General features: G+C 40.0%; 2 protein-coding genes, 1 non-coding gene and 2 pseudogenes across 3 annotated transcripts; 4 read left to right on the forward strand and 1 right to left on the reverse strand.

Moving 5' to 3' along the window:
• Positions 1-45,517: 45,517 nt before the first annotated feature.
• Positions 45,518-240,095, forward strand: EFHC2 (EF-hand domain containing 2). Its single transcript, XM_060002095.1, is given in 20 exon segments — positions 45,518-45,557; positions 46,447-46,584; positions 86,090-86,251; positions 86,253-86,284; positions 118,609-118,781; positions 129,285-129,508; positions 132,393-132,644; positions 134,803-134,916; positions 135,302-135,440; positions 141,472-141,628; positions 149,865-149,892; positions 149,894-150,008; positions 152,870-153,066; positions 155,693-155,823; positions 192,117-192,122; positions 208,293-208,484; positions 210,208-210,300; positions 221,880-221,985; positions 227,165-227,166; positions 239,996-240,095. Coding segments are annotated over 19 exon segments (2,265 nt in total). The 5' UTR covers positions 45,518-45,557; positions 46,447-46,542.
• On the reverse strand, positions 106,906-108,934 carry LOC132418462 (putative deoxyribonuclease TATDN2 pseudogene; annotated as a pseudogene).
• LOC132418682 (WD repeat-containing protein 13-like) lies at positions 184,435-186,215 on the forward strand. The gene is made up of 3 exons (XM_060002681.1): positions 184,435-184,441; positions 185,364-185,555; positions 185,970-186,215. The coding sequence occupies exons 1-3, from the start codon at positions 184,435-184,437 to the stop codon at positions 186,152-186,154; spliced, it is 384 nt and encodes a 127-aa protein (XP_059858664.1). The 3' UTR covers positions 186,155-186,215.
• On the forward strand, positions 235,026-235,705 carry LOC132418322 (protein FAM3C-like; annotated as a pseudogene).
• A 34,201-nt stretch (positions 240,096-274,296) lies between the features above and the next one.
• On the forward strand, positions 274,297-274,369 carry TRNAG-UCC (transfer RNA glycine (anticodon UCC)). The gene has a single exon. It is a non-coding gene; the product is annotated as a tRNA-Gly (tRNA).
• Positions 274,370-288,358: the final 13,989 nt, after the last annotated feature.

Here is a 288,358-nt window from a genome sequence, read left to right on the forward strand (position 1 = left end):
ATGATTTGCAGATGTTGCCTCCCATTCTGTTTCGTTAATTTTTCACTTTGTTGAGAGTGTCCTTTGATGCACAAGTTTTAGATTTTGATGAAGTTTCACTTGTCTATTTTTCCTTTTGGTGCTTTTGTTTTTGATGTCATGTCTAAAACTCTTTTGCCAAATCCAAGGTCATGAGAGACATATGTTTTCATCTAAGAGTTTTATAGGTTTTAGCTATTAACTTTAGGCCTAAGATCCATTTTGAGTTAATTTTTACATATAGTTAGAGGTAGGGATGCAACATAATTCTTTTGCATGAGTATATTCAGTTGTTTCAGCACCATTTATTGAAAAGACTATTATTTCCCATGTCAAAAATCAATTGACTATAAATGTGACTGTTTATTTCTGGACTCTTATTCCATTGATCTATCCTTATACCAGTACCACACTGTCTTGATTACTGTAGCTTTGTGGTAAGTATTGAATTTGGGAAGTTTCATTCCTCCAACTTTGGTCTTTTGAAGGCTTGTTATGGCTATTTTGCATCTGTTGAGTTCCCATATGAATTTTAGGATCAGTTTGTCAGTTTCTGCAAAGAAGTCAGTTGGAATTTTGATGTGGGTTGCACTGAATCTGTAGATCAATTTGCAGGACTATTTTGATCTTAACAATATTAAGTCTTCTGATCCATGAACACAGGATGTCTTTTAATTTATTTAAATAATCTTTAATTTCTTTCAATGATGTTTTGTAGTTTTCAGTGTACAAGCTATGCCCTTCCTTTGTTAGATATATTCCTAAGTATTTTGTTCTTTTTGATGCTATTGTGTAAGATGTGCTCTTGAACCAGAAGGGTGAGGGCCGTAGCCTAAGAATGGCAGACCAAGAGCTGGAAGGAGTCAAGGTACGCTACACAGTTGAGTACCCAAAGAGCTTTGTTTCATCTACCCAGACAATTATGTAAGAGAAAAATAAACTTTTATCTTGTGCAAATATATGTTATTTTTGGGTGATCTATCACTCACAGATGAACTCATTTTAATAAATCTAACCCATGATGTTAATCATTTATTTATTCACTCATTCAACAGTTACCTGTTGAACATATAAAATGTTATAACATTGTACTAGGTCCTGAATGAGATGAAAAAGACATGTAAATCCCAGCTATTTAAGAACCTCTCAATGATACATACACTCCAATAAAATGTTTTGGGTAATGACAAAGTGCCGTTTGTCCACTGAAGTGAATAACACAGACCATGCTTGCCTCAAGTCAGAAAAGACAGGGACGAGAGGGTGGGAAGAGAAGAGATCCCCTAGGACTGGAGTCTTAGAGGAAGATTTGAGGGAGGAGTCTTGAGCTGGAAGAGGCAGTGGAATTTCAACAAACAGAAGAGGCAGATAACTGAGCATTTCAGATGGAATGTTGGGTGAGAGGGAGCAATGTTACCAAAGCCCGGAAATGGGAGTGAGGACGGCAGAAAAACTGAAGGGACAGTGGGGAAAGGGGGCAAGGATCCAATGAGAGAACCATGAACACCCAACTGAGCAGTCTGTGGGCAAGGTGAGGATCCTCCAGTGGTTTGAACTAGACAGGTTTGACTGAGTGGCATATCAAGGGTAGAGTAGAGGGGGCATCCGGCCCTGAGTGCAAGCAATAGGAGGGTGCGTTGTCTATAGGAAACTTAAAAACAGTATTAAAGTGGCCTAGAATTTGGTCTGCTTTCTATTTTTCGCCTTGTACTGACAATTCTAAATAATGTCAGTGTTAAAATACTCCTCCTTTCCATAATCTTTTGTCAGTCTAGGGCAGTACTGTCCAAAAGAAATATAATGCAAGCCACATATGTTATTTAAAATTTCCCCGTATTTACATTAAAAAGTAAAAATAAGTAGGTGAAGTTAATGTTAATAATATACTTTATTTAACACAATATGTCCAAAGTATTAAATATTATATATCCAAAATATTCAACATGTAATCAATATAAAAATTATTAAATATTTTGTATAACTTTTTTCACGCTAAGTGTGTATTTTCCACTTACAGCGCATCTCAGTTTGGACTAACTACACTGCAAATGTTCAGTAGTCCCATGTGGCTAATGGCTAGTATTGGACAAGTTCAGGGTCTAAACTAAAGCTTTGCATTGTAATAATAAGTTAAAAGCTCCAAATTAGCACAATGTCATTATTTATCATTTCATAAACATTGTATTCTACATGTAAGTCAGCTTGGAGGACTCCCAGTTATATAGTCAGTCCCTAAAACATGTGGATTCAGGTATATGTGTTTGTTTGGAAAGTAAGTTTTTGTTTTAGGGTTTTTTCCCCTACTTAATAACATTTTTTAGAAAAAATAAAGTTACATGAGGAGAAATACAAACTTTAACAGTAATTATTGGTTAACAGAACAATTAAGTATATGAGACTAAGCTTATCCAGGTGTATCTAGCATGTATAATTGTCATCTTTATATTCATATAAAGAACTAGTGTTTTAATTTGTTGTTCCTTTTGATCTGGCTTGGTATTCTATTTTATTGATTTCTGTTCTTCCTTTTTAAAATTCTTTCCTTCTACTTGTTTCATTTCTAACTTCTTATGTTACTTTTTAGCCTTTCACCTTGTCTTTTTTCCCCCCAGCTTTATTGAGATATAATTGACATATTGCATAAGTTTAAGGTATATAATGTGTTGATTTGATACACTCATATATTGTAAAATGATTAGCAGCAGAGCATTAGCTAACACCTCCATCCTGTCACATAATTACCATTTCTTTTTTGTGGTGAGAACATTTAAGATCTAGTCTCTTAGCCACATTCAAGTATATGATACAGTATCATTAGCTATAATCACCATGCTGTTCCTTAGATCCTCAGAATTTGTTAATCTAATAACTGGAAGTTTGTACTCTTTGACCAATAGCTCTTCATTCCTCTCACCCCCCCAACCCCTGACAACAACCATTCTACTCTCTGGTTATATAAGTTTGACCTTTTTGAATTCCACATATAAGTGATATCATACAGTATTTGTTTTTCTTCTGTCTGACGGGAGAATAAGTTTGTAATGGTTCATAATTATTAGAGCTCTTTATAAAATTCACCATCACAAGTGTAGGTTACTGGTTTTACCAGAGAACATTTCTTTATACATTCCTCCTCTCCACCCCGCACATATCCCACATAAACAATACTGTGACCTCCACCCACATACTTTAAAGTCACTCAAATCACGGGCGGTGTCCAAGTTAGCACAGAAAAGTTTTTGTCATTGCCCTCTAAAACAAAATGTCCACAGTCTCTGAGAACATTACTCTTGGTGAACCCACCCTATCCACTGCAACTGTGACAACACTCACTCGTACCTAAGCAGAAGACTTAATCAGAGCAAAGGAATGCACTACAGAAAAAGTAGAGTGTCAACTCAAATGTCTTCAAGTAAATAATTCTAGCCTAGAGAATGCTTGTACTGAAGCTAAGAAAATGAGAAATAAATTAGGTCATTTGTCAATTCTGTGACTTGGAAGACAAATACCATTTTGTGAATCAGAAGTTTGATATAAGGCATTCTAATTATGTGAGCTTGGATATTTTAAAGGACAAATCTTTTGGCTTAAAACCAAAGTGTATATAATAAAAACCTGCTATAACATGGTTAGTTTATGGGATGGATGTCACTCTTATCCAGTTTCTATATTAATATGGAGAAGGTCTTGCTGTATGACTGAATAAGCATACATACCCTCTGGAGCATACAGAGTGAAGCCCATATGCTTCCCTGGGGAATTTCCTTTCCATCCATGAACTGTTTCTTGGCTCTCAATAGAGTCTTTATTTTGTTCATGTATGTATATGACTTTATTAGTTTCACTTTTTTCCATTTAGTTATCTTGCACCATCATTTATTGTAGTATTGTATGTCTATATCGCGTGGCATTTATTACAGTCTCTAACTTACTGATCTTTATATATATCCTTCTTCCTCAAAATTGCTGAAACCATAAAAAGCATCAAAATGTAGGTACTCAACATCACACCATAAATCTTTATTTTTTAATTCCTAGGCAGATAGAATTCCAAATTATTTTAGATGACAGTTTGGTATCTGAAATGATTAATCTACCCATTCTTTACACGTAGCTTTTTGTATGAAACATTGTCTGTGAATAGACAAGTTATCAGTAGGTGCAAACCTTAACGCATGAAGAACTCATTGCAACAGGACTCCCTTCTTTGGATCTATGATCTTATGATCTTTCAGATACCACTCTCCTCATCCAGAAAAAAATTGTTCACTTGCAATAGGCCCTTGGGCATAACACAGCATTTACAATGTATAGAGTGTGCATTTCATGTTTTTTTTCATGTATTTCCTTTGGTTAAAAACTAATATGCAATCTACAACATCCAAATAAATGATTTAACATATTTTATACAACACATGTTCAAGTAATTGATTTTCTCATGGAAATGTCATACCATTTAACTTATAGTTATGAGCCAAATATTTGTGCAGTAGTTTGTAATGAATATATGCATCATCACAGATTGCCTGATTTTCTTTGTACTCAAATATAATTTAAAGGGACAGAAGGACTTGACATTTTTTAATGCTTGATGCATATTAGGCTCTCAGTAACTCCTTGTTGGATGAATAAACACATGACTGACCAGTTTGGCAGATCTGATCAAATCCTGTGAGTTTAGGGTTTTGGTTAGTCTTATTGGAGCCTTATTATTATATTACTAACACAATTGACTGTGTATGATATGTTTTGAAAATACTTGGTTGCCCGAGTGCAGCAAAAATAATTATGGTTATATGTGAACAAAAGCTGATGTAAAAACCAATTTATATGCACCAAGTAGGGAACACCTATATCAGTCAGATTATTTCAGTGGCAGGTAACAAAAATAAGGCTCAAACTGGCTTAAAAATACAGAAATCTATTACCATGCCCAAAGGTAATGCAAGCTTCAGGCACTGTTCTTTCAATTCTCTTGGCTCTGCTTTCCTTCATGTGTTTCTTTTGTCTTCAATCTAACTTCCCTCATGGTTGCAAAGTGGCTGCCAGTGCCAGCAGCACCTGGGACAATGTGCTTTCTTGCTCACATTCAGTGGGAGAGTGCAAGAAAGCATCTTCCTCAACCATGTCCTAAAAGTCCTTTCCTATAGTGTGATTGGGTGGGCTAAAGTCATGTGACCACAGTTGCTTGGGGAATGCCATGCACTGATTACCCTTAAGGCTGAGTTTCTGAACCAATCACTGGTAAGAATGGTGGGATTACCTTGAATAGGTGAGACTAATCAAGACCTATTCCTGGAGCTGAGGAAAGAGTCAGTTTATCCTGGGTCAACTGGGCTTTGGGGAAGTGAGGAGGATGCTTGAACAGAATTGGGTTCTGTTAGGAAGGAAGAAGGGGGAAATGGATACTGTGTATGCAAATAACTGTTTATTCCAGCACCACTCTTCTTTAAAAATTTTGTCATTATTATTTTTTCTTTCTTTAAAGTTTCTTTATTAAACACTTGATTTTTCTACAGCAGTTTTAGGATCAGAGCAAAACTGAGAGGAAGGTACAGAGATTTCCCTTATACCAAATGCCCCCACTTGTGTATAGTCTCCTGCATTATCAACATCCCCCACCAGAGTGGTGCATTTGTTACAACTGATGAGCCTACATTGACACATCATTATCACCCAAAGTCCATAGTTTACATTAGAGTTCATTCTTGTTGTACATTCTATGCCTTTGGACAAGTGTATAATATAATGACATGTATCCATCATTATAGTATCATACAGAATAGTTTCACTGCCCTAATAGTACTCTGTGCTCCACCTATTCATCTCTCCTTCCATCTTAACCCCTGCAACACCACTCTTCCTCAAAAGAGGAATTGAACTAGTCAATCAAGGAGAAGTATTCCCATATTGCCACAAAAATGAGAATTGATTCTCTCCTAAAGATACATTCATCAGTGAATTAAGAAAATGAGGACAGAATGGGAAAATGTAGTCTGTCCTTCCCAAGTTTTTATTCTTTTTTTTTTAAAGGAGTTTTGCCTTTTTTAAAAATTTAATTTAATTAATTAATTAATTTATTTATGGCCGTGTTGGGTCTTCGTTTCTGTGCGAGGGCTTTCTCTAGTTGCGGCAAGCGGGGCCACTCCTCATTGCGGTGCGTGGGCCTCTCACTATCGCCGTCTCCCTTGTTGTGGAGCACAAGCTCCAGACGCGCAGGCTCAGTAGTTGTGGCGCACGGGCCCAGTTGCTCCGCGGCATGTGGGATCCTCCCAGACCAGGGCTCGAACCCGTGTCCCCTGCACTGGCGGGCAGACTCTCAACCACTGCGCCACCAGGGAAGCCCTATTCTTTTTTTTTTAATTCACTTTCCCCTCGATTGGTACCTAACAAGACCCCATCATGCTTTAGTTCTTTTTACCTGCTGCTTATTCTCTTACTTTCTCTTTTCAAGAGTGATCAGCTTCTTTGTACCATCTCTGAAAAAAATAAGTCTAAGAATCACCAAGATAATCTCATTATCACTTCTTAAAGGTTTTTCACTTTCTTCATTTAAACTGATCTGCAAAAAAAAGACCTACCATCCCCATCAGTGCTTATTGAAAATCATGTGGCTTATCACTTGCATTCTGTAAGGATCTCAGCTTTCTCACAGTCATTTAACTTTTTCTGAAATTACTTGGATAGAAAACCCTGTGGCGACAGCTTGGATATCATGATTGCCCATATCTGGTTTAAGAGGCAAAGAAGTGGGTCATCAGCCCACAGAAGAGCAAGCTTACAGGGCTCTGGCCACTTGGAAAAATGGACAAAAACCAAATGAGAGGTTTGCTGAACCAAACACAGGGACCTTGCGAAGAAAACAAAGCAGACTTCCTGGATCCATCCACTTTCTGTGCAACCCAGTGTAAACTCTGAGGTGACCATACTAAAGAAACAGGTACAGCCTGTAGTTTTCTGGAAGAATTATTGCCTTTTCTTTAAAGCCCCAGTTTACATAAACATCAGAATCAAACATTAGGGAAAGCAAAATCTCTTATATGGAAAGTAGGGGAGTGCTAGTGACTTAAAAAAATTTTTTTAAACTGCTCCATCATATTCCATGCATATGCTGTATAAAACATTTCCTATGAGAAATGGGGCCATTCTTATGTATGATTTCACTTCTTGTCTTTTTTTTTTTTTTTGGAGTGGGCAGGGTGGGGGCTGGCATGCCATTCAGCCTGCAGGATTTCAGTTCCCTGACCAGGGACTGAACCCAGGCCACAGCAGTGAAAGCCCGGAATCCTAACTACTACGCCACCAGGGAACTCCCTTAGGATTTATTTTTTTAACTTTTGTATGTAACATACAACAGTGTTCATTATATTTATCATGTGGTACATTAAATCCCAAGTACTTACTTATCTTATAACTGGAAGTTTGTACTTTTTGACTACCTTCATCCAGTTGCCCCTCCCCGCAGCCTCCACCTGGTAACCACAAATCTGAACTCTTTTTCTGCGAGTTTTTTTGTTTGTTTGAAGTATAATTGACCTTCAACACTGTGATAGTTCCTGGCACACAACCTAGTGATTCAATATTTTTATACATTTCAAGATGATCACCAGGATAAGTCTAGTTACCATCCATCACCACACAAAGATATTACGTTATAATTGACTATACTCCCTATGCTATACATTTCATCCCCATGACTCATTTATTTTGTATTGGAAGTTTGTACTTCTTTTTTTTTTTTAACATCTTTATTGGGGTATAATTGCTTTACAATGGTGTGTTAGTTTCTGCTTTATAACAAAGTGAATCAGTTATACATATACATATGTTCCCATATCTCTTCCCTCTTGCATCTCCCTCCCTCACATCCTCCCTATCCCACCCCTCCAGGCAGTCACAAAGCACTGAGCTGATCTCCCTGTGCTATGCGGCTGCTTCCCACTAGCTATCTACCTTACGTTTGGTAGTGTATATATGTCCATGCCTCTCTCTCACTTCATGCCAGCTTACCCTTCCCCCTCCCCATATCCTCAAGTCTGTTCTCTAGTAGGTCTGTGTCTTCATTCCTGTCTTACCCCTAGGTTCTTCATGACATTTTTTTTTCTTAAATTCCATATATATGTGTTAGTATTCGGTATTTCTCTCTCTCTTTCTGACTTACTTCACTCTGTATGACAGACTCTAGGTCTATCCACCTCATTACAAATAGCTCAATTTCGTTTCTTTTTATGGCTGAGTAATATTCCATTGTATATATGTGCCACATCTTCTTTATCCATTCATCCAATGATGGACACTTAGCTTGTTTCCATCTCTGGGCTATTGTAAATAGAGCTGCAATGAACATTTTGGTACATGACTCTTTTTGAATTATGGTTTTCTCAGGGTATATGCCCAGTAGTGGGATTGCTGGGTCATATGGTAGTTCTATTTGTAGTTTTTTAAGGAACCTCCATACTGTTCTCCAGAGTGGCTGTATCAGTTCACATTCCCACCAGCGGTTCAAGTGTTCCCTTTTCTCCACACCCTCTCCAGCATTTATTGTTTCTAGATTTTTTGATGATAGCCATTCTGACTGGTGTGAGATGATATCTCATTGTAGTTTTGATTTGTATTTCTCTAATGATTAGTGATGTTGAGCATTCTTTCATGTGTTTGTTGGCAGTCTGTATATCTTCTTTGGAGGAATGTCTATTTAGGTCTTCTGCCCATTTTTGGATTGGGTTGTTTGTTTTTTTGTTATTGAGCTGCATGAGCTGCTTGTAAATTTTGGAAATGGAAGTTTGTACTTCTTAATAGCTCTCATTTATTTCACTCAGCCCCAACTTTCTCCCTTTTGGCAACCACCCGTTCTCTGTATCTATTACTCTGTTTCTGTTTTGTTATGTTTGTTCCCTTGTTTTGTTCTTTAGATTCCATGTATAAGTGAGATCATATAGTATTTGTATTTCTCTGTCTGACTTATTTCACTTAGCATAATACCCTCTAGGTCCATCCAAGTTGTTGCAAATGGCAAGATTTCATTCTTTTTTCATGGCTGAATAACATTCCATTGTACATATACACACCATATCTTCTTTCCTATTCATCTATTGATGATCTCTTAAGTTTGAATGCATTCTAACAACCCTGCATTTTTACTTCCTCCCCCCAACAATGAACGTTTTTGGTGTCCTATTTCACATTGCTTTGTTTTGAGTATCCCTTAACTACTTATTGTGGATATAGGTGATTTTAGTACTTTTGTCTTTTAACCTTCCTACTAGCTTTATATGTGGTTAATCTACCAACTTTACTGTATATTGCCTCTACCAATGAGACTTTTCCTTTCATAATCTTCATATTTCTATTTGTGACCTTTTCTGCTTAGAGAAGTTCCTTTAACATTTTTTGTAAAGCTGGTTTAGTGCTCCTGAGCTTTTTAGCTTTTTCTTGTCTGTAAAACTCTTTATCTGTCCTTCAAATCTGAATAAAAGCCTTGCCAGGTAGAGTATTCTTGGTGGTAGCTTTTTTCCTTTCATTACTTTAAATATATTGTGCAACTCCCTTCTGGAATGCAGAGTTTCAGCTGACAATCTTATGGGGGTTCCCTTTTACATAACTAGTTGCTTTTCCCTTGCTGCTTTTAAGATTCTCTAATTTTTGCCATTTTAATTATAATGTGTCTTGGTGTGGACCTCTTTGGGTTGATCTTGTTTGGGACTCTCTGTGCTTCCTGGATCTAGATTTTTTTCTTTCTTTCTTTCTTTCTTCTTTTTTTTCTTTTTTTTGGCTGCACTGTACTGCTTGTGGAATCTCAGTTCCCCAACCAGGGACTGAACTCAGGCCATGGCAGTGAAAGCCTGGAATCCTAACCACGAGGCCACCAGGGAACTCCCTGGATCTGGATTTTTATTCTTTTCCCAGGTTAGGGAAATTTTCAGCTATTATCTCTTCAAACAAACTCTCTGCCCCATTATCTCTCTCTTCTCCTTCTGGGACCCCTGTAATATGAATGTTAGTATGCTTCATGTTGTACTAGAGGTCTCTTAAACTGTTCTCATTTTTAAAAATTCTTTTTTCTTTTTTCTGCTCAGCTTAGGTGATTTCCACTACTCTGTCTTCCACTTCACCAATCTGTTCCTTTGTATCATCTAATCTACTGTTGATTCCTTCTAGAGTATTTTTTATTTCAGATTTTGCACTCTTCAGCTCCATTTGGTTCTTCTTTATATTTTCTAACTGTTAAACTTCTCACTGTGTTCACCCATTTTTTTTTCCTGAGTTCACTAAGCACTTTCATAATTATTACCTTGAACTCTTTATAAGGTAGATTGATTATCTCCATTGTGCTTTGTTTTTCTTTTGGGGTTTTATCTTGTTCCTTTGGAACATATTCCCTTGTCCCTTCATTTTGCCTAATTCTTTGTTTCTTTGTATGTATTAGGTTGGTCAGTTACATTTCCTGATCTTGGAGAAGAGGCCTTATGCAGGACACATCCTATGGGGCCCAGCAGCACACCAGAGCTATATGATCTAGTAATGCCTCCTATGTGGGCTAAGGGGCCCTTCCTGTTGATGTGGGACTGAATACTGTGTATGTGCTGGTATGTGGGGCTGGGTGGCTGCCAGGCTCTGCCTTGTGCAGAGGCTGCCATCTGCTGGTGGGTGGGGCTGGGGCCTGGGCAGCTGGTTGCAGGCCTGGGAGGGGTCCCAGACTGGTGTTAACTGGTTAGCCCTGGCGGAACTAAGCTAGAGGGAGGATTCCAAAATGGCACTTGTAAGCACCAGTGTCTTCATGGTAGAATGAGCTCCCAAAATGGCTGCCACCAGTGTCTGCATCTCCAGGGGGAGTCCCAGTTGCCTTCTGCCTCTCTGAGAGGCTCTCCAAGATCAGGAAGTGGGTCTGACCCAGGCTTCTTTAAAATTACTGCCTCTGCACTGGGTCTCAGAGTGTGTGAGATTTTGCAGGTGCCCTTTAAGAGCAGAGTCGCTGATTCCTACAACCCTCCAGCTCTCCCACAGGCAAATCCCACCGGCTTTCAAAGTCAGACGTCCTGGAGGACTTGTCTTCCTTGTGCGGGACCCCCAGGCTGGGGAGCCTGAAGTGGGACTCGGACCCCACTCCTTGGGGAGAACCTCTGCAATTGTGATTATCCTCCTGTTTGTGGGTCACTTGGAGGTATGTATCTTGACTACACTGCATCTCTGCTCCTCTTACCCATCTCGTTGTTGTTCTTTCTTTATATCTTTAGTTGTGGAAAATACTCTCTGCTAGTCTTCATGTTATTCTCATAGATAGTTGTTCTGCAAATAGTTGTAATTTCATTGTGCCCGTGGAAGCATGTGAGCTCAGGGTCTTCATACACTCACATTTTGGCCACTCTTTGGATATGGGATCATAAAAAATCATTTTTAAATAGTCACGTTATAAGTCATACTATGTAAGTACCACAATTAATCATCTCCTTTTTTAATTCTTTAAAACATTTCTTTTAAAATTGAGATATAATTTGCAGACTGTAAAATGCACAGATCTAAAGCATACAGTTTGATGAGTTTTGACAAATGCGAACACACTCTAATCAAGATAAAGAATAATTCTCTCAGCCGCAAAAGTGCCCTCTTGTCTCCTCCTATTCAATTCCCTATCTCTCCACAACCACTGCTCTGATTTCTATCACCATAGCTTCATTTTGCCTATTCTTGAACTTCATATAAGTGGAATTATACAGTATATACCTCATTATGCCTGACTTCTTTATTGCTCAACAGTTACCTTTTTAAAATTTATTTTTAATAGAAGTATACTTGATTTACAATGTTGTGCTAGTTTCTGGTATGTAGCAAAGTGATTCAGTTATATATATATATTTTCATATTCTTTTGCATTATTGTTTATTACAGGATATTGACTATAGTTCCCTGTGCTACACAAGGAACTCGTTGTTTATCCATTATATATGTAATAGTTTTCATCTGCTAGTCCCAAATTCCCAATCCATCCCTCTCCCACCCCTTCCCCCTTGGCAACCACAAGTCTGTTCTCTGTGTCTGTGAGTCTGCTTCTGTTTCATAAGTAAGATCATTTGTGTCATAATTTAGATTCCACATGTAAGTGATATCATATGGTATTTGTCTTTCACTTTCTCACTTACTTTACTTAGTATGATAATCTCCAGGTCTATCCATGTTGCTGCAAATGGCATTATTTCATTCTTTTTCATGGCTGAGTAGTATTCCACTGTATATATGTACCACATCTTCTTTATCCATTCATCTGCTGATGGACATTTAGGTTGTTTCTATGTCTTGGCTACTGTAAATAGTGTGGCTGTGAACATAGGTGTGCATGTATCTTTTTGAATTACAGTTTTGTGTGGATATATCACCAGGAGTGAGATTGCTAGGTCATAGGGCAACTTTATTTTTAGTTTTTTGAGGAACCGTCATACTGTTTTCCTTAATGGCTGCACCAATTTACATTTCCACCAACAGTGTAGGAGGCTTCCCTTTTCTCCACATTTGTTATTTGTAGACGTTTTAATCATGGCCATTGTGACCAACATGAGGTGGTGCCTCATTATAGCTTTGATTTGCATTTCTCTAAAGTTAACGATGTTGAGAATCTTTTCATGTACTTATTGGCCATCTGTATGTCTTATTGAAGAAATGTCTATTTAGGTCTTCTGGCCATTTTTTGATTGGGCTGGTTTTTTTTTGTTTGTTTTTGTTTTTTGGCTCAACAATTATTTTGAAATTCACCCAAGATATCGTGTCTATCAGTAGTTCATTCTTTATTATTTTTAGTAATATTTCTTTGTATGGATATGTAACAATTTGTTTATTTGCCAGTTGATAGATATTTGGGCTGTTTCCCGTTTGGGTCTATTATGAATCATACTGCTTCGAACATTTTTTTTCAAGTCAATTTTAGAGGGGGTGAAAAGTGATAAGAAATGATAGCTGGGTCAATGATTCTTTTTTTTTTTCTTTTTGTAGAGAAGGTACAGAGAAGCAGGGGATGCAGTTGAAAGACTGGGGATGGAAGGGTGGTAAAAATGAAGCAAATAGGGCTTTTGAGAAGGAAAATCCAAGGGGGAAATTAATTTAAAAAGAAAAAAGAGAAGAATGAAAATGGGCAAGGATAAGAAGAAGCAATCAATCAAATACTAAATGAGAAACCAAAAAAGCCTATAAAAATTCAAATAAGTAAAAAGAATTAGAACCACAAAACATATTTTTAATCATGTTCTTTGAGAACTCCTGGAATGAAGAGAAACAAACTTTTGAGTTTTCTCCGCATGGACTTCCACCCCTCACATATTCCTGATGCTCTAATGCTTTCTTTACATGAACATTTTCTACAAGCAACACTCTTTCCCTTGCTTGCCAGAGCAGAAGAGTGTGTTCAAAGTGGCTTTGATCAGGGCAGGGAGGAAGCCAGGAGGCTTTTAATTTAAAAATAAGTGCTGCCTTGTCTCCCATGTTTCCTTAATTGAGGCAGAAGCTGAATCTAGGACACAGCCTGGTGGGAGATTGGCTATGGCCCAGTCACGTGGGGATTGGATTCTGAGCGAGAATGGGATGGTGAGCAGTGGAAAGGCAGAATGGCGCAGATGTGTGTGAATGTGTGTGTGTGTGTGTGTGTGTGTGTGTGTGTGTGTGTGTGTGAGAACAGTTACAGGGAAGTGTTCTCAACCGTTAGGCCTGTCAGATTAAGATGTCTGAATGGGCTATAAGGGAAAGAAGTAACTGAATCTGCATTAGCTGTATTATTTCATTTTGTAGACGTGGTGCAGAAGGATTTAAATGCCTTCACCTAGAGATGGAGGAAAACAAAGAAAGGCAAGAAGATCCAAGATGGCTGGAATTGTTTTTGTCTGAAAGAGACTCTGCAGGCCTGAGAGTTGAAAATTTCTTTTCTACTGTGATGTTGCTGACATTTTGACCTAGGATATTTCTTTTCTCCTGAAACCAGAAAATAGGCACAAAAATAATTATAAGAAATGACAGGCAAGAAGGATGAGGAAATATATAAGGTATATTGAAGACATTGCTGGTGGAGTTTTATGGTGCTTTATGGCACTCTTACCCCTGGCCCCAACTTTCAAATGGGTTTGGAGTGAATTTGATGGATAAAAGCATGAAAGGAGGGAGAGAAATGGGCTATGGCTGTGATCTACAGCTATTGAAAGTTGTTAATGCAGAGGAGGATTTATTTGGTCTATAAATCCCAAAGGGACGTAACCATGAGAAATATGGTGTGGTTTACAAAAACTCTGATTGAAAAAGAGGAACAATTTCTTGATTGTGAGAACTACTGGAATACAAAATAAAACAAAATATTATATATTAACACACTTAAAGGAGTAAAAGTGCTATGCAAATTCAAAGCACGATTATTATTTAGCCCTTAAGGGAGCCAGTGGTAACTCCACCATTAAAATACACCAGAGCAATCCCAAAATACAGTCTCCAAAAACCCTGGGGACCAGATGAGACCACAGCATATGCTGGGGCCCCTTGGGAAAGTGAAATATTCTGTGTGCTTCCCCAAATTCCCGGAAGGTTACCCCTTCCATATGATGGGCTTTGTTGCTCCCCTGATATAAATGGCTGCTTCTGTTGAAAAATCTCAAGTGATGTATGTGGCTGAGGACCATCTGCTTGGTTTCAGGCAATGAGTTAGGGCAGACATTAACCTTTAAAGAAACTCGGTGAATTTTCATCTCTTAGGTGTTAAAGCATATTTCTTGCCCAAATCAGGCTGGAAGAGGGGGCATTTCCACATTCGGTGTTTGAGAGTAATTGGAACTGGGCATATGAGTGTGAAAAAGAGTTCTCTTTGGGAAGCCACTTTAAAACAGAAAGTACAGTTTTCTGTTCCATAGCATAGCCTGGGGATGGGAGTTGGGAGGCTCTCAGTGATAATAATCTCATCCACTTTCAAGTTCATCCTACATTCTGGGCTCTTTACACCTATTATCTTGTTCAGTACAACAACCCTACGAGGAAGGATATTACAAGTGAGTAAACTGAGACTCCAAGATGGTATATAACTTGGCCAGAGTTACAGAATTAGGATATAGACAGCTCAGGATTAGAATCCAGTCCTATCTGACCCTGAAGCCTGTTCTTGCTTCACCTCATCATAAGGCTGTGTGGGATAGTTGTTCCTTTCCTCCCTGCACTCGGTTTCAATGTCTGTGTTTTCATTTGGTTCCTCCCAGAAGCAATTCTGAAACAAGGATTTGGAGCAGGTAGTTTATTCTGAGGGTGATCCCAGGAGACACTGGGAGGGAAGTGGAGAAGGGAGACCGGGAAGAGAAGGCAGCCAATAAATAGTCCATTATTGAGCAAGTTGCCACTGCAGGTGACTGGGGCTCAGTCCTGCAGGAGAACTTTGGAAAATGAGTTATCCTGCCTAGAAGGCAAGGAAGCTGGTGCATTTACATATCCTCCACCCCTGAGCATGAATTCCTGGCAGGCAAAGCTGGCTCTGGTGGCCAGAGAATGCCTTCAGCCCAAGAAATGAAGTGAAAAATGTGAGGGCAAGTGAGGTATAGACACCTGGGACCTCTCCGGTGCCCAGGGTGCTGGCTAACTTGGTGTTAGGCACTGAGCCTTAAATGGTGCTGATCTCCTGGCTCTGCAAGGGCTCAAGTATCCCCCTCTGCACCCCTATATGAGAGCGGCAGGGAATCCAGACACCATCTTGCCCAGGGGGAAGGCCAGTGTGTTGGACAAAGAGGGAACAATGGGGTTATTTTTCTTACCAGAGGAGTCTCTCTTAGACTCATGACTGCCCAGAAACCCAGCGATGTGCTCACCATCTGTAGACAGATACCAAAGTAAAATATATAACAGTTACTGGAGAGGATGGGGATATAACAGAGGATCTGCTGATTCTTCTCGATGCTGTGTTCCAGCTGTTTTTTTCTGGATGTTTCCCAACACTCTGCAAGGCTCTCCCAGGTCTCTTAGCAATTAGCATGTGTCATTAAAATCTTCTCTACAATTGTACTCTCCAATCTAAATTCTAGCTTCGAGTTTTGCCTGCTCTTTTCTTCCCTGAGCACATGAGTAGTTCAGAGGCCTGTGAAATAGACAAACCCCACAGAGAATTTGGTATTCCAAATCACACTGAATATTTTACCAAGAGGGTAAAACTTGAAAATGAATTCCTGAAAGGTTGTGCTCCTTTACATTGAAGTTCAAGCTTAGAGGTTGATAAACTGTTACTGTTAAATAGTTTGGTCAACATTTCTATTTTAGTAACAGAAAATTTGCCCTGAAAGGAGCCAAAGACGTGATGGGGCTCAATGGCAGGTGAGAACATCTGCCTGAAGCCATCAGAGCCACCTTTGAGACATAGACATAAGGGTACTTTCAGAGTAAACAAATTGCCTACATTTCTTGGACTGTTTAAAAAAAAAAAATCTGAGGATTCTGCTATCTGAATATGCAAATTAAAATTAGCATTCTTTATGAATAACATTGCATGACTTCTCAAAAATGAGAAGTTAAGGTGTGCCACTCAGAGATCGGATTTTCTTCCTAATAAAAATCCAAATTCTTGAGCATGTAGGGCATACTTGTTGAGTCAAACACTATATGGGACTAAGTTATACAACTGTAAATGAGGTGTCTTGGTGATTTCTTAAATTCTTCCAGAAGTTTTCAGTCATTTCCTCAGAGAACAAAGTCAATCCTTGGTCTGAAAATGCAAAAAGTTCACATAAACAGGAAGTAGTTGAGGCCCTAGGAGATCTCTGATCCGTGAAAATGATGGTTTTTTTACACTATATTCACTCCGCTGTGTATAATTTTATATAACAGAGATCATATTTTATGTATTGTCCTATAACTTGTATTCACTGAACAATACATGGTAGATCTTACAACGTCAATCATGATCAACTGACATCTTGATGGCTACATAGTATTCCAGTTGGATCAGTGGAATGCTATAGACCGAATGTGTCTGTTGAAATCTAATCCCCAATGTGATAGTATTTGGAGGTGGGTTTTGGGGGAGATGATTAGGTCATGAGGGTGAAGTCCTCATGAATGAGATTAGTGCCCTTATAAAGAAACCCCAGAGAGCTCCCTGGTCCCTTCTGCAATGTAAGGACAAAGGGAGAACATGGCCATCTATAAACCAGAAAGGGGGTTCTCACCAGACACAATCTGCCAGCACCTTGATCTTGGACTTCCCAGCCTCCAGAACTGTGAGAAATAAATTTCTCTTATTTATAAGCCACCCATTCTATGGTATTCTCTTATATCAGCTCAACACAGACATTTATTTACATAACTGATCCTGTTGTGATAAACATTTTGGTTATGTTTGATTTTCCTGTATGATAAATAATATCTACCATAATTAAGGACTTACTGTGTTCCAGGCATTGTTCTAAACATGCATATATAATAACTGATTTAATCCTCACAGCAAAACTTAGAAAGTAAATTTTATTATTATACCCATTATTGATGAGAAAACTGAGGTGAGAGAGGGAAGTATTGGGTTGGCCAAAAAGTTCATTCGGGGTTTTCCATAAGATGTTATGTTACTTTGCCCAAGATTGTCCAGGTAGTCAACAGCTATAGCGTCTACACTGGTTAGCAAACTGGACACCCATTCCCAACACTTTCTCCTTTGTCCACCTCCATCATTAGATAAGAAAAGCCCAATTCTGCTTTCCAAGCCTTCTTTGCAGCTAGGAGAGGCCAATGAGACATAAGCATAGGTTTGCTGGTTACTTCTAGCAAAGACCTTGTATGTCTTACCATCTCAAATACAGAAGAAATGATTTAAGGTTATGCAGCCATCTCACCATCCTTCAAGTGTAAGTGAAAGGTCAAGAGAATTGCAGAGATGCCAGATCTGACACTGTGAAGCCTGCAAACCAATGCCAGGAACTGCCTGTTTTTAGATTGTATATAATGTGAGAAAAATGAACTATTTCTTTAAACCCCTGCTGGTCTGCTTCTGTAACTTGCAGCCTAAAGCACTGCTAGCTGATACACTACTGGGGCAGGGATTTGGGCCATGCAGGCTGGGTCCAGAGCCCATATTCTTAATCTCTACACTATTGTGCACATTTGTGTATCTCAATCAGCTGGGACAAACATCTTTGCATGTACATATTACTTCTGCTGTTGTATTAAGGAAGAAAAGTTGACAGAGTTACTTGTCTGATTTTCTGTTTGTGTCTAAAATCCAACAGATAAAGGTTGGGGGAGGTGAGGCTCAACAGCAGCGTGCATGAGAATGATTGAAGTAATTTAATATAAAGTACATCATTCCCTTGGGTCAGCTATGGGAAATGCTGAAAATGCTGACCCGACCTGAGATGTATTTAGAGAATTGTGATGTCTCCATGGAAGTGCAGTGTTTAGTTCTGACAACTCCAATTAAGAAATATCGTGATGACGATATGCTGAGTGAAAGAAACCTGACACAAAACAATGCCGTCTTGGAGCAGATCCTCTGAGAAGCAGATACCCAGGCAAGAGTAAGTGTGCGAGGACTTTATTAGGGGAAATGACTATGAGAGAAACGGAGAGACATCGGCAAGGCTGGGAGATCTGCCAATGGGCTGTAATGTTGGTTTGACCCACGGGAAGGCGAGAGGGCAGGGAAGTGGGCGTGAGCATCCTAGACTGTCATGCAGTCTCTGGAAGGTTCAGCGAGGCTGGCAGGCTGTCCTCAAGCCAAAGTCAGCTGTCAGAAGTCTTGTTTCTTTCAGGAACCGGCCTGCCTTAGTGCCACGCCTGGATCAGTCATTGGCTGGGGCAGCCAGTGGGAGGCATGGCATCAGTGCAAATACCACGATGGATTTTGGAGCCCAGTAGCTGTGGCCCTTGGTCTGTGATGCTCCCTGGAGTTGGATGTCTGCAAGGCACATTCTTCCTCTTGCCTGCCATAAGTACATAATGTATGATCACATTTATGCCAAGTTCTACAACAAGCAGAACTAATCTATGGTAGAAGAAAATCAGAGTGGTTGTTTATTCTGCGGGCAAGGACTAAATGGGGAAGGGTATAAAGAAATTTTGTTTTATATCTTGATAGGGATTGGGGTTACACTGGAGTATGCATTTGTCAAAACTCAGTAAATGTATGCTAAAGTTTTGAGCATTTCATTGTATACAAACTTTATATCAAAAGAGAAAAACCTGTAAATAAATTTTAAACTCCAGCTAATGATATGCTCTCTGAAGTATTTTTTGAGGGGGGGAGGTCTGCAATTTACTTTGGAATGCATCAAAAAGTAAAATGGAACTTCATACCCATTAGGATGGCTACTACAAGAAAATAAAAAATAACAAGGGTTGACAAGGATGTGGAGAAATTGGAGCCATTGTACACTGTTGGTGGGAATGTAAAATGGTGCAGCCGCTATGGAAAACATTACATATGGCAGTTCCTCAAAAAAATTAAAAATAGAATTACCATATGATCCAGCAATCCCACTTCTGGGTCTATACCCCAAAGAACTGAAAGCAGTATCTTGAAGAGATATTTGTACATCCAGGTTCATAGCACCATTATTCAGAATAGCCAAGAGGTGGAAGCAACCCAAATGTCCATGGATGGATGAACAGATAAACAAAATGTGGTATATACATACAATCGAATACTATTCAGCCTTAAAAGGGAAGGAATTAATGGGTGTTGAACTCCATGGTTGGTTGAACTCACAGATGTTGAACTATAGATCTGGAGGGTCAACTATAAGTTATACTCAGATTTTCAATGGCATGGAGGGTCGGTTCCCTAACCCCTGTGTTATTCAAGGGTCAACTGTACTTATTAAGTATAAGAAATAGTTCGATAGTAATTCTGCTTAAATATGGAATCAGGTAGTTCCTAGTCTTTGGCAGAGTTCAAGTATGTGTTGGTGAGGAGAGACAAATAGGACAATTATCTGCTAGAAATCCGCAAAGCTAACTGGGACAGTGGCTCCCCCATCTCCCAAAGGAAGGTGATGTCACAATGGTATGCAAGTTCCCTAGTCAGCTGGCAGCCAGTTGCGGGGGGCTGTCTCTGTTAGGAAGGCCTTTCTTATGATCATAAGGGTGTCATAGTCACATGCTTGGTTAGATGCTCCCTGGGAGAGCAGCCGGAGCATGGGTCCCTCCCTAGAGCACAACCTGTGATGTATTTAGCAGTTTCTAGCCCAAATACACCACTTCATGGGATGGCAGGAGACAGAGGCACTGTGTGCTTTCTGTGGCTGAAGTTCTGCTTGCAAGTTCTAGCCTGAATCACATAATGCTTGTGCTGTTTGCCCAAGTCCTTTACTCAACACTTAGACAATCACCTTGTAAAAAAATATCAGAGGGAATTTAGGCTCTGCTGGTCAGATAGTTGCATTAACGCACTTTTATTTCACTATGGTTCCCATGGCTTTAAATACCACCACAAACTGGTGTCTACCAAAATTATATCTTCAGTCCAGACCACTCTCCTTATCTCCAGGTTTATATCCCAAATTGTATGTCTAATAGGCACCTTTTTAAAAATTGAAGTATAGTTGATTTACAATGTTGTGTTAGTTTCAGGTGTACAGCCAAGTGATTCAGTTATACATATATGCATATATATCTCTATCTATCTACCTACCTCTATCATGGATTATTTTTCATATTCTTTTCCATTATAGGTTCTAATAGGCATCTTAAATGTTAAAGTGTCCATAACCGAGGTCCTGCTTCCATCTCCAACACCCCTCTTTCTGCTTCTCTTGTAGTTTTCCCCATCTCGGTTATTGGCTACTTTATCCTTTTGCATATCCATAATCTGAACATCTCACAAACCCACTGCCACCGTCATCTGTTGTCTGATTGATTTAATATTTCTAACCTCTTCCCTTTTCTCCTCAGCCCTAGCAAGGGTAGCTACTTCCTTCAGTTGCTACTCCGTGATAATTTAGAGTCCCTTTTTAACTTATCAGTTACTGACTTATAATATTATATTAGTCTTCAATGTTCAACATAGTGGTTTGATTTTTTTACATTATGAAATGATCTCCACAATAAGTCTAATTACCATCTGTTACAATACAAAGTTATTACAATATTATTGACTATATTCCCTATGCTGTACATTACATCCCTGTGACTTTTTATTTTATAACTGGAAGTTTGTACCTCTTAATTCCCTTTACCTCTTTTGCCCATTCCCCTACCCCGACCCCCTCTGGCCACCACAAGTTTGTTCTTTGTATTTATGAATTTGTTTCTGTTTTGTTTGTTCATTTGTTTTGTTTTTTAGATTCCACATAAAGTGATATCATACAGTATATGTCTTTTTTTGTCTGACATTTCACTTAGCATATACCCTCTAGGTCCATCCATATTGTCACAAATGGGAAATTTTCATCCTTTTTAAAGGCTGAGTAATATTCCACTGTGTCTGTGTGTGTGTGTGTGTGTGTGTGTGTGTGTGTGTATCTCAGTGTTCTTTATCCATTCGTCTTTTGATGGACACTTAGGTTGCTTCAATACTGTATATGGGTTATTGTAAATAATGTCACAATGAACGCTGGGGTGTGTATATGTTTTGAATTAGTGTTTTCATTTTGTTTGGACAAATACCCAGAAATGTAGTTGCTGGATCATATGGTAGTTCTATTATTAATTTTCTGAGGACTCTCCATATTATTCTCCACAGTGGCTGCACCAGTTTACATTCCCACCAACAGTGCACAAGGGTTCCCTTTCCTCTGCATCCTTACCAACACTTGATATTTGTTGTGTTTTTGAAAACAGCCATTCTGACAGGTGTGAGGTGGTAGCTTGTTGTGGTTTTGATTTGTGTTTCCCTGATGATTAGTGATGTTGAGCATCTTATCATTGTCTGTTGGCCATCTGTATGTCTTCCTTGGAAAAATTTCTATTCAGATCCTCTGCCCATTTTTTAATGTGATTGACTATAACGTGCAGGTTTATTTCTGGGGTCTCTATTCCTTTCCATTGATCTATGTGTCTGCTTTTGTGCCAGTACACTATATATATGTCTATTTCAAACTGATAGTCGCTTAATTTCTAATGCATTCTAAAAGCACTACGTTTTAGCTTCTTCCCACCCATGTTTTGTGGTTTTCATGTCATATTTTACGTATTTCAATTTTGTGTATCCCTTATATTATTATTGTAGCTATAGTTTAATACTTTTGTCCTTTAACCTTCATACCAGCTTTCTAAGTGGCTGATCTACTGCCTTTACTATATTTTTGCCTTTACCAGTGAGATTTTTTTTCTTTCATATATTTTCTTATTTCTATTTTTGGCCTTTTTTTCCCCTTTTTTGCGGGGGTGGGAGGGACCTTAGTTCCTCGACCACGGATCATACCTGGGCCCCAGCAGTGAAAGAGTGGAGTCCTAACCACTGGACTTCAGGGAATTCCCCTTCAACTCTGAATAATAATCTTGCCAGATACAGTATTCTTGGTTGTAAGATTTTTCTTCTCAGCACTTTAAATATATCATGCCACTTCCTTCTGGCCTGCAAAGTTTCTGCTGAAAAATTAGCTGATAGTCTTATGGGGGTTCTCTTGTATGTGACATTGTTTTTCTCTTGCTGCCTTAAAATTCTCTTTTTAACTTTTCCATTTTAATTATGATATCTCTTGCTGTGTATCTCTTTGGGTTCATCTTGTTTGGGACTCTCTCTGCTTCCTGGACCTGGATGTCTGTTTTCTTCCCCAGGTTATCAGCTCAGGTTGATCCTTTCTTATATTTTTAAACTCTTTGTTGAAGTTCTCATTGTGTTCCTCCATACTTCTCCCGAGTTTAGTGAGCATCTTTAAGACCAGTATTTTGAACTCTTTATCAGGTAAATTACTTATAAGTTTCATTAGGGTTGTTTCCTTGGGTGTAATTCTTTCATTTGAAACATATTTCTCTGCCTCCTCATTTTGTTTGGCTTTATGTATTTGTTTCCATGAATTAGGTGAAACAGCTACTTCTCCCAGTCTTGAAGGCATGGTCTTGTGTAGAAGCATCCCCTGTGTAGACTGCATGTGGGTGGCTTTGGCTGTCTGGTTGGACATGGAACAGGCATAGGCTGAGGGATCCTGGGGAGTACTGTGCTGGGGCCACCTTGGTGGGACAGCTGGAGCTGGAGTGGGCATGGGCAGAGGGGCCCAGGGTGTGCCACACCAGGGTTTCACTGGGGTGACAGATGTAACTGGTAAGGGCCAGGGTCCTGGGGCATGCTGTGGCGGCCTTGGCAGGCTGGCTAGTGCCTGGACTGTGTTCCCACCTGTGCTATCCAGGTGGAGGGGGGAATGCAAAAATTGGTACTCTCTGGTACCTCCAAGCCGGGAGAGAATTCCAGCAGTCTTTCTGTCCATTTGGAGATGCTCTAAGGTTAGTAAATGGATTTCCTTCTTGTATAGTCTAAGTGTCCTTTAAATCACTATTTTTTTGCTGTGCCCCAGGGTGGGCAGGTCTGCATGTGGGGCTCTCAGTGATATCCCTCTCTACTGCAGGTTGCTATGTTGGAGGTATCCCATAGATACTGTGTCTCCATCTCTCTCCTGTTTGTCTTTATGTGGTCCCTCTATTTCTTGTTGTGCTGAAGCTGTTCAATCAGCCCTCATTTCTTCCTCAGGAGGAATTGCTCTTCCTCTATATAGGTTTAGATTCATTGTGTCTGTGGGAGGAGGTCAGTCTTCCTATGCCATCATCTTGGACTGGAAGCTAGTGCTCCATTTTCTGATTTGATGATGCCTCCATCCCCCAGTGAAGGATGAGACTAGGACAGAAAAATAATCCAGAAGAGGGATAAGCATCTAGAGGAAACTCACCTCAGAAGAGGGCTGGAGGGAGGAGAAAAATCGACTTATTCTTTAGATTAAATTCTATCTGTTCACTTAACTAGTGGGGTTTCCGTTTCCTGTCTAGACCCTAAATAATATAGCCAACATATTTAAAATTGCAGTACACTTATAGTACTCCATATTCCCCCGGTTAATTGTCCTCCTCTGGAGGCAGGAGATAGATGGGCCTCAGGTCGAGCAGCTGGAGTTTGTCCCCTGGAGTTCATGGACAGATACTCCAAAGTAGCAGGAGTGAGAGAGGCGCTGGGCCCTGCCCAGATAAAAGATAGAGACCATGTATTTCTCATTCTCAAGGTCAAGGAGACTTTCCCGACTACACGTGTGCAGAGAGGCTCCTTGGAGGTCAAAAAAGGAGTGATGTCAACCTACCCATAGGCTCTTAGCTAGAATCCATCTTGGCTAAGAGATGCACACGCACACATGGGAGGACCCTGAGATAAACCAAATACGGACTCAGAACCAGGCAAAGCAAGATGATTGGCCAAAGGAAAGCTGGAAGAAATGCACCGTATAAGTGATTCAAACTACCATGAGGATGTGAATCTCTCTCTGAGTCCACCCATATGTCTATCCACACTTACTCTTTTTCCTCCTAATAAACACTTTCCTTGTTTCACTACTTTCTGTCTTTGAGGGAATTCATTTCTACATAGCCGACGGGCCAGGGCCTTGTCACTGGCCACTGGTCCCTGGTGGTCTAGTGGCTAGGATTCACTGCCGTGGCCTGACTTCAGTCTCTGGTTGGGAATGGAAATCCTGCTTCAAGCAGCTGCAGGCTGAGGCCACCCGAGATCACGTCCACCAGAAGTAAGCTCCATGAGGGCAGGTATTTTCCATTTTCTTCATTGCTGTAGATCCAGTACCTAGATTAGTCTCTGATATATGGTCAAAATTCAATATGTATTTGTTGAATGATTTCTATTATGTGTAGGAAAAGTAAGATTTGCATGATTTACAACTGTAACTGGAAGAGTGAGATCATACTTTTTCTTCCTACTGGACTGAGAATGGGGTCAAAGGCAACCATTGGTTAAGAAGGTAAATAAATCTTTCCAACTGATTGTTTCAAAAGTTTTGATCAGGCCCTTGTGTAAGTAAACTGGGAAGCAGCCACCAAGATGAGCCACGAAGGACTCATCAACAGGGTAGGCAGACACTTTTGTTTGCTCCTCTTCTCTTCAGAGAGCAGCAGATGAATGGAGAAGTTGAGGGTCAAGGAAAATGACTAAGTATTAGTATTACTACTGAAGGGGAACAGAATTTGCTACCCCAAACCATGCCTCTTTGGCATGAGGATTATCTTGAGCTGATTATTTTTAAGAAAGAGAAGACATAGGAGAAAATCTGAAAACCAAGTAGAAACCAACCTCTGAAAGAGACATTTACATTTATAAGGGAAATCACCATTTGTCAGGGTGTCTCCATCTTTGTACCAGGAAGAGAGGGATGACTAAATCTCTAGAACGCTCATCAATGGAGAAGGCAAGGACCTAAATCTGCATAACAACCTTATCCTTGTTAACTGTGCTTTTCCTGATAACCTCCCACAGGCTTGTTAAAGATAGTAAGGAAGACTCTTCAACAGGGACCACTGCAATGCCGGTTTTCAGTAGGGGTGAGAGATTGGGCTCCAATCTGAATACAATTGGTCAAGTGGAGATTTATAGCCAAGGAGCAGGGTGGGGGTCTGTAGATAGAAAATTACTAGGAGGAAGCATCGGGGTGAAGGAGGATTCTGGCTAAATTGACTTGAAAGGATTCCTGCCTTCAGAAAGGCCAGAGGGATAAGATATTGAAGGTGGGGGATGAGGCATTTGGTCAGATATCAAGAGTGAGGATTTTTGCTAAGCTGACCCAGCAGGATTCTTGCTAACACTGAACTAAGTGGGCCAAGGACAGAACCGAAGGTTGGGGCCTAGTTGAGAAGAGGACTCAGGGGAGCCTGACTCAAGTTTGGTTAAGGAGAGGGTCTTTGTCAGAAGTAGGCAAGGTTGACATGTTGGGGGTTACATACAACTTGGTACAATTTTCATATAGCTTCTCATGCCAAAAAGAAGGATAATCTATTATCTCTAATTTAAGTGCAACTAAATGCTTTAACTAGAATGAAGGTTTGCTTTAAGAAATGTGCTAAGTCTGTCTTTATGTGTAATTCAAATCTATGTCTAAGTGACTCATTCCTGGTGAAAACGGAGAGCAGCTATTGATGATGATGATGATGATGATTGTGTTTCCTGTGCTTGGAAGCTATTTTTAAAAATATCCCCAACTTCCATTTTTCTCTCTTCTTAGATAATTAGTCCCCGTTTCTAAAGTTTAGTCCTTTCTTTAAAATCTTGGGCCTTTGAATTCTAGTAAAATGTGTTGACCCTTTAGGTTAAAGTTTCTTTTTCAAGGAAGTTACACAAAGATTCAATTGCTTGTCTGAAAATTGTTAAAGGTGTTAAACAGTCTTTTTGCCTTTTATGTCCAATTTCAGGTTCCTATCTTATTGAGAGCAACCTTATTGTTTTGTCTATTTATTTATCTTTTCCCCCCAAATATTAACATTCTATTTGAGGAGCTTTTAGGACAGTCTCCTGGAAGATGGGGTCGGGATAAGGATGAAGCAATTGAGGCACTTAGGCCCTAAGTGGTTAAATATGGTTTTGACTAGCGGCCTGGAGATGAAATAGAAAAACTCTTGGGTTCCCTCCTGCTTTGTAGACCATCACTGACCTATTCTTTTGAACCGGGAAGTGTTCACATTAAACGATGTTGACTCAGGGGAAAAAAAGAGTTGCTTCTTGAAGAATACAGGGCCTGCAAATATTAAAGGAACATTTTCTCTCGCAGGGATTGTGGCCAACACAGATCTCTCCAGTGGAAAATGAATTAACTCAGAGCATCAGTCCCCTAATTAGAAGAGCTAAAGCAATGGTCCTCAAGAGACGGAGGTATGGAAAAAATCACCCAGGGAACTACACATACCACTTCTCCCCCTTTCTCTACCCCCTGGAATCTGATGGGGGTGTGCATGTCAGGATGGCCCAGGTGGTTTTGACAAGTTTTCCAGGCAACACAGAGGGGCAACTCTCTCTCACCCAGCTGGGAATCACTGGGCAAAAGAGACCCAATGTTATTTATGAAAGTTTGAAATACATATTATTGACTCTACTTCTAGGAACCTATTATTCAGAAATACTTGTATGCTCGTTCAAAGATAAATACACAAGGATGGAAATTACAGCACTTTGTAATAGCAATGATAGTGATAATAAAAATAATAATAGCAACAACAACTTGAAAGTCCATCAGTAGGGGGACTGGTTAAATGTATGATTTAGCCATACTATGAAATTATATGCCTTGGTGAGAAAGAACAAGGTAGTTCCTCATGTGCTAACATGGAGTGATCACCAAGGAATACATCTGGGTGGAGAAAGCAAGCTGTACAACAATAGGTATAATGTGATATTTTTAAAAACAAAACAAACAAAGAACAACCAACTCATACGCATACCTGTTAAAGTGTATTAAAAAAATTCCGAAAAGAGACATGCAAATTCTTAACACTGGTTACTTATGAAGATGGGAGTAGAATAGCGTAGGATTTCCAGGGTTTTTTTTTTTTTTTTTTTTTTTTTTTTGCGGTACGCGGGCCTCTCACTGTTGTGGCCTCTCCCGTTGCGGAGCATAGGCTCCGGACGCGCAGGCTCAGCAGCCATGGCTCACGGGCCCAGCCACCCTGCGGCATGTGGGATCTTCCCGGACCGGGGCACGAACCCGTGTCCCCTGCATCAGCAGGCGGACTCTCAACCACTGCACCACCAGGGAAGCCCGATATTCTGTTTTGATGACAAGACACCTAAGTCACTTTTCTAAAAAGTGAGATTTCCTTTTCTCTCTTTTCCACTTGGCAAGTCCTTGCTCAGCCTTCAAGATTTAGTTCAAATGTCACCTCCTTAGTGTAGCTTCTAAACTCCTCCAGGCTAAGTGGGTCATTCCTTTGTCAGTTTGCACATTGTATTTTGTGCTCACTGCTTCCGTAGACTGATTGACTTACATTAAGATTGTTTACCTCTCTCTCCTGAACTTTGAGGTTCAGGACTAGGTCAAACCATCCACCAATTCCCAGACCACACCTTAGCATATTACAAAAAGCAGGTACCCAGAAACCGTTTGTCCCATAATATTAAATGAATCAGTAGGCATCTATTTGATTCATAGATGAAGTTAAATATATTTATGTTTGCAGGACCTTTCATTCACTGAGGTACTCTGAGATATAACTGAGATCTCGGTTTTGAAAATTTCTGAAAAGTATATTTTATAGCACTTACATTACTCATTATTGTGAATCATCATCATCATTGAGAGTTCATATTATTATAAAATATACAAGTCCTGGCATTTTGAAAATGTGACGTTAAGAATCACTGTTCTAGCTCTTGCTGGAGCCAGTATGGAGCCAGACACTATCTCATTACACAGTATTTCATCTTTTAAGAAACTGACCAAATATAATCACAGAGGAAGTGACAAGTGGCTAACAGTTGTACTAATTCAAAGTAAACCAGATAACAAGAAAGCAATATTGGCCAGTGGTGCTGGTCTCTTAAAGATGAGCGAGGACCTCCTACTTCCCCAATACAATGACCTTTGCTCCTCAAACTGCAGGGTCTGAGCTGATGCCTTCCTGTTTCTGGAGACTCTCTCTTTCCTTGCTTTCTAGGGCACCACAATTTGTTACCTACCTTCCAGTTCTTCTGTCCTTTCTCTACTTTCCTCTCTGGCTTTCCATCCTCCTCCTATCCCTTAAGTGTGCTCACTCACTCATTCTATCCATGGGCCTCTTTTCTTTCTGTTCCCTCACTTGAAAAATAAGATAGTTAACAATTACCAAGCATCTGCTATTCAATTTAAGCCTCAAACTATTATATAGGTAGTATGATTATCCCCATTTTAAAGATGAGGAAGCTGAGGCACAAAGAGATTTAGTAAGTAGTCCACGATCACATAGCTCACCAGGGGAAGAGGCTGGGATTGAAATCAGACAGCCTGGTTCCAGAGTCCAGACTCTTGGCCACTCCATCACTCTTTTTTTATTTTTTAAAAACTTTTTATTGGAGTATAGCTGTTTATATTGTTGTGTTAGTTTCAGGTGTACAGCAAAGTGATTCAGTTATACATATACCTATATCCACTCTTCTTTAGATTCTTTTCCCATATAGGTAATTACAGAGTATTGAGTAGACTTCCCTGTGCTATACAATAGGTCCTTATTAGTTATCTATTTTATATACAGTAGTGTCCATCACTCTTTTTAGAAAGCATCTACAAAGCAAGACCCTTAGGTTCAGGGACTGGAAACCAATTGCAGTAGAGTGCTGAGTCTGGAAGAACTGAGGGTTGACTGTTTTCTTGTGAGTTCCTCAAAGGGATCTCAAAGTCAGTTTACTTAAAACAGATACCATTTGCTCTGAAGTTGTGAGACCAGGCAACTGAAAAAATCTTGGTAACACTGACCCCAAACTCATTACCTTTATGACTTTCCTATCTCTGGAACTGATACTATCATAATGGTGGAGACTGCACCAATGAGATACTTTTCTGTGACTGTATCAGTCCAAAGTGATCTCTTCACTCGTCATTTACCCCTGGTGTGACGTAAACATCACAACCACTGTGTATTGCACAGTGCTGGGCACGTTGTCATCTTTTGTGAAAAGTATTTGCAGAATGAATGAACACATTTCTACCAGATTGTAAGTTCCAGAAAAGTAGGAGCAGTGACTCTCCTACATTGTATTCTGTAGGGAAGTACAGAATCTCACTAAGTAATCCTTCAATTAGGTGTATCTGTTAAATTCCATTGATTGGAATCAACCTTTTCAGATGGGCACATTTGAATGCAGTGGAAAGCTTATTTCAGGATTTAAGAAATAGTTGCATCACTTTTAAGGAGCTTATTAAATTCTAAAAAGAGCCAATTTAAAAGCCTTTTTATTGAACCAAGAGCGAAAGTAATGAAAACCAATTTTGCAAAGTTAAAAAAAAAGTGAAGCTCTTAATAATAATTGTTTTTGAACTCCCCATTGCTTAACTCAATACATTTGTTTCTGAGTAAAACTTTTCTTTCCTCTTGGGAACTCCTTAACCAGTCCCAAAGTTACACAGTAATTGAAGTTGTTAACTACTCTGCCAAATGCAGATCATCTGCCTGGGAGTCTGAATCACTTTTAAAAGCTCACTAATACAGCTTGTGGTGCAGAAACATTCATGGATGGTTCAGAAAATTCCTGCAGATTCACTTCAGGTTTTTTTCTCAAGTTAAATTAAAGTATTATTAAATTTCATATGTTTTATTAGATCTAACATGTCTAGTCCAACTGTATTCTTATTAAATTATTTCAGAGTATCTGGACTGTTATATTCTCTGTCTCCATCATTGGATCTGTAGATGCTGGATCTTGCCAGGGACTCTGGGGGATTGGCAGCTTTCTTCTTTGTACTTTGATATATTCCTTGACCATTTTTTTTTTATAAAGAGCATTTCTCATTTTTATAAAATCAATATGTCATTACTTGATTTAAAAATTTTACTTTCTGTGTTTCAGGTTCAGTTCAGACAATAAAGGTCTATCGAGCTTCTACTGTGTGCTAAGATGCATGTGGGTCAGATGGGGTTTCTTCCTTTACGGAGCTTTCAGCTCAGTTGGAGAAAGAAAAACATATATGGACAAAAGCATGTATGCTGCTGGTCTGTGCAGGAGACTATGGGAATGGAGGAGTTCTCTTGGAAGAGAGAGCCTGGGTATGACAAGGACAAGTAGTAACTGACCAGGAGGCTGGGGGCAGGAAGGGCAGAGGCCTAGAGATAAGAGAACCCTCTTACACTGCTGGTGCATGGAAAACAGTGTGGAGGTTCCTCCAAAAATTAAAACTGGAGTTGCCATATGATCCAGCAATCCCACTCCTGGGCATATATCCAGACAAAACTGCAATTCAAAAAGATGCATGCACCCCTACGTTCATAGCAGCACTATTCACAATAGCCAAGACACGGAAACAACCTAAATGTCCATCAACAGAGGAATGGATAAAGAAGATGTGGTACATATATACAATGGAATACTGCTCAGCCATAAAAAAGAATGAAATAATGCCATTTGCAGTAACATGGATGGACTTAGAGATTATCATACTAAGTGAAGTATGTCAGAAAGAGAAAGACAAATACCATACCATATCACTTCTATGTGGAATCTAAAATATGACGCAAATGAACATATCTACAAGACAAAAACAAACTCACAGATATAGAGAACAGACTTGTGGTTGACAAGGGTGAGATGGGGTGGGGGAGGGAAGGATTGGGAAAAAAAAAAAGGAACATTGGGGTTTTTGTGTCTTGCTGCAAGCCTCACTGGGATTGCTGCTGAGCAATGTGCTGGGCACAGTCAGTGTGGAAAGATACTAGAGAGATATCCAGAGACCAGCTCAAGAAAAGCTTCCTTCCTATTCTACGACCTTACACACATCCAGGCTTTATATATGTCCCCCAGTGGTGAATTTTAAAGAATATCTACTGTCTAATATTGTCAGAAATGGAAACACAGGTCTTTTTCTGTACATTTAGATACACTGCATGTACAAGCATCTTCCCTTAGCCTCACAACTGTCTTACTTTGTGGCTTTACCAACTTACCTTAAGCTTTTGTTTTATTGAGTTCCTCTAAAGCCTAAAATATTCTTTGGGAATTTTCTCCTCTTCCTTGTCATGATGTATCATTTGTTCAATATGTTGCTAGGTTCAATTTTCTAAGATTTTATTTAGGATTTTAGCAACTATGTTCATAAGTGAGATTCACCCATAGTTTTTTTTTCTTGCTCTCTCCTCCTTTCCCTTCCTCCTTTCCTCTTTCCCTTCTTTCTTTCCTAGCACTCTTTTTGTCTGATATCAGTATTAGGGTTTTGCTAGTTAGCATAACAGAAGGAGAGTTGGAAACAATATTTTTAGAAGTTCTTGATCAGTGTAACGAGGAGAACATCTGTTCTTTGAAGGGTTAAGAGACATCGTCCATTAAACCCCCTGGGCCTGGTGGCTTTTTAGCAGTAATCTTGGATTGTCTTATTTATTTCTTCCAAGGTTATTGATTTATTCATGTTTTCCACTTTTAATTTTTAAAATTGTCGTACTGTAACATTGACGTTTTCATTTGATGTGTGGTTCTGTGAATTTTAAAACATGTAGATTTGTGTTACCCTTACCACAGTCAGCATATAGAACAGTTGCAACGTCCCAAAACTTTCTCGTGCTCCCCTTTACAGTCATACTCTGCCCCACCTCTAACCCCTGGCAACCACAGATCTGTTTTCCATCACTACAGTTTTGTCTTTTCAAGAAAGTCATATGAATGCAATCATACAGTATGGATCCTTATGTCAGATTTCCTTTACTTAGCAGAATGCGTTTGAGATTTATCGACGGTGTTGCTTGTATTGGTAGTTCATTTTTATAGCTTAGTAGTATTCTATTCTATGGAAGTATCACAGTTTGTTTATCCATTCTCTCATTGAAGGACATTTGTGTTGTTTCCAGTTCTGGGCTATTACAGCTAAAACAGTTATAAATATTTGCACACAAATTTTTTAATGCACACTGTTTTTGAGCATATAAGTTTATTTCTTTAGGGTAAATACCCAGGAGAGGGATTTTTGGGTTACATGATAAGTGTATGTTTAATTTTATAAGAAACTGCTAAACCACTTTCCAGAGCAGCTATACCATTTTGCATTCCCAACAATGTATGAGAGTTCCAGCATCACTCATTTTTGTTCACTTGACTTGTTTTTAACTGTATTTCTCTATAATGTTGATGGTGGCTTGTTTTTTGTTTTTTGGGTTTTTATTTTTTGATGGTGGCGTGTTAACTGCATATATTTGCAGTTTTCATGGTGAGCTTTTGTGGCTGAAATTTATTTATATTTATTTGGATTGCGATCTGTTGTTTTTCCTGTAACTAAGCATTCATGTCTTTCAAGCACTGTGGAGAATCCTTAGTCATTATCCCTTTGAAGGTTGTTTTTTTCCACATTTTCTTTAATTTCTCTTTCTGGAACTCTATTATGTATATGTTGGACTCTCTATTAAGTATATGTTGAACTCTATTAAGTATATGTTGGATGCTTTTCTACATGCCTCTTTCTTTGTCTCTCATTCATATATTCCAGCTCTTAATCTCTTTGTGTTGCATTCTGGGAAATATCCCAAGAAATGTCTTTCAAGTCACCAGTCCTCTCTTCAAATATATCTAATTCCTTAAAATGCCCACTGAGGTTTTAATTTTAGTGATAACATTTATCATTTCTAGAATTCATATTGCAATTATTCCTTATCCTTTTTGGTAGTATACTGTCCTTTTCTCAAATTTGTATCTTTTTATTTAAAAAATAACTTTAACACATGTATTTTACAGTGTTTATTTGTGATATGCTTCTCAGATATGCTGTTTCCTTGTTTTCTTGTGCCTATGATTCTCTCACTTAGAGGAGAAAAGAAAGAAAAAAAGAAAGAAAGGGTACCTCTACTTAGAAGGGAAATAGATCAAAGTAATGAGTAAAGTGATATGAAGTTTGGTAACTGGGAGGCAAGGAAGAGATTAGCTTGCCCTAAGAAATGGAGGACTTTTATAAAAACATCAGGAAGAAGAACATTTCTTTAGAGTTTCAACAAATATGTTTACGTGCCTAAATACTACTTTCTCAGTCTCTGCTCTTCCTGTTTCTAATACAAAATTAAAAATAAGGGCTTCCCTGGTGGCGCAGTGGTTGGGAGTCCGCCTGCCGATGCAGGGGATGCGGGTTCGTTCCCCGGTCCGGGAGGATCCCACATGCCGCGGAGCGGCTGGGCCCGTGAGCCGTGGCCGCTGGGCCTGCGCGTCCAGAGCCTGTGCTCCGCGGCGGGAGAGGCCACAACAGTGAGAGGCCCGCATAGTGCAAAAAATAAAAAAAATTAAAAAAAAAATAAAGTGGCACTTATTGAGCACCCATTATATGGCTGCTACAATACTAAGTACTTTACATACAATTTCATGTAATTCTCATGACCACCTATTTTACAGATGAGATACTGCCACACAGACAGGTTAAGCGGTTTTCCCTGAGGTCACCCAGCTAGTAAGTAGCAGAGGTGGGATTTGAACACGTCTTTCTCTAATTCTTGTCACTTCTATCAAGTCACTTAACTTTGTTAAGATAATAGCAGTAGTAAAGGGGTCTGTTTTCCAAGATTTATTCTTCAGTTCTCTTCTTTGCATCATTTGTAATCTATCAGAGAACTCATTTTCAGTTTTCACAGCTATCTCTATGTAGTGTACTCCCAAATATTCTGTCCTTGGTACTAACATCTCCTTTAAACTCCCTAACCACTAATATCAAAGAAGTGGAACTGGACATTGCCTAATGGATAGCAAGAGGCGCACCTGTATAGCAGTTAAGCGCAAAGGCCTTGGCTGTGGAGAGCTGGGATTTGAATTCCACTTCTATCACTCGTCAGCTGAGAAACTTGGACAAGTTGCTCAAACTCTCTGTGCCTATATTCTCATTTATAAAAAGAGAACGAGATAAGTTTGCTATTATGTCTCAGACATATAATTTCTACCTCCCCCTGAAAGCATAACTTCCCTTTCTCCCCACCCCTTAGATGTAGGCAATTTCTTGTCTCATTGCCCCTAGAGCCCTTCCATGAAGTGTTTTGAATCTAGCCCTTTCTTTACAGTTCCTTGGTCATCACACTTTACCCCATCTTTGCATTACTTTAAGACCCCCTCCCCTGTTTTTGCTTTGCTCTCAGGTTTTTCTCTTTTAATTCATCCAGTCTTTTCTCCATATAATATACCTTGAAAATTTCCTGCAAGTCTATGATTCTTTGTTATTAAAATTTTTTCTGTTTTCTTTTTTTTTTTTTCTGATAGTGAATTGCAAAAAATCCAACTCCTATACAACAGAGAAAATTAAAGACAGCCAAACTTTCCCTAGGACATAACCACTGTTAATTTGGCGCACATTTTACTTAATATTATATGTAACCATTATTAAAATTAGGGGCATATTTTATTTAATATTATACATAACCACTATTAACATTTTGGTGCTTATTTCCACTATTAAAAATTTGTGCATATTCTATGTAATATTTTACACAGCCACTATTAATATTTTGGTACATATTTTAATTAATATTGTGTATGAGGGTTTTCAACATTATCACTTGACCGTATATGTTTTTGACATATTGTCATGGTAGTGTTATAGATGTATATCATTATTTTTTAAAAATGTCTTTATTAAATATTGATTGAACACAAAACACTATTTATAAAGCATGTGTAAGGTATAAAGAATTTTCATATGATGAACACTCATGTTCACATCACTCTGTTTAAGAAATAAAACATTATCGTCACCTTTGAATTCCTGTTCCCTTCCTGCTCAATTGTAGCTCTTATCATGTATTTCCACTTATCATATTCTTACTTTTCATTCTAGTTTGCATATATGTTTGTATAGCTAAACAATATATTGTTTGCTTTTGTGTGTTTTTGAAATTGATATAAATAGATCCTTCTGTATGTTGTCTTCTGCAACTTGATTTTTTTCCCCCTCCACTTTATGTCTCTTTTGGGATTGTGACTGGAATGACATTAAGGAGAATTGATATCTTCATGATATTGAATCTTCCAGCCCATGAATGTAATATATTTCTCCATTTATTTAGGTCTTCTTTAATGTCTTTCAATGTAGTTTATCATTTTCTCCCTAAATGTCTTGCTTATCTTCTGTTAGCTTTATTCCTAGATAGATATTACTTTTTGATTTATTCTAAATGGTCTTTTTAAAAGTTAGTTTTCTAGCTGTTTGTTGTTGGTAGACAGAAGTGCAATTGATTTTTTAAAAAATGAAACTGCTTATTTAACATCTGGAAACAGGAAAAAACATTTATTGTTTATGAATACATACAGCTGTAGTGAAATTCTATAAATTTGGTTGGAAAGATGGATGGAAACTTCAGGATAGTGTCATTTGGAGAGGCAGAGGGAATGGGATTAAGGAGAGGCAGAAAGAGGACATTAATGGTATCCATAACATTTTATTTCTTTGTGAAGCAAATATGGCTAAATATTAAGATTTGTTAAGGCTGCATAGCAGGTATATGAGTGATTATTTTATTATTCTTTGTACCTTTTTGAAATAGGTCATAATTTTTAAAAATGAGATACACAATATTAATTATATGCTCAAAATAAATCACTTTCATGATGGATGACCTCAGAATCCATTAATTCTATTGATTATTCTAAACTGGATCTTGTAGAGTGGGGGCGGTTTACTGAACCCAGGCTCCAGATGTGATTGTTTTTTTGTGCTCTATAATTAAACAAATGAACCAGCAATGAAATGCCAGAGATTTTACATAAGAATCTGGATTTCTGAATTCTCTTAAAACGTTAGAAAATCTGACAACACTATATTTTCATGAGGTAATTGTCAATTAGATACGAATAAGTAGTGGCTGCCTGTTTGTTTATTGACTGTTTATTATGAAAAATTTCCAACATTTTCAAAGATAGAGAGAAGGGCACAATGAGCTCCCAGACACCCATTGTTGAAATTCAACAGTTATTGACTCATGGACAATTTTGTTATATCTATTTGTGCTGATCTCCCGATCCCAGGGTTATTTTGAAGCAAATCCCAGACATTGTATCATTTCATCCATAAGTACTTTAGTATTTATCTCTAAAAGATAAGTACCTTCAGAAGGCGTAACCATGATTTTATTGTCATACCTAAAACATTTAACAGTAATTCCTAATATAACCAAATATCCAATCAATGTTCAAAATTTCCCTATCTTCTCAACTTTATTTTACTGTTTGTCCAAGTAAGAATTCAAATAAGGCCCTTACACTGCGTGGGTTTGATATATTTCTTAAATCTCTGGGGTCTTGTAGTGAGACTTAGATCAACACTGTTCAATAAAATTTTCTGTGATAACCCAAAATGTTCTATATCTGCGTACTCAATGTGATAGCACTTGAAGTGTGACTAGTGCAACTGAGCAAATGAATTTTTAATTTTATTTAATTTTAATGAATTAAAAATATTTCCTTATAGCTTTATTGAAAGAAAATTCACATACCACAAAGTTCACCTTTTAAAGTGTACAATTCAGTGGCTTTTAATATATTTACAAGTAGTACATTGATCATCATTTATTCTAGAACACTTATGTCATCCCTAAAAGAAACCCATTAGCAATCACTTCCCATTTCTCCTGCCCCCAGCCCCCAGCAACCACTGACCTACAGCCTTTCTCTATGGATTTGCCTATTGGGATATTTCATATGAGGAACTTATACAATATATAGCCTTTGGTATATTGCATTTTTCACTTCACATAATGTTTTCAAGGTTGATCACCTGATACATTAGTATGAATCAGTTAATTTATATAATTTTATGGCCAAATAATACTCCATTGTATGCATATACCATAGTTTGCCTATCCATTCATCAATTGATGGACACTTGGGTTACTTCCACTTTTTAACTCTTATGAATAACGTTACTATAAACATTCATGTACAAGTTTTTGTGTGGACATATGTTTTCAATTCTACTGAGCATATACCTAAAGATGGAATTTCTGGGTCATATGGTAACTCTGTGTTTAACTTTTATAGAAACTGCCAAATGGTTTTCCGAAGCAGATGCAATATTTTACATCCCATTAGGAATGTATGCAGGTTCCAAATTCTCCACATCTGCACCAATACTTATTATTGTCCATCTTTTTGAGTATAACCAATCTAGTGGGTGTGAAGCAGTGTCTCATTGTGGTTTTGATGTCCATTTCCCAAACAACTAATGATATTGAACATCTTCTCATATGTTTACTGGCCATTTGTATATCTTCTTTGGAGAAATGTCTATTCAAATCCTTTGTCCATTTTTAAATTGGGTCACTTGTCTTTTCTGTTGACTTGTACGAGTTCTTTATAAATTCTAGATACAAGTCCCTTAGAAGATATGTGATTTCAGATATTTTCTCCCTTGCTGTGAGTTGTCTTTTCATTTCTTGATGGTGTCCTCTGAAGCATGAAAGTTTTTAAATTTGATGAAATCAATTTGTCTATTTTTCTTTTGTTGCTTGTGCTTTAGGTGTCATACCAAGAAAATCATTGCCTAAACTAAGTTCAAGATTTACTTCTATATTTTCTTCCAAGAGTTTTACAGTTTTAGCTCTTACATGTAGGTCTCTGGTCCGTTTCAACTTAATTTTTGTTTATGGTATGATGACCATGTATTGGTGTGTAGCAGGGGTACAAATTCATTCTTAGGATATGGATATGCAGTTGTTGCAGCACTATTTGTTGAAAAGATTATTCTTTCCCCCACTGAATTATCTTGGCACCCTTGTCAAAAATCAATTGACTGTAAATGTAAGAGTTTACTTCTGGACTGTCAATTTTATTCCATTGATCTGTATGTGACCTTTATACCAGTAACACACTGCCTTGATTATGGTAGCTTTGTAGTAAGTTTTGAAATTGGGAAGCACAAATCCTCCAACTTTGTTCTTTTTCAAGACAGTTTTAACTATTTTGGGTCCCTCACGTTTCCATGTGAATTTTCAGATCAGGTTTTCTGCAAAAAAGCATTTTAAATCATGATAGTGATTGCATTAAATTTTTAGATCAATATGAAAAGCATTGCGATCTTACCAATATTAAGTCTCCCAATCCATGAAATGGATATCTTTCCATTTTTTTAGGTTTTTTTTTTTAGTTTCTTTCACTGATGTTTTGTAGTTTTCATGTACGAGTGTTTTAGTTTTGGCTAAATTGATTCCTTAGTATTTTATTCTTTTCGATGCTATTGTAAATATTAATTTAGTTTTCAAATTGTTCATTGTTAATGTACAGAAATACAATTTATTTCTGTGTATTGGTCATGTATCCCTGAGAGCATTGTTGAACAGAGTGGCAAGAGTGAACATTCTTGTCTTGTTTCTGATCTTAGGGAGAGAGTATCCTATATTTCACTATCAGATGTGATGTTACCTGTGTGTGTGTTTTAATTTTATTTTTGTTGTTGTTGTTTTTTTTTTGGTGTGTGTGTGTAAGGCTTTTATTAGGTTGAGGAAGTTCCCTCCTATTCTCAGTTTGTTGAGTGTTTTTATCAAAACACAGTGTTGGATTTTGTCAAATGCTTTTTCTGTGTCTATTGAGATGATCATGTGGTTTTTGTCGTTCATTCTATTAATATGATATATTACATCAATTAATTTTCGGATGCTAAACCAACTCTGCATTCTTGGAATAAATCCCACTTGGTCATGGTGTATACTCTTTTTTATATGTAACTGGATCTCACTTGCTAGTATTTTGTTGAGGATTCCTGTATCTCTGTTCTTAAGGGGTATTCATAACTTTTCTTTTCTTGTGAAAAGAAGAAAAGAAAATAGAATAGAGTAGAATGAGTTAGGGAGTGCTCCCTTCTCTTCTATGTTTTGGAAGAGTTTGTGAAGGTTGGTACTAATTCTTTTAAATGCTCAGGATGAGGACTTGAAATGTGGATGTAACCCAAGTGAGCACAAAATAATGAAGAGAATCAATTTTCAGGAGCTCAGAGGAATGGGGCAGTGATATTTATGAGGACATCAGGACAAGGGAGGCTTGAGAGGCAAGGCTTCAATGGAGGAGAAAAGGAAGTTCCAGCAGAAATACTGTCAAAGGCACTCCCTCCTGCTGCCAAGGGCTCTTGCATCCTGTCGAAAGGCTCTAGATTGCAGGATGACCTCATTCCTCAAAAGAAATTCTCCAACCAGGCAAATATTTCCTTGCTCATAGGCTAGTTTGGGCTTGCTCAGAAGTGTTAGCTGTGCTGGCCTCCCCTGCGCTTTCTTCATCCACGGGTGTGTGTAACATAGATTCTTTGAACATCAATAACAGCGCTTCCCAGCACTGGTCCTGACATGCCCCAAAGTGTTTTCAGTTATTTCCAGGGGTGTCTTGCAATTCTCAGAACTAGTTTACTTTCAATTTACTTTAAAGAGAGATACACACCATTTCAGATGTTCCTTTGTGGTAGATGTGTCAGAGCAGAAGGAATGGGAAGATAGGTGTCATGGAAGGAAAACAAAGCAAGAAGAAAAGTTGCAAGTTGCAGAAGACTGAGAATCTCCGATCTGGGGTATTTAGAAGTGTTCACTCTGTCCTAATCACTGATTAATCCCAATGTTTGGAAGCGGTCCTGGCACATCAGAGTAGATGCTCAATAAATATTTGCTAAATGGAAAACGATTGAATCAATGAATGTAACACTGTGTGTGAAGTATCTACAGCAGTACAAAAGTGGAGGTATCAGTGTGCTCAAAGGAGATAGCATGTGTGAACAGCCAGGGCAGTAGATGTGTGTGGCGGACTCAGGCCCTAGATTTTTCGGACAGCTCTAATTTAAGATATTTTGTTCTGTTACTCCCTTAAGAAAGTTATTCATATTAGAACTGCTTTTCTGTTTGGAAAATATCCTCCTTGTAGAAGGCAGAGGCCTTCTGTGTGTGGAGTGTGTGAGTTGTGACATATTGAAGAGGACACTGGACTTGGAATCAGAAGGTGGGAGTCCCAGCTCTACTACTTGCCCCATAGATGGGATGACCAGAAACATTTATAAACACACAAGGGAGCAATCTGCCACAAAGAAGAGTCAGCCAACACAGGAAAGAGGGAAGGTGAACATCAGAGGGTAGAATTGTTGGTTAAGGACCCTAAACTAAGTATTTTAAAAATGATTAAAGAGAAAATAAGCAAGAGAAATTATAAGAGCAGGATCCCACTTAAAAGAAAGAACGTATAGACTTAAAAAGAACAAGGGAAACTTCTAGAAATAAAAGTATATTTATTGAAATGAAAATTTCAATGTATTGGCTATAATCACTTTTAAAACATTTAATATTATTTGGTAAAACTGAAGACATTCAATTGTCTTAAAGAAGTTATAAGTACAGAAATAAACACTAGAACAAAAACACAAGCCTCCTTGAACACCAAGAGAATTTATAAATTACAATAGCAAAGAAAACACATCATGAGGAAAAAGAAGCAGTAAACGTACATAGTTTATATGGTGATTACAATATAAAATAATATATCAGAGTTGAGATAAAAAAAATATGTCCTATCAAGAAGTGTGAATGGGCTTAACTCACCTACTAAAAGAAAAATATTTTCAGTATGGCTCACCAAGCAAGACCCAAATATGTGGTGTATGCAGATACATTCAAATCAAAATGAGTCAGACAGGCTAAAAATAAAGGCATGGGCAAATGAAAATAACAAATAAGTGGGGACTGTGAGATCAAGGATATCAAACAAAGTAGAATTCAGGCCAAAAATAATTAAATGTGACAAAAAAGGGTATCTTATTCCAATTTCACAATGTAGGTATAACAGTTATGAAAACCTATGCACCAAATCTCTAAAAATCTTTAAAAAGCAGAAACTATAGATGCAAGATGATACAGATAGAAACAGATTGCTAATAGGAGACTTTAATAGGTCATTCCTAGTGCAGAGCAGATCAAGTGGCAGAAATATAAGTAAGGATACTGAAGAAGTAAACAACATAATCAATAAAATAGATCTCATTTACATATAACGAACTTTAGAACTGAATAATAGGGAGTACGCCTTCCTTCTCAGCTGCGCATAGCATAGTTACAAAAATCCATGAAATATTAGGTCACAAAGAAATCGACAATAAGTTTTATACAATGGAAATATTACAAACAATACTTTATTATCACAGTGAAATAGAACCAAATTAAAAATTTTTTTCCAGCTAGAAATTTAAAAGTCTTTTATTAAACAACTGGAGTGAAATGGAAAATACAAGCCAACATTACAGAATATCTTTAAAAACAAAGAAACGAGTATGAAAACACTACATATCAGACACTATTGGATACATTTAAAGTAGAACTCAGAGGAAAAATTCATACACTTAAACACTTACATCAATAAAAATGAATGAATTATATCAACTTAAAAAGTGAGAGAAAGAACAACAAATGAGCCAAAGAAAGGACAAAGAAGAAAAAAATAAAGGTAAAAGCAGAAAAATAATGAAGATTAGGAATAGAAAACAGTAGGTCAGAGTAATAAATCAAAATTCTGGTTCTTTGAAAAAAGTAACAAAATATATAAACCACTAGCTAAATTAATCAAATGGAAAAGGGAGAAACACAACTACAAAATAAGCAAGACAAAGGAGAAACAGATAAGGATGGAGCAAAAATCTGAGCGAGAGCTACAAATGGGAAAAGAATGAACCAGACTTTTTTTCAAATGAGTAACATAATCACTCTAAACAGGGAGGAGAGGACAAGAGTGGGGAAACACACCCAACTCATTTTGGAACACAGTATTTTGACTAAATACATTAAGACTAAAGAAAAAAACCCTGAAAACATATACTGAACTTTAGTTAGTAGGTTTGTTTTCACAATGACATGAGTTAGCTATTCTGAAACTGCTTTGGGGGTCTTTTAGTATTGAGCAAATAAGTAAATATTTTGAGGGTAATTGGAATCAGATTTCTTACAGTTTGAGAAGGGCATTATAGATGTGGAAAGGGGAACTCGACCACATACTGTATTGTGTTGACTGAAATTGGACATATCAGTATAAACTCGAGGGTTTTGCTATGTCTTTATATCTATCTATCTATCTATCTATCCGAAGACAGAAATGGAAAGAGACATAGCTATCTGTGCCTATCTATGTCTACCTATACTATAGATATCTCGAATATCTTGTAGTGAGTACAAGTACAAGGAAGTACTTGAAAAATGGTAGGGAAAATCAAAAGAACAGAGGAGTCAGCTTAGAGGGACTCCCACTGACCAAATGTAGGACCATTTTAACATCAAAATAAATAATAATAGTAACAGATTATAATGCACGGAATAAAACAAGAGTCTGTAGACCATTCTGATGTAAATGAATGAATAAATAAATAAATGGAGAGAAAGAAAAGTTCTTCCTTGTAGAAGAATGCCAACTAATATATATAGAAAGAATGGTAGAGTTAAGAAATCATCCTTTGGCAATCACAGTGGTAATAAATGATTTGGGCAAAATCATCATTGATGCTAGTAGTTTAATGAGGAACTTGGTAGTTACATAGTTCCAAATGATCACCTCGCAGAATTCTTATTAATAAGAAAGGCAAAAAAAAGTCACTACAGTGGAGAAACTTGGCATGTACCACTTAACCAGTGATCAAAGTTAACTTCAGTATTGATGGTTAAAATACACATTATGTACCTGCTCCTTTGATGAATGAGAAGGACACAGCGTTCCTCTTGTGGTGTTCCTGCTAAAATGCCATGAACAAAAAGACAGTAATTTACTCAGGAGAAAACACTGGTCAAACCGAAACTGAAGAACATTCTACCAAATAATGTTCTTATTTTTGTTGAAGAAGCCTATTCTCTTCAACAATATAAAGGTCAGGAAAGACAAAGAAAGATGGAAGAACTGTTCCAGATCAAAGGAGAATAAAGAGATGTGACAACTAATTTGTGATGTTAGATGAGATTCTGGACCAGATTTTTTAAACTAATTTTTTTGCTAAAAAGAACGTTTTGGGGACAATTGACAGAATTTGAATTAAATATTTTAGATTAGGAAATAGTACTCAATTAATACCAATTTTCTGATTTTGATTATTGTACTCCAGTTATGTAAGAGAATGTCCTTGTTATTAGGAAATATACACTGTAGTATTTAGGGGTAAAGGGACATGATGTCTGGTATTTACTCTAAAAGGGAAAATTTGTATATACAGAAGGAATGATAAAACACAAATGGTAAAATATAAAACAATTGGGGGAATCTGGGTGAAGGGCAAACAGGAGTTCTTTGTATTATTCTTGCTACTTTTCTATTAGTTTGAAATTATTTCAATTTAAAAAGTAAGAAAAAAGAAACATTTAAAAATATTTGTAAGAACATGTAGAAGAATAATTTTCTTCTATAGGATTTTTTTGAATTTACATACAAAGCACAAGCCATAATGGGAAAGAATGATCCAAGTAAAATGACATTCATGTACAATAAAGAAATCTATAAATGGAGAAGACAAACCACAAATGATGAGAAGATATTTGCTATGCCTAAGATTAGTATCCAGAATATATATTAAAAATTACAAATGATCAAATAGAGAAATCAGCAAAGGATATGAATGGATGAGTCACAGAAGAAGGTAACAAGCCTGTGAAAGGATGACCAACTGCACTAGGAATTAGGGAGAAACAAATTAAAATAACAATGGCATACCATTTCACATTTATTCAGATGATTGTTCAAAATTATACAATTTGATAATACCTATTGTTGAAAGGATGAAGGTGAAAGGGGAACTTTCTTAATTGGTTCAAAGATTCTGGAGATCTAGTACAGATGAAGGTGTGAACAATTCCACCTTTAGGTATATAGCCTAGATAATCTCCAAAGAAACAGGAGAGGGTTGTTCTTTGCAGCATTGTTGATAACTACTGAAAAATTGGAAACAACCTCATCGTCATCAACAGATGACATCAACAGATGACAACAGAGGCATCAGTGATTTGTGGTATAATCATACAATTCGTTTAAAATGAATGAAATAGATCTACATGTGTTAACATGTAGAAATCTCAAAACCAAAATCTTAGGTGAAAAAAGCAGGTAGCAGAAATTTATAGTGTAGGGCTTCCCTACAGTGGTTAAGTGCAGTGGTTAAGAATCCACCTGCCAATGCAGGGGACACGGGTTCGAGCCCTGGTCCGGGAAGATCCCACATGCCGCAGAGCAACTAAGCCCGTGCACCACAACTACTGAGCCTGCACTCTAGAGCCAGGGAGCCACAACTACTGAGCCCATGTGCCACAACTACTGAAGCTCGCACGCCTAGAGCCTGTGCTCTGCAACAAGAGAAGCCACTGCAATGAGAAGCCCACGCACCGCAACGAAGAGTAGCCCCCACTAGCTGCAACTAGAGAAAGCCCACGCGTAGCAACGAAGACCCAACACAGCCAAAGATAAATAAATAAAATAAATAAATTTTAAAAAAGAAATTTATAGTGTAAAATTCATAAACATAGAAAACCAATAATGTATGCTTTTAATGAATAAAAAAGGAGCTAGAGTCCCTGCCCTGGAAGAACTTGGGGGCATTTGAAGAGAGTCAAGTAAAACCATGATTACAATGCAGTACCACAAAAGCCACCATTAGAATGGGCACCTAATACAGATGGGGAAGTTGGAGAAGGTGGAGGAAGTTTTCCCAGAAATGACAAAGTCTTCCACACCTCTCTCCCACACTTAACCAAGTCCTGAAAGACAAGAAGGGGTTACCCAGGTTAAAGATAGGAAGGAAGGGTGTTTTCTAGCAGATGGTGACATTTGCAAAATCTCAGAGGGGAGAAACTGCAGAGCCCGGTTTGGAAACTGCCAGTGGTTTCTCGGAGCTGGAGTAGAGGAGCGGGGCAAAGAAAGGGATGGAGGGAGTTCGTGGGCGCCTCCTGACATAGGCTCTGACTGGGCTAAGGAGCTGGCCTGCCTCGTGAAGGATAGAAGAATATTGAAGCAGAAGAGTTAACAGGTGCATCATGAATTATATAAGAGGATGGCTCTGGAGGCAAGATTATTTAGTTGTTTTCTTTGTTGTTGTTTGCTTGTTTTAAAAGAAAACCAGACAAGAAATAATGGGGTCTCGATTGAGACAGAAGGGGTGGTGGCTGAGAGATAACCCAGCATGTCCAAACAGTAGAGTAGGACTCAGGGAGGGATTAGCTGTAGGCGTGGGGAGAGGAGCTTCTGGCTTGGGCATCTTGGGTGCATGATGGACTGACAGAGGTTGCATTTTGTGCCAACTCACGCGGCCCCTGGCCACCATGATTGCACCAGGAACGAGCATCTTACAAATGTTTAGTTCAAATATAAAAAGATACAGAGGAAGGACGGAGGATGGTGGTTACCGCTGAATGGGTTTTCTCCGGTGCTGGTGATCGCGCGGGTGGGGGTGGGGAGACAGATGGGGGTATGTGTGGCTTTGGATTCATCTGGAACGTTTTGATTACAAAATTAAAGCTGATGTAAATGTAACATTCACTGGTGTTACATTTCTGTGAGCACCCGGGTGTCATCTTATTTTCTGCACTTTTCTGTGTGTTTGAACTAAATTTAATAACCAAATGGCAAGAAATGTGCAAGCAACAGAGGAGCTTCAGTACATGAAAGGCTTTGAGCCCTATCCAAGGGTTAAACCAGCGAGCCCCGGGGGCGGGGAATGGTGCGGTCGTCAGCCTTTGTGTTTGCACAATGTGTGTAGAGAGAAAAGCCTCGGGAGACCCGTACCCGGCTGAGTGGGTGGGGTGGGCGGGGGGAGGTGCGGGCGGGGAGCTTTTCCCCTAGCCCCGCCCCGGCCCCGCCCCGAGCTCCCGGCCCGTCGAAGCCCCTTCTCCTTTCGTGACACCTATTTCGGTCTCTAGGTAACGTGGGGTCGGGGGTCAAACAGCGCGGCTGCAGGGTGGCAGCTGCCTGCCGGCCCCTCTTCTCGGCCCCTTGACCCTCGGACGCTCAGAGCCATGGCGCTGCCGCTGCTGCCGGGCCACAGCTTCAACCGCAACGTGAGTAGTGAGGGCGCCCGAGGTCAGAGGTCCCGGCCGCAGTCTGGGGTCCAGGTGTGGACACTCCCCCGGCCCCTACTGGAGGCCTCGTGACGCTGCTTCGCCTTCTGTGGACGGGGCGCAGCTTGGACCAAAATTTGTAGGCTGGTGGAACCCTTACTCTCTACCTCCCCTTCCCCCTCTCCCCAACTGCATCTGGATACTTTTCCTACGTTAGATACAGAAGTAGAGTCCTTATAGGTGTTAGGACCCTCGAAGGTAGCCGATGGTAGGTTGATGATGATAATCATCGTTGAGCGTTGAAGGTGTGCCAGGAGCTGTGCTTTAATCACCTTACACAGCATTAGATGTTCCCAACAGCCCTTTGTATTAGCTACTATTTTTAATTCCCATTTTTCAGTGGAGGAAACTGAGGCACAGAGTGATGAGTCAGTCACTCACTGGCCAGAGCTACTCAATCTCAGTGGTGAAGCTGGGTTCCCTCCAGGCAACCAGTCTCCACAGCCCAGGAGCCTAATCACGATCCTTAATACCCTTTGTGAAAGAGTTTGCTATTAGAGTGAAGAAACCTGGCACTCTCAAGGCTGGTAGGGGGCAGATAAGGGTTCCACCTGCCTATAAAGTTTATCCTAAACTTTATAGTGAAGGATCCAAAGTTGGAGTTCTTTCTTCATTTAGAATTGGGAATGGCTCATTTCGAGACAAGATGAAAGTACCAAACGACACAACACAACAACATTAAAAACCCTGAGCATGCAAGAACTTTTGCCAGTAAATAGCATCTTATTTAAACCACAGCAGGAAAATGATTCAGGTTTTTGTTTGCACTGGTCACTACTCTTTACTTGGGTTTTCCAGTTGTGTCTGTAGGAAGTAGGTAAGTAATACACTGATGGGAGGGAACTTGCTGGAGCCACTCAAGGTATTTGTGTAAACCTCTGTGAAGTTTAGAAAGCAGGCAGCAGATTGAAGCATTCGACTTTCTGGATCCTGAACAGTGTCTGCATCCAAGTTGTTGGCCCTAAAGTACCACTTATCTTTATAGCTTCAGGCCACTGCACTCTGACCCCCACAGGTTAGCTGGCCAGTTCAACTTGTTTCTTGACCACTGGTTTGTGCATTTCTTGGCTGACGTGTAGAGGCTGGCCTTCCAACCTAACGTTGCCCTTTGGTAAGATTAAGCCAGTCACACAAATTAAGTAAGACCCCTGAAAGGCAGGGCATGAAAAAAGATTCCAGAAGTAAAGAAGCATGCTGTGTAAAAGTAATTGTAATCAAAATTGAACGTAGATCCCACAGCTTTGGGCCTAGCAACACTTCAGATCCACAGCTCTCACATGCAGTGACTAAGGGTGGGAAGGAAGAACAGTGGTTGAATGAGATATTTTAAAATCTGCAAGGCTGCACTGAGTGTACTTTTGCTTTTTTAAAAATTTGTGAAGTATAACACATATACAGAAAAGTGCACAATGGATGATCACAGAATGAACATCAAAATAGAAAATATTACCAGGACTCCCAAAGCATCAACGTTGACTAGGGTTGCCGGATTTACCAAGTAAAAATACATGTCCCAAATATTGCATGGGATCTACATATGTTAAAAGATTCTTTGTTGTTTATCTGAAATTCAAATTTAACTGAGCAGCTTGTATTTTACATGGCAACCCTACCTATGACCCTTTCTGGTCTTTACCCCTTCTCTATTCTCCAAAGGCAACCCCTCTCCTGGCTGCTACCACTATAGTTCGGTTTGGCTTGCTTTTGAAATTTCTGTCAGTGCAAATGTCCGGTTTTTATTCTTTTGTGACTGGCTCTTTTTTTTTTTTTTAAGCTCAACATTGTTTGTGGGATTTGTTCATGTGGCTGTCTTTAGAGATAGTTTGTATGTTTTCATTGCTCTAGAGTATTCCACTGTATGAGTATGACATCATTTATATACACATTTTACTCTTGATAGAGATTTGGTTTGTTTGGGGTTATTAAGAATACTTTGCTGGGACTATTCCTGTTCATGTTTCTCAGTACAATTGCCAGATCAAATGGTATTCTTTTTTTTTGTTTTTAGTAAAGTTCTTTTTTTAATATATTTTTTTAATTTTTAATTTTTCAAATGGCATTCTTATGTTCAGCTTTGGTGGATGCTGTCACAGCGCTTATCCCAATTTAAATTCCCACCAGCATTTTATGTTCCTGTTGCTCCATAGCCTTTCTAACACTTGATATCGTTAGTCTCTTAAATTTTAGTTGTTTTGGTCAGTGGGCGTAGTGTGACTCTGTCGTTTTAATCCACGATTCTCTGATTCCTAACGAAATTGAGCACATTTCACACATTTATTGGTCATTTGGATATTGTCTTTTGTGTGGTGTCTATTTGTCGTTTGTCTAATCTCTGGTGGGTTGCCTGCCCTTTTCTTAGTGATTTGTAGGAGTTCTACATAGATTTTGGATATGACTCCTTTGTCAGATATTTGTGTTATAGGTGTCTTTTAGTCTGTGGTTGGCCTTTTTACTCTCTTAATGATGTTTTTGATGAAGAATTTTTCCTTTAAATTAGTGCTTTTGGTTTCCTATTTAAGAAATAGTTCCTTACACCAAGTCATGATGATATTTTCCTGTGTCATCTGGAAATTTCGTTGTTTTTACCTTTCATGTTTAGACCTATAATCTAACTAGAATACATTTTCGTGTGTGTGTATGAAAAGAGGTAGAGGGGTCAGGTTGTATTTTTCCCCATGTGGATATTCAGTTAACCCAGAGCCATTTGTTAAAGAACACAATTCTGAGTAAATTTTGAAGAGCTTTACTGGCTTTATTCAGTGATTAATGAATCAGGCAGATGGAAAGGAGCTCTGAAGAGCTATACAAGGCAAGAGATTTTGTAGGGAAGTTGTACTAGGCAAAAAATCGGATTGGTTATTGTAAGGTTACTTTCCTTATAGGGAATGGCAGGGGTTTCTCAGGCAGATTACCTAACTAATGCTGATTAGGAGACTCATGGTTGATTGGTTTAAGATTCTATTTCTGGGAGAGCTGAAACTGTAACTAAGTTGAATTTCAGATTGGTAACATGGGGCTTAGCATAAGCAACTCCATTTGGGTTCTGTTGTCCTTAATACGTTTTTTAGAAATGGCCACCTTTTCTCCACTTCTCCGCAGAGCTACTTTTGTCACAAGTCAAGTATCCAAAATATGTGTGGGTCTGCTTCTAGACTTGTGAGTGTATTTAAAAAAATATTTATTTACTTCATGCCTCAGACCAATAGGAGGGTGTGTGTGTGTGAGAACTAGAGAATGACAGTATACTTATTAGATACCTTGGGCTGTCATTCAACAAATCAGTATTTATATACTGAGTGTCCTAGTATGTGCCCAAAGCAGGTGGCTGCATTAAAAAAATTGTTACACTAGCCTTGGGGTTAAAGGTGCTATGTGTTGCCAAAAAATTGATATTTTTAAAACCTTGCACTTAGTTAAAAGATTGGATGTTCTCTGGCACAGAATGGTCAGAGAGTCAGTAAAGCCAAATCTGGCCTTTCTATCCCCGCCTCCCTCCTGCCTATTACAGAGCTTTGTCTGCTTAATTAAATTATTGAGAGAAAAACCTTGGCCTCCTGGAGATAGCATAATTACTGGCTGTTTGGGTTTAAAATTATAACACAAGCTAACTAACTTTTACGCTTTTTCTTAGAAATTAAAAAAAGAACTTGCTCCCCCCCTTAATTAGCTGCTGGTAGTCAGTCAGGAGCGATAGATTGGTTTCTGTCCACAGCTAGGTGATGTGCAACCTCTCCTTCTATATCTGAAATACAAGAAGTATTGTGCTTTCTAAAATATAAGCATTTGTATCACTGATGACGTTAAAATTATTCTGATGTGAATTAATTGCAAACCTTAGGGAAAGATCACAATTCCAGACCCGAAGTATCTTTTTTCCAAGAATTTACATGCTGGATTTGTATTGAGCTAAGAGAATCTCAGGCATATTGTCAAGAATGATAGGATATTAAAGTTAAAAGGGACACTTCCAGCCAAAGCTGAAAATCCTTTCTACAGCATTTTAGACAGATGGTTGTGTAGCTGATCCTGAATGTCTCTAATGAATAATGAGGAGCACACTTTCTGTTTTTTATGAAGCTACCTCGCCACCATCTTAGGAGGGTTTGTCGTAAATAGTCCATCCTCTAACTTATAGTGAAGCAACTGTTTCCTTAAGAAGAAAAAGAAATTTTTTGAATTCACAACAGTAAAATAAAACATATTTAGAAACTGTCTCTCTTACAGAAATACCTTGAAATTTATTTTTATCTAGATTACTATAAGCCTATATATTAATGTAGGAAAAATCACTCTTTGGGAAATTTACCAGCAATTTAAATGATAAACAACTGAGAGAGAAAAACTATGAGTACTACATAGTACACATATTGATTTCATTGTGTGGTGTTAGCTAAGCCAATCTAAGTTTAGCTCAGTGACAAATATAATCGTAAAACAATCACTTTATTCACAAGGTAGAGGGTTTTCCAGCCTAAAATTCTGCCGGCAGATTCCTGACTATGTTCTTAGTGGTCAATTCCATGGCCTTAAAATAATCTGCATCAGGTCCAAAGCCCTTAACCTGAGACCCCAGGCCATTAGAGTTTGTCACTCATTTTGTGAGATCAATTTAATGAATCATGACCAGGATTTAGGAAAAAGAAAAAGGAAAAAAAAATAAACAGAATACGGTAGAATAGAATAAAAGAATCAGTGTATTATGCTTGGGAAGAGTAAGTATTGTTTCATGAACTTTTGTTTCTGTCATGTGTGTACGTGAACTGGGTTGTGCTAAAATCTGTTTGTTATTGTGGCAGTCAGCGTTTGAAAAACACTCTCGTTAGAGCCATCTCCACCAGTTCTTGCCTCTGATTTAAATTCTGATCTTCAACATCCTTCAAGGCCAAATCTAGTCTCTTACCCTTCAGGAAGTCTCAACTGATCCTAGTCAGCCTTTCTCAGTGTTTTTTTGTTTTTTATTAAGGTACAATTCACATAACATAAAGTAAACCATTAACCATTTCAAAGTGTACAATTCAGTGGCATTTAGTACATTCACAGTGTTTTGCAACTGTCACCTCTATCTAACTAGTTCCAACATATTTTCATCATCCCACAATCTTTTTACCCCAGAGGAACCTTTGAAATGATTTTCAGGTCTTGGAGAACTCCTGCATAAAGATGATTTCTATAGCCCATGGTACCTTAGCATGATCCATGAGTTGTAGATGTAGTGATCCAATAATAATTGTCTTTTTGAGTAAAGAGTAATAGTTTTCTGTGGATTTGTTGATTTCAGCAAATTAATTAACCTAGTCTGTGTGGTTTCCTTTTCTCACAAGGGATCTCAACTCTAACACCAGTGGGAGTGTACTAGGGGAAATGTCAAGGGTTTCTTTCTTGTTGTATTGTAAAATTTCCTACTTGATTTCTCCTCTTTTCTCCTTATTCAAGTAGGCCTAAAAATCCTCTCAGAGTTTCTACTGTAGAGGGTGCCGTAAGGTATGAAATGTGGTATAATGGTATGAGCAAGAGTAGTTTTCTCCCTTATTTAAAACAAAAAATGACTTTTAGCCAGGTTTTCTTGAGAAACAAACAGGTAGTTAAGCTTAGCTTTCCTTTGTTTCCTTTTCATACATTAAAAAAATTCATAAGGCAGCATCATACATTTCTGTTAAATAACTGTTTTAATCCAAGGTGGGATTTACTTTTTCAAAAAGTAGGTTCAGTTGATTTAATTTAAATTAAGGTTATAAATTCATTTTAATTAATGCTGTTTACAACATGAAAATATAGACAGTGTTAAATAAGCAAAGCTACTAAAATCATATTGACAAAGCAATATGAATAAAAATAGAGCCTAAGACACAATTTTATGTGAGACCTAAAAATTAAGGTTTTTTACTGACTGGCATGATCAGGCTCAAATATAGGCAGTTATACAATCATTATAATCTTAATCTCCTTGTAGACCTATATACACAAGAATATGATTTTTTAAACTAAAAATAAAGAATAAAAATTAGCTCTTCAGTGTGAAACCGATGCTTGTATTTTGCCACATAGACACGTAATTCTGAGTCAAATTTGAGATAAGCACTCACAGATTTCATTTTCAACTGAAATGAGAAGATTTCTCACCTTTCTCTTGATACTTGTTAAACAAGGAAAGCTTTGCTTATATATGTGAGAAGTTGAAAACTGCAGCAAAATGCTCACTGCTTTCCTATGAATGGCAGGATCCTTGATTTTCATGTAAATTTGGAACTGGCCATAGGTGTATGTTTAATTTTATAAGAAATTGCTGAACAGTCTTCCAAAGTGGCTGTACCATTTTGCGTTGTCACCAGCAACAATTGAGAGTTCCTGTTCTTCCGGATTCTCGAGAGCATTTGGCATGGGCAGTATTTGGATTCTAGCCAATCTCATAGGTGTATAGTGGTAACTCATCCTGATTTAAACTTTTATTTCCCTAATGGCTTAGGAATGATGTTGAATATCTTTTCATGTGCTTATTTGCCATCCGTATATCCTCTTTGGTGAAATGTGTGTTTGTGTCTTTTGCCCATCTTTAATTGAGTTGTTTCCTTACTGTTGAGTTTTGAGAGTTCTTTATATATTCCAGATACAAGTCCGTTGTTGAATATGTGGTTTACAAATATTTTCTCCCAGTCTATGGCTTGAATTTTCATTCTCTTGAAACAAGGCTAGAAAATATGTATACATTTTTAAAGATAAAATACCACATGAATCCACACTGATATTTGAAATGCTAAGTAAGGATTATAGGAATTTTATTTAACTTCTTTGATTCTTTATTTATCTTTTACTTACATTGAAAATCTTGATTCATAAGGACATTACTTGCTTTATCCTACCATAAATAAAAATATATATCCATATAATAGTTTTTGAGAAATAATAACGTTATTATTAACAATTTGAGTTTTGAAAATAGGTTAAGATTTCTTTGTATTTCTTATTGTTTTTAGGATTTATCCCCCTAGGAATGTATGGTCAAATTATTGGGTTTTAATTTCATTTAAGTATGGTTAAGTCACCAACTCAATACCCAGTTAGGTTGATTGTTGCATTTCAGTTTTAACTTAAATTTTTTTGTTTTATTATAATGTAAAAGTAAAACATTTCTGTGGTTTCAAAGTCAAATTTACAAAGTGAGGCGCATTCAGACAAGTCCTAGCTTTTCTCCCTGTCCCTTCAGTCTTGTTCCCTCCCTCACTCACTCTAGAAGTAACATTAAAAAAAAAACTATTTAGCTTGGGTTATCCTTCCTTTTTTGTTTTTGTTTTTTAAAATAGCAAATTCTTAACTATATTTACATGGCCTATCATTTACATTATCATTACATGGCCTATTAAATAAATGATAGCATACTCTACGTATTCTCTTGCACCTTCCATTTTTCGTTTTAACAGGTATATCTTGGAGATTTCTTAATAGTCGTATGCAGAGCTATACTCATTCCATTGGAATGTGTATTCCATTTGTAGCTACATAGTACTCCATTGTGTGGACATACCATAGTTTGTTTAACTCATCCCCTCTTGATGTATAGTTGTATTATTTCCAGGCTTTTGCTATTATAAATAATGCTGAAATAAATAGCCAAAGTTGTGCTTCAGAAGAAACCATCAGAAAACTGAAAAGGCAACTACAGTTATTTTACAGGGAGAAAATAGTTGCAAAGCATATATATGATGAGGGATTTATATCCAGTATATATAAAGAACTCTAAAAACTCAACAATAAAGAGATAAATAATCCAGTTAAAAATGGGCAAAAGATCTGAGTAGACATTACTCCAAAGATGCTCAAATATCCAATAAACACATGAAAAGATGCTCAATATCATTAGGCATTAGAGAGATGGAAATTAAAACCACAATGAGATATTACTTCACACTCACTAGAATGGCTATAACAAAACAGACAATACCAAGTGTTGCCAAGGATGTGTAGTAATTGAAACACTCTTATGTTGCTGGTAGGAATGTATAATAGTGCTGCTGCTATGGAAAAGTCTGCAGTTCCACGAAAGTTTAAACATAGAGTTACTATATGATACAGCACTCCTAGGTATAGACCCAAGAGAAAAGAAAACATATGTCCACAAAAAATGTGTACATGAATGTTCATAACAGCATTATTCATAATAGCCAAAAAGTAGAAACAACCCAAATGTCCATCAGCTGGCGAATGGATAAACAAAATGTGGTATATCAATACAATGGAATATTATTTAGCCAGAACAAGGAATGAAATATTGATACATACCACAACATAGATGAACCTCAAAAACATTATACCACAAGCGATATGCAAAAGACTATATATTGTATGATCCCATTTATGTGAAATGTACAGAATAGGCAAATCTATAGTGACAGAAAGATTAATCGTTGCCTAGACCTGTGTGGGGGAAGGGAGGAAGTGGGGAGCGACTGCTAATGGGTATGGGGTTTCTTTTTGGGATGATGAAAGTGTTCTGAAATTAGATTATGGCGAAGATTGTGCAACTTTGTAATCATAGTAAACTCCTTTGTATTGTATATTTTAAATGATTGAAATTTATGATAGACACAGTTTGCTTCTACATCTTGACTATTGTAAATAATGCTGCTATGAACATTAGGGTGCATGTATCTTTTTGAATTAGTGTTTTCATTTTCTTTGGCTCTATACTCAGTTAAGGGACTAATATCCAAAATAGATAAACAGCTCGTGTAACTCAATATCAAAAAAACAAATAACCCAAATTAAAAATGGGCAGAATAGACATAAATAGACATTTTTCCAAAGAAGACATACAGATGGCCAACAGGCACATGAAAAATATGCTCAACATTGCTGATCATCAGAGAAATGCAAATCAAAACTACAATGAGATATCACCTCACACCTCTTAGAATGCTATCATCAAATAGAACACAAGTAACAAATGTTGGCAAGGATATGGAGAAAAGGGAACCCTTTGTACACTCTTGGTGGGAATGTAAGCCACTATGGAAAACAGTATGGAGGTTCCTCAAAAAAACTAAAATTAGAACTACCATATGACACATAAATTATACCTCAGTGAAACTGTTAAAACAATAAATAGCCAAAGAAAGGAGTTGGTGGTGGGGAATTGCTGGACAAACAATAGGTGTTTACTGTGCCAGGTCACAGGATGGTTTTGATTTAGTTTTCTGTTACTTGTTCCTGGTAACTATTGAAATGTCCTTGAAATCACATGATTTAAGACTGGGTCACTTTTTTTTTTTTTTTTTGGCAGTACACGGGCCTCTCACTGTTGTGGCCTCTCCCGTTGAGGAGCACAGGCTCTGGACGTGCAGGCTCAGCGGCCATGGCTCACGGGCCCAGCCACTCTGCAGCATGTGGGATCTTCCCGAACCGGGGCACGAACCCGTGTCCCCTGCATCAGCAGGCGGACTCTCAACCACTGCGCCATCAGAGAATCCCTGGGCCACTTCTTGAAGCTGCTATTCATAACTTTGGAAATGACATAAAACTCCATTGCTATTCCTACATGTTAATTTGCATTTCAGAAATTAGAGTCACTTTGCCTATTCAGGGATCAAACACCTAACTTCGGTCATTTTTGTATTCTGTCCTGAACTTTATAGCTATGTCACTTAGGACACTCAGATTCTTTTTCTCTCTCCATTTTGCCATCTTCAGAATGTTGGCTTTACTTTCTTAGGCTTGTGACCTCATGGTTGCAAAATGGTTGCCTCAGTTCTGGACATCACAACTTCTTACAACAGTGTTCAGGACAAGCAGGAAGGAGGGGTGGGGGAAGGCTCTTATATCAGAAAACAAAATGTTTCTCAGTCCCCCATCAGGTTTCTACCCTTATTACCCTTATTTCTACATCTTATTGGCTAAACTTGAGTCACATGGCTATCCTTTGCTACAAGGGACATTGGGAACTTGATTTTTCACCATCTATTTTTTGAGCTGGGAAAGAGAAAAGGGAGCAATTAATGGCTGCTGGGAACCAGGAAACTTTGTTTGCCACACCAGCCACAGACTCAAACCTGTGAGTCTAGATGTTCTCCTCAGCCTTAGCATCCCTTTCTTTAAAACTTTTTAGTGTTTTTTTTTTTTGTCCCACATTTGCTGGATGGTGGAGATTTTTTTTTTAATTTACTTTATTTATTTATTTTTTACATCTTTATTGGAGTATAATTGCTTTACAATGGTGTGTTAGTTTCTGCTTTACAACAAAATGAATCAGTTATATATATACATATGTTCCCGTATCTCTTCCCTCTTGCGTCTCCCTCCCTCCCACCATCCCTATCCCACCCCTCCAGGTGATCACAAAGCACGAGCTGATATCCCTGTGCTATGCGGCTGCTTCCCACTAGCTATCTACCTTACGTTTGGTAGTGTATATATGTCCGTGCCTCTCTCTCGCTTTGTCACCGCTTACCCTTACCCCTCCCCATATCCTCAAGTCCATTCTCTAGTAGGTCTGTGTCTTTATTCCTGTCTTACCCCAGGTTCTTCATGACATTTTTTTTCTTAAATTCCATATATGTGTGTTAGCATTCGATATTTGTCTCTCTCTTTCTGACTTACTTCACTCTGTATGACAGACTCTAGGTCTATCCACCTCATTACAAATAGCTCAATTTCGTTTCTTTTTATGGCTGAGTAATATTGCATTGTATATATGTGCCACATCTTCTTTATCCATTCATCCAATGATGGACACTTAGCTTGTTTCCATCTCCGGGCTATTGTAAATAGAGCTGCAATGAATATTTTGGTACATGACTCTTTTTGAATTTTGGTTTTCTCAGGGTATATGCCCAGTAGTGGGATTGCTGGGTCATATGGTAGTTCTATTTGTAGTTCTTTAAGGAACCTCCATACTGTTCTCCACAGTGGCTGTATCAATTTACATTCCCACCAACAGTGCAAGAGGGTTCCTTTTTCTCCATACTCTCTCCAGCATTTATTGTTTCTAGACTTTTTGATGATGGCCATTCTGACTGGTGTGAGATGATATCTCATTGTAGTTTTGATTTGCATTTCTCTAATGATTAGTGATGTTGAGCATTCTTTCATGTGTTTGTTGGCAGTCTGTATATCTTCTTTGGAGGAATGTCTATTTAGGTCTTCTGCCCATTTTTCGATTGGGTTGTTTGTTTTTTTGTTATTAAGCTGCATGAGCTGCTTATAAATTTTGGAGATTAATCCTTTGTCAGTTGCTTCATTGGCAAATATTTTCTCCCATTCTGAGGGTTGTCTTTTGGTCTTGTTTATGGTTTCCTTTGCTGTGCAAAAGCTTTGAAGTTTCATTAGGTCCCATTTGTTTATTTTTGTTTTTATTTCCATTTCTCTAGGAGGTGGGTCAAAAAGGATCTTGCTGTGATTTATGTCATAGTGTTCTGCCTATGTTTTCCTCTTGCAGTTTGATAGTTTCTGGCCTTACATTTAGGTCTTTAATCCATTTTGAGCTTATTTTTCTGTATGCTGTTAGGGAGTGATCTAATCTCATACTTTTACATGTACCTGTCCAGTTTTCCCAGAACCACTTATTGAAGAGGCTGTCCTTTCTCCACTGTACATTCCTGCCTCCTTTATCAAAGATAAGGTGACCATAGGTGCGTGGGTTTATCTCTGGGCTTTCTATCCTGTTCCATTGATCTATCTTTCTGTTTTTGTGCCAGTACCTTACTGTCTTGATTACTGTAGCTTTGTAGTATAGTCTGAAGTCAGGGAGCCTGATTCCTCCAGCTCCATTTTTCGTTCTCAAGATTGCTTTGGCTATTCGGGGTCCTTTGTGTTTCCCTACAAATTGTGAAATCTTTTGCTCTAGTTCTGTGAAAAATGCCAGTGGTAGTTTGATAGGGATTGCATTGAATCTGTAGATTGCTTTGGATAGTATAATCATTTTCACAATGTTGATTCTTCCAATCCAAGAACATGGTATATCTCTCCATCTATTTGTATCATCTTTAATTTCGTTCATCAGTGTCTTATAATTTTCTGCATACAGGTCTTTTGTCTCCTTAGGTAGGTTTATTCCTAAATATTTTATTCGTTTTCTTGCAATGGTAAATGAGAGTGTTTTCTTGATTTCACTTTCAGATTTTTCATCATTAGTGTACAGGAATGCCAGAGATTTCTGTGCATTAATTTTGTATCCTGCTACTTTACCAAATTCATTGATTAGCTCTAGTAGTTTTCTGCTCTATGTATAGTATCATGTCATCTGCAAACAGTGACAGCTTTACTTCTTCTTTTCCGATTTGGATTCCTTTTATTTCCTTTCCTTCTCTGATTGCTGTGGCTAAAACTTCCAAAACTATGTTGAATAAGAGTGGTGAGAGTGGGCAGCCTCGTCTTGTTCCTGATCTTAGTGGAAATGCTTTCAGTTTTTCACCATTCAGGATGATGTTGGCTGTGGGTTTGTCATATATGGCCTTTATTATGTTGTGGAAAGTTTCCTCTTTGCCTACTTTCTGCAGGGTTTTTTTCATAAATAGGTGTTGAATTTTGTCAAAAGCTTTCTCTGCATCTATTGAGACGATCATATGGTTTTTCTCCTTCAACTTGTTAATATGGTGTATCACGTTGATTGATTTGCATATATTGAAGAATCCTTGCATTCCTGGAATAAACCCCGCTTGATCATGGGATATGATCCTTTTAATGTGCTGTTGGATTCTGTTTGCTAGTATTTTGTTGAGGATTTTGCATCTATGTTCATCAGTGATATTGGCCTGTAGTTTTCTTTCTTTGTGACATCCTTGTCTGGTTTTGGTATCAGGGTGATGGTGGCCTCGTAGAATGAGTTTGGGAGTGCTCCTCCCTCTGCTATATTTTGGAAGAGTTTGAGAAGGATAGGTGTTAGCTCTTCTCTAAATGTTTGATAGAATGTGCCTGTGAAGCGATCTGGTCCTGGGCTTTTGTTTGTTGGAAGATTTTTAATCACAGTTTCAATTTCAGTTCTTGTGATTGGTCTGTTCATATTTTTATTTCTTCCTGATTCAGTCTTGGCAGGTTGTGCATTTCTAAGAATTTGTCCATTTCTCCCAGGTTGTCCATTTTAGTGGCATAGAGTTGCTTGTAGTAATCTCTCATGATCTTTTGTATTTGTGCAGTGTCAGTTGTTACTTCTCCTTTTTCATTTCTAATTCTATTGATTTGAGTCTTTTCCCTTTTTTTCTTGATGACTCTGGCTAATGGTTTATCAATTTTGTTTATCTTCTCAAAGAACCAGCTTTTAGTTTTATTGATCGTTGCTATCGTTTCCTTCATTTCTTTTTCATTTATTTCTGATCTGATTTTTATGATTTCTTTCCTCTGCTAACTTTGGGGTTTTTGTTCTTCTTTCTCTAATTGCTTTAGGTGCAAGGTTAGGTTGTTTATTCAAGATGTTTCCTGTTTCTAAAGGTGGGCTTGTATTGCTATAAACTTCCCTCTTAGAACTGCTTTTGCTGCATCCCATAGGTTTTGGGTCATCGTGTCTCCATTGTCATTTGTTTCTAGGTATTTTTTTATTTCCTCTTTGATTTCTTCAGTGATCACTTCGTTTTTAAGTAGTGTATTGTTTAGCCTCCATGTGTTTGTATTTTTTACAGGTCTTTTCCTGTAATTGATATCTAGTCTCATAGCGTTGTGGTCGGAAAAGGTACTTGATAGAATTTCAATTTTCTTAAATTTACCAAGGCTTGATTTGTGACCCAAGATATGATCTATCCTGGAGAATGTTCCATGAGCACTGCAGAAAAATGTGTATTCTGTTGTTTTTGGATGGAATGTCCTATAAATATCAATTAAGTCCATCTTGTTTAATGTATCATTTAAAGCTTGTGTTTTCTTATTTATTTTCATTTTGGATGATCTGTCCATTGATGAAAGTGGGGTGTTAAAGTTCCCTACTATGAATGTGTTACTGTCGATTTCCCCTTTTATGGCTGTTAGTATTTGCCTTATGTATTGAGGTGCTCCTATGTTGGGTGCATAAATATTTACAATTGTTATATCTTCTTCTTGGATCGATCCCTTGATCATTATGTAGTGTCCTTCTTTGTCTCTTGTAATAGTCTTTAAAGTCTATTTTGTGTGATATGAGAATTGCTACTCCAGCTTTCTTTTGGTTTCCATTTGCATAAAATATCTTTTTCCATCCCCTTACTTTCAGTCTGTATGTGTCTCCAGGTCTGAAGTGGGTCTCTTGTAGACAGCAAATATATGGGTCTTGTTTTTGTATCCATTCAACCAATCTGTGTCTTTTGGTGTGAGCATGTAGTCCATTTACATTTAAGGTAATTATTGATATGTATGTTCCTATTCCCATTTTCTAAATTGTTTTTGGGTCGTTATTGTAGGTCTTTTCCTTCTCTTGTGTTTCTTGCCTAGAGAAGTTCCTTTAGCAGTTGTTGTAGAGCTGGTTTGGTGGTGCTGAACTCTCTCAGGTTTTGCTTGTCTGTAAAGGTTTTAATTTCTCCATCAAATCTGAATGAGATCCTTGCTGGGTAGAGTAATCTTGGTTGCAGGTTTTTCTCCTTCATCACTTTAAATATGTCCTGCCAGTCCCTTCTGGCTTGCAGAGTTTCTGCTGAAAGATCAGCTGTTAACCTTATGGGGATTCCCTTGTGTGTTATTTGTTGTTTTTCCCTTGCTGCTTTTAATATGTTTTCTTTGTATTTACTTTTTGACAGTTTGATTAATATGTGTCTTGGCGTATTTCTCCTTGGATTTATCCTGTATGGGCCTCTCTGTGCTTCCTGGACTTGATTAACTATTTCCTTTCCCATATTAGGGAAGTTTTCAACTATAATCCCTTCAAATATTTTCTCAGTCCCTTTCTTTTTCTCTTCTTCTTCTGGAACCCCTATAATTCGAATGTTGGTGCATTTAATGTTGTCCCAGAGGTCTCTGAGACTGTCCTCAGTTCTTTTCATTCTTTTTTCTTTATTCTGCTCTGCAGTAGTTATTTCCACTATTTTATTTTCCAGGTCACTTATCCGTTCTTCTGCCTCAGTTATTCTGCTATTGATCCCATCTAGAGTATTTTTAATTTCATTTATGTTGTTCATCATTGCTTGTTTCATCTTTAGTTCTTCTAGGTCCTTGTTGAATGTTTCTTGCATTTTGTCTGTTCTATTTCCTAGATTTTGGATCGTCTTTACTATCATTATTCTGAATTCTTTTTCAGGTGGACTGCCTATTTCCTCTTCATTTGTTAGGTCTGGTGGGTTTTTATCTTGCTCCTTCATCTGCTGTGTGTTTTTCTGTCTTCTCATTTTGCTTATCTTACTGTGTTTGGGGTCTCCTTTTTGCAGGCTGCGGGTTCGTAGTTCCCGTTGTTTTTGGTGTCTGTCCCCAGTGGCTAAGGTTTGTTCAGTGGGTTGTGTAGGCTTCCTGGTGGAGGGGACTAGTGCCTGTGTTCTGGTGGATGAGGCTGGATTTTGTCTGTCTGGTGGGCAGGTCCACGTCTGTTGGTGTGTTTTGGGGTGTCTGTGGAGTTATTATGATTTTTGGCAGCCTCTCTGCTAACAGGTGGGGTAGTGTTCCTGTCTTGCTAGTTGTTTGGAATAGGATGTTCAGCACTTAGCTTGCTGGTCGTTGAGTGAAGCTGGGTGCTGGTGTTGAGATGGAGATCTCTGGGAGATTTTTGCCATTTGATATTATGTGTAGCTGGGAGGTCTCTTGTGGACCAGTGTCCTGAAGTTCGCTCTCCCACCTCAGAGGTACAGCACTGACTCCGGGCTGCAGCACCAAGAGCCTTTCATCCACATGTCTCAGAATAAAAGGGAGAAAAAGTAGAAAGAAGGAGTCAGTAGAAGTAGAAGGAAAGAAAGAAAGAAAGAACGAAAGAGAGAAAGAAAGAAAGGAGGGAGGGAGGGAGGAAGGAAGGAAGGAGGGAAGGAAGGCAAAAAGAAAGAAAGAAGATAAAGTAAAATAAAATAAAGTAAGACAAAATATAATAAAGTTATTAAAATAAAATAATTATTGAGAAAAAAATTTTAAAAAACGGACGGATAGAGCCCTATGACAAATGGTGGAAGCAAAGCTATACAGACAAATTCTCACATAGAAGCATACACATGCACACTCACAAAAAGAGGAAAAGGGGAAAAAAATCATAAATCTTGCTCTCAAAGTCCACCTCCTCAATTTGTGATGGTTCGTTGTCTGAAGGAGGGAAAGAAGGAAAGAAAGGACGATGATAAAGTAAAATAAAATAAAGTTATTAAAATAAAAAGTAATTATTAAGAAAAAAAAACGGACGGATAGAATCCTTGGACAAATGGTGGAAGCAAAGCTATACAGACAAAATCTCACGCAGAAGCATACACATACACACTCAGAAAAAGAGGAAAAGGGGAAAAAATCATAAACCTTGCTCTCAAAGTCCACCTCCTCAATTTGGGATGATTCGTTGTCTATTCATGTATTCCACAGATGCAGGGTACATCAAGTTGATTGTGGAGCTTTAATCCGCTGCTTCGGAGGCTGCTGGGAGAGATTTCCCCTTCTCTTCTTTGTTCTCACAGCTCCCAGGGGCTCAGCTTTGGATTTGGCCCCGCCTCTGCGTGTAGGTCGCTGGAGGGCGTCTGTTCTTCACTCAGACAGGACAGGGTTAAAGGAGCCGCTGATTCGGGGGCTCTGGCTCACTCAGGCCGGTGGGAGGGAGGGGCACGGAGTGCGAGGTGGGCCTGCGGCGGCAGAGGTCGGCATGACATCGCACCAGCCTGAGGCGCGCCACGTTCTCCTGGGGAAGTTGTCCCTGGATCCCGGGACCTTGGCAGTGGCGGGCTGCACAGGCTCCCTGGAAGGGGGGTGTGGAGAGTGAGCTGTGCTGGCTGACAGGCTTCTTGGTGGCGGCAGCAGCAGCCTTAGCGCCTCATTCCTGTCTCTGGGGTCCGCGCTTTTAGCCGCGGCTCGCGCCCGTCTCTGGAGCTCCTTTAACCAGTGCTCTGAATCCCCTCCAGGTACGTGGGGGGTTTCTTGCCTTTTCGGAGGTCTGAGTTCTTATGCCAGCGTTCAGTAGGTGTTCTGTAGGAGTTGTTCCACGTGTAGATGTATTTCTGGTGTATCTGTGGGGAGGAAGGTGATCTCCGCCTCTTACTCTTCCGCCATTTTCTCGGAAGCCTCCACTTATGCTGTCCGATATTACCCCAGGCTAATGAGCTGGTTCTCTGCACTCTCGTTGCTCTTCAGAGATTTTAGGGGAAACAGCTATCCTCTGATCTCTGGCGTGAGTCCCTGGGAAAGAAATGGGAATTAGAATGTCATCAGACTTTTCAACACCAGGGAAAGCTTGAAGATAATAGAAGAATGTCCATAAAATTCTGGGTGAAAATAATTTTCAACTTCCCAAACTGTTTTTGAGAGCAAATGTACCATTTTACAGTCGCAGCAACAGTGTATGAGTGATCTAGTTTCTCTGCATCCTAGTCAGCATTTAGTGTTGTCACTATTTTTCACTTTAGCTGTCTGATAGGTGTGTAATGATATCTTATTGTGGGTTTAGTTGTTACCTCTGTGATGGCTAATGAGTTGAGTATCTTTTCATGTGCTTATTTGTCATCTGTATATCCACCTTAGTGAAATGTCTTTTTATGGCTTTTGCCTGTTTCTAATTGGGTTGTTTTTTTAACTGTTGAGTTTTGAGAATTCTTTATACATTCTAGATACTAGCCCTTTGTCTAAGATGTGGTTTGCACATATTTTCTTCCAATCTGTAGCTTTTCATTTTGTCCTGTTAACTGTCTTTTGCAGAACAAAAAAATTTCAAATTTTGATGAGTTCCAACTTATCAATCTTTTTCCTTTTATGGATCATGCTTTGATACTAAGTCTCTGCTCAGCCCTAGATCCTGAAGCATTTTTCCTGTCTTTTTTCCTAAAGTTTTGTAGTTTTACACTTTCTGTTCAAGTCTGTGATCTGTTTTGAGTTAATTTTTGTATAAAGTGTGAGCTTTAGGTCAGGGTTCACTTGATTTTGCCTATGGATATTCAATTACTCCAGCACCATTTGTTGAAAAGAGTATCTTTCCTCCACTGAATTGCTTTTACACCTTCGGAAAAAAATCATTTGAGCATATTTCTGTGGGTTTCTTTCCGTGTTCTCTATTCTGTTCCATTGGTCTATGTCTAGCCCTCTGCCAATGCCACACTGTTTTTATTACTGTAGTAATAAAGTAAACCTTAATATCAGGTATAGTGATTTTTCCCACTTTATTTTTCTTTGTCAAGATTCTTCTTTGTCCAGGGCCTGCACCTTTCCATATGAATTTTAGAATAAGTTCATCTAAGTCTACAAATAACTTCGCCGGAATTTTGATAGGAATTGTATTAAACCTTAGATCGATTAGTGGAGCATTGGCATCTTTACTATGTCGAGTCTTCCAATTCATGAACATGATATGTCTCTCCATTTCTTTAGGTCATCTTTGATTTTTTTCATCAGCATTTTGTAATTTTCAGCTTACAGATCCTGTACATGCTTTGTGTTTTGTTTTCTTTGGAGTGATTGTAAATGACATTATGTTTTAAATTTCAGTTTCCTGTGTTCATTGTTAGTATATAGAAGTGTGATTGATTTTTTATGTTGATCTTGTATCCTGTGGCCCTGATGAACTCAATATTAGTTTTAAGAATTTTGGGGGTAAATGCTGTGGGATTTTGAAAATATAGACAATCTTGTCACCTACAAATAGAGACAGTTATATTTCTTCCATTCCAATCTGTATCCCTTTTACTTGTTTTTCTTGCCTTATTGCAGTGGGTAGAACTTCTCGTAATATGTTGAATAAGAGTATTGAAAGCAGATATTTTTGCCTTGTTCCTGATCTTAGGGGAAGTACATTTAGTCTTTTCTATTAAGTATGATGTGAGCTGTAGGTTTCTTGTAGATGCTCATTATCAAGTAATTCCCCTCTGTTCCTAACTTGCTGAGAGTTTTTTAAAAAATCTTGAATGGGTGTTGGATTTTGTCAAATGTGTTTACCTGTATCAATTGATATGGTCATTTGAATTTTCTTCTTTACTTGTTGATATGGTGGATTACATTGATTGCTTTTTGAATGTTGATCCAGCCTTGCATAATAAATCCCCCTTGGTCATAGTATATAATTCTTTGTACACATAGCTGGACTTAATTTGCTAGTTTTTTGGTGGAGGATTTTTACATCTATGTTCATGAGAGATACTGGTCTGTAGTTTTCTTTGATTGAACTGTGTTATCTAGTTTTGGTACCAAGATAATACTGACTTAATGAAATGAAGTGGGAAGAGTTCTTTCCTCTTTTATTTTCTGGAAGAGATTGCATAAAATTGGTGTTAATTCTTGTTTAAATATTTGGTGAAATTCTCCAGTAAAGCCAGCTGGGCATAGGAGTTTCTTTTTGGATTTTAGTTAAAAATCCAGGCTCTTTAGAAGTTATAGGACTATTTAGATTATTTAATCTTGATTGAGTTTTGTTAGTTTGTGGTTTTGAGAAATTTATCAATTTTTTTCTAAGTGTTTGAATTTACATATGTAACATTGGTCAAAATGTTCCCTCATTATCTTTTTAATGGCTCTAGGATCTGTGAGGATAACCCCTGTTTCATTTCTGGTATTGGTGATTTGTATCTTATCTCTTTAAAAATTTTTTTCAGTCTTGCTAGAGATTTGTCAATTTTATTGATATATTTTTTGAAGAACAAGCTTTGCATTTGATTGATTTTCTCTGTTGTTTTCATCAATTTCATTGATTTCTGCTCTAATTTTTGTTATTTCCTTATTTATGCTTGCTTTTAGAGTATTTTACTCATCTTTTTCTAATTTCTTGAAGTAGGAACTTAGGCTGTTGATTTGAGATCTTTCCTCATTTCTAATATAATTATTTAGTGTTATAAATTTCCCTCTCAACACTGCTTTAGCTGCATTCCACATATTTTGGTATGTTGTATTTTCATTCTTTCAGTTATATCTGTTTTTAAAAGTTCCTTTTGCAATTTCCTCTTTGACCCGTAGACTATTTAGTAGTGTGTTGTTTAATTTCCAAGCATTTGGAGATTTTCCTGCTATCTTTCTGTTATTGATTTCTAGTTTCATTCCATTATCAAAAGAATATAATCTATATGATTTTCATTCTTTTAAATTTGTTGACATTTCTTTTATGGCCCTGAATATGGTCTGTCTTGGTGAATGTTTCATGCACACTAGAAAAGAGTTTGTATTCTGCCGTTGTTGGGTGGAGTGTTCTATATATATTAATTAGGTTCTGTTGGTTGCTGAGAGGATTGTAGAAGTCCCCAACTATAATTGTGGGTTTGTCTATTTCTCCTTTTAGCTCTGTTGGTTTTGCTTCATATATTTTGAGGTTCTGTTGTTTTGGTTTTGCTTCATATATTTTGAGGTTCTGTTGTTTTGTGCATACACATTTTTTAAAAATGAATTTAATTATTTATTTATTTTTGGCTGCATTGGGTCTTCATTGCTGCGTGTGGGCTTTCTCTAGTTGCGGTGAGCGGGGACTACTCTTCATTGTGGTGTGCAGGCTTCTTACTGCAGTGGCTTCTCTTGTTGCAGAGCACGGGCTCTAGGCACACGGGCTTCAGTAGTTGTGGCGCGTGGGCTCAGTAGTTGTGGCGCATGGGCTTAGTTGCTCCACAGCATGTGGGATCTTCCCGGACCAGGGCTTGAACCAGTGTCTTCTGCATTGGCAGGTGGGTTCTTAACCAGTGGGCCACCAGGGAAGTCCTGTGCATACACATTTAAGTTTGTTGTGTCTTCCTGGTGGATTGATTCTTTTATCATTATGTAATGTCCCTCTTTTCTCTAGTAATTTTCTTTGCTCTGAAGTCTAGGTTATCAGATACTGATATAACCATTCTTGCTTTTTTAAAATTAGTGTTTCCCTGGTGTATTTTTTCCCATCCTTTTACTTCCAACTGACCTATATATTGAATTTGAAATGAGTTTCCTGTGTACAGCATGTAGTTTGTCATGCTTTTAAACTCTACTCTGCAAATCTCTATCTTTTGATTAATGTATTTATATCATTTACATTTAAGGTGATTGATTTGTTAATGCTTATGTCAGATATATTATTATCTGTTTTCTGTTTCTTTGTTTCTCTTTTCTTACCTTCCTGTGGGTTACTGGGACTTTTTTTAGGATTCTATTTTGATTTATTTATAGTGTTTTTGAGTATATCTCTTAGTATAATTTTCATAGTGGTTGTTCTGGATATTGCAGTATATATGTGCAACTTATATAGACTTTGGTCTATTGCTATCAGTGTTTTACCACTTCAAATGAAGTTTGGAAACCTCACTTTCATTTAGGTACCTTTAATGTTTCCCACTTTTAAGTATCATTGTCATGAGTATCAGATTATATTATAATTTTTGTTTTAATCCTTGATCTTGTGGCATCACGGACTGTTGATGCAGATGTTCAGATTCCAGTCCTAAGACACACCCAGCACAATTACACAGTCACCACCCCCTCCTACCATTGGACTTCCATCATCCACTTACCTCACAGCTATGGGAAAAGGCTGCCTCTGTCCCTGAAAGTCTTTAGCAATTCATGAAGTATAGTTGGAAGCTGTGCTGCCCTTCTATCTCACCCCTCCACTCTGACCCAAGATTTTTTAATCCATAGGTCTTACCCTGAGTGGCCCATGGTTCCTAGAGCCCACAGATTCTTTGCTGGGGGAGAGGGAGGTCAGATATGACTGTTGTACTGTGTTGCAGGTGCTTTGTTTCTTGGTGCCACTTCCTTTGACCATCAACTTGCATCAGATGCAAGTATAGCCAGTATGTTATTACAGGAGTGCTGAACTTGGGCGTTACAAGGAGCTTACTTCAGCCTACATACTCCCAATGCGCGTGTGTGCGTGCACACACACACACACACACACACACACACACACACTCATGAACCTCCATCCCATGAACAACTCTCTGGTTTTACCTTGACGTAGACTTTCCTCCATAATATTCATAAGGCAGGTATTGGGGCAGATCATGAACTTGTGGTTTCGTACTGCTCATGTGTATACGACTCACAGCTGCCTTTAGCTTTTCTATTCTTCTAGTTTTATCAGTAGAATCAGTTGTCCCTCTCCATAAATTCTAGAATTAATCTCAAGCATATCCCTTAAGTCAGTGAAGGTAATAAACTTTACTAATATTTATTGTGCTCAAAGTTTGAGAAGATATTTATTTTTCTCAATGTATAAAGAAAATTACACTTTAGGTAGGTCACTTAATAATCTTATTCTGTTTTTTAAAAAAGGCATTAAAGGGCTTCCCTGGTGGCACAGTGGTTGAGAGTCCGCCTGCCGATTCAGGGGACGCGGGTTCGTGCCCTGGTCCGGGAAGATCCCACATGCCGCAGAGCGGCTGGGCTCGTGAGCCATGGCCGCTGAGCCTGCGCGTCCGGAGCCTGTGCTCCGCAACGGGAGAGGCCACAACAGTGAGAGGCCCGCGTACCGCAAAAAAAAAAAGGCATTAAAGCACAGCTTTTAAAGACTAAATGCATTAATTTGTAATGCTTTATACTGCAAGTAATGGAATACCTGACCAATAGAGGCTTAAACAAGCAGGGATTTATTTTTTTTAACCAAGCAGGAAGTCTGGAGGTAGGTGGCTGCTGGCATACATTTAAAGGCTCAACTTTGAGCCAGCATCTCTGCAATCCTCCTCACCTTCCTGCCATGATCCCAGGGTGGCCGCTGCAGCTCCAGGCATTATGTATACATCTCAAGGCAAGAAAAGGTGAGCTAGGGGCAGCATCACCTGCATTTGTCCCGTGGCTCAGGAGGACAAAAGCCTTTTCTAGAATCCCAGAACAGAATTCTGAAAAGGAGGCTGAGGAAACAAGTGGAGTATTTAGCCTTTTCTAGCTTCTAAATGTAGACCAGCAAGGGAGAAGGAATTTGGAAATGGATGTACTAATCAGCTACAATGAGCCAGTGATGTTAACTGACTTTGGGGGAAGTCTTTAGAATTCTTTTGATTGGTACTTTGGGTTGAGTTATTTAGAGGAAAAAAACGGGACAGTGTTTTCTGAGGAAGGGGTTGCACATCTTTCTAGATCTTATCGATTTAATTTTATTTTTTACTCTACTGATTTTTTTTTTTTTTTTTTTTTTTGTGGTACACGGGCCTCTCACTGTTGTGGCCTCTCCCGTTGCGGAGCACAGGCTGTGGACACGCAGGCTCAGCGGCCATGGCTCACGGGCCAAGTCACTCCGCGGGATGTGGCATCTTCCCGGACCGGGGCACGAACCCGTGTCCCCTGCATCGGCAGGCGGACTCTCAACCACTGCACCACCAGGGAAGCCCCCTACTCTACTGATTTAAATACATTATTAAGTATATAAAACCAATCTTGTTATATTGACTTGAATGGCTAAGATTCATGAGCACATTTTTTCCAAGTTAGGTTTGGAAAGAGAGGAAAATTAGCTTAAAAATGTTTGAAGTTTTCTTTGACATGACTTTTTATTTTTACATTTAGGGTTTCTTTTTGAGTGATTTAGCTTTATTAATAAGTAATGATAGCTTTCATGCTCTTATGGTCCTAAGCTCTACCCAAGGCAATTTTGTTGTTATTTTCTCTGGGAGGTTCATGGTATTTGCTGAATGACTTCTTTTTCTCTATAAAAGTACAGAAAAGAAGAAAAGAGAAAATGAATTTCTGAAATAAATATGCTATGAAGGGAGAGAAAAAAACCTATTCATGGAGCAGAAGCAAACTAGTCTCAAACCTGATCAGGCAGGAATATCTAAGAGTGATAGTTTTAGATAATTCGTAATTTCCATAAGCCGCAAAAAGTAGTTAGAAAAGTAAGTGTTGTTAATATATATTAAAATATTAAATATTAACTGGCTTTCTTCAGGCCCCAAATTTTTAGTAACTTCTGGTGACTATAAAAGGGTATCTACAGTACTCTCTAATACCTGTTCTGCTCTTAAGGGATTAAGCCCAGGTCCAATTATCTGATCTGTTTCCTCTCTTCCATGTCACGGTGGTCATTCTCATTATTATGTTTGTCAAAAGCAAAAGTAGTAATTCTACCCTGATGACTTAAACCAGAGGAGATCTATTCCTTTTCTCTAAGAGAGCTCAGACAATGCAAGGCCTAATGCCTAAGGGCTCAGGCACTGAGTTTTCATCCTGGATTCACTATAGTAGTTGACTGATCTTGGACAAATTACGTAAACTCTGTTCCTGAGTAGCCCCATCTATAAAATGGGGATAATGATAAAGCATACTCAGAGATTTGCTCTGAAAATTAAAAGAATTTAGTGCTTCTAAAGTACTTAGCGCACTGCTACACATGTCAGCTTTTATGGCTATGATAATGATATTCACATCTGCAAAGATAGGCTTCTAGCTAATGGTGGCCCTAATGAGCTATCAGGTTCTTACCAAGCACCTTATTCTTCTTGCCTTTGTCATGTGGTTGTCAAGCATCTGGGCTTTGGACGCAGTCTAGATAGAAACAGAGAGACTCTGATGTGCTGAAGCTCTAAAAGAGAGATTATAAATGGATAAACAACTCCTGATACTGATGACTATAACCCGCTTCTCAGTTTGGGTTAGCTTTACGGTTTCTGTAGTCGCCCTGGCAACTTACTGATTATTTATTAATCAATCCAGTCATGTGATAAAATTGCTCTTCCAATCTTTAGCAACAAGGAAGGGATGGTGGTACCAGCTATTAATTTGATGTGAAACATCAAGGAGAGTCCGGATCTGGCTGCTGCCTTTCCAGTAGTGGTGCTGTAAGTGGGATGGGACCCGAGGAGTTGAGATATCAAGGAACACTGGAACTGTGGATAGTATGTTCCTGATTTTATCATTTGCTAAGACATTTGCCTAATTTCTTTGGACTGAGACTGAGCACCATTTCACAGTTACTAGGGCAAAGGGCAGGGTGACATGTGATCCTAAGAGATTATAATGGCAAATCTCAAGTGTGTGTGTGTGTGTGTGTGTGTGTGTGTGTGTGTGTGTGTGTGTTTATTGGGAGGGGCAAACATTTGAAACAGGTGCCCTATGGGCTTTTACATCATACCAAACAAATCCTCAAGCAATTGGTTTCTGAGGTATAGAATTTTGAGTTGAAATTTCAAGTTAGAAATGGAATTTTGTATGCTATGCTGGTGAGAATAACCATAGAAATTGACATTACTGAACTTTAAAGAAGCATATGTGTATTGTTGATTTTGGGGGTTTGAATGTGTTACACAAACCAAGAGTTTTGGGAAGGATTTAGTAATAGTTCTTTTCATGTTAAAAAATACTTAAGAATTTGGTCTGGCTGATTTGATTTTATTTAGCAAAAGAATTGGAAATATTTAACAAGTATCCAGCTAATACTCTGCATAGAGAAATTGCTCATCAATTTAGCAGGAACTTGATTGAACAACCTTCTGAATTTTACACATTGTGGTTTCTCTTCAATTTTCATAGCATTGATAGATCTTACATTTAAAGAAAAAGGCCCCATTGTACGGTATACTTAGTCATTGTCACTAGCTGGACAAAAATGTACTGACAAGAGTTCATAGCAGTTGTGTATGTGTATGGTTGGTGGGGGAGAATCCCTTTACTTCTTCCAGTCCCTTCTCTTTCCCTTGCTGCTGTGAGGGTGACCAGGAAAGGGAAGGCCAGCCTTGCTGAGGGCTCTTCAGGTTCAGTCCACTGCTTTAGTTTCTTTCAGAAATTTCAGAAGTGAGAAACTCAGCCAGTGCTGTTATGGCCATGCTTGGGAGCTGTAGCAATATATAGGCTAAGGAGCCAGGTGCAAGAAGTACTTCGTCCCCCTTATTGCTTTTTCTGCTCTCACCCCTACCCCTTCCAAAGTGGAAGTGAGGCTGGCATGAAACTTGCAAGTCACCTCCCATCATTCTTCCTTCCTTTTTTTTTTTTTTTTTTTTTTTGCGGTACACGGGCCTCTCACTGTTGTGGCCTCTCCCATTGCGGAGCACAGGCTCCGGACGCACAGGCTCCGTGGCCATGGCTCACGGGCCCAGCCGCTCCGTGACATGTGGGATCTTTCCGGACCGGGGCACGAACCCATGTCCCCTGCATCTGCAGGCAGACTCTCAACCACTGCACCACCAGGGAAGCCCATTCTTCCTTTCTTAACACATCCAATCACAGACGTTGGTTTCTTTACCTGCTGTCTACTGTAGCAGTGCTACTCCAAGTATGGTGTGTGTTTGTGACATTGGGAGTCTTTAGAAACTTATATAGCCATATGACCTTGCCATGATATCCAAGGGTGTGATTTAGTGGGCTTGTAAGTTTTTATGTCTTTGTTTCAGTTTTTTATAATGAATTTTATTGTGTTTTATAAAAGTGTGGGTCTGAAATGATTTGGGAAAAGAAACAATCAAACTTGCCCTTCCTCAATAATAGTTTGCATGTCCTTGTCCTATAGGATGTCCCTTCCTTCCCATTCCCATTGTCTTCACACTTGTGCAGGCCTTTCTCACCTTGTGCCTGCTCAGCTGCACTAGCAGCTTGCCTCGTCTGCCTACTTCTCACCTCTCATTCAAATCCATCATTTTTTTAATGCGAGGTACGAAGAGGTGAATTAATTATATTCCTCCATTTATGACCCAATATCATCATTGATCTGTGCAAGGTCTCTCTCTTGTTTTATGTATTTTTGTTCCTCATCATTCCCAACCCCTAGTCTCATTCCCTTTCCACTTTATACAGGCTTCCATACAGATGTCTTTGATGCGCATTCTTGAATCTGCATGTGTTCTTAAAAAATATGTAGCATTATTTTTTGTTTTTAAAAGATGTATAAATGATATTGTATGCTACAGATACCATTTTTCACCCAATGATATGTTTTAAGGATCTGTTTTGCTATATGTACATCTGGTGCTATATGTCCTCCCCAAATCCATATATAGAAGCCCTGACCCTGCAGCGTGATGGTATTTGGAGATGGGACCTTAGGAGGTCATTAGGTTTAGATGGGGTCATGACGGTGGGGCTCCCATGATGAAATTCATGCCCTTATGAAAAAGACACCAGAGAGCTTGCTCTCTCTCTCACTGCCCTGTGAGGACACGCTGAGAAATTGGCAGTCTGCAAACCAAGAATAGAACCCTCACTGGGCAACTGAATTGGCCTGGCCAGCACCTTTATCTTGAACTGTGAGAACTGTGAGAAATCAGTTTCTGTTGTTTCAGCCTCCTAGTCTATGATATTTTGAACGGCAGCCTAAGCTAATACATCTGGTTTATTGCTTCAAAGCAATGAAGTGAAGTGAAGTGAAAATCCACCATAGAGTGCTTATCCATTAAGCCATATTTTCTTTTTTTTTTTTTACATCTTTATTGGAGTATAATTGCTTTACAATGGTGTGTTAGTTTCTGCTTTATAACAAAGTGAATCAGTTATACATATACATATATTCCCGTATCTCTTCCCTCTTGCGTCTCACTCCCTCCCACCCTCCCTATCTCACCCCTCCAGGCGGTCACAAAGCACCAAGCTGATCTCCCTGTGCTATGCAGCTGCTTCCCACTAGCTATCCACCTTACGTTTGGTAGTGTATATATGTCCATGCCTCTCTCTCGCTTTGTCACAGCTTACCCTTACCCCTCCCCATATCCTCAAGTCCATTCTCTAGTAGGTCTGTGTCTTTATTCCTGTCTTACCCCTAGGTTCTTCATGACATTTTTTTTCCCTTAAATTCCATATATATGTGTTAGCATACGGTATTTGTCTGTCTCTTTCTGACTTACTTCACTCTGTATGACAGACTCTAGGTCTGTCCACCTCATTACAAATAGCTCAATTTCGTTTCTTTTTATGGCTGAGTAATATTCCATTGTATATATGTGCCACATCTTCTTTATCCATTCATCCGATGATGGACACTTACGTTGTTGCCATCTCCGGGCTATTGTAAATAGAGCTGCAATGAACATTTTGGTACATGATTCCTTTTGCATTATGGTTTTCTTAGGGTATATGCCCAGTAGTGGGATTGCTGGGTCATATGGTAGTTCTATTTGTAGTTTTTTAAGGAACCTCCATACTGTTCTCCACAGTGGCTGTATCAATTTACATTCCCACCAACAGTGCAAGAGGGTTCCCTTTTCTCCATACTCTCTCCAGCATTTATTGTTTCTAGATTTTTTGATGATGGCCATTCTGACTGGTGTGAGATGATATCTCATTGTAGTTTTGATTTGCATTTCTCTAATGATTAATGATGTTGAGCATTCTTTCATGTGCTTGTTGGCAATCTGTATATCTTCTTTGGAGGAATGTCTATTTAGGTCTTCTGCCCATTTTGGGATTGGGTTGTTTGTTGTTTTGTTATTAAGCTGCATGAGCTGCTTATAAATTTTGGAGATTAATCCTTTGTCAGTTGCTTCATTTGCAAATATTTTCTCCCATTCTGACGGTTGTCTTTTGGTCTTGTTTATGGTTTCCTTTGCTGTGCAAAAGCTTTGAAGTTTCATTAGGTCCCATTTGTTTATTTTTGTTTTTATTTCCATTTCTCTAGGAGGTGGGTCAAAAAGGATCTTGCTGTGATTTATGTCATAGAGTGTTCTGCCTATGTTTTCCTCTTAGACTTTGATAGTTTCTGGCCTTACATTTAGGTCTTTAATCCATTTTGAGCTTATTTTTCTGTATGCTGTTAGGGAGTGATCTAATCTCATACTTTTACATGTACCTGTCCAGTTTTCCCAGAACCACTTATTGAAGAGGCTGTCCTTTCTCCACTGTACATTCCTGCCTCCTTTATCAAAGATAAGGTGACCATATGTGCATGGGTTTATCTCTGGGCTTTCTATCCTGTTCCATTGATCTATCTTTCTGTTTTTGTGCCAGTACCGTACTGTCTTGATTACTGTAGCTTTGTAGTATAGTCTGAAGTCAGGGAGCCTGATTCCTTCAGCTCCGTTTTTCGTTCTCAAGATTGCTTTGGCTATTCGGGGTCTTTTGTGTTTCCCTACAAATTGTGAAATCTTTTGTTCTAGTTCTGTGAAAAATGCCAGTGGTAGTTCGATAGGGATTGCATTGAATCTGTAGATTGCTTTGGGTAGTAGAGTCATTTTCACAATGTTGATTCTTCCAATCCAAGAACATGGTATATCTCTCCCTCTATTTGTATCATCTTTAATTTCGTTCATCAGTATCTTATAATTTTCTGCATACAGGTCTTTTGTCTCCTTAGGTAGGTTTATTCCTAAATATTTTATTCTTTTTGTTGCAGTGGTAAATGGGAGTGTTTTCTTGATTTCACTTTCAGATTTTTCATCATTAGTGTACAGGAATGCCAAAGATTTCTGTGCATTAATTTTGTATCCTGCTACTTTACCAAATTCATTGATTAGCTCTTGTAGTTTTCTGGTAGCATCTTTAGGATTCTCTATGTATAGTATCATGTCATCTGCAAACATTGACAGCTTTACTTCTTCTTTTCCGATTTGGATTCCTTTTATTTCCTTTCCTTCTCTGATTGCTGTGGCTAAAACTTCCAAAACTATGTTGAATAAGAGCGGTGAGAGTGGGCAGCCTTGTCTTGTTCCTGATGTTAGTGGAAATGCTTTCAGTTTTTCACCATTGAGGATGATGTTGGCTGTGGGTTTGTCATATATGGCCTTTATTATGTTGAGGAAAGTTTCCTCTTTGCCTACTTTCTGCAGGGTTTTTATCATAAATGGGTGTTGAATTTTGTCGAAAGCTTTCTCTGCATCTATTGAGATGATCATATGGTTTTTCTCCTTCAACTTGTTAATATGGTGTATCACGTTGATTGATTTGCATATATTGAAGAATCCTTGCATTCCTGGAATAAACCCCACTTGATCATGGTGTATGATCCTTTTAATGTGCTGTTGGATTCTGTTTGCTAGTATTTTGTTGAGGATTTTTGCATCTATCTTCATCAGTGATATTGACCTGTAGTTTTCTTTCTTTGTGACATCCTTGTCTCGTTTTGGTATCAAGGTGATGGTGGTCTCGTAGAATGAATTTGGGAGTGTTCCTCCCTCTGCTATATTTTGGAAAAGTTTGAGAAGGATAGGTGTTAGCTCTCTCTAAATGTTTGATAGAATTCGCCTGTGAAGGCATCTGGCCCTGGGCTTTTGTTTGTTGGAAGATTTTTAATCACGGTTTCAATTTCAGTTCTTGTGATTGGCCTGTTCATATTTTCTGTTTCTTCCTGATTCAGTCTAGGCAGGTTGTGCATTTTTAAGAATTTGTCCATTTCTTCCAGGTTGTCCATTTTATTGGCATAGAGTTGCTTGTAGTAATCTCTCATGATCTTTTGTATTTCTGCAGTGTCAGTTGTCACTTCTCCTTTTTCATTTCTAATTCTATTGATTTGAGTCTTCTCCCTTTTTTTCTTGATGAGTCTGGCTAATGGTTTATCAATTTTGCTTATCTTCTCAAAGAACCAGCTTTTAGTTTTATTGATCTTTGGTATCATTTCCTTCATTTCTTTTTCATTTATTTCTGATCTGATTTTTATGATTTCTTTCCTTCTGCTAACTTTGGGTTTTTTTTGTTCTTCTTTCTCTAATTGCTTTAGGTGCAAGGTTAGGTTGTTTATTTGAGATGTTTCCTGTTTCTTAAGGTAGGCTTGTATTGGTATAAACTTCCCTCTTAGAACTGCCTTTTGCTGCATCCTATAGGTTTTGGGTCGTTGGGTCTCCATTGTCATTTGTTTCTAGGTATTTTTTAATTTCCTCTTTGATTTCTTCAGTGATCACTTCGTTTTTAAGTAGTGTATTGTTTAGCCTCCATGTGTTTGTATTTTTTACAGATCTTTTCCTGTAATTGATATCTAGACTCATTGCGTTGTGGTCGGAAAAGATACTTGATACAATTTCAATTTTCTTAAATTTACCAAGGCTTGATTTGTGACCCAAGATATGATCTGTCCTGGAGAATGTTCCATGAGCACTGGAGAAAAATGTGTATTCTGTTGTTTTTGGATGGAGTGTCCTATAAATATCAATTAAGTCCATCTTGTTTAATGTATCATGTAAAGCTTGTGTTTCCTTATTTATATTCATTTTGGATGATCTGTCCATTGGTGAAAGTGGGGTGTTAAAGTCCCCTACTATGAATGTGTTACTGTGGATTTCCCCTTTTATGGCTGTTAGTATTGGCCTTATGTATTGAGGTGCTCCTATGTTGGGTGCATAAATATTTACAATTGTTATATCTTCTTCTTTGATTGATCCCTTGATCATTATGTAGTCTCCTTCTTTGTCTCTTGTAATAGTCTTTATTTTAAAGTCTATTTTGTCTGATATGAGAATTGCTACTCCAGCTTTCTTTTGGTTTCCATTTGCATGGAATATCTTTTTCCATCCCCTTACTTTAAGTCTGTATGTGTCTCTAGGTCTGAAGTGGGTCTCTTGTAGACAGCAAATATATGGGTCTTGTTTTTGTATCTATTCAGGCAATCTGTGTCTTTTGGTGGGAGCATGTAGTCCATTTACATTTAAGGTAATTATCGATATGTATGTTCCTATTCCCATTTTCTAAATTGTTTTTGGGTCGTTACCGTAGGTCTTTTCCTTCTCTTGTGTTTCTTGCCTAGAGAAGTTCCTTTAGCAGTTGTTGTAGAGGTGGTTTGGTGGTGCTGAACTCTCTCAGGTTTTGCTTGTCTGTAAAGGTTTAATTTCTCCATCAAATCTGAATGAGATCCTTGCTGGGTAGAGTAATCTTGGTTGCAGGTTTTTCTCCTTCATCACTTTAAATATGTTCTGCCAGTCCCTTCTGGCTTGCAGAGTTTCTGCTGAAAGATCAGCTGTTAACCTTATGGGGATTCCCTTGTGTGTTATTTGTTGTTTTTCCCTTGCTGCTTTTAATATGTTTTCTTTGTATTTAATTTTTCACAGTTTGATTAATATGTGTCTTGGCGTATTTCTCCTTGGATTTATCCTGTATGGGACTCTCTGTGCTTCCTGGACTTGATTAACTATTTCCTTTCCCATATTAGGGAAGTTTTCAACTATAATCCCTTCAAATATTTTCTCAGTCCCTTTCTTTTTCTCTTCTTCTTCTGGAACCCCTATAATTCGAATGTTGGTGCATTTAATGTTGTCCCAGAGGTCTCTGAGACTGTCCTCAGTTCTTTTCATTCTTTTTTCTTTATTCTGCTCTGCAGTAGTTATTTCCACTATTTTATCTTCCAGGTCACTTATCCGTTCTTCTGCCTCAGTTATTCTGCTATTGATCCCATCTAGAGTATTTTTAATTTCATTTATTGTGTTGTTCATCATTGCTTGTTTCATCTTTAGTTCTTCTAGGTCCTTGTTGAATGTTTCTTGCATTTTGTCCCTTCTATTTCCAAGATTTTGGATCATCTTTACTATCATTATTCTGAATTCTTTTTCAGGTGGACTGCCTATTTCCTCTTCATTTGTCAGGTCTCGTGGGTTTTTATCTTGCTTCTTCAACTGCTGTGTGTTTTTCTGTCTTCTCATTTTGCTTATCTTACTGTGTTTGGGGTCTCCTTTTTGCAGGCTGCAGGTTCGTAGTTCCCGTTGTTTTTGGTGTCTGTCCCCAGTGGCTGAGGTTTGTTCAGTGGGTTGTGTAGGCTTCCTGGTGGAGGGGACTAGTGCCTGTGTTCTGGTGGATGAAGCTGGATCTTGTCTTTCTCGTGGGAGTGTGACGTCTGTTGGTGTGTTTTGGGGTGTCTGTGGAGTTATTATGATTTTTGGCAGCCTCTCTGCTAATGGGTGTGGTTGTGTTCCTGTCTTTCAAGTTTTTTGGCATAGGGTGTCCAGCAGTGTAGCTTGCTGGTTGTTGAGTGAAGCTGGGTGTTTGTGTTGAGATGGAGATCTCTGGGAGATTTTCACCGTTTAGTATTATGTGTAGCTGGGAGGTCTCTTGTGGACCAGTGTCCTGAAGTTGGCTCTCCCACCTCAGAGGCACAGCACTGACTCCTGGCTGCAACACCAAGAGCCTTTCATCCACATGGCTCAGAATAAAAGGGAGAAAAAGTAGAAAGAAAGAATTAGTAGAAGTAGAAAGAAAGAAAGAAAGAATGGAGGGAGGAAGGAAGGAAGGACAAAAAGAAAGAAAGAAAGAAGATAAAGTAAAATAAAATAAAGATAAAATAAAGTTATTAAAATAAAAAATAATTATTACGAAAAAAATTTTTAAAAAAATAAAAAAAGAAACGGACAGATAGAACCCTAGGACAAATGGTGGAAGCAAAGCTATACAGACAAAATCTCACACAGAAGCATACACATACACACTCCCAAAAAGAGGAAAACGGGAAAAAAATCATAAATCTTGCTCTCAGAGTACACCTCCTCAATTTGGGATGATTCGTTGTCTATTCATGTATTCCACAGATGCAGGGTACGTCAAGTTGATTGTGAAGCTTTAATCCGCTGCTTCTGAGGCCGCTGGGAGAGATTTCCCTTTCTCTTCTTTGTTTGCACTGCTCCTGGGGCTCAGCTTTGGATTTGGCCCCGCCTGTGCATGTAGGTCGCCGGAGAGCGTCTGTTCTTCGCTCAGACAGGACGGGGTTAAAGGAGCAGCTGATTCGGGGGCTCTGGCTCACTCAGGCTGGAGGGGAGGGAGGGGCACGGAGTGCGGAGCGGGCCTGCGGTGACAGAGGCCGGCGTGAAGTTGCACCAGCCTGAGGCGGGCCCTGCGTTCTCCCGGGGAAGTTGTCCCTGCATCCCGGGACCCTGGCAGTGGCGGGCTGCACAGGCTCCCCGGAAGGGGGGTGTGGATAGTGACCTGTGCTCGCACACATTCCTCTTGGTGGCGGCAGCAGCAGCCCTAGCGTCTCATGGCTGTCTCTGGGGCCCGCGCTTTTAGCCGCGGCTTGCGCCCATCTCTGGAGCTCCTCCAAGCAGCGCCCTCAATCCCCTCCCCCCCGCGCACCAGGAAACAAAGAGGGAAGAAAAAGTCTCTTGCTTCTTCGGCAGCTCCAGACCTTTCCCCGGACTCCCTCCCGACCAGCCGCGGTGCACTAACCCCCTGCAGGCTGTGTTCACGCCGCCAACCCCAGTCCTCTCCCTGCGCTCTGACCGAAGCCCGAGCCTCAGCTCCCAGACCCGCCCGCCCCGGCGGGTGAGCAGACAAGCCTCTCGGGCTGGTGAGTGTGGGTCGGCACTGATCCTCTGTGCGGGAATCTCTCCGCTTTCCTCTCCGCATCCCTGTTGCTGTGCTCTCCTCCACAGCTCCGAAGCTTCCCCCTTCCGCCACCCGCAGTCTCCGCCCGCGAAGGGGCTTCCTAGTGTGTGGAAATCTTTCCTCCTTCACAGCTCCCTCCCACTGGTGCAGGTCCCGTCCCTATTCTTTTGTCTCTGTTTATTCTTTTTTCTCTTTCCCTACCCCAGGTACTTGGGGGGTTTCTTGCCTTTTGGGAGGTCTGAGGTCTTCTGCCAGCTTTCAGTAGGTGTTCTGTAGGAGTTGTTCCACATGTAGATGTATTTCTGGTGTATCTGTGGGGAGGAAGGTGATCTCCGCGTCTTACTCTTCCACAATCTTCCTGGAAGCCCCTAAACCATATTTTCTTATCCATTTCCTCAACATAAATATCTAGCTTGCCTGCCTCCAACTTTCCCAAAATATTGGGTTGGCCAAAAAGTTCATTTGGGTTTTTCCACAATGTTACAGAAAAACCTGAACGAACTTTTTGGCCAACCCAATACCATTGCACATTCTCATATATGTCCATTTATTGGCTACTGTGAGAATTTCTCTGAGATACATATCCAGGAGTGGCATTCTTGAATCATAGAGAATACACATCCTTAGTTTTGCCAAGTAGTACCACATTGCTTTCCAGAATGGCAGTTAACTCTCCCATCAGCAAAACATTAGGGTTCCTATTTCCCTCCTCTCCTGTCTAATTCATCCCATTCCTCCAGGCCCAAGGCAGTATCCAACTACCTGCAGGACCTCAACGCTACTACTCCAGCCCATCAGTTTATGGCTCTAGGTAGATAAACTTACCAGAGGTTAGGGTCAATGAGCTTAAATTCAGATGCAGGCTCCACTAGTTACCATATAACCGTGGGTGTGCTAGCCTACTTGTCTCTGCCTTGGTTTCCTCATTGGTAAAATGGCAGTGATAATGCATATCAAATAGTTTTGTGATGGTAAAATTAGGTAATGTATATAAAGCCCTTAGTAAAGGGTCTAGGTCATAGTAACTGGTCGAAAATGGTAGCTGTACTGCTTCCTAGTTGTTTTATATATATCTAAATCTTGGCTCATCAGCAAGAGAGTGGGTTTCCTCTTCAAGGCAGGGGTGGAGTTTTATGCTTGTTTTAAGTAGCATATCTGGGGACTTCCCTGGTGGCGCAGTTGTTAAGAATCTGCCTGCCAATGCAGGGGACACGGGTTCGAGCCCTGGTCTGGGAAGATCCCACATGCCGTGGAGCAACTAAGCCTGTGCACCACAACTACTGAGCCCGTGCTCTAGAGCCCGTGAGCCACAATGACTGAGCCCGTGTGCCACAACTACTGAGCCCACGTGCCACAACTACTGAGCCTGCACTCTAGAGCCTGTGCTCCACAAGAGAAGCCATCGCCATGAGAAGCCTGTGTACCACACCGCACCACAACGAAGAGTAGCCCCCGCTCACTGCAACTAGAGAAAGCCCACATGCAGCAACGAAGACTCAATGCAGCCAAAAAAAAAAAAAAAACTGTATGGAGCTAAAACATAATTTTAAGTAGCATGACTGGCACAAAGCTAGGAATATAGTAAATATAGTAACAAACATTTGTTGGTTTGACCTGAGGTGAGTTTGTGATTACCTGAAATTACTTGCTTTAAAAGGGGGAACATTGTTGTAAAATTCTATGTTATTCCTCCATTCATTTTAACCAACCCAACTGTTGCTTTGCTGTGGTGATGTGGGACTGACTTGTGGTAAACTCTGTGTGTGTGTGTGTGTGTGTGTGTGTGTGTGTGTGTGTCAGGGGGGAGTGGGGTGGTGGTGGAGGTTGTGGCAATGGATTCTCTGTGGGACAGAGCCAGGCTGCAGGTCACCGTCCTAACCGCTGCCTCTAGCTTTCCTCCCACAGCCTTCGAGCTGGGCTGTTCCTCTGCCCAGGGCAGCTGTAGTGGCCCCGGCTCTCCTGGGCAAGGCTGCTCAGGCTCTTCCCCATTCTTCCAGGCTGTCTTCACTATAAGAGGAAAGGAGGTCTTGTCTTTTCCTCTTAATATTGAGTATTTAATTTTTAGTTTTATTGAGGTGTAATTGACATATAACATTATATGAGTTGCAGGTGTGCAATGTAATGATTCGATAGTTGTATATATTGCAAAATGATCACAGTAAGTCTAGTTAGGTCCACCACCACACATAGTTACAAGTTTTTTTTTTTTGGTGATGAGAACTTTTCAGATTTACTCTGTTAGCCACTTTCAAATATACAGTAATTATTACCTATAGTCACCATGCTGTGAATTACATCCCGAGGACTTACTTATTTTATTACTGGAAGTTTGTACCTTTTGATCCCCTTCACCCATTTTGCCCACTCCCCACCCTCCACCTCTGGCAACCACCAATCTGTTCTCTGTATCTATGAGCTTGCTTTCTGGAATTTTTTAATTTGATTTTTTTTTAAGATTCCACACATAAGTGAGATCATATGATATTTGTCTTTTTCTGTCTGACTTATTTCACTTAGCATAATGCCCTCAAGGTCTGTCCCTGTTGTGGCAGGATTTCATTTGTGTGTGTGTGTGTGTGTGTGTGTGTGTGTGTGTGTGTGTGTGTGTGTGGTACGTGGGCCTCTCACTGTTGTGGCCTCTTCCGTTGCGGAGCACAGGCTCAGTGGCCATGGCTCACGGGCCTAGCCGCTCCGCGGCATGTGGGATCCTCCCGGACCGGGGCATGAACCCATGTCCCCTGCATCAGCAGGCGGACTCTCAACCACTGCGCCACCAGGGAAGCCCAGGATTTCATTTTTTTATGGCTGAATAATATCCATTGTATATACATATACACACCACATTTTCTTTATTCATTCATCGTCAGTGGCCACTTAGGTTGTTTCTGTGTTTTGGCTATTGTAAAGAATGCTGCAGACGGACATGTGGTACACATATCATTTCAAATTAGTGTTTCCGTTTTCTTTGGATAAATACCCAGAAGTGGAATTGCTGAGTCATATGGTAGTTCTATTTTTAATTGTTTAAAGAACTTCCATACACACCAATTTATATTCCCACCAACAGTGCACAAGGATTCCCTTTTCTCCATGTCCTTGCCAACACTTGTTATTTCTTATCTTTTTGACAGTAACCATCCCAACAGGTGTGTGGTGATATCTCATTGTGGGTTTGCTTTGCATTTCCCTGATGATTAGTGATGTTGAGCATCTTTTCATGTACCTGTTGGCCATTTGTATGTCTTCTTTGGAAAAACGTGTATTCAGATCCTCTGTCCATTTTTTAATCACACTTTTTTTTTGCCATTGAGTTCTTTATATATTTTGGATATTAACTCGTTATCAGATATATTATTTGCAAATATTTTACCTCATTTCATAGGTTGCCTTGAAACAAAGTATTTTCAAACGTCCTTTCAGAATTCCTGCCAATGCGTCATGCTTTGCAGGAGGCTATCGCTCTGGCATATATAATCCCGGCAAAGTATAAAGTTCAAGAAGCAAATTCAGGATACTGGTTACCTCTGGAGAGGGAGGCAAGGGGCATGAACTCTGAGAGAGGGCTTTATTTGTTTCTTCTTTTAATATTTTAATTTCATTGGAGTGTAGTTGATTTACAATGTTGTGTTAGTTTCAGGTATACAGCAGAGTGATTCAGATTCTTTTCTCATATAGGTTATCACAGAATATTGAGTAGAGTTCCCTGTGCTATATACAGTAGGTCCTTGTTGGTTATCTATCTTATATATAGTAGTATTTGTATGTTCATCTACAAGTATCATATATCACTCATATGTGGAATCTAATTTAAAAAAGATACAAATGAACTTATTTACAAAACAGAAACAGACACAGATATCGAAATCAGGAGCTTGGGATAAGAGAGTGCTTTAATTGTATCTGAAATGTTTTATATTTTATACAGGGCTGTGGTGTACATGGATGTTCATGATATGATATGCATATGATACAACAAATATCATATATCATAATAAATGTATACGATCTTTATTGTATCATATATCATATATTACCTTGGATATTATATTAACTTGAATATGCTGCTTATTTCCATGCTAATATTATCCATAAATAATACTGTATTTTTGAATGTTTTCAGACTTTATGTAAGTGAAATGATCAAATTTTGTGTGCCTTTCTACTACCTTTTTTTTGCTTGACATTTTTTTGAGATTTGTCCATATTGATGCATATAATTTTAGACCTCTGTATTAATATTAATTGAGGTATCTTTTTTGCTATTGATGGACATTTAGATTGTTTCCTATTTTTCACTCTTACCAACACTGCTGTAACAAATAATCTGATCTATAGCTCCCCATGCATGGTGCAAAAGATATTTAGAGGCTTTCCTGGTGGCGCAGTGGTTGAGAGTCCGCCTGCCGATGCAGGGGACATGGGTTCGTGCCCCGGTCCGGGAAGATCCCACATGCCGCGGAGCGGCTGGGCCCGTGAGCCATGGCCTCTGAGCCTGCGCGTCCGGAGTCTGTGCTCAGCAACGGGAAAGGCCACAGCAGTGAGAGGCCCATGTACTGCAAAAAAAAAATAAAAAAATAAAAAATTTAGGAGTGGACTTGCTAGGCCTCAGGGCATATACACCTTTCACTTCGCTAGGTATTGCCATGTCTTTCCTCAGAGGGATTTTTCTGTTTTACTTTCCTACTAGCAGTGCCTGCATGTTGGTGTTGGCCCACATTTTGCCAATCCTTGGTAGCATTATCTAGGCTTTGCCCTCTCTGCCCAGATCCTCAGAAGAGATGGGAGGGGAGTGGAGAAGAGGGAGAGCAAGGTTCTACAATTAGGAGGAGAATGTCAGCTCTGATGAATTTCCTGTGACATTTACTTTAATGAGGAAAAGATTTTATTCTCTGTTTTGATGAAAATAATATTTAGACTTCTGTGGGAAAACTGTTACATTTTTACTCTGAAGTAGAGGAGTTTTTTTTTTTTCCTGTTTACATTCTTGGCAAATAAGTAGAATAGACCAATTAGCAAGCTAATGTCCTAAATGTTCACTTACAGTAATAATTTTTAAATGTTTTAAAGTAGCATGGAGCATTGGGTTTATTCTTATTGCTTTTCAAGGTTTTGAATTTGTTAAAATGAATTGAATTTAAAATGAGACACAACTTTATGATGAAGATTGATCATAATTATTTGCCACTCTCATTTGCATTTTGTAATGGGAAAATAAATGATGGGAAATGTGTTTACCTTTTCAAACAAATAAGAAAAGTCACAAAGAGTAACTTTGGCCATTTTATGTTGTCTCTTGTGTTCACAGATGGGAAAAGAGAAATTCCACAAATCTCAACATTGGGGCTTTTGCAACAATGTTAGGATGCTGGTGAGTGAAGATAAACCAGGAATAGGTGGAGAACTGCTTCTCGGACAAAAGATAAAGCCAAAACATAGTGTATTTCCTAAAGGAATGGGAACTGATTTCACCATCCTGGGTGGCTTTTGATAAACAGGGTAAGTCACATGACACTGGGAGAAATGCAGTCTTAAAATGTTACATGTACTAAATATTAAGTAGATGTGAGAAAATAAGAGTCCTCAATGTAAATGTAAATGTTCATCTGAAATGACACATTCTAGAACAAAGGTACCCTAAACAAAGAAAAGTTATCCCTGCTCCTGTTTCTGACTAGGTACATTGGCTGCAGGACGCTTAATGTTCATCACCTTTCTTGGCTAATGTTATCAACCTTTCTCTCATCTCCTGCCCTGGACAGGATAATGTCCTTCTACAGACTGTAAGAGTCTGGTCAGACTGCCACTTTTGCTTAGTGATTGCCATTAACTAAAGAATTTTGTTTGATTCTGAATGTGCCATTGAATACAACGGGAAAATGCCGTCCCTTCTTTTCTCCATACTAATTATGGTTCCTCATCCCTGAGGACCATAGGGTGACATGGCATGAATTGTAGAAGTGAAGGAAAGAGGTGCTATTATTAGACAAGAGTCTGAACTTTTTAGTGATATGTGTTTGTATACATAACACATGCACGTATACTGGCATATTGACAGTTGTAGAAGGCGATCCTTTTGAGTATCTTAAAAAGAGACTAAGATCAAAGGGGAAAAACCCAAGGTGACCAGTTATTTTCCACAAGGCAGCTATATGGATATGCTCTGTTCATCACACAACCTTGTATCACGGCCCCATGGTCTGTTCTCCAAAAAAGAACTTGTTATTGGATTATTTAGGTCCTGTAATTAAAAAATAACTCAGGACTAAAGAATTCAAACTGTAGTATGCTAAGTTTACCAGGAAGTTTTTAGCAGCCTTAGCATGGATTGGTTGGCAATACTTTGATTCCAATTAAAATGTCTTCAAATTCGGTAGAAGTGACATATCCCATGTCATCTGAGTTAGGGTCAATGAATTAGAGCACATATTTCTTTTGAAGCCCCATTCTGACACTTACGGAGATCTAACAGACCACGGGAAAGCTTCTTTCCTCGGAAACCATCTCTACTTTGAACGTGGACCAATATTTTTCTTTTTTTTGATTATTTTCAGTACCTGGCTTAGTGCTGGACCCAGAGTTCAGAAGCAGTCTCTGGGCTGACTGACTTGGGTAGATCATGCATGACTTCCTGTTAACGTCAATCTTGTAGGTGTTTGCACATCATCATTCTAGAATATTTAATTTTCAAGGGTCAAACAAAAGATTCTATTTTTACTTCCTGTGTCAAAAAGAGGGTATTGACAATAGTGTAATCCACCACTGAATAATGTAGGCCACCATATATTAAACTATTCTCTTGCATTTAAAGTTGAAAATTTATTTTATTTCATGTTTTTCTCAGTATTTAATATGTGCCTTTCGAGCCTATTTTATAGCCCTTTAATTACTTATAAAATTATGTAGACTATTTCATGAAGTTGGAATAATTTTAGCTTTAAACTACTTGAGAAAATGAAGAGCTTGCTCATTTCAGGCCTAACTAAATGCGACATAATTCTTTCAGTTATTTTGTTGGTCAACTTCAATTAAATATTCATTGAGCTTTAAATGAGACACTAAGACTATGAAATATTTACGTGCTCTGATGAGATTGTGAACTTCAGATTGGATCCTGGTTAATACCCAGAGCAAATTATAAAGCACTTTCTGCATTTGTGGTTCAACAAAATAAGTCAACACCTGTTAATCATTTTTCTTGAAAATGAGACACTTGCAACTCGTTGCCAGTTTTTCCAACAGCTTTTAATCATAACAATATACCTAGGGTTCCATTCTCAAACAATACAAAGTAGAAATAAAGGCAGTTCTTTGGAAAGTGCATCAAAATTAATATTTGCAGTAGATGCTCTTGGTGCCCACCCAGACCCATGATAGGGGTGGGGCACCCCTCCCCAACAGCTGTAGCAAGTGCTTTGGCAAACAACTCACACCTGTAACCCTCCATGGAGTTTGCTCTTGGCCAATGGGCATTGCATCACCCAGAGAGGTAACCTGGGAGGTTACACTGGCCCCCTCATCACAGGACCGGGTAGCAAATGGCTGACTGATTTGTCAAGGGTAAAAGGCTGAGCTTCTTTAAGGTGAGACAACTCTGTGTTGTGATTTAGGCCCATAGCCCCTTGTGGCATTAAGCCTCGGCAAAGCTTCATGTGAGAATGCATCCTCGCTTGGATCATTTCTCTTCCTTTGGCTGTTCCCCTCACTCCCTTACAGGTTTCTCCCAAGAGTACGCCCTTAATAAATCACACGCACCTAAATCCCTGTTTTAGGTTCGGCTTCTAGGTTCTGCCCAACCTAAGACAATGTTCCAGTTTCTATCCATAATTCTAAAAGTGACCATCAAAATGCTCTGCTCAGGCAGACCATCAAATTACAAGCAGAAAAGATGCTATTTGCAGTCACGCAGAAGAGCCAGCATTTATCATCCTGCCTGGCCCTCATGGCAGACATTTCTAGCTATTTATCTTTTCTTCACTCTCCCCTTCATTCTTGTGGAGAGAACACTAGTTTTATTCAGGCTGGAGACGTGCCCACTTACAGGTGTTCACCTCCCCCAGGCTCCCTGCAGCTAGGGCTGGCCACTTGGCTCACTTCTAGCCAATGATATGTGAGTTAAGGTTTATTGGGTGGGGCTCCTGGGAAAGGTATTTTTCTAATTAAAGGAGTCAGGCTCAGCTGGTATGTTTTTCCTGCCCTTCGCCCTGCCTTGTTTTCCTCTCTGGAACTAGGACATAATTCCTTGGGGGCACATCAGCCATCTTGTGACTGCAGCAGAGATACAGGGAATCTAGGGCCCCGATGGCATCATGCAGCCACTGTTTCAGGCCTGGGCTGTGTCTCTCCGGACTTCTTGATAAATGAGAAAAATCAGCCCCTATTTCAGAGGTTCTCAACCCAGGGAGGCGTCTAGAAATGTGTGGAGGTGTTTTAAGTTGTCGCAATGACGGGAAGCAGCACTGGACTAGGATAAAGCAAGTGAGGCACTTGTCTTGGGTACAGAATTTAAGGGGCACCCCAAAACTCAGTAACCCGCCAGATAATATTTTAATGAAATCTCTTAAAAATTAATGCAAAAAATTCAGGTTGAATAAAATGCCAGCATGTTATAATAAAGACAGGATCAGTAACTGCCATGCTGAGCCATACTGGAGCCTGAGGCAAAAAGAAAAGTCAGTAGCACTGATTCCATATTTGTTTAACATGGTGGTATTTTGTTCATTATGGATTTCTGGCATTAGTTTTGATGTTTTAAATTGCCTCGCCCTAGGGCCAGACCTGACCCAGAGGTGCTGCTGCTATTTGAGCAGCTGGGGGCCAGCCTTGTATTTTACGTCCTGCATCGTGGGGAGGGCAACCCCCCCACCGGGCAGAGTATTCTGCCTAAAATGCCAGTACTGCTCCCATTGAGAAACACAGTCCTAACTTGCTTAAAACCCTTGGCAGTGGGAGGATTTATGCATATAGCCAAACATAATTTTGCCTGATACTGCACCTACTGCCCAAAGACTAGTTATTTCGTTGAATTCATTTAAATACAAGCAAGCACATATTCATTCAACCAGTTAGTTCCAGTCATCATCCCAGCACCTCTATCAGGAAGAAGCAAACGTGGATGATTGTTCTTATTTTATAAATGAGGAATCATTGGCAAGAAGTGGGGCAGGGGCAGCGTTCTGATTGTGGCTTATTCACCTTATGCGTCTGAGCCTGAGTTTCCTTGACCCTGACGTGGGGCTTGGCTAGCTGGTTGCTAATACCCCTTTACCTCTAGCAGTCTCTGCCTAAGTCTTGAGTCTCAGTCTGTGGCATGTAGTCTATGACTACAGGGAAATTCATCCTAGAACTGAGCCCAGACCCTGAATCTCCTGGCCTGGGGCTCTTTCTAATTACATCAGGCACCTACTGCTTCATTGTTGATTGAAGTTGGGCACTTCGTAGTTTATAATGTGTCGCCGTTGCTATCGTTACCTGCTTTTATAAAAAAGTCAGACTAGTTAGAAATACTCAAATGACTGAATGTTTTTTAATGACTTTTATCTGGATGTTAAGCATCATTTACATACTCTACAATTATACACTCATTTCTCTTCATTTGTCAATGGCTCCTAGTTAGCCTAATTTGTTGGCTGATTTGCAAATGACTCTATTATAGTAGTAAGTGGCAGGATAAAGGTTGATCCTATGGGGTATTATGCATGCATTTAGAAATATTTCATTTTTTCCATCTACTGTATACATAATAATTATAATCAAAACTACTGACCACAGAATTAGAATTTTAATAACTGCATTCATTGACATTGAGTTTATGATGAGCTGATTATTTAGTACTGTTTGGATCTCTATGCTTTGAACAATATGAAAACAAAAATTTAAAGTATAATTTGATCTCTTGGGTCACCTTGATGTATTTTTTTAATTGAACAAGTTGGTTTATTATTCCTTGCAGTGAGGGAAAACATATACCCTGAGTAACTGTGGGATGTCTAAGTAAGCAGGTGTTAGAAAAGACTTACTATAAGATTTGGGCTTGTGTTAGGTAATTTTGGAGAGGATCGAAGGAAGTGAGGCCTTGCTCTGGATTGGGTGCTCTCAGGAAGCGGGGGTACTTCTATGACTGTGTATCTTTTTTAAAAAATTGAAGTATAGTTGCTGTACAATATTATGTAAGTTACAGGTGTACAATATAGTGAGTCACAATTTTTAAAGGTTGTATTCCATCCATTTACAGTTATTATAAAATATTGGCTATATTCCCTGTGTTGTACAATATATTCTGGCAGCTTATTTTATACCTAATAGTTTGTGCCTCTTAGTCCCCTACTCCCAGTGCCCCTCCCCCCTTCCCTCTCCCCACTGGTAACCACTAGTTTGTTCTCTATATCTGTGAGTCTGCTTCTTTTTTGTAATAGTCACTAGTTTATTGTGTTTTTTAGATTCCACCTATAAGTGATATCATACAGTGTTTGTCTTTCTCTGTCTGACTTACCTTACATAGCATAATGCCCTCCAAGTTCATCCATGTTGCTGCAAATGGCAAAAATTTTCATTCTTTTTTATGGCTGAGTAGTATTACATTGTGTGTGTGTGTGTGTGTGTGTGTGTGTGTGTGTACACACCACTTCTTCTTTATCCATTTATCTGCTGATGGACACTTAGGTTGCTTCCATAGCTTGGCAATTGTAAATAATGCCACTGTGAACATTGGGGTGCATGTAACTTTTCGAATTAGTGGTTTTGTTTTTTTTTCAGATACATATTCAGGAGTGGAATTGCTGGGTCCTATGGTAGTTCTGTTTTTAGTTTTTGAGAACCCTCCAAACTATTTCCACAGTGGCTGCACCAGTTTACATTCCCACCAAAAGTATACGAGGGTTCCCTTTTCTCCACACCCTCACCAACACTTGTTATTTGTTGTCTTTGTGATAGTAGCCATTCTGATAGATTTGAGTTGATGTCTTATTGTGGTTTTGCATTACCCTGATGATTAGTGACGTTGAGCATCTTTTCATGTGCCTGTTGGCCATCTGCACTCCTCTTTGGAAAAATGTCTGTTCAGTTCTTCTGCCCATTTTTTATGACTGTGTATCTTAATAAATCTCATTTATGGGGACAGCAGACTAGAGTGAGGCTACATCTGTAATTGGGAGATAAGCAGCCATCACTCCCATGAGCTAGGACAGGAGGATATTTGGCATTTTGTGGCTTGGACGATGTTTATGTTCTGTCTGTGTTTAGATGTAGCTATGGAGTGGTCTGTTTTTTTGGTCTTGATCCACTGTGGTCACAGAGCAGCCTTGTCTGAGGATGGTATTTTCCGGAAGTGTTCATGTTCAGTGGGAGAACACCAAGGCTTTGCTGTGGCTGCCAGACCAGCCTGTAGCAGCACCAAGGCCAGCTGATAGTGCCAGGCTGGCTCCTGCATGTCAGGGGCTGCTTTTCTCCTTACCCAATACCAGCCAAACTTTTTAGTTTTCCCACAGGGGATCAAGGAGCGATCAAGTAGGCTAGAATTTTGTATTGGCAAAGAACAATACATGACTACAGATCCTTGAAGTTTTGCCTAAAGCCAATTAGGAATGTTACAAAATATAATCAGCGTATATAAAAATAAAATACAATTAAAAATTTAAAAATAACTAGAAAATGTGTCAGATACTATACCTTTAAACCATACCCAAAAGGTCAAATGAAAAATTTCCATAGGTTTATGTGACTGTCAGGTTATCTGAAACCTGTTAGAATCATTTCATAAAAGACACCGATATGTATAATTATAACACAATGTGCTTGTAATACATTGCCATTTAAGTCCCATGTTTTAGGTCACAGTTACATAATCTTCACCTACTGAGCTTTAAAGATGAAATCAAAAGGCTTGCCTGGGGCTGCCCTGGTGGCGCAGTGGTTGAGACTCCGCCTGCCGATGCGGGGGACGCGGGTTCGTGCCCGGTCCGGGAGGATCCCACGTGCCGTGGAGCGGCTGGGCCTGTGAGCCATGGCCACTGAGCCTGCGCGTCCGGAGCCTGTGCTCCGCAGCGGGAGAGGCCACGACAGTGAGGGGCCCACATACCGCAAAAAACAAAACAAAACAAAAGGCTTGCCTGAAATCACACATGTCATACCCCAAATTCTCAACTGTATATTCTGCATCTATTTCTAAAACACAAAATTACCTTCTTTAAATTTATGTTAAACTGATAAAGTTTCTAATTTCATCATGCATTATGGCTTTCTTTAATCTTTTGGAATTCAGAAGGCGTTTAATAAAAACTCCCAAATCTGGAATAAATGTTTTTGGAATAAAAAGAATGAGGTTCATAAATGAGTCTTTGACTGAAGAAGAGAGAGTTCTTCCTCCCCTCTTTTCTAAAACCTAGAGTGTGGTTACCAGGCAAAATTTTAAGACCCTCCCCTCAGGGTTATACTTTTTATCAATAAGTAGGCCTGTGGCTTATTCGCATCAGCCCAAAGTTAAAATTGTCTTTTTGAGCTTAAACCTGAGTAGATACCACTACACACCCATTAGAATGGCTATAACTTAAAAAGACTGACAATACCAAGTGCTGACAAGGATGTTAAGAAACTGAAACTTCTAAGTATTCCTGGAGGGAATATAAAATGGTACTGCCATTTTGGAAGACAGTTTGGGAGTTTCTTAAATAGTTAAATATATGCTAACACATGACTCAGTTAATTCCACTCCTACATATATTTCTAAGAGAAATTAAAACATATGTTCACACAAAAACTTGTATGTGAATGATTATAGCGTCATTATTCATAATAGCCCAAAACAGGGAACAACCCAAATGTCCATCAACTGATGAATGGATGAACAAAATGTGGTATAGCCATACAATGGAAACTATTTGTCAATAAAAAGAAACTACTGGTGTATAGTACAATATGGATAAACCTCAGAAACATACTAAGTAAAAGAAAGCAGACACAGAAGGCTTCATATTGTATGATTCCATCTATCTGAAATTCTAAAAAAGGCAAATATATCAGAGAAAGCCGATCAGTAGTTGCCTGGGGTTGGCAGTGGGAGAGGGAATGTTTTGGGGGTGATAGAAGTGTTCTAAACTGGATTGTGGTGATGATCACACAGGTCTATAAATTTATGAAAAGTCATTGAACTGTATACTGACAAGAGGTGAGTTTATGGCATATAAATTACAGTTTAATATATTAGTCTAGGACTGCCATAACAAAATACCATAGACTGGGTGCCTTGAACCACAGAAATTTATTTTTCTCATAGTTCTGGGTGTTAGAAGTCCAAGATCACGGTGCTGGCAGGGTTGGTTTCTCTTAAGGCCTCTTTCCTGGGGTTGCAGATGGCCGCCCTCTTGCTGCCTCTTTACATGGCTATTCTCTGTACATACTGATTTTTTTTTTTTTTGAACACAAAAATCTTTGTCATGTATAACATTTTAGATCACAAATTAGGAACTGATAGTTACTGTTTGATTTGTTGACTTATATTTTAGGCTGATTTATATTTTGATCTGAAGTTTTAATCTATACAGCAATGTTTATTTATTAAAAACTACTTCCCTCTCTGAATTCAGACCAGCCGCAGGTTTATTGGAAACATTTAAAAGATTATTTACCTTCCTGAATTTTGTATTTTCAGGATTCTACCCTATAGTAAGCTCACCCTTTTTTAACACTGATGGTGGGTGATGGTACAAATACTGACTATATAATCTATGTCCTTTTTTAAAAAAATATTTTTGAAATAATTTTGTACTTACAGGAAATCACAAAAATGGCACAAGACAGTTCCTGTGTCTCTTTTCCCAGCTTTCCCCAACAACAGCATCTTATACAATTATAGTACATTATCAAAACCAGGAAATTGACATTAGTATAATACTAAACTTGCAGACCTTAATTGAATTTCACCAGTTTTTACATGCACTCATATTTCCCCTTTAGTTTATAGTTCTGTGAAATTTTATCACAGGTACGGATTCGTGTAACCACCACCACAATCAGGACACAGAAAACTGTATTCCTCTAGGATTTTGTTGTTTGAGTCTTTATTTTAATCAACTTTACTGAGGTATAACTTGTATATGATAAAATGTACCCATTTTAAGCATACAGTCCCATGAGTTCTAACAAATGTATACACAGGTAACCACACCGCAGACACCATATAGAACATCTCTACCACCCTAGACAGTTCCCTCATGCCCCCTTCCATTCAGCCCTCCTCCATGGCTCTGACTTGCATCACTATAGTTTTGCCTATTCTTGAGCTTCATATAAATGGAATCTTATAGTGTGTCTTCTCTGGAGTCTGGCTCACTGTTTGGGATTTAAGATTTGAGGCACAGCTTTATGCTGTGTATGTATACAAAGAAAGTGCAGCCAATTCACATGTAATAATTCACCATGGCAGATTTCTGGTTACTTTTATAATTGTTTTTCATTCTCTGGACTGATATTCCTTTATTTTTAAACATGCTGGTTTTTATTTTTTTCAAATAAATTGCTCTCCTAACTCCCTTCAGAGGTTTAAAAACATTTAGCATTGTTAATTTCTAAATTGAAACATGTTAGAATTGTTCATATCCTTCTACTTATTTTAATTATGCTCCTCTATTTAAATACCTATTCTGAGTATGAAATTCATTGTGGTGTTTAGTGTGGTAATAGTTCTTTTAATAAAGAGGATTCATCAGGGACACATGTCATTATCATAAACCTTTTATCAGAGGTACAAATAATTGAGGGCGCATGGCTGTTCATTCTAGGACATCAGAAATGGGGAGGTGGCAGGGAGGGCATGAATTCCACATTATTGAAAGGGGGACAGAAATACTTATCTCCATTCTTTTTTCAATGTTGTCCCACTTCCTCTTCTTATGTCCCATCTCTCAACCTCCTTAATCTTTCCCCTTCCATTCTTTTGACCTCTTTCTCTATTTCTTTTTCTCTCTTATTGGACTTCGTCTGTCTCTTCATCCTCATTCTCTTTCCTTTCATGCGTTTTTATTCATCTTCCATCAAGTGTGCCCTATTTAACTTTCTTCCCTTTGCCTACTTTGTCTTCCTCTGTCCCAGGCCTTGCAATTGCTGACTTCTCTTCTTAGGAAAGTAGAATTATCATCATCATCATCATCATCATCATTATTGCCAGGGTCTTTTCCTTTCCCTTTACCTGTAGGATTGAACCCAGGATATGTATGTCTCCCCAAATGGAGCATTGTTTGAATGAACTCTGTGTACATTGGTTGGGGTATCCCTTGGGAACATGGTCCTCCTGCAACACCCCTGTAATAGGAGGCTCTCTGGTGTAGGGGAGAGAGCAAGGGTTTCAGTCAGACAGATGGGTTCAAAACCTGGATTTACCATTTATTACCTATTTCATCTGGGCTATGTTTTTAACCTCTCTTGGTCTTAATTCCCTCATCTGTCAAGTAAGAGTAACAAACCTATCTTAGAATTGCCGTGAGCATCAGATGGACAATGCACATCAAGTGTCCAGCTCATCGCATGTAGTCCTGAAGAATTAACTCTCCTCCTTTGCTTAAGGCCTGGCTTATTTTCTTACGTGGGGTAGGGAGGACGGTGTTCCTAGGGGAAGTGAAGCATAAGCTCGGACTATCCCAGTCATCACCTGTGCTGCAGAATTCTTGCATTTTTCTTTGGCACAAATTCTGCCATATTCCAGAAGAATCCGTTTGGAGATGCCACCATTGAGACCAGTGAATTCTAAAAAGTAGCCATTAAGCTATCGATGCATTGCTCTTTCCAGTTGTTCCCCAGTGTTCCGTTTACTCTGTGGGTATTAAGGTAGTTTAAAAAGTCTTCTATTGTTTAATAAGAGAGTTTGTCATGTGTCTTCTATTTTAGCAAATTCACTTAATGGTCTTTTAGGGGAAAGGTGATAAATAACTACATTTATTATTGTTTTACTTTTTCACTATTCTGAACTAATAGCAGTCAGTAATAGACTACTACAATTGTATTTGCATTCCGATTATTCTAAACTCAAAGATTTTACACCATTGTCAACTAGGTTCTAGAAACTTCATGTAGGCCCTTTTATGTTTAATCAAAATTTTACTTCCTTCGTAGTCTACTCTGTTGTTTCCCTCCTTTTTAGCCTAAAATATAAAATCTGTTTTTGAGTGTATTTTATTCTATCTCTGGTTCTACTTGTTGATTTTTTTCATCTGGTGTTTCAGGGCATTTATTTATTTTTTTATTTTAAACTTTTTATTGAAATATAGTTGATTTATAATATTGTATTAGTTTCAGGTATATAACATAGGGATTCAATACTTTTATAGATTGAATTGCCATTTCAAGTTATTATAAAATAAATAATGGCTGTATTTCCCTGTGCTATATAATATATCCTAGTTGCTTATTTATTTTATGGATAGGTGTTTGTATCTCTTAAAACCTACCCTTATCTTGCCCCCCCCCAACTGGTAACCAGTAGTTTGTTCTCTATATCTGTGAGTCTGTTTGTGATATTAATTCATTTTATTTTTTAGATTCCACATATCAGTGATAACATACAGTATTTGTCTTTTTTTTGACTTACTTCACTAAGCCTAATACCCTCTAGGTCTATCCACATCGTTGCAAATGGCAGAATTCCATTCTTTTTTATGGCTGAGTAGTATTCCATTGTGTGTCTGTATATATCACATCTTCTTTATCCATTCATATGTTGATAAACACTTGGATTGCTTCCATATTTTGGCTATTGTAAATAATTCTACTGTTAACATTGGGGTGCATGTATTTTTTTGAATTAGTGTTTTTGTTTTTTTTCAGATACATACCCAGGAGTGGAATTTCTGGATCATGTGATAGTTCTATTTTTAGTTTTTTGAGGAAACTCTTTAATTTCTTCCATAGTGGCTGCTCCAATTTACACTCCCACCAGCAGTGTACAAGGGTTCCCCTTTCTCTGCATCCTCGCCAACATTTGTTATTTGTAGACTTTTTTGATGATAGCCATTCTGACAGGTATGAGGTGATGTCTCATTGTGGTTTTGGTTTGCATTTCTCTGATGATTATCAGAGCATTTATTTTGACATTTGTGTTTGAATTTCAAAAATAAAGCTGTTTTTCAATTCTGGTCTAGTTGGCTTTTACAGTCAGCTTTATTAATTGAAGCTTTGGTTCTTACTGATATGTAATGGGGATAATATTATTAATGTGTGTTCCCAGCTTTCTCCTTTTCCCCACACCCTGCCTGCTGAACAAAAATTTGTCTTTGCTCATTGCACTCCCCCGCCACCCCGCTCCATCCTCTAAGGATTCTTCTGAGTTTTTCAGTAAGATTCTCAGGCTTTGGGGGATGCAGAAAAGGGAGAAGGGCTGGAAAGAGCTGGGGGGAGGAGAGAGAGAGGGAGAGAGATGTCTTAGCGCTGATGGTGAGGAAATGTGAGACTGACAAGACTTGAAAAAGAGAGGAAAGGCATTTTTGTGAGAAGTGGAGATGTGGAGCATAAATTGGATCACCTTTAGAGTTTCTTCAGGGAGCTAAGGTGAGACAGAGTTTTCAATTGCTGTTGGTTGCTCAGCCTTTTCTTGGACTATATTACCATGCTGGGCCTGGTCCACATTGGCTCATTATTTGAGTTCCATCTAAATGTTAAGTCACTAAATTATATATTTTTGTTTATATTTAAACAAGTAAGAGAGCCACCATTACCCTCTGTCACTGATCAGTTGACCCCGGTCCTCTCTTGTTTCCCTCTGAAATCTCCCTTTCATCAGTCTCCTTTTGAAGGCCACTGCTGCTATCCTATTTCATATCTTTCATCCAGAGAGTAGCCTCTTCAGCGCCATCCCTGCCTTCAGTCTGATTCCCCTTTCAACTGCCCACTCTGCTACAGGGTTAACTTTCTAAAATATTTAGAATCCTTTGACTTAGCTTTGCATGGCCTGGGGACCACCTGCCTTTTGGCTCTTGTACCTTACTCATCTCATCTCCTCTGCCACCCCTTCCCCACTCAGCCCTCAGCCACACAAAATGACTCACAGGACCCCACATACCATATACTACCATGCTCTTGTAACTTTGTACATGCTGTTCCCTCCACAGAGAATGCCCTTACCCACCTGTCCACGCATGCAGTTCTTCTTTCATCTCTCAGCCTTGAAGGCTCATTTCACTTGTCACCTCCACTGTGATGCGTTCTTCTTGATGCTCTCTCAGGTGGTTCGCACTTCCCCCTCCTACTGGAGCATTTTCAGACCCCTGTTAGAATCGCCCTGTTACTCTTCTCTGTGTCCTTCACTGAGCTGGAGTGTGGTGGGGATTTTGTGGCAGTTCAGGACATAATGCTTAACCTCTGAAGGTGGCCTCTGAAGCTAGGCAGTGTGAGTTCTAACCCCAGCTGTCCTATTCTCTTATCTCGAGACCTTGGGTAAATTATTTAACTTCCTAAACCTTGACTTCTGTAAAACAAGGATCACGATATTACCTATTTTAGAGCTGTGTTGTGAGGAGTAAATGAGATAGAGTGTAAAAGAACTTAACACATTGCCTGACCCGTTATAACTACTTAATCAGAGTTGGCTATTTTCATTTATCTTTGAATTCTCAGAGCCTAGCACAGTGCCTGACACATCACAGGTGCTCAGCGATGAATGGCTTTGTAAGAATATTATTTTGTCTCTCCTAATGACTTTATCTCCAGCGCATTATAATTATTTGGTGGTACCATTCCCTGTTTTGCAATTATTTGCATACAGTCTAATCTCCCTTACTTGACTGTGTAATCCTTGTAGCTGGAGAGATTGTTTTATTGAATGCTGTACACTACGCATAGAGCTTTGAACTTAGCAGGTGCTCTGTAACTGGGTTGGTCTATGTTACTTTTGATACAGGAGCCTTTCCATATGAAGTATCCATTTTGTGATCTCAGCTGTTGATGCACTTGTGGGAAGTAAGTGACATACTTTGAAACCAGTAGGACAATCTAATGTACAGGGGAATCCAGTTTATTGAGTAATTATTAGAAGTATAGAATAGATTCTTTCGATTGGAGGAGAACATAAAAGGCATCTTATCTAAGCATCTTTCTTCTTACTCTTTTGGGAGGAATCCAGCCTTTTAGAGTACATAATATCTCCAAATGATGGCAAGAAAGAGTGTTTTTGCCTCAGGTCCCATTATTATTCCCTCTGAAAAAATATATATAAAATACTTGGTAAATTATATATATATATATATATATTTACCAAATATTTGTCTTTTATATTGTAGGTGCTGTTTTTCTTTTGTATCTTTAATATTGAATATTTGAATATTCATTTTTCTCTATTCAGTTTATGAAACCCCATGATTAGCAATGGGATTTGTGTTGGATAGGGTTACCCCCTTCTTCTCAACCTAATTATTTTTCCAGGAAGACTTATTTTTAAGCAGTGGGTCTGAACCTCTTCTCTTAGTAATATCAAGTGTTTTTAAATTGCTTTGCCCAATAGATTCCATAAGGATGTGAAAAGACAATTTTAGATGTGGTTTTGACAGTATTTTTAAGCTTCTAGCTTTGCATCCTACACTGATTTATATATTATTCAGTATTTTTATACATTCATTTTCTCTCCAAAGTGCTGTTATATATACATAATTTTCTTAATCCTTTAAATAGTGCTGCACTGTCCTGTGGTGAGCAAGTGTTGATTTTCTAATTTTTGCTAAAAGGTTAACCAGGGAACAAAGACTTTAAGTGGTTTGCACCAGTTATGTGGTTAATTAGTGATACAGCTACAAGAATAATATTCTAGCGTTCTAGTCACATCTTTTTCCCCTTTTATAAACCATAAAATCAGGTCTTAAGAAGAAGCAGACAAGTAAAAATAAATTTGATGAATGCTTATACTGTCCATATAGGTTAGGTGCATTTCATCTTAAACCCACCTAGATTTAGTCATGAAAATTGGAGCATAAATTATAAATGGATTCATGATGATAATATTTTTATAATACGAAAAACTTCTGGAAATCATCTTTCTATAGTTTGTATTTTTTGTCATTTTTAAATTGAATTTACCTTTATTGACCATCTCTTATGTTCAACAAGCTAAATGAGATTCAGATTTGTATAACTTGAATTTTCTAAAATGATATGCCTATTTAAACACAGTATCCATAGGAACATAAATTTATCAAAAAAAAGTGAGGAGAAAATGAGAATTTGGAGTGAGATTATAACTTAGGCACTGATGTTTAGATGAACCTCTCCACCTTCACAATCCCAGTTAAATGACTTCAAAATTTTTAAATACGGAGAAACCATAATAGTGTTGGAGGCCAGGGAGGAGGTCCATCTTCTTGTTGCAAACTGTGAAGAATTTCCACTAGATACAGTGCAGATGAAATCATATTGAAGAATTATACCAAAACCAACATGCAATTTCACTTCCTAAGAAAGTGACAAGAATTGAGTTGGGGGCTTAGGACAACCTGTAGGGGCTTCCACTTGGCTTACTTTCACAGCTATTGATGGATTAAGAGTGTCACTAGGAGGCCCAGGAATAGTCACACTGAGGGAAAAAGCAGGCCCTGCATTAGGGCGTTTCTCTGATGCGACAGGCAATGCACACGAAGGACTGGTTATATTCGCTCTGTTCCCGGAGTGGAGGTCAGGTCAATTTATAAAATTTTTGTGTGGAAAAATCTGAAGTTTTTCCTTAAGGGGACTCTCCATGGCCCCAATTCCGTCCCTGCTTCCCTTAACATTCATGTATATGAATTTCTATCAACCAGCTTCCCACTGAGAGGAAGAATCAGAACATTGGAATGGACGCTGAAGGAAGGAAAGAAGACCTGCCCACCCTATTTTTAGAAAAACATCAGCCTGGATAGACTGCTCTTTGTTCAAGAATGAACAAAGAAACCCAACAGAAGGTTTCTGGAAAGGCTCTGCGGTGTAAATGGAGGAGAACATAGTATTTAAGAGGCAGAGGAAAAACAATATTTATTTTAAAAGTATGCCTTCTATAGGAAAATGAATATTTGTGATAATGATTTGCTTTGTGCTTTCTATTGAGTGCAAAGAAGTATACAAAACAAAGTAAGCATTTAAAGCAAACTGAAGTGAAGTCTAGAAGGAGAAAAGAGAATACGTTTAAAATATTGTTGAATGAGACTGTAGGTGAAAAGGAAAGGGAACTTGCTGAAGGAGGAAGAAATGTGAGGAAACTAAAAAGCATTATATGTAGTAAAATTTTAAAAAAAAGAAACTGGAGAATATGAGATGAGTAATGGAAAAGGCAAACTTGAGAAATTCTCCCAGAATGCAGAGGAAAAGGTCAGATATGAGAGCTTGAGATAGGTAATGAAAGGTTGGACAGAGGATGGAGCTCTTATAATATATAGACAATTGTTCCGAAAGAATTAGAAGCTAGATTAAAAGCAACCAAATCAGTTAAGCATGCCATAAAAAAACAATAAAAACAAAACCAACTTTCTGGACTATAAAAACACACAGATCTACAGATCAAATGCTTACCGTGTACCAGAGAAAACAACAAAAAAAGAGACCAATAATTAGATATAGTCTGGCGTTTTTTATGTTAATGTCAAGGATAAAGCAAATTAATTACCTAGCATCCTGAGAGAAAAAGTAGTTTAACCCCCAAAGAAGGAGAAGTTGACATCAGAATTCTCTGCAGTCTTAAATGCCAGAAGACAGGGAAGCAATGTCTATAACTTTTAGGGGAAAATGTTTGTGACCCACAAATTCTAGACTCAGCCAAGGTGGTATTAGTGAAAGCCACAGAAGGATGTTCTCAGATATATGATTTCTCACAAATATGCCGTCCACATACTTTTCCTGAGAAAGTTGCTTGAACATGTACTCCAGCCAGTTGTAAAGCAAATTAAACAGTTCAACCATGAGGGAAGCCATGAAATAAAAGGGTTAGTGGTGAGCAATGGAAACAAACTTATAAGTAATTATAAAATATAAATAAAGTTGAAAACAGTGTAAACATTTTAAATGTTTATTGAAAGATAAAAGCACAATAAATAATAATAAAATGACAAATGCAAGATAGGGATATAAAAAGAAAAAATATAGTATTTTTCGCCATTCAAGGGAGTTGTTCCAATAGATGTTAATTTTTTGCTATTCACACTTGAACTGACAATTCTTTACAAATTAAAAGTAACAATGAATAGAGTTGAAATCTCTCTCAATCAATGGGGAAAAAGGCTTCTTATATCATCTTTCTCTAGGACCTGTAAATATTCCTTCTTTTAACTCTGCTTAATAAACATATATACTTTGTGTTTTTAACTACATTAAAAAAGAAAAAAGACTTTTAAAGTAAAAATACACCAGAACATGAAAACTGTATATAGATTGGTGGTGGGATTTTGTGGCACATAAATCTTCAGTGAGTATGGGCATGAAAATATAATCATTTTTTTAAAGTATATATAATTTGGCATAATGAAAATAAGAATTTCTTAAAAGTATACACAATTTGACATAGAATCACCATTATGTTAAGGAAAGACATTAACAAAACAGTGGGTTCTAGGTAGTAGAAATATCCTACACTTCTTTCTGTTCCTATTTTCATATTTTTGTAATGCATATGTATTAATTTTTATAGTGAGAAAATGAACTTCATTAAAATAAAAAGTCCTATAGATACAGCAGAGTTATAAGTAAGGCAGATTTATAATATTGAATGCTTTGTTCTTTCCCCCCCAAATTAAAAATAAACCAAGCATTTAATTAAGGCACTAGAAAAAGCATAACACAAAAAATTTCATCTGAGAACTGAAGGAAAAAATTAATAAATTTAAAAGCAGAATTTTGTAAATCAGTAAACAGAATAGATTTGAACAAGAAGTCAAGGAGTTGAGTCTTAAAAACAACAGAATTAACAAACTTCTAGACTTCTAGCTTATTTACTCAGGAAAGCAAACAAAAATACACAAAATAATGTATTTAAATCACAAATTCATAGGAAATAAAATGCACTGCTTATGCTAATTATAAAGTGAAGTGAATATTATAGTAAATATTAAGTAGCAAAGTTGACTCAAGGAGTACAACACTGGAATTGGCCAATAACTAGGGAAATATTAGAGAAAACCTCCAAAGAGCTACTCCAGCTGTTGAAGTGATTGTCTCTAAGTAGTAGGGTTGTGGACTTTTCCCGCCACTTTGTGCTCTTTGGTAGTCTCAAACCCGCATAGCACAGGGAGATCAGCTCCGTGCTCTGTGACTGCCTAGAGGGGTGGGATAGGGAGGGTGGGAGGGAGGGAGGGACATCTGGATCACGAGTTGTTTGTTCGTTTTTGTGGGTTTTTTGTGTTTTTTTGGTGGGTTTTTTTTGTTTGTGGTTTCTTTGGTTCTTGTTTTTTGTGTTTTTTTTCTTGTTTTTGTTTTTTACTAGTAACATGAATAGATGAAACAAGTGTTCTTTACTGTATTCAAGAAATAAGTAAAGGAAGATTGTGAGTTTTGACTTAGGCCACTCTGGATGTACTACACTCAGAAAAGACTATATTGCTCACTCCCGTTCCTAAAGAAATAAAGCTGAATTATGGCAAGGTTCTCTCCTGCATGTTAGAAACACTGCAGAGTATGGTCTGTGCATTTGCCATCAAAATTGTAGAGGGAGAGGAGCAGGTAAGGAAAGTATTTTCTCCATATAAGAAGATCATTTTTTTTTTGGAAAGGAAACTTACTTTAATTATAATATGTGTATATCCTGTTTATCTTGTTGATTGTGTGCTTACAAAAGCAACCGTTCATTCACACCCATTTTTAAAATGCTCACTTGGTAATGTCACTTTGCTAGAATCAGATGAATAACATTGTGTTCTCCACAGATCTTATGTTGTGAGAAAGGAATGTGATGAGTGGAGATATGCACAAAATGTGATAAGGGCATCACAACAGCAAGAGTGTGACTAAGGTCGTGTTTCCAAAGAACTTGAGCTCATTGAATTGTACCTCAAGTTAATCAAATTAATCTAGAAGTAACTTTGAGAAACACCTTCTTGGGTATTTGTGGCTCACATTAGCATATCACAGGAAATGTGAAATGAAAAAAAAATCTGAGGAACTTTGTACAACTCATTATTTACCAAAAGTGTGTGCCCATGGAACCCTCTTCCCTAAAATTGTTTATCACAAGCTCAGGGCTCCAGTGGGTTGAGGGACACACTGTGAACAATGTCTATTTAAAGTGTACATTAAATGGAAGAAAACCTTCCTAACTCAAAACATTGGCTTAATTTTTGAACGTCTTCTGTCTTGAAAAATATAATCAAGTTGCACCTTTAACACTGCATCAGCTTCCTTCGTTCTACTAAGGAAAGTGAAGCACTTCAGCTACAGCTTTCTTCTTCTCAAAAGACTGGATTCCCAACAAAGGGGAAATCTATGCTATACTCAGTGTTATTTATAGGAAATATGAACTGTCAAGTTCCTGGTAGAGCTTGATCTTTTTCATTTATTTCTTTTATTATGGATGACATCTACCGGCAGAATATAGGTGGCCTTTCAACCTTGCCTTGCCTTGTAAATTAAAGAGGAATGCTAGAACTAGGATGGCTTATTACTCTATTCTCTTACTAATATCTGCCACCTCGCCCAAATACTATCATTAACTGCCAGGTGTTAACGAAGTTATTCATTCATATGTTAATCCAAGAAATCTTTGCTGAGTGCCTGCTCCGTTCCAGGCACTCTTCTAACATCGGGTGTATGTACAGTGTGAAGGAGACTAACAAGCTTGGAAACTTACAATATAGTGGGGAAGATAACCAATGAACACACATATCTATTAACAACACAATCTCAGACAGGGCTAAGTGCTAGGATTAAATCAAAATAGTAAGTCCAGGATTTTTTTCCCTCCCAGGTGAGGTGAACACTTACAGATTGGTGGTCAGGGAGGGCTTCTCTGTGGAGGAGACTTCTGAGCTGAGAACCAGATGGTGAGGAGCCAGCTGATTTTTCTGGATCCTCATAAATAGGCACAAAGGAAACTAGAGAAGTCTGAAGTATGCTGGGCCTCTTTTCATTGATTTAGTTTTCAAGAGTAAAAGAGATTTTCCATTTTAAAAATGGAATTTCTCATCCAGTAATCAGACTCCTAGACTTAGGTGTGTGCCTTGGATGGCAAAGCTAAATTTCCTAACTCAAATGTTTTCCTTAAAATGTGGGTTCATTTTAATTTCTCAAGGAGGAAGGCTGTTTGCCAAATGGGCAGCTGAAGCTCTTCTCTGTTTCTGCCCTTGTGGAGAATGGTATTTCTAAATGATATACATTTGGGCCTTGTTAAGAACCAGAGCAATTTGAATGAAGAGTTGCTATTACTAGTATGCTAGTTATCTGAAGAGCTTTGGAATTATCCAAGTGTGGGGAGGGAGTTCAGTTCAGATTCAAAACTCATCTCCTCAGTGGTTGTAAAATTCAACCGATTTGGCTCCCATCAATTCTAAGGTCCCCCACAGCCCTCCCTGGCACATTATGACTATTAACTAATTTTTATCTAAATTGATTTCCTCTTAGATGAAATGCTACTGTTGGTTTATCTTTAGAAATAAGAAATTGCAAGTTGAACAGTCACTGAATTTACAAATTTAACAACAACCCATATGGACTATAGAATTCCTATAATAACAAATACATTTTGGGAATAAACGGAACAAATCACCTAGCTCACTTCTAAAATTCAACATTCCTTGCTTTGTTTTTTTTTTAAAGACAAGTAGGTGGGTGACTTTAGTCACCAACTGCTCAGAAACACAGGCTGCAGAGAACAGGGATTTGGATTAGCAAACCAGAACCTTATGGAACTCTTTCTTCTCTACTGACTACCCTGGCACAACTGGGCTGGAAGGAAACCCCTAATAACATCAAGGGCAGTTCCCCTTAGTCTTCCTCCCATCCCACTGCACCCCACCCTACCAGCCGGAAGCAGAAGTCTTATGAAGAAGTTTTGTGGAGAACATCCTGTCCTGGTTTCTTCTGTTCCAATGGGCTTGCCAAACACATCCTTGACCTGGGACACAGGCAGAGTTCAAACCAAGTCTATGTTGTCAGCCTGCTGGTCTCCCTTTTCTGGAAGACTCCTGACTGTGCCCTCTCTGCTTAAATATTGTAGAGGCGACTAGTGTTCTCTCGTAAGGTGGCCAAGGTGTGGGAGAGTGGCTGACCTTTGATTCTGGCAATCTCTTGAACCGTATGCAGGGCCAGGCCTGGGTGGGCAAGTGGGCAAAGGTTTTTGGGAACCCCACGAGGGATGAAGTAGGGAGCATCGGTTTCCACGACGATTCTCTCCAGCGGGATCTTTCTCACAGCATCGTGGACCTCCCAGGCAGAAGGGTAAGTCAGGACTCCAGTGAAGCCCACAGACATGTTGGGGAAGTAGTCCAGAAGGGGCTCGATGACTGCGTAACTGCCAATGAAGCAATGCCAATGGATCTTGTAGTCAGAGGGCATAATTTTTTTCAGGATGTCCCTCAGATCTTTCTCAGCTTCTCGGCAGTGGATCAGCACGGGCTTGTTTAAAGTGATGGCCAGCTGCAGCTGTCTCTCAAATATCTTTTGCTGCTGTGGGACAGGTGTGCTGCACTTATGGGAGTAATCCAAGCCAATTTCTCCATATGCTACAGCCTTGGGGTGCCGTAAGGCTTGCACAATATCTGTTTCGTGACTCATACGGTAGTAACGTGCAAAATGGGGGTGACAGCCAAAGGCCCCCCAGACCAGATCCTCTTTCAACAGCTCCACCCATATACCATCCTTCAGTGTGCGAGGATCACAGAAATCAGAGATGCAGCCATGAAATTCCTTAGGGAAGGAGCTGCTATATATTTTTCTGAACTTGTTAAACGTCCCTGTGAAAGACAACCTGGAATAGAGCATGTCCAGGTGACAATGGGTATCAATGAAACCCGCCTGTAGGCTTTTTTTCCAGTGGCTCCTTGGCAGGGAATGAGATGCATGTCCTCCCCGAGAACGTGATGGTGTCTCCTCTTGGAGATGGTGTCTCCTCTCCTTCATCCTGGCTTCTGAACTTCTGGAGAAATGAAATGAATGAGAATTTGGAGACTGATCTTCTTCTGATGACTTAAGTTCTCTGGACCAGGTTGGGGAGTACACTGGAAAATTGAAGGTATAACCACTCAAGAAACTCTGGCTGCTCTTCCCAGCCTGGGATGTGTTGCTGCTGCTGCTGCCGCCCATGGAGAGAAGGCAAGGAGGCTTGGGACTACTGGGCCAGTAGCTGGCAGAGTCATGCCAAGGACCACTATACAAATTAGGCCAGTAGGTGACAGGCTCAGCTGTGAAGGATGGAGGCCTTGAAATTCTTGCGGCACTGAGTGAGACTGGCTCCTCCTGAGGGGATCTGAAGGCAGAACTCTCATCCACGTCAGACCAGCCACCTCCTGAAGAAGGGTGCTCAATTACAATACTCTTATCTTGATGCTTCTGGATTTGTGAATGACAGTCACGTCTGTCTAGAAATTTTAGGGCTGGAGAGCTGCCTTCAAAAATGAGTGCCCTTGGGTCACCAAGTGGCTTCTCACGATGTACCATCATTCTCCTATCACAGAAGTCGCTTGTGTCTATCTTCTCTCTGACCTCTGAGGCAGACACTATTCTTTGAGGAGCAGAGAAGGGGACATCTGTGGCTGATCTTCCTCCAGAGCTGGGCTGCTGTCTTGGGCTCCAATTTGTATTAGTGGCAGCGTCTCCTTCTAACATCAATGTTCCCAGCATGCCCCGGATCGCCTTCACATATATCATTGAAGAGCTTTGGTCTTGCTGTCTACCCCAGCTTCTCTGGCCCTCGTCTGCTTCCTCAGTCGCATTATTCTGACCCTCAGCTATGGCTGCAAATTCAGGGTTTATGGAGCTATAGAAACTATGTTTGGAATTCCCCGTAAGGTTGTGGACATCTTTTGAAGAAGCCATTTCTTCTAGAACGGGGCTGGCAAAGCACAAAGGGGATGGCGCTGAGGCGATTCCACGCACGAGAGGAACCCGGAGTGCTCCGAATCAGGCAGTCTTTGGAGGCTGCTCCACCCACACGCGAACCTGAGGAATGGGAAGAGTATAAAGAGAAGTAAGATGAGGAGGTGGAATTTCCCTGACAGGATGAACCCCAGGAAACCTCGGCTTGAAGGCCACAGGGACCTCCTTCTGAGCTTTCAGGCACCCGGGCGGCTAGGCTCCCCTGGACGTAATGCACAGCCCTAAGCTGGCTGGCTGGAGGACGCCACGTCACTGGGCCCCCAGAGGCATCCGCGTTTGCTGGGGGCTCCTTGTGGTCCTTTACCTTGCGCCGCTCCCACCCCCGCGGCTTAGGGCACTTACTCCTTTCTTTCACTGGCCCATCACAGTTCTCCGTGTTCCAGAGATGTCAAAGTCCTTCTACTGAGTTTGTGATCTCAAAACTATTCGGAAAAGTCACAAAGATCCAGGATCGCCTGAAGGCTTGGCTCGGCGCCCAAGCCCTCAGCGAGCTCCCGAGAAAAATGGCAGCGACTTTTTTTTTTTTTTTTACACAGTTACTTCCGGGGCGTCAAGGCACTTACGGGACATCAAAGCACTTCTGGGATTAGAAAGCTTTTCTATTTGGTTTGGAATACAAGGCCCTTGTGAGATGTCAGAGCCCTCGAAAAGGCTGCAAGGTAATTTAGGGACCCCACACAGGGGCCCCTGAGCTGGGCTGGTGGCCTAGAGGTCCAGGCTGCTGAGGGAGTACAGGAGGGCGGGGCTGAACCCAGCGCTGGAGGAGGTGGGGGGAGGGCACAGCTCCTTCCACCCACCTGCCCTGGCCACCGGAAGTACTCCTGCCACACAGGGTGCCCCCCCCCCATTCTTCTACCTCAGGTCTGTTCCCTCCTCTCCACAGCTGTCCCTCGCACCCGTCCGCCCCTGCCTCATGTGCGTCGTAGCCAGCGCGCCACTGGAGTTGCCGCCATTGCTTGCTTTTTGTCACTGCCCCCCGCCCCTCGTGTGCGTCGCAGCCAGCCCGTCACTGGAGTTGCCGCCATTGCTTGCTTTTTGTTACTTTCCTCCCACCCCTCCCACCAGTGTTTTTGAAAAGCATAATTATGGTTTATAAAGCATAGTTTAAATATACATGGTTTTGAAAACATAGTTGTAGTATGTTACCATTTTCAGTCCTGTGGTTTTTTTTCACTCAACATTTGTGCATATCCTAAGCATTTCTCTTATTGCTGCATCGTTTTAAAAAACATCATACTACTGCCTTCATAATATGCCATAGAATACATACATGTGCCATAATTCACCAGATCCTTCCTTTCTTGTTAGATCTTTAATTTATCCCACTCTAATTTTTTTGTGTAATAAAAAAAATGCTGCAAAGAACATCTTTGCACATATGTTTCTCCATATTTTGGTTTGTTTCTTTGGGCTGCGTGCCCGGAAATGGAGTTCCTGAGAAGAAGTATAGGAATTTTAAAATGGCTCTTCAGAGCATCACACTACCTCAGAAGAACTGCAATAATTTAAAATACCATGGGTAATGAATAACCCTACCAGGCTCATTTAATAGGAGAAACAAACAAAACCGGCACCTCACTGTTATTTTAATTTGTACTTACCTGATACTTTTTTAGAGTGAATATTTTCCTTTTTTAAATTGAACCTCTCCTGCATTTTAAGTTCTGTTTTTATTTCTTTCTTAAGATCCTTTAAGAATTAATTAAAATTTTTTTTATAAATTAAGCTTTTGTCATATGTTTTAAATTTCTTATTTGTATGTTGCTTGTTTTTAATTTATATTTTAGCCTATTGAAGTTATAACTTGTTTTTGTAGTTAAATTTTAATATTTTCTTTCATAATTTTGTCTTTTTCTCTTAAATCTGGAATGGTCATCCTCCCTTTCAGGGCTTTGCCACATATATAATTTTTTTTGGAGGCTAAAAGGGATTGATTTGTTATATTTAAGCTGATAATCCATCTGGTATTTATTTTGGGTTATAATTTATTTTAGGTGGAGATATACATTGATGGTTTTCCAAGTTAGTACTTTTTTCACTTGCTGACATGATTCCTCTTTCATCATGTGTTAAATTCCTATATGTAATAGAGCGTATTTCCAGACTATCTATTCTTTTCCACACACTAGTGTGTCTCTCATTACTCTGGTTTTGCACTGTTTTAATAACTGAAGCATAATAGTAAGTAAGGTATAAAATCTAGGACAGTTAGGTCTTCTACATTACTCTTAATTTTCATAATTATCTTTAATAGGCTGACTGTTTATCAGATGAAATTAGAATTATTTTTTCAAGTCCTTCCAAAACATCAATGAAATATCCATTTGAAATATGTTATTTTAGTCTGCTTATCCAGAATATACTTTGCCTGTCCTATTATTTGTCAAGTTTTCATATATCTTCTAGTAAATACTTTTAGAGTTTTATCTGGGTCACAGAGTTTTCATTAAAACTATTTTTAAGTGTTTTGTAATTTTTTATTCTATTGTGAATATACCGTTTTCTTCCACTGTATTTTCAGGTGGTTATTGCTAGTACATAAGAATATTTTTGATTCAGTTGTGGTTATGCTGAAATCTTTTATTTATTCTTAGTTTTTCAGCGTTTCCCTATGCCATTATTTTGTCTATCTATAATGATAGCTTTTGTCTCTTTCTTGCTAATATTTTTACTTCTTACATTGTCCAGAACTCCTAAAAAATATTAAATCATGATGTTGGTAGGGGCATTTTTGTTCTGTTCCTGATTGTAGCAGACACATAGTTCAATTACATATAATACTGGATATGTAGGCTATTGTTTTAAAGCAGATGCTTTTTTATCCTGTTAAGGAATTACTCTTGAATTTTAAAACGTATGTGGTAGGAAACAGTTTGAGATCATTATATATTTGCTCTTACTTCCTAATTTAGAAACATCTTTGCATCTGTGAGGAAAATGCTGCTTTTTGTGTAGTTTGCTTATGACTGTTATGGACTCTTGAATTTTGTTTGCTTGTATTTTAGTTAGGATCTTTGCTCTATAAATCATAAATAGTGAAATTGCTCTGGAACAGTAGTTCTCAACCTAGGCTTGCACATTGTAATCACTTGGGGAGCTTTAAAATCACTGATACCTGGGCCTGACCTGAGGGATTCTGATTTCATAGTGTGTGGGTGTGTATAGGTGTGGATGTGGCCCAAACATCACGATTTTATAAAGCTCTACAGGTGATTCTAATGTGAAGCCAGGGTGAAAACTATTGCTCCATAGTTTTCTTTTTTTTTTTTTTAATACCTTGTGTATTAGGCATTGGAATTCACCTTTATAGCTTTCCATCTTTTTTGGTATCCTGGGGGAGTTATATAAAGTGGTGCTTTTCTTTTCCTTGAAAGCTTGCAAGAATCTATTAGTAAATCATCCTGGTTGGAGCCTTTGTTGGGGCAATACTTTGGTAATTTTTTTACTTCTTACTTGGTTATTAGTTTATTCATTGTGTTTTGATACTTCACGGTTCTTACAGAAAATCACTTATTTAATTGTGGTTTTAAAATTTATGTTCATAAAAGCTTGAATAATTTATTATAATAAGATAATTTACATCTTATAATTTATTACATCTCTATGTTGTGCACTATCTCGTTTCTGATTTTGTTTATTTACATTATTTGATTATCTTTGCTAGTGCAGGGGAGCAAAATTTGCCACCCCAAATAGTGTCTCTTAGGCATGTGGATTATCCTGAGCTGAAAACAGTCAAGGCCCAAAAGACTAAGAAAGAGCCTTTGACTTTCTCCCTAACTGCCTAAAAGAATTTAGATACAGGACCTGTTCCATGAAGGGAGACAGGGAGGAACCTAGCAAAGTGTCAGTTAAAATTCCTCTCTTTCTCCCATTGCTTCTGTATGGCCCAGCAAACGTTTGTTTACCAAACATTTGCTTTTTTTCATCTTCTTGTGAATTGCCTTCCTCCCCTTTGAAGTCGCAACCCCTACCCACTTCCCCTTCTCTCAGATGGCATATAAGCTTCAATTGCCTAACTTGTCTTTGGGCTTCATATTCTTATGGAGCCCCTATACTACATAATGAAATTTGGTTTTTCTCCTGTTAATCTGTCTCACGTCAGTTTAATTCAGTTAGACCAGTCAGAAGAACCTAGAAGGGTAGAGGAAAGTTTTTTCCCTCCCCAATGCTAGAATCTTACCTATTTTATTTATTAATAAAAACTCTTGAATTTATTTATTGCAGTTGTTTTTCTCCTTTCAAATTTATCTATTTGTGCTTTTATCCTTTTTGCTTTAGACTTGTTTTCCTTATGACAAATTTTTGCACTTTCAAAAATTTTTGTTCAATCCATTGCTGACTGTGACTGCATTTCAGAATTACTTGTGGAGCTTTAAAAAAAATACTAACGCCCCTCTTAACTGCCTCCAAGATTCCTGTTTAATTTATTTAGGCTTGGGTATGTTTTCTTTTGTTTTTTAAGTTCCTAATGTGAAGCCGAGAAGGCTGAGAATCACTGAGTTAGTATATTTACCTGTGTTGGCTGTCTTTAACTCTAAATTCTCATATGTTATCATCTAAATCCAGTAATTTACCCAAGAGTACAGATTTGCTTGTATCTTATAGGTTTGTACCTCTTTAAATTTTATTAAATTCTCTACTTATTTTTTGTATTTTAAAATTTGCTCTCCTCACAATAACTATTAGGGGTGACAATATTTGTTTATAGTTACATGATACATTTTTAGTTGTATTGTTTGTGATTGATGGCTATGATTTCTGTAGTTTAAATTTATTAAAAAATTTTTTGTGTGTGTGAATTAGCCTGTGTAGGGAAGGAAAATAATTTTCCTTTTACCCTTCTAGGTTTTTGGCTGAGATGCCCCCTGTAATGAAAGACAGCTTAACAGGAGAAAAACAAACAAGTTTACTAGCATGTTTACCTCCTGTATACATGGGAGATACCAGGAAAACTGAGTAACTTTCCCAAATATCCCAAGCCACCACCTTAAATACTAGTTCCAACTAAAGGCAAAAGATGTTCGGGGTATGGGGAGCCAGTTAAGGGAGGTTATCAGGCAAAGCACAATAAAGGTCGGTACAGTTATGCAGATTTAAGTTCATGCTTTCTCCATTGATGCATTTCTAGAGATACAGTTATCTTCCTTTTTCTGGCACAGAGAGGGAGAAACCCTTACCAATGGAGATTTCCATTAAACATGTAAAAGTCTCTTACAAAAGGATAACTTTTACTCACATTTCAGAGCTTCTCCTTTCTCAGCTGTTTCTTAAAAATGATCAGCTCAAGATAATTCTTACACCAAAGAAGCATATTTTGGGGTGTTATATTGTGCTGCCCTTCACATATGATAAATTTCTTAAAATATACCATTGTCATATATAAAGGAGCCATCCTCTCTATGCAATACAAAATTCATTATCGTTTATTTCCTTAATTCTGAGATTCCATAGTCATAAGAGAAACCATTGATTTAATAACACCTTGGGGACTTCCCTGGCAGTCCAGTGGTTAAGACTTCGCCTTCCAATGCAGGGGGTGCAGGTTCGTTCCCTGGTTGGGGAGCTAAGATCCCACATGCCTCATGGCCAGAAAACCAAAACATAAAACAGAAGCAGTATTGTAACAAATTCAATAAAGAGTTTAAAAATGTTCCACATCAAAAAATAATAATAATAACATCTTTTTCCAGAAGAATAAACAACACTGCATCAAATGTACACAAATTTTTATTGTCTACTAACTAACCTATGATAGCATGCATTTATCCTTACTATTATGTACCTTCTTCTTTAGTACCTCGCAATTTAAATCTGAGCCTTTTTCATTAAATAGAACATAAACATTTTAAACTTAGACTTATGATGTTGATCTCTTTATAAAATGTTGAGCTTTATTGAATATTACTGGTGCTTCTTTCTTTCCTAACAGCTTCTCTAGGAATTCAGCTGTAAGCTTTTGACACTCAGATGTTTGGTTCCTGAGTAATAGTCTTTATGACTCATGCATTGGTCATACCAGCTTCACGATCTTTTAAAATTCTGTGATTTATTCTGAGAGATTAGACTTTTGTTTTTGCCTTATGATTGCATTGCCTAGCACATGATGGACAATCTTCTAGCATTTTTATGTCAATGCTACATCAGACAGTAACATTTTGAAAACATTTTAAGTGAAAATTAGGATTCCAAATTAATGTTAAAATCCAGCTATTTGGGATATGCAGTGCAAAGCAGAGAACTCAGTTGACGTGCAAACAGAACTAACTCCTTCCCCACAAGGCTAAATTTACACCTTACATCAAGTTACATCTATGTTCCTCGTTAAAATGCATTCCTGACTGCTTTGAGTTTCTTTTGGCTTTACATGTAAGAAGAATCTGATTTCAGAAATATTAACATTAAATTTTTTTCCATTATATGAGGAAATATCACATATCTAGTATTTAAAGCTAATTGATTTCAGATTTTATATCCTCTTGGCTAGCATCAAAAATCTGAATGCCTTGGGGATCAGGCAGGTAACCTCATATAATACAGGGCTTGTAGAGGCCTGTGGGGAATGGAAGATCACACAACCTGCCAAATGACATTTACATTCCGTTTTCAAGAAAATTACAGCCAATTACATCCTTTAGGACCTTATTTATCTAGTCTCTGCTTGACATCATAAATTATGATGAAACCTTGTATCATAATTATGTTTCTATAAATTTTCATTTCTCTCAGTTTTTATTTTAGATTGTTCTCTCTGGATTCTCTGGTACATCAAGTTCCATTGCAATTAGGTCTTTCACCTTTGTGAGATCACTTTTAATCTACTTGGTATCTCTTCCCTCAAATGCCATTTTGCTACATTTTACAGTTTCCTCTCCCTCTTCTTTTTGTATCTTTCCATCTCTACTGCTCTGACTTGCTCTCTACCTTTCACGCTGGAGTTCATCAGCCCTGTATTCTCAGGGGACCAGAACATGAAGTATCAGTCTGTCCCTCTTCTAGAAATATTGAAGTCCAACCTAAAATCATGTCTTTCTTTTTGTTTCCACTGAGCATCGTTTATTCTCTTTCAGTGCATCATTTGCTTGATAAATATTTAATGATTATATGCTTGACAATATTGTCAGCTGATCTCTGGCCGTTTGGTCATGCACAAATTTACACCAGTAGCATTCACTACATAGAGGTAGGTGGGGTATGAACAGTCTCTCTACACTTTCCTACCCAATTACAAAGAAAAAAATTTCAGATTGAATATTACTGTAGGAGCAGAAAACTTTTCCCTTCTTCCCTTTTAGATTCTTTCTCTGGAGTAATAGTTAAATTGACATAATACAGATTAATGGACGAAAAGGAAATTTTGTACATGTCGGAGCCCCATAAAAATATGAGACTCTTTGGCAGTCGGGTACTTGAGGCTTATATACCATCCTGAGCTAAGTGGGGGGGGGGGGGGGGTAGAGGTCTGGGGCTTCAAAGATCATTCACAGGAAAATGAGAAGAGCAAGTGTTTGGTAAACAAATGTTTGCCGTGCCATGCTGGATAAGGCTTTCTGATATAAATAAGTTTTCTCTGGTAATAGCTCTCTTCCTGGTGCAGGTTTCGTGTCTAAGTTCTTTTAGGCAGTTAAGGGAGAGGTAAAAAGTTCTTCCTGGGTCTGCTGGGCTCTGTCTTCAGCTCAAAATAATCCACATTCTAAAGTGGCACCTTCTAGGGTGGCATATTTTGCTCTTCCTCACTACCTCTACTGAAAGCTTGATGGAACCCCAGCTGTCTTGTCCTTTTAGGTGTTCCAACAACATCTTTTTCCCCCCTACTTTAAAAAAATTGAGACAGTATTCATATAACATAACGTTTACTATTTTAGTGTTCAATATAATTCGCCATCCCACATCTTTTTTTAAAAATTGAGGTAAAATTTACATAGCAAAATTAACCCTTAGGCATTTTAAAGCGTGCAGTTCAGTGGCATCTAATACATTCACAGTGTTGTACAACCATCACCTCTGTTTAGTTCCAAGACATTTTCATCACCCCAGAAGGAAACCCTGTACCCATCCAACAGCATCTTACCGGAAATGTTCACTCAACACAAATATGACAACATTCTAGTAGTGAGTTTAGCTAACTTTCTAACTGGAATCAGGCCGGATAAATTCCCCAAGAAAGCAGCTGAGCATAGGACCGTTTTGGAATGAAGACAAAGGAGCCATTTTGAAGGTATAGGTCTCTGGGCTTACTAGATTCCTAGAACCTGTTCTGGTAAAGACAGTGGCTGGTCAATATTTGTAACTTATCCATTCATTTTGAATACAGTTATTTCACTAGCTAAAACTCATTTCTAATATTCTTTTTTTTTTTTTTTTTTTGCGGTAGGCGGGCCTCTCACTGTTGTGGCCTCTCCCGCTGCAGAGCACAGGCTCCGGACGCTCAGGCTCAGCGGCCATGGCTCACGGGCCCAGCCGCTCCGTGGCATGTGGGATCTTCCCGGACCGGGGCACGAACCCGTGTCCCCTGCATCAGCAGGCGGACTCTCAACCACTGCGCCACCAAGGAAGCCCTAATTACCATATTCTTTATGGTAATTAGCAAAACCTCTTCTGTTGATCAGAGATAAACTACTGAGGCATTTTGTCAGCCACTTCTGAAGCATGGGCTTCTGATAGAAATTTGCCAAACAATCCTGGAGCATATATTCCTAATTAGGGTAACTGACCACCCCTAGAGGTTAGATTGTGCCTAACAGCCTCACTCACATATATATTGTCTATGTTGAATTAACTTGGTGTTACAACAGATGTACACTTAACTTTTGCAACTTTAATTATAAAAATTGAACAAAAATGAGAGCAAAGGAAGTATTAAAATGGAGCTCTGAAGGAGCCTGTGCCCCAGGCCAAGCTTGAAATGGTAGCCTGAATCTACTGTTCCTTCAACTGTCCTCAATTACCATGTCTTTCTTAGTGTGTGTAAGCAGGTTGTTGTGTTGAGAGTGATTCTAATGGTGAAAGGTATGTATTATTCATACAACATGGCATCTAAACCTAAGGAAGCTATTTCAACTGGTCTTCAACTGAAGAGGCAGTCAGTCTTCGGCTTCAACGTGGGAGAAAAACAGGCTGTGTTGTACTTACTGAGAGGCACAGTTTTCCAAAGTAGTTAAGGAATTTTCAAGGGTATTTTTTACTCTCTCTGATTTTTACTGTAACTACTTTAGAATCCACCTCTCCTACCCATGTCTACCCCCCACCTGCACCCCGACACACACAGTAAGATGAGGCTGGGTCTAGCATTGAGCTAGGCTCTTTGAGGTTCCTGAAGAAGTGTAGGGTGGGGTCTCCAGTGCATTGGAAGAATTTCAGCTCCGCCTGTTTGAATTGCCTCAAGGCAAGCAATCAGCAGGACCAGAGATGAGAATAATTTTATCCTAGAACCAAGGTAGCTTTGTGGTATTTTTAATGAGAAAAAAATGACAAAACTTATATTCGTCTTGTGGGAAAGAATATTATTTTGTCTGTAACACATACACATGGAATCCCACTGTGAAATTCCAAAGACAGACGCTAGTTCCATTTATGGTGGAGCTGAATGATGGATTCATTGCTTGAATATCATTTCCTCATTCTAACCAGACAGTGATGAAAATATAAAATCATCTTTATATGCTGTAACCTACACTGTATATCCATTCTCATAGCTGATGTGTAGAATGTCTTCTTGCAAAAATTTCCTCAAATTTTTTCTTTACGTTACAAAAAGTATACAGGCAGTAGCTTTATTGATTTTAAGTTCGCTGAATTTTTTTCATTTCTTAGTTTCTAATTATGATTCCAACAGGTATTATCTTTTGATGCCTATTTAGAAGATGAAGTGCCTGATAAAATTCAAGAAAACCATAGAATAAGATGCTATAAAATCTACTTCTACCTTGAAGATGACACAATTCAAGTAAATGAACCAGCATTGAAAAATAACGGACTGCCTCAAAGTATCTATTTAAAGCAGAGTTATGGTTCTTTCACTTCTAACTACTGCCTTTATATACTATCTTTCTCTCGCTTTTTAAAAGACCCCATGCTACTGCGTAGGTATCTAACTTGTTGGCAATGGTGAATGTAAACATGCTGATAGCTTGTAGTTATTGATGCTGACTTATCAGCTTTCTACCCTCCTCACCTCAACACTGGCCATTTCACTCTCTTCTGTGTTATCCCTGTATCTTTCACATGCTGCTCTAGTATGAGCAAACTCTCCTGTGTCTTTGACTTTTTTCTTCAAACTCTTTTTTGTCTTTTTGCTATGACCACATTACTTCCTTCATAACACCCTCAGGGGTAGAGGGAAGACTGGTCTCCACTGCCACTTCCAGATTGGGCTTCTCTCTCCTTTCTTGAATTCACTGCTGTTTGCTTCAACCACTCTCTCTTCATCTTCATACCTATTAACTACAGACTTTCATAGTGCTTCAAGAGAAGGCCATTGCTCCTTCGCCCCACGTATGCCAGTCATCTTTACCCATACTCCACTTCAGCCAGACAAGAATTAGCTCTGCAATGTGGCCAGTGGAGAAGCGAATCCTAGGTTGCATTAGTAGAAGCATGGAGAGGTCAAGGGAGGTAATCGATTTCTTCTGTGTGTGCTGTAAGTCCTTTACTTTGGACAATGCCAAGCTCCGTCTGCCTTCAAGGGACAGCAACCATGTTGGTGAAAGGACTGAAAATTTATCATGTGTAAGGGAGAATAGTGAAAAGGGATGTTTGTCCGTAAAGGGAAGACTCAGGTGTGCCTGATAAATGTCTTAAGGAATCTAAAGGGCTGTCACGTGGGGGGAGGGGTGACCTAATTTTCTGTATCCTCAAGGACAGGACCTAGGGGGTCAGAACTCAGGTCAGTAAGAGGAATAATTTTTTGGCAGAGAGGTTCACATACTTAGGACAAGGTACAGGTGGGTGGAAGGACCACCCTGCCTGAATCCTGGGGTAGGCAATGGTCCTCTCTCTCTTCTTCCGTTGCATCAGGCTTTTCTGACAATAGTATGGTTTGGAGACCAGAGTTAAAGTTCAAGGAAGACCACAGACAGAAGGGACCTTAGGCTAATGGCACACACTTACTCTGTTGGAAAGATGTAGGGACAAGTGGGCCTGGCCACAGCTGTAGCTTGCCAGTCGGCCTGCTGAATAGTCATGGGTTTTATCTGTGTTTCTTGGGCCAAGGACACATGGGGCTAGAATGGGTGTCACCAATGAATGAGTGGCCAAATTAAGGTCTCATGAATATTGAGTACCCATGAATATTTAGTGCCTCTTGTATATTTAGTGTATCATGAATATTCAGAGCCCAGGTACCTCATGTATATTTAATACATACTGAAAAGTAGTTGTCTCTTGGTCCTTCCATTCCTTTCTTTCTGTGTTTAACATATACATGCTCTACTGACTATCAAATTATCATTATTTAACACATCTTATGATTTTCTGCCTATGTTGAATAAACTTTTTGCTTACTAAATACTTATCTGGGCCCAGTGCCTCCATATTGATACACCACAATGGGTTCCATGGGGGAGAAACAGAGAAGTTTTAGGACCATAGGCCTCTGAGCATAATGTTATGACGAGTCAGTATGCGAAGGACTTCCTTCTGTGCTCATGAGATTGAGATTGTTCTTAGAGCATGGCTTCGTTATGTCTGGATGATGAATTTGGAGCCAGTCAGCATTGTCATGAAGTGTTTGTTGAGTGTCTACTCCATGCTAGGCACTGTGCTGGGTTTTGGGAAAATGGACAAAAGGAATAAGACTCATTATATCCCTATCTCATGGAGCTTGTAGGCAAGCAGGTTGGAGAGGAAAGGGAGCAAGGTGACTAGTCCAGGAGTTTTGCAATTGTTCAGGGTAGAAGTGCTGAGTATCCAAACCAGGACAATGACGGTAGGAAGAGGACACAGGGGAAAGATTGTAGACACATTTGATTGGCAGTTAATAGGCCTTGGCCAGCGATTAAATATAGAGTGTGAGGAAGGGGAATATCTAATGATAAGGTATCTACTTTCTCATTATCTCATTTAATCACCCCAGTGACCATCTACAGTAGGTTATCATCAGCTTTTACAGAAAGGAAACAGGCTTAGAGAAGTCATTTGCTCCATCTGAATCTTAACTGCTTGTCTCAGAGCTCATGCTGTGGTTGAGAGGATGGTGATGCGTTAGTAGAGCCCAGGAACATGGAGCAAGGAGTGGCATTGGAGTTGGAGCTGGGGTGTGTTTGGGTCATGAGGCTTTTCAGGTTGTGTTGGAACATCTGTATGGTGTTGCCCACAAGGCAGGTAGAACCTTAGGATGTGTCCTCAGGAAAAAAGTCGACACTGGAGTTGTGGATTGGGAATCAGGGGTGCCCAGATCATGAGCAGAATCAGGCTATTGTACCACGTTGGGAGAGAGCCGCTGTTGAGGTGGTGGAAAGAGGAAGAAGATTTGATTTAGTGTTGTGCTTGGTTTTACTGGTGGGAGGAGCGGGTGAGGATTGGTATGGGGAGGCAATATGAACTGTCCTCATGGTTCTTTGTGTTCCAGCTGATACAATATCTATTCCCTGGCTTTTATTTGGAGAATTTGTGGCTTAATGATAAATCTTTTAGGAAATATGGAAATGCTTTGATATTTAAGAAAAGATTTTCACTTTTAAAGTTGGAACTTTAAAGTTAAAAACTTTTAAAGTTGGAAGTGTGATATTTTATTTTGTAAAGGGACAAGTGGTCTTTATACTTTTTAAAAAAGTTTTTATTAGAGTCTAGTTGATTTACAATGTTGTGTTAGTTTCAGGTGTACAGCAAAGTGAATCAGTTATACATATACATATATCCACTCTTTTGTAGATTCTTTTCCCATGTAGGTCATTATGGAGTATTGAGTAGAGTTCCCTGTGCTGTCCTTATTAGTTATCTCTTTTATATATAGTAGTGTGTATATGTCAATCCCAATCTCCCAATTTATCCCTTCCCCCCCTTTCCCCGCTGCTAACCATAAGATTGTTTTCTATATCTGTGACTCTATTTCTGTTTTGTAAATAAGTTAATTTGTACCATTTTTTAAGATTCCACATATATGCAGTGTCATATGATATTTGTAGGTCTTTATACTCTTTAGGGTCATTTTAAACATATATAATGCAGTTTTTAAATATTGACAGTAATGTATTAGAAAATGTTTAAAGAATTATTTCAAAACATTAAGAAAATTGACAACTTTTAATTTCTATGAACATCTGTTTTGCCTAAATGCATTTGTTTAGGTAAGTGACATTACTGCTTTAGCAAAAAAATATTTTTTTATACATTTTCACTTAAATGCTTTACTCTGATATTCCCTAACTAAGCTTTGCTTATTTTTTGTTTTGTTTTGTTTTGTTTTGTTGCGGTACGCGGGCCTCTCACTGTTGTGGCCTCTCCCTTTGCGGAGCACAGGCTCCGGATGCGCAGGCTCAGTGGCCATGGCTCACAGGCCCAGCCGCTCCGCGGCACGTGGGATCTTCCCAGACCGGGGCACGAACCCACGTCCCCTGCATCGGCAGGCGGACTCTCAACCACTGCGCCACCAGGGAAGCCCAGCTTTGCTTATTTTTTGATTACCTTCCCCACATGACATCAGATTTACACAAGCGATGGACTGGAGGTCATACGACATCCTGAACCTGCGTTAGTGACTTGCATTATGTTTTTATTTTTATTACTTTTAAGGCAAAAGTTCATATTCCTATAGCTCACTGGCCCCTGTCCAGTGAATCTTAGTTTTATTAAACTCCAAGAAGAAAAATGAAATACCTCCTCTATGAGGATCTTGGAAAGGCTTTTATTAAGACTTCTCGATTCTCTCAGCCTCTTGATTTCAAATCTCACATAGGCAGATTCCAAAGGCAGATTGAAGATAGTTATAATGATTTACTTGAAAATAATTTTTATGTAAGTAGGAGGGAATGTTATTCATAAAGACTCAGGGGGAAAAAAACCTTAGGAGAAGACAATTTTAAAGTCTCTTTTGAAATTTTCAGAATTTCTGATGGGCTCACTCTGATCAGGACATTTCCCTGAGTGAGACACAGCTCAGGGGGTATGTACAGAATACATTAGTAATCACGATATGTAATGAGACTGAATTTGTCAGCAGAGTGGAGATACTTGGCAGGCTCTAGCAGTTCCTGTGGAAAGCAAACACAAATAACCACTCTCCCATCAAGTTTTGTTTAGAGAGAAACCGGTCTCTCTTGAAATATTAATTAATTAATTAATATGATGATTCTTGTTAAGGAAGGTCTGTTAGGACAGAGGAAACTTTGGAAGTTCATTGAAATGCCTTCTTCAGGCTTTCCTAAATTAAACGATTGGGAAAAAAGAAATGAGCTTACTGAGCCAGGGGCTCAGACCTCATTGGGATGGGGACACTCAGTTGTGTCTTGAGTGGCCTGGGACTGCTTTTCATGTGCCTGTGGGCCCTCAGAAGGGGTTAGGGGTCACATTTAGGTGCTGGGCACTGATGGCGCTCCTGTTACTTCCATAGGGTTTTGATATTTTCCCAATGAACTGGAAGGTCAGATGCACCTGGTTTTTTTTTTTTTGTAGAGCTGACCATTCAGAAATTAGCGCACCTGGATGAATTATAGCCTCCCTTCTTAGTTGCCTCTCCTATCATGTAATTTTTTTAGGGAGGGGGAGTTTGGAATAAGCCAGAAATAAAAGAGGCATCCCTTAGCGTGGTGCCAAAATAGGCATTCAGTTCTGTGTAGCTTCTCATCAGAACAACATATTCACGAATCCTTGTTGGCAGAGAGATATATGTGTGTGAAAAGTCAAGTCACTGATGTATGTCGAGGCTTGCTTTCATTTCTTGCCAGGACATCATTCTCTTTTGGGTTAGATGTGTTATATTCATAGAATTTGTTGCTGTTCTACTGGAATATAGTTAAAACGATGTTATGCCAAGCCAGGAATGTCAGAGGTTAATCCTAGTAGTTTTACCTCTGATTGTCTAACAGAACAACTGTTTGTCAAATGCTGTCAAGTCCCAACTAAGCTATACTGAAGAAAAGATAACCGTTAGAAACGTGCCATGATTTTCTGGTAAGGTCTGTACCAGTTGTTCTCAGTGGAGAGCAATCATCAGAATCTCCTGGCCCACCCGCAGAATTTCTGATTCTGTAGGCCTGGGGTCAAGAAATGGCTTCTGGGACTTCCCTGGCAGTCCAGTGGTTAAGACTCCATGCTCCCAATGCAGGGGGCCTGGGTTTGATCCCTGGTCAGGGAACTAAGATCCCACATGCTGCGAGGTGCGACCAAACAAAAAAAAAAAAAAAAAAAGGAAGAAAGAAAAAGAAATGGCTTCTACTTGATTTTCAGTGCATCCTTGGTTAAGAATACTGATCTCCACTAGTGACTTGTTTTGGCCCCTCAACGGGGTAGTATTTCATATATATATAATCACAAAATAGAAGTCATTTATTTATATTGGGCATATGCTATATCTAATAAGTATGCATCCCATAAAGTGGAATGGTGGGATGGTAGTAGAGTTGCCAGATAAAATACAGGATACCTGGTTAAATTTGAAGTTCTTAGTATAGCTGTGCCCCAAATATGACACGGGACATACTTATACTAAAAATTATTCATTGTTTATCTGGAATTCAAATTTAACCAGGCATCTCGCTTTTCAGTTCGGTAAATCTGGCAACCCCAGAGGGTGGACTTTGCGGAGAGAACTGTCGCTGAATGGAGCAGAGTGGAGTATAGGAGTGGAGGTAAGTCACTGTGAAGATAGGTGCTTGGTGCATGCTGGCTGCTCAGTAAATTTGATGAAGAAAGGAAGAAAAAGGGAGGGAGGGAGGGAGGGAGGAAAAAAGGAAAGGAATATGACAGACAATGTCCATAACACAGTGTAGTCATCATGAATGCTATGAGGTACTTTGAGGGATCAGAGGAGGAAATGCCAGTATCCATTAGAGAATAAGGCATTTGAGTGGTACCTCAAAAGTTTCTCCAGATAAAGTTGGAAGAGGTAGGCACATTAGTCAAAAGGAACAGCATGAGGTAAAGAGGTAGGAAAGTGGTGAGGCGAGGAGTTGGGAGGTACTGGGAGCAGATCATAGAGTGTATAAGGAAAACTAGGCAAGAAGGTGGTAGTGCAAGAGCAAGAGGACAGAATACCCAACAGGCTGTCATTTGGGGCTCATTCAGTGGGTAGGGGGAGATGCATAGGATTATTGTTTCTTACTGTGATCAGAGATATGGAATTCAAAAATTTTTATTCTTTTGCTGCAAGGCAAGTGTCAAGTTAGCTATATTTAAAAAGTTATTCTCATTAAATCAAACTCCACAAAGATGACATTTTATAAAAATAGAAATGGAATAGTAATTTTAGTGAAGGAATTATAGTGAGCATAAGAGGAAAAGATACTCGATCATGGCTGATCACAGTGAATGGTCTTAGTATTTTTAGGATACACATGATGACAAGTGGCAATTCCACTCGTATATTCATTCGCCTAAGAAATACCTGCCTCTAGACTTGGATGTACCCTAGGTCTGCAGTGTTACTAAAATGAACTAAACATACTTAAGATAGAAGTAAGAGGTTGGAGTCTTAATTCTTGAAGGTGAATTCCTAAAAACTAAATTTAGTGGTATGAGCAAAGATCTAAAGCAATTCCGAACTGAATGAAATGAAAACGCATTAAACATAAATGGATATATCATCATTTTGATCTAAACCACAGGGGAGTGTTAGAAAGTTAAAGCTTGCAGAGTATAATCAGATAGCAGGGCCTTTAAAAAGAAAGAGAGATGAGAAATATGAAGATAAAGAAGAGCTTAAAAGCAGACACCTGATGCCTGGACATCTGCCCAAATTGTCTTTATGGACCAATTAAGAAGATAAATATCTGAACATTTCAAGGGCAGATATAGTGCTTTTGTTATTGTTTTTCCATTTTGTAATGTTATTTTTGTTTATATATCTTGATGGTCTTGGGTGCTCTTCAATGTGTGCCAGAGACATGGCATCCTGCATATTTCTTTGATATTCCAGAACAAACTTCTGCTGGTGGAGTTTCTGCCATTTATCATGGAAAACTATAAGCATACAAATACCAATAAATAGAAATCTTAATTCCCAAAGGGCACAGTTGAGAGGTCCCACAGATGTATTTTTGAAAACTCTCATGTGTAACTACATTTCAAATGCCCACGTTACTTTTCTGATTAACATGGGATTGTGACTTCGGATTTCTCGTTATTAAAATTTTCTTGTTTAGTGTTAGATCTGCTTTCTCTTTCCAATCCATGAATGGTCAGGACTCTCTTCTGTTACCACAAAGAACTTCCCTGGCCTCTTCTGAGAACCATCTAGTGAGAGGAGTGTGGGACCTAAGATAAGGAAGAGTGTGGACGTTGCAGATATGCAGGCTCCTGGGGGGGGGCGGGGACAGGTGACAGTGGTGTTGACCCTGGCGGGGGATTGCTGCCGCTGGCAAGTGGGCCCTCTCCAGAAATTTACTCTCAGAGAAGAGAGAGGCTGTTCTTTTGGAAGAGCAACTCCATCATCTCTGTTTCACGGTATCTGGCCGCTCTTCTCCCCATTTCTATCCTGTTTTGCCTAAGACACTCCCTCCCCTCCTTCACTTAAGTAATTTGTGGCTGTCATACAGTGAGATACAGTTCAGTGCAAACTGTGGAAAGTAATGATATTTACTTAGAGCTTGAAAAACCCAGGTTCGAGATCTTTTTCTGCTATTTGTGAGTGCATGACCTTGGGCACGTCACTTAACCATCCTGAGCTTTGGTTTTCTCATCCATAAACTGAATATTTGTATTTCGTGCATTATCTGCCTGGTGGGATTATTGAAGATTAAATGAGAAAAATATATGAAAGCATATCCTAGGGCTATGATGATGATTGTGATGATTACTATTTAAAAGCTCAGTGGGTGGGCCAGTTCTTCCCACCTAGAAAAATATAGGATTTCTATTTGAAGTCTTACTGAACAGAAATCAGCACTAATTTGCTTATTTGAATTTTTATAGTGAAGTACAAATGCAAGATAGATGGAATTCCTAAAGAAGCTCTTGGCTGTTGAATAAATTTCATATATTTTAAAAACTGTCACAATATAAGTTTTTTTATTTTTTATTTTTTTTGCCATATGTGGGTCTCTCACTGTTGTGGCCTCTCCCGTTGCGGAGCACAGGCTCCGGACGCGCAGGCTCAGCGGCCATGGCTCACGGGCCCAGCCGCTCCGTGGCATGTGGGATCTTCCCGGACCGGGGCACGAACCCGCGCCCCCTGCGTCGGCAGGCGGACCCCCCCAACCACCGCGCCACCAGGGAAGCCCAATATAAGTATTTTTAAAGAGATATATAATGGTTCGTGAAAAATACCTGAAATGCCCATGCTTTTATGGGTGTTTAGTATGCAATTTGTTCTAAATGTCTAATCTTGAATGATTAAATAATTTGCATACTGTTTTCAGTGGCATAAATTAAGGGCTAATTGAAGTATAATTTTTTGCCGTAAAATTATATCATCTTTTATGTAGTACATTTTAAAATATTCTGGGCCAGTTCTAATTTTATAGTTTTATTATTTTACTTTAATGTACCGAGTAATTAAAAATTGCTACAAAGAAAAGAAGATGAAAAGGATTTTAGTTAATTTCCCCTCAACAGAGTGAAAAGATGATTAGTAGAATAATGGAACAGAGCTCAACACAGTTCCTGGCACATAAAGATATTCATTAACTATTCCTTAATGAATAAGGAATGAATAATTTCTAAGTATTTCTAGACTTTGGGAAAAGGCACCATTCTCAGTGTTATACAAAATGTGAAGAAGATTGCTTGACATCTTTATACTAAAATGCCTCCATACACAGGTCACACAAGCCAATTTTTCTTGAACCATTAGACCCTCAGTTTGCTCTGCTTGTCTTTTCTCCTTTTGTCTTTGCTCCTGGAGTAGATTCTCAGGCTTAAGTCAGTTTGCAGAGGTTGAGAGACAGTTCTCCACAGGTATCTTGCATTGCTGTGGATCTTGCAAGCAGAGACACTGTCTGCTCTTTGTTCTGGATTATCTTTTCAAGGATGTTTATACAGCACACAGCTTTGGAAGACAAAGATAGTCTCTCCTTCTGGAGCAAAGTGCAGGTTTGCTCACAGCCTTGGAACATAGAGGTGGTGTCTCCCTCTAGAACAAAAGGCAGACATGTTTACTGTCCAGTCCAATAAAGTTCATTTCTCCCTCTGAGACAAAAGGCAGGGATGCTTATTGCCCTTATAATAGATTCAGGTTCTCTCATCTCAGGGTTTCTGTCCTATAATATGTAACCTACTGCATGTGCAGAAGTTACCTGGCCCTTGTTGTGTCACCCTGTGGGAATCGGGGCTCAGGAAACTGGTACAAAAATGCTGATGTTCTGGGTACTGTTATTACTGTGAGTAATAAACTGCCCTTTGTCTCTAACCAAAGCATCTCATGTCTTCTACCAGCATCCATGAAATTGTGGCAGGCTAACTTGCTAGCTTGAAAGTAGGATAAACTCTCAAACCCTAAACACTTCTTGACAACAGGTTTCAGCAGTGTTTGGGTAAGTTGGCTGGTATGGTGTGGTGTAGTTGGTACCTTCATCTAGTTAGCGAGCCTTTTTACCTCCAGTGGCTAATTGCCATTTGGGTGTACTTGGCAACCCTGGGTCCATATTCTAAAGAGGAGAAGTGAATGGGCATCATAGGGTTGGAAGTAGAAGAGGGGATGGGATCCAGAACCTTTAGCCCAGAGCACTGGTTAAAACTATGAAGCCTCTGATAACTCTCACTTTGGGGGAGTGGATGGGTGGTGGTGGACAGAGTCTATAGAGGAAGAAGGAGGGAGAAGAGGTTGATAGAGGGAAGAAGATTCCAAGAAGCTTCAAAGCAGCATAAAGTCATTCATGCTTATGGAAGCTGTAAATCATGGTGTCGGCATCTACCATAGTGAAGCTCATTAGATTACTTTTTTCAGCCAGGAGTGTGCATTTTTGTGAGTACTCTGCTTTGGGGTCTTAGTTCCTTGCGTACTGTGCTCACAGTGAGTGCTAGTGGGTGAAAGTGAGCACGCTTGTTTTGGGAAAAGACATGATGGTAGTGTCTGGCACATTAGGTCACTCTGTTCATACCCCCTCCTCCTTCCCCCCTGCCCTAGTCTTTATGGTTTACTTTAATAGAGTAAACCCTAGTATCACTTAGGCAACTCTAACAACATGCAAGGCTGGTCAAATTACCCTGGGCCTCAGAAGTCTCAGCTCCCTCTGGCACCCTGAGAGTTTGAACATACTGATGCTACTTCGCCAAGAACCAACCCTTTGCCCGCTTCACTGTGGTGGGAAAGCATTCAGGGTTGTTATAAAGATGTACTGTGATGTCTTTCTGGTGAGCCACCCGATGAAACAATTGTGTTTTATTTCACACCGTAGGAATTTTTATCCGGCGTCATCGGATTTCTCTGCCGCCTCCTGATGAGGATCAGTTTTATACTGTGCATCGTTTTAATATCAACATAGACATTGTCTTTTATGGCCGGACATTCAAGATTTATGACTGTGATACATTCACAAAAAACTTTTTGAAGAAAATAGGAGTCAAATTAAACCCCCCGGGACAGTGGCCAGAAGATCCTTACCTGAAGACACGGAGAGAGGTAAGTTGATTCATCCATGAACTCTTATCTTCAAGATGAGAATCCCTTCAAAGTCAGTAAAGGGTATTGGTACTCCTGATGCAGATGTGAAAGAACTTTGGGGGCCATGGTCACTGGAGTTGTCCTGTTTTCCTCTGGGCTGGAGGGAAGGCTGGGTGTTGGCTTCGGTGCAGGAGATGCTCACTTTCTGCCCCTGCCCCCACTTCTCTCCACGGAGAATCTCCCTTCCAGGCAGTAGGAGTCTTCAGCGAGCTGCCCAGATGGGATGGTTTCTTAGAGCCCGTGATTGGCTTTGTGGTCACTGACAGTGAAAGAGTTGGGTCCACACTTTCCTGGCTTTTCTTTTCCCATTTTAGTTGCCTAACTCTGGGAGAATCTTTGCTCCTGTGCTACCAATTTACTGAACCCTTTGGGTACGCCTTTTTCCTTCTTCCTTGGGACTCCCAGCTCCCTTTATGGTATTATCAGAAGCAGAGGTGTTCAGGAGTGAGGAAGGCCGTGATTTCGACATACTCCTATGATCACAGGATGCTTGTTTTCGAAGGCTGACCCCAGCTAGTGTAGGGAGGAAAGAATCAGTGTTAGTAGTGTTACTGTAGTCTTTCCAAAGTTTTTTTTTAATGATCCCCTGGCCCAAATTTTATGTTTTACAGAGAAATCTGAATATCCAAAAGGGCAAGTGTCACGTGGAAGGTCACATACCTCACCCATCTTCTTGCTGGGCCTTGAACTCAAATCTCTCGCTTCTTATCCTGATTTTCATTCTTGTCATTTGTTTCTCTTCTTATTGAAGTATGATTATATACAGTAAAATACACCAAAATTAAGTATACAGTCTGATGGGTCTTAACAAATGCATACACCCATGTAATCCACATCCGAAATCATGGTATAGATTTCCATCCCCCCAGAAAGTTCCCGCATGCCTTTTTCCAATCTGTCCTTCTCCCCACCGAGGGATGAGCACAGTTCTCATTTCTGTCCCTATAGATTAGTCTCATTTTTATTGTTTCTAAAACTTGTAATTAACTTCCTTGCAGAAAGATAACATAAAATGTAGAATAAAAATCTCCTTTGGTTCTGCTTTGATCTCTTGTTAAAAGCTGCATGTAGGATCATTCATCTATTCCTGCCCCCTAGCCCCAGCAGAATTACCCTCTAACGCTGTAGGCATACCACCCTCCTGAGAAATATATATTGTTGATCCTGGAATATCTAAGGTGAAATCCCTGTGGCATTACACTTGTGTGTATTGGCATGCAAGGAGATTTATGGTTTGGGTTCATTTCTGCTTTTTCCAAATGCCCTAGAAGAAGGAGTCTAGATAAATACAAAAGTCTTTAGAACCAGAAGAGAGAACCTAAAAGAAATGGATCTATATGATTTACCACCCTTTTCATCTGGCTACACTCATTCACTAACAGCTGGTATTATATGATAGTGATTGTGAATGATGATGCATTATATGAAATACTTAGAACACTGTGTTATCTCATAAGTTTATTAGGAAAAAAATCTTTTGTTCCAGGAATCAGGAATAAATACCAAGAACAGCCAAGAAATGTTTTAAATAATTTCCTTTCAGATTGGGAGAATCGTTTTAGCATTTATTCCCTCAGGGAGAAAGCTCTTCAATAAATATAGAAATCTGTGGAAAATGAGGAGTTTAGTAAGAGGCTTTTATATTGACTTTAATGCATTTACTTCTCCAGTGTTTGCTGCCTTGAAATGTAAAGTTAAAATTAAACAATTTAACTTGAACTGAAAAGAGCCTTGATGGTATATAATCAATAAGGCATTTCTTAGAGGCCTTCTAATGCCTAAGAAAGATTTTTCAATCGTTGACAGTAGAGATCTCGTAATTTCATTTAAATATCAAGGATAAGACTGAAGAGCCTCTGGAAAGGCCATCATGTCTCCCCCACTGTCTTGGGATAAGTCTGCACCTAGACTGCCCTGGACAGATACAAAATTTTGAGAACTTACAAGTAAGATTACATAACCCGATGTGGGACTACATCTCCCTTGCTAGTGAGCACTTCCTTATATAACCATCCTATTAGGCTACATTAGATAGAATGGGAGCGGTTTGCTCCAAGACAGGGCTGAGACTCTGCAAATAGAGGAGTTGGGCTGAGAAGACTGCCGAGCTAGTGCTTCCTGATTTGGGGGCCAGAGCCCGCGCAGTAGTTCTGTACAGATTGGGAAGTTCTCCATTTGCTCTGCTCCTGTTTCCATGGCCTTTCAGATCTTCACTATCTAAAGCTTTTGAGCAAAATAAAACTGTGAATATATTTCTTCTCTTTCACCTTCACAAAAATCTTTGGATGAGTAAGAAGCATATACAGATATGAATTTTCAGTGAAAAGAATTTTTTGGTTGAAATATAATTAACATAGACTTGGATGTACAAATCTTAAGCATACCCGTTGACAAGTTTTTAAAAATGTATACAATTTAGTAACCAACACGAAAATCAAGATAGAGAATATTTCCATCACCCCAGGGAGTTCCCTTGTCACCCTTTCCAGTCAGTCCTCTCCCCAGAGGCAATAACTGTTCTAATTTCTGTCACCATATATTAGTTTTGTCTGTTCTTAAACAAGAATTTTAAGTCTTTGAGAAAAGTCAGTTTTCAAAAACATTATAGAAGTATATTTTAGTGTGTTAAAATAATAACGAAAGGCTTCCTAATACTTGAGTGTCTGTATTTCTAAGGTTGAAACTGGTTATATATGCATATCATGTATGTTGTTAGTTGAAATTTTAAAAAATGTCACTGAATAGTCTATAGAAAAGATACGTTTATATTCTTTGATTGCTTGCATCCCAGAAGCAACTATGGAAAAACTTCCACTCTCATTAACCTTTTCTCCATTGGCAGAAGCTAGACTGCATGGAGCCCTTACGTCCCTATCAGTCCTTCGACGCTCTGAAACAGTTCCTTGAGTATGATAGGAAGGTTTTGCGTTTCTTCTGCCTGTGGGACGACTCAGGCTCAGTGTTTGGGGACCATAGAGAACTCATCCTGCATTACTTTCTGTCTGATGATACCATCGAAATCAAAGGAGTATTGCCACATAACTCAGGAAGAGATGCTACGTCATTGTTCCTCCAGAGGAGAAAGGTACCTAAGGTGAGCAATGGACTGCTTTCCGAGTTTGCTTGTGGGCTGAAGACTCTAGTCACTCACTGTCTGGAATGTCATGTGTTATGACTGTGTGATGACAAGTCACCATGTATTAGTGCAAGTGTTTAGAAAACTTTCACTTTGTGCCCTCTATTAATGTACATCTATGAAAGTAATACAGAGGATATGACAAATTGGAGTTGGAATATTCAGGGCTTGAGGCAAGTAAAGGAAAAATGTCAAATGCAAGAGAACTACCTATTCATCATTGAGTTCACTATGAGTCTTATGAAGGGAAATGACTCTCTAGTAAAAGAATTGCTCGTGGCCTTGGGCAGGGCACTGGCCTCTGGCCTCTGTAGCCTACTGAGGAGATCCCATTGTATTGGTCTGGGTTGTGAATACACACACACACACAAGCACACACACACACACACACACACACACACACAGGAGTGACTCTTCTGAGAGTAGCCACCAGTCAGCAACTAGCCACTGGTTAGCAACAATGAGAGCTTTTGCATTTTTACTATTAAAAAAGAGTTGTGCAAGTGATTTCTACACATGTTTATGGCCATTTGAGAGCTAATGTAACCTGGGTGCAGCAGAAATGGCACAGAGACAGAAGACCTGGGTTAGAATTGTGAGTCTGCCACTTAACAGCTATGTGACCTTGGGCAAGTCATTAACCTCTCTGAGCATATTTCCCTATCTCTAAAGTGCAGTTAACTAGGCTTCCCTCCTGAGATAACTGTAAAGACTGAATGAGATAATATAGTAAAAAGCATTATCTAAGGACCTATAGGACACGTGAAAGTATCAAGGCTTATTCACAGCTCTATGTTATATTTTATTTCTTATTTGGATAAAGTATTTTGAAACTTAATTCTTAGTGCTACTGAAAAGATTACTGTAATGCTCATTTCTGATGCAAACAACCACTGGTTGTTTGCTTATCACAGGAGGCTCTTCCAGATTCTCTGAGTCTCCTGCCAGAAGTCCTGCTGTGTTGCTTCTTGGGGCGGGGGCAGGATTTGTCCCAGAGTGAACTCTGGGCGTATGCACAGCAGGTGGCCAGGAGGTGCCAGGGAAGCCTGTTTTTAGAATGGCTTTGAAAAATAGGCTAAATATAAAATAATAATGACATACCTGACATTTGCAGTGTTCCTTGACATCACTTGCTTCATTTATTCGTTCATTCAACAAATACTTAGGAAGTGTCAGCTGTGTGCCAGCTCTGGGGTTACAGTGAGAAAGAAAATGGATAAAATCCTGCTTTGTGGAGCTTCCATTCTCAGGAGAGATACAGTAGCAGTGGGTGTTCCCTTGACACTCACAGCATCCTTTGAGAAAGCAAGGAGTAAGTACTGTTGTTGCGGTTAGATGACACAACTGAAGTTCTGAGAAGATAAATGCCTGGCCCCCTGTCCTGTAGCTAGGAAGCAGCGAAGAGAGAGTTTGCATCTAAACATACTGTTGTTTCTTTGTTACGTGGCTTACTGACACCCCACACATCATAAGTTCACACATTGAAACTTAAACATTTTATATCACACGGATCTGGCATGATTCAGATTTCTCATGTGTATGGGATAAACGGATCACTATCAATTTCTATAAGTTAGTTCAGATATTTCCTGCCTGGACCACCTCCAGTGCGGGTGGAACTGAGGAGTGCCCTCCTTGGCTTGCTCCGGGCCACAGTTTCTGTTAGAGGCTGACTGCACTCCATTGCCAACGAGTGCGTCCTTGCTCAGGATCAGGCAGGGTGCTAAGCAAGTAAAGAAGGCAAGGCAGGGTTTCTCCATCAGGGCGTTTTGGAGTTTAAAGATGACTCTGCCGATGAAGTGATTAGAGAGCAACAAAAAGTGGTTTAACCCTGAGGTCGGTGCTACGGAAGTTTGAATTGGGGACAGGCCAGTAGGATGGGAGAGGTCAGGGGGAAAGATGGGACTTTATCAGGGCCTTGAAGGAGGGGGAGAGTGTAGACCAGCCTTCAGCGGGTGGGGAAGCATGGGGAAAGGTGGCTGGAGTCTGTGTCCTGTCTTCCTCGGGATGGCAGAGAAGAACCATACGGTGCCTCTTCCCGCTTGAGTCCCTCAACAGGAGCATGTTTGTGCTTAGGGGCCATCCACTACGTCTTGATTTGATTTTCATCTTCCAGCATGGCCCCCCTGGAGTCTATCAACCAAGCCAGATAACAGACCGGACAGTTCTCAATGTAGATGGTGGCTTGTCAGAGAACCGAGTGTATGGCTGCCTGTTGGATAAATACAAGGTAAGTCACGTTTTATTACTGTTTCCAGTGTGACTTCCCTGGAACCTGGAATGTGGGGTGAGCTACGTGTTCTGCTTCTGGGAGATTGATTGTGAATGAAATCGATGAGTATATAAATGTATGTGTTGCAGTGCTGTTTATCAATAATAAACATGCTTAAGTGCATGTATAAATATATGCATTGCACTGCCATTTGGTAGCACTGCATTGCTAAAAGAATGTTTTAAAATGTTAATATTGAGCGGTTATCTTTTGATTTGATTTAAACATTTTGGTTATGAATGATATAATTGATTCTTTTAAATTTCTTTTTCCCTTTGGGGGTGGATGCCAATGTCTTTGGGGGGTCTGTGGTGTCAATGTCACGTTCCTCTGTTTTAATTAGCTAGGAAAAGTAGACCAAGAGTTTTACAAAGATAATGACCTGTCCATAGGAACCGCCATCAATGTGTGGGGAAGGAAAGTGCTCCTTTGTGACTGTGATGAATTCATGAAGACTTATTGTAAGACTAAATATGGAATTGGTAAGTGATACATCTGTCAGTTAGAAAATAATATTTAAAACTTAGAGTCTTTGTTCCCTAGTTAGGCTTGATCTGACTTTTGAGTTTCAAATTCTAAGCTCATAATAGCTACCGTTTATTGAGCATTTGCTAACTGCTGGGCATCTGTTGTCTTATTTATTCCTAACAACAATTCTAGAAAGGTAGGCTCATTATCCCCATTTTAGAGGTGAAGAAACTATGGCGTACAAGGGGCTTACTTGTCGAAGGTCATGCAGCAAGTAAAGGGTGAGCCAAGACTTGAACTTGTCTGCCTGATGCCAAAGGCTTCCATTTGCCCGTATAGCCCCCTGCCTCACTAGAGTATGGAGGCAATGCTTTGGTTAAGCAACTGAAATGGAAATCCAAACACTTTTCTTTTCACTGAATTCTTGCTTACCACAGAGGATATACTTATTTGAGCTCTCTGGGGAATTGTGCCAATCTGCTCTACCTTTCCTGGTGAGGCTTAGCCAGGCTTCCAGCTTCTCTCTTCTTAGATATCCATTCCATTCAGATCAGGTTAGCGCAGTTCAGAATGAAAACCAGTGATTTATTAAGCACCTACCACATGCAGGTCATTGCAGTAGACAGAGGAGCTGCAGAGTTGTGTAAGGAGTTTCTAGGCTTGAAGGGGAGCAGAGACCTACTGCATGTTACACGGTGTTATAAGAGTCACAGAAGCAGGTGGAGGATCTGAGGTGAAACCTGAAAAACAAGCCCCTCCATTTGTTAAACCTGCCGGCCAGCTCTTCCCCCACCTGGGCCCTCTACCCCAGGCTCCAGGTACCTACCGGTGCTTGGCGAAGTGGGGTGGTGGAAGTTGCCAACCTCCCAGACTGGGGTTTGGAGCTCTGATGGGGGATGTTTACCCCTCTCTGAACCTTGGAGTATTCCTATGAGCTCACTTCCTGAGCGATGAGTTGGAAGCCAGAAGCAACCACAGCTTCCTAAAAGACAAGGTGCTTTGTCTTTAGAATGAGACGAGGCCCACCTTATGTGTCTTGCTGTCCCCACTGTGTCGTATTCCTGGCCTCCTGGGAATCTTTATATTATGGGAGAAGGCACACAGCATACAAAGGGGCTGGAATAAAAAAGAATTTCAATTTCCCTCCTCTGTGCATTAAGGGAGCTTGTTCCACAGCATCTGCGTGCCAGATTAGTCAAAATGGAGCCAAATTGGTGGCCTCTTATATTATTTTCTAAAATTAGTCCTATTTAGTGGACACAGTTGAGCATATTTGTTTTAGGGACTGAGGACAAGAAGCTGCCAGGAATGTGCAGGTAGTGGCTGCTGTAGAGAAGCTGCTAGTGACCCTTAGATATTTGGGAAGGATAGTTTGCTTTTTAATAAATGTAAGTGCCTGTTCAGAATCAGCAAGTCTTCAGTGTAGACTTGGAAAATTTTTAAAAATGATATATATATGAAATGAGTCACTGAAGACATTTACCTGTGTCCTACTGAAAGATTGCCTTAATTTAAAGGACGGGATAAAGGTTCAAAACATCATATGATCCCTTAAATAGCAAGTCCAACATTCGGTTGATGTTTGTCTGTCAGCTTGATTTTGAGAATATAAAGGTCGCGTTTGGGAAAATGAACGTTAATGCTGGAGAGACACGGGACACTGTTAGTCTTTTAACGGGTTTGCGGGGAACTTTCAGAGGCAGAGTAAATCCACCGGTGCGCTCCAAATCTAGCCATCCTCGGCGTTTATCAGCTTCAAATGCCCTATGGTCCATTTCAGTTGAGCCCTAGTGCTTAATTTCTTTCTGCTCACTTCTTTTGCTCACTCTATAGACTTACTGTAATACGTTAAAAAAGTCATTTGTGCCTTTAAAGCTAATATAACGTGAGCATTATGCATTTAAACAGAAAATTATGCAAATGCAAAATTATGATGCATTTTATAGTCATGCTGACTTTTTATATTTCTCATAACATATGTTAAAATACCCCATTTAACAGACACTATTATTACACAACATTTCTTGAGTAACAGCAGTGTACTTAATGTAACTAATGACTGGAAATTATATCCATGATTCAGGGTGGAGGGGAGTGAATCAATATTCTCTGATAATCTTTACATTTGCTTTTCCTGACTTTTGGTAACATTAAATTAATAGACTTAATGTTACTTAGATACAGTTACTTCTGACATTTTAATTTTTTTGTAACTTATCTGGTTGTAAAAATTCATGAGACTGACCAAGTTTTATACATTATATTTTGGTATCCTTGAAGCCCAAACCAGGACAAAGTCCTGGCAATAACTGTGGTCACATTTCCTTCCTTGTCAGTAATTGTGGTCTCCACAGGAAGGAGCTGACAACTGCCAATGACACAGCTAGGGACCTAGGAAGCCAGGGGGAAATTTCTAATGCAGTATACAGCCTGGGTGCTTCAGTACCTTCTCTTACCTAATGCTGCCCCAACATATTTTGGGGGAGAAAAAATGGCAGACAGACTAAGAGATGGAGTTGGCCACAGTCCCAAGAGTTGTGCACGAGTAAGCTTTCTATTATGTGGAAGCAGAGGGCTTGATAGAATTCCAAGAGATATATGTAACCCCTGCATGAAACCCAATCTGACTCCTAAAAAGATGAGATTGTTTTGTGTATTTAAGGATTCTAAAGAGAAGGCAACTTCTTCCACAAAACAGTCCAGTGTGAGTCCCCCACTAGGCAGCTCGGCCATCCCGCTGGCCCTGGCTTGTCTGCCGGGGCGGGAGCTTGTCACTCCCTCATTATTTCATGTGCATGAACACGGACTGGCAGATGGAGGCCTGTCGGACTTTCCTGTAGCCTGAAGGTTGGAAAAGGCTCCAGGGGCTCTAGCAGGTGTTTCTTTCACTGAAGAGACAGGGATTTGAATGTAAACTGTTCTTACCTAGAATTCCTGCCTTGGGTTATTATTTCTTTGTCTATAAGAGGACTTTCTTATTATCGATTCTTAGTGGTTGGGACAGCCAAACTAGTAATAAGACCATTCATTCGCATTGCTCTCGAATGCTTATTAGGCTATACCAACATTAAGGATAAGCAAAAAACTTAAAGCACCTTTAATTTTGTGGAGTTGTTTATGGCCGCCTCTGAAGTCTTGGTGTTAGAAGCAGCAGGCATCCAAGATGAGAGTCTAATGATCATTTGAGCAAATTAGCCATCCCAAGGTGCAGCGACAGAGGTAGAATTTGCTTCTAGTCTCTCCACGTGGCTTTGATAGAGCTAACAATTTCACCTTTTTTTTTTTAACCTCTCCTATGAAGTGAAGAGGGTTGTGGATTAGATGATTTCTAAGGGTTTTCTAGCTAGAGCTAGAAAATTATGTGATTCACTAATTATTTGACCCAAAAATGAACGTCCCACCAAAATCATTTGACCTGGGTATTGGGTACAAGCAGAGGTGGATTTACCTTGCAGTTAGTGAAGCTTAAGCTTTAGGGTTCTTTCTTTGCAGGGGCCCCACTCCAAGGCCCTGGGCCTAATTTTGTCTTAATTATTTGACATTTTTAGTCTTAAAGAGCTTCTCCCAAATTATATAAGCTTTAAACCTGGGTCCATATCTGGGTTACTAGTACATCAGAGATGAACTTCGATGAAAGCTCTTTCCAGAATCGTTTCCAAATGAGATGATGAATCGTAAATCACTGTGAAGGAGCATTAAGACATATCCTTTAAAAAAATCTATCACCTCTCGGTAAATTTGTTGCAATCTGGTCAGTGTGGATGAACATTCAATATATATGTTTTTACAAGTCTTTTGGAATAAGAGGAATCAGACTATTTGAAAGACAGATGTGTCTCAGGATCCATCAGAGTGTCAGTTTAAGGAGATATTTGGGAAGATGCTTTGTAAAAAAAAAAGGTATACTTTTTCATTAAATATTTTTTTAACACCTGAAACATGCAGGATGCTGGGGTGATGGAAAACCAAAGACAGAAAGTTATTCAGGTGCGAGTTCAAACCTTTGTGAATATACGCAATTACCCAGAAAAATGAGATCTTCAGTCAGGGTATCCAAAAAGACTGGGTTGTTAAAAAAGTCAGACATGGTGGAGTGGAACAGTTCTCAGCATTTATACACTAGATGGCACTGTGGGTGCAGAGGAAAGCTCTAAATTGATTCTTTTGTTACTTAAATCTGTGGCAAAAATTATGTAGTTGAGAAAACAACACTGTGTTATAAAACCTGTAATTTTGGGGGGAGGTGTAGAATGCATTCTTAATTACTGTGAGATTCAATATGTGTCCTCTTTTGGTTAGGCTGCGTAGATTAGTATATAGAGTTGTATGCGGATGTCCCCTGTTAGAAGAAACCAATCATGCCCCAATTTTCTAATAATCATGTAGAGCTCTCCCTGCAATCCCTATGGTCCTTTTCCTAAAATGAAGGTACCAGTTAGTGAGTAGTGTGTTTCATGTAACAATTAGCAATGAAAGGGTCTACTGTAATTCTGCCTAATTCCAAGATTTGAACTTTCCTCTTTATTACCAAAGCTTCTCTTTAATTGCCACAAAAATAGCAATAGGAGAGGCTCACCAGTCACTTCCGTACCGGCAGTCTGGCTGCCCCCTTTCACTGAGCCAGTGAGAAAGATTTGATGGCATTCTCTTTGCCAATATGTCTTCTGTAAGCAGTTTCTGTTAGGATGGAACAATACTCTTTTGGGGATTATGCTTGAAGAGATTTCACACAAAGGCTGTTAGGAAGTCTAAGTAAATGTGAAAGTTGAAAATGTTTTCAAATCTGAGTTAGAAACAGCCTCAAACCCTTAGCCTTTTGATCAATCAGTACAAAAAAAACCTCCCTCAATTTTAAGAGTTAGGTTGCCTTGGATGACAAATTGATGCGAGAGGTATGCACTAAATCTGTACTCTTCCTTCTATTAGAACTCTGACAATGGAAATCTTTGCTTATGTGAACCTCCTTTCACGCACTAATGGAAACGCCTATGGGATAGTCAACCTTGGGGAAGAGGTAGAAATTAGATTCCATGGGTGGTTTCGTTTTGTTGCTTTGTTTTGTTTTGTTTTAAGAAAGACCCTGACATCTTCTTGTCCATTTGTGGTGTGACAAACTCAGGTGACTGGGATGTGTTGAGTCAATGTATTATTTGCTTTGGAGAACACACTTGCTTCTCAGAGACTGTACAGCCTCACAAATGAGTACCAACAGCTCCTAGGCTATTATAAATATGTCTCTCCTTCACAGATGACAAACGAATAAAGAAAGTCAACAGTATTTACCACTTACAACTCCCTTTGAGAGTAGGCAGTGGCTGTTTTAAAGGTTTTGTTCGTTTGTTTGGTTTTGGTTTTAGTCCTTATTTATTTATTTATTTATTTATTTTTGCTTCATCACATTTCAGTACGATTGCAGTCTTTACTTGGGCAATAACAGAAGCACCCTGGAGTGGTGGTTGGTGAGAAGAAGTTTTGTTTCTGTTTTTGATCTAGACAGTGAAGTGTCATGGCCTGGAGCTGAGTTGGAAGAAAGGGGGAGAGGGTTTAAAAAGTGGGCACAAGAGGAGGGGACATCAGATGGGGAAGGTAAAGCAAAACACTTAGGAGTCAGTCCTGTTTGGAAAGGAATATGATTAGTGACTGTTGACTAAAGATAAGACAGGGCTACATTACAGGTTAAAACATGGCATGGGTGGCATAAAGTTCCAAGTTTGAATTTTCCTATCATTGGAAAACTCAGGGAAGAACAAAAAATATTCTGAAATGGGGATGCGACGACAAAAGATAAATGTTTACTTGTTCGACACAGTCTCTTTTTTTTTCTTCCTTTTGAACCAATGGCAACTATTGAGTGAGTTTTGTGGTTTTTGTAAACACGATTGAAACCTACCCTCCCAGGATTTTGCTGTGTTTTGTTTGAAAGAGTTTAAAATAGTCTACAAAGATCTCCATGTTCATCTTGAAAACATAACAAACCTTTCAAAACAGCCATAATCAGGGCAAAAAAAAAATATTGATGTTTCATCTGCCTTTGTTTTGTTATAGAGAACTTTACCTCGATTTCATGCAAGGCCCCACCTCCTCCAAATATAGAAAGGAAATTTCCACGTTACACCGGCTTTGGTTCTGAAGAGGATTCTCTCTGCTCCTGCAGAGGCCTCGTGCCCACACCTCAGCAGAGGAACGTCATGGAAAATGACAGGTGCTTGAGGGAACCACTGTTTTAGTCTGATCTTTCCCAAATGTGTTCAGGGTTTATAATATTGTCCTCATGACAAAACAGATGACACTTAATTTGTCTGATTTCAAGTCCAGGGACATGTTGTTATACCTTTTTAACGAAGTTGATTAATATGTAAGTATTAACAGGTTCTTACTTCAGTGGTTATTTTATTTTTTTCCAGCTTTTCGAGAAATAATTGACATATAACATTGTATAAGTTTAAGGCACGCAACATAATGATTTGATATATGTATGTATTGAAAAATGATCATCACAATAAGATTAGTTAACATTCATCATTCTCACATAGTTACAGTTTTTTTTCTTGTGATGAGAACTTTTAAGATTTACTCTCTCAGAAACTTACAAATATACATTAGCACTAACTCTAGTCATCATGTTGTATGTTATGTTCCCAGAACTTATTTATCTTATAACTGGAAGTTAGTACCTTTTGGTCACCTTCACCCAATTCTCCCCTGCTCCGCACACCTCTGGCAATCACCAGTCTGATCTCTGTTTCTATGAATTTGTTTTTTGTAGATTCTACATAATCTATATATAAGTGAGATCATGCAGTATTTGTCTTTCTCTGTCTGACTTATTTTACTTAGCATAATATCCTCAAGGTCCATCCATGCCGTCGCAGATGTCAGGATTTCTTTCTTTTCTATGGCTGAATAATATTTCATTGTGTGTATGTATCTTATATAAATATAGATATATGTATACACACACACACACACACGCACACACACACACATATATATATATGCTTTTATTTATCCGTTCATCTGTCAGTAGACACTTAGATTGTTTCTCTCTTTCAGCTATTGCAAATAATACTGCATTGAACATGGGGGTGCAGATATCTTTTTGGGACAGTGATTTCATTTCCTTTGCATATATATCCAAAAGTGAAATTGCTGGATGATATGGTAGTTCTATTTTTAGTTTTTTGAGGACCCTCCATACTGTTCTCCACAGTGACTGTACCAATTTACATCCCCACCAACAGTGCACAAGGGGTTCCCTTTTCTCCACACCCTCACGTTGAGTGGTTATTTTAACGTGTCATCTGGAAGCTACTAAAGCCATATTATCCACAATCTATATTGCCTTTCCATGTATATGTGTATATATATGCCTTTCCATATATATATCTCCTCAAGATGGTCCCTAAGAAATGGTATAGAGTAGGGGTCAGCAAACTTTTTCTTAAAGGGTCAGGTAGCAAATATTTTCTGCTTTGCAGACCATGCGGCCTCTGTCACAATCACTTAGCTCTGTCATTGTAGCATGAAAACAGCCACAGACAATATGTAACTACACTCTGATAAAACTGTTTATGGACACTGACATTTGAATTTCATATGATTTTTACATATCACAAAATATTATTCTTTCGATTGTTTTCAATCATTTAAAAATATAAAAATCATTCTTTGCTCATAGGCCATACCAAAACAGGTGACTGGCTGTATTTGGCCCATAAGCTGTAGTGCTTCAGTGATTTGTAAGTGTTTTTTAGCATGTTATTTGGCAACTAACGTGGTTTTAATTTGAGAGATTTGGTTGAGTTCAGTAACCATAGCTTGCTCGTGTGGTGGAATATGATTTCAAAAGGTGGACTTTCAGAAGTGTTCCTAATATATATGAGGAAAAATCTGCCTCTGAGTCATGTATATAGCTGTGAGCACTGCCCATGGCTACTTTTTGCTTCTTCAGAGAATGGAGGCCCTGGAGAAAGAAGTCAGGGGGGAAGAGTGGTGGGGAAATGTTGCAGATGCTTGAATAGGATGCGGGCTAAACACCGAAGTCCTGGCATGAGGGAAATAGTGGGTCAGGAGAACCTGTGGAGAAAAATGATAAAGGGAACATGGAGTAAGAGCAGGAGGAGGAGAAGAACAAGACAGCACCCTGAATTTGATAAAATTTAATGGCATCAGATACCGTTGTAGAATATTTTGAGGTGGAGAGAATAGTTTTGCTCTAACTGTAAACGTGGTGAAAATATGTTACGAATTGTGTAGAATGTCTAAAAGGCTGCCTTTGCCCTGACACGATGTCCTTTGTCTTTTAAGAAATAATCTTTTATTTGTAAGGACTTGGGAGTTTTGTTTTTAAGTTTCAGAGTTGATGCTACTCAAGGTGTGGCCTCCACACTGGTTAGAAATACAGATTCCCGTGCTTCACCCCAGACCTATCGAGGCCCAATCTCTGTGCGTGGGGCCTGGTACTGTGTTTTAACAAGACTTCCAGGGGGTTCTGGTGATGGGCACCAGGGTCTGAGAACCACTGATTTCGATCATATAAGAGGGACACCAACTCATACTCCATCCTCCCTTATAGGTAACAGTGTTTACAGTGAAGTTCGAGGGCGGGACTTTTGATGGATACTTTTCACTAACTGCTGTTTTGAAGGGCAGCCACCAAAGGAGGTGGGCAGAAAGAATGTCCCTATTGTAAAAGGAGAGAGAATTTTTCTTATAAGTAAACAGGATGAAACACGATCCAGTGTGTTACTTCTGGAATCCAGGGGGAAAAGAGTTCCTTGTGGGTAGTTGCCTTAGTCTCTCTTTCTGTCTGCACCATGTCAACTTGCCCACAGAGCACTGCCTGTAGACAGCATTCCACGTTCTTGTCATGCTGTTGTGGCCAGAGGATGGTGGTACAGGCACGAATGGGTCTAATTTCTTTTCTTTCTGTCCACTGCTTGTTCTGTGCCAGGAATACACTTCCCTCAAGCTCCTCCCACACAGTGACCTTGTTTCCATAGAAACTGGCACATTCAGCTGGAGACTTATACATGAGTTTGAATAACCCAAGGTTTTAAAACCGTGAGAACCTAAGGAAGATGATCTCACAAAGCATACAAAGAACAGTTTCTTAATGCAAATAAATAAACCGTGAATTGAGACGTGCAATAGTACATGACATATATTGATTATATATATATTGCTATTAAAAATGTACTGGCTGCTTATTGTTGTATGAGGTTAATGGTGATCTACTGTGAGTCATTGGAGGAGATAGTTTCAAGTTAAAGCGTATGAGGTTTTTGATGGAATGAAGACTTTTTTTGTCTGGGTAAAAATTCACTGTGGTGGCCTGCTGGGCAGATTTTCTAGTCTGACTTGGGAAAACCAGAAGAATATCTTTCTCACTGCACCTGGCTGAATTAGGTACTTTGTTCTCTGTGTGCTCACAATACTCTGCTGATCATACCTCTAACAATAATAATATTACTAATAAAAAGCAGTTTATGGTTATGGTATGCTAACTACAATACTTGATCTCATTTAATCCTCAAAACAACCTCATAAAGTTGGTAATATTATTGTACCCATTCTTCACATGAGGAAATTGAGGCTCAGAGAGGCTATACGATTTGCCCAAGCTCATACAGCTAATTTTTAGTTGAGGTAGGATTTGAACACAGGGAAGTCTGACTCCTAGAGTTCACCTTTCTTGCCCCAGAATCTGTACTTATCACAGTGTGTGGCAATTACTTGTTTATATCGAGACCAAGCGCTCCTTGAGGGCAGGGACTGGCTTTATTGCTTCTCTTAGAGTTAGAACAGTGTTGGCTATGTACTTGGGGTTCAATAGGTATTTTGTCCGTAAGAGGACGAATGATGAATAAGTGAGTAAATAGAATGAACATTCACCCTTTTAGTTCTTAATGATGGTTAGAAGAGACGGATGACTTCCTACCAGGAAGGCTATTATCCCAGACTTGTGCTATTCATAATCATATAACATCTAAAAATTCACGGTTTAATCTTAATCTCTGACTTGTTTCAGATATTGTTCATCTGTTGTCTCCATCAGTCATTTTTTTTTCCTCTTTAAACAAGTTTTCCCCATCAATAATAATAAGCCTTCATGTCTCTTCTAACCATAAGACTATAGCTATAGCTATCTTTAAGGTCCTCAGCAGGTATGTAGCCCTGGGTGAGCCATTCATTTTCTTAGTCAGCAAATATTTACTGAGTACCCACTATGTGCCGAGCACTGATCTTGGGACACATCAGTGAACAAAACAGATACAAAGCCCTGCCCTCATAGAACTTACATTCTAGCTGGGGAGGCAGATAGTAAACAATTAAGGAAATACATAAGTACATTCTGTAGTATATAGAAGGTCTTAAAGTGCCATGGAAAAAATAAAGAAGGTAGCTATGAAAAGAATAAAGGGGACTTGGAATGTGGGCCTGAAGAGCACCCCTGGTTTCAATTTTAAGCGGTGTGGTCTGAATGGACTTTACTGAGGAGAGGAAACATGTTCTAGGCAGAAGGAACAGTCAGTGTAAAGACCCTGAGCAAGGAGCAGGCTTGGGATGCACAAGGAACAGGCAGGAGGCTGACAAGGATAGAACAGATGAGTAATGGGCAGAGTAGACAGATTAAGAGAAGTCATGGGCGATCAGATAACATAGGGCCTTGCAGACCATTGTCAGGATTCTTTTGACTTCAAGTGATAAGGCGACTCATTGGGAGATTTGAGCAGAAGAAGAGTGACTTGATCTGATTTACATATTAAAAGAATGACTGCAGATGCAGTGTTGAGCAAAGACTGTAGAAGGGCAATGGTGGAAGTAAAGAACAGTTAAGAGGCTACTGCAGTAGTCCAAGAGAAAAGTTATGATGGCTTCATGAGGGCGAGTACCATGAAAATGATGAGATATAGCAGATTCTGGAAATATTTTGAAGGTTGTGCCAATAGGATTTCCTGGCAGATTGGATATGAGGTGTGAAAGAAGAGAGGAGATACAGATGACTCCCAAGATTTCTCCAACTAGAAAGATGGAGTTGCCATGTAGTGAGACGGGAAAGACTAAAGTTAGAGTAGGTTTGGGGCAAGAGCAGAAGTTCAGTTTTGGAACAAGTTAAGTTTGAGATGTCAGATGTCAAGTAGAGATGTTAAGTTGGCCATTGGATATATGAGTCTGGGTTCCGGGAGAGAGGTCTGAGCTAGAGATAGAACTTTGGAAATCATCAGCATGTAGGTAGTATTTAAAGCCTGAGACTAGAGGAGATCACCAAAGGAGTGAATATACACAGAGAAGTGGATGACCAAGTTACTCCTTATTATCCCCAGGACACCCCAAATAGAGAGATTGAGGAAAAGAAGAGGAACCAGCAAAGGATACTGAAAAGGAATAAGCAAGGAGGTAGGAGCAAAACCAAGAGAAAATACAGGATCCTGGAAGCCAAGTGAAGCAAGAATGTCATGGAAGAAGGAGTGATCATTTGTACCAACTGCTGCTGATTGGTCAAGTTAGATGCAAAAATGAACCATTGGAATTGGCATTGTGGAGATAGATCATTGTTGACCTTGACAAGGGTAGTTTAGGTAGAGCTAACCTAATGGAAATGGATTTAAGAGAGAATGGGAGAAGAAGTCAAGACAGTGATTATAGATAACTCTGGGCTGTGTGTAGAAAAAGTTAAGACATGGCTGGACCTAGGAATTTATCATTTCTTTTGAGACAACGGTATTCAGTAAACACATTTTAAAAAACCAGTCAAGAGTACAAGTCTGTACAGTGCTAAATTGGGTGCCATGCATAATGGTCGGTGCAGGAGGCGTGAATAGGTGGTCAGCTGGGTGGGCAGCCATGGTCAAAGAGAGCTCTACTGATTGGGGCCCAAATGGATGGACAGGACTCTGGACAGGCATAGGACAGGATGAGGGTGTACCCTGGGGGAGGGGATGACACCAAGCGAAGGCCTGGAAGTAGAAACAAGCACAGTGTGGGGCACTAAGTGAAGTGGCTGTGTGACTTGAGTAGAGAGTGTATCATTGGCAGTCATGACAAATAGCTGTATGTGTAGGTATTTGAACCTGACTATCAATGGCCCAGGAAGCCAGATTGAGCAGTATAGGTGGTATGATCAGAAGCAGGGAAAATGCTAAAATTTTTTTGAGTGCTGGGCATATTGTGATAAAAAGAGTGTTTAGAAAAGTTTGATGACTAGCTTATTAGCCAAGCAAATGTCTGAAGCTACTTGCAAGTGTTTTTCAAAGTGTGCTCTGGGGATGACTTCATCAGAATCTCCTGGGGAGCTTATTAAAAATGCAGGTTTCTGGAGCTGCAAGCTAACTACTGAATCCATACCTCTGGGGGTAGGACTCTGGATTCTGTATATTTAACAAGCTCCCAGGTGACTTTCATACATGACAAAGTTTGTGAATGACTGGTCTAAAGATTTTGTTTGAGTAGATTATATTCCTGATTGATAAGCTGTCTAGAACACTAGAATTAGGTTAAAAAAAAAAGGGCGTATTAAACATGAAAAATCCATACTTAACATACACTCTTATACATTTATGTAAGTTCTAAGAAGCTAAATTTGCAGTTGTATTCATTTGGCCTGACATTGGACCTCATTCAGTTGTTTGAATGATATTTCAGGCATCTGTAAAAGTATGGGTCTTTCATGAGAGGGGATTACCAAATCTGTTTGTTACTTTTAAATCCAATTATGTACCAGAGAAGATGGTTGAGAAGGTATAGCTGCCCTCCTCCCCTATGCTGTATGAGGTCTGCCTGACGCCTGGGAAACTAGGGACTAAGAAAACAGCTATGGAGATCTGGCTGTTTTGCCAGGGCTGCCCTGGGGGTAGCCTTCCAGATTGCTACTTCCCATCTCACTTGAGGCCTCAAGCTATGAATCATGGCACCATGCTTTTTCAGCCCTCCTTCCCTGGACAATCAAAGAAAGGAGCAGAGAAAAGCACCTTCTGCCTCTGCAAATCACAAATAAGTGTTCTTGTTTGTTTGTTTTTAAATCAGTGTGATCACAAGGAAAGAATGAATTTCAGCGTACGAGACTGAAAGTGAGGACCTCTCTGCTTAGAGTTGTGACAGGGAAGGGATGAAGTACATGGTTTATTTTACTCTCTGCCTCCTTGGGGTAATGATTTTGATTATCGGAGACCTCCCAAAGGGTTCAGTATTTGTCATGAGGTCCACCTTTCACTAGCTGATATCCACAGACATGCTTCTGCTGGCAGACCATAAATAAATTTCTTCCAAGACCAGGCAATCAATTTTGGGAACTTCTGATTCTAGAACTCGATCCCATCTTTATTCTTCTAGACTATTCACGCACAGAATTCTAAGTGCAAATTCCAATCTATACGGATCTTATAAAAACTTTCTACAAATATTTGAGCACTTAGAATGTAAAAAATGTTGTCTTAGACAATGATTAATAAGATGCAGTCCTTGCTTTCAGAAAACAGACTTGTAAGTAATGGTGACTTATGATACGGGTGATAAGTGTTATGAAAGTCAGGTCTATCATGTTTAATATAGCATTTGAAAGGGAAAAGGTAAATTTTCCCTTGAAGGGAGTTAGGGGGCTGCTGGGGAACTGGGAGAGTGACTCAGCGAGGAGACGATGTGGGGTTTGAAGAAAGAAGAGGAATGGGCATGAGAAAGTGGGCAGTGCAATGGGGAGGTGGCTCTAGGCACCAGCAGAGCGCAGCCTCTGGCCTACTCAGGCAGTGAGGCCCAGGTGCTGTGCTTCTTTTGCTGACATGATTGTGATTTTGACCAGCCTCGTGAGTAGGGAACAACCATGTAATGCAGATGGTTTGAGCAGTGTGTTTATGACATCTGTTTTGGGTACATTTTCCCAATGTGTTACCCTGGACATCAAAAGAATAAGAGATATTTTAATAAACTGAGAAAATGCCTCTGCATATAGATTTAGAGCCTTAGTAAGAAGATGGTAGAACTTTTTCAACCTCTGAGAGTTTATGCTACTATCTTAAAACCATAGCGCACCTGGGGGATGGGAGGTGGGTGAAATGGGTAAAGGGGGTCAAAGGTACAAACTTCCAGTTATAAAATAAATAAGTCACGGGGTTGTAATGTATAGCATGATGACTATAGTTAATAATACTATAGTTCGTATTTCAAAGTTGCTGAGAGAATAGATCTTAAAAGCTATCATGACAAGAAAAAAATTTTTGTGACTAAGTGTGGTGACGGGTATTAACTAGACTTATTGTGGTGATCATTTCACAATATATACAAATATCAGATCATTGTGTTGTATACCTGAAGCTAATATAATGTTATATGTCAATTACATCTCAATAAAAAAACATAGCATACCTCTTGCAGGATTTTTTACACGCATAATATGTGGAAGATTACTTGTATAATGCTATAACCCTCGTTTTTCTTCCATTTAGCTACAGCAACATAAGCAATACACTCCGGTTTTTTTGCAAAACTAATCACACACAAATGTGCCGATGTGGAAGGGACGTTTGCTATTTCATATTTTCTCAGTGATGACACAATTTCAGTGTTTGAACCTATGGAGAGGAATTCAGGTAAGAGACATACGTCTCATAGCAGTTTCCTCAGAATAATTAACTGTCTCTTCATGTTGAAAGGGACTGTGGTCTGATTTTTATAGCCTAGATGATCTAAGAGAGTGGCTTTCATTTTTTTTTTTAACCACTAAAGTTCATTTTACAAAGATCTCTTAAATGCGAACCCAGGCATATAAAATGATAAAAGAGGAACAGTTTTGGTTGGCTCAGGACTGGGGGACTTGGGACATCTCCTTTTGGACACTCTCCCTACTTCCTCCGTGGCTTCTGAGGCACCTCTGTGGAATCCAGCGGCTTCAAAATCATGGTCTGGCTACCACCAGTTCCATGCACAGCTAGCAAGACAAGAAGAACTGTGTATTCTTGATAGTACCACATACGAAATTTTTGTCTAGTTCTAGGACAAGAATCCCAGATTAACAAATTTAATCTTCAGAGTCTATTTCCCTCCGGCTGTTGAGGCTGCTGCCAAGGTTCCAGCTGCAGGGCCCACGGAGTGCCTCTCTGCAGTAGACTGATAGGATGGCCATTGCTGAAGAGAGCCATTGATTTTGACTTAACGAATTATGGAACTGTAGGGTTCTCTTCTTTGTCCCAACACGTTCAACATTTTTATCTGTGCCAAAGACACACGTTTGAGAAGAATAATCAATGGTGTGCTGGTTAACCGGCTCTCTGAAAAAATTTTAAAAGCTCTATTTTGTACTGTTTGTCAATTTCCATGATGCAAGTACCCAAACCATGGCCAATTTCAAGCAACCAACAGTTTTAACAACTGGCTTGCAAAATCCCTTGAAAATTTAACAACCAGCCCTTATGAGCTGGTATGAGCCACTCAGCACACCAATGAATAATGAATAATTTGTATAACTAAGTCAGGGTCCACGGTGATTTGAATAATGAATCAAATCTTAGAATATGAAATCAAAGAGGGATGAATATAAAGTCATGCTCTTGAAGGTCAAAAAATCAACTCTCTACATCTAGAATGGGGACGATATGGCCAAACCAATTGCAGCATTCATAAAACAGAAAGGGTGACGGCAGTCAACTATAAGCTTGCTGGTAATAATAGCAGTCCTGATTGAGTACCTACTATTATACTTAGAAGATCTTTATGAGGTTACGTTTTGTGTTAGTTCAGGTCCTCCAAGAGGCAAACCCCAAGATGAGATTAAATGTACAAGAGATTTATTAGGGGAAATGCTGGTGAGGGAAAATGTGGCAGGAGCCAGAAGAGGCCAGGAGAGCCATCAGACTGCAGGGCATGTCTGATTCCTGTGAAGGACAGAGGAAAGGGAAAAAGGGGAAGGTGAAAAGGGAATGGTGACTGCAGTGAAACTCTGAGAAAGTTTTGCCAAGGCTGACTGGGAGTCCTGGGGCCAAAGTCACCAGTCGGAGGAGCTCCCATCTTGCAGGAATGGGCCTGCCTTAGTATCCCTGCCTTGCTCAGTCGTGTGTTGGCAGCAGCCTCTGGGAAGCGTGACCTCGGCACAAATCTGGGGATGGATTTCAGAACATAGCAGTTGGAGCCTTCTCTCAACTTTGTTCCCCACAGCAGGCAATCTGAGAAGTACATTTTCATGGCCCCCCACAAATATTATTCCCATTTACCAATGAGAACTCAGAGGGGTTCAGAGAGGTTAAATGACTCCTAAAGATCATCCAGCAAGCAAGTGACAGAGCCAGGAGGGACTCCAGCTCTGTTTGGCTGCAAAGGCTATGTCTTTCCACCACCCCTGGTTTCTGCAAGTGGTAGGAGTGTGATGAAGCTGATCCCCAAAGCTCATCTGGTCTCAGCTTTGAAGATTTCAGTTCATTTTCGGTTAGAAGGTAATGGAGTCCCACATTCAACTCTGCTCACTGCTTTCCAAGAGCTCAAAAACCAAATAATACCCAGAAAAGAGCAGAGGAAATGGTGAGAATTCTGGAAAGTAAGAAAAATGAGGCATCGCTAAAAGAAGCAAATATATTTTGCCTGTAGAAAAAAAGAGTTCAGGGGACTCCCGTAGTTAATCTTCAAATAATTAAGTAAGCTCCTTTCCGGAAATAGTGCGTCTTACATTTCATCTGTATGTCACCAGAAGTATAAGGACAAATAGGTGGAGATAAGCTCAGGTGAGAAATTTTCTACCTGGTACTGTTCAGGCAGGCTCTAAAGATGTTCCTGATGTCCCAGTTTCCAGGATGCTGCTGGGCATATAGCAAGTCCTCGCTAAGTGTTTATTTAAGTGTTTGGACTGGGGCGAGAAAAGAAAAGGCTGGAATGCCATGCCACTTTTCTTCTTTACACACTCATCTAGGAAGTCTCATTTCTTCACCCACTGCCTCATTCTTCCCTTAAGTACTATACACAGTATGAGTTCACAAGTTCACAGCTAAATTGTATGGTCTGTGTTTGAGCATGAAGTAACTCTAAAGGCAAGTTGTACTGTTCTTTTTTTTTTTAAGTCATTTATTTAATTTGTTTGATTTTTGGCTGCGTTAGGTCTTCCTTGCTGCACGTGGGGTTTTTCTCTGGTTGCAGCAAGCAGGGGCTACTCTTCGTTGCGATGCACAGGCTTCTCATTGCTGTGGCTTCTCTTGTTGCAGAGCACGGGCTCTAGGCGTGCGGGCTTCAGTAGTTGTGGCACACGGGCTCAGTCGTTGCGACTCGCGGGCTCTAGAGCGCAGGCTCAGTAGTTGTGGCGCACGGGCTTAGTTGCTCCACGGCATGTGGGATCTTCCCGGACCAGGGCTCGAACCCGTGTCCCCTGCATTGGCAGGCGGATTGTTAACCACTGCGCCACCAGGGAAGCCCTGTACGGTTCTTTTAAGAACAAGACCTACTCATTAACTTTTTTTCTCTTTTTCTATAGGGAATACTGGTGGGATGTTCTTAAAAAGAATTCGTGTTAAGAAGCCTGGACAAGAAGTCTTTAAAAGTAAACTCTCAGAATATATCAAGGCTGAGGAGCTATATGTTGGAGCCAAAGTGAACGTGAATGGCTACCTATTTCTTTTGGTCAGTGCTGATGTGTATACCTTAAACTACATGGAGAGGAATTCAGATAAGGTGAACTCACTTGGTATAATTCTTGACTCACCTCTCAGCACTCTGCAGTCTGTGTTTTTCTTACTCCAGGCCTTTTCTTCTTCATCTCGCCACCAGTTTTACATTGTGCTTTCACACATGTGGGCATGAATAATGGATCTGCACGACTTGGCCACAGGTCCCGTCACAGAGGCCAGGGCCTGGTCTCCTCTGTTTATATGCTGGGTTTTCCACTGCCCAGCATCATGGATGCCAGGCACAGGCAGGAGGCAGGCCCAAGGTTGAATCAAGTTTCCTGGGTTTTCTGCTGACACTAACAATGTTTTCAGAAAAAAATTCAGCAATGATCGGAAAGGAAGACAATCTGGTACCACACACTGTGCTGTCCCAGTTAATTGGCACAGGCCTGCAGAGAAGGCCAAGACCTAAACAAACAGAAACCCCAAGGGAACCTGATAGTTGCTGGGATTGCAGCTTCCCATAACAGGAGCCACCTGAGGCCTAAATGGGAATCCAAGGACAAATTGGCAACAGTGAGCGCCAAGAGTTTTTTCATTTGCAATAGTATGTCACGTGGGTACTATCACTAAAAGTTCCATTATGGCAGTGCCGTTCAGTAAAAATAACATGTTGACAAAATCTTGATTTTTAAGTGTGGACTAGTCTGGTGTGCAAACACGTATATTTCAGAACCATTGCCTACTATTGAAGAATCTATCTAGAAATGATGTATTTAAAAAGTCTGCCTGAAAATAATAATATTTATGTGCCATTTATATAGATATAGTACCAATTCCGTTTCATTTATATGTAAAATGCTCGGGGTAAGTTGCTAAGATCAGTCTCACTGTGTATAGCACGTTACCCGGATCAGTTTGGGTCCTCTGAGAAGCAGATACCAAGACAGACTTAGACATGCGAGAGATGTCTTGGGGGAAATGCGTATGAAGGATAAAGGGGGAGGGAACAGGAGTAGGTGGGGAGACTGGGATGTCGGTCTGATCCCTGAGAAAGGAGAGGGAAGGAAGAAGAATGGGGTGGGAAGAGCCTCAGACACAGCATAGCTCTGAGAAAGTCTGCACCAGACCAATGGGGAGCCCTGGAGCAAACTAGCTATCAGAGAAATCCCATGTCAGGCAGGAATGGCCCAGCTCTGGTGCCTCCTTTCTGCTCAGTCACTGGATGGTAAGAGTCTGGGGAGAGTGTGGCCTCCGTGGGGTCTCTGCAGCGCTGCAGTGATCACGAAGGTGCAGCAGCTGGGGGCTGTCCGCTAACAGTGCTCTTCTCTGCGTGGTCCCTCTTGAGGGCAGGCCTGGGCAGTGCCCTCTGGGGCTGCCACACCATCTCTTCATTTGCAGCGTTAGGAACTTGGGTTAGCGTGACACCAAGAGCCGGTAGCTCTTCAAAAGCACTGAAGTCAGGTGAGAGACTCAATAATAGCGCAGTTAGATTCCTGGAGACCAGCAGGCTTGGCTAGGAAACCTGACTCCTTAAAAGCTGAGGGGCCTTAGACGTGTATCTTCCCTGAGCTTTGTTTTCCACATCTGTAAAATGGGAGTACCAACAGTGCCTATTTCAGAGAGTTACTATGAAGACTGGATGCGAAAATGTTTTGAGTGCTTAGCTCTGTGTGCCCCATAGCAAGCTCAGTCGGTGTACAATTTACAACAGCTATTGTAACTAGAGCTCCATTTGCAAACACAGTGCAAACCTGTACTTTAATATAAAAAATATATAGCATGAATACACACACACACACAGACACACACGCACACATATATCTCATGTATATATGAGACATAAAGGGCTCTTCTCCTTTCAGAAAGATAAAAGCAGGGTAGGACATTATCTAGTATCAGCATCCCAAGTGAAAACTGCATTATCTTAAAACTACCCTTAACAAAGACATTCTAAGCAGAGAAAGATTAATATCAGTCTGAGGAGTCTTTTCAAAAGAGCTAATAGATCCTATCATGGAAACAGATTAAAGGAAATGCAAAAAAGGGAGGGAATGCCTCCCCCTTCCCGGGGCAGAGATGAACTTTATTCTAAGTTACCATCAATGTTTTTCTTTTTGTATTTAGTCTTCTCCTTTTCTAGTTCTTTGCTGTAGTTATTTACAAGCTTATGCTTTAGTGGACTGAATAAGAAGTATTCTTACAGAGTCAGAAGCCAAATCACAGTGTAGGAGACAGGAACTGGGGGCTGCCTGGAGAGTGAGTGTAAGGGGACTGCCGTGCGTGTATCACCTGGTGGCTGACAGTTCTGGGGGCGCACTCTAAAGATCTGGGGAAGATGGGGGTCCATTTATTCAATTTTGAATCCCCATGCTCTCCATTAGGGTCTCCCAACATGTTGGGTCAATGTCTAAGGGTTAAAGGGAGGAGGCTGAGGTCGGAGTAGTGGTTCTTTTCTGATTCCTGTGGCGCACTGTCCCTTAAGTACATTTCTCTCAGATCTGGCCCTGTGCTAATGTCGCTTCTTGTCCTAGAGCCATAGCTGAAGAAATCTGGTCATGTCTTCTCTGTGTTGGTCTCTATGGAAAGACATAGCCAGCTAAGTCAAGGTTCACAGTATGAAGTCTCTTTGCTGGCCACCAGGAAGATTGGACTCCCTATCTTAAATACCTTTCTCTTCTCCTTTCCAGTTTCTTATGAGCAACATTGAACTTGCCCTACAAAAGATAAAACAAGAAGAATCACAATCCAGAGATCTCAAGCAGGTGTTTACAGCTGCTGATTGCATGCACACGAAGATGGTGGCTTATAATACATTCAGGTAAGCCATATTCTGCTAGCAGTAATCTGTTTTCTCCTCAAGATTGTCCAAAGAACAGAAAGAACAATTTCTTCCCTAGTGTTTCTTTCTTCATTAATTCCCTACATACTTTTTTTTTTTTTACTAGGAATTGGTATTTCTTTACATTCGTATTACTTTGTGGTCAAGTTTTGCCCATTTCTAGTAAATTTTATGCATTTGCATATAAAAGAAGTTCCTAGGGGAGAACAGAGAGGCAAAGGCATAGTAAGTCAGTTGGGCACATTGTCTTATGAATCATGTGGGGCATTGAAGGATCAGGGGAATGCCAGGAAGGCTGCATCTGAATGAGAAAGGCTGAAAGCAGTGCAGCTAAGAGCACCCCTCTGAAATCTGAGGAATCTAGGAGGGACATCTCCTTAGGAATGCGATCCAGTTGGAAAAGATAGTGGAAAGTTCGGCAGTTATCAGAGGAAAGGTGCTACGTATGCATCTGTGTGTATGTGCGCTCACACACGTATGTATCTTGAAAGACACAAAAATGTAGAAATCAAGGGGAAAATATATGACAGAGGTTAGAAGTATTATGAGAAATCATGAACAATAAAGATTTTCTCTAAGGTTAAGCTGAATTCTAGGACTGTCCAGTGACTGACCTAGGCAAATTTCCAAACAGCAGAAACACAGGGAAATTCAAATTCAGGGTCTGGTACAATTGTGAGACTTCTTAGCCTGAAAACAAAGTGAATGGAGCGTTCAGGAGAATGTAAATTAAATCACAGATGGAGGACAAAGGGGACTTTCTCTTTAGGCTGAGAATGCTGGCTCCTAAAAACAATAGTGGCTGAAAGCTACATAGGAAACTCAGCTTGATACAGTCAAGATGTGGCTGAGAAATGAAGACGTGAGCCCAGGAGAGGGTGGCAGGGAGGTCTTTCTAACTTTGTGTCTGAAGTTGCCTGTTGCATCAATACCTGGTGACCCGAGCCCTCCATTTGGCCCAGAGTGTCCCCAGAGCTCATTTGTTATTTCAACAAACCTCTTCTGTGCCTCCAAAATATTCTTTTGAGAGCAGCAGTCAGAGGACATATTTTTATTGTTTAGAATTCCCGAGCTTCTGGGATCAATAAGAATTTATAGTTCTTTGTTATTGTTCATAGCAGTACACATGTTCATGGCCTCTTGGAAAATAATGGAGACAGGGTAAAGAGCAGAGACAATTGCTCAGGCCATGGACTAATGGAAAGCAGTGGAGGGGAAAGCGAATTTCCATCAGAAATGAGGGAGTGGTTTCGTTTTATTATTTTGTGTTCTTTTACAAAAGCGTCCATTCTCCTAGTACTCTAGCAGTGTCTATTGGAAACACTTTAGTAAGTTTATGGGGCTTTGGGGGAAGCACTTAGGCCAGGCAGGAGATCCAAGGAGGAGAAGTTGCTTTGCGGCCTGACCCTAATTGTGGGCGGAATAAAGGATGGCCACACTGTGTGATTGCAGGGTGACCTCAAGGCTCAGAAAGATGATCAGAAAAAACTAGCTCCCAATATTTAGGCCCTCTCCTGGCCAGAAATTCCTTAAGACAGAAATCAGATCAGGCTGTACCTGGTCTGAAAAACCCTTCAGTGGCTTCCAATAAGATGCAAACGTTTTATTGCAGCCGGCAGGGCCTTGAGCGATGCAACTCTGGATTTCCAGTGTCATCACTTCTTTTCCTCCAGCTCTGTCCTCTGGCCTTGCTGACCGTCAGTCACTTGCTTTCTCAAACACGTCAAGCTCTTTCCCTCCTCCAAGCCTATGCACACGCAGTTCTCTCTGCTCAGAACGTCCACACCACCATCCTTTCCGCGGCAAACCCTGGGACTCATTGTAGATGCTGCTTCCTCCTAGGGGATTTCTTTCTAGTCTACCTAAAGTAGATCCCTCACTGTTTTTCTTAGCCCCTTGTTTATATCTTTCATAGCACTTAGCAGTTAAATTTATTTAAGTGTGTGTGTGCCTGGGTGTGTCTTCTCCTATTAGAATGTGAGCTTTCTGAGGAGCAGGGTCCTCGACAGCCCTGTTCACTGCCCTAAACCTGGCACCTCGTGCTGGGCTCACTACATATCACAGTTCCTGAATGGAATAATGAGATGCTAGGATTATTCTTGGGGGCTCTGTCTCCAGATGAGAGTGCAGAAGAGGCGTCAAGAGGTCCTGGTCCGTGTGATATGCTTGGTGTTGGGCACTGCGCCATCTGTGGGTCATGGTCTTCAGCCCTCTTTTTTGCTCTTCACGTTCTTTCCTGGGCAAAGGCAAAGAAAGTACATAGTCAGTTGCGATCACACCACATCCTGATTTAATTCTGTGCTTGGAGCTAATATTGTTCTTTTATTTCTGTAAGTACGTATGAGTGTATATTCTAGCTCCTCTCACCAGAACGTAACCTCTTTGAGGGCAAGGACCTTCTCTTTCTTGTTTTTTGCTTTAAGTTTATCACTTTTCACAGTGCCTGGGTGTGAATATTTGTTGAGTGGCTGCATTTTATCCAGCCCCCACTGCTTTGGCTGTCAGCTAAAGGCTGAGTTCTCCATTTAGTTCCTCCTGCTCAGACCGTTTTCCTGAATTATAAATCTGGAAGTACGAATGCCTCCGAGACATCTCCCCTTTGGATGTCCCTAAGGCATCCCCAAATAACTTTCCCTAAATTGACCTCTTTTTCTTTCCCATAAAGTTGTAGCCGGGGACCCTGTCTTGGTAAAGGCCACCATACTTGTCCCCAGGGCCTGGGCCAGGGTCTACCTTGTCTTTCCCCTATCTTGACCTCTCCCACCCTCTTGAAATTGCACTTCTTAAACTACCTCTCTCCATCTCTAGCTTCACTGTTGCAGTTCAGCTTTTCATCTGTTCACCTGGACTCCTCGTCTTAACACTCATCCTCCAAAGCTGTGCCAGAGTGACCTCCCTAAAATCTGATCGTGTCGTTCCTTTGCTCTAGGGCAAATCCCAACCTTTTAGTGTTTCATGTGAGTTTGGTCATGATCTGACCCTTGCCTCCATCTCTTCCCTTATTTCCATCTCACTCGAATTATTCTTTTGGAGAAGTCACCGTTTATTGAGCACTTACTGTGGACCATACATCGTGCTAAATGCTTTTCCTGTATTATCCACTGGTAGCCCGTGTTGAGTTATTCGCTTATTTCCCTGCCTCCACAATTGGCTCCCGCCAAGTACAGTAGGTGTTCGTTGAATAATTTAATGAATGGTCCTATTTCCCAAGGAACATTCTGTCTAAAGTTTGCATCAAACAAGTAAATAATTGATTACCTTGCTCTGGGGAAGGGAAATCTGTCTCTGACTGTAGGGAAGTCAGGGAGAGCTAGTCCCGACTCTCCCAAGTCAAGTGACTTGGGCAACTCACTTCACCTACCTACACCTCACTCTTCGGTCCATATAATGGTCTCTAAGGCCCCTTCTAGGCGCTGACATTGTGAAACATTCTGTAGGTTTATGAATACACTTGTAAAATGTTCCCTTTTCAAATTTGTGCATCGAAGTAGTAGAGTGGGCGGGCAGAGGCAGGACTGCAGTGTAGGCCTCTGGGCTTCACCTCTGTGGCCCTCATTTTCTCCCCTGCTTACATACCTGGCCCTCTCAGTATGTACCTGGCACCTCAGAGCTCAGGCTTGCTGCTTTGGGCCGCAGTCCAAGCCCCGGGCATTTTCTTTCTCCTCAGAGATTTGCACCGCTTCTCAGGGAAACCTTGCGGGCAGGAGCTAATAAACTATCTCTGCATAAGGTGCCGTGGTTGATAATGGATTACTGGATTAACTTGTGGGCCTTCCTGAGATATTTGCCTCAAAATTGACCTGAAGGAATGCAGGGGCAGGTGGAAACAGGGCAGTTTTGGGAGGGAGTGTTTCTTTTCTGCCTTGTGGGGCTAGCTGGCTCTGCCTCTAGGCTGGACCTATTTCTCTGGGACACTTTTTTCACGGTCTGTCAGATTGGCCTGTGACAGCCATGAATTGTTATCGAAGAAAGTGCAGAGAGCCTTTCTCAGAGCCTCGATACCTGACGGGCAGGTTTCAGCAGGGAGCCAGGCAGGGACTAGGCTTGGCAGGGCTAGTGTTTCGTGCAGTTGGGAACATGGGCAGGGTGAGGCTTCCTGATGGGGGCCCTGGACTCAGAACCCTAGGCGACAGCAGCAGCGAGGGCCCTGTGCCAGGGAAGACGTGGCCAGCCCCTCCCTCCGGCCACCTCCCCGAGCCTTGATCTCTCCATCAGAGATGACACCCGCCCCATGTAGCCTGCATGTATTTTGGTTTTCTGTGTGCTCAGTGCTCACCTCTTTTCCAAGGGCAGGGCACATGCCCGGTTCACCCTGGAGTCTTTCCTAGATACCTCCAGCACCCCGTGTTTCAGGCCTCAGTGAATGTAGTGAATTATTACACTATTCTTCCTCAGACCCCCATTATCAACTGTGGGATCAGGAGATTTCCTGTGAGCATCGATGTAATAAATTCCAAGATTTACAGCCTCGAGGAAATTTTCGTTCTTGTAAACTTAAAATTCTTCCTGAGAGAGGTAGTATAATGTAGTAAACAGATTCAATTTTAGACTTGTAGGCTTGCATCCAAATCTCAGCTCTGCCGTTCGTCAGCTTGGTGGCCTTGAGTAAGTTGCTGAGCAATGTTTTCACCTACAAAATGGGGATGGTAATAATACCTACTGCATAGAGCTGTTGTGATGAATAAATCTGATGACGTATGTTAAGTTCTTATTGTAGCACACTGTAGTGCGTAGCGGACACTAGAAAATGAAAACCCTTTATCCCAATAGTTGGAATAGTTTGAAATAGTCACTGAAAATAGTAGTAGGAATCTATGTCCTGTTTTCGATATTTCAGTAAGTTCTGTATTTACTCTCGATGAGGTCATTGAAAGCATTCTTTAATAAATGAGGTTGGAAGAAGCCCTTTAAAAACTTGGAGGCCATGAAGGTGGAAAATAAACATCACCGTTGGTGGACCAAGGTTGGGAAACATTAATATAATCCACCCCGTTACTGTCCTTTACTTCAAGGAAGAAGATTATAAATTTAGTGCTCAGAAAATTGTAATGATCTCATCCTGATTTATCTCAGACAGTTATCTCTCCTTTTATGTGGTTTTGCTCTATCTTTTTTTGAAAAACTCTGTGTACATTGGTGTTTTTATTGTAAGCCTAACTAACATCTTTTAAGGAAGCCACTAGTCTATGAATCTATGTGAACAGAAGGAAAAACCAAGACAAATTCCAAAAGCACTCAAACATGTACTCTCATCTTGAACCAAATAGACACTTTGACAGTGTCCATACCATATCTTTGAGATACGAGCCTCAGCATACATTTTTGAAAACAGCATTTTGAACCTTCCTAAAAGCATTAAATATAAATAAATGTGATGTCATAGGAAAAATGCTGGCCTGGGAATCAAAGAGACCGAGATCTTTGATTTGATTCTGTCACTGCCTGATGGTGTTGTTTGTACTGGTGAGGGCTTAGTTTTTAAAAAGCAGAATCCTCTCTGGCTAGTTAAGCAGAAAAGGAATTTTTAAAAAGGATCCTGGGTGGTTCACAGTATCTTTGGAAGGGCTGGAGCAACAAGCTTGAGGCTCAGTTCTAGGAACAGTGCCCAGAACTGGGCTGTAGAACTTGTCTGATGAGAAAATGGCCTCTGTTCCTACTGCACCACCCACACTCGTTGCTACATTTGCGCTGCTGCCAAGAACTTGATTTTACCACAACCATCACTGCCACTACTTTTGGCAACCTTGTGTCCTTTGCTACCGCTGAAAGCTGGACCCCTCTGACACCAAAGGTGGCCACGCCTAGCTGGTTTTCTCTTGTTAATCCCTTCCAAGTCAAGGTCTCATGTAGGCTTCCCCGATTGGCAGAGCCTGGATCACCAGCATGTTTCTAACTGCAAGGAAGCCTGGGAAATTGAGCTCTGACTTCCATGTTGGGGTGACGGAGAAAATAACATGGTAATTTCCCCAAATATAGATGGGCGATTTAAAAGGTACCCTCTTCATTTGCTATGACGGCAAATCCAAGCCAAGATGAGCCAAACAGGGGACGTAAAATGTCAACATTAGGAACTGAACTCCTTGTCTGTAAACAAACCAAGCAAAACACTTGCCTGGTTTTAGCACTTCGCAAATACTGTTCTGATCCACCCGGGCAGCTAAACAAAATACAGACTCCTCCTCCCCTATATTCCACTACTTTTGCAATCTCTGACACGCCTTTCTGAGTTTAAATTGCCCTCAGTGAAGGCATTGGATTACTTTCAAGTTCATGGATTGATAGCTGGCAATCGTGTTTTGTTTGGTTTTTGTTTAATGTTTTTTAAAATTAAGAGTTTAAACATAAAAGTCTATATTTCTCTCTCCTCTTGAAAAATAGAAACTGGGCCTACATTTCCCCATGTCAACTGTCAGTTGGGGGTGAGTGGCAACTGTCTGCCTCAGACTGTACCTGGTCTCTGCACTCTTCCCCAGTCTCTACAATTGCTTATTGTCCTATACCTTCTCCCATTTATCTTGCCTGCATATCCCAGAAGGTACTTGACGAGGTAACCCTTGGATTAGATAATTTTAAGGTCCCTTCCAGCCATAAAATTCCATTATTTTGTACCCTAGGCATATTGGAAATAGGCATTTAGGAACCAATTGTGTAAATAGCCCAAAATAGAACTGGAGACTGATTTTTAAATTAGAACCCAAGTGTGATTTTATATCTAAAAATCCAAAAGACTCAATTTCAAAATGATTAGAAATATTAAGAATATTTAGGAAAGTAGCTAAATACAAGAAAACTACATAAAAAGCAATAGTTTTACTAGTAATAAACAGGAAATATTATGCAATGGGGGGGTACTATTCACTATAGCAACAAAATTATGAAATACCTGGGAATAAATTGGACAAGAAATGTGTAAGACTAAAATGAATACAATTTCAAAATTTTATCATATCTCTGAATGGGAAGACACTATTTTAAAAATTCTAATCTGTCCAAATTAATCTAGATTTGAAGCAAGTCTAATCAGAATTTACGATGTGGGTTTTTGTTGTTGCTGTTGTTAGATTTGGTTTTGTTTTGCAGGGTTAGGGGAGAGAAATTGGCTCATTGATTTTGAGGTCCCTCAAGAAAAATCAGGGATTGAAAAAAATGTTGAAAAGGAAGAATATTACAGTCAAGATACTAGAATTTATGTAGTTTATAGATATTTGAAAACACTGTAATATACTGATAGAGGATTAAACTAAAATACCAGTGAAACAGAGTATAGAGCCCGTAAAAGATTCATTTTTATGGACTTTATTATAAGGTACAGAGAAATCCTCAATTCAGTGGACAATGAATGGATTAATAATAAAGGTTTTAGTGATAATTGATTAGGAAACATTTAATACAGTTTAATTTTGTGGTAGGTAGGGCACAGTTTCCAAAAACCATAAAGGAAAAGTTGACTGTATTGACTACAGGAAAATTTTCTATTTCTCTAGGCAAAAAATACTGTAAACAAATTTAAAAGACAAGGGACAGACTGAGAGAAAATATTTACAACCAGTATAAGAACCAGGGGATTGACATTAAGGATTTATGAAAAACTGTAAAACCAACAGACAAAAATGGGTTAAGGACAGGAATAAACAATTCTCAGAAGCAGTACAAACGGCCTTTAAACCTATGAAAAGAAGCCCAATAATCACGCAAGCTGAAACAACAATGAAATATTTCCACCTATTGTATTGGTGACATTTAAAAAGAATAACATAACTGGCTCCAGATGAGCATGTGGGATAACAGGTACTTTCATTTTCTATTGATAGGAGTTTAAATTGGTTCAGCATTTTAGAGGGCAATTGGCAGTATCTAATGCTTAGACCCTTTTACCTAGTCATTGCACGTTTAGAAACTTTTTACTCAGAAAAAATTTGACAAGTGGATTGTAATAGATATGTGTGTGTGTATGTGTGTGTGTGCGCACACAATATTTATCGCAGCAAGCTTTGTAATAGCAAAAATTTGGAAAAATCAAATGTCCAACAATAGGGGAGTAGTTGGATAAATTCTACTGCTTTGGTTTAAGACTGTACTATTTAGCCATTAGAAAGAATGAGATAGGCCAAATATGAATACTTGAGAAAATGTTCAATGTGTTAGTCAGGATTGGTTAAGTAATGCTGCAGTAATAACTAACCCCCAAATCTCAGGGAACTAAATCAACAAAGGTTATTTCTTGTTTACTCTGTGTATCCATTGTTGTTGTCAGAGGGAGCTTTGTTCACAGTAGCCACTCAGGGACTGAATCTGACAGAACAGCCACTACCCTGAATATACCAGAGAGAGAAGAGAGCTTTGGAGGGTCAAGCCCAATAAGTCTCAGCTGGGAAGAAATACATATCATTTACACTCTCAATTCATTGGCCAGTATTAGTCACGTGGCTCCACCCATATGTTCAGAGGAAAGAGGGAAACCAGATGTTAGGTAAACAGCACTAATGGCTACCATATATATATCATGCTGTTTTGTAGATAAAGCAAAATTCAGAAGTCTGTATAATATGATCCTATTTATGCCAAAAGTCTAAAGGTTATATGTGCATGTATATTTATATAAATATTTCAGGGATTGTGTATCCTTTGAAGAAATCCTAGCAGGCTGCACACCAAGCTGCCTCATTCTTTGATTTTTTTTTTTTAACAATGAGCAATTGTAGAAAAAAAATTAAAAAGATAAATAAAGCTCAAGCAAATAAAACCAAAAAGCCTGGGCAAAGAGCACTGAGCATTTTTTGTTTCTTGCTTCAGTTTCCAGAAAGAGCTAATGACAAATGCTGGCAGAATGCTTAGAGCAGAAGTCAAGAGTCTCATAATCATAGAGCAGGGTATGAGTTGTTCCACTTGATGCTCTACTCTGATTATTGATTAGAGTCAAATAATTTTAATGTGCTTACTTAAAATTCTTTTATTATGGACCATAATATTTTATATTTATGTTACAGAATTCCAGAGCTTTGCAATTAAATTGAGGATGGAATCATTTTTATAATTTTCAAATTCTTGTCAAATTAGCAACAAACTCTTACCCATTTATTTTCCCCACTTAGATTGAATCATTAATATTTTACTATTTGCTTTATCATGCATCTCTCCATTCATACACCCCTCTCTCCATCCATCAATCCATCTTAACTTCGGTGCATTTCAAAGAAAATCACAGACATCAATTACTTCCCTCTAAATATATCAGCATGCTTACCATTTATTTACATTTTTTCCTTTTGATGTAAAATTTATATTCAATAAAATGCATCAACCTTAAGTACACATTTTCTTAGTTTTGACAAATGCATACACCTGTGCAACACAAATCCCTATTAAGATGTACAACATTACCGTCACCCAGAAAGTTCCCTCACACCCCGTCCTAGTCAGTCCCTGCCCACATCCCCCATTCAAGGGGCAGCCACCTTTCTGATTTTTTTTCACAGTAAATGGCTTTTTCCCTGTTCTAGAATTTCATATAAATGAAATTATACAGCATATATTCTTTTGTGGATTCTCTTATTAAGTATGATTTTGAGAATTATCCATATTGTTGACTGTATCAGTAATGCATTCCTTCATATTGCTGAGTAGTGTTCCATTGTATGAGAATACCACAATTTGTTTATTCTTTCCCCTGCTGATAGACACCTGGGTTACCTCCAACTTTTGGCTAATATAAATAAACCTGCTCTGAACATTTTTGTACAAATATTTTTGTGAACATAATTTTCTTTCTCTTGGTTACATGACTATGAACGGAATTGCTAGCACATAGGTGTATGTTTAGTTTTTTTAAGACACTGGCAGACCTTTTACCAAAAGAGGTTATACCAGTTTACATTTCCCCTAACAACGTACAAGGGTTCTAACTGCTTCACAATCTTGCCAACATTTGCTATTATTAGGCTTTTTAATTTAAGCAATCTAGTAGACATGTAGTACTATCCCATTGTAGTTAAATTTGCATTTTCGTGACAACCCATGACGTTGAGCACTTTTTTTCATGTGTTTATTGGCTGTTTGTATTTTTTGTGTGTGTGAAGTGTCTTTTCAGATCTTTTGCCAATTTTTATTGGTTGTTTTTTGTATTATTATTGAGTTGTTGGAATTCTTTATATTTCCTGGATACAAGTCATTTGTCAGATACACGTTTTGCGAATGTTTTTCTCCCAGTCTCTGGCTTTCCTATTCACTTTCTCAGTGGTGTCCTTTGATGAATACTGTATATATTTTAAATTTTGATGAAGTCCAAATTGTCAGTCTTTTCTTTTAAGGTTATTGCTTTCTGCTTAAGATGTCTTTGGCTGCCTCAAAGTCACCAAGATAGACTCCTATGTTTTTCTCTAATAGCTTTATGATTTTAGCTTTTACTTTTAAGTCTATGATTCATCTCAAATTAAATTTTGTATATGCTGTGGGATCAGCATGCAGGTTTATTTTACTTAAATTCTTACAATGCTTATTCCAAAGTTTTCTATTATAAGCCAGAATATTTTATATTGAAGTAAAACAATTCCAGAGCTTTAAAATATAATTTTGAAATGGAAGAGTTTAAAATTTTTTTCAAATTTTTATTAAATTAGTGACAGTGTCTTCCCCATTCATTTTCTTCTTGTTCTGTGACTTAGTTTTGACTATTAAAATTGCAAATTCTCCTTCGCAAAAGAAACTGAAATGTTGATCTTTTATACCTCCACCAATTTCCTTATGTAGTACATTCCCACTTCTTGAGGATTGAAATATTCTCACTACATTAATATCCCAGTTAACTGAGGAATGCTAGATACCAATGATCTTGTTAACTGAAGGAAACTGTATACTACACATGTATAACAGATTGTATTTTTCAAAGATGGCTGCAGCAGTGTCCAACATGTGAACTTGACACTCGTTCCACGGAGAGGTGGGGTCTATGCCATTTCCCTTTGAATCTTGAGAGGCTTTGTGCTTCACTTGTAACCAATAGAATGCGACAGAAGTGATGCTGTGTGAGACAACTGAGGCCAGTTCAGAAAAGATGATGCAGCTTCTACATTGTATGACGTGACACTTTTGGAACCCTGTACTACCGTGTAAGAAGTTCTACCACCTTGAGGATGCCATGCTATGAAGAAGCCCAAGCTACATGGAGAAACCACTTGTAGATGGTAATTCAAGTGACAGCCCAAACTGAAATCTCAGCTGATGGCCCTTGCCATGCACTGGATTTATGAGCAAAGACACCTTCACATAATTCAAGCCCCCAGTTACAGAATCACCCAAGTTGAAATTCCAGACCTTCTTCTGTGCCCTGTCGGAATTCCTGACCCACAGAATTCATGAACATAACAAAAGAGTTGCTTTAAGCACTTGATTTTTAGGGTAATTTGTTAAACAACAATATTAACTGAAGCAGCATGCACCAACACATTTTGGGGAATTAGAATACGGAAAATATGCAGCCCTCAGATTAAGCATTCGATTTTTAATTTTTTGAGAAACAGTCTGATGTCTTTTAGTGCCTCAGATTCCTGGCTTCCCAGTTCTTTAACTGCAGAGGTGGAGAAATCCTGTGCCACATCTTGGAAGTTGCTCTTGTGAAAAGACCTCCACATCAGTTAGAACACAGAATATGCTGGGTTGGGAAAAAAAAGTAAAGAAATAATTCTTAGTATGTGTACCTTCCATCTGGAAGAATAGTAGTAAAATTTCCTTCTTCTACCCGAACTGAGCCAGGTGAGGTGGGGGTGGAGGCTTTTGTGAATTTAGATACGTTTTACATCCGAAGAAGAAGATGTGGTCTCATTTTCCAAGAACACATTTGATTTTTTTAGGCACTAATTTATTTTTAAATTTACATTCACTCTTTTTGGTGTACAATTCTATGATTGTGACAAATTCCTAGAGTTGTGCAACTGCCACCGCAATAAAGATACAGAACAGTTCCATCACACCTGCCCCCTCACACACCCGCACCCCCAAAACGGGAATAATGCTTTCTCTTGAGTAAATACCTAGGAGTGGAATGTGTGGACCATACGGTAGGCATATGTTTCACTTTTTGAGAAACTACCAAACTGGTATTTTTTGTTGTTTTAGAGGTGTTTTTTACATCTTTTGTTACATTTTCCCCTGGATATTTCATGCTTTGGGTGCCATTATAAATGGCATCTTTTTTAGTGGTTGCCCCAGAGTTTGCAATACTGTACACGTTTACAGTTATTCCAAGTCTACTTTTAAATAGCACTATACCACTTCATGAATAGTGAGGAAACCTTATAATAACATCACGGTCATTCATTTTACTTATACAGAAGCATCTATATGTTCATATACATGTATATGCACGTAATTGAATACATTGTTGCTATTATTTTGAACAAATTATATATGTTAGATCACTTAAGAGAAATAAGTGTTTTATCGACTTACTTATTCCTTCTCTAATGCTCTTTCTTTTTTTAAACTTTTTCTTTTATATTGGAGTATAGTTGATTAACAATGTCGTGATAGTTTTCAGGTGTACAGCAAAGTGATTCAGTTATACATATACATGTATCTATTCTTTTTCAAATTATTTTCCCATTTAGGTTGTTATGTAATACTGAATAGAGACCCCTGTGCTATACAGTAGGTCCTTATCCATTTTAATTTATTTATTTTTTGCAGTACGCGGGCCTCTCGCTGTTGTGGCCTCTCCCATTGCGGAGCACAGGCTCCGGACGCGCAGGCTCAGCGGCCATGGCTCACGGGCCCAGCCTCTCCACGGCATGTGGGATCTTCCCGGACCAGGGCACGAACCCACGTCCCTTGCATCAGCATGCGGACTCTCAACCACTGCGCCACCAGGGAAGCCCTCCATTTTAAATATGGCAGTGTGTACACGTCAATCCCAAACTCCCTAACAATCCCTAATGCTCTTCCTTTATATAGATACAAGTTTCTGATCTATATCAATTTCCTTCTTTCTGAAGAACTTCTTTAAAACATTTCTTGGAGGGCAGGTCTACTGGCAACAAATTCCCTCAGTATGTGTTTGTCTGAGAAAATTTTTATTTCTCCTTCACTTTTGAGGGATAGTTTCACAGGATACAGAATTCTAGCTTGGTTTTTTTTCTCTCAACACTTTAAATATTTCACATCACCCTCTTCTTGCCTGCATGGTTTTTGAGGAGAAATAGGATGTAATTCTTATCTTTGCCCGTCTATAGATAAGATATTTTTTTCCCTTTGACTTCTTTCAAGATTTTTTTTCTTTATCTTTGACTTTCTACAGATTAAATATGATGTGCCTAGGTGTAATTTCGGGGGAGCATTTATCCTGCCTGGTGTTCGCTGGGCTCCTGGATCCATGGTTGGTGTCTGACATTAATTTGGGGAAATTTTCATTCATATTGCTTCACGTATTTCTGCCGTCCCTTTCTCTCTTTCCTCTCCTTCTGGTATTCCCATTACACATATGCTATAACTTTTTGTAGTTTTCCAGAAGTTCTCGGATATTCTGTTCCATTTTTTAAGTCTTTTTTCTCTTTGTTTTTCAGCTTTGGACGTTTCTATTGATGTTTCTATCCTCAAACGCAGAGATGCTTTCCTCAGCTATATACTAATGAGCCCATCAAAGGCATTCTTCATTTCTGGTAGTGTTTTTGAGATCTACCATTTCTTCTTGATTATTTCTTAGAATTTCCATCTCTCTGTTATCCATCTATTCTTACATGTTGTCTACTTTTTGCATTAGAGCCCTTAGCATGTTAATCATAGTCGTTTTAAATTTGCAGACTGACAATGAGAACATCCCTGCCATATCTGAGTCTGGTTCTGATGCTTGCTCTGTCTCTTCAAACTATGTTTTTTGCCTTTTAGTATGCCTTTTAACTCTTTGCTGAAACCAGACATGATGTACTAGATAAAAGAAACTCTGGTAAATAAGCCTTTGGTGATGTGGTGGTAAGGTGTCGGGGGAGAAGTGTTCTCTATCGCTATGATCAGGCTTCAGTCTTTTTAGTGTGCCTGTGTCCCTCAACTGTAAACTTCATAAGTACCTTTTAGTTTCCTCCCTTACCCCTCTAGGTGGGATAGGATGGCCGGAGGGGGCTAGATTTGGGTATTTCCTTTCCCTTATGTGTAAGGCTCGAGGGGGCTGGAGTTGAGTATTTCCCTTTCCCCAGGTGGGTTAGGCTCTGATAAAACCCCATTGGTAAAATGGTTTCTCTTGAAGGCAGGCGTTGTTAAGAAGAACAGAATGCTCTTGCACATTTCAAACTGGTTACTTTTCTCCTCTCCTGCCAGAAGCCAGAGAGAATTTTTCCTTGATATTCACTGTGAGAACCTGGTAAAGCTCCTGGAGATAAAGCTCACACAAGTTTGGGGCTCCCTTGATGACTGGCCTCCCCAGGAATTTTTATCTCTTAGATTTGTCCACATGAAGCCTCCAGAAATTCATCAGTTACAGTTCAGATTTTCCTACCCTGCTACTGGTTCCCACCGAGGTTTCTGCTTGTGGGTTTCTGCTCTGATAAGTCATGATTCTCTGTATCTGAGTGTCTATTTGAGGGACAGTGGTTTGCCCAGTGACCTCCCTTCTCAGATGGATCTAAGAAGAATTGTTGATTTTTCAGTTTCTTCAGCTTTTTACTTCCCAAATTGTTTTTTTAAAGTGATTGTATCATCTTCATTTTTACCAAGAGTCTTTGAGAGTTCCAATTCCTCTACATGCTTACCACACGTGGTATGGTCCATTTGTTTAATTTTAGCCATCCTAATAGATGAGTAGTAGTATTTCATTGTTGTTTTTACTTGAGTTTTCCTAATGATTAATGATGTTAAACATATTTTCATGAGCTGCTTTGCCATCCATAAATCTTTGGTGAAGCCAGAGGAGATTTCAGGTCTTTTTCCCAAACATTTTTTGAGTTTTTTGTTTTCTTGTTCCTGTTTTGTGAGTTCTTTATTTATTCTGGATACAAGTCCCTTATCAGATATATGCTTGCCAAATATATTTGTCTGTGGCTTGTGATTTTATTCCCTTAAAAAAGTATCTTTTGAAGAGAAAAAGGTTTAAATTCTGATTAAGTTCAATTTATCAATATTTACTTTTATGGATCATGATTTTGGAATTAGATCTAAGAAATCTTTGACTAATTCAAGGTCACAGAAGTTTTCTTCTAGAGGCATTATAGTTTTACAATCAGGTCTATGATTCACTTTAAGTTAATTTTTTGTTTGTGGTGTGAAATAAGGATTGAAGTTTTATTTGTTCGTTTATATGTAGATATGCATTTTTTCAGCACCGTTTGTTGAAAGAAACACTATCATTTCTCCACTGAATTGCCTTAGAACTATTGTTGAAAATCAGTGTCCATATATGATGAGCCTTTTTCTGTTCTGTTCCATTGATCTGTCCGTCTCGTCACTGATACCACTCTTTCTTGATTAATGTATCTCTATAATAAATGTTGAAATCAGGTAGTATTAGTTCTCCAACTTTTTTCTTCTCTTTCAAAGTTATTTTGGCTATACTAGGTTGTTGTATTTCCTTTGGTACTTTGGAATCAGCCTGTCAATTTATATAGCAAGCCCTGCTGGGATTTTGACTGCAATAGCATTAAATCTATAGATAAACTTGTGGACAACATTGAGTCTTCTGACTCATGAACATGGTGTATCTCTCCATTTATTTGGAATTTAATTTGTCTCAGACATACTTTATAGTTTTCAGGGTACAGGGCTTGCACATCTCTTGTCAGATGTATCCCTGAACGTTTCATATTTTTGATGCTTTTGTAAATTGTATTGTTTTTAATTTTAATTTCCAATTGTATACTGCTAGTATATATAAATAGGATTGATATTTGTGTATTGATCTTATATCCTGATACATTGCTGAACTCACCTGTTTGTCCTAATAGCTTTCTTTTTTATTCCATCAGGTTTTTTATATTGACAGTCATGTCATCTGAGAATAAAGGCAGTTTTACTTCTTTATTTCCAAACTGGATTCATTTGACATCATTCTCTTGTTCCTAAAATTAGGGGGAAGGCATTTAATCTTTTAACATTAGGTGTAATGTTAGTTAAGAGTTTTTGGTAATTGTCTTTTATCAGGTTGCGGAAGTTCCTTGTTATTCCTGTGTTGTTGAGTGTTAGATTTTGTCAAGTCCTTTTTCTGCATCTGTCGAAATGATCGGATTAGTTTTTTGTTTTAGTTTGTTAATTTAATAACTTACATTGATTGATTTTCAAATGTTAAAACTTGCATTTCTGGGATAAATTTCACTTGGTCATGATGTTGTTTTCCCTTTTATAGTTGTTGTATTTAATCTGTGAAAATTTTGTTTAGAGTTTTTGCCTGTATTTTCATGAAGCCTCACAGAATGAGTTCTGTGCCTGTAATGGTGACCAGGTCACTTTACCTGTTGGGATTTCATTTCCTTACTTGTAAAAGGAAGAGGCTGGATTGATGATCTATCTGTTATTTTCCATTCTGATGGAAAATGGTCTTTTCCATTATTCATATTTATTTTCCCATGATTTACATTTATCTTCATTTAGCCCTTTAAATTGTTTTGCATATCTTTTATTATATATAAAAGTACAATAGCATAAGCATATTACTGTTAAGTGGTAAACTGAGGGTGACTGCTCAAAAACTTTTCAGCGGTGTGGTGCTGCTCGATCAAACAATTTTGGAAACAATGCTGTATATAATTCTCCTGGCCATCAGGACTAGGCTTTCTCATAGGCCTCAGTCTTTTCCCACCTGGAACACTTTGCTATTAGTCTTTGAGGTTGTATTAGACAATTATATAAAACTCGTCTCATCCTTCAAATAACCCTGCAAGGCAGACTCATTAATCAGCTCAAGGTCACGGGGCAGAGCTGGGATTCAGACCTAAATCTGTTTGATTCCAAATCTGATATTTTCTCTTTCAAAACTTAAATGGAAGTGTAATTACTAAAATTTTAACTATACCAAAATGTGCTGAAAGACACTATATACCCACTACCCAGAATTAATAAAAGTTAACATTTTTTCTACATTTTCTTTTTATCTCTTTTTTTAAAAATTAAGTAAGAAGTGGATACACAGCTAATGCCTGCTCCCTCAGCATCTCTTTCCCTTACCAGTATCAAAATGTATATATAATACGCATGCTTATTTTTTTCCACATATATATGTATCCATAAACAATTTACAATATCATTTGTGCATTTAAAAATGTACATAATGGTAAACACTGTATCCTTTTGTGACTTGCTATTTTCGATCAACGTATGATTTTGAGTTATTTCCATGTCAATACATGTAGCTCTGGTTTATTTATTCTCATTGTTTTATAGTATTTCATTTTATGAATAAACTACAGTTTACCAATTTCTTATTATGTTAGTTTTCTGTGGCTACCGTAACAAAAGCAAACTAGGTGGCTTAAAACAACAGAAGTTTATTCTCTCACAGTTCTAGAGGCCAGAAGTCCCAAATCAGTATCACTGGGCTGAAATAAAGGAGTTGGCAGGGTGATGCTGCCTCTAGGAGAATCTGATCCCTTCTTCTTCAGTTTCTGTGGCTGCTGGCAGTCCTCGGCTTGTGGTATTACTCCAACCTCTGTCTTTGCCTTCACATCGCTTCCTCCTCGTGTGTGCATGCGTGCGTGCGTGCGTGCGTGCATGAGAGAAATCTCTCTCTCTCTTGTAAGGATACATGTGATGGCTGTTAAGGCCCACCTGGATAATCCAGGATAATCTCGGGTAATCTATTTCAAGATCTTAAGTTAATCACATCAGCAAAGACCCTTTTTCCACGTAGAGTCACATTCACGGGTTCCGGAGATTAGGACCTGATATCTTTGGGGATCATTCTTCAGTCTCCTGTACTTATGAACAGCCATTTTGCTATTACAGACAGCTGCAAGGGAACATCCTTGTGCATGTCTCTGTGGATTCTCTAGAATAGGAGCCTAGAAGTAGAATCGCTAGGCTATAAGCTGTATCTTCAACTTCACTAAGGATTGTTAAATTTTTCTTAGAAAGTGGAAGCATCAATTTATATTTTCATCCTTTTGCACATTGCTCATTTTTTTGTTGAGATTTAAGTCTTTTAAAGTCTTTGTTCTTGATACATTTTGTATGCAAGTCCTCTCTTGGTTATGTGCATTGCAGATGTATTCTATGTCTGGCTTCTCTATTCACTTCCTGTATTGTGTCTTTTGTCATGTGGAAGTTTAAATTTTTAATTGTAGATGAATTTATGGGCTTTTTTCCGTTATAGTTAGTGAATTTTGCATCCTCTTTAAGAAATTATGAATACCATATGAATTTTCAGTTGTTCCAGCACCATGCATTAAGTCTATCCTTTTTTCCCCAGTGGTTTGTATTGACACATCTGACATATTTCGTAGTCCTATATCCATATGAATCTGTTTCTAAGCTCTCTATTTTGTTAAATTTGTCTACTTGTCTAGCCATAGGCTAGTACCACCTGTTTTAATTTGTTACTATGGCATCGTAAGTTGTGATATAGAGCAGGGTTCTAATTTTTCTTCTTCTGACTATTCTTAGGCTTTTAATTTTCCATATCAATTTTATGACCACTTTCTAGTTCTTTAAAAAGCCAGATTGGATTTTGACTGGAATTGTGTTGAATTTATAGACTAACTAGGGGGCAGAACTGCTGTCACTATGAAATAGAGATTTCCCATCTTTGAATATAGTGTATCTTGTTTTATAATACTGTACAGTTTTGTTGTCATTGCAAATATTGCCTTTTAATTTTAGAATTACATTTTCCAGTTGGTTGTTGCTGGTGTATATGAATGCTATTGATTTTTGTATTTTATTTTTTGTATGCTGGTCTCATTTTCCCTCTTGAGTCCTCAGAATATGTAGTGTCTTTTGGATATTATTTTGGACCGTATCATATAAACTGTAAATAATGACAGACCTGCTTCTTCCCTTTTAATCTATATGATTTCTTTCTATTTTTCTTATTATAATATTTTGGCTAACAGCTGCAATGTAATATGTAAGATAAGTAGTAATAGCAGGGATCCTTATCTTCTTCCTGATTTTAAAAGAGGTATTTCTAATATTTCACCATTAAGGTCATAGGTTTTTTGGTAGATGCAGGTATTCTATTTAGGATTTTCCCATCTTTGTTCATATAGGAAACAGGCCTATACTTTTACTTTCTCATACTGTCTTTGTCCAGTTTAGATATCAGTGTTTTATAATAGTCTTATAAAATAAATTTCAGAACATTCACTCTCTATAAAAAGTAGGTATTATTAGTTCTCTGAAGGTTTTGTAGAAGTTGCGTGTAAAACCATATAGCCATTCCTTCTTTTTCTGTGGGTGGATTTTTTAACTAATGGTTCGCTTTCTCTAAGGAGAGTACGTGCTATTCTAGATTTCTATTTTTTCTTGAGTTGGTTTTGAAAATTATAAATATTTTCTAGAAACTTTTCCATTTCGTCTAATTTTTTAAATTTATCACCTTTTTAAGCCCTATTACTGTTGATTTGTGCCTTTTCTGTTTTTTTAAGTCAATTTTACTAGAGTTATTTGATTAATTTTAAAAAGAACCAGATTTCAATTTGTTAATCCCCCCCCCAATTTTTACCTTTAACTTCTATTTTATTAATTCCTACTTTTATTTTTATTATGTCCTTCTTTCTATTTTCTCTGTGTTTATTTTCTAATTTCTTGACTTGGATATTTGTTTCACTGATTATCAGTCTTTATTTTCTAAGAAATGCACTTGAGGCTTAATTTGCCTTGTAAATACTACTTTGGCTTTAGTGTGTTTAGTGTTTTTTGTCCTTCCTGTGTAAATATTTCCTAAAATTGGCCAATTATTTGTTTGTTTTTAAATTTCCAGATGTGTATGACATTAGCTTTATGGTTCTTTTTTCTCTTTTTGTTACATTTAGTTGGATAATATGGTTTGCATGATACCAATTCTTTGATATTTATTGAGACTTGCTTTGTAACTCTGGGAATGAATAAACTTATTTTCTGAAATGTATTTTTTCTCTTACTTTTGAAGTTTAACTGGGTAAATAATTCTAGATTTATAGTTATTTTCCCTTGACCTTTTGAAGATATTATTCTGTTGTCTTCTGCCCTCCATTGTGGTTGTTGGTAAGTCTCTTATTAATATAGTCGTTCCTTTGTAGTCATATGCCTTTTTTTTCCTCTCTGGTTGCCTTTTTCTTTGTTTTTGGTGTCCTGCAGTTTCATTACAGTGTATCTTGGAACTATTTGTAATTCTTCAATTTGACAATTATTCTCAGCCATTATCTCTTCAAATCTCTTGTCCATTCTCTCTGTCTTTCTTCTCAAACTCTCAAGCTGTTTTCTGTTTTCCTCTTAACTACTTGTCAAACTTCTCTCTGTTTTCCATGTCTTTTAACCTCTCATTCATTCTTTTCATTGATTTTTTATTCTGTGCTGCATTCTTGGAATTTTCCTTAAATCCGTCATCCAGTTCATTGATTAAGTGACTTTACCTTCCAGCTCCTTAAGTGCTATTTAGTTGTGTGTGCGTGTGTGTATGTGTGTACATGCACTCATGTATGTTTTAAATGTTTCTGTTATTTTCCATGGCATCTATGTTCTTTTCTTATGGTTTCTCTATTTTTTAATCTGTTTTGTAATTTTAAACATAATAATTTCATAGTCCATTACTGATTTTTGTACTGTTGTCCCAAATTCATGGGGTACTACTCCTTCTGTTACATCTGCTGGCTCTCACTCATGGTGGATTATTTCCTTTTATGTTTTTTAAGCTCATCTTAAACTGGACTTTCTTCCCCCACTGCAGTGTTCCTTTGCTGCTTGGGTTGGCCTTTCAGAGTTGTTTTTGTTTTGTTTTGCTTTAAACCCTTTTATTTTGAACTAATTGTAGACTTACAAAACAGTTCCAAAATAGTATGGAGAGTTCTCATATATCTCTCACTCAGTTTCTCCTAATGTTAGCATCTTACCATAGTGCTATTATCAAAACCAGGAAATTAACATTGGTACGATATACTAAACATCTTATTTGAATTTCACCAATGTCTTTTTTTCTTTCTCAGGATCCTGTTTAGGATCCTACACGGCATTAGTTGTTCTTTCTTCTTAGTCTTCTGTGATCTATAACAGATCCTCAGTCTATCCTTGTCTTTTATGACCCTGATATTTTTGAATAAGTTTTTTGAATCAGTTATTTTGTAGAATACCCCTCAATTTGGATTTTTTTTGATGTTTTCTCATGGTTGGTCTAAGATTATGCATTTTTGGCGTAATCTTGGCAATTTTCTGTAAAAATTGTACAGAAATGATGCATCCTTCTTAGTGCATCACATCAAGGAGCTCATGATGTCAATATGTCTTATTACTAGTGATATTGACCTTGATCACTTTATTAAGATGGTGTTTGTCAGATTTCTCCATTGTAAAGTTACTATCGTTCCTTTTGTAGTGAATAAATACCTTGAGAGAGATACTTTGAGACTATGCAAATCCTGCTTTTCCTCAAGCTTTCACCCACTAATTTTAGCATCCAGCAGTAGAACTTTCAGAGTATTGATTTTGCCTCTCCAGGCGGGCTTATAAACTGAACTTAATTTAATCTTAATTTTGATGTTAATTTATTGCCTTGGAGCTTTCTATAGTTAGTGGGTAAAATAAATTTGTACTACAAATTCTTATTAGGCAGAATATTGGCTTTGAGATCTATCAGGTAATCTATCCATCTTCCTCCCTCCCTCCCTTTTTTCCTCTCTCCCTCCCTTTTTTCCTCTCTCCCTCCCTTTTTATACAGAGACTCAGAAAAAAGGTCCATTGTCATCTCTCTAAGACAATGGTTAGAGTTTATTAATCCTTCTTTCACTTCAGTTGCAGCCTTTTTACAGTTCTAACTTTATATACAGGCTTTGTATGTAGGAGTTCCAAACTGCTACTCACCTTGGCCAGAGGCCTTGTTTCTTGTGCCTGAGTGAGCATTAAAATCCAAGCTCTTGGGGCTTCCCTGGTGGTGCAGTGGTTGAGAGTCTGCCTGCTAATGCAGGGGACACGGGTTCGAGCCCTGGTCTGGGAGGATCCCACATGCCGCGGAGCAACTAGGCCCGTGAGCCACAACTACTGAGCCTGCGCGTCTGGAGCCTGTGCTCCGCAACAAGAGAGGCCGCAACAGTGAGAGGCCCGCACACCGCGATGAAGAGTGGCCCCCGCTTGCCACAACTAGAGAAAGCCCTCGCACAGAAACGAAGACCCAACACAGCAAAAATAAATTAATTAATTAATAAACTCCTACCCCCAACATCTTCTAAAAAAAAAAAAATCCAAGCTCTTACCTGTTAACAGTGTTGGATTCCCACCTCCCCTAGGTGCCGCCCTGTTAGTTTGTACACCTTCCTCTCTGGCTGTACCAGCTACCTGTTTGCCTTGGTACCTGTGACATTTTCTCTCCTTTTTCACAAGTTCAGCCAGCAATTTGAGTTTCAATTGCTATCTCGTCTACCATTTTGCCACACATAATCTCTACCATGCCATACAGACTCTCAACTTACACTGGAGAAAATACAGACTAGACACATTACTGGGGAATGTAACATCATTATAAATACCTATGCTGAAGTGGATTTGGCTTTGCTTGTGTAGACCTAGTTAAAATCAGCTCCACTATTTAAAATCTTAATAACTCTCAGGCTTTTCTCTTTCTATTTTTGAAGCATATCCATTCTTATAGCCTTGAGTTTTATGGGATGCTAGAAAAAATTCTTGGCATTTTAGGATAAATAAACCATATAATGTTGTGCCAAAACAGATAGACTATTTCTTATGTTTCTAAAGAGTGGAAAAAGGACCAACTCTTTTTCTGAGGTTTTATATATACATGTATATTTATACTGTGTTTCTCTTATTTCTTTTTCCATGATTATAATCTTGTGGGAGTGGGTAAATCATTAACAGTGAAACTACTGTTTCATCCAAAATACAGTGTTCTAATGGTCTCTTTTCGAAGAATAAAAGCAAGGCAGCTGTGTGGCCACTAGTTGCTAACAAATGACCAGGTTAGTGCCACCCAGGCTTTCTCCTTTAATTAGAGTCCCAGTTTTGTTTTAAAAAATGAAAACAGTAACTAAATGTTAATTTTTAGTTCCTAAGAGGGAGAATTATGATGTAACAATTATGATGTAAAATGAGAGAATATTACAGAGCAGGAGGGGAATGACACTTAAGCCACCATAGGGCAAGCCCTACCTGGCTGTTTTTCATTCAAGTAAATTTTGCAACCCAAAGTACTGGGTGTGGAGGGTGTGCCTCTCAGTGTGCTGTTTAGCCATGTACATTTAGCATTCATTCAATAAACATATATTAGGCACCTACTCCTGTATCAGGTCCCATGGTGGGTTCAGAGATGAATGAGCTGCCCTCATCTTTGAACCTCGATCAATCACCATAGGACCTGGCACTGATGTTTCTGGGCCACCCAATTCATGTCATTCTCTTTCCACACCATTTTGGAAGGGATCTCTCCTTTGCTGTCCAGCCTCATCTTTGAACCTCGATCAATCACCATAGGACCTGGCACGTTTCTGGGCCACCCAATTCATGTCATTCTCTTTCCACACCATTTTGGAAGGGATCTCTCCTTTGCTGTCCAGCTTTCTCCTACCCTTAAAGATATTCCAGTTTACATTTTTTCTCTTAAGATGTTCCTGAACACCCCAGCTCACAGTGATCTCTGTCTCTTTGATCTCCTTGCATTTATGGCTGGTGCCACTCAGCACATCTTTTTATTCCCTCATGCATGTTAGTTGAAGAATAAGTGAATGAATACAGGCATGAACAAAGGCAATGACCTTTGTTTGGATTCAACTTTCATTCACATAGTAGTTAGGATCCTATAGAAAAGGGGATTCTTAACTGATTTTGGCCTTTCTTGAAGGAAAGTTCATTCTACTACCTACTAATAATTCTAATAATAGCTAATACTTGCGTTTGCGTTTGTCAAGATGGTAGAGTAGGAGGATGTGGAACTCACCTCCCTGCACAAACACATCAAAAATACATCTACGTGTGGAACAATTCTCACTGAAAACTGAAAATAGCAGAAAGACTCCTGTACAACCAAGGCTATAAGAAAGATCTACACGGAATTGGGTAGGAAGGGAAAAGAAGCAATCAGGTCGGGACCTATGCCCCTGGGAGGGGACTCAGAGGAAAAGGGAGATTACACAGGTGGAGACCCTCCTTGGGAAGTGAGCATTTCGAGCCACATATTGAGTGCCTCAGTCCTGGGGCCTGACAAAGAGAAGATGAGCCCCCTTGGCTAGTTAGAGAGCCAGTGGGACTAATATGAAGGCTGTGGGAAGCCTGGACTCCACTCATGAGGAGCACACTAATGCTTGCTTGCTCCTGAAGCAGGGTGGAATGGGTGATTGAAACTACACAGGTGGCTGATTGGTTTCCTGTGACTGCCCTGGCACACGCCCCAGCCTGAGCCGAGTGAACACTCCAGCACTGTTTGCCTTGTGTTGTAGCTCCACACTGGAGTGAGGGCTGTTATGACTGAGGAGGAAGCCTGGCTAATAGACACTGAGTGGCTCAAACCCTAAGCAGAGTCTGATCAAGGAGGGGGTAGCCACTTCTGGTGATCATGCAGGTGGTGCATCAGAGGTGGTCCTGATCTCTGGCAGTGGCCAGACCACCACAGCCCATGCCGTGGCTCTCACCGAGTACCCACACCAGCCCTTTTTGCTCCAGCACTGCTCCCCTCTTGGGTGAAGGTGCTGGTGCTGGTGCTGGTGCTGGGAGGAGGAACAGCACACACTTAAATGGAACTGAGCCTGCTCAGCCCAGACCCTCAGGGCTTCTGCTTCAGCAACTTGGAACCTGACTCTACCCCTCATAGGGTGGTGATGGCCACTGAGCAGAGGGGAAGCCCCCCTCACACCTTGCTCTGCCCTGGCCCCTCCATCTCCAGCCCCATTGTCTACCTAGGTGATACCTGCCAGCACACCCTGAGGAAAGACATGACTTGTGTTCACATCAAATCCAGCTCTCTCACCAATGCCACTGGGCACATACAGACTGTATAGGGTTGCTCCCACATAAGGATACCTCTTCAAGACCACCATAGGTAACTGTTTCACCTAATTTCATAGAGACAGAGAGAGAAGCAAAATGAGAAGACAGAGGAATTTGTCTCAATTGGAAGCGCAAGAGAAGACCTCTGAAAAAAACAACTTTTGAAACAGAAATAAACAATTTACTAGATAAAGAATTCAAAGGATTAGTAATAAGAATGCTAAATGAATTAGGGAAAAAAATAGATGAACACAGTGAGAATTTTAACAAGGAACTAGAACATATAGTCGAAAGGAACACAAATGACAAGCGTTGGTGAGGATGTGGAGAAAAGGGAACCCTCAACATCATTGGTGGGAATGTAAATTGGTGCAGCCACTGTGGAAAAGAGTATGGAGGTTCCTCAAAAAACTAAAAATAGGGCTACCATATGACCCAGCAATTCCACTCCTGTATATATATCCAAAAAAGCCCAAAAGTCTCATTTGAAAAGTTACATGCATCCCAGTATTCATAGCAGCATTATTTACAATTGCCAAAGTATGGAAGCCACCTAAGTGTCCATCAAGAGATAAATGGATAAAGAAGATGTGGGGTGTGTGTGTGTGTGTGTGTGTGTATACACACACACACACACACACACACAAATAGATATAGTTATACATTAACTTATATGAACCCCATGGCAACCACATATCAAAAACCTACAACAAATACACAAAAACAAGAAAGAAAGGAACATAAGCACAGCACTAAAGAAAATCATCAGACCACAAAGAGAGAAAGTAAATGAAGAAGAAAAGAACAGGGAAGAACTACAAAAGCAACCAGAAAACAAGTAGTAAAATGGCAATAAGTACATACATATCAATAATTTATTTAAGTGTCAATGGACTAAATACTCCAATCAAAAGACATTGGGTGGCTGATTGGGTTAAAAAACAAGACTCATCTGTATGCTGCTTACAAGAGGCTCACTTCAGAACTAAAGACACACAGACTGAAAGTTAGGGGATGGAAAAAGATATTTCATGCAAATGGAAATGACAAGAAAGCAATATTTATATCAGACAAAATGGACTTTAAAACAAGTCTATAACAAAAGGCAAAGAAGGGCATTATATAATGATAAAGGGATCAGTATAAGAAGAGGATATTTTACTTGTTAACATGTGTGCATCCAATATAGGAGCACCTAAATATATAAAACAAATACTAACAGACCTAATCAGAGAAATTGAGAACAATACAATAATAGTAGGGGACTTAAACATCCCACTTACATCAATAGACAGATCATCCAGACAGAAAATCACCAAGACAACAATGATCTTAAATGACAAAATAGACCAGTTGGACTTAATAGATATCTCCAGGACATTCCATCCAAAAATAACAGAATACACATTCTTCTCAATTGCACATGGAATGTTCTCCAGGATAGATCACATGCTAGGCCACAAAACAAGTCTCAACAAATTTAAGAAGATAAAAATTATATCAAGCATTTTTTCTAACTACAACAGTATGAAACTAGAAATAACTTACAGGAAGAAAAATGGGAAAAGCACAAACATGTGGAGACTAAACAACATTGGTGGTTTTTTTAAGTAAAAACAAATGGGTCCATGAAGAAATCAAAGAAGAAATCAGGAAATACCTTGCAACAAATGAAAATGGAAGCATAACTTTCCAAAATCTATGGGATTCAGTAAAAGCAGTTCTAAGAGGGAAGTTTATAGCAATACAGGCCTACCTCAAGAAACAAGAAAAATCTCATATAAACAACTCAGCTTTCCATCTAAAGGAATTAGAAAAAGAAGAATAAACAAAGTCAGCAGAAGGAAGGAAATATAATAAATATCAGAGAGGAAATAAATAAAATAGAGACCAAAAAAAAATAGAAAAGATGAAACCAGGAGCCAGTTCTTTGAAAAGAAAAACAAACTTAATAAACCTTTAACCAGAATCTTCAAGAAGAGAGAAGACCCAAATAAAAAGATAAGAAATGAAAGAGGAGAAATAACAACCAATACCACAGAGATACAGAAAATCAAAAAGAATACTATGAACAGTTACATGCCAACAAATTGGACAACCTAGAAGAAATGGACAAATTTCTAGAAACATACAACCTTCCAAGACTGAATCAGGAACAAACAGACAATCTGAACAGACCGAATACTAGTAGTGAAATTGAATTTTTAATAATAAAAACTCCCAACAAATAAAAGTCCGGGACTAGACAGCTTCACAGGGGAATTCTACTGAACATATAAACAAGAGCTAATACCTGTTCTTCTTAAACTATTACAAAAAATTGAAGAGGATGGAACACTCCTAAATTCATTCTACGAGGCCACCATTACCTGGATACCAAAACCAGACAAAGACACTATAAAAAAAATCATATGCCAACATTTCTGATGAATATAGATGCAAAATTCCTCAACAAAATATTAGTAAATGGAATTCAACAGTATATAAAAAAGATCATATACCACGATCAAGTGAGATTTATTCCAGGGATGCAAAAATGGTTCAATTATTTGCAAATCAACCAGTGTGATACACCACATTACTAAAAGGAAGGATTAAAAATCACATGATAATCTCAATAGATGCAGAAAAAGCATTTGACAAAATTCAACATCCATTCATGGTAAAAACTCTCATCAAAGTTGATTTAGAGAGAACATGTCTCAACATAATAAAAGCCATTTATGACAAACCCACAGCTAACACCATACTCAATGGTGAAAAACTGAAAGCTTTTCCTCCAAAGTCAGGAACAAGACAAGGATGCACACTCTTGCCGCTTCTATTTAAAATAGTATTGGAAGTACTAACCACAGTAATCAGACAAGAAAGAGAGATAAAAGGCATCAAAATTGGAAGGTAAAAAGTAAAACTGTCACTATTTGCATATGACATGATACTACATATAGAAAATCCTAAAGTCTTCACCCAAAAACTATTAGAACTAATAAATAAATGGATAAAGAAGATGTGGTATAGATATACAATGGAATATTACTCAGCTATAAAAAGAATGAAATTCTCCCATTTGTGACAATGTGGGTGGACCTAGAGGGTATTACGCTTAGTGAAATTAGCCAGATAGAGAAAAACAAATACTCTATGCTGTCACTTATGTGTGGAATATAAAAAATAAAACAACGGAATGTATATAAAAAAGCAGAAACAGACTCTCAGATACAGAGAAGAAACTAGTGGTTACCAGTGGGGAGAGGGAGGCGGGAGGAGATAAGGGTATGGGATTAAAAGACACAAACTAGTACGTATAAAATAAATAAGCAACAAGGATATATTGTCCTGCATAGGAAAATATACCCATTATTTTGTAATAACTTTAAATGAAGGATAATCTATAATAATATTTAATCACTCTGTTGTGCAACTGAAACTAATATAATATTGTAAATCAACTACACTTCAATTAAAAAAAAAAAGAGCTAATACTTACATGCTACTTACCCCATGACGGGTGCTGTACTAAATGCTTTCTATATATTAACTCACTTAATCCTCACAGCAATCCTAAAATGTACATACTATTCTTATACCCATTTTGTAGATGAGGAAACTGAGGCACAGAGAGCTTAAGGAAGCTACCCAAGATCACATACTAAGTTGCAGAGCTGGGATTTGCACCCGGCAGTCTAGCAGTTTCATCACGAGTCCTAAGATTTAGAATAAAACTAGGTAAGTTTGACTCCTCATTGTGCCTCTCTAATGCCTTATGGTCTTCATCTGTGAAATGAGAATAATTCAGGAGATGACTGAGGGGATAAAATAAGTTAATATATGTTAAACACCAAGCCCGTAAATGCCCAGTTACATTCATTCCATTCCCGTCCCCTCACCACTGGCCACATGGAGCTTATACTTTCTGGTTCTAGAAGGCATGTGTGTGCTTCCAGATGGTCCAGCAGCTGTCTGAACAACCTTGAGACCTTTGCTCTCATTGAAATTTTCTTTCTTGACTTTACCCTTTCTGGATGGCTCTCTTCTGAAAGGAGCGCAGTTGAGGTGGGATTTAAAAAACTTCCTGGGCATATACCCCTTCAGTTTTTCTTCTATTATATGTGGTTTTATACTTATTTCTATTTTGCCTTGTTTCAGAAATGGGATTAAGTTGAGTTACTAAGATGCAAACAATTCTATAACACAAGATGGATATACAAATAATAAAAGTGAGAGAAAAAAAATAAATATAGGAACGAACTGTGGATCCAGGGTGGAGTTGACACACAGAGTGTATTTACAGACTCTGAAGTCATGGGCGTTTACCAGAGGTCAGCCATAGGCTGGCTCTGACCTTCCTAGAGGTCAGCACCAAATAAGAGACCACGAGCATAAAGCAACAAATAAGCCCATTGCTTAGCAGAAGGAATCCTAATACAAAGCACAAGACTGGCCCACCGTTCGTCCCCCTCTGGGGCTGAGGCTGCCCCCGACCCGCTCTCTTCCTCCTCTCAGGGTGGTGGACAATGAGGGGACCCTGCAGCTGAAGAGAAGCTTCCCCATTGAGCAGAGCTCGCACCCCGTACGCAGCATTTTCTGCCCCCTCATGTCCTTCCGCCAGGGGGCCTGTGTGGGTGAGTCCCATGGGGTCGGGGTGTCTGGGTGGCCAGGGAGGGGCAGGGACCAGGGCTGGTGCTGATCTGGCTCAGCTGTCACGACATCCTAATGCCCTGACTTCCTGGGCCTCAAGAACTCTCACGCCCCAGCAACCTCACACTTTGAACACAGACCCCCCCAGACAGCCCAGAAACCTCACAGCCTAAGACACAGACCCCTCCCCGCCACCAACAAAGAGCTCAGAGACCTCACACTCCGGACGCGGAGCCAAAACAGCTAGGTGACCTTGCATCTGGGGATGGTCCACCCCAGAGCCCCCAGCCCCGGGACCTTACACCTTGGACATAAATCCCTCAACACCTCAGAGACTTCACATGCAGGGCACCCCGCTGCCTCCTGCAACACCTCCTGATGGTCTCTCATCTGGGCAGTGACGGGCAGCGAGGACATGTGCGTGCATTTCTTTGATGTGGAGCGGGCAGCCAAGGCCGCCGTCAACAAGCTGCAGGGCCACAGTGCGCCCGTGCTGGATGTCAGCTTCAACTGCGATGAGAGCCTGCTGGCTTCCAGCGACGCTAGCGGCATGGTCATCGTCTGGAGGCGGGAGCAGAAGTAGGAGACTTCCATCCTTGCCACTGTCCACCTTCCCACCTGCCTCCGGCCCCAGCCTTGTGTTTGTAAATAAAAGTTCCTGTGGTTGTGCCGATGGCTGGCTCCCAGATCTTCTGGGGTTGGGATGGGGGAGAGGGCAGCTCTAGGACCCAAGATGGGATGGGGTTCACCTCCTCATTCATGCCTTCATGCATTGATTCATTGATGGATTCATTCAACAACCGTTTATGAACGTCTGCCATGTCACAGGCACCACTTCAAGTGTTTTACACAGTCACGCTTTGGACAGACATTGTGGAGCACCTCTGTGCGCCGGGACCTGTTCTAGGCACTGAGGGTACAAGCTGTGACTTAAACTGGCAGGAATGGCTGCCCTCGTGGAGCTTACATTCTAGTGGAGACAGGTAGATAATAGACAAAAATATATAATAGGTCAGCTAGGGGCTTCCCTGGTGGCACAGTGGTTGAGAGTCCACCTTCCGATGCAGGGGACATGAGTTCGTGCCCCGGTCCGGGAAGATCCCACATGCCGCGGAGCGGCTGGGCCCGTGAGTCATGGCCGCTGAGCCTGTGCGTCTGGAGCCTGTGCTCCGCAATGGGAGAGGCCACAACAGTGAGAGGCCCACGTACTGAAAAAAAAAAAAAAGGTATAATAGGTCAGCTAAAGCTGAGCGTTGTAAGGAAAAAGGGCAGGGGATAGAGTGCAGGAGTGAGGGGAGGGTTAGGCTCTTTTTGGTGTCCTGATCAGGGAAGATGTTCCTGACAGTGTGAAATTTATTTTTCTTTAATTTTTATTTTATATTGGAGTATTACATTAGGTCCTTGTTGATTATCTTTTTTATGTATAGAAGTGTGTATATGTTAATCCCAAACTCCTAATTTATCCCTCCCCTCCTTTCCCCTTTGGTAACCATAAGTTTGTTTTCTATGTTTGTGGGTCTATTTCTATTTTGTACATAAGTTCATTTGTTTTCTGTTTTTAGATTCCGCATATAAGCAATATCATATGATATTTTTCTTTCTCTGTCTGACTTAACTTCACTTGGCCTGATAATGTCCAGGTCCATCCATGTTGCTGCAAATGGCATTATTTCATTCATTTTTATGGCTGAGTAATACTCTATTGTATATATGTACCACATCTTCTTTACCCATTCATCTGTCCGTGGACATTTAGGTTGCTTCCATGTCTTGGCTATTGTACGTAGTGCTGCTATGAACATTGGGGTGGGTATATCTTTTTGAATTTGAGTTTTCTCTGGGTATGAGACCCTTCCCTGTTCTGGTTGTACCTGCTGCCACCATGTGGGTTAATTCGCCCTGCAGGAGGCTTAGGCCTGACGTCACTGTGACCGTGACTAGTCACTGTTGCTGCAAGTCAGCTCTGGGCAAACTTGACCCTGGGAGTGACCACTGTGTGGCTTAGGAGGGACTGTGCTCCAGCACTTGCTAGAGAATCTCCCTCCTTCCCAGAGTGGAGAACATGACTTCTGAAATGGCAGGGAAGTTAGGTTTGTGACTGACAGCCAGCTTCCCTATTTTGTTTTATCTTAATTCATTCCTGCTCATTTTCCCTTTATTTTTTATAGAAATGTCAAACAACTCTTAATAGATGAGCATATTTACTTTATTTTTGATTTAGAGCCATTTATGCTTTATAGATGAGGTATCAGCATATGGATTTCTGAATTACTTTTAAAACTGCTGTTTTTAGGTCTGATGTTCTGTGGTTACACGCTAGGATTCATTACATCATTTAAGCACAGGGTGTTTAGAACAAAGAGCCAGGAACAAGTTCTCATTATATTATCTGGACTGAAAATGATTTCTCACTGACATTGTGAAGTTTAATAGTTCCAGCCACTGTCAGAGTGTAGTCCAGTCGATTGCCTAGGTTGTGTCTTTGACTTCTGATTCAGATAAGTGATTTAATTCTCATTTCAGTGCTGCCCTCTCCCAAGCTCAGAATTCTTCATAGAAGACCAAAACAAATAAAAAAATAGGACATGACAGTAAAATGTAATAAATTTTCCTACTTCAGATTCTGATAAGGAAGTAAATCATTGTATTCATCAATGAACTTATATTTCTTCCTCTTCTGATTTATTTCCTGGCATAGGAGACCCAGTTGCCTTAATGACGATCTGTCAATTGAGCGTAAGCCAAATAGTCTATCTTGGGGCTTCTATGTCATTAAGTGGTCCTAGGGAAGGGCCACTGTAAGGGTTGTACAGACTGTGGACTGCACAATTCTGGGGACACCAAGCATGGAGAGGCTCTTTTCTAGTCCCTCTATCAGTGGTTGGGGTACTGGGACAAGGCTCCCAGCCTTTTCTCTGCTACTTAATCTTTTTTTCCCTACCAACACCCCACCCCAAATTTGGCTTCTTGGTCTCCAAATCAAAAGCTTGTCTCTCCCTCTGTCTTTCATGTTGACTTGGGCACATTTATTGAGGATGGACATGATTGGATCCCTCCTTTCCTTAACGCGCCCCCCACAGATACACATACGCCCCATCTGTGACAGATCCTGTGGAATTTGGTTAAGTGCAGCCCCACACCAATGCCCAGACTGCTCTATAAACCTCTTTGTAAGGTTGCACAAACAGAGAGAAACTAAACCGTGCAGTGTAGGAGGTTCCATGCAGATTCCGAAAGTGATTTATCGTATGAAAAATTGGTTTTTGTTTATTTGTTTTTAGAACCTAGTTAATGGTCACAACCAGATGTATGATGGTCTCAGCAAGAGCAGACCACTTTGAGAAGCAAACAGACCAAAATAGGGAAAGAGTTGTATTAAAATGTGCAAAACACATATTTTCTGAAATAAAAATTAAACAGGAGGCGCTAATAGGAGACTGGACACTGCAGAAAACTCAGTAGTAAACCAGAGAACTATCTTTAGAAACACTCTCAAACACAGCAAAACAAGAAAGAGATTAAAATGTTGAGAAAGAAGGAGCAGAAATGGAGGTAGAGAGGGAACTGAACAAGTGGAACTACGGTAATAATCAATGATAATTTTTAAAGAAAAATCCTTTTCTAAGTGAAAAAAAAAACGTCTGGAAATTGAGAGATTTCACTCCGTTCCAAGCAAAATATGTGAAAAGGTATCACCAGGTACACCTTGGTAAAAATTTAAAGGTCATATATGAGGAAAGAATCTTATAAGGAGCATCAAAGCAAAACAAACACACAAAATAAAGCTTGAAAACACCACCACCACCAGCAGAACCAGTGACCTAAAAACCACAAAGATGTGGCTTCAGGTAACGCAAGGAGAAAATGGATCAAATCATCAGTGCTTTGAGAGTAAGCAAATTGGGGACAAGTTGTTCTTCGTACATGGAGACAATGGAAATGTTTTTAAATCTTCAAGAAAATGGACTATAATATAGTTTCTTTGATACATTACTCAAAGTAACCCATTACTTTCATAAACTACTCCAGAACATGAAGAGAAAATCAAAATTAAGAACTCAAGGAGGACATCTTATCTTGAAAGACTGGACCAGCATTGAACACTAAAACAGGTTTCACACACACACGCGCGCGCACGCACACACACACACGGTTATACAGCTAAATTCAAGGATAAAACATTATTTCAAGAAGTGAATATTGTTAGAAAAATTGAAAAGGAAGATGACATGGTTTGTACCACAGATAAAATAGCCAAATAAAGAGAGTTGAGAAACTAAGGGCTGAATTATTCATATTTGATCTTGAGAGTAAAATCATTTTTCATGCTTACCTTTGAAAATCATGTAGTTATAAGTTTAAAATATTTTAGGGAAATTTCAACTTAACCAAGATAAAATTCCAAATAGAATTGCAGAATCTAATAATCATTTCACAATGTATATGTATATCAAATCATCACATTGTACACTTTGAATATATATAATTTTGTCTTTTATATGCCAATAAAGCTGAGTGAAAAAAGAATTCTGGGGAGTGGGACTGGAGCTTGAGGTGGTGAGGAGATCATTATATAACTTTTTATATTTTTTGAATTTGATGACATTTTATTATTTTAAAACCTATTATTAGGAAACAAAGACAAGCATAAGGCATAGTGGTTCTTTCTAGAAAAATAAATTGCGGAATCTAAGAGCAAACCTAGTGTAGTCTTTATGGCAAAAGACAAGTAGCAATAGAAGGTAACTGGCAACAGTACATAAAAAACTGAAAACAGAACCAGAAGACGGGGAAAAAAAGTCCTAGGAGAAGTCTTGACCATAAATGTGAACTCCCTGATGGCCCCTGCAGCCATTATGACACATTTTGTCTTGAGGTTGGCATATGATCATCTCTCTTTTACTTTCCTATTTAATTCCTTGAGCTCCCATGGGCCATATTATCAGGAATTCCTCTTGAGGAATAATCAATATATTCCTCCTGAGGCCTCTTCCCTTCCCCTTCCCCCTTAGTTGTCCAGGAACCCCAGGAGGGTGACTTTGTCCAAGGAGGGTCAGACCACTGCCCAACACCACTACTGTGGCTCCTTGCTTCACAAAGCTGCTGTGGGAGACTGGTCCTGCCAGGCTGATGGGTGCCACTGGGATGACTTCGCTGGCCAGAAGATCAGCGGCTAGGTTTTGCTGTTGTTTTAAGTTGGGAGAGACATGAACATGTCTATAAGCTGAAGAGGAAGGATCAATAGGGACCAAGAAATCGAAGGCATAGATGACAGACTGGATAGTTGATGGATCAGTGGGCAGTTAGGGATGAAGAAGCAGTTAAGGATGGGTAAAGGCATAGTTATGCCTTCGCCCATTCTCCACCATGGATGGCAGAAAACCTCATCTCCAGGTTAACAGAGAATATAGAGGTCCCGAGATACAAACCTCCGCCATGCCCCTGCATCCACAGCTTCGCATTCCTCCCTTCTCACCTCAGTAGAAAAGGCGTCCCCTCTGCTGTCCAAAGCTAGCTTCCATGATGGCCCCGTTTCCCAGACACTGAACAAGAAAGAGACTGGGACCCATCCTCAGCCAAGCACATCCAACCCTAGTTGATGCCTCTCAGCTCACCCTCTTGCCCTGTTTCCTCTGCCCCAGCAGCCCTTACTGGTATGCCTACACTCACATTGCTTCCTGAGTGCCCTGACGTCCAACTCTCTGTTCATAGTGCTCGCTTGCTTGACATCCTTCAAGAGATTCCCTTCACCTGTGGAAGAAAACCCAGATGCCCCATGTGTGCCTTTCATGATTGGGCCCCACCTGCCAACTCTCTGACTTATCTCTTGCTTCATTTCCCTATGTTCTAGTCATCCTAAGAATCCTGACCGTCTGGGTTCAAATCGTGGCTCCACCACGTACTAGCCATGTGCCCTTGGGCAATTTGCTGGAGCTCTCTGGGCCTTAGTTCTTCATCTGTAAAATGGGGATAGTCCAAGTTCCTACTTAAAGGGTTGTTATGAGGTTAAATGAGTTCATACATGTGAAGCTGTTAGATCGCCATCTGGCGTACATTAAGCACGTGATAAATCGTAGCTCCTGTTATTAGTACTTTGTACAGCTCCTGAGATGTACCATCCTCTTGCTCTCCTTGTATCTTTGAGGATATGGTTTTCTCCCATTCCTCCCAACCTTCTTCCCCTCCCCACCCTACTTTTCTGACTAGCAAATTGTCCTTCATCCGCAGGGTCCGTCTGCTCTATTGACACCTCGACTGTGGAGCATTCCTAGATTTCCCCCTTGATGTGTATACATGCCAGACTGGATGAGGAGTACTTTTTCTGAGCTGGACATATCTTTATTATAGCCCTTTTTCTACTTTGTTGACTTGGCCTTCCTCTTGGTCTGTGATTAACTGTAGGGTGCAGGCATGGAGGGCTGGGAGTCAAATCTAGTCCATTCTTCTCTTGTTTTCCATCAGTTGATGTGGCCTGACATGAACTAAGTACTCATTTAGTGTTTGTTGAATGAATGAATGAATGAATGAATGAATACATAGGTAAGGGACATGTGCTGACAGAACACTGTAGAAGAAATATAATTTCCAAGCAAATAAGAGATGTTCAAGTTTATTAGTAATCAAATCACTGTTGATTAAAATGAGACATCATTTTTACCTGATGAGTTAGGAAACACTTTTAAAAATGATAGTATCTATTTCTGTGGCCTCTTTCTTGTTGCTGGTGGGAGGGTAAAAGCAATTTAACACCATGTATCAAGATCCTTTAAAATGTCCTTTTCTTTTGCCCACCTAATTGTACTTCTGGGACAGTAACAGAAATAATTTTAAATACAAACAAATGTTTATGCGTAAATATGTACATTATGACATCATTTATATAAAAATTTGAGAAAAGCGCACAAAATATCCAATAATAGAAGAATGGATTAGCATTTTGGTTTCAGAAGAATGTGTGATGATAAGAAATGTATTAGTTAAAGGAAAAAAGCAGACTATAGAATATGTTTACAACTCTTAAGAAAAAAAAGACAAGTAGATACCCATGCATAGAAAAGAGAGTGTGAGGAAGTATACCAGAATGATTACTTGGTTATATTTGGATGGTGGGAGCGTGTATGGGTTTTTTTCCTGCTTTTATATATTACCCAAATTCTCTATATTTAGAAATGTGTTCCTTTTACAATGGAGTAAAACCAATAAATTTTATATTTTAAAGTGTGTGCTCAGAAACAATTAAGAATCTGATTCTATTTTGTTTGATATGTTTTGACATGAGTAAGTCTTAAATTACGAAGTTGATTTTAAGTACCGGAAGGCACAGATCTGGTCTTGTGTTCAGCCGATCATGTGACTAGTAAATAACCTGTAGGCTTATATGAGGTCACCCTCCATGTAAGAACCCACAGTTGTCACAGGGCTTAGCATGGCCTCTAAAACATCACATCTGGCCACCAATGAGAAAGAGTTAAAAACAAAAAGCCAAACAAGTGAGGTTTGCTTGGAGACAGATAATCCCTGAACACAGGATGGGTGTTAATGAAAAGGAAGGTGGTAGAAAACGAATCACTTTGCTTGTAAATGAAATGCATATTCATTCTTCTCTGCCCACATCGCAAGTTAAGCACCATCATCCCGGCGTCCACTTGCTGGATGCAAAAATCTTGCAAAAATCTTGACATGATTTAAAAAACAAAAAACAAAAGAAACCTCACTGTTGTCTTAGCTTGCTTAAATGCATATTGTACCAAATTGTAGAAGAATTATAGATGAGCGTTTTTAAGGGTTTCTAAAATTGTACCCCTATGAAGAATATTGCTAATAATATACAGCAATTACTGTTAACTGCATGAGAATATCTCATTTTGTTTGGCTACACTTAAACAACCCCAAAGTTGAGTGCACCAAGACATACTGGATTTCAAACTAAATAAATCAAAATTACCATGTACATTCCACTACATGTCAAAACAGGAAAAGCCATAGTATTTGATGTGAAATGAAGATTAGAGCAGTAATAGAAAACTAGAAGCTGCTTACATTTATTTGGAATAAGAAAACAAGCCCAATGATTTTCAATGCAGATGTACTTCTCTTTGAGAAAATACATCAGAAAATCAATTTACAAAGCAGAGAAATTTGGCAGTAATTATTATACTGTCAAAAGATTCTTTCGTTTCTGAAGAACTTATTTTCAGAGTTCAGTGTGCTTGCTTGTCGTTAACAACTTGACAGATATTAGAGGAATTTAAAGCTAAGGTATTAGGTGCCAATGCCAATTAAAAATGACCAAAATGAAGATAGAGTATCTTTATATGTAATAGAGAGTGAAAGGGGGCATCTAATTTGAATTCTAAGAGTTAAGCATTTGTGCAGTGTCTCAAATCTATCCATTATATAAAGGAAGGCACACCTGGAGCTTATTACTTTATCACTTCAGACTTAAATCCTGAATTTGACTATTTAAAACAAGTGTGCCATCTTCCATTTACATTCTGTGATAAATTCCATGATTTCACTCATCAAAGACATTTCACATTTTTCCAAGATAAACTTGCTTAAAGGAGATAACTCGTCCAGTTTAATACAACATGAAACTGTCCTCATTTGGGGATGATGAGAATAAAAATTGCTATTGTTTATTGAGCATTCATACAGTTCCAGGCACTATAGAAAGCTAAATGCTTTTCATACCTTGCAAACTTAACCCTCATTTTTCATTTATTCAGAAAACTATTTATTACAGAGTGCTTACTATGTGTCAGGGACTATTGAATGTGTTGGGGATTCAGCAATGAACAAAACAGACAAATAACCCTGCCCTCTGTGGAGCTTACGTTCTGGCAGGGGAATAAAGATGATATACAGAATAAGAAAATAAATGATATACTAGGTTGGCGTATGATGAATGCCACTGAGGAAAAGAGAGCAGAGAAGGGGTTAGGGAATGCCAGGCTTATAGGGGGAGGGGTCACACTTTTGAAAAGGATGGTTAGAGAAGGCCTCATGGAGAAGATGACACCCAAACAGATGTGCCTGCCTTGTTTGAGGAAGAGCAAGGAGTGCAGTATGGTGAGTGCAGAGAGAAAGAGAGGGGACAAGGTCTGAGAGAGAGAGTAGAAGAGGGGCCGCATCATGTCGGGCCTGGTAGGCCATCATGAGGCTTTTGGGTGCAACTTCAGGAGAGATGGTAAGCCCTCAGAGGCTTTTGAACAGAGGCATGATATGATCTGACTTAACGTTTTCACAGGATCATCCTGGCTCCTTCGGTAACATAAAATTCTGTGAAGCAGGTGGTCTTGTCCAATTTCACAGATAAGGAACAGAGCCTCAGAAAAGTTAAAAATTTGCCAAAGTTCCCATTTATTAGCGAATTTGTGGGGCTGCAATTTTAATCCAGGTCTGTGTAATTTGGAAGCTCCCATTTTCCCCACTAAACCACACTGCCTCCCAATTGCAAACAGGCTGTGACCCAGGTTGGGGTAGATGATTTTCTTATAGTCTGTGGTGACCTCTTTTTTTCTTTTTTCTCCGGAGTCCCTTGGCTTCTCTGGCGAGGCCACCATGTCACACGACTCCAGGGGACACAATTTATACCATAAGTCTATAAATGTTCTCCCTGGAGGTGGGCAGTACCCAGCCAACATGGCCATATGTAACGGCTTTGTTCTCCAGTGAGATTGAAGAGCTCTGTAAATGGTTTTGAGCTATAGTTAGGCTGGTAGCAAAATCTGGTAAGACATTTGTACTGGCTCCATTTGATCTATCTTTCCATTTCTCCTTCCTCTGACACATATTCTACCAGCTGTCCCTACTACTCTCTGTGGTCTGGCAACACACTAGTCCAGCACTATGCCAGGCTAGGACGTAAGTTATGGGAAGGCAGGGTGTTCTACTCTGTATGGGCAGCTTAGGCCCACAAGTAACAGAAAACCTGAGGGAATGTAAGATGTGAGCAGGTGTGCCTGGCTTCTGATTAGACAAAGTGAAACACATTTTATTTGTTGAATATCAAATTGAAGGAGATGATAGGGTGCTATCTAACTGTCATTAAAATTGCTGCTTGGTTTAATTTAGGCTCAACCAGATTTTCTTGTAAGCCTTAGGGCCCAAGGCTTAGACTCTTGAGCCCTTGTTTACATTGAAACTAGTTTTTTTAGTTTGTTTGAAAGACATTGCTTACACTTTAACAATTCGATATGTAAGAAAATACTCCGAGATTCAGACCTTTAAAATGAAGTTTTGGGGCTTCCCTGGTGGTGCAGTGGTTGAGAGTCCGCCTGCCGATGCAGGGGACACAGGTTCGTGCCCCGGTCTGGGAAGATCCCACGTGCTGCAGAGCGGCTGGGCCCGTGAGCCATGGCCGCAGAGCCTGCGCGTCCGGAGCCTGTGCGCCACAACGGGAGAGGCCACAACAGTGAGAGGCCCGTGTACCGAAAAAAAAAAAAATGAAGTTTTGATTCACCATTACTTGACTGGGTGACTTTAATGGAATTATGTCTTGTAAAACTGTTTAGCATTTCATGTTTCAGAATTCTGCATAGTTACCTCAATACCTTAGAGCAGTTTGGCTTTTCTTTTAGTCTTATGGCTTTAATTAAAAAAATGGAGAGAAAATCATGGCAGCATCCCTTATAAGATTAATTAAATATTACTGTAATGATCTGTATAAAATATTAGTGCCAGAAGCATAGTACAATGTTGAGTAAAGGCAAAGGTGACTGCCATTTGAGTCTTTAAGATGAACAATAGTAATCACAGAATACCAGATCACTAAAATTATGGCTACTTTTTAAAGTGCGTTTTTATTTTCCTTAAATGATGGGGCAGGAAGTACCAAGATGAGACTTTGCTCTCAGATCGTATTTGAGGTTCACTCTGAAGGTTTAAGTGAGAAAGGGCTATGTGTGATGGAAGTTGGACCTTTGTTTTTGTGACTGCTGCTAGCAAAAATGGAGTATGCAGAAAACATTTTGGTGGGTCCTCAATAAGTTAAACATAAAATTACTATATGACCCAGTGATTCTACTCCTAGGTATACACCTAAAGAATTGAAAACAGGTGTTCAAGCAAAAACTTGTACATGAATGTTCATAGCAGCACTATTCACAGTACCCAAAAGGGGGAAACAACCCCAGATGTCCACTGATGCATGAATAGATAAGCAAAATGTGGTACATTCGAACAACGGACAATTATTCAGCCATAAAAAGGAAGGAAGTACTGATACCTGCTGCAACATGTATGAACATGAATACATTATGCTAAGCGAGAAAAGCCAGACACAAAAGACCATACTGCATAACTCCATTTATATGAAATATCCAGATAGGTAGTCTGCAGAGATAGAAAGCAGATTAGTGGTGGCCAGGTGGGGAGAGGGCTGGGGGAAGGAAGAAACTGGAGTGATTGCTTCTTTGGGGTGATAGAAATATTTTGGAACAAATAGAGGTGTGGTTGCATGACATTATGAATGCACTAAATGCCACTAGTGGCAGATTTTGTGTTCTGTGTATTTCACCACAATAAAAAGAAACAGAATGTGCTACTTTTGAAAAGATTCGTCATTCTTGGTGAAGCCCATTAAAGTTTGACAGGGTGAGGTGGGTCCTAAAGAAGGGACACGTGGCAAACACAGGGCAAAGGGTTTAGTAGGGCGAGGCTTGCACTGCCTGACTGGGATCGCCGGTGCCAGGACCTGGCTCGTGTGGGTGCAGCAGCCACCCTGGCCGCCACTCAGGGGCCCCTGGTGTCCTGCACGACTGAGGGCGGCTTTAAGTGTGGGGCAGCTTGTTTGGAATCCTCATAAAGACATGGACATGGAATCCTCCATAAAGACATGGAAAGCGAGATAGCTTCAAGATGGCGGAGGAGTAAGACGTGGAGATCACCTTCCTCCCTACAAAGACATCAGAAACACATCTACATGTGGAACAACTCCTACAGAACACCTACTGAATACTGGCAGAAGACCTCAGACTTCCCAACAGGCAAGAAACTCCCCATGTACCTGGGTAGGGCAAAAGAAAAAAGAAAAAACAGAGACAAAAGAATAGGGACGGGACCCGCACCAGTGGGAGGAAGCTGTGAAAGAGGAAAGGTTTCCACACACTAGGAAACCCCTTCGCGGGTGGAGACTGTGGGTGGTGGAAGGGGGAAGCTTCGGAGCCATGGTAGAGAGCGCAGCAACAGGGGTGCGGAGGGCAAAGCAGAGAGATTCCCGCACAGAGGATCGGTGCTGACCGGTACTTATCAGCCCGAGAGGCTTGTCTGCTCACCCGCCGGGGCGGGCGGAGCTGGGAGCTGAGGCTCAGGTTTTGGTCGGATCCCAGGGAGAGGACTGGGGTTGGCGGCGTGAACACAGCCTGAAGGGCGCTAGTCGCCACAGCTAGCCAGGAGGGAGTCTGGGAAAAAGTCTGGACCTGCCTAAGAGGCAAGAGACTATTGTTTCAGGGTGCGCGACGAGAGGGGATTCAGAGCACTGCCTAAATGAGCTCCAGAGACAGGCGCGAGCTGCAGCTATCAGCATGAACCCCAGAGACGGGCATGAGACGCTAAGGCTGCTGCTGCGGCCACCAAGAAGCCTGTGTGCAAGCACAGGTCACTCTCTGCACCTCCCCTCCCGGGAGCCTGTGCGGCCTGCCACTGCCAGGGTCCCGGGATCCAGGGACAACTTCCCCGGGAGAACACACGGCATGCCTCAGGCTGGTGCAACGTCATGCTGACCTCTGCTGCCGCAGGCTTGCCCCGCACTCCACACCCCTCCTTCCCCCCAGCCTGAGTGAGCCAGAGCCCCCTAATCAGCTGCTCCTTTAACCCTGTCCTGTCTGAGTGGGGAGCAGATGCCCTCAGGCGATCTACAAGCAGAGGCGGGGCCAAATCCAAAGCTGAACCCCAGGAGCTGTGCGAACAAAGAAGAGAAAGGGAAATTTCTCCCAGCAGCCTCAGGAGCAGCAGATTAAATCTCCACAATCAACTTGATGTACCCTGCATCTCTGGACTACCTGAATAGACAATGAATCATCCCAAAATTGAGGCAGTGGACTTTGGGATCAACTGTAGACTTGGGGTTTGCTTTCTGCATCTAATTTGTTTCTGGTTTTATGTTTATCTTAGTTTAGTATTTAGAGCTTATTATCATTGGTAGATTTGTTTACTGATTTGGTTGCTCTCTTCCTTTTTAAAAATATATATATATATATTTTTTTCCTTTTTCTCCTTTGTGAGTATGTGTGTGTATGCTTCTTTGTGTGATTTTGTCTGTATACCTTTGCTTTTACCATTTGTCCTAGGGTTCTATCGGTTTTTTTGCTTGTTTTGGAGTTTTTTTACAGATCATTGAAATTACTTTATTATTTATAACACTTCTAACACTTAAACAAATTATTATTTTATGGTTATTCATTCCCCAAGAAGAAAATGGGTACAGGATCTTTCAGTAACGAAGTTGGAACATTGTAAAAGTAAATACAGCATTTGACAAGGAAGATGACATAAGTCTGTCCTGTCATTTGATGTAGAAACAAATGCTGCTTAACAAGGTTGAGTCTCTGGTATTATTTATCTCTACTAACACTTCTTAGAAGTCTTGTGCCTTAACAAAATGCTGTGTGATGACAGGTTATAATATAATTCCAAGATTAAAGCTATTTTGCTTATACTTATCTATCCATAATGTATTATTTTTTAATTTATTTTTTATACAGCAGGTTCTTATTTGTCATCCATTTTATGCACATCAGTGTATACATGTCAATCCCGATCGCCCAATTCATCACACCGTGACCCCCACCCCCCACTGTTTTTTTTTTAAGTCTACTTTTCAGCTCTTTTTATCATTGCTGGACTTGTGTTTTGGTTTGATTGCTCTCTCTTTCTTTCTTTTTTTTATTACTTTTATAATTTTTCATTTTTAATAATTTTTAACGTTTTAATTGTTTAATTATTTTATTTTACTTTCTTTCTTTCTTTTTTTATTCCCTCCTTTTTCTTCTGAGCTGGTGGCTGACAGAGCCTTGGTGCTCCAGCCAGGCATCAGGCCTGAGCCTCTGAGGGAGTAAGAGCCGAGTTCAGGACACTGGCCCACCAAAGACCTCCCGGCCCCATGTAATATCAAACGGCGAAAGCTCTCTCAGAGATCTCCATCTCAACGCTATGACCCAGCTCCACTCAACGTCCAGCAAGCTACAGTGCTGAACACCCTATGCCAAACAACTAGCAAGACAGGGACACAACCCTGCCCATTAGCAGAGAGGCTGCCTAAAATCATAATAAGTTCACAGACACCCCAAAACACACCAACAGACACAGTCCTGCCCACCAGAAAGACAAGATACAGCCTCACCCACCAGAACTCAGGCACCAGTCCCCTCCACCAGGAAGCCTACACAACCCACTGAATCAACTTTACCCACTGGGGGCAGACACCAAAAACAATGGGAACTATGAACCTGCAGCCTGAGAAAAGGAGACCCCAAACACAGTAAGTTAAGCAAAAGGAGAAGACAGGAAAGCACACAGCAGATGAAGGAGCAAGGTAAAAACCCACCAGACCAAACACATGAAGAAGAAATAGGCAGTCTACCTGAAAAAGAATTCAGAGTAATGATAGTAAAGATGATGCAAAATATTGGAAATAGAATAGAGAAAATACAAGAAACATTTAACAAGGACCTAGAAGAACTAAAGAGCAAACAATGATGAACAACAAAATAAATGAAATTAAAAATTCTCTAGAAGGAATCAATAGCAGAATAACTGAGACAGAAGAACAGATAAGTGACCTGGAAGATAAAATAGTGGAAATAACTACTGCGCAGCAGAATAAAGAAAAAAGAATGAAAAGAATTGAGGACCATCTCAGAGACCTCTCGGACAACGTTAAACACACCAACATTCAAATTATAGGTGTCCCAGAAGAAGGAGAGAAAAAGACAGGGACTGAGAAAATATTTGAAGAGATTACAGTTGAAAACTTCCCTAATACGGGAATGGAAATAGTTAATCAAGTCCAGGAAACACAGAGTCCCATACAGGATAAATCCAAGGAGAAACACACCAAGACACATATTAATCAAACTGTCAAAAATTAAATACAAAGAAAAAATATTAAAATCAGCAAGGTAAAAGGAACAAATAACATACAAGGGAATCCCCATAAGGTTAACAGCTGATCTTTCAGCAGACACTCTGCAAGCCAGAAGGGAGTGGCAGGACATATTTAAAGTGATGAAAGAGAAAAACCTACAACCAAGACTGGTCTACCCAGCAAGGACCTCATTCAGATTCAATGGAGAAATTAAAACCTTTACAGACAAGCAAAAGCTAAGAGAATTCAGAACCACCAAACCAGCTTTACAACAAATGCTAAAGGAACTTCTCTAGGCAGGAAACACAAGAGAAGGAAAAGACCTACAATAACAAACCCAGAACAATTAAGAAAATGGTAATAGGAACACACATATCAGTAACTACCTTAAATGTAAATGGATTAAATTCTCCAACCAAAAGACACAGACTGGCTGAATGGATACAAAAACAAGACCCGCGGCATCCCTGGTGGCACAGTGGTTGAGAGTCCACCTGACGATTCAGGGGACACGGGTTCGTGCCCTGGTCCAGGAAGATCACACATGCCACAGAGCGGCTAGGCCCGTGAGCCATGGCCACTGAGCCTGTGCATCCGGAGCCTGTGCTCCGCAACAGTCAAGGCCACAACAGTGAGAGGCCCGCGTACCGCAAAAATAAATAAATAAATAAACAAGACCCGTATATATGTTGTCTACAAGAGACCCACTTCAGGCCGAGGGACACATATAGACTGAAAGTGAAGGGATGGAAAAAGATATTCCATGCAAATGGAAATCAAAAGAAAGCTAGAGTAGCAATTCTCATATCAGACAAAATAGACATTAAAACAAAGACTATTACAAGAGACAAAGAAGGATACTACGTAATGATCAAGGGATCAATCCAAGAAGAAGATATGACAATTGTAAATATTTATGCACCCAACATAGGAGCACCTCAATACTTAAGGCAAATGCTAACAGCCATAAAAGGGGAAATCAACAGTAACAAAATCATAGAAGGGGACTTTAACACCCCACTTTCACCAATGGACAAATCATCCAAAATGAAAATAAATAAGGAAACACAAGCTTTAAATGATACATTAAACAAGATGGACTTAATTGATATTGATAGGACATTCCATCCAAGACAACAGAATACATTTTCTTCTCAAGTGCTCATGGAACATTCTCCAGGATAGATCATCTCTTGGGTCAGAAACCAAGCCTTGGTAAGTTTACGAAAATTGAAATCGTATCAAGTATCTTTTCTGACCTCAATGCTATGAGACTAGATATCAATTACAGGAAAAAATCTGTAAAAATACAAACACATGGAGGCTAAACAAAACACTACTAAATAACCAAGAGATCACTGAAGAAATCAAAGAGGAAATCAAAAAATACCCAGAAACAAATGACAATGAAAACACGACGACCCAAAACCTATGGGATGCAGCAAAAGCAGTTGTAAGAGGGAAGTCTATAGCCATACAATCCTACCTCAAGAAACAAGAAACATCTCAAATAAACAACCTAACCTTACAGCTAAAGCAATTAGAGAAAGAAGAACAAAAAACCCCCAAAGTTAGCAGAAGAAAAGAAATCATAAAGATCAGATCAGAAATAAATGAAAGAGAAATGAAGGAAACAATAGCTAAGATCAATGAAACTAAAAGCTGGTTCTTTGAGAAGATAAACAAAATTGATAAACCATTAACCAGACTCATCAAGAAAAAAAGGGAGAAGACTCAAATCCATAGAATTAGAAATGAAATAAAAGTAACAACTGACGCTGCAGAAATACAAAGGATCATGAGAGATAACTACAAGCAAGTATATGCCAATAAAATGGACTACATGGAAGAAATGGACAAATTCTTAGAAAAACACAACCTCCTGAGACTCAACCAGGAAGAAATAGAAAATATAAACAGACCAATCACAAGAACTGAAATTGAGACTGATTAAAAATCTTCCAACAAACAAAAACCCAGGACCAGCTGGATTCACAGGTGAATTCTATCAAACATTTAGTGAAGAGCTATCACCTATCCTTCTCAAACTCTTCCAAAGTATAGCAGAGGCAGGAACACTCCCAAACTCATTCTACGAGGCCACCATCACTGTTATACCAAAGCCAGGCAAAGATTTCACAAAAAAAGAAAACTACCTACCAATATCACTGATGAACATAGATGCAAAAATCCTCAACAAAATACTAGCAAACAGAATCCAACAGCACAGTAAAAGGATCATACACCATGATCAAGTGGGATTTATCCCAGGAATGCAAGGATTCTTCAGTATATGCAAATCAATCAATGTGATAAAGCATATTAACAAATTGAATGAGAAAAACCATATGATCATCTCAATAGATGCAGAAAAAGCTTTCAAGAAAATTCAACACTCATTTATGATAAAAACCCTGCAGAAAGTAGGCATAGAGGGAACTTACCTCAACATAATAAAGGCCATATATGACAAACCCACAGCCAACATCATTCTCAATGGTGAAAAACTGAAACCATTTCCACTAAGATCAGGAACAAGACAAGGTTGCCCACTCTCACCACTATTATTCAACATAGTTTTGGAAGTTTTAGCCACAGCAATCAGAGGAGACAAAGAAATAAGAGGAATCCAAATTGGAAAAGAAGATGTAAACAGTCACTGTTTGCAGATGACATGATGCTATACCTAGAGTATCCCAAAGATGCTACCAGAAAACTACTAGAGCTAATCAATGAATTTGGTAAAGTAGCAGGATATAAAATTAATGCACAAAAATCTCTTGCATTCCTATACACTAATGATGAAAAATCTGAAAGAGAAATTAAGGAAACACTCCCATTTACCATTGCAACAAAAAGAATAAAATACCTAGGAATAAACCTACCTAAGGAGACAAAAGACCTGTATGCAGAAAACTATAAGACACTGATGAAAGAAATTAAAGATGATACAGACAGATGGAAAGATATACCATGTTCTTGGATTGGAAGAATCAACATTCTGAAAATGACTCTACTACCCAAAGCAATCTACAGATTCAGAGCAATCCCTATCAAACTACTACTGGCATTTTTCACAGAACTAGAACAAAAAATTTCACAATTTGTATGGAAACGCAAAAGACCCTGAGTAGCCAAAGCAATCTTGAGAGTGAAAAATGGAGCTGGAGGAATCAGGCTCCCTGACTTCAGACTATACTACAAAGCTACAGTAATTAAGGCAGTATGGTACTGGCACTAAAACAGAAATATAGATCAGTGGAGCAAGATAGAAAGCCTAGAGATGAACCCACACACATATGGTCACCTTATCTTTGCTAAAGGATTCAAGAATATACAATGGAGAAAAGACAGCCTCTTCAATAAGTGGTGCTGGGAAAACTGGACAGCTACATGTAAAAGAATGAAATTAATTAGAACACTCCCTAACACCATACACAAATATAAACTCAAAATGGATTAAAGACCTAAATGTAATGCCAGACACTCTAAAACTCCTAGAGGAAAATATAGGCAGAACACTCTATGACATACATCACAGCAAGATCCTTTTTGACCCACCTCCTATAGAAATGGAAATAAAAACAAAAATAAACAAATGGGACCTAATGAAACTTAACAGCTTTTGCACAGCAAAGGAAACCATAAACAAGACAAAAAGACAACCCTCAGAATGGGAGAAAATATTTGCAAATGAAGCGACTGACAAAGGATTAATCTCCAAAATATACAAGCAGCTCATGCAGCTCAATATCAAAAAAACAAACAACCCAGTCCAAAAATGGCCCAAAGACCTAAATAGACATTTCTTCAAAGAAGATATACAGATTGCCAACAAACACATGAAAGGATGCTCAACATCACTAATCATTAGAGAAATGCAAATCAAAGCTTCAATGAGGTATCACCTCATACTGGTCAGAATGGCCATCATCAAAAACTCTAGAAACAATAAATGCTGGAGAAGGTGTGGAGAAAAGGGAGCCGTCTTGCACTGTTGGTGGGAATGTAAATTGATACAGCCACCATGGAGAACAGCATGGAGCTTCCTTAAAAAACTAAAAATAGAACTACCATATGACCCAGCAATCCCACTACTGGGCATATACCCTGAGAAAACCATAATTCAAAAAGAGTCATGTACAGCAATGTTCATTGCAGCTCTATTTACAATAGCCAGGACGTGGAAGCAACCTAAGTGTCCATCGACAGCTGAATGGTTAAAGAAGATGTAGCACATATATACAATGGAATATTACTCAGCCATAAAAAAGAAACGAAATTGAGTTATTTGTAGTGAGGTGGATGGACCTAGAGACTGTCATACAGAGTGAAGTAAGTCAGAAAGAGAAAAACCAATACCGTATGCTAACACATATATATGGAGTCTAAAGAAAAAAAAATGGTTCTGAAGAACCTAGGGGCAGGACAGGAATAAAGACACAGATGTAGAGAATGGACTTGAGTACATGGGGAGGGGGAAGGGTAAGCTGGTACGAAGTGAGAGAGTAGCATGGACATACATATATACTATCAAATGTAAAATAGACAGCCAGTGGGAAGCAGCCGCATCGCATTGTACAGGGAGATCAGCTCCGTGCTTTGTGACCACCTAGAGGGGTAGGATAGGGAGAGTGGGAGGGAGACGCAAGAGGGAGGAGATATGGGGATATATGTATATGTATAGCTGATTCACTTTGTTATAAAGCAGAAACTAACGCACCATTGTAAAGCAATTATACTCCAATAAAGTTGTTAAAAAATAATAAAATTTAAAAAGAAAAGACATGGAAAGCAGTGGAATACTGAGGTGTTTAAAACCCAGGCCTGCAGAACACAGCAGATATAAATTTTCACTGCAGTGAGGTCAGGATAATTTCAGTTTATCCAATGAAAAGGAAAATAAACTTTTTTTTAAACATCTTTATTGGAGTATAATTGCTTTACAATGGTGTGTTAGTTTCTGCTTTATAACAAAATGAATCAGCTATGCATATACATATATCCCCATACGTCCTCCCTCTTGCGTCTTCCTCCCACCCTCCCTATCCCACCCCTCTAGAGGAAAATAAACTTTTATGACCTGGTGGGGCTAGAGCAGGTTTAGTTAAAGGTACGTGGTAAGTTTCTAGTTATTGCTGCAGACGCTCTTTTCCCTCTCCTTCGGAGTGTGCCAACTTCTTCTTCATGCCATTTTCTATCCTCAAAAAGAAAAAGATTTCAAATGGGTATTTTTCTGACGATAAAAGTAATATTTGGGGCTTCCCTGGTGGCGCAGTGGTTGAGAGTCTGCCTGCCAATGCAGGGGACACGGGTTCGTGCCCCAGTCCGGGAAGATCCCACATGCCATGGAGCAGCTAGGCCTGTGAGCCATGGCCGCTGAGCCTGCGCGTCCGGAGCCTGTGCTCTGCAACAGGAGAAGCCATAACAGTGAGAGGCCCACGTACTGCAAAAAAAAAAAAAAAAGTAATATTTGATAATTATAAAAATTCAGAAAAAGCAGACATTTTATATATAGGTATAAAATCATTTTTATACCTATATATAAAGAAAGCTCAGCAATCAGGGATGCTATAGATGTTTTGGTATGGAGCCTTCCAGTCTTTTTTTCTGTGTATATATATGTCAATATGTACCAGTATCTTTAGTTTCATTGGGATCATACTACATTTATCAACATAGCATGGATGTCTTTCATACCAATTAATACCAGTCAACAGCCTACTTTTCATGGTTGCGTAGTGTTCAATTCTGTGCATGTGTCATGACTGATTATTCCATGACCAGTGTTGTAAATGAGCCAGGGGCTTCCCTTGGAGTGGTTCCTCCGTGGTCACTTGGCTCTCTGTCAGAGATGGTTGGTGACTCAGGGTTTCTGAAATTGCTTTCTCTTACTTATTTATGCGGGTTAGTGATAGCCCTCAAAGCACAGGTCATGGATGGAAAAGGGAATAGAGAGGTCTGTTAAAAAATCAGCTCAAAAGCCACTGTCTTCAGCTTTCCCTGAATGAGCCCCACTCCATGTGGTCACTCTTTCTTCTGCGTCCCAACAGAAGAGGGACAGAATAGTATGCAGGAGCATGGGCTCTGGAGCCAGACTGCAGGGGTTTGCATTCTGACTTCGTGACATTGGACATATTACTTCACATTTCTCTGCCTCAGTGTTCTCATCTGTAACATGGGGCTAATACTAGTATCTACCTTCTGGGCCAGATGAGATGATCCATGCCAAAAGGACCCAGCAGCACAGGACCTGGCACATAGCAAGAACTCAACAAGTGGTGAGGGTTATTATTATTACTCAGTTCATTCAAGTGGCCCTCCCAGTTAGTAGCTAGGGAGCTCATCTAGATGCCTGGACAGCCCAAATAGATTATAGACTCCGAAAAGTTCAGATGCCAAAGTGACTACAGTGTTTTCCAGATAGTGAGCCCCCGGCCAATGTTACTGATTGATTGTCTAATCCAAACTGACTTGCTGCAATGGTGGGGTCCTCTTGGTTGAATTTGGCCTCCATTTCCCGTTAAAAAAACAAAAGCAAAGCAAAACAAAACAAAAACCCCAGAGACCCTAATAAGTGGATGTAGGTGAAATACAGTTCCTTCAGGTAGGTCAACATCATAGCTGTGGGCTTTCCTACACTCTATCTAAGGAAATTCTTGACCAGATGAACCTATAGATCTCTTAAATGATAGTGAAAATGACAAGAAACATTTAAAAGAACTAAAAACCATATTATTCCAAAAGACCAGTCTATAACAGAAGAACAAATCTTGTATTCCCTCATTTATTTGGGATTCTTGGGAACTGAATTTTTTCCCAGTAAGTAGATTTTCTAGATGGTGGAAGCTTATTCATTTAACCACCATAACAGTTTGCATTTTAACCATTTTGATGTAATTCTTTCTAATGCCTGTTGCATGGGTTATGGCTTTCGTATAGCGAATATATTGAAAACATGTCAGCCAATTTGTTAAGCTTTGAGGCCTCATTGTGAATGTGTTGCTGTCATTTGTTTTTTTGTTGTTGTCTGTTTGTTTGTTTGCTCTGCCAAATGATATCAGTGCCATTTGCCTTCTAAAGACTCAGACAACTGTACCTTTACACAGTTCTTTTCACTTTTCACTTTTTTCTCTCACTGGTAGGGTGTGTCAGTTTTTACTTTTTACTACAGAAATGTGCATAATCGCTTTCCCCATCTCCAAAACACCTTTCTAACTTACTGATTTATAAGCTTTATACCCTGGGAAAACAGAACCCCAAGTCTGTTACTATTTTGTATACAGTAAGGTTAATAGGTATTGAATGAAATCACGTATTTAGTCACAGGATTTTTGACCATTCGAGGACTTTAAGAATTTACTTCCTGGTTGTAGGCTGTTATGTGGTAGAAGTTTGACTCTGGGCAAAGTGCCATTTTATTTATAAGCTGTTGTGCTTATTGTTTTCCATTCTAGCACGAGTGCCTTCCTGTTGCTCATAGGTAGAGAAATTAAATTAAAGAAAAATAATAACCTGTCTCTGGGCAGTTGGTAAAGTCTTGTAAAGTGGGATTTGGATATTTTTAATAGAAAGAAAGGTAAAATAGTCTTAGATATAATTTCTTGAGTGTTTTTCCATTTTCTTTACAGAGAAATAATGATGCGTCTGTCGGGAAACTCACAGACTAAGAAGTTATAACCATTACACGTCACTACCAGGTGCCTGAGGATCCCCGTCCAGATACGAATGTCCTAATTGCACAGGCCCATGAACAGCTCAAGAAAAATACTTTTGAGAATTTTGAAAGACTCATTGCTACCTGTGTATACCAAGATCGGGAAAAGTAAGCTTTTATTTTATTGATTCTAATAAATCATTTACGTTTCTGTGAACCTGACTAATGAAGGAATTTGTATTTTATCAAAAAGGGCAAAAAGAAAATTGACATGTCTTCTCATACTCCACCATGTAGCAAAGCCACCTTAAATCATTTTTGGAGATTATCTGGGTACAGATATTTCATAGTGATGGATGGTGAGCTTTGCTTGTTGATGGAATAGGGGAGGCCCTGTATCTTCAAAAGAATAGGATTGCCCCTTTGCATTTTCTTTTAATTGGTTTCTAGAGGTTTTCAATTGAAACATAGTAAATCAATGTTAGAAGGTTTAATTCTGAGATGTCGTCTCTTTACATTATTTTAGTGATAAGTGGGATTTATAAGTGTGACTTTTATAATACACAGAACAGGGGATTTGCAAGTATACTTTCTATAGAATTTCTTTGAAATTATTTCTCCTTGAAGATAATGAAGCTCAGCATAATCTATTTCGAATACATTTATCGTGTTTGCATTGAGCTTTATTAAGTCACTGTTACAAACAACTGGAGCTCCATCTTAATATGTTTTGGTGTTCATCTTATCCACAGACTGATATAGTGGGGGGGACGGAATACTCAACTGGAATTAGAAAACCTTAGATCAAACTCTAGCCTCTGATTTTATTACTACAGACCACTACCATCTCTTTCCCCCATGACCCCTTCCTTCATCCCCAAACCTGAAGTCTGCACCCCAAGTGGCTACCTACATACCCTAAATATCGTTGAAGGTCCCATAGTTTATTTTAGTTGTGAATAGTTTTTTTCCTAATCCATAATACACCCTTGTTGAGTTGTTATAAAGATGGTATTTTTCCTTGAATCTTTAAGCTTCTCTGAGCCTCCTGGAGGATGTGTGGCCTGAGCTTTGCATGACCCTGGCCTCGCCTTCCACCCTAGTGGTACCCCTTCCCAGGGTGAGAATTGTAACCCTCCTTCGCTAAAGGAACACCTCCTGGGAAAATGGGGCTAGTTGATCAGACAACTCTGAGGTTCTCCAGATCCAACAAGCTCCAATTCTAGACATAAACATTCTCCTATCATTTTATAAACTACTGCAAAGAAAGAAGCCCACTTTCTTTCCTGTTGGTTCTAATTTTGCCTGATGCCTGGAAGAACACTGTCTGAGTTAGAACATTGGACAAGCATTTCTGTGCCCTCAGCAGGCTGGGGAAAATGACTGTTGGGCTGGTCTGGAGAAAAAATTGAGGTGAATGTTAAGGCCCCGGTTGGGGCTTCTAGGTTATAAGGTTTGGGTCCAAGGAAAAGACTAGAAAAACACCCTCCAGTCATATAATACTTGTGTTGGAGGCTCTAGATGCCTGTCAGATTAAGAGATGTTTTCAAATATCAGAACCATTTTTGACTAGTGGTCAAGAATGCAGATCGATTACTTAGAGCAACACTCGTGGCTACAGCCTTAATAGGCTGTACTATCACCAACCAAGAATCTGAATCTTGATGGAAAGGCCTTTGTAAGGACAGAATCTAGTGACTTGTGAAATGGAAAAACAGTTGGTGAAATGCAGTATTACTGTTTTTCCTTACTGTGATTCCAGTACCAGTTTTCATACTTATTTCCAGGTGCATGCTTTTAGGACACATCTGTGTTTTCTTTCCTATAGAGTGTAATTGTTACTCAAGAGACACAAAGTATATACAAGCCCATTTACTTTGTTTTAATGCAGGGAAAAATTATTACCCAGCAAAGACATCAAAAGGCTGTGCAGGTCCTCCTGATTACCTTTGAATGATGATCTTCTGGGATCCTTACTCTCCAGGTAAGTGAGAACTCCACCCTCATGGGCAATGTCCTGCATATTTTTGTTTCAGAGACTATTCCTGGTTTTTTGTTTGTTTGTTTTTTGTTTTTTTTGCGGTACGCGGGCCTCTCACTGTTGTGGCTTCTCCTGTTGTGGAGCACAGGCTCCGGACGCGAAGGCTCAGCGGCCATGGCTCACGAGCCCAGCCGCTCCGCGGCATGTGGGATCTTCCCGGACCGGGGCACGAACCCGTGTCCCCTGCATCGGCAGGCGGACTCTCAACCACTGCGCCATCAGGGAAGCCCTATTCCTGGTTTTACATCTGCCTTTAATTGCCCTTGATTTACCCTTGACTTTTTATTTATTACCGATGACACATCTCCATTTAAGTGTTAAAAAGGAAAACTGAGTCATGATTTTGAATGTTAGGGAGCCTATTATGAAGTATCATTTTATCTTTTTAACATTAAGATATACTTATATGCACACAGATTCCTGGGACAAAATGAAAATGTACAAACTCATTGGTTATGAGAGTCTTAGATGTAAAATTTAGGGCAGATTTTTCAAAGCAGTAGTTTCTAATGGCCACAGACATGCAGTAAGAGCACCTCGTGTTATTAGCACAGAGCTCTGTCCTGCTAGAACACTAGATGTAAAGTGCAGAGATTCTGATGTTGCAAAAGGGAAGCACAGTCAACTGCTTTCTGAAACACCTCACTTCTTGTACTGAACCTGACTCTTGACTTCCTGGCACCGCCCTCCTAGCCACCCAGACTCTGGTCATCTTTTATGCTTACCGTGGCATGACTCCAGCCCCCCCCCCCAGCATACTTATCTTGATAATTCTGACATTTGGGGCTGTGTTCTAGGCATTGTTATCATTGCTTTGAATACATTACCTCATTTACTTTGTGAGGACAACTTGGTGAGGTCAGAGCTATTATCCTATCTTAAAAGAGGATGCTGAGGTCTAGAGAGATAAAATTTTGCCTAAAGTCACGTTTTCTAGAAAAAGAAGAGCTGTGACTTAACCCCTGAACCTTTAAAATGCACATCTTCTGCTTCTAACCATTTTGAATTATTGTCTACAACTAGCCAGTAGATTAGAATGTCTTGACAGTCCTACCTCCTTTCTACTCCTTGCATCTACTCTCTCCCCTCCATTCCCGCCATCTTCACTCTTGTTCTGACCCACCTTTCTTCTTGACTGTTGGCAGGGCTTCCACATTGGTCTTTCTTCCAATGGCCTCTAAATTTTTAAATCCATCTTTACGTCTTGCAGCTAAGTACCTTCTAAGAGCAAGAATATCATAGTGTCACTCTTCTATTCATAAGCCTTCTGTACCATTTCTTTGTTCTCTGAGGAATGACCAAACTCCTTAGCTTTGAGCTCCTTCTCCCCCTTCTCCATTGTGGGGCTTAGGGTTGCCACTAGGGCATTTATTCTCAAGCAGGGGCTGGAGTGGGGAGTCCTCATCTGAGACAAAAAAAGAAACAAAAGGAAGCAGACAAAACTAAATCCCATGTGGGAGAACTAGAGTCCAAGGTATCAGGAGGGGAATCAAGAAGAGGCCAATTCAGTTGGATGTGTGTATATGCATTGGATTGACCTGGGGTTATCTTCTAGACTATCAGCTCTATTTGCTTTCATTTGCTAGCAGCAGTATGAGGGATAAATATGCCATCCCAGTGTAAAGGACCTGAGATGAAATAGGCAGGCTTAGGAGCTCAGTTTCTCCACAGTTATCACATTCCCAAAGCTCGTCTTCTCATTCCCAACAGTCCAGGCAAATGGCTCATTTAGCTTTTCACATGTATTCCTCCTGCATTCCCACTTTTTTGCCTTTTCTCTTGCTGTTTCTTCAGTAGGAACTAGCTTCCAATTTTCTTCACCCGCTGAAAGCTTGTTCTTTATGACCCGTTTCAAATAGCACCGTATCCATGAAGCCCTCTTGGATTTGCTTGCCTGGCGGTGATTATCTCCTCCTAAGGATTCTCACCGCACTATTTATATTTCCTTTTTTTGTCTCTTACCTTGTAATGAAGACTTGTGACTAGACATTTGATCCACTTAGATACAGAGACCTGCTTCTAACCTGTTTGATTTACTGCCTAAAAATAAGCAGTGGCCTGTCACATCTTGACAGTTTTACCCCTACCTTGTCTCCTATATTCTTTGAATCTACTTGCTAGCTGTGTAATCTTGTGCAAGATTTTTGACCTGCCTGAACCCCAGATTCCTTACCTCTAGAATGAGATAACACCACCTACTTCCTCGCGGTTCTCAGAGTGACTTGAGATAACATACATAAATTCCCCAGTGCCACAGCACCTGGTACTAAGTACTGACCGGGGACTAGGAGAGGAGTTTCCATCAGGGACCGTAGACCACACACTCTGACTTAGAAATGAACTGGAAGAGACCTGCATCCTTCCACATAGAGGAAGCCTTGTTTTTAAACAGTTGGATCTGAATGCCTTTCACACATTAAGCTGTCTTCTAGTCAGGAAGCTGCGGATGTTTATTAGATTATCTCTTGATGGCCTCGAGGATGAGTTGTCCTGGAAAGTCCAGTAATGTGGGAGCCTGGCCTCCGGGGGACCTAGATGTTTCCTATCCAGCACTGAGGCCACCAAGTCATCATCCTCTCATCCTCTCAGCAGACTGTTTTGTCTTTGCCTTGACGATTTGACATTAAAGGCAGAAAGACGATTCCCCAACTCGTTGCGAAGCCGGTTCAGTCTCAGATCACATCCGCCTCTGAGCCCGGCTTAGCTCTGAGGAGGTCATCCCTCTGAGCCGCTAAGCAGTCTAACTTTGCCTCTAATTGTGCACTGACCCTTCTCCACACTCAGGGGAAACTTCAGACTAATCAGATTAGAAAATGTCTCATTCCCATTCCCCTCTCCCTCCAATATGCCCTGCCACGATTTGGGTCACATGCTTGGTGTTTTGCATCATCTCCGCAGATTCCTTTCAAAGACTGCCCTAATTCCTAATGGGCCCATCAGCCTGCAGCTTACATTTATATTCTGCATTCTTATTGTTCCCCACAGACTCCACAGGGCTTTCCAGAGCCTTGACCAGACTCTCTTTCTACACAGCCCTCCTGTGGCACGCTAAGCCAGAGCCCCTCTGACGTCTGCAGTCTCCCGTGGGAGACAGGCCCCGAGTTTGTTGACTTGGTTCAGCACACACTCTGCCCAGGGGCAGTTTTACCTGCCTTGGGATGGAGCTGGGCAGCTGTTGAGCATCTGTAGAGCCCCGCTGCTGTGTGAATTCAGATCAGGAGATGAAAACCTACGTGGCTAAAGATTCGGATGATTTCTTTCACCCACTCCAGATTGTTACCTGTGAATTTCTCCTGACCCGGCATGTGGGTACGAAGATTTCGCCTCTACTCCATTTCCATTTTTCTTGTGATTCAGTTAGGTCTTTTCCTTATGAGCACGAGTCCTGCTGGAATCAGCACTTCAAAATCTCTTCACATCTGGTTACCCAGCCCCTGTCAGTTTGTGCTGTGGTAGCTGGTATGAGGTCACTTTACTTGCCAAATGAAGTCAGAAGTCGTTTCACTAATGCACAGAGCATCAGACTTAAATGTTCAATGTAGTGGTAGCTACTACCCGTTCATAATAGGAGTGGCACTCTGTATTGACATAGTGCCTAGGGCCCTAGAATGTCTTGTAAATCCTTGAGCCCATTAAAAGGTACATTTTAGTGGATGGTAGGCATGATACCTCATTTCATGGGTGCAAACGTTGAGGTATAAGGAGACTCCCTCACTCAAAGAGCTTGCTTCAGGCCTGAATGGATCTGTAATGGAATTAAAATGACAGCTCCCTAAGATACCCTAAACCTTTGTTTCTATCTGAGCTCCTAGGGGTAGGAACGATATCTCATTCACCTTTGCAATCCCGGAGACTTGTCCTGTGCTGGTACACTGGGCAGCGGGGAGAAACACATGGGCTTGATTTCTAGCAGAGCTGCTTCTGAAGTCCAGCCCTACTGCCTTCTGCCCAGGTGATCCCTGTAAATGGAGTCAACCCCTCTCCACCTTCATTAGGGTATTAATATGTCCTCAGTACTAATAAGCAAGAAATCCTGGTTCTCAAACCATAAGAGGTAGGGAGTATTCTGAGGTCATTCCATACTGTGTTCCTGATGGGACTGGGGAGTAAAGAGGCAGCCTCCTCCCCTAATTGTAGCCTTCCGAATTGGGACTTGGAATAGCTGGAAATTCAAGTGCGACTCTTTCCCCAGCAGCTCTGCCCCAAGCTAGTCTTTTACAGCTGTCTTTGGGCTCCATGGAATGCCTTAGAACTGGCTTCCCAAGAGAGCTGGTGCCTCATCCAGAAATATCAGTTAAAATGGAAAAAGTTAACAGGGCTTTAAAATCATCTCATTATACTCTACCCAGCCTCTCCCTCTGCCCCCCTCCCAGAGGCATGGTTGGGGCTCAAGTGATTTCACCCAACAATACGTGGCAGTGAAGCTGAGGGGCAAGGGTTGATCCATGTGCTTGCTAATGTTGCAGAGTGTTTGGTGCACTGGGAAGTTTTCAGAGAGAAACCCTCTTCTGTCCCTCTCCTTCTCTCTCTCTCTCTCTCTCTCTCTCTCTCACACACACACACACACACACACACACACACACGCACACACAGATGCTTTCTACCTTTTCAAATGTAAGGTGATTTGGTCCCTAAGGAGATCTGTGCTGGGCTCACAATTGGAATTTAGAGGTCTGGCGATTTGAGATCACAGGAGTTAACTCACTGGCAACTTGGGCAGCGCCATCTTGCCGACTCCTAAGTTTTTGTGGCCGTCGGGGTAGGGTGGCCTAGAGCTCCACTTCTTTTCCTTAAGTGTCTGGTCTTTAAGACTCTCACCAGGTGTTTCAGTGTGCACCCCTGGGTTTGTTGGGTAATGAACTGAAACCAAACACAGCCAAGTGAGTCAAAAATTGTCTTCACTACCCTCCCTCCCTTTCAGCCCTGGTCCTGCCGCCAGCCCGTTCCCCTAAGTTATGAGATGGCCTTTGCGGCAGAGGGGGACCCATGTTACTCTTCAGCAGAATACAGCTGCTGCGCCTATTACCTCCACAGATGGTGGAAATAAAGCAGATCAGGATTATTCCCCACAGCAAGGAGATGGATGGCTTCTGCGGTTTTCAAGCCATTCATCATTTTTGGGAGGGGGACCAGGAGTACCTGTCAAATGACACGTTAGACTCACTTCTTAGAACTCCCACCTAGCAAGGCATTGGGAAGCCTGCTTGCGGTTCATTATTATCTAGAGGAGAAGCGGAGAAATCGGCTTCCCTCCCTCTTCTTCCTTTAGTTTGTGTAGGGAAGGAAATGGCGGCTTGCCCAAGTATCAAAGGGAAAGAAGAATTTATGGAGGTTTTAGGAAAACACTTTAGCACTGTGAGCTGGCACTTTAAAGTAAGGAGGCTGACTTTTTAACAAGCATCGACACACTTGAAAGCCAGAATTAGTGTTGCCCTTTAGGGCAGTCCCCCTGGAAGGCTGTGCGCTGATTCCAACAATGTCGCCATAGAAAGCTCTTCTTTGGAATCGCCTTCACAGCCTTTTCAAAAGAATTTCCTCCATAGTGGCAAGTCTTTGTCCTTTGACCATGAATCAGAGTCTAAGCAAGAGTCAAATGTCATTTGGCAAGGAGCGAAGTAGGGGATTCAGGTGGAAAACCAGGATGCTAACATTTTTGATCAGAAGCACAGCACGACCCTGAAGTAAGGAGATCCATTTTCTATACGATTCATGGGCTTTTCCAAAATACTTTGAAAGGATGGAGAGGATTTGGTGAATGATTACCTGTAGTCATGAGGCAGGAGGGACGGCTGGGGAGATAGTATTCAGGGGAAATTGACCTACTTGTCCTCACTCCCCTAATAGTCAAGCGTTTCTCCGTCTCCAAACTTCTCCCTCTCAGCTCCTTCTCCAACCTGGACTGTTTTTAGAGCTGCAACACTCCTTTGTATCCTAGTCTTTTCTCTCTCACAACCTGATCTAACGGTAGCGTATAGTAGATGTAGTGTATAGTAGCAAATGAGGGCGTGAAAAATCCCACTGTATCAGTGGTCCAGGGGAGGAAGCTCTGTGCTGAGTTCTGGAGCATGGAGGAAAACCGGGACATGCTCCCAACGAGTGGTGTTCCTGCCTTGCCAAGTCTGACTTGTATAAGTTCACCACCTTGGAAAGCACGCTTCAAGGTCTCTCGTCTGCTTTTTACACTTCTTACATTTTTATTTATGCCAAACGGATACATGCTTATAGTAAAAAAAAAAAAAAAAATCAAATCATTCTAAAAAGTTTATTCCGACAACAGCAGTTTCCAGCCACATCTCTCCCCACCTCCCAGACCCGTTCTCAAGAAACAGCCTTTCAGTCCTTCTAGCTGTTTCTGCAGACCTTTAAATAGCATGTACGTACTGCTATTTCTGGATTTCTCATTTTTAGATACTGCTACTACTTCCTGTTACGATGCTTGAGAATTTAGCATAATATTGATTCCCATTACTGGTGTTCTTTCTGGATTCTCTTAGGATCGTCTTTTTATTCCTGGTGCTCTGGAAGTTCATGATGGGGCTTGTGGTGTGTGTGTGTGTGTGTGTGTGTGTGTGTGTGTGTGTGTGTGTGTGTCTGTATATAGATTCATTGTGCTTAACAGTTTATGGGCCCTTCCGGTCTGGAGACTCTGTCCTTTGGCTCTGATAAATTTTCCATTAATTTTAAAATAATTTCCTTTCCTCCATTTTTATTTTTCTCTTCTGAGAACTCCTATCATTAAGATTTTGGCTCTCTTGAATTTGGATCGTTCTCTCCCCAACTTTTCTTTGTCATTATGATGTCCTTACTAAGGGGTTTCCTCAACTTTACATTCCACCCCTTCTTCTGCATCTATTTACTACTATCATGTTTTTTATTCCAAGAGCACACTTTTGGTTCCTATTTTTAGTCTTCTGTTCTTTTTTCGTGGGTGTAATATATCCTCTTATCTCACATCTTTCCCTCTGCTACCTGAATTATCTATGTTGCTTGATACCTTTTTTTTTTTTCCTGTTGCCGTTTTGACTTCTGTCCTTAATGTTGGAAGCCTTGAGGGTGGGTCTTGTTGATTAGTGGGTTTCACTGCATGAGTCATCTCCTAGCCCACATTTTCATTAGGTAATCCCCAGAAGCCACAATTTGGGGCCATTCAGAGTATTGAGAGGAGAATCCTATCTTCTCCTGTGGGGCTAGGAGGGAGGGTGGGATAGGAGAAAGGAAGAGAATTTAAGTATGGCCACTGGTGTTCTGGAAACAGAAAAGGAGAAGGAAGGGGGCTGAGAGACCCAAGTTCAGTATAGTGTGTAATGTCCTTCTCTACCCTCCATTATGCTTCCTCTCCCCAAGACTAGAACTGCTTTTGTTGAATTTCTCTGGAGAACAAGCCTCACTCCCCTGTAGGGAAGAGTACAGTGTACAAGGAGATACCTGAGGGTTCAGCTGCTCTTGCTTTATTTAGGCTTTCAAACAGTCCTGTTTTCCGGCCCCCACCGTATCCCTGCCTTTATTGGCACCTGGAGTCTGTAATCGCTGAGCCTCTCAGAAGTTTTGTGGGCCACACTGGCTAATCTCTAAGTGCCCCCTGCCTCTGCCATGGACATTTCAAGTTCAGCTTCCCTTCCTCAGCTCTGCCGAGCCAGTTACCAATCCTTAGTCTGATTTCCATCTTGCAAACGATTTTGAAATCTCTTGTCCACTGTTGCCTTGTTTTCCAGCTATCTTTGCCATTGGGGGTTATCACCTATTTTTATTTCTTTGTTGTCATTTTGGTGAGATTTTGGTGGGAAAGGGAGATAAATATTTGTGAGTGACCCATCGTGATTTACTGCAACTCTATCCACTTCCCAAGAGCAAAGAATTCTTCCAAGAAGCATTGGCTAATTTTATCCCTTTTAATTGAAAGATTCTTTGTTCTTTTCTCCCTTGCTCCTTTTGGGGGGATTCCCATATCCATTGAAATCCTCCAAGACAGAACTGAAAAGAGAAACTTGGAGTATTTTACCACATTGACTCAACTCTTCCCTGAGGCCTGGCTTTGGGACTTTGGAAAGATTAAATCTTTCAAACATTTTTCCTCAGAAAGATTTTGTACATCATTTCTAAGCTGTGTACTCTTTCATTTACAGCCTTTGATCCTTCCCGAATATCATTTGATTCAGGAATATCCTTCCCAAATATCTTTTGAGATGGGTAAATTGTTAGATGTGTTGAGTCTGACATATCATGAGTTGGGCAGGAAAGAGTGCTGGGGGCCCAGGGTTAACAGGTGAGCATGAGTAAATATAAGACGAATTGGTAAGGAGGTGTGATAATAGGACTTCCAGTGGTGACTTCCAGAAGTTTTCCTGTACCATCCAGTGCCATGATCCAGGGCAAATGCAGACTTAGGCATGGGGACTCGGTTAGGTAAGAGGAACTGCAGGAAGGCCTTTCTGAGGCCTTTGAATTGAGACTTTGGAATTGAGACTTTCCAGACAAAGGAACCAGAAGGTGCAAATGCCTTGCATTGCTGGGAACGACCTTGGTATGCTCAGAGAGCAAGAAGAAAGCTGGTGTACCTGGAACATTGTGAACAGGAGAGAGTTTTCAGAGGAGGTCAGAGAGGTCAGCAGGGACCAGATTATGTGCGGTTTTATAAACCCTGGTAAGGAGTTCAGCTTGCGTTCTAAGTGGATTGGAAAGCCATTGCACAGTTGTAAACAAGGAAGTAATTGATCACATCTATGTTTTAGAAAGATCATTCTGGTGGAGGATGGTTTGCAGCAAGGTAAGAATAGAAGCAGCAAGACCAAGATACAAAAGCTATTCCTGTAATCCAGGTGAGAGATGATGGTGGCTTCGAATTAGTGAATAGTAGAAAAGATGGAGAGAAAGAGACTTGTGATATGCTATGGTGGTAGAACCTTCAGGACTGGTTAGTGGACTGTGTATGAGGGATGGTGTAATTCTAAATCTGTTTGGTAGTCTTTTGACTGGTTCCCAAATTACTGGGATATTATACTTCTGAAACGTCTAGGATTCAATACATGCCTCCTGTCATTGATGTGATGGGAATTTACCAACAATTAAATTCTGTATTGTAGGAACAGATGAAGAAATTTTGTTCATTGGTGACCTCATTCAGTCTTCCAGTCTGGTGGGTTTAAATATCATCTATATGCTAATGACTCCCACATTTCTATCTCTAACTCAAACATCTTCCCTGAACTACAGACTCATATACCCAACTGCTCACTTCCCATCAAAATGTAACACATCCAAAACCAAACTCCCAGTCTTTTCTCCCAACCTGTAGCTCCTGCAGTCCTTCCCATCTCAGTTCGGGCAACTCTGTTTTTCCAGTTGCTCAAGTAAAACCCTGGGAGTTGTCCTGAATCCGTTCCTATTCATTCTCCCCCTCACCTCCCCTATACACTATATGCAATCCTTCAGGAGTCTTACACTCAAAATATATTCAGGCTTCACCACTCCTCACTGCCCTCCCTCCACTGCCACCACTGTCACCTAAGCCACCATTATCTCTTGTCCGGAGAAGACCGGACTGCAGAAGACCGCTAACTGCAGAAGACCGCTAACTGCCCTTGCCACTTTGGCCTTGCCCCTACATTGTAGTTGCAATATATCAGCTAGAGTGATCTTCAGAAAATATAACTCAGATCTGGTAACTGTTCTATACAATATACTCCAATGGCTCTTAGTTGTCCTTAGTATGAAAGTCAAAGGCCCTCCATGATCTCATTCTGTGACCTCAGCTCCTATTCAGAGTATTAGGGAATACTTTTCTTCGATGCACCATGCTAAAGGAGTTTCTTACAAAATATCTTTAATTGATTGAGTTTTAGTTCTTCTCCCTAAACACATGCAAATAAAAGACATAATGGTCCTGCATTTTGGCTACAAATATTTCCATAAACAGAACATGTCCTTTCAAGGAGTTCAAATGACGAGTGAGCCAAAATTCAAAGGATAAACAGTGGTAGGGGGCAGCATACTGGAGCTGTATCCCAGAATCCTTGGCCAAAGAAAATGTACACAAAAGAATGACTGAATTCCCTTTCCCCTCTTCTGATCACTCTGTTTATTCTACTTTGTTTAGCTTAATGAGTCTATGTAACTTCATCACGTAACATTTAATTTATTGCTGCTAATTGTTATTAGTTTATAAATACGAGCTATTATTTTCTTCATGCTTTGATTAAAAAAAAGAGAAAAGCCTTTTGACTGATTATGAATAGGTTTTTTTTTCCTGCTTCTGTTATCACTGAGTTTTCTTATAATTAATTATCCTCTGTTCATCCTTGCAGTAGTAACTTTGCGCACCTCACTTGCTGGTTGGAGGGGCGTGTTGAGTTAGAGGTCCTGAGAGAAGGGCAGGAGCCTGGAGCAGGGTGCTTGTAACAGTGCCTTAGTGACCACCTTTGTCTTTTTCTTCAAAAAAATCGTGTTACATAACCAGTATGTATTTAGCCTTAGAAATTGCCAGAGGTGGTCAAATTCAGAATAGAAAAATAGCATTGAGGTATTACAGTAAGAAGTATTTTGTCTGTGTTTAGGTCATTATAGCAATTGTCTTGAAATTTGGGGGTCTTAATTGCCAAAACTCTATTATGGTTAAGGATAAATTTAAGTCAATTTCCATAATTAGGAAATAGCAGTCAAACAGATTAGTTATTTTTGACCTACAGTTTTATGGTGCAGGGTAATCATTTGTTGTTGTTGTTGTTTTTCAAAACGAAAATGGGCTTAATATCTTCTGATTATGAATTTAAAGCTATTCAGATGATACAGAAGAGTCTAAAGAAAAAGCAAAAATTAAATTATAATCTCTCTTGCTACAGGTAGCTGTTCTTAATAATTCCGTGTATTGTTGCTAGACTTTTTAAATGTTGTTTTGTACAAATATAAACCTAAAGTGAGACCATAACTCTACATTCTATTTTATAACCTCCTTTCCACTCAACAATATATTATTAACACATTTCCATGACAACATATATGGATCTACATAACCCCATTTAATGGCTACATGATAAATGATTAAAGTGCCTTTTATTTTTCCTAAAAATATATTAGTAGACAAAATGAATCTAGGCTTGCTTTAAAGATTTAAAAGGCATACAATTTAAGAAAAATGAAGACGTTTTAAAATTTTTACTGACATGGTATCAACCTGTTAAACTAAGAGGAGCTTCAGTACTGTTAACAAAATATAACAATAGTCTTAGCTGCTGAATAAATTAATTTGTTTCTATGGCAACTGCAACAAGTATTTGTTGAACACTTACTATGTGCCAGCATTGATCTAGGTCCTGGGGATACTTTGGTGAATTAGATGTGTGAGGTCTCTGCTCTCAAAGAATTTACATTCTGGAGGGTTCGAAACAGAAAACAAGGTAATAAGAAATAAGAAAAATATCGGTATTGAAGCACATCTAGTAGTATGTTTTCATGGTGGATTTAAGCTGACAGTTTGGTCCTGAAATCTGCAGATTGAGTCAAATCATATGTTATAATTATATTTTTAGGTTTGAAGACAGTGAAAAACAAATAAATTACGAGTCATTTTTCTGTGCCCTGAACTGGAGAGTGACTCCGATGCCCGAATTGGAAGCAGTATGGTACATTAAAGAGGTAAAAGTAACACCTGTTTTAAAAACCAGCTGTGGCTACCTCCCTTGTGTTTTTAATATCCTTTATCTTAAAATTATTTTTCAATGTAAAATAGTAACATCAGTGCTTTTGGAAAGAGGACTATGTATTTCTGGGTATTTGTGTTAAAGTCTAATTCACTTTCCATAATGAGTGAACATCTGCTGTATAAGAGCGTGATTTTTCTTATGCAGCTGAATGTTTTTTAACCCAAGTCGTATCCAATTATATGGAAAATAGAATAATAGGTTACAGTTATAAATAGATACAAACACTGTTATCAAGGGATTCTGGTAATATCATCATAAGCTACAAGAGCAAGTCTCAAATAGTGCATATGTCAAGAATCCCCAGTGTGTTTGCGGCTGTGCACGCAGGTTTGCCTTGGGTGAAACATTATAGTATGGACATGTATATTTCATAGTGGGGCCAAATTTAAAATAAAAATTCAGTAGGAAAATGCTTGGTTAGGGAAAACAGAGTTCATGTGATCGGATGATGCTCTCAACATTGTGGAATTGTCTGAATTCTCTAAGATCTCTTTGGACCAATTGTCTTTAAGGAGTGGGTGGGTGGGTGGTGGTTTGTTTATATTTTAACATGCTCCAGAAATTGATTTTCTTGGGAAAGTCCCTTGATAAAGCAAATGTCATGTGGTTGATACTCCCAGAAAGGAGGCATTTATTCCTCCCGGTCTCTGATGACCAGCTCATTCTGGCCTGAACTGGTCTAGTGCCCTTGGGGAGTTCCCTCAGGCATGCAGCTACTCTGGAGTGTCAGGCAGCCTTAGAACTTCCAGATGATTGGGAGACACTGATGGCCTTTGGAGTCAAACAGAGCTGGGGCTGAACTCTGGCTCTGCCACTTACGTAGCTGAGTGAATTTGGGGCAATTACTTAACTCATTCATTTATAAATTTAATTCTCAGACAAATCATGTTTAAGTATCCACTCTCAGCAGTTTCTGTGCTCTGCGCTGGGGTCTAGAGACAGTCATTATTGCTACCTTAAGGAGGGTTGGGGGGCACAGGAAGTGTTAGGGGAGATGATGCTTGAAATTTCAGTGACGAATAGTAAGAGCTAGGTAGGAAAAGTGGCATGGTATGCCCGGAGGCATTCCCAACAGAGGCTCTAGGGCATGGGACAACGCGGCTCTTGTGCAGAACCGGAAAGAATTGGTGTAGCTGGGATGGAGGCACAGAGGGAGGAGTGGAGATGAATGAAGCTGGAGACAGCTGCACGGGTGAGGTCTGAGTATCGTCCTACAAAGTCTGCAGACCGTGGACAAATTTCAAGGAAGAGAGTGACATGATCAGGTATGCCCTTTAAAGGGAGCTTGCTCTGGTTGGGTGGTGGGTAGATTGGAGAGAGGACAAGGAGACAAGTAGACCCTGTAGGAGGCTCTTGACGACCCTTCGTCACCATAACAACAGCAAACACTTTAAAGCATTTACTATGTGTCAAGCACTGTTCTAAGACCTCAAAATCTATTCGCTCATTTAATCCTCAGAGCAACTTTCTGAGGGTAGATTTTTTTTTTAACATCTTTATTGGAGTATAATTGCCTTACAATGATGTTAGTTTCTACTTTATAACAAAGTGAATCAGTTATACATATACATATGCTCCCATATCCCTTCCCTCTTGCGTCTCCCTCCCTCCCACCCTCCCTATCCCATCCCTCCAGTTGTTCACAAAGCACCGAGCCTTTCTCCCTGCGCTATGCGGCTGCCTCCCACCAGCCATCCATTTCACGTTTGGTAGTGTATATATGTCCATGCCACTCTCCCACCCTGTCACAGTAGATACTTTTGTTGTTGTTGTTGTTGTTGCGGTACGCGGGCCTCTCACTGTTGCGGCCTCTCCCGTTGCGGAGCACAGGCTCCGGACGCGCAGGCTCAGCGGCCATGGCTCACAGGCCCAGCCACTCCGCGGCATGTGGGATCTTCCCGGACCGGGGCATGAACCCACGTCCCCTGCATCGGCAGGCGGACTCTCAACCACTGCGCCACCAGGGAAGCCCACAGTAGATACTTTTATCATTCCCATTTTAGAGATGAGGAAGTTAGGGGAACAGCCAGGGTATGGTAGAGTTAGAATTTTAACTCAGGTCTGTTTTACCGCAAAGCATGGAAAAGGAAAAAATCATTTAAGTACAATCGTATTGAAGATATTGGATTTAATTAACTAAAGTCCAAGATACTATCACAAAACAAATAAATACTGTCATTTGGTAACCTTTTAATTCGTATCCATGCAAATATGTAATTTTTACATGTAAAAAGAACAATGATAGATGGAGTTTATATTCCACCTTTTCATTTAATGTTACAGTATTCTGTGTCGGATATCATCCATTTGTCCCATTGGGACTTCTCTCCAACCCCATCTACCCTGCTCTGAATCCTAGACAGCTGATCTTTGCGGGCTTCATCAATGGGACCCCTAGCCCTCTGGCCTCCAGTTGGGGGAGCCAATGGGACGCACCAGCAGGAGAGTGGAGGGTGGGACGAGACAGAAGTCACCTCCCTCCCTGACAGTCACAAGAGATTGACTGCCTCCTCCTGCCCAGGGCCACAGTACCTGTCTGGAGGGTCTCTCCACATAGCTGTCTACTCCGGGCTCTGGCAGCCACCCTCACGTGCCCCTTCAGCCGCAGGTGGTGGCAACAGTCCCTGAGGGTCTGGAGGATCCCTTGTTGCTTTTCCTAAACACTTGCCACAACTTTGTAAATAGTCTCTTTATTAAACTCTTCTCAATTTACACAGTTTGCATATGTCTGCTATTTCTTCTGGGATCCTGAAAGATACACATACTTATTTTTGCTAGTTAGCAACGGCCTTTGTTGTGTTTTTTTCCTTACTTCCTCCTTCTCTCCTTTTCCATTCCACCCAATCCACCACCCAAATGTTTACCTATGGGTTGGGGGTTTCATCATTTCATGCACAAAAATATAATCATACCACAGGCATTTATCTGCAGTGTGTTTTTCTTAATAGTACACCATGGGACATTTCTCTAGTTTAATATGTGTAGACCTAAGCCATTCTTTAATACTGTAGTATGAATAGGGAATCATTTATTCATCCATTTCTCTATTGATAGGCATTCAAGTTATTTTTACATTTTTGCCTTTGAAAACATGTGGTATCTTGTTACTTGAATTTTTATTTTCCTGATGACTGTTGAGCTTGAATGAAATTTAATTACCTTTTGGCACTACAACCTACAGTAAGAAAGACATTTTTCCCTAGCAACCCAGCATGCACATATACAATGGCCCAAACGTCTCATGAAACAATACTATTCTAACTGCATGTGATGATGTATGATTTTTTCCTTTCCTTTCTCTTTTCTTTTCTCTCCTCCCGCCTTCTTTCTTTCTTTGGAATATAGTTCATTACCCATTAAATTGACTTAAGGACCTACAAAAGGATCACCACCCATGTTGGAAGAAGAGTCAGTGCATGGAAAGGCCAGAGATCCACTTTCCCTTTAGCCACCCCTCCCCCATTTCATCTCTTACCTACTCTGTCAACTGAGGCAGTTACTGAGCCATGGACCTCAGGTTCTTTAGAGAGATAGTGTAGAGCAGAAGGTCTGGAATCACATGAAGCTGAGCTCAAATCCTTAGCTCTATGATTGACTCACTGGGTGACTGTGTAAGTTATTCAACCTTTCACATTGCCCCATCTCAAAAATGGAGATAAAAGTAGTGCTTCTGTCAGGTTGCTTGTAAGGATTGAATTGATACACGTGAGACATTTATCACAGTACCTGTCCCATAGTAACAGCTTAAATGTTAGCTATTCCTGTTGTTCGTAAAATGGAGATGTCTTACGTCCTCAAGTCAGTGGGCTGGGCCTTGAGAACTAAGATCAGTGATTCTATCGTTAAATGTAAGAGTTAGAACCGCTGGGCTTCCCTGGTGGCGCAGTGGTTGAGAGTCCGCCTGCCGATGCAGGGGACACGAGTTCGTGCCCCAGTCCGGGAAGATCCCACATGCCGCGGAGCGGCTGGGCCTGTGAGCCATGGCCGCTGAGCCTGCATGTCTGGAGCCTGTGCTCCGCAATGGGAGAGGCCACAACAGTGAGAGGCCCGCGTACCCCCCCCAAAAAAAACAGAGTTAGAACAGCAGTGTAGCATCAGATAGGGCCTGTGCTTTAGCAGTAAGTCAGCTCTTTCAATTGTTACTCATTTATGGTGAGAAGAACTTTAGTCTTAGGGCTTCTTGTCAATTCTGATGACCAAGCCTAGAAGCAGTTCAGTCTGTGGGAGACATTTGGATAGGGCCGTTCTTTTTCAGCCAGTTTTTTCTTTAAAAAAAGGAAGAACATAGTTATCAAATGGTACCTAATCAATTTAACCAATAATGAGAACTTAACTAAATTCCAGAGTCTGAAGCACTCTGGTACTCCTGAGCTTGCTATCGTTCCATTAAAGAGGATATAAGATAGCTTGGGAATGGTATCAGTGAGTCTGTAATCTATGTGAAAATATTTAGTGTCAATGGGTTGAGCGTAATATTGCATAGTTCAGAGAGTAGAATGAGTAATGAAAAGTATAGTATCTCCTGAACCATGTAAGTGTACCTAAATGTCAATATCTAATAATGCCCTGAGACACTCTGGGTCAGAGCCTGTCACAGGTTGGGTTCTCCAGGAAGCAGATGGGGTTTAATGTGCAGTGTATTTATTTGGGAGTGTCCTTGGGATCAATACCTGTGGAAGGGAGGGGAGGGACATAGGAGTGGGCAGAGGGAGAAGTTGAGCTTCGATGCAGGTCCAAAGACAGCCTTGGCTGGTCCGAAGGGAACTCTGGAGCTAGAATGGCCTTTCAGAGCTGTCCTGAGTTGGGCCAAAATGGCCTGGACTTCATCCCTGTGGGTTGGTTTAGAAAGGGGTATGACCTGCGGTAATGTGGCTCTTTGCAGCCAAGACAGCTCTGTAGCTGAGGTAATCCCTGAAGGGGTCTCCCAGCAACTGGGCCACCAAGTCCTTCCTCAAGGGGATTCTGGATGGTATATCATGTCTTGGCAACCAACCACTCTTGATTATTCTTGGTATGAACTGGAGGCCTGGCCTGTGGCACAGCCTTCTCCACACACCTGCTCCTCTGTTATTGTCTGAGCTTTCACCCGTGGCAGGGAACTGACAAGAAAGAGGTTATGCCAGAAGAGGCCGTGATTATGGCAGAAGAGGAAGTGGTAGAGGAGCTGGACCAGGTGTGTAGGTCTGTGGGGCCCAGTTGGGCAAAGAAAACCTCTCACTTCGAGCTTTGGGGATTGCCAACACTTAGGGAGTCTGCTGTAGCCCAAAAATCATATGTGGGACTTCAGGACAAGATCCACCAGGTTGTGAAAGTGACCCAGCCTTGAATGTGACGTGACAGGTTAAAGTTCTGTTGAGAACAAGGAATGGCAGGCTGGGCTCCTGTGTGGAAGTATGGCCCAGGTGGAAGCCAGCAGTGGGGCGGCTGCGTGCTTCCTCCAGTGTATGAGCTGGACAAGCTGTCTCTGGCTGAAGTTCCGGGAGTCACCAGCCTCCACTCGGAACCTGGGTATCCTTACTCTCGGGCTGAATGTTGTCCTCAACAGGTTGTCTTCCCTGAACTAGGGATCTTACTGAGAAATGAAAAGAGACCGCTTAGCTGTGGGCTTTAGCCAACCACAGGCTGAGTAGGGGGGTGGTCTGGTACACAGTACTTGGGATTGGAAGGGCAGCGCCACAGGGAGTTCTAGCAGGGAGTCTCTCCAAAACAGGGAGCACAGTGATGGGGAATCCTGAAGTTAGCACTATTCAGCAACCAGAGGGGGCCAGTCAGCAGGCTTGAACCAAGCCTTCAGCCACGACCAGGGGACAGAGCAGGCTGAGTCCCTGTACCAGTGAGGTTCTAGCAGGAGACACACGGCCCACTCAGAGGAGTCGGGATATGGATTTAATGCAGGGACTATTGACAGAGGAGAGGGTAGGGTTCAGGGAACCAATCAGGGCAGTGGAGTGCCCAGGGCCTAGCTAGAGTGGGAAGCCTTTACCATCCCTGGGTCTGGAGAAGCAGGGAGGGACTGGTATTACTGGAGCCCAGTGGAAGAGCATGGTTGGGCAGGGAAGAAGCAGGGAGAGGGGAAGTGGAATCAATACCCTGACCTCTTGCTGCTTCCCATTGGCTGGACCCATTTGGAAGCCAGAGAACCAAGGAAGCTCGAGAAGTGATGCGGTCCACAGAGGTCAGTCTCCCAGGGCAGAGAGCTTGGTGAGAAGGGCAAAAGATGGATCTTGAGGGGCAAATGGAGGATGAGCCAGTACAGTCTGTTACCAGAGTAAAGACTGGGGCTCCAGTGAGCAAGCCTCACAGCCAGCTTTTAAGATTAACAGCTTCTGAAGCTGGGTCTACTGGATGTTAGGACTGGTCCTTCTGACTCCGATGGGGCTCCACCTACATGTGATTGTTACATGGCATCAGCTAGTAGGCCTGGGGACCAACAACAAAGAAGCAAAATTCACAGAGAGGACTGTGGCTGTAGCGAGTACAGCTTTGAGTTAGTGAGAGGTTTCCCTGTGTGGATGGGTGGAAGCTGACTGTCACCCACCAGGATTGTTGACTGTGGCCTGTAGCCTGGATTCTCAGGAGCTCCCTTGGCCGGGCCTCTGCCTGTCCTCCACAGCAGCCCATGGTGAGCCACTGGGGCTGTAATTTAATTCTCACTCCATTATGTGACTATCTGTGGTCTCAGCATGTTGCCCTGGTGCTGTCACGGCCTAGAGACCCCAATTCCATTCTATTGTGCTTGCTCACAGATGGTAGCTGTAAAACTGGCAAAAAAGGTCCCGCTGTTTAGAGCCTGCCTGGTTAATCTCAGAAGTCACGTTTTTAAAAATAACACGAAATCGGTTCTCCTATAAACTTTATAACTTGCACTGTGTGACTGGCATCTTATCCTTTGACGTTTCTGAGAAAAATTGGATGTGGCTTCATTTTACGAGCACGAGAGCTGCAGAAGCATTAACAATTGGCTCTAAAGTTTCCTCTTGTCACAACAGGGTGATATATAGCCTTGGCACTGGGGAGTAGGGGACAGTGGCATACACCTTGGGACATATCTTTGGGCACCCCACTTGTCGAGGATCTCCTTTTGGTATTTAGAGGGTGGAATACCCTGTGACACTTTATTGTCCCAAGCATTTTGTGAGAATAAGTATCATTCCCAATTTATAGATAGGAAGCTGAGACTCAAAGGCATTCCTAAAGGTCAAGATTATATAGTTAGGGGCTAGTGCCAACTCTTTAAGTAAGCGAAGTTATGTCTAATATTTCAAGTTGAATTTAACAGTTGAAATAAAAGATTATTAATCATTCTCATAAGACTTAAAAAAATAACTGGTAAACACATACTGATTACGTAACACAAAGCGGTGACCTAGTAGGAAACTTCCAGAGTCTACTGTGATTTAAAGGGTTGGATGATGTCTACTTGAATTGTATGAATAAAGCTATCACTAAAGCTAAAAAATATCCATGTCTACTTGAAAACTGTACTTGCCCCGTAATGCAATTTCAAGGAAAGATTTCTTGTTTAAAAGTTACAACTGTGTTTCAGCTGCAGTCACACAGATGACAACTCTACTGAAGCTTTGTCTAGGGCGAAGAGAAGCAATTGTGAAATACTGGCATTACAGTAAAGACAGAAATGGATAGGCATATAGGCAAATCTCCTGGTTTTGAGCTTTTCCTTATGTCATCAGAATGCTCTTGATTATCTCAACAAGTATCTGTAAAATTTCTTCCCCAAATTAATTTCCATTTGATTTTACTGAAATTTCATTGTTTTTATGATTTCTGTCAACTTAATTTGATTATTTCCAAGGTCACGTCAACCTAGTAGAAGGAAGAAAATCCAAGAAAACCACAATTTTAATTCCATACACGGTACTGGATCTTTCTACAAATTCATGGATAAAAACATCCTTTTTTTGATTGAGCGGAGGGGGAGTAAGAGAGTGAAATCACTAACATGACTCTATCAGCCTTACATTTGGGACGAATAAAAATAACCTTGTTTCAGTGAAGCGTGGAATTTAATTGGCTCCCAATCTTTTCCCCGCATGCATCTGGTGGCCAGTACTACAGTAGAAAATTTTAAACTAGAAGGAGACATAATCCAATTAAATTTCCTTTTAAAAATGTCAAAGCAAATAAATCCAGGGCCTATGAGCTCACACACAGCTTTGCTGTTCTCACCGGGCAGCTGCTGTTTACTGGGTTTCCATCCAGGGCCATCTTTGCTTCCCATTTCAAGGATATGTGGTTTTACAGATCGGCAGCTACATTTTTTTCCACCATTGATGAATAAGTAATTTATTGCCAACTTCTCTGACATCTTAAGTAGCTCTAGTGACAGCCAGATTGAAAGCTGTCATGGGGCCCTCTTGTAGGCAATGATTTCCAGCCATTTTAGAGTCATGATTTTGCATTATTGCCGAATTTCACTCTGCATTTCATAGTTCTTCCTTCTTCCAGAAAATGCTACGTGGCACATGCTGTTTATGCTCCCGATTAAACTGAATTTTGTTTTGAGATTTGGGTACCGTCTCTGGAATTACCTGGAAGTCACACTGGAGACTTTGGATCCGTCCACCGTTTGTCAAGAAGTTGCTTTGTTCCGAGCTGTACTGTAACTTTCATAGACATTTTATTAATTTTGAAAAATGCAAAATTACGTAGTATCTTTGGCTTCCTCTGGAAGCTGACTTGGAGACAAGGATTTGAGTATAAATGGTTTTTTGGACGAAGTGAAGGGAATAACTAGCAAGGGAGTAGGGAAGTGAGAAATAGAAGAGAAGGAGTTAACACAGGGCATATTATCAAACCAGTAAAAATGTGAATGACTGGAGCGTAATGCCTCTGGGAAACACAGGGATGCAGTGGCTGATAGGTACCTCAGCGTTATCCCATCCGTCAACTCCTGTCATTGTTTGAGAGCTGCTCCTGAAGTGGGTGAAAATAATGAATTCCCAGGCACTTGTGGCATGTTACAGGGACAGCCAAATCAGGCCTCAGAGGCCAAAGGGAAGGTCTCAGGAGAAGGAGTGCAGGTGCTGATGGCTGGAAGTTAGGTGGGTGTGCGCCAAAGTGGAAAGGGTGAGAGGATCAGGAGAGGTGCAGGCAGAACCCGCTACACACAGATAGTTAAGATTCTGATCATGCACCTTTAGGCGGGGTGTTTTACAGAAATACAAGCAGGCTCGTCCCCGTCTGAAACAGGAGGGATTGACTGCTGTGGATGAGCTCACCTGCTGTAAAATTACCATGCAGTTATTTCCACTTAAAATGTATGTGCACTGCTGGGAAACAACATGATCTGGAGTTTTCTTCGCATTTTGTAGTGTGGGATGAATAAAAGGTCAGTGAGGACAAAGAATATTTTAACTCACTGCCCAGTCATAAATATTATGTAACGTTTGGAGCACTTGCAGATTTATTAGAACAATTAGGCAGTGGTAGTGAGGGGATTTCTCATGTTAGCAAAGACCTCTTTATTTTACAAAGAGATTGGCCATGTGATTCCTTTAGGTGGACCCAATTACAGGCAAAATTATGAGGAAGATACTTTTTCCCTCTACTCTATCGATGCCCCATCCCCCTGAGTTTCTTAACTCTTATCTCCTGCTTCCTCCTTCCTTTAGATCCCAATTTGATTCCTGTTAGTTCATTTAAACGGATACCTGTGAAAATCTCCCTAAAACTGAGGGCCAGCTACAATTCTGGTATCAATTCCAGTGTGTATTTTTCCCCCGTACCAAGCAATTCTCAACAGCAGCTGAGTGTCCTGCAAGTCAACTCAGTTCTGGCACTATCTACCTGGAGATAACCTCAGATCCCCACAGGTTACTGGCTCAGTTCCACAAGACTGCCTCCCCTCCTTCAGATGCCATTCACAAGTCCAGATTGTCGCCTGTGCTTCTGACCAACTGGCTGTGGATTGGAGGTTCCCATGACCTCCTCCTTGGGAGGGGCTGCTCATAGGACTCAGAGAAACACTTCACTTACTAGATAACCTGTTTATTAAAAAAGGATATAACTCAGGAACAGCCAGATGGTAGAGATGCATAGGGCAAGGTATGGTGGAAAGGGCACAGAGCTCCCATGCCCTCTCTGGGCTCACCACTCTCCTCACATCTCCACATGTTTGCCAACTCAGAAGCTCTCCAAACCCTGTCATTTTTGGTGTTCACAGGGGCTTCTTTATAGAGACACGATTGATTAAATCATTGGCCGTTGGTGAATAAACTCAAATTCCCGCCCCTCTCCCCTCCCGGGAGGTGTGGGAATGGGGAGTGGAGGCGGGGGACTGAAAGTTCCAACCCTCTAATCACGTGGTTGGCTCCACTGGCAACCAGCCCCCATCCTGGTGCTTTTCAATCGTGTTTCATTAACGTAACAAAAGAGACCTTATCGCTCTCATCACTTAGGAAATTCTAAGAGTTTTAAGAACTCTGTGCCAGAAATGGGGACAAAAACCAAATATATATTTCTTATTATAAATCACCATATCATATTGCCAGTGTACAGACCTTGGGTTCCTCAAGCACTGCAAATATGCCTGTGGCATTTATCAGATATTTAGGCAGAAAAAGTCATTCCCACCTAGAACCTGGAGAAAAGTGACAAAGGGAAATAAATTTGAGGGAAGTGGTATTGATTTTAGAGAGAGAGTATAGGGGGGCTGGAGCAGTCAGGAAGGTATTGTGTGAGCCATGGGATTTAAAGTGATCAGGGTTAAAAGAAATGCATTATTGTTACTTTTTTTGGGGGGCTAATTTCCTCCCACCCTTCTAGGTTCTTTTGGCTGGTTGAATAATTAAAATGAGATTAAGACAGCTTAACAGGAGAAAAAAACAAAATTTAGTTACGTATGTATAGGGAATCCATATAAACATGGGAGATTCTAAAGACAGTCAGGCAAAATGAGGTTTATCTGTCATTCTTGACTAAGGGGCTAAGGAGAAGGGGCTAGGGGTCTGGGACTGCAAAGGGAAGGAAAGCAATTCACAGGAAGATGAAAAGAGCAAATGTTTGGTAAATAAATGTCTGCAGGGCCATGCAGAAACAATGGGACACAGTGAGGAATTTTAACAAACAGACTTTGCTAGATTCCTCCCTGTCTACCTCACATGTAGTTATCTAACGGTGATAGCTCCCTTCTAGGTACGGGCCCTGTATCTAAATTCTTTTAGGCAGTTAAGGGGGAGGTAAAAGTGCCTCCTGAGTCATTTGTTTCTTAAAAATAATCAACTCTGTATGACAGTCTCTAGGTACAGATGAACTGGTTTGCAAGGCAGAAATAGAGACACAGATGTGGAGAACAAACATATGGACACCAAAAGGGAAAGGGGGGGGGGTGGGATGAATTGGGAGATTGGAATTAACATATATACACTAATATGTATAAAATAGATAACTAATGAGAACCTGCTGTATAGCACAGGGAACTCCACTTCGCTGTACAGTAGAAACTAACACAACATTGTAAAACAACTATACCCCAATAAAAAAAAATAATCAACTTAAAATAATCTTCATGCCAGAGAGACACATTTTGGGGTGGCAGATTTTGCTCCCCTACATTATTTTTTCATCTTAAATTATCCTTAATTTCAAATCTCGGGGTATTTACTTGAGTTTCATTTACCCAAGTTTGGCTTGTTGCTAATAAATTTAATTCTCATCTCCAAATTCTTGAGTTATCATTATTCCAGTATAAGTTCTTCTATTTCTTTTTCTTTTGTTGTTAGGATTTAAATCATGATTCCTTGCTCAAAAAACAAACAAACAAAAAACCAAACAAACCAAAACTTTTGCTGCCTAATAAGGTATGAGGAAGGATCTACTAGTATTGACCTGTTTCATGAGAGAATCCTTTACCCAAATAATTTCATTGTAATGTTATGAGTTGCATAATGTATTTCTTTTTGTATTGAAAACTTGTGTTTAAAAAAACCTATCAGGGTCTTCCCTGGTGGCACAGTGGTTGAGAGTCCGCCTGCCGATGCAGGGAACACGGGTTCGTGCCCCGGTCCGGGAAGATCCCACATGCCGCGGAGCGGCTGGGCCCGTGAGCCATGGCTGCTGAGCCTGTGCGTCTGGAGCCTGTGCGCCACAATGGGAGAGGCCACAACAGTGAGAGGCCCGCGTACCGCAAAAAAAAAAAAAACAAACACCTATCAGGGAATAGTGATTCTGAATGTATATATTTGTTCTATATTCTTCTATAACATGGTAAAATTTAAAAATAAAGTCAGCCCTCCATATCCATGGGTTCTGCATTCACAGATTCAACCAACCATGGATCAACAGTATTTGGAAAAAAAATTCCAGAGAGTTCCGAAAAGCAAAACTTGAATTTGCCACACACCAACTATTTACATAGTATTTATATTTAGGTATTATATTTATATTTAGTATTTATATTTACAACTATTTACATAGCATTTACATTGTATTAGGTATTATAAGTAATCTAGAGATGATTTAAAGTATGCAGGAGGATGTTCATAAGTTATATGCAAATACTACACCATTTTATGTGAGGGACTTGAGCATCCTCAGATTTTCGTATGCGCAGGGGGTCTCAGAACCAATAAGATACTGAGGGACTACTGTACCACTTAAGAGTGAAAATTGCTTTAAGTTTTATAATGAAACTTTTGAGGACATGTTGAATAGTCGAACTGAATGACTATTGATCTCAGACTTCATTGATTAAAAAGAAATATATAGCAGTCCTCCAGCTCCGTGGAGGGCGGGGTGGCGCGGCGCCTGGCGCTCAGGCCAGTGGCTGGCACGTGGGGCACGCAGGGGCTTCAGCTCGTGTCGGAAATGGGGGCCGAGTGCTCTAAAGAGGCGGGATGGAGTTGTATGTTGCATTTGAACTCTGTGGAGGGCGGTCTTGGCTCACTTCTAAAGCTTTGGTGTCTTCTAAGTTGGAGGAGCTTATTTAATGAAAAGTGCCTTAGGCCGAAAAAGCAAACATGAGGGTAGCAGGTGCTGCAAAGTTGGTGGTAGCTGTGGCAGTATTTTTGCTGACATTCTATGTTATTTCTCAAGTATTTGAAATAAAAATGGATGCAAGTTTAGGAAATCTATTTGCAAGCATTGGACGCAGTTGCACGTTCTACAGAACCTCCCAGATATAAATGTGGGATCTCAAAAGCTTGCCCTGAGAAGCATTTTGCTTTTAAAATGGCAAGTGGAGCAGCCTCTGCCTGGAGGACAATGTTTTAATGAGTGGTGTTAAGAATAATGTTGGAAGAGGGATCAATGTTGCCTTGGTAAATGGAAAAACAGGAGATCTAATAGACACCAGATATTTTGACATGTGGGGAGGAAATGTGGCCCCATTTATTGAGTTTCTGAAGGCCATACAAGATGAAACAATAGTCTTAATGGGAACATATGGTGATGGAGCAATCAAACTCAATGATGAGGCCCGGCAGCTCATTGCTGAATTGGGGGGTACATCTATTACTCATCTTGGTTTTAGAGACAACTGGGTCTTCTGTGGTGGATAAGGCATTAAGACAAAAAGCCCTTTTGAACAGCACATAAAGAACAATAAGGACACAAACAAATATGAAGGATGGCCCGAAGTTGTAGAAATGGAAGGATGCATCCCCCAGAAGCCAGACCGATGTGGAGAAAATTGAAGGGAGCACACTTTCACTTGCTAATGGGAAAGCCCTAACCGAAAAACTACATGTAAGTATTTTAAGAGCATGCAGGCATCTCGGTGTGTGCGTGCCCATTATCTCTTTTGATATCAGGATTATTTATTGCTAATGTAAATAGGCATCTTTGTAAATAGTCATCATAATGAGCAAATCACTGAACCATTTCTAAGCACATCTCCCTAATGGTAGAATGTTCAGACTGTGATCATAATGGCATCTTTTAATTCTAAAAGCATTACCCAATAGATAACTGAACAGATTTGAAAAATATATTGATATATATAGTAGTCGCTGTGAAAATCTATCATGGAATAACGTGGATTTTAGGAAGGAGACTTTGTTTTATATATATATATATATATATATATATATATATATATATATTATATATGGCCTTTTGATGATAGTATCTTTTAAATTAAAAAGATATCGGGCTAAATATATATGTGTGTGTGTGTACATGTATATATACACACACATGAAATACACACACATTTTGTATATGCACACACACAGATGCACAATGATTTACTGCTTTTGGGCATAGGAAGCATATTTCACTAAGATCCATGTAGCATGAATTGCACAGAACACACCCTAGGAGTTGGTTTAGCCATCATCCATCTGAATGGTCATTTCCTTCTTTACACAGCTGGTTGGCAGTTTGGGCTCAACCTCCAACATCCAACAGGAGGCATTCTTGAAAGAGAAGTGTAGTGTCACTTCAAGAATCACGTTTTTTTTTTTTTACTTAACTTTTCTTGTTGAAAGTGGTAGGACCAAATGTAGCCATGTCGGATGAGAGCCAGCTGCTTCTGAATAGGCCCACTCCTTTCCTGGGTTTTGGAGGGTAGCCCAGCAGATAAGCAGAGCTCTGGAGCCCTAATACTGCGGTTACGGTCCAGGCTCCTCCACTTACCGGCAGTTTGACTTTGGACAAGCTACTTAACCCTTCTCTTGCCTCAGTTTCCTTTTCTGTGGATGGGTATCATAATAATACCTACCTCTTAGGGTTTTCTGCTACGGACCTAAAAATAAATAGGCTGCCAGATATTTCTCCAGCAAAGATGGATTTATTTGGGATCAGCAGAGAACTGCATTTTGGGGTCTGCAACCATGGTAAGCCATGTGCAAGTTCCTTCATGGCAAAGGAAGGAGAACACTTTTATAGAGAGGAAAAGGAAGTTGGGAGAGCGATAATAAAGAGTCCATGGCTTTTCATTGGCTGAGTCCTTACCAGGAAAGAAGAGGAGTCTTTTTCTTCCTGTTGTGCTCTGCTATCATTGCAGGGCATGAAAGCTTCCCCTTCTGGTCTCCTGGGCTCTATTTAATTGAAGTTTCTGTTTATTAATTTTTTAAACTGCAGTAATTAAATAGCTCAGTACTTGTAAAACGCTTAAAAGAATACCTGTCGTATAGTAAATATCCAATAAATTTATTATTATTATCATCATCATCATCATCACTACTAGGTAATTATGATGACTATAATCCTGAAAAAGTCTGCTATTAGTGCATCATCATCATAAATCATCACTTAAACTAAGGCTGTATGCTTTAGTTACAGATGCCAGTTCTTGGTGCTCTTCTGATTCTGCATTAGTGTTATTAATTACCATAGTTTTACATATCACCCATATTTAGGTGACTTCCACATCTTTGCACAGTTCTGGACTCTAGGTCTGTGCTATACAGAACCCTATTTACAGGTGTTTACCAGAATCTTTACTTTGGTGTCCTATGGGTACCTCAAATAAAAAGGCCCCAAATTGAACTTAGTTTCTCCCTCTGATCCTTATTTTCCCAGTTAAAAATGTTTAAAACTCTTCTTCTTGCTTTCCTTCTTTTGCTTATAATGTTGCTCTGGGTTGAACATTATCCCGCACAGATTCATGTCTACCCAGGACCTCAGAATGTGAACTTATTTGGAAATAGGGTCTTTGCAGATATAATTAAAACATCTACTAAAAGTTAAAATGAGGTCATACTGGATTAGAGTGGCCCCTAAATCCAGTAATTGGTGTTATTATAAGAAGGCCATGTGAAGCCACACACACACACACACACACACACAGAGAGAGAGAGAGAGAGAGAGAGAGAGAGAGAGAATAAGATATAGGCAGAGATTGGGGTGATGTATCTACAAGCCAAAGAAATCAAAGGATAGCCATCAACCACCAGAAGCTAGGAGGGGAGCATGGGACAGTCTCCCTTAGAGCCTCCAGAAAGAACCAGCCCTGCCAACACCTGGATTTTGGACATCTGGCCTCCTACACGGTGACAGAATAAATTTTGTTGCTTTAAGCCTCTCAGTTTGTGGTAATTTGTTATGGCAGCCCTAGGAAACTAATACAGACATCGTCAGCTGTAACTAAATTTAGAAGTCTTAGAACCATCCTTATCTGTATTAGTTTATAAGGTCACCAGTCATATTGAGTTAGGGGGCCTACCCTACTCCAGTATGACTGCATCTTAGCTAATTATATCTGCAGTGACCTTATTTCCAAATAAGGTCACATTCTGAGATATCAGGGGGTTAGGACTTCAACATATCTTTTTTGAGGGGACACAGTTCAACCCATAACATGACCCCCTTCTTTGATCACCACTTCACATCAGTCACCTTCCAGGTATTGTATGTTCTACTGCAGCAAAACCTTTCAGATGTAGCCCTTGTTCACCCCAGGCTCAGCTGCCCTGGTAATGGCACAGTCATCTCTCCCCAGGATTATTGCAGTAACCTCCAGAGTGATTTTCCTCCTTCATTTCATTCTTCATACATCCAATGAGTTATCTAATAAACTTCCAATCCGATTTCACTGAGACCCACCAGTGCCTTTCCCTAGCCACAGCATAAAGTATAAACTAGCATAGAAGCCCTCAAGTTCGGCCCCACCTTTTCCTTCCAACTGCCTCTCTTGGCACTTTGTACCGTGTGCCCCAAACCCGCTGGGCTGGTCAGCCTTTCTTGAAAATAGATTTTTAGGTCTCTAGGCCTTTGCTTATGCTGTCCGCTATGCCTAGAACACCTTTCATCACTTTAACCCCCTGCAGAACTGCTCCGTACCCCATAAAGCCCAAGTGAGATATCACTGGCTCAGGTTGCTTCCACAATTCCATCACATAGAATTATTGAGCCCTTTCCTGTGTTTCTGTGACATCTTGTGACTCTGGATACTAATTTGGCACTAGGAAAGATTTGACACCTCTTATATGCAACAATTAACCTTGACAGTAGAAATAAAAGCAGCCGTACTTATGGACTCACCCCCCGCCACCATTGATGTTAATATTAATTCACCATTGCAGCATAAGTAAAAAGTGTGTATGTGTATAGATTTATATATACAAGATTTTTGAAATCTCCTTGATGTTACTTATATAATTACATTTTGTTGCAACCCACCTTATCAAAATAATTCTTAAACCTCTTCAGAGTGAAGGTATTTATTTTTTCTGAAATTAACAAATATATACACACATATATGTATCATATATACTATATATATATATAAAGCATATGTGTATTTGTATTTATACACACATATTTAAAGTAGCTTATCCCCAAGAACATACCTTGAATGATCTAGTGCTCATTTCACTGTTAGATTGAAGAAACAGTAACCAAGCAGCCAGTATAATATGCTAGCAGTTTGGATTTTAAAAATTGAGTTCTTAATAAAGTATAGGAGGAGCTATCACTGCAATAATGCTGCATAACAACCCCCCCAAATTTCAGTAGTTCACAACAGCAGATGTTTATTTTTCTTGTCCATGGGCCCGTAGATCTGCTGGGCTTGGCTCCAGCTGGGCTCTCTCCACCTGTGTCATTCTGGGACCAGCAGCATCTTGGGCCATGTTCTTCTCATGGTGATGGCAGAGGCACAGAGGGCCAAGCCAAATCATGCCAGCACATTAGGGCCTCTGCCTGTGGTATATCTGCTAACATTACATAGGCCAAAGCCAGCCATGTGGCCAAGTTCATGTCAAAGGGGCAGGAAAAAGGACTCCATAGGAGGTGCTGCAAATTCACATGGCAAAGAGCACAGTGTATAATTCTAATACAGGGAAGGACGAAGGATTGAGGGCAAGAATCCAATCTACCACAGAGTCCTTATGATCTGAAAGTCGATGGTAGAAATATCTGCTTTGGAAATAAACTACTTAGCCAAGAGCTTGACAAGGAACAATTTGATGTTGCATTTACAAAGCTGCACTTTGAAATGTAGTTCTAATTATATCCATCTTTGGTTTTTTTTCCCGGAGATGTGAAGATGAGTGGCTTGGGATGCCATCACCTATTCCTGTGAAATACATTTACTATTTAAACCTTTTAAAGGATGTGTTTGGCTTAGAGGAGGAGTAACCATGCAGTTTTGGTTGGTTAACTCCCTTTGATTTCCTGATTTCCTGCTCTAATTTTGCCAAGTTTATTTCAGTAGATATGATTCCATTAAAAACAAAAAAAACAAGGTTCATATTGAATTAAAATCCATATTCCAAAATTAATCTCCTTTTGTCATTTCAGTTTTTCAGAACATCATATTATATTGCTGATGTACCAGCACTATTAAAAATGCCATTTAAAGAAACGTTGAGCATTCTTATTATACATATGATTTATTAATACCAAGAATCTTTTGGTAATTTTCTATCCAACATAATTTGATTCATTACAACACAAAAAGAAAATGACTTTTGACAGCTATATATGACAATATAAAATCAAATTATATCAGAGCAATAAGTTGTGATTCTATTAAACATTTTTTGAAATCTTTTTGACACACGCTTATTACTTATATAATTAAACTTTGTAGCAACTCACCTTTTCAAAATAATCCTTAAACCTCTGCAGAGTGAAGGTATTTATTTTCTGAAATTAGCAAAGCTATGAGAAGAAAAAACCCTCCCTCACAACACATACACACACGAAAAATTGGGGAGAGAAATTAAAACATATGCAGTGTTTATGTTTTTAATGCTCTTTTAATCTCTGAAGTTAGCTTGCTAACTTAGGAATATATGCATGTGTATATAATTATAGCATGACCAAAAATGTATTATGTCTGAAATATTTAAGGATGTGAACGCTGAAGATCTTCAGAGGTCTGTTTTGGTTCATTCTCCACATATACATAACCGCCTACCCCAGAGGTTTTAATATTCTAAGACTACAGCATGTTTCCCTTTTGCTTTTCTCTAGTCCTATTTTTAGTTTTCTTCTAGGACTATACATTATTAGTCTCAGCAGAACTTTTGTCATGTAGTGTATGTTCGATTACAAGTCATAACCATGGACCTCTGGGAATTCAGTGTGAGAAGTTTGTCTCAGTGTACCCCATTCTTCAGTGCTGGGTGCTAGGTATCATAAATCCGATTGTCTGGTGTTCTCAGAGACGATGGAGGCCTATGGAGAAGGGTCCTCGACATTGACGTTCAGGGACTGCTCTGAGGGGAGGAAGAGGAACTGATGACATCTCAAGGGCCCTTTCTATCTTCTTATTCTTTCACTCCACATTTGCAGCGTTTTGCCTAGAAATGAGCTGGCTTCTTGGCACTCAGATGTACCAATTCACTTGACAGCAACGGCTCCTTCATTTTTTAAATTTGAAGTTCATCAATAAACCATTTCTATATATAAACCTAGGATAATTCCACATGTGCCATTGTTAAAATAGATCCCATAGGATTTTCCAATAAACTAGAATACTCAATTTATATACTAGAACCATTTACTCATAAAGTCTAATTTTGACTTCTTGATTTTTTTTTTTTCCAAAGACAACTGACAGTGCCAAGCCATTTTGTCACTTTAAGATTTTCCATTCCCCAAAGAGCAAGCTTTAAGAAGGATGACACTTTCCTGGAACTTTTCAGGCTGACACATTCGTCAGTTACCTATTCAACTCTTCAGTCAGTTGTCTTTCCCTCAAGATTTTAAATATGTAGATAATTTAGCCCTTGTATAGGCTTGTAATATAGTTCATTTGAGAAGTAGGAGGAGAAAAGGAAAGGAAGCAAGCCAGTGATATGCTCCTGAGTTTGTAGGATGACAACTGCTTGTTCTGTTACATAGATGTGTGTCACTGCCCTGGTTATTCACAGTACAAGCCCACAATTAGCAATTAAACGGCCATTATAGGAATCGTGCCGATAAACATGATACATTGCAGTCATACAGACACTTTAAATAATTATTCTTTTTATAACTAAGCCATATACTGAAGAAGATTTATAATTTAGAGATAATATGCCCATTAGTAAAGTTTATGACCCAATAAACAGCTCCCACTAGTTAATAAATGCCAAAGCCATAAAAACAAAGACTATTAATGTAATAGAATTTCTGTACCTCCCTCTTTTGCTGGTGGTCTCAAGACACTGAAGGGAAATGCTATCTTAGGAAAAACATTTATTCTCGTTATGTAAATATCAATGAATTGTCTTACAATCCATCTGGAAATCTCCCAGCCCTCACCTCCTTGGTCCCAGGTGGTCCTGAAATGCTGATGCAGTCTGCTTAGGTTTCAAGCAGTAGATAACTCTGGTTTTCAGCACAAATAAACCCTGTGACTCAAATCTTTGGGGGATGTGGGGAAGATGGCCGTAATTTCTGTGTCTCCTCTACCCTCTGAAAAAGAGAAATCCCAACTATTGCCGTTATTCCAGAGTAATAACTTTTAAACGTTTCACCACCTTTGCGTACACTTAGATTTTTAGCTGCCTCTTCTCTTTCCTCTAAAAAAGAGAAATCTCAACTATTGTCATTGTTCCTGGGTAATAAATTTTAAAGAAGTTTCACAACCTTTGCATATACTTATATTTTTAGCTGCTAATATTTCCCATTTTGATGGAAAAGCAGGTGCTGCCTGTGGATGTCTGGGTGAGTTGAAGGTTAATATAGGCAAACCTTTTGTACTAAGAACATTGTTTTTCAGTATTCCTGGAACTGTGGGAATGATTGATAAAGTCATTTGAAAGCCCAAATCAAATCATGTCTTTGCATAGGGAACTGATTAAAAGCTGTTGAAGTTCACATTAAATGGTTTGCTGAGTCACTGTTGTAAAGTATGGATGTTGTCAGCAGATTACTCATGTTCAGTGTTTATTTACCTTTTTCCCCCTTTTTAACCTAACTGAACCGTTTGGACCTAACCGTTTGAAGAGCAATGTGGATATGTCTATTGGTTGAGTTTATTTATTTATTTTTATTGAAGTATAGTTGATTTACAGTGTTGTGTTAGTTTCTGCTGTACAGCAAAGTAACTCAGTTATACATACATATTCTTTATAATATTCTTTTCCATTATGGTTTACCACAGGATATTGAATATAGTTCCCTGTGCTCTACAGTAGGACCTTGTTGTTGATCCATTCTGCATATAATGCTTTGCATCTGCTAACTCCAAACTCCCAATCCATTCCTCCCCCACCACCTCTCCCCCTTGGCAACCACAAGTCTGTTCTCTATGTCTGTGATTCTCTTTCTGTTTCGTAGGTAAGTTCATTTGTGTCATATTTTAGATTCCACATATAAGTGATATCATATGGTATTTGTCTTTCTCTTTCTGACTTCATTTAGTATGATAATCTCTAGGTCCATCCATGTTGCCGCTAATGGCATTATGTCATTCTTTTTTTGGTTGAGTAGTATTCCATTGTGTATGTATATCACACCTTCTTTATCCGTTCATCTGTTGATGGACATTTAGGTTGTTTCCACACCTTGGCTATTGTGAATCGTGCTGCTGTGAACATAGCGGGGTGCATGCATCTTTTTGAATTATAGTTTTCTCTGGATATATGCCCAGGAGTGGGATTGCTGGATCATATGGCAACTCTATTTTTAGTTTTTTTGAGGAACCTCCATATTGTTTTCCATAGTTGCTGCATCTGTTGGTTGACTTGAGCGCTTACTAAGTAGTTAAAATTTTAGACAATAGAGAGGAGATAAAGAGCATTGTACTTTTAAGTATTACAGTAGTTTAGACATTTTGCCTACTTTAGTCTATGTATTGCCTCTGATCCAATTAATGTCAAACATACCATTCTTGGTCTTTGTTTGAAGTTGGTTTTTTCGGAGGTTGTATTGCTTCCAGCCTTTATGGATACCTCAGTCATGAGTTTAGGATATTTAAATTGCCCTTCCTTCTTTCAAATAGTAGGGAATTATTGAACAAAATGAAATCTCTCCAAATTAAAAAAAAAAAAAAAACTCTTGCCTTTCCAACTTGGATTTATTTATCTTACTTTGAGTGAGGACTGCTTCATCATCATAGCCTTTTCCACTTGTTCCTCATTTCCCTGACCCCTTCTTCCATACATTCTGATTTTGCTATAAGTTGGCAGTTGGAGTCTTCACTAGTAGCTTAATGAAACAGTAGGGTTTTCCACAAAATATTTATGTTGCTTCATAGTTCAGAATCCACTGAATAATGAACAGTCATGTTCCCAATTATATGTATATTCCTTTTAGTTAAGAATATAGATTCCTGAATTTTTGAATACCCTTTAGAATTGGTCTGTAAATGGTCCTTCAGAAAAACAGCTTCCAAATGATGATATTAAACATATACTCAAGTAGTGAGTCTCTGCCCTAATACTTGTTTGGGCAAAGTTTGAATTGCTTCCAGTTGAAAGCAGGTTAAGACTTTCTCAAAAATGAGTCTCTTCAAGTTGACTGAGCGTCTTCAGAAGCACAGTGCTTTTCAGTTCCCAAGAGAATGTGATGTGTAAAAATGGAAAACCTACTGAGGCAAGATCAATGAAGCTATTTAACAAATAAACCTGGAGTCATAATGGAGCAAACATCATTATTACAAAAGGTAACGCTGACTGTGCAATTAGTTTAAAAGAAATTGGAATTCACGCCCACTAGCCTTCTTCTACCAGGTTATATATTGGTTTAAATAAACATTTTCACTTTGTGTTCAATTAAATTCCCCCAAACTAAGAGTTCTAACACTAGAATGTGCATCTTCTTTGCATTTGTTCCTGGCCGCCAGTAAAATTCCTTCCAAGGGGACTGCCGAGCCCATTATGTGTCTGGTGCATGGCACAGGAAGCCAAGGGTCAGCACTGCTGCTCAGAAGCAACTGGAAACGGCTGAAAAATGTGGCTGATGAAAAACTCCACAGTGGCTCTGCAAGCAGAGAATTAATGACTGGCTAGAATCAGTAGGAGCCTTTACTTCTAAATACTCATTAGTTTAAGCAGTGAGGCCTGATGTTATGCAAGTTATAGAGGGAAAAGGGGACCGCCCCTCCCCATTGTCTATTTTGAACAGAATATGCACATTTAACTCAAAGTGGTGAATGGTTCAAACACATCAAACCAACTATTCATCAGTCTCCCAGCTTCCTGAGCAACTGCTTTGCTTCTGTATAAAGCCAACAATAGAGGAAATGCTTGTTATGACCCCACTATAATATTAAAATCCAGAGGCGCTGATGGCTTGGTGAAAAACACAAAATACATTCTCCTTTAGAAATAGTTCCACCAAAGTCATCTTTGTGTTTACTTTTTCTTACTTTGCCTGTACAAGAACAGCTGACTGAAAAAGGAACTTGATAAAATTACTTTTGCCTGCTTTTTTCTCCCTTGCTACCACCGTTCTTCCTTCTCGTTGTGAAGCCACTCCCTGCATACAGAACCGGAGCTGACAAGCCATTTCAGGCTGCGGCAGATAGCGCTAGTCTGAACTATGACCAGAGAGTGGAGAGAGAGAAGGGGAGGGCCAAGAGATGACAACTGCAGAGGGGAGCCAGATGAGAATAGGGACCACCTTGTGCGTGTCACGTCACATGTTAAAGCGTTCGAACTTCATCCTAAGGGCATGAGAAGTTACTGAAGGATTTTAATCTGGAGAATGAAAAGATCACGTCTGCATTTAAAAATCTCTGGCTGCTTTGTGTGTGTGAACTACAAGAGTGAGTTTGGCAGTGAGAAGGCTCACTAGGAGGCTGTTGCCAGAGAAGTGATGGCTGGTTTGGATTAATGTAACGTCAGTGAGGTTGTGAGGTTGCTGAGAAGTGGATAGATTCAGGACATGTTCAGGATGTTGAAGATAAGAGAGAAGAAGAAGTCAAAATTAGGATTGGGTCATTTTGGCAGCAGGGTAGGTGGAGTTGCCATTCATTGTGCTGGGCTATACCAGGAAAAAATCAGGTTTGAGGGGGAGTCAAGAATTCTGCCTTGGGCATGCGAAATTAAAATCAGGGTGCCTGTGGGACAGAGAAGTGGAGATGTTGATAAGGCAGCTAGATGAAGAGGTCTAGATCTCAGCAGAATGACCAGCGCTGGAGATGCACGTTGGATGGTAACTGTGAGCTTAGGTAAGATTGGCTAGGGGGAGCCTGTTGTCTGAGAATCACAGTGCCTTGTGTATTACTTACTAATTTTTTTTAAAAAGAGCTTTTTTTTGTCATACAATGAACTGCACATATTAAAGTGTACAATCTGATAAACTAACACATCTATGTACCCGTGAAATGTCATCCCAATCAAGATATAATGAACCTATTCCCCCCAAATTTCCTCACGCTCCTTTGAAATCCCTCCCTTCTACACAGCCCCATTGTAGGGAAGGAAAAATAATTTTCCCTCTACCGTTCTGAGTTCTTGGATGAGAGCCCCTGTAATAAAAGACAGATTAACAAGAGAAAAAACCCAGAAGGTATACCTGGGAGAGATCCAGAAAAAAGCAGTAACTCTCCAAGGTGACCTAAGCCATCACCTTGAATGCCATCTTCAGCTGAAGACAGAAGAAAGGTGTGTGTTGTGGAGGAGGGGAAGATGACCAGGAAACGCAAGGTAAACAAGGGTAAGATTTGTTTTGCAGGTATAAGTCAGCGCCTTCTTCATTAATAGGAGCTTCTTGTGATTTTGCGCCATCCTCACTTCCTGGTACAGAGAGGATGACATTCTTACAAATGGAGATTTCCATTATAGATATAAACGTCCCTTATGAAAGGATAGCTTCTGTTTTCAGAGCTTCTCCTGTGTCTGCTGTGATTATTCCTCCAAATGGGCAGCTCAAAATAATCCTTATGCCAAAGAGGAGTATTTGGGGGTGGCATATTCTGCTAGTCTTCAACATCCCCCATGCCACTTAGCTGCTTTCTGTCACTATAGAAATGTTAGCATTTTCTAGAATTTTATATAAATGGAATTATACAGTAGGTACTTTTTTTTTTTTTTGGTCTGCTCTCTTTCACTCAGCATAATTATTTTGAGATTCATCCATGTTTTTGCATATACCAGTATTTCCTTTCATTCTATTGCTCAGTAGTATTCCATTGTATGGATATACCACAGTTTAATTCCTTCACACATTGATGGAAATTTGGGTTATTTCCAGTTATTACCTATTACGAATAAAGCTGCTGTGAACATTTGTGTACAGGTTTATATGTGGATATATGCTTTCATTTCTCTTAGGTAAATACCTAGCAGTAGAATGGCTGGATCCAATGGTTGATATATATTGTTAAATAACAAAAATTCAACAAAATGAGTAAACTTAAAGATCAAATTGGCTTTATTAAATGACTCATGAATGGGGCAGCATCTCATCTAGAAAATAGAAAGGAGCTCTGCTGAGCTGTAGAAAAGGTAAACTTTTTGAAGGTGAAAAGGGGGCAGAAAAAGAAAATTATGAGCAAAGAATGCATTGTTTCAGGGACAGTCACCCTCCTAAGGGGAATGGAAGGAGCCTATTTGGGGGACGGGGCAGGGGAGATTACCTCACCAGTGCTGACTAGGTAATTCCAGGTTGACCGGTTAAATGTGACATTCCTGGGCGGGGTGGGGGTGTTGAGGTTGCAATTAGGCTAGGTATTAAGTCTTGGTTTGATGACATGGGGTTTAGCACATCATTTTGGGCCTGCTGTCTCCTTTTTAACAATGTTTATTTAACTTTTTCAGTAACTGACAAACTATTTTCCAAAGTGATTGAATCATTTTATTTTCCCTTCCAGCACTGTATGAAGTCCTAGTTCCTCCAGGTTTTTGCAAATACTTGGTATGACCAACCCTTTTAATTTTAACCATTCTAATAGATGTGTGGTAGTGTTGCAGGAAGGGGGACCCCTTCCAGGGCTGAAGAGTGGATTCTTGTCTAACACTCGGAAATGAGTTGTCCAAGGAGACTTACGTGCTGGCAAAGCAAGAGACTTTATTGGGAAGGGGCGCCGGGCCAAGAGCAGGAGGGTAAGGGAACCCAGGAGAACTGCTCTGTCACGTGGCTCACAGTCTGGGGTTTTATGGTAATGGGGTTAGTTTTCGGGTTGTCTCTGGCCACTCATTCTGACTCAGGGTCCTTCCTGGTGGCGCGTGCATGGCTCAGCCGAGATGGATTCCAGCGAGAAGGATTCTGGGAGGACGATAGGACAGACGGACTGGCGTCTCCTCTCCCCTTTTGACCTTTCCCGAATTCTTCCAGTTGGTGGTAGCTTGTTAGTTCCGCATTCCTTACCAGGACCTCCTGCTGTAAGATAACTCATGCAAGTGGTTACTATGGTGCCTGGCCAGGGCGGGCGGTTTCAGTCAGTGGTTCTCCTAACAGTAGTATCTTATTATGGTTGCCTATTTTCTAATGATTGAGTTTTGAGAGTACCTTGTATGTTCTAGATATAAGTCCTTTATCATCTGTTATTTCTAAATATTTTCTCCCAAACTCTGGTAGTCTTTTCATTCTCTTGACAGGGCCTTTTGGAGAGCAAAAGTTTTAAATTCTGATTGAGTCTATTTTATCAATTCATTTTTTAATGGATTGTGCTGTTGGTATTATATCTAATAAATCTTTACTAAACCAAGGTCACAAGGGTTTTCTTTTATGTTTTCTTCTAGAAGTTTTATAGTTTTAGGCTTTTCACTTAGTTTTGTAATCCATTTCTAGTCAATTTTTGTTATGATGTGAGGTATGGCTCCAAGTTCATTTTTTTCAAATGGGTATCCAGTTATTACAGTACCATTTGTTGAAAAGATCATTGTTTCTCCACTGAATTGCCTTTGTACCTTTGCTGAAAGTCAGTTGTTGATATATGTGTAGATCTATGTGTAGGTCTGGACCTTCTGTTCCATTGATTTGTGTGTTTGTCTTTACACCAATACCACACTGTCTTGATTACTGTAACTTTATAGTAAGTCTTGAAATCAGTAGTTTTAATTCTCCAATTTTGTTCTTCTTTGCATAGTTTAATGTGTACAACACGTTAATTTGATACATTTATATATTGCAAAATGATTACCACTGTAGTGTTAGCTAACACCTCCATCATGTCACGTAATTACCATTTCTTTTTTGTGGTGAAAACATTTAAGATCTACTCTCAGCAAATTTCAAGTATACAATACAACATTTTTGACTATAATCACCATGCTGTACACTAGATTCCCCAGAACTTATTCATCTTATAACTAGAAGTTTGTACCCTTTGACCAACATCTTCCCATTTCCTCCACCCCAAGCTCTTGATAACCATTACTCTACTATCTGTTCTTCTGAGTTCAACCTTTTTAGATTCTACATAAATGAGATCATACAGTATTTGCTTTCTCTGTCTGACTTATTACATTTAGCATGAATGTAAATATGGATGTAAATATGGAACCTCAAGGTTCATCCATATTTTTACAAAATGACAGGGTTTCCTTCTTTCTCATAGCTGAATAATATTCCATTGTATATATGTATATCTTTACCCATTCATCCATTGATAGAAACTTAGGTTGTTTCCATATATTGGCTATTGTGAATAATGCTGCAGTGAACGTGGGAATACAGATATCTCTTCGAGATCTCACTTTTATGTTGGAGTAATAATTTAAAAAATTATTACTGTTAGAGTTCTGCTTCTGGCCAAGACATAGTAACAGGGTCCAGATTTACCTTTCTCCCTGAAAGAACTGAAAAAAAGTCAAAATATATCAAACAATGCTTTTTAAGACACTGGATTTCACGTAGAGAAGGAGAGTAATCCATGAGAGACAGGAAATGTGGCGAACCCCACTATTGCCACAGATTACTGCCTTGAGAAAGTTTCTGGCCTATGGCACAAGAAGAGGAAAACAAAATAGAATATGGTGGCCTCTCTGACTAGAAGAGATGGGACTGAGAGTCTAGGAATACCAAGGTTGCTAGAGTTCAAAAGGACATATTACTTGAGAGAAGAGACCTGCACAGAGATAGAGCTTCAGAGATCTTCAGAAGGCTCCTTGAGTATTCAGTGGAGTACTGAGCAGTACATGTGTGTGAGGAAACTACCCAAGACTGGGGAACCACCTGAAAGGATTAGAGAGAACGGTACTTAGTGTCTGCACAAAGCTGATAATAGTGCCTACTCTCAACACCCTGACTGTAAAGTCTCTCGTGGAGAATTGTACTCAGAAAGTTCTTGCCCCAATAATAAGGAATAATGAGCGTTAGATTAAACATGGTTCTTATCCCACTTGACACCTTTAAAAAGCAATACCTAAAAGGATCAAACTGTTTCCAAATAATTTAGATATGTCTCACCAAAAAAAAGCTTAAGCATATTGATAGAAATACATAAATATTCAGCAACCAAAAAGGTAAAACTCACAAGGTATTGCCTCCAATAAAAAATTACCAGGCATGCAAAGAAAAGGAAACTTCAACTTACAACGAGGAAAAAAAAGAAATCAGTAGAAACGGAAAAGAAAGAAATCAATAGAAACAGACCCAGACTGACACAGATGTTACAATTAGCAGAAATGGACAATCAAACAGCTATTAAAACCGTTTTCCAGGGCTTCCCTGGGGGCGCAGTGGTTGAGAGTCCGCCTGCCGATGCAGGGGACACGGGTTCGTGCCCCAGTCCGGGAAGATCCCACATGCCGTGGAGCAACTAGGCCCGTGAGCCATGGCCGCTGAGCCTGTGCGTCCCGCAACAGGAGAGGCCACAACAGTGAGAGGCCCACATACCGCAAAAAAAAAAAGAACAACCATTTTCCATATAGTCAAAAAAAACAACCGTTTTCCATATAGGCAAAAGGAGAGACATGGAAAATTTAAAAAGACACAACTCAAACTTCTGTTGATAAAAACTACAATGTATGAGGTGAGATGAAAAATATAATGAATGGGATTAATGGCAGATTAGACTTTTCAGAAGAAAAAGATTAATGAACTTGAAGACATACTAATAGAAATTATCTGAAATGAAACACAAAGAGTAAAAAATTGGAAAAAAGTGAACAGGACATTGGGGAGTTGCAGGACAACTTAAAGCACTCTAATATGCAATTATTATAACAGAGGGAGAAGAAAGACAGGGAAATAATGGCCTAAAAATTTCCAACTTTTATGAAAATAAGTAACATATGGATGTAAGAATCTCAACCCAAGCACAAGAAATATGAACAAAACTACACCAAGGAATATCATAAACATCTCAAAGCTAGATATAGAGTGAAAATCTTAAAACCAGCCACAGAAAAATGACATGTTATGCACAGAGGAACAAAAATAAGGATTTCAGCAGATTTTTCATCAGGAAAAATGCAAGGAAGAAGATAATGGACCAACGTCTTTAAAGTACTGAAATAGTAAACTGATAATGTGGAATGTTATGCGCAGTAAAAATATCTTTCAAAAATGAAGGCAGAACAGATACTCAAACAAATATTTATGCACAAATGTTCATAGCAGCATTATTCACAATAACTAAAAATGAAACAATTCAAATGTTTATCAACAGATAAATGGATAAACAAATTGTGGTATTAACATGCAGTGGAATGTTATACAGCTGTTAAAAGGAATGAGGTACTGATATATGCTACAAAATGGATGAACGTTAAAAACATTATGCTGTGTGAAAGAGGGCAGACAGAAAAGGTTCACATATTGTATGATTTCATTTATATGAAATATCCAGAATAACTAAATCTATAGAGACAAAGCAGAGTGGACTGGAAGGAGAGAGGAATGGGGAGCAATTGCTTAATGGATAGAGAGTTTTATTTTGGGTCAATGAAAATGTTTTGGAACTAGGTGGAGGTGATGGTTATACTAATTGCTCCTAAAAGTTACACTTTAAAATAGTTAATGTTATGTGAATTTCACCTCAGTAAAAATATATCAATTGAGCATGGTCTGGAAAACTCAATATACTAAAGGTGTGAATTCTCCCAAATTGGTATACAGATTTAATGCAATTTCTATCAAAATTTCAGTAAGAACTTTTGGACATATAGACAACATTATTCTAAAATTTATATGGAAAAGAAAGGAACTAGCATAGTTATAGCAATCTTGAAAAAGAAGAACAAAGTAGGAAGAATCAGTCTATCTGATTTAAAGATTTATTATATATCTACAGTCATCTAGCTTGTTTGTCATTGGTGGAATGATAGACACATAAATCAATGGAAGGGAAGAGAGAACCCAGAAATAGAGCCACCCAAATGGTACAAACTGATCTGTGGCAAATGAGCAACACTAAGTCAGTGGAGGAAAGGTAGCATTTCAACAAATGATACTGAAGTAATTGAACATCCATAAGTCAAAAACAAAAAAGAACTTAAACTTCACACTTTATACTATCACTTCAAGATGGATCATGGACTTACATATAATATGGTAAGCCATAAGACTCTCAGAAAAATAAAACCCAGGAGAAAACATTCAGGGCAAGGAGCAAGTGAAGAGTTCTTAGACTTGATATCAAAAGCATGATACATAAAAGAAAAAGAAGGATAAATTGGACTTCATCAAATTTAAATATTTGCTTTGCAAAAGACCCTGATAAGAGGATGAGAAGACAAGCTACAGACCAAGAGAAAATCTTTGCAAACCATATATCCAACAAAAGATACATGTAAAGAAATCTCAAAGCTCAATAGTAAACAATCAATTACAAAAGGAACAAAAGACATGAACAGAAATTTCACCAAAACATGAAAAATAAGCACATAAAAAGACACTCAATATCATTTATCCAATAAGGAAAGGCAAACAGTCACAATGCAATATTAGTACACATCTCTCAGAGTGCCTAAAAAAAAATAGTGACAACAACAAGTACTGACTGGACATGGAGAAGCTGAATCCCTTGCACTTTGCTGGTGGGGATGTAAAATGGTATAGCCACTCTATAAAACAACCTGGCACTTTCTTAAAAACTAAACATGTGTTGATGGGAATGTAAAGTGATACAACCACTATGGAGAACAGTATGGAGGTTCCTTAAAAAACTAAAAACAGAACTACCATACAACCCAGCAATCCCACTACTGGGCGTATACCCTGAGAAAACCATAATTCAAAAAGAGTCATGTACCAAAATGTTCATTGCAGCTCTATTTACAATAGCCAGGACATGGAAGCAACCTAAGTGTCCATCGACAGATGAATGGATAAAGAAGATGTGGCACATATATACAATGGAATATTACTCAGCCATAAAAAGAAACGAAACTGAGTTATTTGTAGTGAGGTGGATGGACCTAGAGTCTGTCATACAGAGTGAAGTAAGTCAGAAAGAGGAAAACAAATACTGTATGCTAACACATATATATGGAATCTAAAAAAAAAAAGAAAGAAAGAAAATGGTCAGAAGAACCTAGGGGCAAGATGGGAATAAAGATGCAGACCTACAGAGAATGGACTTGAGGATATGGGGAGGGGGAAGGGTAAGCTGTGACAAAGTGAGAGAGTGGCATGGACATATATACACTACCAAACGTAAAATAGATAGCTAGTGGGAAGCAGCCACATAGCACAGAGAGATCAGCTCGGTGCTTTGTGACCACCTAGAGGGGTGGGATAGAGAGGATGGGAGGGAGGGAGATGTAAGAGGGAAGAGATATGGGGACATATGTATATGTATAACTGATTCACTTTGTTATAAAGCAGAAACTAGCACACCATTGTAAAGCAATTATACTCTAATAAAGATGTTTAAAAAAAAACTAAACATGTACCTTTCATATGACCCAGCAACTTCACTCCTGGGCATTTAATCCAGAGAAATGCAAACATATGTTCATACAAAAACCTATATATGGATATTTACAGCATATAAATTGACTAATTGAACTTGATCAAACTGTAAAACTTCTGTTCTTCAAAAGATATAGTAAGAAAATTAAAAGGGAAGCCACAGACTGGGAGAAAAAATATTTGTAAATAGCATATCCAACAAAAGACTTGTATCCAGAATATCTAAAGAACTTGCAAAACTCAAGATTAGGAAAACAAACAACCCAATTTAAAAAATGGGCGAAAGATTTGAAGAGACACTTCACCAGTGAAGGTATTCAAATGGCGAAGAAACACACAAAAAGGAGTTCAACATTATTTGCTGTTAAGGGAATGCAAATCAAAGCCACAATGTGCCACCATTACACACCCATTAGAATGGCTAGCATTTAAAAAAAATATTAATAATACCAAGTGCTGGCTAGGGTGCAGAGCAATTGGTGGGAATGCAAAATGGTCCACTCACTTTGCAAAATAGTTTGGGAGTCTCTTATAAAGTTAAGCATACCTACCATATGACCCTTTGATCCCATGCCTAGGTATATACCCCAGAGAAATGAAAACATGTGTCCAAAGACTTGTATTCAAGTATTCATAGCAGCTTTGTTAATAATATCCCCAAATTGAAAAGACGTCAGGGACTTCCCTAGCGGTCCAGTGGTTAAGACCCCACGCTTCCACTGCAGGAGGCACAGGTTCGATCCCTGGTCAGGGAACTCAGATCCCGCAAGCCATGGGTGCAGCCAAAAAAAAAGAAAGGAAAAAGAAGAGACTCCAAATGTCAATCAACTGGTGAATGAATAAACAAACTATGATGTATTGTTACATACAACAACATGGATGAATCCAAAAGTATTATGCTAAGCGAAAGAAGACAGACAAGAGAAGTCTGTGTGATATATTCGTATGACATTCTAGAAAAGTCAAAACTATAGTGACAGAAAGCAGGTCAGTGGATGCCAAGATTGTGGGCAGGAGACTGATTGCAAAGGGCCACATGGGAGCCTTTTGGGATGTTGCAGGTGTTCTAAATCATGACTGAAGTGGTGGTTACATGACTAAATTTGTCAATATCCATTCAATTTTACACTTCAAATTGGCTAATTTTAGTGCATGTACATTATATGTCAATTAAGCTGATTAAAAAAAAATCAATAGGAGTCTCCTGATGTGATGCTCTGAGAAGACACAACACTACCTATGAAGTTTTTCTAACAAAAGTATTTAACTAGGATCTACTCTTGAATAAACTCTCAGGCTAGCCAGATTGTGAGACAGCCTATAAGACAACCAGCCTGAAATATTGAAAAACTGTCAGTATCATGAGAGACAAAAGAAGGAGACTAAAGGGCCACAAGAACTAAATACAATGTGTAATCCTTGATTGAATTCTGTATTAGGAAAAGGAAAACTATAAAGAATATAATTGGGACAATTGGGGAAATTTGAGTATGGACAATTTATTAGTTAATAGTACTACTGTATGAATGTTGTTTCCCAAGTATTTTGTTTATGTAAGAAGATGCTCTTGTTTTTAGGAGATACATGGTGAAGATTTTGGGGTGAAGTTCAAGTGTCAAAATGATTGCATCTATCAAGAGGTTCAGGAAAACAAAACAAAACAGAGAGGGGGAAGGGGAAGGGAGGGGAGGGAGAACGTATAAAAAGTTAAAGGAACTATAAACAATTGGTGAATATAGGTGGAGAGTATATGGGTATTCATTGTATTATTCTTTTAATTTTTCTGCAGTTTTGAAATTTTTCAAAGTGAAAATTTGAGAAGTAAACTTGGTTTGAGACTTTGAGATTGCAAATTTTAAATCAAGATTTTAAAAAAATGATGCATACTCAGTCATATGCTCTCGCTAGAAATATTAATAAACTAACAGAACAAAGTGTTTTTGTACCTTTAACAAGCAAAAGTTTTCAATGTAGAAAAATTCAGTGAGAGAAGATACACATTATTCAATACATTCGTTAGAAGAACAGCTCTTTGGAAAAGAAACCTATATAGCCCACCTGAACATTAATTATACGTGGATTAAAGTTCACTGTCAAAATTCAAACCATAAAAATTGAACATTTATTGACTAAGTATATCCTTTGTACTTGGAGAAGACTTTCCAAGTATAAAAGACGTTGAAGGGAGCAGAAAAAGATTAATAGATTTGATAATGAAATTAAAACTTTTGGAACATTGAAAACATAACATTAGACAATAAATAGTTTAAGCAGATACAACAAATGATGGCTTATCAGATTTATCTCCAATATGTAAAAATAATATCATACACATTTGATAAGGAGTATTCTAGGACTAATGGAAAATAAGCCAAGAATTCAGTCACAAAACAGAAATAAAAACGGCTGACAAACCTAAAATTGTAGTTAACCTTAAATGGAGTCAGAGAAATATAACTGGAATACTATAATGAGTCTATTTCTATGAAATCAATGTCATAAATTTTTTAAAAAGTGGTAATTTCCCTATTGCTGAGGAAAATGGGGAATCCATACTTTCTCTCATTTCTGGTGGTACAAGTTTTCTAAAAAGCAATTGGAGAATATCTATTTAGAGCCTTAAAATATCCATACTCTAGTAAGACAACCTAAGGAAATAATCAGAGATGCAGACCAAGATTTATGCACTAAGTTAATCTTTGTAACATTATATAAAGTAGTGAGGATATGGAAGTAGCAGGAATGGCCTGTGATTAGGGGTTGATTAAATCCATTTCAGTACGTACAAGAAAACAATATGATGCAGCGATTAAGAAGCATTATGAAACTTTTTTTTTTTTTTTTTTTTTGCGGTACGCGGGCCTCTCACTGTTGTGGCCTCTCCCGTTGCGGAGCACAGGCTCCGGACGCACAGGCTCAATGGCCATGGCTCACAGGCCCAGCCGCTCCGCGGCATGTGGGATCTTCCCGGACCGGGGCACGAACCTGTGTCCCCTGCATCGGCAGGCGGACTCTCAACCACTGCGCCATCAGGGAAGCCCTATGAAACATTTTTTAATGACATGAGGAATTACTTAAGATATAAATACTAAGGGAAAAAAATCAGAGTTCAACGTACAAGAAAACAATATGATGCAGCGATTAAGAAGCATTATGAAACATTTTTTAATGACATGAGGAATTACTTAAGATATAAATACTAAGGGAAAAAAATCAGAGTTCAAAATTTTATATCAAGAAAATCTCAACCGTTTAAAAATATATGCTTAGAAAAGAGTTTGAAGGAAATAGTCTATAATGTTCACAGTAGTTATTTCTGGGTAATAGGACTTAATTGATTTTTCCTTTGCACTTTTATAAATTCATATTTTCTTCAGAATATATGTTTGACCTATATTAGGAACACTGACAACATTATTAATAAGAAGAGACATGGTTTCTGCTCTCAGTTGGAGAAGGAAAGACTGTACCTAAACCTTGCTGGATCGGCCCTGGGGCCATCTTGTCCACCTTGTCCCATTCAGGATTCCCTTCTGTGGTACCCCTGCCCATTGATCCCTCATCTGCCACGGAACACTTCCCGGGCTGGGGAAGGTGGGGAGGGCACAGATAATTTCAGGCAACCCATTTACTGCATAGACAATTCTGATGGTTTGGGAGTTCCTCTCTATTGAGCTGAAATCAAAATCTTCTAAATGTAATATAACGTCCCCTCACTGCCCTTGGGCCAGCTAAGAGTGAGTGTACTACCCTTCACCTCCAAATATCCAAATCCAACCATAGAGGACTCCACCGCAACTATTCTTCCTGTGTCCCAGTTTTCAGACCCTTTGAGATCATGGACACCCTAACCACACTACTCAAAGTGTGGTCTGTGGACCAGCAGCATGGACATCACTTGGGAGCTTGTAGGAAGTTAGACTTCTGAATGAAATCTGCATCTTAACAAGATCCTCAAGTGGTTTGTGGTCACATCGGACTTGAAGAAGCACTGACCTTGAGGAGAACACATTCTCATTTGTCAGCATTTCATTTAATAGGTTCTCTCCAGACTGAAGAATATTCCAATATTTTTGAGGCATACAAAGTGATTGTTAGCTCTTCTGATATGTCCATTCATCATGGAAACCAATATTTATAGAGCTTGTAGCTTTATGCAAGCCACTGTTGTCAGGCACTGTTAAGTGGAAGACAGATGTGAAAAATTAAATCACTGTAAAGATCTAAGAGTTTCAGGCCCCAGTGGAAGAGTTGTTGTGAGACATAAGTGATAAATGGCAAAAAGATGATATGGACAACGATGGCTGTTAAGACTAAGAGATCTTCTGAGAACAGGGAGGTTACAGAGGAGTGAGCTTGTATCTGGGCTTGTAACGATTAAATGCCCCTGGTAAGGGGCCACACTGTGATCAGCTCATTTCTGGGTATCGTCATGTGGATTTGTGCTCTAGGACAGGGGTTCTCCAATTTTGAGGAGTATCAGACTCACTGGAGGGCTTGTTAAGACACAAATTCCTGAGCTTCTCAAATTGTCTGAGTTTCTCATCCAGTGGATCTGGAGCAAGGCCCGAGAATGTGCATTTCTAACAAGTTCTCAGGTGATGCTGACGCTGCTGGTCTGGGGAATGACATATTTGAGAACCACTAATTTGGAGGAAATAACATGGGTCTTGGAGCCAGTTTTTGTTCTGCTACTTAATTTAGGTGGCAAGTAACTTTTTCTTTTTCAGGTTTCTCTTTGAGTAGAGAACTATAATGCCAATTTCACAAGTGTTTGGGGCAAGTAAAGGAAGTAAAGGTCTATGAAAGCACCTTAATACATTGCCTGGTATATTGCAGGTACTACTAGTTTAACTTAGTTTCCATTCCCTTCCCCAAAGTAATCTTAATTGATGGTGTTAACTGCAACATCTTTGGGAGCAAAGGAATAGTGGGGTTTTTTGTTTGTTTGTTTTGCGGTACGCGGGCCTCTCACTTCTGTGGCCTCTTCCGTTGCGGAGCACAGGCTCCGGACGCGCGGGCTCAGCGGCCATGGCTCACGGGCCCAGCCGCTCCGCGGCATGTGGGATCTTCCTGGACCGGGGCACGAACCCGTGTCCCCTGCATCGGCAGGCGGACTCTCAACCACTGCGCCACCAGGGAAGCCCCAGGAATAGTGTTTTGGGTGTGAAGGGCACCTGGCAGTGGGCACATGCCCTTTGTGGAGAACCTGGGGGTGAGCCTTTATACCATTGGCACAAATTGGTTAGTGTCTTTTGTGTGGCTGTTCTGGCTGTCTGTTACTCTGATGGCATTCATATTGCCTGGCAGTGCGTAAAAACGAAGATACGTCAGGGCTTAGAGAGACCAGTGCCATTCCAGGTAGTATAGTGCCTAAAGGAATGATTTGAGAAATTGGAAACTAGAACTTACATTTCACCAGGGAAAGGTAAAAATCTATTTCTAGCTTATTAGAACTGAAAATTCTAAGGTAACTTCCTTAGACCTTTTAATTTTAGGAAATTCAAGCAAGCCTATATATTTGGAAGAATGTGAATGTAGACCTTTCTCCTTTCTCTAATAGGGATCCTCAAATGTCAACACCATGACCAAAATGATTTGGCAACTGAACCTATGCATCCCCATCACAACTTCTTTGGGAAGTACTAGAATTCTTAAAACCCTGAGGTGTTTTTATTCGGGTGCATTTATTCATTTGAATTTTATTGTTCACACTAACAGGACGCATTAAGAAAAAGAAGACCTCTCTGTGTGATCCCCAAATTGACATGGGAAACTGATGGATTCTCCTTGTGCCACCATTTGTCCTTGAGTCTCTATGGGAATTTGTGTATTAGGTTATAGATGACAGCTAATTAATCACATAGCAAACTTTTGAAGATTAAGACACAGAACAGGTACATTTTGGTGGATGTGGAGGAACGAAAGGATCATTCTAAAGCAGAAGTCATTGCCCAGTTGAGTTCGGGACACTTAGGGGTCATCTTCAGGACATCTGAAGGAAGGACATCAAGCAGGAGAATGAGGTAGGAGAGGGGGCAAAGTTTTTCCACGCTGCAGTCTCACTTGAGACTAGACTAGGGCCTGTTCTTGTTTCTTTACCATCTCAATAGCTGTACTTTAACAGAGAAAACATGTCACCTCCCAGATTATGTGTCTTTACTGGCTCCACTGGTTGCCTTCTGGATCAAATTTAAACTGCCTATTTCAAGAGCCGCCAGGATCCCTTCACTCCAGTGGTGCATTGTATAAATAACCATCATGGGCAATTAGTGTCTCTGACTTTATTCTCTCTAAATAACGTGGTTGAGTGATGTTTAATATATTTCAGTTTTTCCCTCCCCAAATCATGTCAAGTAAATTATGTTTTCTTATGCCTTGCAAAGTTCATGCATATATCACTTCAACTGTGATTAAAAAGGATAAAGGGGTTAAAAAAAAAAAAAGGATATGAACCAGCCACTCAATAACATTTCATGAGCTTAAGACTGTTTCTGTCAGAAGATTTCCTTAGGAAAAAAATTTCTTTTTTTTTTTTTTACAGAAGACATTTTATTTTTATATAGTGAATATTAAGTTGCTATATAACATTAAATGGGAATTTTTGATTGTTTATTATTCTTGTCTTTCTTGCCCACCCACACACACCAGTGTTACATATCCTTGTTGCCCGGAATCACTTTAAGCCATCCATAACTCTGCACTCCCATAACCCCAATAGCCGAACAAGAAGTCTGAAAATCAAGGGAGAGAATATTCTCACCTTGTTGGGTTCTCAAGAAATTAACAATATCTGAGGCTCAGTGCCTGAGGCAAAGACTGACTGAGAAGGAGAGGGTTCTAACAGCACTTGGAAGGGGCAGCATGTCACCTAAGTGCCAGGGTATGGTCACAGTAACCACACCCACGAGTGCTGTGCAAACCCTTCTTTACCAGCCTGTGCTCTAAGACTTACCATTTGGGCAACAGGATGATGTAATTCCACTATTTCATCTTGCATTCGATTGTGTTTCATAATCACTGCAGGGCAGGTGGCCACCACAGGCCTAAAGGCCAAAAGGCTCAAAATTTGTCCCAAAGGATGACTTCAAAATACTGCCTGCAGACACCCCCTCAGCTGCTTTGTCAGCACGCCATGCCACCACCCCACCCTGCAGCGTCTTTCCTTAGTGCTCATGGCCCTCTTGGTGCTGCTGTTTCTACTCACCACCTGCCCCTGGGCTCCTTAACTTTGTCTGGTCATACAGACTTGTGTGCTACTGAGCTGATGATCACCCAGCCTACTGCCAACCCAAGCCCTAAAGAATCATCTCAGCGCTGTCCAAAACTCTGTCTTCCAGAGAGCCAGAGCAGGAGAAGGCAGGCTTGGGCCCTTCTGCACAGGAGAAGAGATGTGTGAAAGAACTGGGTATGAAGAGGACTTGTAGAGTAGAAGCTGATGGTGGCTCATCAAAGAACGCTCAGCAGTCACCATTTGCATGTACTCTGACCTGATGGCTTCCTACTTCAAGTACCTAGGGCTCTGCCTGAGTGCTTTCTCTGGCCTCCACAGTGACCTAGATTTGCATAGGGGCGTGCCAGAAGTGACAGGCTGTTGATGGGTCTAGAGGTAGCCCTCAACGAAAGACCGACAGAAATTGGTGGATAATTCCCCAGGTACTTCAGCTCTTGGGCAGGATAGCTCTGAGGTGTTCTCTATGCAGTCCTCCAGAGGCCCCCAGTGAGACTGGACCCCAGTTGCCCACAGCAGTAATCTTCTCTTTAACTAACTCTGTATTGGTTTCCTTTTTTTCCCTGTCTTACTTACTGCCTCCTACACTATTGCTTCCTGGCATTACCCTTCAAATCCTTGTCTCTGGGTTTGCTTCTGAGGGAACCCAAGATAAAAGCTAAAACATGGGATGTGTGAGGTTGTGACTGCACACATCAGCTGGGACCCCAGTGGGGAGGCCCTAAATGTCATGTTGAGTTGAGACTTTATCCCATGGTGACTGGGTGGTGAGTGCTTGATCAGACTCCTATGCTAGAGGATCATTCTGGAAACAGGGAGAAGAATGGATAAGAGCAGTGGTTCTCAAAGTGTGGTCCCTGGTCCATGAATATAAGAATCATCTGGAAAATTTTAATACTGCAAATTCTTGCTTCCACCTCAGACCTGCTGTATCAGACAATCTGAGAGTGAGGCCCAGAAACCTGTGCTTTAATAATCATCCCCCCCCAGGTAAATCTGATACCCCTGAAGTTTGAGAACCACTGGATTAGAGTCTGGAGGAGAAGCTAGCAGCATGAAGACCATGTATCAGGCTGTAGTGAGAGTCCTACTGAAAGACTATTAAGGTCTGAACTATAAGTTTTGATTCCCTTCTCCCCATTCTTTTTGCCTTGGACTTTGTTCTGCATTCAGAGTGTGCTTAATAAATATTTTGGCCTGATGTCTCCCATCCCATTATCAAATAAGTGGGAGCAGCAATGAGAGGGGCAAGGATGGAGAGAGGTGGGGTCAGGTGACGTGTGGTTCATATGAGGTTCAGCCACCACTGACCACATGGCATTTCCAGCATTATTCCTTTCTCAGTTCTAGGGACAAAGTCTTCCCCTAAAGAAGTTGGGGCATTGGCCAAAGCTGATGTCTTCTTTAAGATATCAGTAGCTACTCCCTCTTCAGAAATCAAGATCCCATGACTTGTGTGTATGCAGCCTGAGAAGTATTGTAAATCTGAGTGTGAAATCCCCATAAACTGAGCAATAAAAGTTTTTTAACAGAAATTACTTCCTGGGAAAGGGAACATTGTGTGTGGACAACAGGGAGGGATAGAGTTCTGGGAACATGAATGGGAGGTTTCCTGCTAAGTGGCCTCAAATCCTAAACTAGTTTGTGTTAGTTTGAGACCTAATCCATATTATTATTATTTGTTATTGCTTGAAAACCTTTTTTTTTCTTTTATTTTCAGAGTCAGCTTGACCAGTGTCTTTATAAGTCATGAGTTTCAGAACCCCTTAATTATGCCCTGCCACCTTGTCCAAAGGCATCCCAGACCCTCAGTGCCTGCTTATGGAGCTGTGGGAACTCAAAGTCCCCCAATAGTCCCCAGGGCTGGGGTGGGTGAGGGAGACGTGGTTGGCAATGGCCCATCCCACTGGGGTACCACCTCCCAGAACAACAAGGCCTTTGACTGAGGCCTTCACTGGAAACTGGATGACATTCTTTGGGCCAAAAGGAGCAATTGGAAAGGTAGTTTTGTGGGTTGGATTCTAAGCCAGAGTTGAAACTAGGCTGTAGCAAGGCTGAAAGAAACCTGGCAGAGGAGGAAAAGGCCCTCCCTGTGCCAGGAACTGCATGAACCCAAGACCAATCAAACAGAACCAGTGTGGTGAGGAAATATTTCTGACTGGCAAAGATGGTTCCACTGTCTAGTGATTTACCGTAAGTGGTAACGGCCAACCTCCTGCTTGGTGGAGTGTGGCCTGTTGAAGGAGAGCCTGGCTGGAAGGATTGCTGTGTTATTTCTCTTTGACCTGGAAAAAAAAGTATGCCTCTTCAAGAGGAACTATAGAGGGGAAATCTTTTGTGATTGTAAAACCTTAAAAGGGCATTGTATGCCCTTCTTAACCAGACAGATTGACTTATTGCTTGAGCTATGTTTCATAAAATTAATGAAAATAAAGATGTGTACGGACAAGAATTTACTAGGCATATGGATACTTTTTCATTAACAAAGAAAAATAATTAGCTTAAAGAGCAGGCTACGGTTGGCTACACCAAGGGATTTTTCAGGGTTGCTTTGTAGATTAAATACAAAGCTGTTGTAAAATGACTAAGTGCAAAACCTCATATCAGATAGAAAGACTAATGGGGCCAGTGTTGGCCCTGGGCTGGAGAGAACAAATCCACAGGGCCAACTTGGCCCTTTGAAAGCTCCCATAGCAGAGGGGCCACTGGTTGTGACCATTTCTCTCCACTGAGTCCTTGGCTTTTGCAGCATTGTTTCTGGTTGTCATAACAACCAGCTGTGGAATGATCTATCTGGATACTGAGTAGCCTACTCAGTTCAGTCATTAAAAACTAACTCAGATTTTAACTATTTCAGTGAGTTTCATGACGGACATGAACAAATCTGACAGCCATTGGCTTGATTGCTTGGTTATCAACGGGAGGGGCCGGTCAAAGAACCAAGGAAAGGGCCCCAGAGATTGGCTAGTCCAACTTCTTCTTTTTCCAGAACTGAGGCCCAGAGGGGGTCAAGTAACACCCAGGTCACCTGGCTAGTATAAGGTAGAAACAGAATGAGACTCCCAGGCCAGAGCTCCCCACCTCTTTCTACCATCTGATCAACCCAAAGTACCTACTCTTTATTCACAGAAACAAAACAAAGCTATTTTTTAAAATTCTGCGCTTTTTTTCCAACAGAAGTTAATCCTCCAAAGACATATCTTAATTAAGGTAGCATAAGAAAAATAGCAACAATAACTCTAAAAATGATGCAAGATAAATATGGGCATACTTTGCAGCTTAATTTATTGTGACTTTAAAAGGGTTGCAAGAGCTCGCCTTGCTTCTGTGAAACATAGTGCATTTTTGCAATTCCCCTCAGTTATAAATTAATATAGGCCGTTAGGGATGAGGCTAATGGTGGATGAAGACTATCTCATGGGGAATATGCAGCACCTGAGAAAATGAACAGCTGTGGTGTATGGACCCCCCAACCAGTCCTGCAAATGACACAATGTGTCACAAAACTAGTCCCCACAGAGGCATATTAATTTCTAATAAATAAACCCAGCACTTAAAAGAAAAATTTGCTTTCCTCTATAAGCATGTTCCCATGTCGCTTTATCCAGAGGAGTTTTGGTATAGGTAGCAAGGAGCTGTATAGGCCCATCTTAAGCCAATCTGGGTGAATGCTCTGTGCTGACACTTGGCTCTTCCCTCTTGGAAAGTCTAAATTCCCAGCTGAGACTATGTACTAATGAGAAGAAAAGCTAATGTATTTGCAGGCTGGCTACCCATTATGAGCATACCCCCAAAGTTTCCCTTTCAGAAATAGAGAGCCTCAGAAACTTTCTAACTCCCGGTGCAACAAAGTAAAATCTGGGGAGTTTTGGGGGTAATAGCATTAGTTGAAACAATATATCAGTTCTGTTTTTCTCCCTTGTACAGGCATACAAGGTTGCTGAGAGAGGATTGAGGGAGTTTAGCGATTTACTGGGAGAGGCTTGAGATAAAAGACAAACCTCATGTCCCTACAGATTTCTCGTTAGAAATGTAATCACATTGACACTGAAAAACCAAGACCAAGTCTTAGACTTACAATGGCTTTATGGACTCAGAAAAGCAAGGCCACCGCACGTCTGAGGACTGAGTATGCGTGCTGTTTTCCTGCAGACTGAATCAATCTCTGGGCAAGCCATACCTGGGTGAGTTGCTGACTTCAAAGCCTCCATCCCCCACCACCATCCCCAACCCTAGCATGGCTTCACTCTTCTTTAGTACTTTTTAGATTTAAATGTCCAGTCCTGCCTTTCCACACCCAGGAAAGTAAATGTAGCCTCCCTTTGTGTGAATAATAATAATAATAGTATCCCACAATCATTTAGCACAGAAGGATGAACATGCATCTGGTGTTAAGAATTTTGACTTATTGCATCAGTCCTGGCCTCCCAAATAACTCTCGTTGCCTGCTTACACACACACACACACACACACACACACACTCTCATGGCCAAAGACAAGCACTGAATGATTGGAGGTGGATGTGCCCTTGGAGAGCCACATTGTACCTGCTAGGCAGCTGTGTGTATCACATCATACCAGGTGATCATCTGGGCTGCCTGGAGTCTCTTGAGTGTAAAAGGAACTGCCATTTGTAATACCTTCCATTGAATGGAAAGTTAGTTTGATTTTTCTCACTTCATTTCAATAAGAGAACAATTGACTAGGTAATCAGCTAATGATAAATCATAGTAATGGCCAATGCACCAAAGCTTGGTCCAGTCCAGAGGTGAGGCTGATGTAGGATAAAAACAAAGCATACAACTTGTTTACTACAAATTAATTTCTTCCTAAAAATCGTCAACGTCTCTCCGAAGGCATCTCCCTTTTATTAGAACAACCGTGACACAGTTTTCAGAAAATGGGATCAGGACCATAAATAAGCTAGTAAGCCACCATTTGTGACCCCAAGAAATACAGGATGGTGTCATGTCTTTCACAGGTAATTCAACATAGAGGGTGGTTTTCTCCAAGTGAGAGGAAGAATAGGTAAGAAGGAGTCTGTTCCTTCAAATTCATTGCAATTTTGTATTGGTCATGCAGGAAGTTGGCTACTGTAGGATCAATGGTTGAAATAGGAAACAATCTTGACTGATCATTGATTTCCTTATCTTAATTGAGAGGATATCATATATGGAATTGTAAGGGAGGAAAAGTAATTTTCCCTCTACCCTTTTAGTTCTTGGATAAGACCATCCTTTTATTAAAAGACAGATTAACAGGAGAAAAACAAACAAGTTTAATAACATGTATACCTCTTATATAAATGGAAGATACCCAGGAGAACTGAGTAACTCTCCAAAATGGCCCAAGCCACCACCTTAAATACCATCTCCAGCTAAAGCAAAAGAAGATGTTGTGTGTTTGGGGGTGTGGGGGGAGGGGGGGTGCAGGGTCCAGGTATGGGTGGTTATCAGGAAAAGCATAGTGAACGAGGGTAAGGTTGTTATACACATTCAAGTCAGTTGCCATCTTCATTGATAAGAGTTTCTAGAGATTTAGTCATCCTTCTCTTCCTGGTACATAGAGGGAGACACCCCTACAAATGGAGATTTGCCTTATAAATATAAATATCTCTTACAAAATGGTAACTTTTATTGGTTTTCAAAGCTTCTCCCATGTCTGCTGGTTTTTAAAAAATAACCAGCTCAATTTGAGTTTATTTTTGTATATGGTTTGAGAAAGTAGTCCAGTATGATTCTTTTGCATTTGGCTGTCCAGTTTTCCCAACACCATTTATTGAAGAGGCTGTCTTTTCCCCAATGTATATTCTTGCCTCCTTTGCCATCAATTAATTAACCATGTAAGCGTGGGTTTATTTCTGGGCTTTCTGTCTTGTTCGATGACCTATGTGTCTATTTTTATGCCAGTACCATACTATTTTGATTACTATAGCTTTGTAGTATAGTCTGAAGTCAAGGAGCATGAGTCCTCCAGCTCCATTCTTTCTCAAGATTGTTTTGGTTATTTGGTGTCTTTTGTGTTTCCATATAAATTTTAAAATTATTTGTTCTAGTTCTCTGAAAAATGGCCTTGGTATTCTGAAAGGGATTGCATTGAATTTGTTCTACTTAGCATCTCGCTTAATTCCCCCCACAACCATAGGAATTATCCAAAGGCAAATTCTCAGTCTTCATATTACTTATTGCCAGTAATTGATCACTTCCTCCTACTTGAAACGCTGTTATTAGCATCCAGGACACTCGGTTCTCTGAGTTTTCATCTTATCTCTGGTCTTCTCATTCTTCCTCATTTACCTGACTTCTAATTGTTGGAGTGCCCCAGGCCTCAGTTCTTGGACCCCTTCTCTTTTCTATCTAAACCCACTCCTTTGGTGATCTCATTTAATCTGAATAATTGTTTCAATATCATAACTATCCAATCTAAATGGTTGAAATATCATAAATATCATGCATGCACACACACATAAAATTCCCAGAACTTCCAGGGCCGACCAAGATAGAGTAAGCTTACTTAGTCTATCGCTTCCACTGATGACAACTGAAAACTCTGGGCAGAATATACAAAGCAACTACCTGATGACTCTGGTAAGTAAACAATAGCAATCAAAACAGGAAGAACGACCGGTACCAGGGATATTCCTTTTCTTTTTTTCTTCTTGTGTCTCTGGACTTGATATGAGGGTGGCCTGGAGATCTGAGTCACAGAATTTTGAAATGCGGGTGGGCACCCAAAACTCCAATAGAAATCCCACTCTTTCTGGCCAGAGGATTGGAGAAAGAGATCCCTGAGAGCCAACAGTAAGTTGCGGGGGGGCGGGAATCCTCATTTTTTGCTTTTTTCTCTTTTTGTCTCTCCTGGCTTTGTCTTGTAGGCCAACCCCAGTTGTGGATCTGTGCTGCTGTGGTGACAATGTTGGTCACCACATTGTGGCGGTGCACCAACAGGTGGTGCAGATACCTGAACCTTGTCTGTCTGACTAGTGGAACCAGAAAAAGGAATCCCTGTGTGTGAAGAGTGTAGGAGGAAACCCCATTATTTTTTTTCTTGCTGCTTCACCCTGAGGGTGGCTCCAGTGACATAGAATTGTAAGACAGTGTGGTGGGGGAGGGAGGGCTAAAAGTCTGAGAAAAATCCATTTTTCTGGCCAAAGGAATTGGAAAAGGGGGATCATGGGAGCCAGAGAATGTGGAGAAAATCCCAGAGAGAAAAGAATTGGTAAAAGGAATCCCTCTAATTCTGTGTATGAACTAACACAAATCCTGGGCTCACCACCAAGCTGTGCATGAGCAGCACAGACCCAAAAGGAGCAGAGTGAAATCTCTGAGAACTGAGCTGTGATACAAACCACTCCCAAGTCCCAAACACACTCCTGAGTCACATATACTGGGCAGTAGAAACAATGGCATTGAATCCTGAAATGATATTTGAACCACTGCCCACAGAAAGCAGGACAAAACTTATGGTCTTAACCTAAGGTGTTTACTTCCTGCTAAAACAACAACAAATCTATTGACATTCCATTCTCAAGAGGATTTTAGCAGGATCCAGTCTCAGAATATAATAGTCAATATGTCCAGAAAGAAATCTAAAATTATTTAACATACAAAGAGCCAGAAAAATCTGACCAATTCTCAAGAGAAAGAACAATAAACAGACGCCAACACCGTGATGATCCAGATGTTTGAATTAGCAAAGACTTTCAAGCAGCTATCATAACCATGTTCCATGAAGTAAGGGTGAACATTCTTGAAATGAATGGAAAGATTAAAAACTCTCAAGAAGGAAATAGAAACTATTAAGGAACGAACCAAATTGAAATTTAGGACTGAAAAATATTATACCTTAAAATTAAAAAAAAAATCACTGGATAACTTCATAGAGGAAAAAGTAAGTGAACTTAAATATAGGTAATTAGAAATTATCCAATCTGGAGAACTAAAAGAGGATTAAAATTTAAAAAGAAAGTAGAGATTCAACAAATGCTGCTGGAAAAATTGGACACCCAATATGCAAAAGAGAATGTACCTTGACTGTACCTCAAGGCTTGTAAAAAATTAACTAAAAATGGTTCAGAGACCTAAATATAAAACATAAATCCATCAGACTTTTAAAAGGAGATAAAGGAGAATGTCTTTGTGACCTTGATTTAGACAATGAGTTCTTGGATATGAAACCAAAATCATGATATGTAAAAGAAAAAAAATGATAAACTGGGATTCATCAACATTTAAAACTTTTGGGACTTCCCTGATGGTCCAGTGGTTAAGACTTCACCTTCAAACTCAGGGGGTGCAGGTTCGATCCCTGGTCGGGGACCTAAGATCCCACATGGCTCATGGCCAAAAAACCAAAACATAAAACAGAAGCAATATTGTAACAAATTCAATAAAGACTTTAAAAATGGTCCACATTAAAAAAAAATCTTAAAAACTATTTAAAATTTTGCTCTGCCAAAAACACTTTTAAGAGAATAAAAAAACAAGCTATAGACTTGGAAAATATATTTACAAATCACATATCTGACAAAGGACTTGTAAGCAAATTATATAAAGAATTTTCCATACTCAACAGTATGAAAACAAATAACCCAATTAAAAATGGGCACAGATTTTAATGGATACCTCACCAAAGAAGAAATTTGTATGGAAAATAAGCACATGAAAAGACACTCAACATCATTATTCATTAGGGAAAGGCAAATGAAAACCACAATGAGATACTATTACATACCTGTTAGAGTGGTTAAAAATAAATTTAAAAAATAATTTGAAATCTGATATTGCTGCGGGAAACACAAAATGGTACAACCACTTTGGAAAACAGTAGGCAGTTCTGAAAACATATACTTACTGGATGACCCAGCAATCCTACTCCTCATTATATATTCAAGAAATTTGAAAATTTTGTTTGCACAAAAGACCATGAATGTTTATACTAGCTTTATCATAAATGCTAATAAGGGGAGACAACCCAGATGTCCTTCAACGGGTCAATGGATGAACAAACTATGGTACATCCATACAGTGGAATTGATAAACACGACATGGATGAATCTCAAATACATCGTGCTGAAAAAAGAAGCCAGATTCAAAATGCTACATACCGTATGATTTTATTTATATGAATTATGGAAGAGGCAAAACTCTAGGTTTGGAGAATAGATCAGTGGTTGCCAAGGGCTGGAGATGAGGGGTGAGTCTGAGTACAAAAGGGTGACATAAGGGATTTTATTAGGATAATGGAACAGTTCTGTATCTTAAGTGTGGTGGTGGTTATATGACTATGTATTTTTCGAAGCTCATAAAACTGTACAACAGAAAGCAAGAATTTTTCTGTAAGTTAAGAAATAAAGTAAAAAATTTTCCGTATGTATATCTCCAGATCAGAAATGTCCCCTTCAGTCATATATCTATCTGATATCTGCACTTGGATGTTTAACAAGCATCTTGAATCTAATGTGTCCTAAAGCAAACTCTTGATCTTTTCCCCAAAACCAGTTCCATCTACAGCCTTCCCCAACTCAGTTGATGGCAGTTCCATTCTTCTAGTTGCTCAGGCCAAAATGCTCGGAGCCATTCTTGACCTCCCTCTTTGTCTTATATCCCATATCCAATCTACCATAAATCCACTTGTTTCCATGCCTCAAAAACATATTCAGAATCTCATTTCTTCCACTCCTATCAGCCTGGTCCAAGCCATCATTGTTTTACAATGACATTACCCCTAGACTCACTGCTTGTGTTGGGCACAGAGATGTACCACCCAGTTGCCTCTTCCAGGAAAGACTTGCTGTTCCTCTGTGGGAAGCGCCATCAGCAGAGAGCCTTCAGCTGTTAACTCGTTCAGAGTCCGCTTCAGCTGCAGACTCCCATCACTCCTGCCACTCCAAAGACACAAGCTTCCTGGCTCTTTTCCAAGCAGACAGGCAAAAGACCTGCCTCAGAGCCTTTGCACCTGCTGTTCTCTCGCTTAACCACTTCTTCGATACCCTCTGTATTAATCTCCTAGGGCTGCCATGAGAAACACCACGAGCTTGGTGGCTTAAAACAAAAGAAATTGATTCTCTCATAGTTCTGGAGCCAGAAGTCTGAAATCCAGGTGCCACAAGGCCATGGTCCCTCTGAAGGCTCTAAGAGAGAATCCTTCCTTGCCTCTTCCAGCTTCTTTGGTCCAGGTGTTTCTTAGCTTGTGGCTGTATCACTCCAATCTTTGCCTCCATCTTCTCGTGGCTTCTCTGTGTCTGTCTTCTCCCCTTCTCTCTTACAAGGACACATGCCATTAGATTTAGGGCCCACCCGGATAATCCAGGATGATCTCATCTCAAGAACTTTAACTTAATCACATCTGCAAAGACCATTTTTCCAAATAAAGTCACATTCATAGGTTCCTGGATTAGAACATGGACATAACATTTTGGGGGCCGCCATTCAACCCACTCCACCCTGTTAGCTCACTCCTTCACTTCCTTCAAATCTTTCCTCAGTGTACGACCTCCCCACCCCCAACCCTACTTAAAGTGGAAACTTCCCTACTGCCATCCCCTTCCCTCCTTAATTTATCTCCATAGCACTTATCACCATCTGATATGTTGTATATTTTACTTCTTTATTCTTTATTATTATATTAAGCCTCCCTCTCCATTAGAATCAGCAAGGGTTCTTAAATCTATTGTATTCAGTGCTGTACCCCCATCCCCTAGGACAGTGCCTGCTGCAGTAATAGTGTTGAATGAGTAATTATCCCTATTTTACAAATGCTTAAGCAGGCATAGAGAGACCAAGTAATTTGTCCAAATGTGGCATGTCAAAGCAGGTTTCTCACACCGAAACCCATGCCTCTAATGTGATGACAAACCATCAAGACCAGGACAATTTCCTACTGTGGCAGTGACCTCCAGGGACATCTATTGTCTCAGGGTTGAGGAAATACTGAATTGACTTCTTACCCTTAGACTATCTGGAACACATGAAGTACTTCCCACATCTAAAGGTCTTTTCTGCTCTCAGTTTCTCTCGATAACATTCCCTGTTAAAGAAGTTTTCCCTTCTAACTAGCCTAACTCTTTCATGTGGCAGTGGAGGTTCATTTCTTCTTCTGTCCTGAGTGGCAAGAGAGAGCAGCTGCTCTTTCCAGTCCCCTTGCGTTTGGAGATTATTATTAAGTCGCCCTGTGGGCATTACTTGTCCAGACAAAACATGCCAGACAAGTTCTTTTCGCTTTTTCCAGAAATCTCGTTTTATAGTTTCCCTCCATCTCCCTTCTCCCCTTCCCTGCAATGGGTTTCTGATAAAATGCAGGATGAGATTTTTGGCTTGTAGTATGCACTGCCCTTAGGTGATGTTCTATAAATAATGAATGGAACAGAACAACATTTGCAAAAATGCATGTTTTGGCACAAATTCAGTTAATGGTATTGGCACTTGCTAACTTAGCACATAAATGCATTTTCCCTGGCACCCAACGCTGGTTGCCAGCTCTTAATGCTTATTTTCTGGGAGTTCTATTTACAAACTGTACTTTCATAAATAGCAGAGAATGTTCAGAGGGAGAAGGGAGAGGCAAGTGATCGTCCCACCCAATTCCCAGGTAGGGAGACTGAGGTGGGAAGGGACTCTGCCCCTCCAGGATGGATGGACAGCCTGGGGCTTCCCATAGTGGGTCACACTGATTCATAAAGCTCCAGAGGCCAAAGGCATTTGCTCATTCCATCATGCGAGCTGCTCTGGAAAGCAAGGCCAGATAAAATCCAAGCCGATGTTTGGATGGACATTATTCTGTGCTCCGTCAGCCAGATTCTCAGCCTATGAAGCTTTGTGGCAATGTGTGTGGAGCCTCATCTCAGGCTAGTTGATGGGAATTTCTACAATAAGTGAAGCTGAAGCCAAATTCTCAACCAATATAACTCTGTGAATTCCCATAGAATTACATCAGTTGAGAATCTGGCCTATGTGTACATGCATGTATATAACTCACATTATTTCGTGAGGTCAATCATAAAGATGACCATAAAAGTAGAGATGACCATAAAAGTCTCTTCGTTACATTACCATCTTAGACTGAGATTCCATAGTGGGATAAAAGGAAAATTATATGTGTGTCTGTGTATATGTGTATATACGTATATGTGTGTGTGTGTGTGTGTGTGTGTGTGTGTGTGTATAAATAAACACATACATATATACACACATGCACATATATACATATATATACTGGATTCTGTACAAGAATAAGGAGACTCCATGCTATTCAAATCCACTGGGGGCAGTTGTGACTTTTTTATTTTATTTTATTTTGTTTCTGTCTTCCCAGGAAGTTTTGTTTTCCTCCATTTTTTGTTTGATTGAGGTATGATGAGCCCAGTTTGGGACGGTTCTAATCAACCCTGAACAGATGAGTTCTTTAAATTGCTTGGAAAGCGCTTGAGAATTCCATTCAGGAAGTTCCAAACACTAGAGCAATTTAGAGTTGGCTGTCGGTGCTTCCCCCAATGCAGGTGGCTTTATCTTTATTATGGATTGTTCAGTGAAACATTTTGGTCATTTGAGTTTATTTTCAATGTAACACTTAAACCTGTAAAGAATAATTCCCATATGTGCAAGAGGGAATAACAGCAGAAAAGGAGACATGGAAATTTTTACCTTCTCCCTCCAGCCATTGGTTCAGGGCTGACCCGGGTCTGCACTGGCAGAACATATCAGCCTTTCAATGCATGCCATGTCTTGTGCTGTGTAAAAAAGGTTGGTGGTCTTGGTCTGGTGGGTCTATGTGGGTAACTGCCTACATCAGTGGCCTGAGCCCAACAGATCTGACTCCAGGGCACAGAAGCTGAAGAGTGGTTGGACCCAATGGAAAGCGTCTCCCATGTCTCTGGGTTGAGGCTGATGTGAGACAATCTTAGACAGTCTTTGATGGCTTTTCAGTGCCTCCTCTCATCTGACTGTATAGACAGCTCTTCTTCCCAAGGGTGTGGGTGGTATCTCTTCACTATGGCTTCAAGCTTCTCTCACATTTTAAAGGCATTCAATTCAGCCAATTACTGAGCACATTCTACATTCTCTGGAACCTGGGTTGGGCTCTAACCTGAAAGAGAGAGTCCAAGCCTTCAGGAGCTCATAACCTGGCAGGAAAGGGGGAAGCCAAGGCCAGCTCATGGCATCCTGGAGCTGAGCGGCAATGAGTTGCAGTCAACTATGGCTTGGGGGGCAGAGAATGATACCAAAACTTGGCCTTTGTGCACTGGTGCCAAACTGAATCTCAGAGTCGGAGTTTTGGGTGAAGTAGAATAGAATAGCTTTATTGCTTTGCCAGGCAAAGGGGGACACAGTGGACTTGTGCCCTTCAAAACTGTGTGACCCTGGGAATTCCCTGGTGGTCCAGTGGTTAGGACTCTGCGCTTCCACTGCAAGGGGCCCAGGTTCAATCCCTGGTCAGGGAACTAAGATCCCCACAAGCCACAAGGTGCGGCCAAATTTAAAAAAAAAAGGAAGCCTTCTCCATGAGGCTTTCTCCAAAACTGTGTGTCCCTACCCGGGGGTGGGGGGTGGGGTTTGGTAAGGAGTTTTACAGCAGTGGTTCAAGGGTGGGGTTGCTGATAAGGATCAGGGTGTGTGCAGGGCCTGCATTCCTTTAATCTGGCCTCGGTTGGTCTCCTGATATTCTCTCTGGAACGGAGAATGCTTCATCAAGTAGTTAACATCTTCCATTTGTTGGAGGTTTTAGTTCTGCAGAAAAGCTCAAAGATATTGTGATGTGTATCCCTTGAGGCCAAACCAGGACCCTGCCTCAAGGCTGTGCTATTGTTTCTTGACTGCTCCTCCCTTGTCTCTGCATCCCCTCCCTTCCCTAATTAGTGGCTGTTTGAACATGCCCTTTGGAACTCAGGGAAGGTCATGGAGGCTGAACAGAAAGGCTCCCATGCCCAGGAACCCCACAGGGTCCTGCTCGGTTTCAAGAGGGATCCAACAGAGAGAGGATAGCCAAAGACTAAGGCCTTAAAAGATGAGTAGGACTTTGTCAGGAGTTGGGGACGGGGCAGAATGTTCCAGGCTGAGGGAACCCCATGTACAAAAGCACAAAATAGTCAAATATTTGTATGGTTTGGGGAATCCCTTCAGTGGCTCCCCTTAGCTGTTATGCTAAAGGGCAAACATGGCAGCATTCCTACAAAGCCCTTCACTTGGCTGGCCTCTCTGCTTCTGAAATTTTTCTTTCATTCTTTCCCTTCCTTTACCTTCTCCCTAAGCATTCTTTTTTTTTTTTTTTTTTTTTTGCGGTACGCGGGCCTCTCACTGTTGTGGCCTCTCCCGTTGCGGAGCACAGGCTCCAGACGCGCAGGCTCAGCGGCCATGGCTCACGGGCCCAGCCGCTCCGCGGCATGTGGGATCTTCCCGGACCGGGGCACGAACCCGCGTCCCCTGCATCGGCAGGTGGACTCTCAACCACTGCGCCACCAGGGAAGCCCCTCCCTAAGCATTCTTAATTCCTTGGACCAAGCCTTCTCACATTGCTGCATATTTGCATTTGCTACCTTAATCACCTTTTCCCTGCTCCTTTTTTCTGAGTAAGTCTCTCACCCTTTAAACTCTTCCTAAGCTTTTCCAGGATTCCCTCCCTGACTCCTTCTATCCTCCCCAGAGGTGACATTTGATGTCCCTTGGTATTTTCATGGTTCCACAATACTGTCATTGCTGAGCCCCTTGTGGCGAAGACTGGGCCTCTCAGACCTGTGTCCAAAGCACTTAATACATTGCCTAGTGTTGAGGAGGAAAAACTTTTCCTCTATCCTCTTAGGTTCAGTAATTGGAGGTCTGCAAATTAAAGTGACAAAAGACAGATTAGCAAGAGGGGGGAAAAACAGATTTAATTAAGTACCTATGCTCAGGAGTTCAGAAAAAAGTGTGACCCAAGGAGGTGGTTACAGTTTTTACATATCACCTTAATAGGAGATGGGGAGGGGCAGAGGAGTACTTCTGGGAGAACAAATGACTTTTAGGAAAGACAAATGGGCACTTAAGAGAATAGATGGGAGATATGATAGTTTTATGACAATATCTGTTTGAAGTGACTTCTTATCCAAATGCTGACTTGTGTTTACTTCTCCTCTTCATTGATAAGAGTCAATTGTCCCTGGTTGTGAAACTCCTGGGAGGATATTTATGAGTGTTGAATTATTTGGGGAGGCTTTGCTTTTAGGAAGATAAGGGGAAGGCTAGAAAAAGTCTCTTCCTGCAGCTGTTGAATCTTGAATATCTTCAGTTCAAAATAACCCTTATGTCACTGTGGCATATTCTGAACCCCTTCATTGGCACATGGTAGATGCTTCAAAAACATTTGATGAGCAAATTAAGTATTCCAAACTTGCTCCTTTCCCAATGTTCTCCTTCTCAGTAAAAGGCACCATCACTGGCTAGTTTGCCCAAGCCCTAAACCTAGAATTCAGCCTTGATTTGTCTCTTGTGCCACATCCAATTCAGTAGCTGTTCTCGTCAGCTCTGCCTCCAAGATATACCATGAACCTATCCACTCTTCCATCTCCAGTACCATCCCTTCCTCTCAGGAGCCATCATCTTTTGCCTGGACAACTGCAAGAGCCTCTTCATGTGTCTCTCCCGACTTCCACACTAGACTCTGCATAATCACCACCCACACAGAAATCAGAGCGACCTTTGTAAAAGGCAAATCTGCATATGTCTATTTTAGCCCCAGATACTCCCAGAAAATAGAGTCTGTGGGAAAGCTCACGTGGTCCTATGACATTAGGATGTGCAATCCCAGGAAACTGGGGTGAGGGACGAGGGAAGTGAGGCAGAAAAGGGTGGTGAGCCAATGGAGCATGTATTACAGATTTAGTATCAAGTGAAACTGATTGCTCGAGTTGATGGGCTGGCTTCCAAGAAGCCATGTAAGGATGGCATCTCAAGACAGTCTGTCCAAGGGGAGAAAGGTGGAGGAATATACCAACTTCTGTCTCCTGTGGGTCAAAAGACATCAACTCCACATAAGACATCAACTCCCTGCACTTAGGGGTATACATGCCTCCGGGGGAAAATCCCAAGGGGAGGTGAGAGGCACATGGAGGAGATAGGAGGTGAGGTGATGTTGGATTCAGTCTATTTGAAGTTAATCACAAGCTCATACAGAGCTGGTCACCATTGTACCAGGGCAGACAACCTTGCCAAAGGCACCATCAGCAGGTGAGGCTGAGAAGATCTTAAGTGATGTCTGAGAGGCAAAAAAAAGTCCCCTCTTCAGAGAGCCCTTCAGTGATCACCTACCTCTACCCAGTCACTCTCTACCAGCTCACTTGGCTTTATTTCCCCATACACTAATCTCCATCCATAATGACCCCAGTCACTCCTTCAACTTCCTATTGTCTTTCTCCCTTGACTAGAATGGAAATGCCATGTAGGCTTAGAGCTGGGAGTTCTGAATGCTGGACTCAGGAAGAAAATGTATGTTCTTATCTCACCTCATGACCAGGCTTCCTGAGGCTTCCAGGTATTGATTGGTGAATCCGTCATTGGAGATAAAAAGAGAGAGCTGGAAGAGATCTGCCCCCTTCCCCCAGTCCATGATGGTACCTTTATTTCCATTAATCATAGTAATTCCTGAATTTGGTTACTCCTCCTCCCCATTTAAAATCCTGTGGCAGTTTCCCATTGTCTCCAGGATCAATTCCCAAACCCTCAGGATCTTGTAGAAGACTGTTCTTGATCTGAGCTCTGGCAACCTAGTCTCTGAGCAATTCATCTCCCTGCTTTTTCCCCCCACTCCCTGCCCCCGCCCTGTTCTTTCACAGAACCGCTGAAGATGGATGAGCGGGTCGGACACAGCGCCATTGTGGAGGGCGCCATTGCCGTCTTGTGAGTGGTGTCCTCTAGAGCTCAGAGTGCACAGCCTGAACCAGGCAGCCCTGCCCTACCCTTGTCAGCAGCTCTCCAAAACACCCTGCTCACTTTTGTCCCCAGGGACCTTATGCTTCCTGCTCTCTCTGCCCGGAAGGCAGAGTTGACAATGTTTGCCTACCTAAAACCCATCACCTCCTCCAGGAAGCCTTTCCCCCTCCTCTGTGCCTCATAGCATTCTATGGTATTCTAATCACAATACCCACCCCACTGTCCTATAACTGAGTTGACCGGGCTCTGTCGTCCTCCAGTGTGGTAGATTGGATCAGAAATGGCCACAACACATGGTCAATGCATACAACGGAATATTATTCAGCCTGAAAAAGGAAGGGAATTCTGACACGTGCTACAACATGGGTGAACCTTGAGGACATTGTGCTAAGTGAAATAAGTCAGTCACAAAAGGACAAATACTGTGTGGTTCCAATTATCCGAGGTACCTACTGGAGTCAAATTCATAGAAACAGAAGTCGAATGGTGGTTGCCAGGGCCTGAGGGGAAGAGGAATAGGGAGTTAGTGTTTAACTGGCATAGAATTTCAGTTTTGCAACATGAAAGGAGTTCTGGAGATTGGTTGTACAACAATGTGAACGTAATTAATGCCATTAAACTATACACTTAAAAATGGTTAAGATAATAAATTTTATGTTTTGTGTAGCCCCTTTAAAAGGGGCTACAACAATACGTTGTACGCCCATATGTTCTGGTCAATCCACCACCACATGACAGAGTCTCTCTCTATTCCCTTTGAACCTGGGAAGGCCCTCATTAACTGCCATGGTAACACAGAATGTGGAAGAGGTGCTGCTACGTGGCTTTAAGAGGCTGGGTCATCAAAGAGAACACAGCTTCTGCCTGGCTTTCTTGGGAAAGGGGCTTTGGGATTCTGGAGCTACCATGTAGGAAGTCTGGCTACCTGGGGGCCACCATGCCAGAGAGGCCACAAAGAGAGACCACAGAAGATAGAGAGATGCCCAAGAAGCAACAGCTGACCCAGCCCACAGCTGTGAGTCTCCCCAGCGTCAATTGCCAGATTTTGAATGAACCTAGGATGGGTCCAACCCCCAGCTTTTCAGGTGCCCCAGCCAATGAGTAGAGCAGATATGAGCTGTCTCCTCTGAGCCCTACCCATGTTACAGAGCAAAAGAAATATCTTTTTAGGACGACAAATGTGTCCCAGCTTGCCTGGGTCTTTCCTGAGTTTAGCACTGAAGGTCTTGCATCCCAGGAATCCCCTCAGTCCTGGGCAAACCAAGATGGTTGGTGTTAACGGGCTGAGTTGTGTCCCCCCAAATTCATCCGTTGAGGTCCTAGCCCTCAGGACCTCAGAATGTGACTGTATTTGACGATAAGGTCTTTAAAAATATGATTAAGGTAAAATGAGATCGTCAGGGTGGACCCTAATCCATTCTGACTGGTATCCTTCTAAGAAGAGGAGATTAGGACACAAACAACACACAGACTGAGGGGTGACTATGTGGGGATGCAGTAAGAGGACAGCCACCTGCAAGACAAGGAGAGAGGTTGAGAAGAAACCAAGCTTGCTGACACATTGATCTCAGACTTATCTCCAGAACTGTGAGAAAATAAATTTCTGTTGCTTAAGCCACCTGGCCTGTGATATTTGTTATGGCAGCCGGAGCAAACTAGTATAGTTGGTCATTGTTGTGGACTAAATGTTTGAGTCTCCCCACCCCAATTCATATGTTGAAGCCATAACCACCCAATGTGATGGTATTTGGAGGTGGGGCCTTTGGGAGGTAATTAGGTTTAGATGGGGTCATGAGGGTGGGGCCCTTATGATGAGATTAGTCCCCTTATAAGAAGATGAAGAGGGTGAGATCTCTTTTTCCGAACACACACAGAAGAAAAGCCATGTGAGGACACAGTGCAAGCCAGTAAGAGGGTCCTCATCAGGAACCAAATCTACTGGCACTTTGATCTTGAACTTCCAGTTTCTAGAACTATGAGAAAGAAATTTCTGTTCTTTAAGCCTCCCAGTGTATGGTATTCGTTAGGGCAGCCTGAGCTGACTAAGACAGTCACCCTGGCTGTTATTATATTGAAACCCTAACTTTTGGGGTGGCTTCTTATGTAACAGCCAATAACCAGGCCACCCTGACGATGAACTCCTTGAGGGGAGGGGTCACGTTTTCCATTATTATATTCCCAGTTCTTCACTTCATGCATAAATATTCTTTTCTTTTTTAATTTTCAGACATCACAAGGACTGGCTGAACAACTGAATACATTGGGGTGGGGGACAGTAACTGTCCCAGATGGGCAGCATCTTAGGTGGATTATGTAACTGGGTTTGAGAATGTCTGAGTACATAAAGCTATGTGACAAGTCGATTGCCTTTAGCAGGTCAACCCCATCCTTTTCCTTCTGGCAAGCACAGGCAATGTGATTGCTTCTACCTCTGCAATTGCTCAGTGGCCCAAACGTAGTTACCAATCAGACCTTTTGCTTATTTCATCTCCCACCCGGCAGGGGCTATCGGAACATATAAAAATCATCCTGGCTTACATCTGCTTCCCCAGTCATCACTGGCTGGGATTTTGGACCATCATCTGTCTGTAATGATGTCTCTCTTCTCTCAATAGTGTCCAGATTTATTGAATTGGAAAGTCTTGGATCCTTCTGGCTAAGGATGAACCTCCCGGGTTTACGACTCCTCACCTAGGTCTCAATTCAGAGTCACCAACAGCTGCTCAGCACACGCTATTTAGGCCGCAGGTGTAGTTCACTAGTAAAATAAACACCTGATTCACATATGCGAGCGATCCAGAATATTATCCAGATGTTGGGACAAATACAATGGTATCATCTGTGGGAAAAACACATTCGCTGCCGCGAGGGGCAGAGGCCCTGGACAGAGTTGATGTGCAGCCTGGAGTGTGACGTGCTGGGGTGGTGCATGCCAAAAGGCCACACCAGTGGATCCCACCCTCGAGCTGCAGCCCGATTCTGTCATTGCTGCAAGATTGTTGATTTAGGGATAAACAATCTAGACTAAAAGAAAAAAAAATCACACAGCTCTCTGCCCAGTTTGGAGCTGGACTCTGTTTGTGGTCTCAGGAGGTTGAGCGTCAGTAGAACTGTCTTGGTTCCAGCAGACAGGCCATGGGACACTGAGTCCCCTCACTTCTAGGCTATCTGCTTCCAGCCTATGCATGACTACCTGAGTGGAGGGCAGCAGTGTAGGGGTGGGGATGATGACAAGGATAAGAGGGGTTATCTGGGACTTGCCCAGCTCCCGACTCACCAGTGTTGTGTCAAAGCCCCCAATCTCCCAGCTTGGGAGGGAAGAGGCAGCAGCTGAGAAACAGAAGGTAATTTTTAAGTTCTAAATATTTTTATTGAAGTATAGACAAGCAGAAAAGTACATAAATTATAAATGTACACATCGATACATTTTCTCAAACCAAACACACTCACATAACCAATACCCAGATCAAGAAACGAAGTGTGACCCGAAACATCCCAGAAGCCCCTTTACGCTCTCCACTTGTTATCCCCATTCCTGAGGGTGGCCCCTATCCTAACGTCTAACAGTACCAATAAGTTTCGTCTGTTTTGGGGGAACTTATATAAATTAAATCATCAATATATACCCTTTTGGGGGTCTGGTTTCTATGGCTCGACATTTTATCTGTGAAATTCATCAGCGTGTTGTGTGAAGTTATAGCCCGTTCATTCTCATGGCTGTATAGTATTCCCTTGTGTGAATACATCACAATTTATTTATCCATCCCACTGTTGATGGGCATCTGGATAATTCCTAGTTGTGAATTATGGAGAGTGCTGCTATGAACATTATAGTACTTATCTTTTGGTAATATAAGTAAACATTTCTGTTGGATGGAGAGCTAGGAGCAGAGTTCCTAGATCAGAGGATATGGGTCAGTAGGTTGTAGCTGTCCTAATTCATTCAGGAGAAGTTTGGTTGAAAGAAGTGGAAGCACGGATGCTCATTATTTTGGTGTGTTGCCATTCCAGGGCTAGTCTGAGAAAATTCCAAGAGGAGAAATTGTGGTCTTTCCCCCTTTGCTTTACTTCGTGTGCTTTCTCCTGAGCACATACCCGGGCATGCACACGTGGCCTCCGTTCTCACAAGATGGGTTGCAAAGAGAAGCCTTCTTCTTGAGGTGTTTTGTGGGAATGTCACAAAGACCCCTTGACCCCAAAATGTCCCCCATTGGCCTGATGTCGATGTCTGAATTTCCTTGGTAAAACATATAAATGGAAGACAAATAGTTGTGGAAAAGGCAATGTTCTAACCTGAAAAACCAAAGCCAACACTGAGCCAATAAGCCAGGAGGATGCAGGCTGGGGTAATCACGAGGCCAACATGGCATTGGACATGCAATTTGCGAGGGGGTCCGTGTCAGAGTCAGAATTTGTGGGTAAATCTGAGGTGAACCCTGGTCCACAACAAAATTCCTTGGGAAGTGTTTAAAAATCCTACAATGCAGGCCACCCCCAGACCAATCAAATAAGACACTCTGGGGGAGAGTCCCAGGCACCAGTACTTTCTAAAGCTCCTCTGGTGGTTCCAGTGTGCAGCCCAGATGTGATTTTGTTCCCCAGGATAATTGTTGACCACTTCCGCCAGAGGACATTTGGCAATGTCTGGAGACATATTTTGGTTGTCACAACTGGGGGCGGGTGCTACTGGTATTTATTGGGTAGAGGCCAGGGATGCTGCTAGACATCCTGCAGTGCACAGAACAGCCCCCACAGCAAAGAATTATCCAGGCCCAAGTGGTGATCGTGCCTAAGTTGAGAAACTCTACTCTGGGCAAATTCTCATGGATGATCTCTGTAAAAGTCTGAGGCTTTGTCTCAGCAGACTCTCTTGATCAGGATGATGAATGATAATTTTGAGCAAGGAAATTTCCCCTCTCTCCTACCTTCTGGAGACTGACAATGATATCTCCTTCATCTCTTCACCTCCCCAAAGAAGTAACCTGCATGAAAGGAACCAGAAGAAATGAGATGGAAAAATTTCCTTCCTTGAAACTAACACGACTTTGTAAATCAACTGTACTTCAATAAAAAAAAAGAAAAAGAAAGTTTCCATAGCCTCAAAAAAATTGAATGTAAATCAACCTCATAAAATCGTAACATTATGTAAATGATGAATATTATGCATAAACAATATTAAAAACAAATAAACATTATTTCAGTCAAAATTTTAAAAAGGAAATTCACTTCGCTACCTATGTCGATGTCCAACCTGTGTCAGAACCTTGGAATAGAAACTGGGTGACATGCCGTTGTCCTCATCCCTGAGTTGGGGTCAGGTCCCACAGCGTGGAAAATTAAGCATAATCCCCTTGAATCAAGATTCCTTTCATATAAAATTTGAAAAACATTTTTTTTCTCACTGTATCATAGGGCTCATTTACGACCTGCTGTTGGACTTTTGTGTGATTGTTTCCTAGATAGAGAGATAGTGAAGAAAGTCTACACACAGCATAATGAAATGCCTTGAAAGTGATCTGGGCTGTCCCGGACAGCCTGACACCTCTGCCCCAGAATTTTATAGAACACACTCTCTGAATCACTCACCTGATTGAGATGTGGCTTATAATAACATTTAAATGTGTCACGTGTTTATATTTTACACCCCAAGGAGAATGTTCCTTAAGAGTAGGGATTCTGCCTCCCCCATATTTTAGGAGCTCAGGAAATGATGGTAGAAGGAAAGAGAAAGACATGGAGGGAAGGAGGAAGAAAGGAAGGGAAGGAGGGAAAGGGGGAGGGAGGGAAGGAAGGAGGGAAGGGAGGGAAGGAGGCTTGATATGGGCCCTGATATATCAGAATCATGTAACTACAGTGATGTATTGACATTCTACAAGGTGTCTGAATGTCCGGGAAACACAGGATACATTTATTATCAAGCAGTATGTTAGCTACATTTTCAGATGTTTCTAGACACTCTGCAGTGTATTTATTTATAAATGACAAATGTGTATTTATAAATACACTCTTTTCTCTGTGTTTCCAGACATTTTAGGCTTTCTGTAACATAGTGATTGTCCTATATTTAATATATTATATAGAACTTTTTTTCATATTAACTATTGGACCCATTGCTTTAAATTTAGAGGTATTTCACCTTAGGAGATTTCTAAAGTTGGAAAAAAATGTACAGAGCATATTATTTGAAATAGAAACTAACATTATTGTTTAAATATACATTTATCCTGGAGGTTCTTGATTTTTTTGGATATTCTGTGTCAAAGAATTAGAAAAAAATCCACTCCAGTTATTTGAGTAATCAGTGGTGATGTCAAGGTTTGGGTGGTGTTTGTCTTAAGGAGACCACCTGCTGAAACAGATCTTCCAGGGACCCCTGCATTGGAGCTTCCTGGGGAGGCTTATTAAAAGAGCATGTTTCTGGGCCCTACTCCAGACTGGCTAAAGCAGAGCCTTAGAATCTTCATTTTTAGCAAGCTTCCCTGGTGATCCTTTTGCACCCAAGAGTCATTGTGTAAAAAGCAACAGATTTTACAAGTCCCCGATGGCACACATGATATGCGCAGATGCGTGGTGAGTAGCAAACTCAATAAGACCCCTTGTAACTAAGGCCAATAAAAAAAAAGCCTAGTGGAGAGAAGTGCCATGGGCACTGTCAACAGCTGGCTCAGAGCCAGGAGCATCCTTTTGGAGCTGCTTTTACGAGAAGGGGGAATTTGCAGTTTGGTTCCTGGAGGAATTGCCTTGTAATAATAATAATAGCAGTAACAACAACAATAATCAAATAGCTAGCAGCCATTGAGTGCCTACTAAATGTTAAATGATGTACTAAGCATATTACACATACATGTATTTAATCCTCCCAATGCTTCTAAAAGGTAGGTACAATTATTATCTCCATTTTACAGATGAGAAGAATGAGGCCCAGAAAGGCATTTAGCTCACCTAAGATCGCACAGCCAGAAAGAAGCAGAGCTGGGCTTCACATTCTGGCAGACCAGCCTCAAAGCCCACCTGCGTGACCACCGAGCCTTGCACTAGACACTACTTGTTCTTCTGAGCCAAGTGAAGAGCAGAATTTGGATTTATTAACACAGTAATTGAAAGGCTTTGCTTAGAGTGCTCCACTTATAAATAAGTAAGGTGAAATAATTGGGCTTCTACATATGCCAGGCGCTGTTTTAAGCCCTGGATATATAGAAATGAACAAAGCAGTGTGTCTCTGACCTCAAGTTGTTCACAGTCCTTAAGGAGAAAGGCAGGAAGCACATCACCGCATGCATCCGTGTGAACCTGCAGCTCCCGTTCGTGCTGCTCTGAGCAGGTGTGAAGCACAGAGTCTTTTCTGGATGAGGAAGGCTGGGAGTTTAGACAAGCCCTGGCGAGAATGGCTTGTCTCTGCTCCCTGATGTCTGGGCTTCACCTGGGATGGCTTGAAGCCTGGGGCTGCAGACATCTGGAGATGACTCATCCAGTTGGAGCCTGGGCTGGGATGCCTTGAAGGCTGGGCTCATCAGGGTCTGTTAACCGAGGCCCCTACGTGTGGCCTGTCCATGTGGCTCGGGCTCAACAGATCAGGACAGCTCAATTCCAAGAGGGAGCATTCCAAGAGGGCCATCAAAGAGTGAGTGTTTCAGGAGAACTAAACACAAGCTGTGTTGCCTTTTTGACCCAGAGTTGGAAATTACCCGGTCTTACATTCACCTAGTCCATTGGTCTAGACAGTCATCAGCCTATCCAGACTCAAGGGGAGGGGGGCCATAGGTGTCACTCCTCAATGAGTTGCATTCCATGAATAGTCATAGTTTAAAGGGGGAGTTTATTAACAAAGGGGAAGGACTCTTTAACTTCAGACATTTATTTGCTATAGTTGCTGGAAGAGAGGGGTTTGTTTGTTCGTTTTTTAGTGTCTCATGTCATACCCATCAGCCACTTTCAACTGTCCAATAGATTTGACTGGTAGAGGAAAACATCTCAGGGCTTGTGTCACTTCTTCAGGTGAATCAGAATTCTGGAGGTGAGACCCAGCAATGTGTATTTTAACAAGCCCTCCAGGTAATTTTTATGTGAGCTAAAGTTTGAGAAACGCATTATGCTCTACAGCATAGAACTCCAGAAAGGCTGAAGAATTGAAGATCCCATGCTCCATCGTGAGACCCCCACCTCTTTGCTCTCTGTATCCCACTCCAAGAGTGCTGCCCTCCAGGCTTATGTTTCTCCACTCTTTTCCCCAATCTTTACTACCTTTGCCTTAAGGGTGGAAAATGAAAAGATTCTTTCTCAGGAAACCGAGTGATCCTAGAGCAAAGTTCTTTAGTAAAACCAATGAAACAGCTCGTTTTTTTGCCAGGTTTCCCTTCAGTGAAGGCTACCAGTTGACAAGGGTTACCCTCACACACACAACCTCCAATCAGCTTAGCTCTGTTAAATATGATAGACAGCCAAAGGTCAGCAGACATTTGGAGAAAGCCATCACACAAAAGACAGAGATCAAACAAGTAAATTCATGAAATGAAGGGACCTAGAGAAAATTCAGGGGACAGAGAAAACTTCAACAATAACAGCAAAGAAAAAAATCCAATAATAATCAATGCTCCTAAATTTGTAAGAGAAGACACTGAATTCGTGAATCAAGAACATGACATGATAAAGCAGAACAAATGGAAGATAAGTACAAATCCTTGGAAGTTAAAATAGGGTGTTTACAAGTTTGGGTAGAGGGTTGCAAGATAATGTTGAAAATACTTTTCCCAGGGAATTCCCTGGTGGTCCAGTAGTTGAGACTCTGCGCTTTCACTGCTGAGGGCCTGGGTTTGATCCCTGGTCGGGGAACTAAGGCCCCACAAGCCATGTATTGTGGCCGAAAAAAAGAAAATAACTTTCCCAGAAAATACAAAAAAAAGACTAAGAAATGAAACACAGGGGAGAAAAATTAGAAAATCAGTTGGAAGGCACATTTCACCAGCCTTGCCACTTTCCCCCAAGGCAGGCCTGGTATTCAGCAAACTTTAAGGTGAGAGCGACCTTTGTCCAGTACCTATATGTGCCATGCATCAAGCTTGCACTGTATGTGTCTGACTCATGTAGGGCTCTAATACAGTGATCTGAACCACTCAGACAGAAATCCCTGAGAGTGAGGAATTGTGCTTCCCTAGAAGAGCACATTGAAGAGTCAATGAGATGTCAAGACTCAGGTTCAAGGTGGGCTCCCAAAAGTAAGGTCAGTGCCAATCGGGAGCTAAACCGATATGAGTAAGGGGATGCTAGAGATTCTAGGTTTCGTTTTATTGCCTCCTCCCACCGACTCAAGAAGAAGGGGAAGAGAAAGAGACAGATAGAAGGCCAAAAGAGGGCCAAGTCACGTGTTTGACAACAGGAGTCATAGTTAACACAAATGGCGTTGTAAGTTCAGGGTGGCAAATATTTGATTCTAAGTGTGTGATTGCTGCAAGGTAAACCTCCCCTTTATCCCCAGTAATAAAATCTGCTACACACACATGACCTTGCATGAGTGGCTTGATTTGGGGATAGGTGCTAATACACTGGCAAGAGCAGGGGTGACCTATGTCGTACATACAGTGGGGAATCCAGAACAGGACTAATTCAGAAGGTAGAAGAGCTTGTGGCCAGCCATGGCCAGGACAAACATTAACCATCCCCATCCCTTTATCCCCCATCCCTCCTCAAGTCCCCAGAGAGACTGGGAGAGATTTGAGATCTTCCACACACAGTGGATGCAGTTTGAACAAATGTTTGAAACGCAAGGTCTGGGTTACCTTAGTTGACATGTTTTTTTTCATAAACCCGATTTCATTTACATTCATGGTAAATCTGCAAATTAGTCATTATTGCCGTGATTTTGCAGAAAATGAAGCTTAGAGCGTTTAAAATGGAGGTTAGAAAACTTAGCCCACGCGCCCCAGGTTTAAGAGCCAGGCCCCATTGGTTCCAAAGCTTATGCTTCTCCCATTACACCAGGCCCCATAGCAATGAATAACGTGCCAAGTTCAAGTCCTTCAACCCTTCACTGAAGGCATTGTATAATACTACCGAACTGGTAGCTTTGATAGGGCTGAAAGAACTCTAGCGTGGAGTAGCTTTTGGTCTAAGGTAAGCATTTATCACTATCTATAACATTTCCTGATTGCTTGAGGAAGCTTTATTTTCTTCCCCCCGCCCTTCTCTTCTTCAATTCCAAAACCTACTCTTTTTCCTTCCATAAGCAAGAAAGCAAAGGATATAGACAGCCTCATTTATTTTAACTCTAAAGGAAGAGCGCTGGGAAGTTAATCAGACTGCCAGGAATCTGGAATTTGCTGATGAATGGACGTTTGCCTGAGCATAGTAAATTCTCAGCTAATTGAAAGCAGATAACAACAGTAATGCATCCACCTTGAAAAACATCACATTCCTAATAAATAATTGGAAATGGCAATCTTTTGACATATGAACTGAGGGGATAAAGTCTTAAATAAATTCCGAACTAATTCCTGTCACATATATTATACTGTATTTAACAGTTGTGCCATATG

This window comes from Delphinus delphis, chromosome X (genome assembly GCF_949987515.2).
Source record: "Delphinus delphis chromosome X, mDelDel1.2, whole genome shotgun sequence".
NCBI lineage: Eukaryota > Metazoa > Chordata > Mammalia > Artiodactyla > Delphinidae > Delphinus > Delphinus delphis.

Bases quoted from the DNA above. Each gene is read 5' to 3' on its own strand.
- LOC132418682 (XM_060002681.1), top strand. The intron at 185,556-185,969 runs GTGAGTCCCATG...TCATCTGGGCAG, and splicing joins CCGCCAGGGGGCCTGTGTGG to TGACGGGCAGCGAGGACATG.